Consider the following 288,358-nt stretch of genomic DNA (forward strand, 5'->3'; position numbering starts at 1 on the left):
CATCAAGTCCTACTCTTGTTGTTTTGTATTGCATTGATAGAATGCTTAGTATGTTTAATGCTGATTAAGCTTCGAATCTTTCACCACCTTGGTCAACCCATGGTGATTTTTTACCATTATCATTTGGTTTTGAGACTTGTCTACATTAACTTGAGTATTAATTTGTACTAAAACTCTTTACATTTATTTCAGACTTGGGAATTCCTTGTGTGGCCACATTGGTCATACTGTAATTGCTAAATGTTCTGCTGATTGAGATGTTAACGTTCTCTTGCCCCTTGCTAGGGTAAAAATATTTGTCAACCTTGTTTAGAGCACACCTGAAATACTCTAGTGAATCTGGTAGCACAGTACAGTTTCTTCCATGAGAGGGGAGATATAATTAGGCATAGTGTAGAGGATTCCATAGTCCTATAATGCAGATTTTTCAAACTCACTCCCAATTTTTTGTTTCCATGGTTCATTTGGATTAAAAGGAATTCCAGCGTTGTCCCTTTGTTGTGGATGTTTGAGTATTAATAGGGGTTGTTCTTGTGTGGCTTTGGCTTAAGACTGCGGTGAAGTGTGATGTTGTGAAGTGTTTTGCAGAGTTTTCAAAGCTGTTGTATGTGTGTGGTGCTTTCAGCTAAGATCTTGAAGTTGTTGAATGGGTCCATCATGGCCTAAAATCCCGGGATAATGCAGAAGTGTAGAAGACACTTGGTTAATTTATGGTCTGCAGTCTAAGGTGCTGGTCACGAGATGTCCTCGACAGTGGCAGTAGTATTGCTGGTGTGAATGTGGGTGGTTGGTACAAGTGAATCCTGAGTGCAAATGGAGGAGCTAACCAATCTGAGTGAGATCCACTTTTCGAGTCTCATTCACAGTATAAGTGTTAAAGCATAGTCAAAAAGCGTAGGTCTGTTTTGCTTTTGAAGTGTTTGATTCCCCTGTCCTGTAGTGAAGCTGACAGTTGCTGTTGGTTTTAACTCGCATTATTTTTGTATTAGGTTTGTGAGAAAAGAGTGATCTTGAGAGAAATTTTAAAGGAGGGTGAGCTGCTGCAAGAAGTGAGACTGGTGTCACACTGTGTTACGCTGGTATTGGTCGCTTGGTGTGAAACAGCGCTGGTATTGATGGACTACGTCACAGGGTGTTGCACTGCCATTGGTTGAGAACAATGAAGCAGGATTGTGCGAACAAATTTACTTCCTGATTGCAAACTAAAAGTCACATTTCAAATTGTTGAAATATTGATTGTAAATGAAGTTTTTTAAATCATTCAAAAGTGTAATAAGGTGTGATGTGTTTGTCCCAGTTGGAGAGGGAGTAGAGACTCCATCTGAAGGTACTCCAGGTCATTATGTATTGTTCCAAGAAGGCCTTCATGCATCTTTTTGGCTTGAACAGTGGCATAAAGTTACTGAGAAAGAAGGTGCATTTGTATTTCTTCGCTAGGGAACATTTAATTTGAAAATTATTGGGAACTTGAGGCAAGTTTTATACAGCATGAATCCACCTCCAAGACTGCACAATGGGAACACATAGCTTGACAGAAAGAGATGTATGAAGGTAAAGTAATGAAAGCAATAAGAACTGTTGCAGAAGCAAGGTGGGACGAGCAGCAAAATGTTTGGAGAGCAGACATCAAAGAGGACTATATTGTATCCTGTCTTAACGAGTGAAGAAGGAGAAAGCTTTAATCGAAAGATTTAGAAGAAGACAGAAAAGGCAGAGCAGGTAGAAGACAGAGAAAAAGGTTGAGGTCTATGAGAGTAATTCAGATGATGAGTTTATAAATCAGTTATTGTTAAATTGTCCACCTCTATACAATTCTGAACAGATAGGACTGTCAGGTGAAATATCAAGACACAGGGAAATATTGAGAAATGTAGCCTTGCATATACATACTGTACCCATTGAACAGAGTCTTAACCTGACAGTGCAGACAGTACAGAGTCCAAATTTGAATGTGATAGGGCAGAATTTTGAATCAAATCAGCCAAGACAGAGTTTAAATATGACTTTTACAGGAAAGAGTTCAGGGATGGTGACTCAACAGAACCAGATGAATTACATTAATCCAGATACATTAACTGTTCACGTGATATTAGGTCCAGTTTTTCCAAAGGCATTGAATGTCCTGAACATCCTGAACGTTCCAGTTTTCCTGAATGTTTAAAATGTTCCATTTGTTTCTAATGTCCCCAAAACCACAGTTGTTCCAAATGTTCCTTTTTTGAGCAAGTGCTCAGGGATTTGTTAGTCCAAATGGTTGAAAGATTGAAAGAGTTCATTCACTTCCAAGACCTTGACTCCTACATGCATTTCAGATCAAACTCCAATGATAAGTCAGACAGGATTTGCCCCAGATGCAAGATTTCCTTAGAGATCTTCATCATACTTTGTGCCTAGAACAGAACTTACCCCGCACATTGGTTGTAGTATCCCAAATAGAAGGTTGTCCTTTAATCCTATGGAAGAAGAAATGTCTATTGTACATACTCCAGATCAAGCAAATGTGAGTCCTTCAAGAGAAGAAGCATTATCAGATACTCCAATAAGTTTGAAAGGTTTTAATGTCCAGGAACTAAATGAGCGGTTCGACAATTTGAGTGCTACAGGTGCAAAAGCAAATGTGAATTTCAACAGAAGACCAGTACAAACCCCAGGGAGAGAGCATTAGAGGTGGCCAAATTAAAATAAGAATTGAATGAGATGATTTTGGGAACCCTAGACACAGTGCAGTTGGACACTTACAGAAAGCATGAACAGCGGTTCATGTGAAAAGACATTAACAAACGTGCAGGTCAAGTTTATGACACATTAGCTGAATTAGCCCAAAGATATGATATACATTTGGAAAGTTTAAAGCCATTGGAGAGGAGTTACAGATTAGGATTTAGTGACAAGGATATTTTGAACATAAAACCTCCTGGAATGAAATCACAGATTAGAGAATTGATTTGTTACATCTATATATGGGCAGCATTGGATAAGTGGGAAGAATGATGGGCAAAGAAGAGGGACCAGAAGAAAGTGAGAACAGTTCACCTCTGGCAGAAACCAGTACAGGTAAAGGAAATGTAAAGAAGTTTCCAATTAGAGAAATACCTGGTGGAGGGTATGTTCATGTATCTTGGAGTAGAAGTGACATTCTGTCATTCACAAATGATTTCCCAAAATTGAGAGAGAATCCTGTACCATGGTATAGGCAAACTGACAGATTAGTGAAACTTTCAAAATGTTTATGGAAGATTTGAATACATTATTTGGCAATGTGGTTTAAAGTGATGTGTAGACTGAATGCAGCCTGAAGAGATGATGAAAATCAGATGGCATTTTTGAAAGAAAAGGTGTCCCCTAAAGACATTGATTGGTTGAGAATTGACAGAGATTGTTGCATGCTTTCAAGCATTTCAGTGGTCTGATACCATAGTTGTTGGAAAATGGGTTATTGGTAAGGGCAGGTAAGTACCTACACTTAGCAATAGGCCACTAACCTCCACTTAGGTCCAGTTAGGTCTCAGTAAATTAAACCCAGCTCAACCCTTGGTAGCTTGGCAACGAGCGACAAGCTTAACTTAGGAGACAGAGTGTAAAACATTCAATATCACAAAACAGTAATTAAATATAACACAGGAAACAGTTTAAAAATCCAAAATCAATTATATTATATTTTTATCTCTAAAATAACACCAAAATGAATAAAATCGGATAAGGGGAACCGGAGATATGAATTTTTAAAGAATTATTGTTTTCTAGCACCTAGAAACAAAAAGCGCCAATCTGGTCATCTGGTTGCACCTCGATCGGGGCAAAGTCAAAGTTTAAGGCCGACCACGATGGAGCCCGGCTCGGCTACAGCCCACGGGAGGCCTCGGTCAAAAGTTTACCTTAGGACTTAGTCGTTTTTCTGAAGATTTTCGTCAGCGGGATGAACCTGCCAGTCCAATCTGACCTCCTGGAACTCTTCTCCGGAACTATAATTGTATTTTGTAAGTTTGCACCGCTTTTGCGTAAAAAAATGACACAAATGCGGTGCAAAAAAAGTATAAATATGGGCCTTAGTCGTTTTTTTGAGGTGAAAATCCTTCGACCGGGGCAAACCTGGATCTTGATCCGACGTCCTTGGAGCCCTCCTTGGATACGCTGGCTGGGAGGTCCTGGTCAACTTCCTACGTTCGGACTTAGTCTCTTTTTTGGAGATTTTCTCCACCGGGACGAACCTGCAAATCAGGCTGGGTCGCGGTTGAGGCAAGCCGGCTAGAGTTGCAGTGGCGGGTCGGTCCCACTATGGAGCTTTTTTTCAAAAGTTTTCCAAACTTCTCCAAACTTCTGGATCTTCTCCCAGATGTTACTTTAAGGTTTTTATGGGGTCCACAGCTCACCCCAAGGTTCCAGAAGCTCTGAGATGATCTTTGGGGGTGTGGACTACAACTCCCAGAATGCACCCTGCACAAACTCCTTTTTGGCCACTGGACAGTGGTCAGCTGGTTGATTTCTTCATGAGTTGGTGCAGTGGACTCTGGTTAGCAATTTTTCACCTGTAGCAAACAGGGAGTCCCTCCTTGAACCAGTTGAATCTAGGCAAAGTCCTTCTTGTGGTAAAGCCCAAGTGAGCAGCTTGTGCAGTCCTTCAGAGTGCAGGGTCCAGGTGCAGGTCAGGGGTCCAGCAGGGCAGTCCTTCTTCTTCTGTAGTTCATCCTGGTAGGGATCTGGTAGGGAACTGAGGTGTGGGTGCAGATCTGCCAGTTTTATCCTTGCTCCTGGGTGAAAAACAGGGGGGGTCCTGGTTCTCCAATCAGGTGCAGGGTCTTTCCCTCTGTGATGACCACTTCCTGGGAAGTGTGGCAAAAATCAATCCCAGGAGGCAACATTCCTCAAAAATCCATCATGGCTGAAAGTGATTTTTGGAGGATACATCTGGCTGAGCCCACCCACTGGTGTGGCTAAAAATCCTAAACACACCCCTCTCCTAATCTAATCAAGGGGGCACCTAACTGTCTGGGTTTGCAGGATGTGGGGGTGTTGCTGGGTTGCTCCAAATGTCCTTCTCTGCCTTTGAAGACCAGTTTGGCAGCCCTCCTCCTTCCTGCCTCACCATCTGCAGAAGGGAAGTCTCCTTCCACAAGCACATCTCTTTGTGTGAAGCCAGGCCACTTCACACCTCATCAAGGCAGCCTGGCCAGGCTGCCAGAGGCTGGCCAATCAGAGCACAGCAGTAAAAACACTGCAGGGCTGAAGTTGGTAATTTTTTAGGTAAAGTTTAAAACTCTTTACCTGATCAAGTTATATTAAATCCAACAACTGGAAGTTGTGGGATTTATTATAACAATTAATTTGATATCAAACTCTTGGTATCTGTTACTTAAGGGGACTTTTAAAATTAAAATAAAGTCTCCCCATTCTAGCCTATGGAGGCCATTCACTACAATGAGGGAAAAACGAATTTGGCTGTTTTACCTCACCAGGGCTTATAAAACTATTTTTATAAGGTCCCTGCTTATAGTTACATGGCACCCAGTCCTAGGGGCACATAGGGCACACCTTAGGGGTGACTTATATGTAAATATAAGGTAGTTTAAGACTTTGGAACTTCTTTTAATTCCAAAGTTGAATTTGCATTTAACTTTAATTTAAAAGCAGCCAGCAAGGCAGGCCTGCCTTTAAAATGACACTGGGCACCTCAGCAGTGCCCCTATGGGTGCACTACCTATGCTGGGGTCTCTAAACCTACATGCCCTACCATATACTAGGGAAGTATAGGTAGGTTGACTTAGCCAATTCTAATTAGCCTAATTTGCATACTGATTTTACACAGAGCACAAGCCCTGGGACTGGTTAGCAGTACCCAGGCCACCTTCAGAGTCAGGAGAACACCAGCAAAAAGTGGAAAATGGGGGCAAAAAGTTAGGGGGCCTCACAATAGTAGTGACTGATATGGGTCATTTGGTGTTCAGATTTGTACTGGGATTGAAACCAGAAGTGAATACTATGATTCAGCAGCATTTAATTTGCTGGTAGAACAAGCCAACTGGTGAGAGTATGCAAAATACCTCAGTGATGAATTCGAGTTAAAGCAGAAAAAGGTGAAGGAGAAATTGATCGTGATGCAATTGAAGGCTTTTAACAAAAATTGTTCTACTGGGAAGGAAACAATAGATTACAAGAAACAAAACATGGATGTTATATTGACCAATCACATAAATCAAAAGTGACCTATCAAGACAAAAATATCTTACACACTATGTTGCAAAGAATGGTATATTCAGAAAACATATAAACAGATGCTCCAAGGGAAAGTGCAGTGAAAAAGTGATATGACGTGAACACTCACAGAAAAAAACAAATATATACAATAAAATACAATACACCAGACACCCAATCCTCAATAGATTACTGGATTAGGAGATTTAAACCAAGAGATTAATCTAATGTAATAGTCTAGTATACTGAAATTACAGTCTTGGATGGGCAAAAGATCAAATCGACGTTGTGACCCCTTGTTCAGGATGAATTCCCCTGGGTCATCATCAGGACAAAAAAAGGTACACACCTATATGAGACAAAGATAAGAGAAAGAGGAGAAAAAAGGGAGAAAGAGAAGACCAAAAAGGTCAAACCAAACCCACCCAAGAAATTTACTGACTCCTGAAAGGTCTTCCATCCACATTCATTTCTATGGAAGAAGAAAAGAATACCATGCTTGCTCAATGGGGGAATCAAACCCAAACAAAAACACAAGAGTGAGAGAGTGATATATGTAGAAAGAAAAGAGGAGCAAAACAATAATACATAGAAAGTGGTGAGGGTTGGACTAACGAGAAATATCACCTAATGGACACGCGCCCCCTATCTAAAAACAAGAGAGAAAGAGAGAAAATGGTGCCAGTCTGAGGAAACATGGTGACTCAGAATAAAGGAGGGAAGTAACCACTCCCTATGCATACAAAACACCACTTCTGAAGATTCACAGATGCACTAACCTTAATACCACTTACAAATGCCTCGGTGCTCTGTCAAAAGAAATCCAAAGAGCGTAAGTTGATAAAGAGAGGCACAATCACCTTCCAGGATAAAATGAACAATATCCTCTCTGCTGATCTTACCTAAATAGGAGAAAGTGTGTTGAAACCGCACAATACAGCAGCAAAATGGAGGCAAAACACAGGGCCCAAAAGACTCACTGGAGGCCAACAGTGACAAAATGTCGCCCGGATTGCAGTGCTCAAGGTCGCCTCTGATTGAAGCAAAATAAAGAAGAGGGTAAGAAGACCCCTTTCCTCAGGCCTCCCGTATACTGAAACCATCAAACAGCCAACGGCTGGTATGTGGATGCTGAAAAGTTAAAAGGAGAGAACATAGGCAGGCTTGCAATAACTCAACCAATCTGGGCTGAAATGTGCCTCATGTAGGAAGCAAGGAATACTTCTCACTGAAGCTGTAAATCTAGATTGCAAACCCCAAAGGTTGAAGCCATACCGGAAGTGAGGGACTACATCCAAAAACTAAAATGCTTACCCTATGTTTGAACAAAAAAAGTTTTATATCTAAAAATGGATCCACAGTATATACAAATCTGACATATATTCAAAGTGTATTAAAGAGCCCAAGCACAAATAAAACTACAGCTCCTTGCTTAGAAATCACAAGCCACATTTCTGTAAGAACCAACACTTAATTGTAAGAGAGGAGTCACTGCCTGAACCAGAGGACAGTGCAATGGTTGTACTAAGGCTTGCAAAAGAGCCACAGAAGGATGTGAAAAGACGCACAGTAACAGAAACGAAGAAAGAACAGGATGCAGAGGAAAGTGTCAGTTTAGAGTTTGACCATACATCAAAGATAAAATACTCATATGTGTAGATAACAATCATTTACCAGCAACTCTTGATCAAGTGATGGCATCCATCATTAGTGCATAGCTCAATAATACATGTATAATTAGTACAAGTACAGAGAACATTAGTACATTAATACATAGTGCACTAGCCTCTCACATTCTAGTGGAGGCATAGACCTATTACAGAATGATCCAGTATCATCCAATTGTCCTTATTATCCACATGTAATCGTAACACGCTGGCACCATTCTTCTTGACTGTTGAGGCCATTTTCCATAGACTCACTCTCTAAATACAACAGCATTCAAGTGACAGCAATTTGGCATCTCTTCTTGGGTCCGGTCGTACAATTTCAATGTCTTGCCACCAAATTTGGTTTTCTGAGTATCCAATGGCTGTGTGATTTCCACTAGAGGTCACTAGATCTGAGGCAATCACTATTGGTAATGCTGTCTCCTGGTCTGTCATTATCCATGACCCACTTGTTGGTATCTCCCCGTCCTCATCCTTGTCCCTGCGCTCTGCCTCGTCCCCTGCCCCGATTCCTATGAAATCCTCTGGGTGTATTCCCTCTCGGTATTTTAGAGTTGCTCTGACTCTTATATTGTAAGATACAACTCTTCACTTTTTGAGAGGTTTGTCCTACATAAATCCTCTCACAAGGGCACCAAGTAGCATACACAATATACTAGGAATTACAATTGGACAGTTGGTCAGAAAAGAAAGCGATGCGTTGATTCCTTACTCGCAAGTGAGGCCACTCATTGATTCTTTACTCGCACTGGAGGCCGTGTGTCGATTCTGGGTGTGCTGTCTCGGGTCTGTGTGGGGATGTTGAAAACTTTGATGCCCATTGCCCCTCCCCAAACGCCACCATGTGTGCGCTGTATTTAACATATGGCACACCATTGTGCAGGTTAGGGCTTCTTGTTGGGGAATATTAGTATAAAGTGCCTGGATGTCCATAGTGACTAGCAGCTGAGTCATACTGTCAAAAGGTTGCTCCTCTATCTGTTTGATGAATTCCATACTGTCCCGTGCAACTGATCTAGTATGAGGCACAAATGGCTTCAAAAAGATATCTACATATTGACAGACAGGTTCCAATATGTATCCACATCCAGAGACAATCGGACAACCTGGGGGATTAGTGGCATTTTTAGGTACTTTTGTGATGGTGTATAAGGCAAGGGCCCTTGGATGCATCACATTGAGGAACCAGCATTCCTATTCTAACAGGTATATCTTGAATCTAAGGCATCATCTGTAAGAGGGATTGCCTCTCAATTTTGTGTAATGTTCTTCTTCTGCTCGTTGTCTCAGTAACTCTGCACAAGAAATTTCCCTGTTTTGTATAACTATGCCCCCTCTCTTGTCTGCTGGCTTGATAACAATGTCATAGTTATGTGCAAGGTTAGTAAGAGCTGTGTTCACGTCTACTGTGGTGTTATGGTGTACATTTTTCCTAGTATTAAGTAGTTTGTTAACCTCTTTGCTGACGACCTTCTCAAATGTCAATAATTGTGCTGGAATTGTACCAAATGGAGGATTGAAAGTAGAGAGGGGGTGTAGACCTATAGCACTTCCCCGAGAGTTATATGTGTTCGACAGGAAAACATGTCTTAGTCTTAGTTCCCTAAAGAACTTCTGCAGTTCCAATGTGATAAGAAAGGGATCAGGTCTATTTGTAAGGACAAATCCTAACCCTCTTTCAAGGACTGTGATTTCATCATGGGTCAGGGTACGATGGGACAAGTTAAAAATGGGTGCTGTTGTAGGGGTAGTGGTCACTGGAGCCGAGGCAATCACCATTGGTAATGTCTCCGGGTCTGTCATTCTCCATGACCCATTTGTAGGTGTCCCCCCCCCATCATCATCCCTGCCCTCTGCCTCATCCCCTGCTCCTATTCCTACCATATCCTCTGGGTGTATTCACTCTGGACGCCATTGATCCCTTGCGCCCTGTTCTAAAAAATCACTGAAGTGTTGGTTCTTACAGAAATGTGGCTTGAGATTTCTAAGCAAGGAGTTGTGGTTTTATTAGCGTTTGGGCTCTTTAATCTTTAATACACTTTGAATATACGTCGGATTTGTATATAATATGGATCTGTTTTTTTATATAAAACTTTTTTTTGTTCAAACATAGGGTAAGCATTTCAGTTTTTGGATGTAGTCACTCACTCCGGTATGGCTTCAGCCTTTGGGGTTAGCAGTCCAGCTGTACAGCTTTAGTGAGACACATTCCTCACTTTTTAAAGGGGAACATGAAGTACACTAGCATTCTCTTTTTCAGATGTAGTCCCCTACTTCCGGTATGGTTTTATCATACAGTGTGTGGGGTATACCGATCTAGTTTTACAGCTTCAGCAAGATGTGTTCCTCACTTTCTATGTGAGGCACGTTTCAGTCGAGTTATCACAAGCCCGCCCATTCTCTCTCCCTTTATCTTTTGAGCATCCACATTGCTGCAGTTGGCTGTTTGGCGGTTTCAGTATATGGGACGCCTGGGGAGAGGGGTTTTCTTCCCCTCCTCTTTATTTTGCTTCAAACAGACGCAGACTTGACGCGCTGCAATCTGGGTGACATTTTGTCACTGTTGACCTCCGGTGAGCCAGACTTTTGGGCCCCGTGTTTTCCCTCCATTCCACTGCTGTATTGTGCAGTTTTGACACACTTTCTCATTTGTGAGTGGTATTAAGGTTAGTGCATCTGAATATCTTCAGAAGTGGTGTTTTGTATACACAAGGAGTGGTTACATCCCTCCCTCCTTTATTCTGAGTCAGCATGTTTCCTCAGACTGGCACCATCCTCTCTCCCTCTCTTTTTTGGAATGGGGGCAAGTGTCCACCAGGTGATATTTCTTGTTAGTCCAACCCTCACAACTTCCTATTTATTATTATTTTGCTCTTCTTTTCTTTCTGCATATCTTGCTCTCTTTTGTGTTTTTGTTTGGGATTGGTTCCCCCATTGAGCGAGCATGGTATTTTCTTCTTCCATTGAAAGGAATGTGGATAAAAGTCCTTTCAGGAATTTTTCTTTGCGACTTTGTCTAGATTTGTGAGAAGTGTTCTTCCAGATTTTTTAGAATGATTGGTATATTTCTTGGGTGGGTTTTGTTTCACCTTCTTGGTCTTCTACTTTCCCGTTTTATTCTCCTCTTTCTTCTTATCTTTGTCTTATATAGGTGTGTACCTATATTTGACCTGATAATGACTCAGGTGGATTCTTCATGAATAAGGGGTTGAAATGCTGACTAGATATTTCGCCCATCCGGGAGTGTAATTTTACGATACTGGATTTTAGACCTGGCATAGGTGTGGTTTCCCTGTACTTTTTGCTTCTAACCTCCTGTTGTTGGACCCTTTTCGGACCCTTTTCTATAATTCGTTTTGTCTAGTTTTGATACTCTGGGCACTTTACCACTGCTGATCAGTGGTAAAGTGCAAGTGCTCTCTCAAACTTTTATTGGTGACTAGTTATCCATGATTGGAATATTTGATTTACTAGTAAGTCCCTAGTAAAGTGCACTAGAGGTGCACAAGGCCTGTAAATCAAATGCTACTAGTGGGCCTGCAACACTGATTGTGCCACCTACATGAGTAGCCCTGTAAACATGTCTCAGACCTGCCACTGCAGTGTCTGTGTGTGCAGTTTTAAACTGCCAATTCGACCTGGCAAGGACACCCCATTGCCAGGCTCAAACCTTCCCTTTTAATACATGTAAGTCACCCCTAAGGTAGAGCCTAGGTAGCTCAGAGGGGAGGGTGCAGTGTGTTTAAAAGGTAGAACATGCACTAGTATGTTTTACATGTCCTGATAGTGAAATACTGCTAAATTAGTTTTTCACTATTGCAAGGCTTATCTCTCTCATAGGTTTCCACGGGGACTGCCTTTAAATTCCTTTTATGTGCAGCTTCCCAGCGGTAGCAGATAGAGATGTGGAGTTTGGGGTCTCTGAACTCACAATTTAAAAATATATCTTTTGGTAAAGTTGGTTTTTAGATTGTCTGTTTGAAAATGCCACTTTAAGAAAGTGGGCATTTTCTTGCTTAACCATTCTGTACCCCTACCTGCTTGTGTAATCCACGTCTGGGTCAGACTGACAGTTGGGCTGTTAGTGAACTCCCACTAAGCATTTACACCAAGGAAGCTGGGGAGTGTCCTGTATATCCTGATGAGTCTCCTGGGCTGAAGTGGGGAGGGAGGAGCTGACACTTACACCTGAAAGGGCTGTGCCTGTTATTACACAATGTAGACGCTAACCCCCTGGAGTGTATCTGGGGCCAGGTCTGGGCAAGGCACGATCTTGTGAACAACAGACACTTTCCTTTGAGGTTTGCCTACTTCAAAGGCAGAAATGAGTATAAGCAGTGGACCCAAAACCCCAGATTTTCAGATTACTTCAGGATAAAGAGGAGCCTCTGCCAAGGAGAAGATCTTGATGAGGACCTGCCACTCTGTCTGTTTCTTTGCTGTGCTAGCCTGCTGCTGCTTCTACCTGCATAGGGAAAAGACTGGACTTTGCTTTCTGAAATCCTGCTTGTGAAGTTTCTCCAAGGGCTTGGACTGCGCTTGCCCTCTGTTCTGAAGTCTCAGGGATATCAAAGACTTCATCTGCCAGTGCCTGGGTTCTTCTGCTAGGAGTCCTAACTTGCTAAGTGGTGCCAAATCCAGTCCCTGGACCCTTAAAATTGGAAGCTGGTAACCTGCAGGGGAAAATCCATGCACTGCTGTGTGCGTGTCAGAAAGATTGATGCACAGCCCGTCCCGCTGCTGAAAAATCAACGCATTGCTTGCCTCGTTGCTGGAGAAACAACACAGCGCCTGTTTTCACCACAGACTTTTCGCACAGCGCATCAGAAATTTCCACTCATGGATCCGGGGCATCAAAATTTTCAACATCCCCACACAGACCCGAGGCAGGACACCCAGAATCAACACACAGCCTCCGGTGCGAGTAAAGAATCAATGAGTGGCCTCACTTGCGAGTAAGGAATCAACACATTGCTTTCTTTTCTGACCCACTGTCACAGCTTTATTTTTGACGCATACCAGTTACTTTGTGCTAAAATAATGCATCCATTGGTTTCTATGGATTAAGACTCTTTTTATTTTAAAAATTCATATGTTTGCTTGTGTATGTTGGATTTTTGTAGTTTGTTTTGTTTAATTTAGATAAATAGTGGCTATTTTTTTAAACAAGTGTGGAGCCCTTCTGTGGTGTTTTTACTGTGTTACTGTGTGTGTTTTGTTCAAATACTTTACACATTGCCTCTGAGATAAGCCTGACTGCTTGTACCAAGCTACCAACGGGATGAGCAGGGGTTACTGGACCTGTGTATCTCTCTTACCCTGACTTAGAGGGAGGGTCTCTACTTGGACAGAGTGCAAACTGACTGCCAACCAGAGGCCCCATTTCTAACACTGGACTATTACATTAGTCTCTTGGTTTCAATCTCCTAATTCATTAATCCAATGAGTATTGGGCGTCTTGTGCATTGTATTTTATAATATATTTTTGTATATCATTTTTTTTTCTGTGATTGTTCATTTCATATCACTTTTTCACTGCACTGTTACTTGGAGCACTTGTTTATGTGTTTTCTGAATATACCATTCTTTGCAAAATAGCATGTGATATATATATGTCTTGAAAGGGTAACTTTTGATTTATGTGATTGGTCAATATAATATCCATGTTTTGTTTTTTAATAATCTATTGTTTTCTTCCCAGTAGAACATTTTTTGTTGAATGCTTTGATTACCCCTGTTCTAGGGATTAATAGGGTGCCCCTTTTTGGTTTGGAGATTTTATGGCAATTGAAGGCTGTGCAGAGAACTCAAAATCTACAGTTTGCAGAGAATGCTGGTGGAATGCAGGGAGTGTATCAACAGCGAGCTCAAAGGATGTAGTGAGGAAATGCCTTTCAGCAACAAGGTGTTCCTTCAGATCAGAATGGATTTGTAGATGTGACAACATTGAAAAGAAATAACCCCTGTCATGTGTGCGGCCAGTTGGGCCATTGGAAGAGGAAGTGTCCTCTTACTACTGCTAATAATCACATGCAGAATAATGGATTGATGCAGATGCAGGATGGTAATCAGGTTCAGGTGCAGAGACTCCCAAATGTAAAATTCAAAGGTGTCCAGAGACAGCAGATGCAAGTTCCACAACCTCTGATGCCCCAACAACAAAAGAATGTTCCCCAACAGAAATGTAATCAGGTTGCAAATAAGAATTCAAACCAGTTGGCAAGCCAGTTCCTATTGCTTGATTTGGATGATGGAGATCTTTCGTACATGTCTCTATGACTGTGTGGGGGGGGGGAGGATGACATGTTTGGCACATCCCACCAGGTAGACCAGAGTGGTCCATACATTAATGGCAACGTGAATGGCCACCATGTGTCTTTTTAGCTGCCACAGGTGCTTCCCGCTCTACTGTGAGAACAGCAGAGGATCCCAACCAACCCCGCCCCCAGGAAAGAAAATTCAAGTTGTAGGTGTTGTAAATCAGCAATTGTCCAATCCAGTGATAGAAGCTGTCCCTGTAAAAAGTAGGGTATTTTAAGAATGAGCACCAATTTGTGGTGGGTGATTCGAGTCTTGTGAGCTTACTTGGAAGTGATTTGCTATGCAAGATAAACTGTTCCATCAGTTGCACACCAAATGTTATACAAATTCATACCAATGATGAGGATGTGGCACGTAAAAGTGCAACTCAAACCGCAGGTGTCACATTGTTCCCTTTGATGACTTGTAATGATTTGCCCGCAGATTTGAGAGATTCTATGTTACCTGGAGTTTGAAATTTTTCAGGAAAAAAGATAGGTCTCATCAAAGGTGTTGAACCTAATTAAGATAACTGTCAAGCAAAATGCTGTGTATCCAAGGATATCACTGTACAATATAACACCCAAACCAATTGCAGGAATAACACCCACGATTGAATCCTTGATTGAGCAAGGAAATTTTGAAAAGGTAATGGGAAGTCCATGCATCTCTCACATTATGGGATTATGGGAACCCGTTGGAAAGTACTGCACTGTTCAGGACCTCAGAAAGATCAGTGAGATAGTTGTTCCTTGGTGTCCTGTGGTACTGAATCCAGCAGTGATTTTGGTTCAGATTCCATGTGAAGCTGCGTGGTTCCCTGTGATTGACTTGTGCCACGAATTCTTCGCCAAACTGTTGAATGAAGAGAGCCAGTTTCTCTTCGCATTTCGGGTTCTGCAGTCATGTTTTGGCATGATACTGATTCCCACCAGGGTACACAGAGAGTCCTTCCATCTTCAATCACATTCTAAAGAAGAACCTGGAGTCCCTAGAGATGCCCTTTTACTCAGTCCTGATTCAATATATTGATGACCTGTTAGCGGCATCAAATACTCAGGAAGCATCCAAGGCCCATATTTATACTTTTTGACACAAACCTGTGCTAGCGCAGGTTTGCGTCAAAAAGATTAACGCCGGCTACCACCATTCCAATGCACCAGCCGGGCGTCATATTTAAGGAATGGCACTGCGGCCTGGTTAGCGTCAAAATAAATGACACTAATGGGGCAGCGGAGGCATAGGGAAGACTGGGGGTTTTGCGTCAAAGAATGGTGCAAGTCAGGTTAGGCACAGTGGCATGTAGGGGGGCCCAAGTTAGGCCCCCCTATGCCACTTTAAAAAAACAAATGAAAATACTTTCCTGGACTTACTGTAAATGGGTCCCTCCATCCATGGGTGTCCTCTAGGGCTGGGTGAGGGTGTCAGGGGGTGTCCCTGGATGCAGGAAAGGGCACCTGTGGACTGCTTCCATGGTCAGAGACCATGGAAATGAGCCCACAGGTCCCGTAACGCCTGCCCTGACCCAGGCATTAAAAAATGACGCTAATCAGGCTTTGCACCATTTTTTAAGGCCCGCCTCCTCCCGTGCGTCATTTTTGCACAGGAGGATAAATAAGGCGCAAATGCCTTAGAGTCATTTTTTGCACAGGAACGCCTACCTTGCTTCTCATTAATGCAAGGTAGGTTTCCACTTCCAAAAAATAATGCAAACTCCATAACTTTGACGCTTTCCGGGTCTAGCGCCAAAGTATAAATATAGAGTTAAGTTTGCGCCGGATTTGCGTAAAAAAAGAAATGACGCAAAACCAGCGCAACCAGAGTATAAATATGCCCCTAAGTACGATACAATTGCCCTGTTGAACCACTTTGCTGAGGATGGACAAAGTGTCTCCAAAACAATTGCAGTACTGTAAAAAAAAGTCTTGTACTTAGGACACCACATTGTGAAAGGTGAAAGGAAGGTGTCACAAGAGAGAATCTAAACAATTCTGAAAATGAATCCCCCCCCAACAACTCAGAAGGAAGTCAGGATAGGATGTTCTTGGGAATGGTTGGCTACTGTCTCCGGTGGATTCCAAACTTTTCCCTTTTGGCAAAGCCTTTACAAAGGCTGACACACAAGGATGTGTCTGATGCAGTACCATTGGATGACAACTGTTTATGTGCCTTCACGGAGCTGAGAAAAAAACTTTGCTGTGCCCCTACTCTGGGAATGCCCAATTACAATAAATATTTTACTTTGTATTGCTGTGAGAGGGAGGGGTGCACTCTCTGAGTTTTGACTCAGTCTCATGGAAATGCAAACAGTGGATTATTTTTCTGCCACTCTTGATCCTGTAGCTTCTGCTTTGCCTGGCTGTCTCAAGTCGGTTGCTGCAGCCCATATCAGCATCGAGCAGTGCAAAAGCATTGTCATGGGTCATCCTTTGAATGTTTTTGTACCCCATTCCTTGGAAACATTGTTAACCCACACCACACCCCAGTAAGTACTAGCACAAGTCTCACTTGTTACTATAAAGATTTGTAGGCTGTACCGCACATAAATTTGAAAAGGTGCAGTATTTTAAAGCCTGCAAACCTTTTGCCTTTGCCAGTTGATGATAAAATTGCAAATGGTACATATGAGGTTGAGCATGACTGTCTAGATGTTACTCAACTATGTACAAAGCCAAGACCTGACATTTAAGATGTTCCACTTCCCAAATGTGATTAAGCGATGCTTGTTGATAGCTCCTGTTTGAGAGACCATGATGGATACCTGAGAGCTGCTTAAGCCATTTGCATTGTCTCAGGTGTGGTCGAACTGAGGTACTGGGTTTTTCAGAACCGGTACTGATCCGGTAACCCAGTGGTGCCAGGGTACACCCAAAGACCTTGGGTACTTTCCTGATTCAGACCACAGAAACTCAGAGTCTTCTAGGTGAAGTCAAAGATCGAATTTATTGGCTGCAAACCAAGTAACAAGCGTCCTAGAAGTACAACAGCACGGTTTGTATGTTCTCAGGAGACTGTGTGTCAATGCAAAGTCAGGTTTCCTTATATACAGTTTTTTAAGCTTCAGGCAAACATTCTTGACATTTTGGTTGGTCATTCACATGTTTTCACTACAAAGGAAAAAACAGTGTCATGATGAAACCTCATATTTCATGTCATCCAACCCATAATAAATTACCCGGCAAGGCCTAGTATTTTACATCAGATAAGTGTGGACCCCCAATAAAAACAGGCACCTCCCCCTCGTAAAGTAAGGAGAAGAAAAGAGCAGGTGCAGGTGTGAGCAAGATTAGGCAGGGTGTGTGAGCGATAATAAGGGTTTTATGGCATGGTGTGCCTTGATGCTATCTGATTCGGCCACTGGGAGAGGGACTGACCAAACAGGTTTGGCCTGAGGCAATGGTTCCAGCTTGCCCAGGTCAGAGAAAAGTCAATCAAGGTGTACATGTCCTTGGAATCAAATCTGACTGTATTATAAGCCTATGTGAGGGCAACTTTTAAAAATGGCTGCCGTGTATAAAATGGGAGCCACGAGTGCAGGCCGAAAATGGCGATTTCGAGGTGAAAACGCTGCTGGAATTGAGCGAAAATGCTCATGCTTAGTGTACTAGTCATTATCGGTCTTTTGATACTAAAATCGTACTGCTGTGGCAAAGTAAATTACATGGGTCCAGAATTTTTAGAACCACAGAACCCTTCTGATTTCAAGGAGTCTTTTCTGCCCAAATTGCTGAACTTTTTACTCGTACAAGAGCCTGCTGTGTTTCTGAACAGCTGAAGGTGACTATTTTCACTGATAGTCAGTATGGCTTTGGTGTCGTACATGATTTAGGAGAGTTATGGCCCACAGAGGGTTTATGACCTCCTCTGATATATCCATCCTAAATAGAGATAAAAGTACACAATTTGTTCAATGCATTAAGGTTTCCTGCCCAAACTGTGTTTGTGAAGTGCTCCTCATACCTCAAAGCCACCAATTATGTTTCTCTTGGCAATGATTATGCGGATGAGGTGGCTAAGTACTGTGCCTTGAATTGAACTGCCTATATAATACAATACACTAATGAAGGAAATTATGAAACAGGTTACAATCTCTTGTTAACTGCAACAGATACCTGGGAAGAGATTAAAGCAATGCAAGAAGAAGTGCTGTCACGTGGGCTCTCATTATCCTAATGAGGCTGCTGAATTCGGGCGGCAGCACCGCCTGAATTGTGGGGAACTGAGTCCACTCCCACACCACTGTTGGCCTAATCCATTTCTGTCCAACTAGCAGCCCCTCATCTCTGCCCAAGAGCTAGGATGATTTGTGGCAAAGGGCGCATGACAAGAATGACTTCTTAGGGAAATCGTAGTGTATCAGATCTCATCCTTTTCTCTCAGTTACATTAGTCTCACAGATGCAAAGACAAACAGAGGCAGAAAATGGTTCAATATGATGTATTGAATCAGGTGCGTCTTAGATAAAATGGCATCAATTCCAATAATTAGAATAATGAAACACAATAGAAGCAAAATGGTGACAAGAAAAGTGAAACACAGGAAAAGTCCCATCATACTGTCACTAGACATAATATATGTGGTTCCTACCTAAGCTTTGATAGAGCACAGCATGATAAGCCCTAATCCGCCCTTCAGGATTCCCCCCTGGGAAGACATCCTCTCCCATACCTGAGCAAGGAAGCCTTTTGATTATAGCGACACCATCCCCATGTAGGCCAGGGAACCAATAGTCTCAGCAAGCAGCTGTAGCAAAGCCAATTAGCATGCGGTCGTGGTCATCTGGCTGGAATCTCCCTCTAAAGTGCATGGGACAGAGAAGTGTTTTTATAATAAAACAGCTGATGTTCTGAGAAAATTTCCCCACATAAGGATGTGTATGTTTCTCTGAATGTTGGAGACGCAGTGTGCCACTTTGACGGAAACCCTATCTCAGTGCAGCCTTGAAAAAAGCACAAAGGGAAAAGAATGTCTTGCTAAGAAACGCAATCCTTTCCTAAGTGAAAGAACAACTAGATAAAGAAAATAAAACAGCACCACAAATGTGGCCAATTCTGAAATAATGAAAACTAGGCAGAATAAAATGTAACTGGGGAAAAGGGCACAAGCGGCAGGCCTAGTTGCTAAAATAACGTGCCTAGAGACATTACTAAAATGACTTTACAAAAGTGTCAGAAGAAGAACAACAGGGCTGGATTAAAGCAGGTTGTGTAAAAAGAGCAAGAGGATGTTGGGTTTCAAGTGATGGAAGACTTTGTTACCTCCGAAGGCAAGGCTTTACCCTGGGCCTGCTCATGTGGGCCGATATGGTGTGATACGTTGATTTCGTCAAACTTAGTTTAACCCCATGTTCAGATTAATGACAGAAGCCCTTTGTCACAGATGTGTCACTGGTCAGCAGATGAATGTAGACAAACGTACTGCTTTTACACTAAGTCACATAGGAAGATCAGGAGGACCCTTCAACAGTATGCAGCTCAATTTTATTGAGCTACCTGCATGCAATAGACTGAAATGTGTCTTGGTTATTGTGTGCATTTTCCCTTGTTGGGTTGAGGCTTACCCAACTAGGAGAAATGACAATCTCACAGTAGCAAAACTGTTGCTTAGGGAGTTAATTCCAAGGTTTCGATTTCCGATTTCTGTCTTTCATCAGGTGGTAGAAGCTACTGTACAGCTTCAGCAGGAGCTGTGCCATGACCTGGGTCCCGTGACTGGGTCATGGTGAAAAAGCATGTATGTAAGTCCTGGTTGTAACCACAGTTGAAAGGACCTAACCAAGTTTTGCTGGTGATGACAACAGCTGTGAAGTGTGCAGCACACACTTGCAAACTTTCACGTCCCCTCGATAAAACTGTACCTGCCTCTAAAGAGTTGGTTACAGTGAGTCAAAGAGAGCAGGTTAGACAAGTTGTTGGGGATGTGCAAATGGCAGAACTGAACTTTGAAATTATATTCTGGAAGTAGATATTAGTGATTTTGAACTGCACGTTTGCTAGCGAACATTTGAACATTTAGTAGAAACACTTGATAAACCTTGTAGAGAATCAAGAAGGCTTTATGCAACTAATATTTGAAATTGCTGAAGAGACAATTATTTTCTCTGCTCACAGTGAGAAAGACCTGAGAGAGACAGTTGCTATGTTCGCTGCCACTATTTACATTAATTTGTTTTCTTCCAATTTTGTCTTTGTTGTGAATTTAGAGAACTCATTGAGTCCAAAAGAAAAAAGAGTAGCCAACATAGTTACTAATGCGTAGGAGTGTTAGTTGTAGCAGTTATCATGATGATATTGCTGCTTATTGGATTGACATGCCCCAGCTCATACAGTTCTCATAGTCAATAGAGAGACCTTTTTAGATGTGAAAGAATTATATGCAGATGGTTCCAGAGGAGATGTTTCTACAAATGTCTAATATAAATTGCTTTATGAGTATGCTGACACCATTGAAGTTAAGAATTGTTATTTTTTGCACTCAGTTGTCTTCATTAGTTACTGAGGGAATTACTTATCACAGTCTTCTCCTGACTTATGTAATTTCTTGTAGTCTATTGCTGACTCTTTTGTATCAGCAAGAGTATTTCCAGTATTATTACTCGACGGACGGTGTTAAAGCGGCGGTAAGACCGCCAACAGGCCGGCGGTAAAAAAATTGCAATTATGACCGTTGCGGAAACCGCCAACAAAGACAGCCACTTTAACACTCCGACCGCCACGGCAGTACAAACAAACAGCTTGGCAGTCACCGCCAACAGACAGGCGGAAGACAATGTACCGCCCACACTATTATGACAGGCCAATCCGCCACCTTTTCCGGGGCGGATACACCGCGGATAAAAACATGGCGGAAACAGGAATTTCGAAGGGAAAACGCTCACCTCTACACACTCCACGAGGAACGAGGACACCATGGAACCGGAACTCCAAATCCTACCTGCGATAGTATTCCTGCTCCTCTACCAGGAGCAAGAACGCCGGTGGCGAAGACCACGGTGAGTACTGCACCTACGACACAGGGGAGGGGGAAGGGAAAAAACAGGGACACACACACGCAACACCCCCACCCCCACCCTTACCCACTACAACACACACACTAATGCATATCAGTACATCACAGTTACACCCCCCAAACTCCCTCGGAAGAATGCAAAGACCAAAGAAAATGAGTGTAACTATCGGAATATATTACAAACAAGTAGGCAGAAATATATATATACACCATTAACAAAATATGTACCAGGCATAGTAGTCCAGGTACTGCACAAAGGAAGTCTGTGGAACACTGGGACCACACGGTATGGGCGAGGCCCACACAAGATCCCCGACCATGACGGAGAGAACACTGCAGGAGCATCAGACAGCAAGAAAACAGGCAGCTCAGGGGGAGGGAAAGGGGGAGCACCTCAGCCGCTTGAGTGCATGACGCCAAGTCCACGAGGGGGCCACATGACCACTGTTCAATCCTGGGGAGTGCAAAGCCACAGTCTCTCAAGTCTCTACAGTGGGTGGGTTGTCCGCTGTTCAATTCTGGGGAGTGCAAAGCCAAAGTCTCTCAAGTATATACAGTGGGTGGGTTGCCCACTGGCATATCCTGGGGAGTGCAAAGCCACAGTCTCTCAAGTCTCTACAGTGGGTGGGTTGCCCAGTGCCATATCCTGGGGAGTGCAAAGCCACAGTCTCTCAAGTCTCTACAGTGGGTGGGTTGCCCACTGCCATATCCTGGGAAGTGCAAAGCCACAGTCTCTCAAGTCTCTACAGTGGGTGGGTTGCCCACTGCCATATCCTGGGAGTGCAAAGCCACAGTCTCTCAAGTGGATAACAGTCTCCACTGGTTCTGGAGGGGGCATGGTGCCCAGAGTGCTTCATCCTGTGAAGGACAGAGGTAGTGGATGGATGTCTCCACTGGTTCTGGAGGGGGACTGGTGCCCAGAGTGCTTCATCCTGTGAAGGTCAGAGGTAGTGGATGGATGTCTCCCCTGGTTCTGGAGGGGGACTGGTGCCCAGAGTGCTTCATCCTGTGAAGGACAGAGGTAGTGGATGGATGTCTCCACTGGCTCTGGAGAGGGACTGGTGCCCAGAGTGCATCACTCACCCCGTGACGGACCCAGTTGCGTCAGTGCCCCTGCCGCTCATGGGCTAGCGGTGCTTGATTTGGCGGGGCCCTGTTCAGCGGTGCTTGAGTTGGCCGTGCCCTGTTCAGCGGTGCTTGAGTTGGCAGTGCCCTGTTCAGCGGGGCTTGATTTGGCGGTGCCCTGTTCAGCGGTGCTTGAGTTGGCGGTGCCCTGTTCAGCGGTGCTTGAGTTGGCGGTGCCCTGTTCAGCGGTGCTTGATTTGGCGGTGCCCTTTTCAGCAGGGCTTGTGCTGGTGGTTCCCTGTTCAGCAGGGCTTGAGTTGGCGGTGCCCTGTTCAGCGGTGCTTGAGTTGGCGGTGCCCTGTTCAGCGGTGCTTGAGTTGGCTGTGCCCTGTTCAGCGGGGCTTGTGCTGGCGGTCCTTCATGGCCCAGCGGGGCTGGTGCTGGCAGTCCTTCATGGATCAGCGGGGCTGCTGCTGGCGGTGGATTCCTGGGCAGCTGTGCTGGGGCTGGCGGTGGCCTCATGGGCAGCTGGGCTGGGGCTGGCGGTGGCCTCCTGGGCAGGTGGGCTGCTGCTGGCGGTGGCCTCCTGGGCAGCTGTGCTGGGGTTGGCGGTGGCCTCCTGGGCAGCTGGGCTGGGGCTGGCCGTGGCCTCCTGGGCAGCTGTGCTGGGGCTGGCGGTGGCCTCCTGGGCAGCTGGGCTGGGGCTGGCAGTTGCCTCCTGGGCAGCTGGGCTGGGGCTGGCGGTGGCCTCCTGGGCAGCTGGGCTGGGGCTGGCGGTGGCCTCCTGGGCAGCGGGGATGATGGCGGTCTTCTCCGCCGTGCAGCTCTTCCCAGACTTGCCGGGTTTCTTGTGGCCCTTCCCCACCTTGGAAGGTGTCACAGCTGACTCCACACTCCCAACGGGACCCCTGGGAGCGGCTCTGGTGGCTGGAGTCTTCCCCCTCTCCCGCCGGGCACTGGCCAACTTCTGATGCTTCACAGGTGGGGGACTGTCTGTGCTGTGGCTCCGTGCCACACTGGCTGTCCTGGTGGCCGGTGCACTCCACATACCGGTGACTACAGGCACCACTGGTCCCGGAGATGTTGTAGCTGAGGTGCTACTTCGGGACCTATGAGATGGACGGGGTGGGGGAGGTGTGGGAAAAAGGTCAAGGCTGGACAGGAAAAGTTTTTGGGACACACTGGGACGGGTAGCTGGAGGGGGTTTGGGAGTGGGGGAAGAGGTGGTGGTAGTAGGAGGTGTACGTTTGGTGACTTTGGGTGCAGGTGCATGCGCTGGAGGCTGTCCTGAGGTGGATGGCTGTTGGGTGGGTGTGTGCCTTTGTTTGTATATCTTGGGAGGGGGTGTCACAGACACACTGGGAGAGGACACAGGGGACGTGTGAATGGTAGTGGGGGTTGTGACTGCACGTGAGCGGGGTGTGCTGGTGGGTGTGCTGGTGAGGGACGTAGTGGCTGTAGAGGTAGTGCATGCAGGTGTGAGTGCAGACGAGACTGGGAGGGAGGAGGGAGACGACGAGGAGGGGGACACAGTGGAGGCAGTGGATGTTGGTGTGTTTGCATGTGTGTGTTGCTTGCGTGAGTGCCTGTGGGATGTGTGGTGCTTATGTTTGCCTGAGCTTCCCCTGTGTGTTGACGTGTGTGCAGGCTGGTCTGATGGTGTGCTTGGGATAGGCAGAGGTACAGGGGATTGGGTCTGGTTGGAGGAAGTTGGAGGGGGGAGGCTAGAGACGGGGACAATGGCTGCCATCAGTGCTGAGGCCAGAGTTTGAAAAGCTCGGTAAAGGGCCGTCTGACCAGAATGAATGCCCTCCAGGAATGCATTAGTTTGTTGCAACTGCCTTTCTACACCCTGGATGGCATTCAAAATGGTAGACTACCCAACAGTGAGGGACCTGAGGAGGTCAATGGCTTCCTCACTGAGGGCAGCAGGGGTGACTGGGGCAGGACCACAAGGGGGCTCCCATCAGAGGATGAGTCCGTGTCGCTGGTGTCAGCTCCTGTCCCCGCCGTGAAGCTCCCCTCGCCCTCCGTCCCACTGGTGAATTCCGAGTCCGTAGTCTCGCCCTCCAGGGCCATGTGGGATGCAGCTCCCTCGTGCTCCGGTGCCACTACTCCTCCGCCTGATGATGCTAATGCACACAAGAACAGGGAGACCACAAAAAGGGGAGGGACGACAGAAGAAAGACATGTTGAGTGCATGGATTACCGCTACCGTTGGCGGACAAGACAGACACAGAAGCCCTCTGCACTATGCCGCGCTCTTGGGCTCCACTGTTCAATTCCTGGGAAATGGCCTACCAGGCTATGGACAACATCTTCACACATAGATGACACAAGGGCATGAATAGCTGTACTTGGCACTCTACAGAGGTGGGCTGGGGTGCCACATGGCCTGCCTTACGGAGGGATCTTGCCTACGGAACTCGCCCTGGCCTAGGGAAACCCACATCCCTCCTCCCCCACCCAGACAACTCCACTGCGCGCAAAGTCAGCAGAATGAGAGTGTACTCACCCCCTTTTGTCTGCTGTGATGCCCTGAAGTGCCCATCCAACTCCGGGTAGGCCACCGCCAAGATCTTGAACATCAGGGGGGTCATGGTGCGACGGGCACCCCTCCCACTTTGGGAGGCCATCCCCAGCTGAGCCTCCGCCGTCTTCTTGCTCCAGCAGCGAATGTCCTCCCATCTTTTATGGCAGTGGGTGCTCCGTCTGTGCTAGACCCCCAGGGTCCAGACGTCCTTGGCGATGGCATGCCAAATTTCTTTCTTCTGGTGGGCGCTGACCTACATGAAACGTACAGGGGAAGAAGAGAAGTCATTACCAACTGCACCGTCAAAGTGATTGGCCCCCATCCCTACCCTTGCCATATGGCACATGCATTCACCGTCTTTCATGCACACAGCACTCTGCCCCCTTCCTTCTTACATCCAGCCCTCTCCACACAGGCATAGCCCATACAACATGCTCCCTGTGTACTTACCTGTTTGTCTGGAGGACCGTAGAGTAGCGTGTACTGGGGGAGGACCCCATCCACGAGCTTCTCCAACTCCTCCGATGTAAAGGCAGGGGCCCTTTCCCCAGACGCACGAGCCATTGTCTCTTCCAGACCGAGGTCACAGCAGCACTTGCAGTGTAGGTCCTCTCCTGTCGAAGATCAGGTATCGAGTGATTGAACAGATAGAAAATGGCGGTCACGTCCGCGGCGGTGCGTACCGTCACGCCGGCATACATCGTCATTGGCTCCTGGGACCCATAGGGTCCAATGTTAACCAATGCAGCATTGCGCCGCGGTCTTCGACCGCCTACCGCGACTGTGTACAACGCCAGCGCAGTTACCTCACATCCCATTGTCCCACTTTACAGGTCAGGCAGCCGCCATTTCAGGGGCCCACATGGCTTCATTTTCAACTGCGTCACACATACCTAGGCCTAGTCTCAACACACATACAGGCCACCTTTTGTGTATGATTGGTGTTCTGGGTAAACTGTGGGTACGTACCTCTGAGTTGTTTGACTCTGTGCTTGCTGTTGTCCTTCATAGGCACCGTCCGCTGGGACATGTGAGGAGATGGCGTCATCCTCCGGTGTACCGACCGTTGGTGGACCTGTCGACAATGGAGGAGCGACATTTGATAATCACCTACAGGCTTGACCGTGCCACAATCCAGGAACTGTGTACTCAGTTGGAGCCAGACCTGATGTCAGCAATCCGCTATCCCACAGGAATACCCCCTCAAGTGCAGGTGCTGTCAGTGCTCCATTTCCTTGCAAGTGGCTCTTTTCAAACAACTGTGGCCATGGCATCAGGGATGTCCCAGCCTATGTTTTCCAACGTATTGTCCAGAGTGTTGTCTGCCCTTCTGAAACACATGCGGAGCTACATCATTTTCCCTCAGGTGGGGGATTTGCCTACAGTGAAAGGTGATTTCTATGCCCAGGGACATATCCCCAACATCATAGGTGCCATTGATGGTACCCATGTGGCTTTGGTCCCCCCCCACAGGAGTGAACAGGTGTACAGAAACTGGAAGAGTTATCATTCTATGAATGTACAGATGGTATGTTTGGCAGACCAGTACATCTCCCATGTGAATGCCATGTTCCCTGGCTCAGTGCATGACGCCTACATCCTGTGGAATAGCAGCATCCCTTATGTGATGGGTCAACTCCAGAGGCACCGTGTGTGGCTAATAGGTGAGCACCTGGAAGCAAGTCAGTGGGAATGGTTGTCTGGGTCTGGGGTTATCCCTCCAGGTTAGTGTGTGTCTAACAGTTGCCCCTCACCATTTGCAGGTGACTCTGGTTACCCCAACCTGTCATGGCTACTGACCGCAGTGAGGAATCCCAGGACCAGGGCAGAGGAACGCTACAATGAGGCCCATGGGCGAACTAGGAGGGTGATCGGGCGGACCTTCGGCCTCCTGAAGGCCAGGTTCAGGTGCCTCCATATGACAGGTGGATCCCTATTCTACTCACCAACGAAGGTGTGCCAGATCATCGTGGCCTGCTGTATGCTTCACAACTTGGCTTTGCGACACCAGGTGCCTTTTCTGCAGGAAGATGGTCCAGATGGCGGTGTTGTTGCAGCTGTGGAGCCTGTGAACAGTGATGAGGAGGAAGCAGAGGAAGAAAACATGCACAACAGGGACTCAGTGATCCAGCAATATTTCCAGTGAGACACAGGTAAGAATACAATCCTGCCTAGTACATGTACTTTAACACTACTACCTCTCTCCTGTCTGTCGTTTTCACCCAGTGTATGGTCACTGAGTTGTCACTTTCCCTTATGGTTTCACAGATGTGGGTCCCACTGTTTGACATCTGCTTAGATTCCTCATGGACTAGAGCTGTGTGAGACAGGTATGTTGACATTACTATTTAAAAAACATTTTGTCACTGTAATTGCTAATACACTATTTCGAAATCACAGACAGACTCCAGATAACTTTGTGCTTTAGGTGTGTTTATTTAAATGCTCAAAATTGGAGGGGGTACTGAAATGGTGAGGGGTGATGGCGGAGGAGTGTCCATGGCAGTGTCCAGTCTATTAGTCTCACAGGTGCATTGCCCATATGGGCATTGGAAGTGGAGCTGGGGCAGTTTAATTATGGACAGGGTGACAAAGTGGGACAGAATGATGACAATCAGGGTGGTCGCATTTCTTGGCGGGGGTCTTGGCATCATTCTCTGTCTTGTTCCTGGATCTCAGGGACCGTTTGCGGGGTGGTTCTCCCTCTGCAGGGGGTGGGGTGCTGGTGTGGTGGTCCTGTCTCGGGGCGTCCTGTCCACTAGCGCCGGTGGAGGTGGTGGGCAGTTCATCGTCCATGCTAGTGTCAGGGGCCCCTTGTAGTGCCACAGTGTCCCTCCTGGTGTTGAGTAGTTCCTTCAGCACCCCTACGATGGTGCCCAGGGAGGAGCTGATGGTTCTGAGTTCCTCCCTGAAGGCCATATACTGTTCCTCCTGCATGCGCTGGGTCTCCTGAAACTTGGCCAGTACCGTTGCCATCGTCTCCTGGGAGTGGGGGTAGGCTCCCATGATGGAGGAGAGGGCCTCGTAAAGAGTGGGTTCCCTTGGCCTGTCCGCCGCCTGTCGCACGGCAGCCCTCCCAGTTCCCCTGTGTTCCAGTGCCTCCGTCCCCTGGACCATGTGCCCACTACCACTGCCCCCAGGTCCCTGTTGTTGTTGGGGTGGTGGGTTATCCTGGGTTCCCTGTAGTGGTGGACACACAGCTGATTGACGTGTCCTGGGGACGGAGGTATGGGCCCGCTGGGTGGGTGCTGTGCTGGTGTTTCCAGAGGGGGGAAGGTCTGTGGTGGCCTCTGCCTGTGTGAGGGGAACCGTCTGTCCAGAGGTCCCCGATGGTCCGGGCTGGTCATCTAGATCCAGTTGGACAGAGTTGCTGTCATTACTGTGGGCCTCTTCTGTTGGTGGTGTGGACATGTGTGGACCCTCCTGTCCGGTGACGTTGGGTAGGGGTCCTGCAGGGGTATAAAAGGATGTTTATTAAATTTGTGTGTGTAATGGTGTGCAATGGGTGGGTGACCGTGTACCCCAGTGCTAGCTTTCCTGTGTGGGAGTTTGTGTGATGATGGTTTAGGGGGGTGTATGGGTATGTGTAGTGGACATGCTTTGGTGATGGATGTCCATGCTTTGTTGTTGCATGCAGGGCTTGGTGTTGGGATGTGTGGTTTGTGATGTTGGGACATTTGTGAGGAGTTGGGGTGCTGGGGGTGAGGGTGAGGGTGGGGGTATGTGATAGCATGCAGGTAGGGTGGGGGATGTAATAGTAAAGCTTTGACTTACCAGAGTCCATTCCTCCACCTACTCCTGCGAGGCCCTCAGGATGCAGAATCGCCAAGACCTGCTCCTCCCATGTTGTTAGTTGTGGGGGAGGAGGTGGGGGTCCGCCGCCAGTCCGCTGAACCACCGGGTGGTATCTTGAGACCATGGAACGCACCTTTCCCCGTAGGTCGTTCCACCTCTTCCTGATGTCCTCCCGATTTCTTGGGTGCTGTCCCACTGCGTTGACCCTGTCCACGATTCTTCGCCATAGCTCCATCTTCCTAGCTATGGAGGTGTGCTGCACCTGTGATCCGAATAGCTGTGGCTCTACCCGGACGATTTCCTCCACCATGACCCTGAGCTCCTCCTCCAAGAACCTGAGGTGTCTTTGCCGTACCATGGGGTGGTGTAGGTGATGTGTGGGGTGGAGTGTGTGGTGATAAGTGTGGTGATATGTAGTGGTGTGTTGTGTGAGGTGCATGGAAGTTGTGTGGGTGATGGTGTAGTGTGCCTGTGGATGCTGTTGTTTTTGCTGGTGGTGTCTGTCTCTGGCCTTCTTTCTGAATTTTTTGGCGTGGGGGTTTGTGGGTGATGTGGGTGTGTGTTTTATATTGTAATGGGTGTGTGGGAGTCGTGTGTGTATGTGTATCAGGTGTGTGTATTTAGAATTGTCCAATGTGGCTGTGTTTTGTAAGAGTGTGTGTATTTAGAGCGCGGCTGTGTGTACCCCCAATGGAATACTGCGGTTGAAAGACCGCCGCATGGATTCGTGTGTTGTGACAGTGTGGGCGTATTTCTGTTGGCGTGACGGTGTCGGTTTTGTTTTCGCAAGTTTATCACTGACCTTTGGTGTGGCGGACTTGTGTGGGTGTCGGACTTTTGGCGGATTCCGAGATGTGGGTCATAATAGCTGTGGCGGAATTCCGCGGCTGCGGCGGTGTGTTGGCAGTCTTCTGCACGGCGGTAAGCGCCTTTTACTGCCAATGTTATAATGACCGCCTATGTTTTTTCAGTCGTCCCCATCATGAAACATTCGAGCAGCATTGCCAAGGCAAAAAACATTGACACAGTAGGAGGATTTTTTGAACCTACAAGGACACTTGGTTCAGTTTATGCCCATAGAAACAATGCGACCTTTGTTCTTACCCCAGTGGAGAAGGAGTTTATAGGACAAGTTGAAGACAGAAGGAGAGAAATGAAAACAAAGGAAGAAAGCGGGATTGATGCCTCGAAGCTGGAGAAAAGAAGAAGAAGCACATTCAGAAGCAGAGAGTCAAGCTGCCCTAACCTTAGATTGGCAACATGTCAGGAAATTATGTGTATATAGGTCAAGATGAAAAACTGACTCTCAATTTGTAGGAACTAGTGAGTGTAGACATGTGTTTGTGTTCAAGAGTGTTTCAACCTTCATGTTAGCAAGACAAGACCCCACTATACCAGGAGTCTATTACATTTGTAGGAAACAGGCTTATTGTAAGTTCCCAAAGGGATGGTATGGTACATGCTATTTAGGAGTGGTTTTCCCAAAGATTTATCGCTTGGAGCATTTTGATGTTCCAGTATGGGGTGAGAAATCAAATACCCAAGTAAAGAGAGGTGCCAGTGCTTCAGAAGTTGTAGGAGATATCTTTGCTGCAATGATTCTATCAATGGGAGTGATCCTAAATGACCTGAAGATAAGGAAGTTGCCAATTATTGTAGATAGACTGTCTATAGATACAGCAGGAGGTGCCTTCTTGTTATTCAACACTGAAATAGTTGCCATAAGATCTATGATTTTGCAAAATCGACTTGCTTTAGACATCCTTCTTGCATAAGAGGAAGGAGTTTGAAAGGTGTTTCAAGTTCTACAATGTTGCACTTTCATACGTGATAACAGTAAGGAGGTGAGAAAGTACATTAGGAACAGGACAGACCTCAAAGAGGATTTTAAGGGCTTGGAAGCAGCAGGTACCTGGGAAGCAACAGGCAGTGTTTTTTCAGCAGTTGGGAAGTGGTTTGGGAGCCTAGAAAGAAGAATAGTTGGAGGTATCTTGAGACCTATACTGATATTAGTATTGTGTGCCTTAGTTATCCTTGGTTTTTTCAAGTTGTACAAGAAAATGAAAGCGAAGAGATCAGAGAAAGAGGAATTTGAGCTCTCAAAAAGACAACCTATCTATTACAGTGACATTAAGCAGTTAGAGTCGTCCAGATCTTACCTGGCTCAACCTCAGAGATTTTGATCTTTCTCATTCACATGAGAGATTGTGATCTGTGTGATGGCTTAATTCGCCATCAGAGGGGAACTGATGCAGCAGAGATGTGACATCACAATGATGATGTATATGTGACCACACATTCATTTATAGTGTTTGATGTTCTTAAACACTAACTGTAAAGTGGTGTCCTGAAAGCCTATATTAAGGTGCATTCACTATAGACTAGTGATGTAATGTGATGTGGTATAGCAATTTTAGTCTAAGTATAATCATTTGTTTTGATTATATATGATACATTAGGTTTGTTAAGAAATATATTTTATTGAAAAGATAATGAATTTCCATATGATAATAATTTTAAATGACATATTCTAATATTGACAAATGTAGTTCCCCGTTATACCTATCAATGTGATTTTACAAGTTATTCTTCCTTTTCAAATTTATTGCAACATGATTAAAGAACAAAACTTACTAATGAAAGAGTTTAAGTTTAATGTTTTATGTATTTGATCTCAATAAAGTGTGCCATTTAACTCTATTTGCTTAGTTAGCCATAGTGGGTTGATATCCCTCAAATGTGTAGAACGTGAAGATGCTGTTTTTCTTTTTGTTAACATGTCTTTCTTTTCAGACGTTGTTCTCATTAAATGTTAGTTTGGAAATAGAGATGCTATTGTTTCACTCACAGAGAGCCTGAGAAAGTAACCTTGAAGACAGCACATGCGAAACAGGAAAATGTGGCGATTGGTTGGCTCAATGTTACACTTTGATGCAAAGTTGTGCAGAAGAGCAAGGATGGATGCCTTTCCATGATGGTCAATCAAAATTTTCCTGTTGTTGCAGATGCCCATCGTATGATGCATTTTAATTGGACAACAGAATTTTTCGATCCCCATGGTATGGTTGACGAACAAATCACAATTCATGTTGGACTTTAATTTACCATTCTGTGATGGATTTGGTCACTCCACTTTTAATTCTTTTCACACACTCTTCATTTGACTTTTTGTTTGGACACTTGCTTGGCTTCTTTCCTTGGACTTTGAGAAGTACAGACCTCTTTGCCCTTGTCCCTTACCTTCCCCAATGCTGATGTAGAAGACTTTCATTTTTCTTGACCATATGGAGAAGACTCTTGATTGAGCTTCCAAATGCTGACATTTCCCTTTTCACTTACTTTTTGCCAACCTTAATTAGTATTCTTGTGCCCCTGATGTCACTTTTCGAAGTACTTTTTGGCCTTTATTTCCTTTTTACTTTTTATCCTCATGTTTTGTAGCCCAGCACGTCAGTTAGTGACCTGTCATTGTAGGGAATTTTTCCCTCGCTATTCTAACTAACTTAAATTAATTCATTTCGGACTTTGGTTTTCCTTGTGTAGCCACATTGGTCATACTGTAAATGCTAAATGTTGTGCTGATTGAGATGTTAACCTTTTCTTACTCCTTTCTAGGGTGAAATGATTCATCAACATCGTTTAGAGCATACCTGAAATGCTCCAGCACTAGTTATTTACAACACTTGAGATGGAAGAAGCGTGGTCTGTCGAGGTATATAGAAATATTCTACTAATATCAAAAAGACAAGCACAAATGCCACAATTTCATATTCAGTTTATTCAACAGTAACCCAGTGATGATCCTAGTGAGAAAGTAAAAGACGTTGTTCAAAGTATAAAACTTTCCTGGCCACTAAAAAAGCAACAGACATCGTCTTCCAAACACTCAAAGCCAGAAGGCATGCCTCTACTTCCCACCGCTGATAACAAACATGTTTCAAGTATTTAAGTTGGGCCTCTTTTCCTTGGTCACCAAAGTAAACCCATTTAACATTTGCTGCTGATACAGATACCAGTGCTATAGAGCTCAACACGTTTCTGACCTCCCCACCCTCCCGCATCTGCGTTGAAAACTGAAATCCACATACTTCTATGGTATGGGGTTACTCCAGTTCATTTAAAGTGTGGATGGTTGCAACCAAAGCATTCTGTGTGGGCCATGTGATAAAATACGGGATTCAATACACAACATCTAGCATTCACCTGTTGTAACCATGTGGAAATACATTGTAATTTGCATGCAACATCTTAAAGATGTTTTTGGACATGGAATAAAATCCAAACGCGATCGCCAGCTACAAAAGCAAAACACATGTATCTATGCTACACATTCCTGTAGGTTATTAGGGGAGGAGTTAAGGGTAGCCATTTAGATGACTTGGGTAGAATGTGTAGTGGAGACAATGATTACAGTAGCTGTGGGACAATTCCAGTATTGCTCACACAGTGGCATTATTCTCACTTATTTGGAATGGAAGGAGCTGAGTTTAATTTACATTATCTGGGGAATTTAGAAAAATAGAAGGCACATTCCCAAAATGTCCACAGGCACTTCCTTTTGTGCAAAGATTTTCAAAGAACCCACAAAGTAAAATTTAACAATACATTTTTACATTAGTGAGTATTTCTGAACACGTAAGCAAAGAATTTCTACGAATGTATAAAGCACTGACCTGAAATAATCTGACAGGAATAGAAACCAGTACAGCAGATTATAAACAAAGCTTATCACTCACTGAATCAACTGGAGCTGCTGTTAGTAAAAAAGGAAATGTAGACCACGGACAAGAAACAATTTCAAGTGAGTGTGTGCCAATAAACAAGATGGTGAAAAACATCTCAATAAATAAACTATTTGAGTTCCTGTCTGGAGTGATAAGATCTTTCATAAAACTGTGCTTATTTGAGATGCTACCATCATAAAAGCACAGTGATTATGTTTGGTTCATCATGCAGGAAAGTGACCTGAAACCTGGTAAAATGCCTATTAGTAAAGGTTCCACCATGTTGCAATGTCTGTTAATATGGGGTGTAACTAGGTTGCAGTATCTCAATTGATGTGGGCGTCTCCAGGTTGCATTGTCTCTGTCAGTATGCACGTCATCGCATAGTGTTTCTGCTAGTATGGGCGACATCAGGTTGCAGTGTCTTTCTTCATATGGGCGTCACTAAGTTGCACTGATTCTGTTGGTATAGGCATCACCAGGTTGTTGTGTCTCGATTGGAATAGTTGTCACCAGGTTGCAGTGTCACTGCTGGTATGGGCATCACTAGGTTGCAGTGTCTTTGTTAGTATGGGCGTCACCAGGTTGCAGAGTCTCTATTGTTATAGGCATCATCAGGTTGGACTGTCACTGCTGGTATGGACTTCACCAGATTGCAGTGTCTCTATTTGACTGGGCGTCACCAAGTTGCAGAGTCTCTGTTGGTATGCATAACACCATGTTGCAGTGCTTGTTAATATGGGGGTAACTAGGTTGCAGTATCTCAATTGATGTGGGCGTCACCAGGTTGCACTGTCACTGTCTGTATGCACGTCTTTGGGTTACAGTGTTTCTGTTAGTCTGGGCATCACCAGATTGCAGTTACTCTCTTCATAAGGGTGTCACCAAGTTGCAGTATTTCCGTTGGTATGGGCATCACCAGGTTGCTGTGTCTCAGTTTGCATGGGCGTCACCAGGTTGCAGAGTCTCAGTTGGAATGGTTATCACCAGGTTGCAGTGTCACTGTTGGTATGGCTGTCACCAGGTGGCAGTGTCTTTGTTGGTATGGGTGTCACCAGATTGCAGTGTCACTGTTGGTATGGGTGTCACCAGGCTGCAGTGTCTCTGTTGGTAAGGACATGACCAGGTTGCAGTGTCTCTGTTTGCATGGGGGTCACCAGGTTGCAGAGTCTCTATTGGTATGTGTATCACCAGGTTTCAGAGTCTGTTGGTTTTGGGTGTCACCAGGTTGCTGTGTCTCTGTAACTATGGCAGTCACTAGGTTGGAGTGTCTCTGTTAGTAGGGCTGTCACCCATCATGGAGTCCCAAAGAAAGCAGTACCGGGAGCACAGCTCCGGTCACAAGAGTGAGACTCTCTAGGATGCCCAAGCCCTGTCTGTGCTCGCCTGGTCCATGGTGGTGGCTGTGGCTTCGACTGCTGATCTCTGGTAAGACATGCACTGTTGCAACGTACAGAAACGTCCCGGCTGAGAACAGCATTCCATTTCCAGTGGCACTCATCCTGTGCTGTGACGTGCCTCCGGTCTGAGAAGAGAAATATATAAAATGACAAGACATAAATTATAATAGCTGTAAACAGCATGACATACTCTTTGTCATAATGTACCTCCTCATTTGTAAATACAAATCATTTTAATCACTTCCTAAACTAGAGAATGAAAAATGCCCAGATAACTTGAGGTAATTTTCATTATGCTTAGTCTCTCTCACATTCATGACAATAGTGTGGCATGCTACCTCCATGATAGACTGTGAAGCCTCTGGATTCTAGCCCAAAGTCTTTTTTCTGTTTTGATATTCCCTCCTGGGCATATTCCTACCAACCCCTGCCATGTCCCATTACAGTGCAGTGATAGTAGCACTTTCTGAAAGTAGCAAGAAGACATACAATCACCTCGGACGGCTTCAGTGCAAGGGAGAAAAAGACAGGCGATATAATGAACATTATCTTATTACTCCCCATCTCCATTTTCTTGGTTACACTCACAACAATAGTGTGGATATACTAAAGAAAACACACCACTAGTTGAGGCATTTCAAACGCAAAGCAACCCCAACAACAGTGTAATATAAAACTCACTTGTGATATTTACTGTTTCAAGAAACAGAAGCAGACAAAACAGCTGCCCCAGGAAGCTGCACACGATAATGATCCACAAGAGTGACTGAGTATGCCCAAGTTGCAGCCCTACAGATATCAAGCACCAAAATCTCAGATGCTGAAGCTTAAGAGGCCACTACCCAGAGGAACATCCTTGAAGGACAGATTAAAATATTGTCCCGTCCATTTAGTATGCCTTTTCGATAACAGACTACACACCTCTGCTTAACATAGCAGGAAGCATCACCTCATGATAAAAGCCTGCAAGGATCTTGCAGAAAAAAGCAAGGGCCATGAAGGAGAACAAATGTATCCAGTAGGTAAGGAGCAGAACACACCAGGGTACTCCGGCCTCTCAAATGCCTCAAGGTGAAAATGGCCCCAAGAAATACCACATTGTAGGTGCTGGACCTGGTGCTCATACTGAAAAACTCCTAAATTTGTTTTTCAGTACTGTGAGGCCTACCCCTTCCATAGGATAACACAGGAGATTCCGTATACATTTAATAAGGTGCAATTTCCAATTGGGAGTAGGTATTTAGGTCATGTTTGGTGTCTTTGGAATTGTAATGAGAAAGCCTATTTAATAATAATATTGAAAATGGCACTTAGAAACTTTGCATTTTTCTGCCTTTAGCCCTTTTGTGCCTGCAGTCTGGCCTGGGTGTGGCTGACAGACTTTGTTACAGCATGAATGGGCCATCTATTGGCAGGATTGTGGGGGTGGGGGGTGGAGATGAGCACAGCCCCAATTGCAACTGGACAGGGAGGGCTCTGCCTTCATACAAAATACATATCACCTCCACATTGTCACTGCAACCAGCCTGCAGCCAGGGCAGGGAGTCAGGAACCTCCCTGCACTTCAAAATCACTGTCTAGACATGTCTTCCACCTTCCAGAAGGAGGGCACCAGGGCTTATTAATAGGACCTCAGACCAACTCTTTAGTACCCTTCTGGAACTTTGGGTACTCTGCTAGGAAGAAGGACTGCTGTGCTGCTGAAAGGACTGCCACTCTGATGGGCTGCTGACCTGTTGCTGCCTTTCTGCCCTGCTGCTCTCTTGCCTGGGAAAGAAGGACCGGAATTGTAACTTGAACCCAGGACCACCAGAGTGTCTCCAAAGGGCTAGTTTGCTGTCCTCCTGATCTGAGCTTCAGACCCCAGCCTGAATGAGTCCTGATCCTGCAAGTGGTGCCCCACCCCGCCAAGCCTGGACCCATGAACGTGGTGCTGGAAAAGGAATCTGATGAAAAGGTTCAAACAGTGGCTTCTCCAAGACACCCAGGACCCAGAGTAGATTCGTCAGAGGAATTGTCAAGTTCCTAGGAAAATTCAGATTCAACAAACCATTCAGCAGATGAAGAAACAAGGGACCCAGAGCCTCCAAATACGCCCAACCGGGGTCATAAAATGCTTTGATAACTACTTGGTGCACTTCCAATTCTTTATAGAACCACTCCAGCAAATAAATATGAAATCTGAGTAGAAAAATAATCAGAGTTTGCACACTTTTAGTTTTACGCCATGACTGGCAAGAAATCCAGTGGTAGAATATGGACAATTTCCTAGATTGCTGAACAACAATCTTACCTTCTCCATTGAGTCCCATCTAAAGCACCTCTACCCTCTCAGCCTCCAAACTGTCAACTTCACACAGGACACCTGGAAATCTGTCATAACAGGAGACTGAAGGGGGCCAGATACCATAAACAGCAGGCACATTCGTTCTACCAACACTGATACCAAAAAGTACAACCTACTCCTGTCCAATATGGCAGAATCTCTTGGTGGATTTTTCACGTCACCCAAAGGCTCAAGCGAAATGGGGGAAAGCATAATTCAGACCCTTGGGCCAACTCTTAACTGGAGTATCTGCCCCCTCTGCCAGTGGATCCTGAAACCGGGCAAGAAAGTGAGGAGCCCTGTGACTGAATCCTTTGACAAACAAATCTATGGTGGGATGACCAAACTGACAGCACATTTCCTGGAACAGTTCCCTGAACAGGGTAAAAATCCTGTGAAACAAGAAAAATCTTTCTGTGATGATCTGCCGACATCTTGTCCACTCCCTGAGGTATACAGCAAAAAGAGAAGGAAAAGACTCTACACACATCAAAATCCCAGCTGCCAGGTGAGCCAAACTCTGAACACTGGACTCCCCTGAAAGTTGGCATACGGCGTAGGAGCATTGTGGTCTGACTGGAGTGAGCTCTGTGATAAGGAGAAAAGGCTAATAGTATCTGCACCTCCTTCCATTTGGATGACTTCAACTTCTCCAGCCTGGGTCAATGACCCCGAGCTTCCATCTGGCAAAAAGGACCTCCACTCCGCATCACTAGGACCTGTAATGATCACAAAGGGGCAGGAGTGTCCAGATCCATAACCCTCCTCCGGTGCAAGGGATGGAGCCACCATACAAAGTGAGGTTGAAGGGCCTACAGCACCTCAAATAAAAGATCAAAGGCCCCGAAAAATAGATTCCACAAGCCCAACAGGTACTGATTAAAAGGCTTCATAAGAGCACAAGTGCAAGGGACCCGGAGCACAGTTGAATCCATGTGACTTAACATCCAACAGATTCAACAACCTGGGCTGAAGAGACAAGATCTAGCATTCTGGAGGACAAACTCTGCCCACGTGAGGGCAAACATTTGTCACTCCAGTGACCAAAATGAAGAAACTAGGGGAGATTAACCTAAAACTATGCCTGAGTAGGACAGCACAAACCTGCTGTGTGTGGTGCCTCGCCATTTGGAAAGAGGTGGGGTGAACCACCCTGTCATCTGAATAGGGGTGCAACATGATGTCCTCAGCAAGCAGCAGCACCACCAGTGGACCAGGCCCTTATTGAAAACCCTGAGTGTTGTCTTGAGGCAATGGGGCAGCATAGCAATACAGTAAACTGGAAGTGTCTGTCACTTTAGGGCATGTGGAGTTCTGATGATCCATAGAGCATAACAATTTATTAGGATGCACCAGAGGAATGATATGCTGTAAAGTCACCATCTGGAAACTGATATTGAGTATTTAGAGATTAGGGTTCTAAGATCTATCATCTACCTGAATCAAAAGTAACCCTTGGTACTACAGATGTTATGGAGTAGAACCTGCAAACCTACTCTTAACGTGAAACCAGTATCAGTCCTCTTTAGTTGACCAGTTCCTTCCTCCCCAACTCCAGGGCAATCCATTTGCATTAATCTCAAGGAACAGGTGTTGTGATCAAACTGGTTGACTCTGAAGGGGCAGAGAACTCAATGCGCAGCTGCTGTTCAAGATGGAAACGACTCAAGAGTCTTGAAAGGACTGGTGCTATACAGTTTGAACATGTAAAAGTGACTCCCTAACTGGAACTTCCTGAAGCTGGATCAATAGACAGTCAAGGCCACAGGTGTTTCCTTTTGTGTTTTTATGGCTAAAAGCATGAGTTAACATCAGAACCAGAAGATTTACAGGAGTAGCCATGGAACTAAGAAAAAGATGATTTCCGGAATGGGAACTGTTAGACCTGGCATCATTGGTGTGGTTTCCCCTGACTTTTTGCCTTCTGACCCCCCTGTTTTTCTGGGCACTTTACCATTGGTGACCAGTCTTAAAATACAGGTGTTCTGTACTGTAAACTTGGTAATATTGGCGTATCCACATTTGGCATATTTAATTTACTTGTAAGACCCTACTAAAGTGCACTATAGGTGCCCAGGGCCTGTAGATGAAATGCTACTAGTGGGTCTGCAGCACGGATTGTGCCACCCACTACAGTAGCCCTTTAAACATGTCTCAGGGTTGCCACTGCAGAGCTTGTTTGTGCAGTTCTAATGTGCCATTTCAACCTGCCAAGTGCACCTACTTGCCAGGCCCAAACCTTCCTTTTTATTGCATATCCGTCATCCCTACGGTAGGCCCTAGTTAGCCCCAAGGGCAGGCTGCAGTGTATTTAAAATGTTGGATATGTGCTTTTAAGTTTAACATGTCCTGGTAGTGAAAAACAATAACATTTGTTGTTCACTACTTCAAGGCCTATCTCCCCCATAGGTTAACATGGGGGTTACCTTGAAGCAGCCTTTAGGTGTAACTTCCCATTGGGAAAAGATAGAAATTTGGATTAGTCATGTTACGTTAGCGCTGGGATGCCTTAGGGTAACTACGCGCTTTATAAATCCTTAAAACTAAACTAAAACTAAAACGCCACTTTTTTTAAAGTTGGCGTTTTCTTACTTTAACCATTCTGTATCTCTGCCTGTCTCTGAATACATGTCTGGGGTGGGTGACAGCTGGGCTTTGTGCATTCCCTCTGGAGAGTCACACACAAAGGGAACTGGGGTATGACATTTCCATCCTGATGGCCCATTACCAGAATGATGGGTCTTCCTGGGCTACTTGGGAGGGAGGAGCTGATACTTACACCTGAATAGGGCTGTGCCTCTTCTCACACAAAGGACTATATACCCCCCTGTAGAGTGTCTGGAGCATGGGAAGGAATGGCAGGGACTGTGTGTACTTCAAAGTCCTCTCTTTGAAGTCTCACCTACTTTAAAGGCTCAACTGGATATAAGTACTGGACCCCAAAACCCACCAAATCAGACCTTTGCTGGAACCAAGGACATTCTGCCTGGAGAAGACTGCTGTGCTGCAGGAGGGACTGCCACTTTGCTACCTGCATTGCTGTGCTGCCCTGCTGCCTGCTGCTTTGTGCCTGGGAGACAGCTGTGGGGAACAAGGCTGCTGGGCCCAGGCAAGCAGGCCAGCACAAGGGTCTGGAAGAAAGCAGTGTCAGTCCCTCTTAGTGACTTAGCAGGTCACAGGTCAGCACAACAGCAGGGCAGTACCAAGGCGGTTCCTTGCGAGTCCTTCCTGCAGCATCTAGTTCCAGGCCCATACAGTGTCTAAAACATGTGGGAGAAAACCCCCTGTACTTATACTCTTTTTGTGCAGCTTCCACAAAAGGGGAAGAAGCGGGGTCCAACTAGCACTACTCGGTTCCAGGACTGTCCCCTTTCTCCTCCAGCACTGGCTCCAGACATCAGCAAGGGGTAAACAAGCCCTTTGTGTGAGGCCAGAGCATAGCCTTTACAAATACAGGTGTGCTCCACCTCTCCTCTCCCAGCACAGAAAGATCATTCACTATACAGATGCACTCTTGTGACACCTCCACCCTCCCTGTGTACAGGCTGTATGAAAAGTATGCACCAAGCCCAGCTGTCACTCTGCCCCAGACGTGGAGTCAAGCTGCAAACACCAGAGTCATAAGCACAGAGAAATGCCCACTTTCTATCATTGTAATAAAAATCCACCTACACCAGTAAGCAGCATTTCTCACTACCATTACAACCATACCAAACATGTCTACGCCACCCCTCATACAACAGGCAATACCACTTAGACATATGTTAGGGCATTTCCAATGCAATCCTATTAGAGCCTCTCTAATAGGATTGCAGCACTCAGTAGTGAGAAAATAGATAGGCTGTTTGTCACTACCAGGACATGTAGTACATAAAAACATATGTCCTACCTTTTACATACACACCCCCTTGCCCATAGGGCTAGCTACGGCCTACCTTAGGGGTGACTTACATGTAGTAAAAGGGGAGTTCTGGGCCTGGCAAGTACATTTAGATGGCAGGTCCCTGTGGCAGTGAACTGCGCACAGAGGCTTTTCTGTAGCAGGCCTGAGACAGGTTTGAAAAGCTACTTCTGTGGGTGGCGCAAGCTGCGCTGCAGGCCCACTAGTAACATTTTATTTACAGGCCCTGGGCATAGAGATACCACTGTACAAGGAACTTACAGGTATATTAAATGTGCCAATCAAGTGTAAGCCAATGATACCAAGTTTAGAAGGGAGAGAACGTGCACTTTAGCACTGATCAGCAGTGCTAAAGTTCTCAGAGTCCTAGAGCCAACAAAAAGAGGTCAGTAAAAAACAGGAGGAGGAAGGCAAAAAGTTTGGTGATGACCCCGCAAAAAGGGCCGAGTCCAACACTGCCCAATGGTAATGTACCCACCCCTAGAATGAGATGAACTGCACTACCTCAGTTTCACTTGACCTAATCTTGGTGCTACTACCGATACCACCTACATCCTCTAACAACCTGTAAGTCCATGCCTTTGTAATGATCAAAATGAGTACCTGTCCCTCTATATCTACCTGCCACTTTATACCTTTTGTAATGATTGTAAATTGCAACTGTTGCAAATTTGTATCTTTTGGAATGAAACCGGTTTTATTGTAAAGAGCTTCAATACTTTTGGGTAATATCTGCGCTATAAAAAATGCATAAATAATCAAATAAATAAATACAGAGACTCCAACAGAGAAAGGGGAGGAAGAGAGGCTATAAAGTTAGGAGAGTAAATTACAAATTTGAGAGAGAGAGAGATCATGGAGCAAAGAGAGACAGGAGAAAGAGCGAGGCTATAAAGAGGCAGGTGTGCATTTATTTGAGCTGAGCAAGACAGAGATTGGAGAGCGAAGAAACAGAGAGAGAGAGGGGAGAAAGAGGTAAATAAGTGACAAGTGGGAATAAAGCTGAGCCAAAGGAGAAAAGTGAGTGATCAGAAGTGCGAACCAGGAGAGATGACAAGTGGAAGATAAAATAGCAGAGGAGAATAAGAAGAACCTATTAACAGACCAGTGCCTGAGAGGGAAAAGTTACAAAGAAACATCTAAGTGTGTGTCTGTGACGAGAATGAGATCTAGAGTGAGGAATACGGCAGAGGAGCGGGTGACAGACGAGAGAGAGGGAATAGACAACCAGTGGAGAAGAGAGAGACTGTTACAGCGAGGAAAATGTAAGGCAGAAGTGAAAAAGAGAGAGAGAAAGACTTTGGAGATAGGGGTAGACAGGCATTAGACACAAACACAGGTGATAAAGAGAGATGTAGGGAGACAAGCGAAATAGAAAAAGTAGAGAAGAAAGAACCCTGAATAGGAGGCACGGGGGAAAGAAGATAAGATGAGGCGCACGCAAATTTTCCGCTGTGCCCAAGTATTCCTGGGTAATTTCGCGAATTTTCTGTTATTCTTGTTATGCGAAATTCCTGAAATATAGCAATTGCAGCACAGTGCGTAATTATGCACTGTTTGCAGCAATAGTTTAGTGTAAGTTTTTCTGTACTGTTTTAGAATGCAAAATATATCCTTCTCATTCAAAACGGAGACTCGTTTTGCACCAAAATATAACGCCGCATGCTGTTTTCGATTGTCAGTAATTATGCAACATTTAATGTTTCCGAAATTTCACATAATTACACAAAAGCAAATTATGTGAACTTTGCACACCCTCTGTGTTACACTTACAGTGTGATTTACACTGCCGGACCTCCATCAAGTCCTGATCTCACCGTCACACTAAGGAACCCATTTTAATCCAAGCAGAACGATATCGCTTGGTGGGAGGGCGGTTATACCACCATGCAAAATTACAAATGTTACCTTTTACCCAGTGGTGGAATCTCTCTAGTAAAACCTAATGCATTTCCAAGCATACCCTTTCCCCTGCTGAAAGAGTAGGTTAAAAATATAGATGGAAAGAGGCCCAGAAATCAGGAAACATGCAGAATTGATCCCTGTAAATCTAGGTCCAGGATGGTTCCTCCAGTATCTAGCCCATAACTCATATTGGATGGTAACTTGGTGGAGATTCTGTCCAAAACAGGTGCTCGGAGTAATGGGATAGAGCAGTGGTTCCCAACATTTTGATTTCTGTGGATCCCTATTTTATCATTACTGGAACCCAGGGACGCCCACTGAATCATTATTGGAATCCAGGGACCCCCATTAAGTCATTACTGAAAACAATTCTGTTAATTTTATTTAATTTTCTAAGCAGTTGTGGACCTCCTGAGGAGGCTTCGCAGACCCCTAGGGGTCCCCAGACCAAAGGTTGGGAACCACCGGAATAGAGTGAGGCAAGAAAGAACTGCAAGGGAAGCAGCTGAGGACTGAGTAACCAGAGAGGGATGTAGGTACGAATTTTACATTTGCCGCTTATGCACCCCATTGCATTTAATATATTCATTTTCTTGAGGCTGCATTTTCATTGAAAAACATGTTGCATTTAGTGTTTGCATATGTATTACGAACGACATATAATAAGTTGATAATACCAAAATTATTTGTGTATGTATTTGTATGGTTTATAACACTTGACAGAATTCAGTGAAAGTACAACAAGGTTAATTTGCTAATTCTTGCATTTTCCATCATCCTGCAAGAGGTCTGTCCTTTTCAAAATAACCAGAAACGTGCAGATACTTGCACTGCGGTGATGCTTTGAAAGCTGTAGCCACTTGGCTTCTGGCACGACACTGGGACAATGCGGTTTCTGCAATGTTAGTGCCACTACATTTCCCCCAGATTTAATATTGGGCTGCTTCTCCTCGGGCCGCACAAGACTTGTATTGGCATAGATATCTTCAGGACACAGTACTAAGCGTTGCTTAAAGCTGTAGACAATTCAACCTTAGAACCTTATAATGGAAGACAGCCAACCTCTTTCTGGCTCCTAATGGAAGCGAGAAGAACAATCAAGACTTTATCCCTAATCTGTCAACAATAAGGCCTGTGATATGACCCCTGTTTATGAATTCTTCTAAACCTCGGGGTATTCGCTGCCTAGAAGAACCTTTGTCAGACCTCTAAAACGGAAATTGAAACTGAAAGGTTTAATAAAACCAAGACAGGGTCAGGGCAACTTTTGAGGTTGGACACATCAGCTAAAATGGTTAATTCTCTGAAAGATAGATGCTCACCTTAACTAAATGTTCTTTCTGAACTAATTATTAATTCTGCTTCTTCACTTCATTTTCACTTTGAAATATGTCCACCAGTCATTTACATCGGCCATGTCTAAAAACCATTCCAATTGATTGCATGCTATTCTTTGACACATGCAATGATCATGAATCACATAAATTGTAAATTTTACAAATTCTCGTAAATGTGTAAACTTTGTGATACTGTTATTTATTTTAGTTAAAAAATGTAAATTATGCATTCCTAGTACAATAATGTAATTTGCTAACTTTTCTCTTTGGAAACGATCACCCGTGATCCTGTAATCTGCATGCGGAGACATGTAATCTGTAAAGTGCTCAGTTGTTAGCAGGGGTTAAGACTGAACTATATAATTACACCATAAGAAAAAATATATAATGTTGTTCCTATAATATGAATGGCCTGATTACAACAGTGGCAGGGGGGATTACTCTGTCCTAAATGTGACGGATATCCCATCCGCCCTGTTACAAGTTCCATAGGATATAATGAACTTGTAATACGGCGGGCGGAATATCCATCCCATTTGGGACAAAGTAATCTCCTCAGCCAAGTTCGTAATCGGGCCTGAAGTCTTGAAAGAGAAACACAAAAAGATGATGGACGGAATGCTGAACATTGTCAGACATTCACACCAGTCACAGATCTGGGTTAAATCCATTGTTTTTTGCTCACCATGCCACCCCAGTTTGGACCCAGCCATATGCAAATCGGTATTCACCCTGCCAACCATGGAAAAAGTCCAGCCCGAACTGCCAGGCCCGAACTATGGATCTAGTCAGAAGCGTTCTGGCCAGGAGCCTGCCACCCAGAAAATAGTGAAGGAGGGGGTCTCCTGGAGCTCGGTGGCCCCCTGCACCGCATTGGTTGCGGGAGCTATTGTTACGCCACTGCTGCTCAGCTACCCAGAGTTGAGCTGAGAGTTTGACACAGGAAGCCGAAGGATCCTAAAAGGGGTTGTCAAGTGTATTCATGGTGGGGGTTGCACAACCACACCATATAATACAACCCATTTCCTCACAGTCCCATACATAAAGCGATACCAGAAAATCCCTTGGGGTGATAAAGACAAGACTTTCTGTAAATATTTTATCTTGAATGGATGATGTGGGAAGAAAGAGCGTCGAGAAAGAGTTCACTTTCTTTAAATCTAGGATTGGATGAAAATCTCCAGTAGGTGTTTAGGCAACACTGAGGATAGAATAGCAATCCAAGCCTGTTTCTGCCAATGTTTCTAGAGTCACTGCTGATTTGAGCAACAGGTTTTGGATTCCTTAAAGGAGACCCTGGCATCATAAGGGCCATCAAAGCATTGGGGTAGATTGTAAGAAATCCACTGGAGCCTCACAGAACTGTATAAGATATCATGAGCAGATAACCTGGAGTAGTCCACTGTCCAAGTCTGCCTAGATGTTATAGATGTTCAAAGGTTGACTACCTGCTAGAGTATAATAGTCATAATTTAGAGGTAGGAATTTTAAGGGGTAGACAAATTGGGACCATGACTTGACAGCATAGGGAGCACACCGGCAAAGCCCCCTGCCACAAAAGGATTAACCGATCCCTCTGTAAGAAACCATACAAGATTTAAATCTTGTACTTCTGAACAGAGGGCAAAGAAGGGTCATCAATTTACAGCCCCCTGCATATTCCTATATTAGATTCTCAAGTTTTGACCCAAAAAGTTTGGATCTGGGGAGCAGAATATGACTTGATACCACATTCTGGAAAGTCAGTTCTCAAAGAACACATCACAATGTGAAGCATAGGCGTCACAGAAGAACCAGTAGCCACAGCTGCCACACTGGAATCAAAGAAAATGTCAGACAGGAACCAGACCTGTTGTGTTGTTACTACATAGCATGATGAGAACAACAATCTGACCTGTGGTATGTTTCATCAGCCGAGGCTTGGAAGTTGAGCAGCAATGATTGCATAATGTAGGTCTCATAAGTGTTGGTTCTAATAGAAGCAAAATAAGCACACTTGACTATGGCCACTAATGTCTTGTCCACATTATCAGAAGAGTTCACCTTCACTATAGATGGACATTCCTTGTGGATCTTGGTTAGAAAGTAATGTCAAGAGAGGAATCTGAGAAATACTGGTTGCTCAACCTGCTTCTATTCTCTGGGTCACAACTCTATGGATTGTGCCATGCAGAAGAATACTTTCTAGTTCCCTGTGCTGATATTAGCTTAAAAAGTCATCACCTACTGTAGGAGTAGAACAGGGAAAATCCAAGACTGTAGATGCTGAAAACCTACTGTTAAGTTCTGTTCCTAAATAAATCTCATTCTCTCTGCTCCACCTCTTCTTCAAACACCTCTTTGTCTGGGTCCTGAGAATCCTCCCAACCAGTCTGTTTGGGAGAGGGACGATCCTTACATGCATTGAAAGCATGTTTGTTTAATTTAGATCTGGAGGAGCTGGGGAGGTGGCAAACCTGAATTGTCAGGAGCAGGTTGGTATCCTGATAAAAGCCTCATTCCAACCCAAAGCTCAATATTTGTTTCAAACCCATCCGTCACGCAAACCCATAGAAAGGACAAACCATACAGCAGATACCTGAGATGTGGGATTAAGAGCTGGACAAGTAAAGGTAAAAAAATGGGATTTGCTGCAGATAGCCCTGCCATTGCAACAATACTGCAATAAACATGACCCTTGTGCTGGCTGAATAAACCTGCAGGGGCTGCAGTCACTCAACAACATGCATATACATTTTTGTATTGTGAACACAGCCAATCCTGGATAGGACAGGCAGTAACTGCAAGAGTATGGCAGGAAGCATAGGATGTTGCTAGGGTTGTATTCCCTTTTTAGATAAAGAGGAAGAAGTTAAGCAGGGGTCAACCTAACCTGGGGCAGACGTTTTAAAAAGTGGTTTTAAATGGCACAAGATAAGCCTCTTGGTGTAAGGACTAGCCCACTGAAAAATATGAAGTGGTAATAAAGAACAGTTCCACATTTTCGAAATTCATAAAATAATTTGTGAAAAAAGTGCCTCACTAGACAAGCACACAGTTTGTATTGTTAACGCTGACTTTTGATAATGAATATTAATGTATTCTGAGTGTTGAATTTGCATAGAAAATGTATTCACGTAGAGAGAAGTAATGCGTGCATTTGAAGGTACGCCCACCTGAGTGGCTGCCAATATTCACAAAGTGTACTTATTAATGGCTTATTAATGTAAAATGTTGAGCTTATGTTTGATTAATGTAGTAATATGTCATATTAAGGTTTATGCATCAATCAATCAATCAATCATAGTATTTATAGAGCGCGCTACGTACCCGTTAGGGTTTCAAGGCGCTGGGGGGGGGGGGCGGTCTTGCTGCTACTGGTCGAAGAGCCAGGTCTTGAAGGTGAGAAGATCCTGGGTCTGTCGCAGGGTGGTCGGGAGGGCGTTCCAGGTCTTGGCGGCGAGATAGGAGAAGGATCTGCCGCCGAGGTCTTGCGTTGGAAGCGGGGGACGATGGCGAGGGCGAGGTTGGCGGAGCGGAGTTGGCGGGAGCGGACGTAGAAGTTGAGTCTGTTGTTCAGGTAGACAGGTCCGCCGTTGTGGAGCGCCTTGTGTGCGTGGATGAGGAGTTTGAAGGTGATCCTCTTGTCCACGGGGAGCCAGTGGAGGTCTTTCAGGTGGTGGGAGATGTGGCATCGGCGGGGTACGCTCAGGACCAGTCGGGCGGAGGCGTTTTGGATGCGTTGGAGGCGTTGGATGTCTTTTGCTGAGATGCCTGTGTAGAGTGTGTTGCCATAGTCCAGTCTGCTGCTGACGAGGGCCTGGGTCACCGTTTTTCTGGTTTCCATCGGGATCCATTTGTAGATTCTACGGAGCATGCGGAGGGTGTTGTAGCAGGAGGAGGAAACTGCGTTGACCTGCTTGGACATGGTGAGGGCGGAGTCGAGGACGAAGCCCAGGTTGCGTGCGTGGTTGGTTGGAGTTGGAGGGGGTCCCAGCGCAGTGGGCCACCAGGAGTCGTCCCAGGCTGAGGGCGTGCGTCCAAGGATGAGGACCTCCGTTTTGTCGGAGTTCAACTTCAGGCGGCTTTTCCTCATCCATTCAGCGATGGACTTCAATCCCTCGTGGAGGTTAGCTTTGGCGGTGTGTGGGTCTTTGGTGAGGGAGAGGATGAGCTGGGTGTTGTCGGCGTAGGAGAGAATGTTGAGGTTGTGCTGACGGGCCAGTTGTGCGAGGGGGGCCATGTAGACGTTGAACAGCGTAGGGCTGAGGGAAGAGCCTTGGGGTACGCCGCAGATGATGTTGGTGGCTTCGGAGCGGAAGGGAAGGGAGTTGGACTCTCTGGGTTCTGCCGGAGAGGAAAGAGGAGATCCAGTTTAGGGCTTTCTCTTGTATCCTGGCTTCGTGGAGGCGAGTTAGTAGGGTGTGGTGGCAGACCGTGTCTAAGGCTGCGGAGAGATCCAGGAGGATGAGGGCTGATGTTTCGCCGTTGTCCCTTTGCTGTCTGATGTCGTCTGTGGCGGCGAGGAGAGCGGTCTCAATGCTGTGGTTGCGTCTGAAACCGGATTGGGAGGGGTCCAGGATGTAGTTGTCCTCGAGGTGGTGGGTGAGTTGAGCGTTGACGATCTTCTCGATGACCTTTGCCGGGAAGGGGCGGAGGGAGATCGGGCGGAAGTTTTTGAGGTCGTTGGGGTCTGCCTTGGGTTTCTTGAGGAGGGCGTGGATTTCGGCATGCTTCCAGCTTTCCGGGAAGGTTGCGGTTTCGAATGATAAGTTGATGATCTTACGAAGTTGGGAGGTGATGGTGGAGTCGGCTTTGTTGTAGACGTGGTGGGGGCATGGGTTCGAAGGGGATCCTGAGTGGATGGAGTTCATGATCTTTCGAGTTTCCGAGTCATCTACGTGGGTCCAGGTGGTCAGGCGGTTGTTGTAGGTGGAGCAGTCGGAGGTGGGGTCTTGCGGAGGCGTGGAGTTGAGGCTGTCGTGGATGTCGGCGATCTTCTGATAGAAGAAGGTGGACAGGGCGTTGCAGAGTTCTTGGGAGGGAGGGATGTCGTTGGCGTTGGCGCTGTGGTTGGATAGCTCTTTCACGATGCAGAAGAGTTCTTTGCTGTCGTGTGCGTTGTTGTTCAGGCGTTCTGTGAAGTGGGAACGTTTGGCGAGTCGGATTAGTTGGTGGTGCTTGTGGGTGGCTTCCTTGTGGGCTGCCAGGCTGTCTGGTGTGCGTTCGAGGAGCCATTTCTTCTTTAGTTTCTGGCAGGTGCGTTTGGAGGTGATGAGTTCGTCTGTGAACCAGGCGGCTTTTTTCTTCTGCTGGTTGTCGGTGGGCCTCTTGAGTGGTGCGAGGGTGTTGACGCAGTCGTTGATCCACCGTCGTAGGTTGATGGCGGCGGTGTCCGGGTCGGTGGGCTCAGTAGGCGGGTTCTGGGCAAGGGTGCTGGTCAGTTGGTCTTTGGTGACTTTGCTCCAGCAGCAGTGAGGAGGTAGTGGGGTGCGGTGGTGTTCGGTGTGTTTGTTGAATGTGAAGTGGATGCAGTGGTGGTCGGTACAGTGGAGTTCGGTGGTGTGGCTGAAGGTGACGTGGTTGCTTGCAGAGAAGATTGGATCGAGCGTGTGGCCGGCGATGTGGGTGGGTGTGTTGACCAGTTGTCTGAGTCCGAGGTTGGAGAGGTTGTCGGTCAGTGATGTGGTGTTGGCGTCGTTGTTGTTCTCCAGGTGGAAATTGAGGTCTCCAAGGAGGATGTAGTCCGTAGAGGCGAGGGCATGGGTGCTCGTGAGGTCGGCAATGGAGTCGCTGAAGGGGGCTCGTGGTCCTGGGGGTTGGTCGATGAGCGTTCCCCTGAGGGTGGTGTTGGGGTCAGTGTGGATCCGGAAGTGCAGGTGTTCGGCTGTCTTGAGGGTGTCGTCTGTGTGGGTGTGGATTTTGAGGGTGGATTTGTGGGCAATGGCTATTCCTCCTCCGATTCCGTTGGGGCGATCTCTTCTGGTGATCTTGTAGCCGTCTGGGATGGCTATGGCGATGTCGGGTGCTGAGGAGTCGTTCCACCAGGTTTCGGTCAGGAAGGCTACGTCTGGGGCGGTGGTGTCGAGCAGGTCCCAGAGCTCGATGGCGTGCTTTCGTGCAGAGCGTGTGTTGAGGAGTATGCAGTGGAGGTGGTTAGTGCTGGTTGTTGCAGGTTTCCTTGTTCTGTTGCAGGTGAAGTTGCAGGCGCCGCAGGAGAAGGGTCCTTTGGCGTGCTTCGGTGTGGCCTGGTAGCAAGCTGCGGAAGGGCCGGGGTTGAGGGCGATGAGTTCGCTGGCCGAGTAGCGACGTCTGGTGGTGCGGGGGGCGTGCGGACCAGGGGGGGTGGCACTGGGTGCGGTCCAGCCGCGGACGGGCGCAGACGGACTTGCCTCCGGCGCACCAGCGGTGCGCCCGCTGCGCGCGTCCACTGCGCAGACGCGCAGCGCCAGCCATTAAGAAGGGAGGGGGGAGGAGGGAGGGAGGAGGGAGGAGCAGCTGGGAGGTGGGAGCGGCGAATGGGGGCGCGAGGGGGGCGGGGCCGCAGGGAGGCAGCAGCAGGGAAAAGCGGCAAGGGGGAGCGCCCAAGGGGCGAAAAAAGCGGAAAACAGCAAAAGGCACGAATTGGAAGAAAAAGCACAAAGGCACAAAAGGCAAATCACAGAATACGGAATACAGTCACAAATACGGTAAACGGCACAATGCACAAGCGGAATACAGCAATCTAAGAAAGGCACAGATGGGGGCAAAAAGCGCAAGGAAGCAAGGCGCAGAGAGGCAGAGTACAGTCACAAATACGGTGAAAGTGGCACAATGTAAAAGCGTATTACAGCAATCTGAAAAAGGCACAAATGGGGGCAAGAGCGCAAGCAGGCAAGGCGCAGGAAAACAAAATACAGTTGCATTACGTATTAGCTTTATTAATTTGTAGGCCTTAACTTAGCGAGGTCTTGGGCCTAATTGCACAGCCTCATATCAAGCTGCATTTCTTAATCGACTTATAAAATGGATGCTTAGAGAATTAGATTGTGATCCTCCACTGTGCTGACCAAGTGCTCGTAGCTTGTAGCTTAAAGTCTTTCTCATGAGAAACTGCTTGCTAGAAGATGATGCACTAGTTAGTATACAATGTTTAATGTAGTATGTGTAATACTGACCTTCCCAGGAGAAGACAATGGATGACTGACTGGAGTATAAGCTGAAACAATATTGATACCTGACAAGCCAAACAATGGGAACGGGAGAAGGGGAGCCAATCATCAACATGTGAACTATGTACTAGTAAAGTTGTAGATTTAGGGTTTTAGTTTCATTGGACTAAAGGCAAACATGCGATTCTTTGACTAATAAGGATGTGGTAGTAGTATAAGGAAATCTAACTTAGCCGGACTGCACCGTGAGGAGATGCGCCCTTCTCCCCATTGTTCTTGGGAGTACAGACCATTTTTCCGTTTGTCACGGCCATTATTTCCTTGACCGTCCTGGAAAGAGACGTGCTTAACTTTATTGCTTAAAGAGACTTCACTTTTTCTGAACTTTAATGCTGAATCCTGATGCCTTGCTGACCTGACTGATGTCCTATTGACGAAGATTGTCACAGCTTGCTGAACCATACTGAGGACAGGTATAAAGACAATGTTACTGATTGTTATGTCTATTTGCTTTTGTTTCTAGGTACCAACTGCTATTTTGATAGAGCCATAGTTAGATGTTTTCCAAATTTGTGTGACTAAGTTGTTTTGCATGAAGTCCAAAAATGCTATTCTAATCTGATGTTAGTTAGGGTATTCACTGATTATGTCGGCCACATGTAATAACTGTTGATGTCTGTTCTTTGCTGAATCTAAATGTATGTTATATCGTTTGCTCAGTTATTCTTGCTATTAATTTGTACTGTAACTTTAGAATATGTAGTAGCCCAAGCTTTGATTAGATTGCGAGTCATTCGCCGCTTTGGTCAGCCAGTATTGTTTCTGTATGTTTATCGTTTGATTTTGAGACTAAGTTACCTGACATTAGCATTGTTAATACAGGGAAATAAACATTCTAACTTTTACATAAAGGTGTGGTTATTCATGGCCGTGAGGTAATGGCGTGTGGACATTTCTGAGTCCTATTGATTGTTGATGTCCTTGATTGTTATTGCTATTGATTTGTATTGATACAAAAACCCAAAAGCACAGTCAAAAGGTCCATCGGCCTATTCGCGTCTCCCATGTAAGTTTACTTAGTAAGGTTTGATGTTCTAACAGTATCTAGTTTTAATATTAATTTGCAAAGTCTGCTATATATGTTTAGCATATATGCAAGAAACTTACCAATGTAGTTAAACTACTGTGCATTTTCCAAATTTTACTCACCACACTTAGTATTCCATAAGTTGCGACTGCCAAAATCGGTGCAGCCAGAGAAAAGGCCAAGAGGTGTTTCTGAATTTGGGTTTTCTCCAAGCCAGCATGCATCAGGAACGTAACAAGGCCGAATGCAGCAGGGGCCTACAAGACACGAACAGTGTGCTCTTAACTGAAAGCAGAACTACAGTGTTTATTTACAATAACATTTTGGCCTTCTGCACGTTATAAAGGATGGGCCAACCTTTCCTCACACTTTGCATCTCATTATAAAGATACATTTGTGAAATGGAATGGGAAACATTATTAATGGAGAATGTCTGCAATTTTGTGACTCCATCATCTAGAACTCCATCAGGTTCACATATCTTCACCTTCTTGATTGTCCTTTCAGCACTTTCAGCCCCACAACACAGAGAGAGAGAGGCCTGAACCTGTAAATTACTTGCTAGCCTTCTGGCCCTACCATCAGAGATACTGCTGACGAAAGCAGTTACAATTTCTGGCCCCAGACGACATGGTTTTGGGGGAGAGGTAAAAGGAGACTGCCTTTCTCTGCATCTTGTTTTTAAACAACGAATATGTGATTGTACACTATTTGGTGCTCTAGTTTGGAATTCAGTTGTTTCCTAGCTGAATACCACCAGGCCTTTCCTCTCTTGTGCGCCACATTTTTTTTTTTTTTTTTGGGAAAGCGCTGGTAATAGTTGAGCAATTTAGTTTGTGTTGCCCACAGTTATGAAAAGGCAACATCTTACAGTAATATGAAAGCTGGGAAGGGGGTCTTTTTCTGAACAGACATGAAGATGTACTCTAAAAGAACAGTGCTTTGCAAAAGAATCAGAAGGTGAAGTTTGCATTGTAGGTAGTGAACCTTAAAGTATACACAGGAAATATTTCATAGTAGATAGGTTTGATAAACAACCATTATTTTAATAGCATTTCTAAGAAAGCTTGTGTGCGTGTGTATCTTTACTTTGTGAACAAAGCTGTAAATCCAACAGCAAGTTATCATGACAACAAAGTGAAACAAATTGTGCACAAGAGAGATTAGACATTAAAGCAGCATGGACTTGGCAACAAAAACAATTGAAACAAGCATTGGGAAAGCCAAATGTTCTGGCCTAGTCAAGCTGGTGCAATGATTATTGTTTTTGTTTTAAATATATGCTGCAAAAAGAAAAAGAAAAAGAAAAAGAAAAAAAACATGCCTCCACTTAAACATGGCTGCAATATAAATGTTAAATGTAAAACATGTTACTGTATTATTAGTGACTTTAAAAAAAAAAAGTCTTTCAGTTTTGCAATTGTTTTAGTAATATTATTTGTGAAGAAGACAAAACGGTGAAAAGACATAACCAAGCCCTCAAAATGCAGGCAGCTACAATATTACAATGTCACTTACACACTTTAGAACAGCAGCTTTAAAAAGGAGATGGAAAATAAATCCCATGGAGAGCAGCCACTTCATAAAAATAATCAGTGGTTATTTAAAGACAAAAAACTTGCATTTTTAAAAAGCTTTGTCACAGAAGAAAACTACTTGTTTTAGGCATAGGTGAACAATGTGCACAGGCTTTGTGCAGTCACTCAAAGTGAAGGAAGTCAATAAACAACAAGGTCTGATTATTATATATATATATATATATATATATATATATATATATATATATATATATATATATATATATTGAAAATGTCACTTACCCAGTGTACATCTGTTCGTGGCATGTTCTGCTGCAGATTCACATGCTGTGCATTATCCTGCCATCTTGTGTTGGGCTCGGAGTGTTACAAGTTGTTTTTCTTCGAAGAAGTCTTTTCGAGTCACGGGACCGAGTGACTCCTCCCTTTCGGCTCCATTGCGCATGGGCGTCAACTCCATCTTAAATTGTTTTCCCCGCAAAGGGTGAGGTAGGAGTTGGTAAAGTAAGGATACTAAAGGTGCTCATGCAATGGAGTAGAAATGTATGTACATAGTGTGTTTTAAAGGAATATTTATTTACATATTTACAATTTACATGCTACTAAAACGGCTACAGGCTCCCGGGGAGGTAGGAGGACGCATTTGAATCTGCAGCGCAACATGCCACGAACAGATGTACACTGGGTAAGTGACATTTTCCGTTCGATGGCATGTGTAGCCGCAGATACACATGCTGTGCATAGACTATAAAGCAGTAATCTCCCCAAAAGCGGTGGTCAGCCTGTAGGAGTTGAAATTGTCTGAAATAATGTTTTTAGTACAACCTGTCCTACTGTGGCTTGTTGTGTTGCTAACACATCTACACAGTAATGCTTAGTAAATGTATGGGGCGTAGACCAGCTGGCTGCCTTACAAATCTCTGTCATTGGTATGTTACCAAGAATAGCCATTGTGGCGCCTTTTTTCCTAGTGGAATGTGCCCTTGGAGTAATGGGTAATTCTCTTTTAGCTTTAAGGTAACAGGTCTGAATACATTTGACTATCCATCTGGCAATGCCCTGTTTGGATATAGGGTTACCTGCATGAGGTTTTTGGAAAGCTACGAACAATTGTTTTGTTTTTCGAAATTGTTTTGTTCTGTCAATGTAATACATTAGCGCTCTTTTAATGTCTAATGTATGCAATGCCCTTTCTGCTACTGATTCTGGTTGTGGAAAGAAGACTGGGAGTTCCACAGTTTGGTTTAGATGAAACGGTGATATGACTTTTGGTAAAAATTGTGGATTTGTACGGATAACTACTTTATGTTTATGTATCTGTATAAAGGGTTCTTGTATAGTAAATGCCTGTATTTCGCTAACTCTTCGTAGAGAAGTGATGGCTATTAGAAAGGCTACTTTCCACATCAAGAATTGGATTTGACAAGAATGCATGGGTTCAAATGGTGGACCCATGAGTCGTGTTAGTACAATATTAATATTCCACGAAGGTACTGGTGGTGTCCTTGGGGGTATGATTCTTTTTAGTCCCTCCATAAAGGCTTTGATAACTGGGATTCTAAAAAGCAATTTTGTATGTGTAATCTGCAAATAAGCAGATATTGCAGTGAGATGGATTTTAATGGAAGAAAAAGCAAGATTTGATTTTTGTAAGTGTAGTAAATAACTTACAATGTTTTGTATGGAGGCATTTAGCGGCGTAATTTGATTAGCCTGGCAGTAGAAAACAAACCTTTTCCATTTATTAGCATAACAATGTCTTGTTGTGGGTTTCCTTGCTTGTTTAATGACCTCCTTACACTCTTTTGAGAGGTTTAGATATCAGAATTCTAAGATTTCAGGAGCCAGATTGCTAGGTTGAACGATGCTGGATTCGGGTGCCTGATCTGTTGTTTGTGTTGTGTTAACAGAGCTGGTCTGTTTGGTAGTTTGATGTGCGGTACTACCGAGAAGTCCAACAGTGTGGTGTACCACGCTTGGCGAGCCCATGTTGGTGCTATGGGTATTAGTTTGTGTTTGTTTTGACTCAGTTTGTTGACCAAAAAAGGAATGAGCGGGAGAGGGGGAAAAGCGTAAGCAAATATCCCTGACCAGCTGATCCATAGAGAATTGCCCTTGGACTGAGGGTGTGGGTATCTGGACGCGAAGTTTTGGCATTTTGCGTTTTCTTTTATTGCAAACAGATCTATGTTTGGTGTCCCCCAGCGGTAGAAGTGATCTTTTAGAATTTGGGGATGTATTTCCCATTAGTGAGACTGTCGGTGATCTCGACTGAGATTGTCGGCTAGCTGATTGTGAATGCCTGGTATATATTGTGCTATCAGGCGAATGTTGTTGTGAATTGCCCAATGCCAATTTTTTTGCGCTAGGATACATAGTTGTGACGAGTGCGTCCCCCCCTATTTGTTTAAATAATACATTGTAGTCATATTGTCTGTCTTGACAAGAATATGTTTGCGGGCTAGAAGGGGCTGAAAAGCATTTAGTGCTAGAAAGACTGCTAGCAGTTCTAAGTGATTTATGTGAAGTTGTTTTTGTTGACTGTCCCATTGACCTTGTATGCTGTGATTGTTGAGGTGTGCTCCCCACCCAATCATGGAGGCGTCTGTTGTCATAATGGCGTGAGGCACTGGGTCTTGAAATGGCCGCCCTTTGTTTAAATTTACAGGGTTCTACCGTTGAAGCGAAGAGTGTGTTTGGCGGTCTGTCAACACTAGATCTTGGAGTTGACCCTGTGCCTGCGTCCATTGTCTTGCTAGGCACTGCTGTAAGGGCGCATGTGTAGTCTTGCGTTTGGGACAATAGCTATGCATGAGGACATCATGCCTAGTAGTTTCATCACAAACCTGACCGTGTATTGTTGGTTTGGTTGTATGCTTGATTTTATATTTTGAAACGACTGGACTCTTTGTGGACTTGGAGTGGCAATTGCTCTTTGTGTGTTGAGTGTTGCTCCCAAGTATTGTTGTATTTGGGATGGTTGTAAATGTGATTTTTGGTAATTTATAGAAAACCCTAGTTTGTGCAGAGTATCTATTGCATATTGCGTGTGAATTTGACATTGTTGTTGAGTGTTGGCTTTTATTAGCCAATCGTCTAGATACGGGAATACGTGCATGTGATTTCTCCTTATATGAGCTGCTACTACAGCTAGGCATTTTGTAAATACCCTGGGGGCCGTTGTTATTCCGAATGGCAATACTTTGAATTGGTAATGTTTGCCTTGTATTACAAACCTGAGGTATTTCCTGTGAGATGGATGGATGGGTATGTGAAAATACGCATCTTTTAGATCCAGTGTTGTCATGTATTCCCTTTGTTTTAGTAAAGGGACTACATCCTGTAGTGTTACCATGTGGAAATGATCTGATTTGATGAAGAGATTCAGTGTTCTGAGATCTAAAATAGGCCTTAATGTTTTGTCTTTCTTTGGGATGAGGAAATACAGGGAGTAAACCCCCGTTCCTCTCTGGTGATAAGGTACCAGTTCTATGGCTTCTTTTGCTAGTAGTGCTCGGACCTCTATTTGTAATAGGTCTAAGTGTTGTATTGACATTCTGTGTGTTCTTGGGGGAACATCTGGAGGGAATCTTGTGAACTCTATGCAGTAACCATGCTGGATAATTGATAGAACCCACGTGTCTGTGGTAATATGTGTCCAATTGTGGTGGTATTTTGTTAATCTCCCACTCTTTTCCCTGCTGCGCCGAATTTACGACTTTCCTTATCAGGGGGTGGCGCATCCCCTGATGACTGCGAATTAGCCCGTTTTCTTGCAGCCCCCACAACCACGGAGTCCGGAGGGAGCTGTTGTGCAATAAATACAGGGTCTGACGGGGGCGGTTTATATTTCTTTTCGACCCTTTTACTGGTTCTTGGAAAACCTGTTGTGCATGTTTAAGCATGCCCGGTAACATTGGCAGGCTTTGATACGATGCATGCGTGGATGCCAGAGTGTTAAACAAGAAGTCATCTTCCACTGGTTCTGAGTGCATTGTCACATTGTGAAATGTTGCTGCTCTGGCCAGTACCTGCGTGTAGGATGTACTGTCTTCTGGTGGCAAAGGTTTTGTCGGATAACACTCTGGACTGTTGTCCGAAACTGGTGGGTCTTATAGATCCCAGGGGTCCGCATCGTCTTGAGTCATCCCAGTATGTGTGGGTGACTGTGCCATTGGTGTACCCACTGGTGACAACTGTGGTGATTGAAGTGGGGACGTTTGTGGTGAGAATTGTGGGGGTGGTGACCTTTCTCTAACCACCTTGACTTTTGGTTGCATCTCAGTCTTGTGAAAAGCCAGTTTTCTTTTGGACTTGAGCGGAGGGATGGTTTCTATTTTCCCTGTGTGTTTCTGGATTTCTAGCCTTTGCTGAGTTTGATCATGCTCTTCTAAATCCATTTCCTGCTCAAATCTGTGCTTTTCTTTGAGCTGTAGAGAGAGCCCCTGCTCTTCCGTATAGGATGTCTTTTTCGGCTCCGAAGCCGGTTTTTTCGGTATCGAAACCCTGGTGGAGATTGCCTGTTTCGGTTCCGAGTGGCTTTTTCGAGATTTACTCGACTCGATTATTCGATGCCGACTCTTTTCGGTGCCGGTTTCTCGACCGGAGTCGGAAGTCTTTGACACTAATTTGGCCTTTTTCGGTGCTGATGTTACTTGGTCACCGTCTTTTCTGTGGGTTGAACCATGGCCTTCCGGCAGGAGCGTCCCCGAGGCCTTTTGTTTCTTGACCTGACCTTGGGTGTGGGACGGGGCAGGTGTACTCACTTTTTGTGCCGCCGTTGGTGGTCGAACCCCATCGGATTCATCCGAGTCCGAACCCTGGATGGATATCCGCATCTCTTCTTCTTCGGCGTTGAGATGTTGTGACTGTTTCGACGCCATCTGTAACCGTCTTGCGCGTCGATCTCTTAAGGTCTCGAAAAGACTTCTTCGAAGAAAAAACAACTTGTAACACTCCGAGCCCAACACTAGATGGCAGGATAATACACAGCATGTGTATCTGCAGCTACACATGCCATCGAACATATATATATATATATATATATATATATATATATATATATATATATATATATATATATATATATATATATATATATATATATTACCTAGTGGTGGTCGACACTAGGTAGTTATAGCTAGGACCTAGTTTCTATACAAAAAGTGTTTTTTACTTGCCTATATCTTTGGTGCCGCTTGATGAATCTGCAAGAAACTTTTCAAAAAATGTGCCAGTCACATCAGCAGCTGTCTGGAAAGTTTTGGGCTGATCCGTCTGTGGAAGGGGTCTTAAAACACATTTTCCCCATTCATTTTTTCCATAGGGATTTTGAACAGCGAGAGCTCTGAAACTACTGGATGGAATTACACCAAATTTGGCACAGGTGGGCCCTGTTCCATAAGCAAACTTTTTTTTATTTTTGTGTAAATCTGTTCAGTAGTTTTTGAGAAATTAAGGGGAAAACACATTTGTATATATAGGGACGCAAAGGATTCACGACCCCACCTGATCTCGTACAGAGATCTCATTAGCTGTCAACACTTCATCCAGGAGGCGTCGGCAGCCATCTAGGGACTCAGTAGCCGAGTCCCTGAAAAAATGTAAAAAAAAAAAAAATTAAAAAAAAGGGCCATGATATAGACATCCTGACCCCTTAGCTCTGGTTGTGGGACAGATACATTTGTGTTTTAAATTGTACAGAAATATCTCATTCTAAGTATATCATACATCAAAGCCTAAAAACCTCCCTATCTGTCTCCCTCTCACTTTCATTCTCTCTCTTTCAATCAATTTCTCCCACTCAGACACTCAGGCATCCACTCACCGATCCACTCAGAGCCTTGTGCACCTATTCACAGCCCAAGTCAGACCCTTAAGCATCCACTCACAGACCTATTCAGACAGTTATGAGCCCCATCACAGGCCAACTCAGACTCTCACACACCCACACACAGACCCAATGACAGCCTCATACCCCCACTCACACACCCGTGCACACACTGTCGCACCCACTAAAACTCTAATGTATGAACTCTCAACCCCAGACAGACAGTCTCACAGCCACTTTCACATCCAGGTACACCCTCTCACACCTATTCTGATACCCAGAGAGGCTGAGGCCAACTTCCACCATGTACGGCCAAAGGGCCATGCACAGTACGGGGTTGGGTGGTAGACCGCAGGGTCTGGCTGCAGGACAGATCTTGCGTGCAACCTCTGCTGCGTACAGGCAAAGGCTGTGCACAGTGCAAGGTTGGGTGCTGATAGGGGGGTTGGCTTCGTGGCTTGGCCGCAGGCCAGGTCCTGTGGCCAACCGCCAGCACACATGGAAATTAATATATGTTCAAAAAAACTATAGAAATTCACTGAAAAAAACAAAGGTTACAGGGACGTTACAGTTAGGAAATAGAATTTAAAAAAATCCCGTGGAACTGCCTATGACCCCCACAAATCACGGCACTCATGACATCTTTCATAACATCATTGACAATATCAATGTAATATTTGAAGTGGAATTTTTGACGAAAAAAACTGTGCATGGTGGGGGCCACAAGTTATTGTTCCCTAAGGGCTCGAGTTATAATTACTTGAGGTAATGCTAACTATAACTGGTGAATTTCTATGGTTTCATACGTTTAAAATGTGAAACTAACTATAACGTCCCTGTAACCTTTGTTTTTTAAGACCGCGGGTGGTGCTGTCTGCAGTGAGGTGACCCTCACTGCTATCAAATCATTAATCGACTCCACTCTATTGGTAACAAAACCACAGCATTCCTCATGCCTATCTGCAGATTTTATAAAGCAAGAAGACTGTCAATTTTGTGGCCAGAGCGCCTTTGTCATGACCACACGGCCTCACTCCCCTGGGGACCCCATTGCCCGGGGCCCGGCCTTAATAAATTATTTGTTTTTTGGAAGGGGGCTGCACAGCCCCCTCTCCGAGCAGATGTCGGCCCCAGGAAACCCCATCCCCGGGGGTCCGGCTATGTGACCTGGATAACCCCCAGGGCACCGAGTCACCATGGTTGGGGACCACAGGAGGAGCCTGAAGACCCGTGCATTCCCAGCTGGCTCCCAGTCTCCTGAGGGAGCCAGCATTGCTGTCACAGAGATGAAGCAGCTCTGTAGTATTGTTTACCTTAACCTGTGTATGTTTCTTCCTTTTATTATTCTTATTTTATAAGTATTTTATAGTTGGTATGCTCCATCCCCGTTCTCTGTGGCATTTTGTACTGTGCCAGGAAAAAAGATTCTAGAATGAGATGGGGAAAAAAGAACAAGAGATGTGTGGGGATGTTAGAGGCTAGAAGTGATTGGAGTTTCTTTATGAGAAGAACTACTTCAATAAATACATCTGGATATTGAAAGTATTGTTCTCCTCTTGCTTCTACTTGCCATGCAACACTACAAGCTCCCTCTCTGTGAGAGCAATGTTTCCTCTGTTTCCCTGCCTGCATCTCCGCGGGCAGGGAAACAGAGGAAACCTCCGCTCACAGCAAAGGAGAGCTGTTTGACAGCTCTCGCTTGCTGCAAGCTGAGTGTTTGCTCTGACTTGGGGCAGCTCTCAAAGCTGCCGCCATGTCAGAGTAAACAGCTATGCGCCCGGAGGGTGGGCACCCTAGGACATAGCAGGAACCAACCCTGGGGGTTGGCAGTCACCAGGGCCATGTATAGCTCCTCGTGGAGGAGGGCAATGCGGCCCTCCTCTACTTAGGAATTTGCCCTAGGAAGGTGGGGGTCCCCATGGTCTGGGGTCTGCAACGGACCCCATTCTTCTTCTATTTTAGCCACGGGGAGGTGGTGATCCCCAGGTCTGCGGTGGGCCACGCTCCCACATTTAATTAAAATCAAGTCCCATGGAGGTAGCGGTCCCCAGAGATGCTTTGCGGCCCCTCTGCATGATTACTGTTGTACTTAGCCTTAGGGAGGTACCTGGGGCTGCCGGGGGGGGGAGACCCACACGGCCCCTCTGCATGATTTTACTGTTTAGCCTCGGGGAGATGGTGGTCCCCGGGGGGGCCGTGCAGCCCTCTCGCATTTGATATGAACAAAGACTCAGGGAGGCAGCAGTCCCTTGGACAAATATAATTCCTGAAGGGGGGCCCTATATGACCCCTCATTATATTTTCAATGCTCCCGGAGACTATGAATTTGAAACAACATCGCAAATTTGCAGTAAAGGTTTTTTTTTTAATTGCTTTTTTGCTCTGGTGCGGTCCCTTTGGGACCCCAGCACCAGAGCTAAGAGCTCGGGGTGTACCTACTGGCTACTCTGACCCCTTTTCCTTTTTTTGCATTTTTGGTGGGACTCCACTGAAGCTGAGTCCCAAGATGGCTGCCAATACTTACTGGTTAAAGTGTTGGCAGCTAATAAGCGTTCTGCATTTTCCTGCATGAGCTTCACATTATTCGCAAAGTAGTCACGGGCAGATATATACAAATTTTGATTTACTTTAATTTCTCAAAAACTACTGAATTGATTTACACCAAGTAAAAAAAGCATAATCTGCGTAATGAAAGCTAGCTTTCTGCCAAATTTGGTGTAATTCGTTCCAGTGGTTCGGATCGCAGTCGTTTTCAAAGCTCCTATGCGAATTACCATGGGAAAAACAATTTTGTTTACCCCCCCCTTTTTCTCTGCCCCCTCTTGACAGATCACCCTGAAACTTTCCGTGTGCAACAAGAATCACTGGGGCATTTTTGGGGAAAATGTTGGGAAGATTCATCAAACATTGCCAAAGATATAGGCAAGTCAAATAACACTTTTTCTACGGAAGCATGGTCCTAACTATAATTACCTACTGGTGACTGCCAGTAGGTAATATATATAAATACATACATATAAAGTCGAACAGTGAAGAGTGCAGTGGGTGTAGAGTGGAGCGGCATACAGCAGAATAGCGCACACTGAAGTGGGGTAAAGTGGAGTGGCGTAGAGTGCAGTGGCACTAGATAGAATTGATTTAGACCAGAAATCATTTTTGAAAGGGGCTTGGGGAGATTACTTCCTGCATAAAATACACACATTTATTATGTTCAAAGAAATAGGCATGCACTAAAAGCAGATAAGGTGCACTCCAAACATGCAGATGCCCAGCAAACTTTAGTTACATCAACGCAGTGACATCTCGATGTGTTTCAGCCATGACGGCCTTACTCATCATAATCACATCAAGGGTCTAGCGGAAGGATTGACCTGCTTCACACAATAGAAGGCTGCAGAAGGGCTACCCCTTTGTAAAACTGGTTGAGGCACAAACCCAAAGCCCTTTCATTTAAAACAACAGGAGACTACAATGAGAGACACAATGTACACTACTGAAGCTCCTTAAAGATATTTTCAATTATATTAATGGAGTAAGAGCTGCTGTTACATTTTTTTAAACAACAGATAATCCAAATTATTGCCGAAAACGCACCTGAGAGTGATGTGAGCATCTAGACGAGTACATGTTACTTTCAAGTCCTCGGTTTTTAATTGGTACCTGCATTCGTACATTTACAGTGTCTATATTAAGCTGTGGCACCATCATATTGTACTGTCCTGCAAAGAACAGCTGGGGACTGCTGGGAGTGTAAACCTCCTGCAGGCTGACAGTAAGCTACTTATGTAGGAAGGGTAATTATATGAGGTGGCTGCGCAATGCCTCCAACTTTATCTTTTCCAAACCTTATCCCTATTGGCACAAGGCAAGACTCATTATCTATCCGGATCAAAGATCTCCACTACTTAATCCTTATCCGTTTTCATAAATTACAGCATAATGACCATGAATGGAAAGATAAGCCCACCATAATTACTGATGTCACGTGAAACCACAAGGAAAGGGAAAAATATCACCTGTTAAGTGATGTGAAATTAGAACTTGATATAAATCCTTGCCTTGATCCATGTTTGAATGCTCACCTATACACCACATTTATTAACAAGTATTCTCAGTGAGAAAGCCAAAACCCCAAAAAGATCTGTGTTCACAAAGAACCAACACACTGACAGGTTCCACATCGCTCCTGCGCCACAAAAGCATTCTCCCACATCTTTAAGAAAGCAGTCACCTTAAGATCATCTTTGGGTGACATAGCGCAAGATTCACTATTTTAAACAGCTACATCCATCAAGGAGGAGACCTCATCAGATTCCAATTGCCAGATATTAGCCACAGCAATCCCACATTATTTGTTCAGCTTCTGAGCATTGCTACTTTACTTTTTTTTTTTTAAAGGCTTTATAGAAATCTTAACAAACCGCGATAAAGTACACATAGTTTGTAAAATTCCTCTCCCAAAACATCATATTTTGAACCTTGCTCCTAACCCATAGAGTGCTGTATGTTGATTAGTGAGCCAAATTGCCACCTGAACACTGTCCCCTTCTCTTTCTTGGAATCAGCCACAATTGGCAGGTCTCCAAAATGCATTCCAGTTATTGCCATGTGGAGGCCACAATTCTGTCCACTGTGTTAGGTCTAAAGTTTGAATCACATAGAAAAAAATGCAAAATCAATAGATTCAAAGCAAAAAAGTTCAAAGGAAAGCAAACAGTCACAATGAAGCACAAAGAGTAAAGATGTGGGTTGGAGTTGAGAGATCTGTAAGAGAGATAGGTTTCCGGTTATGGTGATCTTAGTGTAAAGGTTATGACTAGGTTTAGGGGGAAGTTGCCAGGTTTAGGCTCAGTTTTAGACTTAGGGCTAACGTTAGAAATAGGGGTAGGGCAGGTGGTCAGGATAGCTTTAGAGAGTCTGGTTTAAGAAATATATGTGGTGGTAAACATTAGGGTGCCTTATAGAGTGGGTGAGCACCTGTAAAAAGACTTCTTTTTTAATTTAAAAATAAAAATAGAACCTTTGGCTTTCAAACTGGTTGCTTATTACAAAGACAATATTCAGTATCGAACTATAACCTTATCACTTGTTGATTCACACTTTCGAGTTTTCTAATTTTAACTTTGTGAACTTACAAACAATGTTAATGTCCACCACTGTTGTCTGAAAAACTGTGATAATGTTGCAGTATCACATCAGGTGCACAATTTCTTCTCCTGCGCAGAAACCTTAATACAAATGTTGTGAGGATATCATGGACCCGAGTTGTTTCCCCTGTTGTTAGCTTCATTTTATGTTTTGAATTTACACAGTTTTAGCCACATTGCTTTTAGAATGGCTTTTTAGCGAGGATCTTTTACTCACTTTTATCAGTTTACTTTTATTCTATGAATATACAGAAAATGCTGCTTGTTTAGTTAGCCTCTGCACAACATATAAGCAGTACATTTTATCCAAGGGTAGTTTGTGGTACCCTTTCAGGAGACAGCTTCTGACACCTAGACACAGCATTACACCAGGACTGTGCTTCCAACACAGTATGGTTTATTATAAAAATGATGCACTGACCCAGAAGGGGCAGAGAGCATTCTGGCCATGACTATACTGGGACGAATGCTGTTTTTGACACGCAGCTCTGCTGGAGCTAATCTATCAGCCTACGAGAGGGCTGCCATCTACACCGCAGGCCAACTCCTAACACTGTCTTCAGGTATTGGGTAGGGGATAATCCCTTGGATCAGGCCAGACAGAAGCTTACATCCACTATGCTCTCAAGTATAGTCCTAGGGTTAGGTAAGAACCTCTAGAATCTTTATAACTTCTAGAATATCTAGATTCACATTCACCATGGTTGGATTATTTATCATCTTTACATTGTTTATAATGCTGATTACTTGGCTTTGTTTTATCTACCTAAGTATTGCAGCTTATTTGCTTTATGCCAGATTTGACTGTTTCAATAAATGTATTGAAAACGTATCTTGCATCTCTTTGTGTCTTGCCTGGGCATGCATGGGTAATACCATGAAAGGGTAAGATATGTTTCCACAGCTTCCCTGAGGATATTCAGGTTGCTATAATCACCTCCCATCTCAGTTGGTTTGGGGTTCAGATGAGGCATTGTGAGCTAGCCAGGAATTGGGGCAAGAGATTCTGAAGATGTGGATGGAGTTATCCCACCACATTTTGAAGTCCTGTTGTCCTAAAACACAGTCATATTATCATAGTAGGAACCATGTAACACAGATACCCTTTTCAGTGTAATCAATGTGTTTAAGAGCGACTTGGGGTACATAAACTGTAAACAAATACCTACATCTGTGGAATGTGGGTTAGCAACACCAGGAATCGCAGTGTTCAAACGCAATACCTTTATTCTACTTTCCTTGGGTAACACTGGCCTCAGTAATAATACACTGGCAACTATCACTGTACTCTAGTGCTAATTTCCATGCACAATTAAAGTACAGGTGCTAGCTGGTGGTCCACTTACATGGGTCACCTGCTCCCAACATTATCCCAGCACGGACCAGCATTTGTGGCCAGGTGCCCAGTTAGTATTATGAAGATGATCTGAGAAGCCCCAATCATCGCACAGAGCATTATCTGACACAGTGAAGCAAGTATGCTTGAGGCTTAATTTGAAGAGTATTTGCTGAAGTGCTGGTGATCCTGATGAGGATGGGAGATCCTTGGTGACTATCATTCTGCTGAAATATATCAACCTGTGTGCAGAGTTCGAATACATGCTCTGCCACCTCTCAATCATGCGTAAGACATGTCATTGTATTATTACAAAGTGGTTCTGATATAATTTCAGTTGTTTACCACTATGTCTGTCACATCCACCTAGCATAGAAGTTCTTTGCGCGGGTTGAATATTGGAAGATTAGGACTGATAAAGGTGGACAACACTCTAACATCAAAGAACTATTTTTCTATCTCCAACCCCTGCAGTTTAGGTGGCACCATGATTAGACAGACATACTGAGAGTGGTATTTGTTCAATTATCCTGCTATGTTTCCAAAAAAACAAGAGCTGATTCTAGGGGTACACAGCAAGTATTGAGAAATACTGCTCAACATGTTAGCACAGAGGGCATAAGGTACAGTACCATTTAGAGACCTCTGGCCCCATTCAGCAATTTGCCCTGAACTCAAGTCAAGCATGTACTGGTAGAATGTGCCCAACATGACTACATTTTCCTGGGTGTGTGCATTAAAACAGTAGAGAGTATCACCCTGGGGGGCTTACCCTTATCCTCCTTATCTGCGTTTATCTTTCATACCCACTTGCTGTTCACTTTGCCTTCAGGACAATGCTTCCATCGGGCCTCGTCAGATTTTCTTGTACTCACTCCCCATTAGAAACCCTTTTTGCATGGAGAGGCTCACGCTACACACTAGGCAGTAGAGCACTGACTCCCTTGGCTTGAAGATGCCTCCATTTAGCTCCCGGCATCACCCTCCCACTGTTTTGGACCACACTTATTAAGGTCTTACGCCCTACGGACTGCTAATTTTTGCATTACCCCTGGAATCTTTTGTGTGGTCAAATTTAACTCATGATCGGGCTCTGTTATATCTAGAGCCTTGATGATGATCCCTTTATCTCTTTAGGTATCGAAACGTTGACTGAAATCGCAGACCCTTATCCCTATTCTTGATTAGCAAAGAACGGGTTGTGCTGTTCTTGTTTTCAGATCCCCACTTTTGATCACTATTGTTACATGTGTGTATCACTGATGAGAGAGCACAGAACACATTTTTATACTCACAACCACTGCACTGCTATACAATGCTTTTATAAAGAAACACTTTCTTGATTATTGTTTGGAATAAATAGCCATTTGGTTGTTTGCATTGTTGCATTCATTTGTTTAGGGGCCATTGTTTTGTATTACACTATCTTTCTCATTCAATCAAAACGTACTCACATCCCTCTAATGAGTAGCAGCTCCAAAGGGGACAGAGGTTCAGAAGCCTACCTAGGGACCTTTCTACCGCTGAGCATTCCTACAGAAACTCATGACCTCTCCATCAGAAAGAATGGCAAGAACTAAATGTTACTGATTTTTCAATATTTCAAGTTTTCCTTTCACAGTGCTCAGATATGGTCCATTCATTCATTCATCTCCCTAGCCCTTTCCACAGACTCTTCCCTCCTCCATCTCTCCTTTAACCATCCTATTACTATAAACTCCCAATTAACACTTCTGGATTCTTCCCTCCTCTATCCCTCCATTACTCTAGTCAATCCAACTAACAAATTCACATATCCTCTGCTCAAATTAACTTATAATAAGACTAAAACATAATCCACCACTAATTCCTCTTGGGTTCCGGAGTAGCGTGCTACTCACCGAAAAGCACTTCGACGCCTCGTCAGCAGCAGTAGTAAGCGCTATATAAATACTATTACAATTACAATTCATTCAGTCACTCCATTTATTGGATTCATTCATTCGGTACACTGGAGAAAGGACTAAAGTTGGACGAAGAGCTGAGGTAGGAAATAATGGTAAGGAAGTGGAAGGAGCAGTGAGGGTTCTGCATCACTCAAGGATAAATTAGAAAGGTGATTACAAAGGTAGAGGGCACTCCACATAGAAAGAGACAATATAAGAAAACCATAATATCGGGGGTTGCCATAAAGCTGAGCAACAAATATCAAATGTAATGGTGAAATGGGAGCAACACCTACATAGCTGTGTTGTACTGGCTTTTGGTTAGGGAGAATGCTGGGCATTAGTTAAATGTAGTAATTCTGGAAAATTAATTCTTACGCATGAAGATATCATGTTTCAAAGGAAACCATTATCATGCAGACATCTGTACACCCTGGATTGTCATGCCACAGAGCCACACATGTTCTGGAACTCATTTAAACAGCTAATTTAAATTCATTTAATACCTTGGCACTTACATTCATAGTTCATGCAGAGAGACAACACCTACTACAACCCCGCACCTATTACCCATCAAATCCACATTTAAATGTCGATTATCTGTACAGCTTGTGGACATTCCACATTAGTGCCGTCAGAACCTCTAAAATTCTGATATTAATATTCACAGTCTTTCTGAAAGCACCACGACTAGTCTTTTGATCAAATGTACCAATTTTTGCAATGTTCCACTCATTCCAATGTAGGCAATAACCACAGTAAAATGTTCTCGTGATCTGTGATTGCCAGACTCAGAACTTTAAGGCCAGTACAACCCTAGCAGATATTCCAGAACGTTTCAGAAACACAATCAAATTACTTATGTCCTTTGCTTGAGCATCATGGCAGGGGTGTATGCATGGCCCGCCCTAATGAAATCTTGGTGAAAAGAAGAAAATAAATAGTATTTTCTCCGACTAATACAAGTAAAAAAATAGCATGTTTGAACATCATTAAAGCAAAATACGGAACTAACCTCTGAGCTAAAATGCGGGACACACTGGGGCTGGAAGTGGTACCAAAAGCCATGAGAAAGCGTACCTTATGCAGGATGACCGCAAAGAAGACTATGACTTGCACTGAAACTTGAGATGTGGCCACCGCTGCTCCAAGAGCGACACCATCCGCTGTGGAGAACAAGGCAACTCTTAAGGGAAGATCCAACAAATGCATTATTTCAAGATTCATAGCATGTTTTCAGTATTCAGGGCCACCTCCAAGTAGCAGGAATATTTACTATAACCTGAGGTCATAGTGGACAGGGATTCAAGCCCTTCAAACGTTAGACGTACAGTTTACAATATGCGCGCAGTTACTTCCACAAAGTCATGCTGGATCGGATGATCAGATTCTACGAAATTATAAATTTACAGGCAAAGCTTTGCAAAGGTGACCAGCTGACTCCACGAAGTTGCATTTATCACCTTCACAAATTTTCACTCTTGGGTGAAAGTTCACACCAAAATGGTTTTACAGGGACTCTTTCCATAAACATATTCCTTTGCACAAGATCTCACCAGAAAAAGTAGGTCCTAAGGGTTTTCCTTAAAAATAAATATTTCAGGATGTATCCCCCTTTATTTTTAATAGCTTTGTTAAATTTGAGCATTTCGCAAAGCTGGAAAGGTTTTTTTTTTAATTATTAATTTGGGGAAAATATAACCTCACATACCCCCTGCTGGATGGACCTCTCTGCTAGCTATGTCCAAATTCTAACTTCTTGCGGGACATTTAACAATTGTTTTTCAGCTCCTGTCATTGTGGAACCCCCAGTTCATACACTCTCCCTGTCTGTGGAAAGAATGGAAACTGTGCCTCACAGGATTGAAAGTGTAAAGATCCTAATCCCCATCGGAAATATTGATTACTATGCCCCTTATGTCTTGTGTTTGTAGTATCTCTTAGATTTCCAGATGGAAATCCATTTCTGAACTAACAAAGCGGCCCGTTGTGCAGGAACAGAGTGCCCTCTCTTGCTGCCCGTGATCTCATTTTGGTGCAGGGGCAACATACCCTGTGAGCAACAAAAATAGACTCATGTTTCCATTAAAGATACACAGAAGGACCAACCTGACCTGCTGGTGTGATGGTGCTGTGAGCACAAACCGCCTCAGCAGTTTAGGAATAAGCATAGAAAAATATATGGAGGAACACTAATGTCATGCAGTAGGTGTAGATTTAACAAGTCCTCGGAGCCAGATAAATCACATAATCTGCAATTCCACACGTGTGGTCCATTTGAGTATATGCTCCAGATAAGTGAGATAACACAAATCACTAAATCAAAGGATACTGGTGCATTAGTGAAGTATAAAACATGTCCCCTTTATTATGAGAGTTACCATGCAATGTAAACAACTGAGCATGAGGACTCTTTAAACTCCACATTTTTCACTGCACAGCACTGAACACATTGGACTGAGGTGGAAATCCTCACAGTAGGAGACCGTTATTTAAACGGAGAAATTACCCCCCTTGAGACACTTATGGACGAAGATGGCATGGTGACAGCCCAGTTTTTGAACTATGGAGTGCTGAAAAGAACATTTGAGGAACTGTGGGTGGTAGGAGAGGCCAGGCCACGTGCACTACTTCAGCTCTTGACAACAGGAAACAGCAGACACCTGGTTACGTAGTTTTACAAGACGCTTAATGGGATGGTGCGGGTGGAGTAGATAAATCAAAAGAAAAGTGGAAGAGATGTTTGGGACATGACATAGAGAATAAGGAGTGAGACAGAATAAAGGAATACATACTAAAAGTGTTGAGAAACACTAGGTTGAGGTATACCCTATTTAACTTTCTGCGTCAGACATATTTTCCCCTAAGACATTGGGCAAAATATATGGAAGTGACCCTAGGCCTTGTGCGTGTTGCATGTTGCTAGATACAGATTATTTCCACGTGGTTTGGGTTTGCTCCCAAATTAGAGCATCCTGGGTTCATTGAATTCTGCATTTAGGAGGGACCCATGATAGAGAGATTGAATGTAAGCCTGAGGTTTGCCTGTTGGGTGCATTCCCTTTCCCAAATCTAAAAAAGTGGGCTATAGATTATTATTAATTTTAGCATTTGCATTGGCTGAACGCCTGGTAGCAATCACGTGGAATGCAATTAATAAGGCACATGAAACAACCGGACATTTTTTGTAATATTTTTTGGGGAATAGGTTTAAATTATTGAGGGGTTTATTTGCGCCACAAAGTGGATTGCCTGCATGATTATTAGATTCAGGAATAAAAATGTCTGACAGCTCTCTTTGTTAAGCTGTTTGCTAGATTCCATGATGTAATATTGATTTGTGGAAACAATCCTCATGACTAAAGATTATATGTACACAATTATGTAACCTCACTGCTACATGTAATTGAATGTAGTGTACAAAGAAAATTTTAAAATAATAAAAAGAGGTTTAAGAAGAATCAATTGTCCATGAGGAGTCTGAGCTAAAGTGACAGTGCTGTGATTGCATTCTAAGGAGCAGAAATGTATTTCGGGGCTGGTACCCATTTACCAGTTTCAAAGGATGGCGTAGAGTGGCAGCATGTTATTAAATCTAATCAATGTATTCTGGGCCACCACTTGACACCCTTGGATCTTTAGCCTTGTGTAATTTTTAGCACATCTCCCTAACTTTCGCAAAATTTCTATAAATTATTTCAACAACTGATATAAGAAAAACACCAAGTTAGCTCAAGAGAGCTAAGAGATATTTTCATTGATCACTGTTAATGCACAATGTTTCCCCTGTTGAACTACAGGAGACTGACTTCTGTAGGTGATGGCTTGAATCCGGTGCGAGTTTTAGATTGCGCTGCTGTTGGATCAGTGCTCAATTTGAGCCGGTGGTTTTCAGTGCGGGGGCACCGTCACTTATTTTTGAGGGCCGGCACTTATTTTTCTGCCTCGAGCACTTACTGCGAGCAAAAGACACACATGGGAAAGACGGATGAAGAGAAAAACGAAAAAGCGTCATCAAAGGGGAAAAGCAGAAAGCGGCAAAAGGGAGCTGAAGGGGCAGAAAATAGCTATAAATGAATTAAAGAGGACCCAGGTGGCTCCAGGATCATGTCGCCTCTCTATTCCGTGTTCGCACATTTTATTGCAGCAGCCGCATGTTTCAGAAGAAAGCTTTGGGCACCGGCACGATTTTATATACAAATAAAGCACTGCGTTGTTTGCATAGGCCGTGGGCACACTGATGCAAGTGGCAGCAAAGGCGTTTAAACACCAGAATAGGTAGGGGTGAGTTCTTTATCAGTTTCTGCGCAATTGTCTCTTCGACACTAATGGCTATTTAATTAGGATTCATACGGTAATTGGGACTTTTGTGGACCGGAAGCTGTGGGAAGTATAAATGCAAAAGGCTGCTTTACTAGCTGAGACGTAACTTTATTCATATTGTGGCAAATATATGGCAAAATAAGGGCAGTTTACCTCTCAGTTTCGAGGACCATTAGCTGATCAGGATATGGATATAAAACAGTGAACATCCACAGATGCACGTAATCGACTTGTGTTATCATCAGTCTGAAAGTATGCTTGTATGAACACAAATGCCAACTCTGACTGGTAAGGGCGGACGTTTCTAGGCCCTAGCAAGCCACAGTGTTAGGTGAAATCTAAGGAAGTACCACATGATGACTGAATTTTCCAGGTACGGTAACAGCAGCCCTGGTTTCACCAGCCGTAAAAACCAGCCAGCAAAAATACTTTAGGCTTGAGGTGCAACATCAGCCAGGCCTCGTTTCACCGCCCTGTCCGACCTCCTCCTGCGGTAAGAGAGGATTATGCAAAGCTCGTTCCTGCCACGAGACTTCTTATCCTTCCCTCGCGTGCCCTCCCAGCCCTGCACCCTCCCCCGCCTCACATTGGCTATCCCTGCACACATTTACCACCTTATAAAAAACAGGTGATAAGTGTATGAGTTAAACTCCTCAGAATAGAAAACACCATGCAGATTTCCACTTCTTAATTCCAGTTCTGCAAATTCATTACACATTCCTGAAATTTAGATCATGATTGCATGGTATTGGCAGGGTGTTAGCACAAGGTATCCTCATTTAAAGGTGCACATTTTGCACCACACCTGTACCATAAATTTCGTAATCATGCCCTAAACCAGGATTTTCCAAGGACAGAATGGTTCAAAAGAGAATGATACTTGAATGTAAAACATTGAGGCCCATATCTATGGGGAAATGACGGAGCGTGACGCTGCGCCAAAATTGGCAGCGCCGCGCTCCATCATTTTTTACAACACAGGGATGCGTCGTATTTAAGTGAATACGGCGCACCCCTGTGTTGTGCCCTGCGCTGGCAGTAAATTTAGCTGCCCACGCAGGCATCTTTGCCCCATAGTGCTAGGATGTCTGCGTTGAGGGGCATGATTGTTTATGCGGGAAGGTGTCACTTCCCGCAATTAAACAATCACTAATGGCGCTTTGGCACTTCTGTGTGTGCTGCATTCTGCCAAAGCGTAATTTTCAAATGATTGTTTATGTGCAGGAAGGGCACTTTCCCGAACATAATAATTTCTGGCATTTCGCATAGAAAAAGCAAAAAACGAGGAGGAATAAAAGTATTCCTCCTCATTGCGCCTTGCTAACGACACTCCGGGGGTGGCGTTAGATTTTGGCACTGCCTCAGGTTTACAAAATCTTGTAAATCTGAGCAGCATCAAAATGCAATGGTTGTTGCTGTGGCATGCCTACAGACACACTCATTGCACGCCCTCTGATGCAGATAACTGCGTCAGAGGGGCCCATATTTACAAGGAGATGTAACGCCACAAAAAGTGGCATTACACCCCTTTGTAAATATGGAGCAGAGGTTAGCGCCACTGGAGCATCGCGTGAAGCTCATAAATATGCCCCTGAGTTCTTTGTCAAAAAGGGTGAAAAAATGTGTCCGAGGACTAGAGATCCATGCAACAAGCACCAAGCACGCAATAGTTTATATTGACATATTGACAAGGAGCTAACGCAAAGGGTTATTGATGCAAACAACAAGAAGAATTTCTGGGCCCTAGTGAAATCGACCATGACAGATTCCATGTTTAAAACAAGCACTGGTAAAGCCAATTGTTCTGACTATTTTATAAATGAAGGTTCTTCTTCGCAGACTGGCAAAACTTGTGTTTTAGTTATCATACCATTGCTTGGTTTTTCAGGAAATACGCCTGAGAAGTGGAAGACATTCACTGGACATTTCAATGGCAGTGTGATCTGCATCCCTCACGTTTGTCCTCGAGCTAAGTGATTCAAAAACCACATTTAATTGCCTCATGATTTGTCACTGCACAGATGGTGGATGCAGATATCAGCTTCAAGCTATTCGGGGCATGGGGAGGAGCCAAGATGGCGACCGGGAAGGACGCTTAATTAAGCGCTCCGTCTCGGGCTCGCCACGGAACATCTGCGGGGCGCTCCTGGGGTGCCGATGCCACATCCCAGAGGAGGGATCCGCTTCGGGAGCCGCTCTCCCCTCGCTGGCGGCTCTGGAAGTGCTCGGGCGGCCGCGAGGAGAGGCCGCCACAGAGCTGCTCGTGGCGGGGAGCCGCGGCCGCCATTTTATCAGCCGCGAGGGACGGGACACTGCCCTGGAGCCTGAACGAGAGGTGGGCGCGCGGTGACGGGAGCGGCCCGCCTCGCGAGGGCGATAAGCCCATATCCAGGCGCTATATTGCTTTGGGCATTCCCCCCTCCCTGCCCGCCTCTCGACCACCGGAGTTCCCCCCCTGCCAGGTGTGGGGGGGACCGTTGAGCAGCAGGGGACTAACAGCAGGAGCCGCGGGAGCCCCAGGCGGGTGCCCCCTCCACAATTAAAGACAGGCGGAGGCACGCGCTTCCCCTTTCGCGGAAGGCCCCGTGGGACCACAACAATAGGCCAGGGGTGACGGCGTTTCGGGAACAGAGTGGGGACCCTCTCTCTGGACCCCCCATCTGCTGTCGACGACTCTGGGATCTTCCGGGTGGCTGAGAACCCGATCACGGACGACGCGCCCTTGCTAAGAGGCCGCTATTGCCGTCTCCCCCTGCAGCGGAGACCTGCACCAAAATCGGAGAACCGGACGGCGAGGCGGGTGCACGGCGGCTGCGGGGACCGACACAGAGAGGACTGGGAGCCCTCACCCTCTCCTCGCTCTGGATACCCCCTCCCGCCCACGAGGGGGGGCGGAGGACGGTGGATGAATCCTGCTGGGGGCCCCTAGGGGTGCCTCCCTACCCTATGTCTGATGGCGTGGTGTGCCTTTCTCCGGAGAAGACCCAGGGCCTGCAGGTAGATATCGAGGCCACCACAGGCGGGGCACGCGCAGGGCTGGTTTGGATCAGGCCAAGCCATATCTAATGTTAAATGGCGCCGACTTGCACCACAAGTGCGGAACTGTTCTTAAAGAATCTGAGCGCGCCCGGAACTTACTAAGCGCGCACACACGGGAACGACACTCTTCCACCTCATATCGACAGAGGATCCAGGGCCTGGAGTTGGCTGCCGGCCGGGGGGCTGGAGTAGGCGTGTGGACCTAGCGACAGGAGGTCCCAGGCCGCCTGAATAAGATCCCACCTGGAGGATCACCAGGAGGGCCGTAACCTCAAAAATCGAAGCGCACACCGGCGTGGCCCCGCGGGGATATATACGCCCCCCCCCCCTGCTTGAATAGCCCAGAGAACGTGGGTGAGCGCGTGCTTGCAGGCGGAATCAGGACACACCAGATAAGACAAAATGGCCAGAAGGCCCAAATCAGCTAAAAACCAGGATCGGAACACGCATGGCCAGGCACCTGGTGATCAACAACATACGCCCTCCCTGCAGTCGCTGGAGTCCACGCTCCTGGCCCACTCCTCGCAATTTGAGAAAGTACTACAGGCAATCATGGACACTAAAACCTCACTGGAGACCATGATAGACACAGTGTCGCAAGATCTGAACATCCTTAGAGTAGACCATGGCAAATTATCCGATAAAGTGAAGACAACGGAAGAGGCGCTAAGTGAACTGGCCCCCACAGTAGCGGATAACCAAAAACAAATTCTCCGCCTAGATGCAGAAGTAAAGACACTGCTGAGAAGAGCAGAGGAGACGGAGGGCAGGTCCCGCAGCAACAACATACGTTTTCCCGGTTTCCCTGAAAAATCACTGGATCAAAACTCAGAGCTCCTGCTGGAACACTGGTTAATTAAAGAGGTCCTGAATGGAGCCCCATCACAATTCTTCTCAGTGGAAAGAGCACACAGGATTCTCGGACGCCCCCCAGCGCCGGGTCAACATCCAAGGCCGCTGATAGCCAGGTTCCTAAATTTCAGAGACCGTGACGCCATACTGCAACAGTTTCGCAGCAAAGGCCCATACAGGTACGAGGACTCGACTGTTCACGCTTATCCAGACTTCACTCAGGAAGTACAAAGGCAACGTAATTCCTTCACCCAAATTAAACAACGCCTCCGTGAACATGATATAAAATACGCATTATTATTCCCCGCTAAACTACGAGTACTAACAGATGAACGCACCCACGTGTTCACCTCACCGGAAGATGCCTGGACGTGGATGCATGCCAGAGGAATCGCCCACCCCCGCGAAGCAGCCGGCACCGACGAGAACTGGTTAACGACAAAGTCACAGAAACGATCCAAGAGGCGCCCCAGGGGTCAACCCACGGTGGAACAGGCTGCGGAGGAGAGAGCCAGGGCCCTTAAAGAAACCCCCCTACTAACGCAGAATTCCTTTGAGACTCTCAGGACCCACTCAGAGGAAGGCTCGGAGTCTGACTCGATTAGCTCGGACTCCACATTAACGGAGGCACTGAGGGGCCCGGAGCTCACCCCCAGGACCGCAGACACACTCTGAACAAGCACCACCGACCCGTCCCCCCAGGGGGACCGACCACCACAGCTGGAGAATAGAACTGAACTTTGCGAGCCCCACTCGAAGTGGGTGGTTACATCACCTGAACTTATGTATCCTTACATATCTACTCCTGGAGATAACTCCTTTATCTATATTGCGCGCAATTAGCGGCGGAGCACGGCGGGGGGGGGAGTGGATGGCCGCGCCCTGGGAGTGCCCCAACCCACCCGCAGACCGTGTCTGCAGAAGGATGCGAGCCCCTAAAATGAGCCGCATCCGGATAATATCATTGCTCCCCCGCAGACATCCATATGGATATACTTCAGCTCGCACCTAAATTGGGTGTGCAGCTTGTTGCAAGTTCACAGTTGGGGTTGGGATCGAGTTAGGGAGGGAAAGAGGGTTACTACTAGTTTGTGCACTACAGGTCTGCTCACAACACAGGACATGCTGCCGGAGGTAGGGGGCCCGCCCGCTGGGGCGACGGGGGCGGAGGAGACCTACTGGGCCACCTCGGGGGGCAGAGAGCAAGACACACATTCACAAAATGAACATGGCCCAACCTATAGCCTATAGCACACACACATATGTCATAGTCACCTGGAATGACAGGGGACTTGGGACCCCAAGCAAAAGGTCCAGGGTGCATACACGACTCAAACGCCATGGCTCACATATTGCAATCCTACAAGAAACCCACCTGCGGGACCCAGATTTGTAGGACCTATGCAGTAAATGGGGAGGACAGATTGTGGGCACATCCTATTCAACCTTCGCGAGGGGGGTCCTCATATGGATAGCAGGGAATGTCCCATTTATCCAAACATCACACAAGATAGATCAGGAGGGCAGGTATGTGGTGGTGGAGGGTAAGCTGGATGGCAAACAACTGTCAATTATAGGGGTATACGCCCCTAATAGCGCGCTGCCTGAGTTCCTGTGCACACTCACCCCAGCGTTATTAACGAACCCCGAAACACCCGCCATGTGGGGAGGAGACTTCAACTGCACGCCGGACCCAGCACTGGACAGGTCTAAACCCCCCACACATTCAACAGCTATGAGACACCCCAGACGCCCATTGACAACATGGGCCAGTAACATGAGCCTCCATGACATATGGCGCATGAAACACACACAACACAGGGAATATTCATTCTATTCAGCACCATATAAGGTGCATACCAGGATAGATTTAATGTGGGGCACCCAGGAGATCTGCACAGTAACCAGCGGAATAGAATACCTAGCCAAGACACTATCAGATCACTCACCACTTAAAATAACTTTGGACTGGGGTAGGAAGCGTCAGGTGATCCCAACGTGGAGGCTACAAGCAGAAGCCTTACACGACCCTGCATTTACAGACACACTGAGAACAGTGCTAAAACAGTACTGGGAATTAAACACCGGCACCACAAAATCAAGAGCAATGGAGTGGGACGCACACAAAGTGGTGATCCGCGGACATTGTATCTCCACTACATGGGGGTGAGGCGTACACTCCACACAGAGGTCAGCAAGCTGGAGAAGAAACTAAGAGCACTAGAAAACGCAGTAGCCCGCAATGAAACGCCATACACGGCACTAAAGGATATGCGCGCAGAATACGCAAATGCCGATGCCACATTACACCTTCATGATCACAAATACCACTTGGCTAGGCTACAGTCGGAAGGCGACAGATCGGGTAGGCTACTCGCATGGCTCCTGCGGGAGGACCGGCGGTGCCCTCCAATCGGGGCAATAGGAGTAGGCGCAGGCGCAATGGCTACCACGCAGCTAAAAATAAATGAAGCGTTTAGGGAATATTATACACAATTATACACCAAAAGCACATCATGCTCTCTCCAACAGCTCGAGTCCTTTCTGACAGATTCTCCCCTGCCCCAACTAACGCACGCCGATAGAGAGACACTAGAGGCCCCCATCACACTAGGAGAACTCAACAAGGCCCTCGAACAATTACCTAGGAATAAAGCCCCAGAGACAGACGGCCTGCCATCAGAATACTATTCTACTTTTGTGACACACCTTAACACACATCTCCTAAAAACGATCGAAGAAGCAGGGATCAATGGTATCCTGCCCCCCACAATGAGGGAGGCAATGATAGTGGTCCTCCCAAAGCAGGGGCGTGACCCCACCGACGCCAGGTCCTACAGACCTCTTTCACTGTTAAACCTAGACTGCAAGATACTCGGTAAAATCCTGGCTAACAGACTAGTTCCTTACATGCATATCCTGGTACACGAGGATCAGAATGGATTCATCCCAAAACGTAACACCTTCCTTAACATCCGGAGGCTGTTAAGTGTAATAGGCGACACCCCCCTGACCGCACTCGAGGAAGCGGTGATATCGCTTGATATAGAAAAAGCGTTTGATACGTTAGAATGGGACTTTCTGTTTGCCACCATGCAGCTAAAATTCACAAGCTGGGTACGCATTCTGTACACTGCCCCACAGGCCAGGGTGAAGACGGGAGGAGTTATATCAGAGAGCTTTCCGATTAGCAGGGGAACAAGGCAGGGATGCCCCCTGTCCCCCCTTCTATTTGCCTTAGTGATGGAACCACTAGCTGCACGCGTCCGTACCAAAAAAGAAGAATGGGGGGTGTCAAGGAGCGGTACTCTCCACTCCACATCACTATACGCAGATGATGCCTTGATATACATACGCAGAGTGGAGGAGCTGCTGCCCCCGGTGATGTCACTGCTGTCTGAGTTCGGAAAGGTATCCGGATTAATAGTTAACTGGGGGAAATCCTGTATATTCCCACTAACCAGTTGGCCCCCAGCGAGGCAGGAGTGCGCCCCGCCAGGCCAACTAAAATGGTGCTTTGGTACATTCAAATACCTAGGGGTCAACGTCTATCATAGTGCGGAAGACCTCAGGGATGGAAATCTGGGGAAAGCGGTGACCTCTGTAAAGAGCTCATTACGCTTTTGGAATAAATGACCACTTTCACCACTGGGTAAAGTCGCTATAGCAAACATGCTGATATTACCTAGACTGCTGTCTTACTTCGCGGCCCTGCCAATTATTATCCCCAAAAGCTTTTTCAATAGCTTGAACTCCATCCTACTACAATTGGTGTGGGGCGAGGGCAGAAGGCGGGTCGCACTCACCACGCTACATTATCCGGTGGCCACGGGCGGACTGGGCGCCCCAAAGTTTGAGCTCTACTCTGCAGCCGCACAGCTGCAGTGGATCTTAAATTGGCTTTATAGACCCAGCTCAGCAGAAACTATCTGGCTGCAGTCCCAACACCAAGGAGTTCCCCTACTAGTATGGCTGTTGGATAAGCAAACCAAAAGCACACGAAAAACCCACTGATGACAGCGGCACACGCATGCTGGAAGAAGTATATCCAAAAGGACGTCAAAAAACTTCCCTACTCACCGCTTCTCCCACTAGAACGGTTCCCCGGGTGGGTGGAAGCCGGTTCACATTTGCCCACAATCTGGTCAGACGCGGGCATAAACGCAGTGGGAGACTGCTTCGAGGAAGGAAAATTAATGACCTTTGAAGCCATACAGGCCCTTACAGAGATCAGCCCGGGGCAATTCCTGGCATATCACGCAATATGTCATGCAATCAGGAAAACATGGACATCCGGTGACATAGAGCCAGATACCTCAGTCACCCTGCACCACATGCTGACCTGGGACCCCCAGGGAAAAGCAGTCTCAAATCTATATAAACTTCTGAACAGACCCCCGGAATCCAACCTGCAGAAAGCTTGGGAGAGGTGGAACGTCGTATTGCCCACTCCGATCTCAGGGACAGAATGGCCAAAAGCTCTGAGCCACACACGTGAGGTCTCAAGAAACCCCAGATTCCGATACACACAGTTTAATTATCTACATCAGACATACCTGGCGCCAGCCAGGATGAAACGTATGTTCCCCGGGACGGACCCAGCCTGTCCCAGATGCGAAACACCAGCAGCACAGTTCTACCACATGGTCTGGGAGTGCCCGTGGATACGGGGGGAATGGGCTGGGGTGGTCACAGCTTTAGCAGAAATGACGGGGCTCAACCTGGACGCGAACCCCAAATCCTGTCTACTCGGTCTCAGGACAAGGACGAAAAGAAATAAACACTTGCACAGGTTTGTAGATCTAGCTTATGTAATGTACAAAAGACTGATAGCAATGAACTGGAAGGCTCGCAACACACCTGACTTGAAAGCCTGGCTCGCCCTTACGCTTCGCTGGGCTCGCGCTGAATACCAGGTATTAACAAATTTAGCACGAAGGGGACTGCGACAAGCGGGCTGCGAGGCCTGGGGCGTTTTAGTCTCCAGACTAGAAGCCAAAAACAATGAAAGACCCCCCTGAACCACAGACAGCTGCACTCCCCTAGAAGGCCGTGGGCCTAGCCCCGGCAGTAAGGCAACACTACATTAGGGGAAGCATACATTCCCGCCATCAATGCCTCGCCCACACCGACAGCACATCACTCCCCCCAACGCACATATGCCAAACAGTGCCAACAGGCCTGCACGCCCAACCAATAGATACCAGCGCCATGATCCACTGCGCCACATCCTCCCTCCTCGCTCCCCTCCCCCTGTCTCCTCTTCCCCCCCTCCTCCCCGTGCGGCAGTGGCGGCCCCCGCCACTAGCGGCAATAGAGCCTCTCCGCAATTGAACGCTCTAAACCTCTACGCTGACAAAATCGGGAAATATTGAGCAGACTGGGCAGACCGGGAAGTGCACGCAAGTTCTCAGTTGTTTGTTGACTTTAACATGGGAGAGCCTAACGAGTTACTGTAATCAACAACATCTTGCTATTAATGACTTCTGTATGCAATACAATGTATGGCTCTCTTGAAAAACCAATAAAAACATGTTTAAAAAAAAAAGAAGCTATTCGGGGCATAGCTCAGTGCATTGTCAGGATGATGCACCAGCTTGTGAGTATTTTGTTACGACTGACGTGCAGTCCAAGAACTCAGTCATCAGAAAAGCATCTTCAAGTCATTGATGTGCAAATGGAAGAAGGTGCATGATCCCTGAACTGATGACTGGAGGTATGAAAGTGACTGATGAATGGAACATTACTTAATATTTGCAGGGCCTCTACTGTGATGATCTAACTCGTGGTGACTTCTGCTAATCTATAGTCAATACTCTTTGTGTGTTTGAAAGTCTAGCACGCACAATAATGATTCTTTACACAGTACGGGGATGCATTTGTGCAAGAAAGATGCAGTTTGTACGAGAAATGTCCACCCTCATAAGTAGGCAGAGACACCTAATTATATAAAGTTGTGCTGGGCTACAGGACATAAATGTGTTACAGTGAACAGGGCACATTTGCACTAGACTGAACAGTGCACAGCAACATTTACCGTGACAAACAGGGAACAAATGACATCTGTACTAAACAGCCAGTGTAAAAACCAAAGGCCAGATGTACTAATATTGGGAATTCTAAATGGTGACTTTTACCAAATCACAATTCCTAATGTATCAAAGTTTTTAATTCAAAATAGCGATTCCTTGTGGGTTGCAAATTGACCTACTTCATGAATATTATTTATTAATGCAGCCCCTTTTCCTTAAAGGAAAATGGGAAGCATTGAAAAAAGAGAAAAATGAAAAGTGTAACTTTCATTTCTTAAGAGTAAGAGTAGGTGGTGGTCCCTGGATCCAATGCCTGCTCCTAAATCTTTTTTTAACATTCTCAAAGGGGAAGACGTGCATTAAAAAAGCATTTTTGCGGTCGCAAATAGTCCAATTCGGCGAATTGGGCCATTTGCGACTTCAAAAATGCTTTGTACATCTGGCCCCAAATGTACTGGTGTAAAGTGCAATTATGTCAGTGGAAATGTTGATCTTGTACTAGCTGGTGCAAATCTCTTTACACCACTTGATCCATGAATACAAATGTTATTGGTGCAATAGCCGCAAGGTGTCAGCATTGGAGCAAAACTTCATTAGACTGGATCCAAATGTGATGAAACTTACACACCCTCATTGTAAAGAGAGGTTGCCCTCTGAGGGACCATATAAGAGAACCAAGAAATGCAGGTATGTGTTTAGCATAGTAAAAGTGTTTATTTGAATAATTCATGTAACAAGCAGCACGGCTCATGTGTGAGTCCAAGCACCTAGAATAGGCTGGCCAAGTTCCAACCTGAGGGTTGTGGATTACCGTAGCCTCGACCACTTGGCACAAGCTGATGCTATGTGCATCAAGCCAACAACTGGGAGCGAAGAGGCAGGCCATCCCCCTTTTATCTGTAACCGAGTGGCCTTAAGGAGACTTTATAATACTTATACAAAAAAACAACAAGTAAGTGCCTAGAGGCCATTTAATGATCAACTTGTGCAACATAAACAATCAATATTCTTACTGTGCTGCTATTGTGAGTCGATGTGAATCTGAAACATATCATCGCTATCACGAGTCATTCTATAACACATTTTAAATTATCCTCCTATAACATGATCCTTATTCTTTTGAATTAAGTTATAGCGTTTCGGGCACTCTAAAGTGGCCATGGCACACTGAACATACAATCCATAATATTAAATTTAATAATAAAAAAACACTTTTATCTAGTTATTCATAGTACATCATCATCATGCCTGTACATAGCAAAAACAAGTGTACATTGCAGGGTATCCACAGAGAAAAAACATAATTTTAGTCTATAATTCTATTTATTGGGGTTCAGGACGTTGATCTCAACTCGCACTCGGTAGCTAGAGGTGGTTTGAACTGTGAGCTCTACACAAATGAACACTTTCTGCTTATTACTTGCTTTACATAGTACCCCTTGCTCACAATCAACTACTATGTAAACCTCAGTGTCGCCTAGTTAAGTCAGAGGTACAATAAATGTTATTGTGCTAATACACATTCTAAAAAAAACTGATTTTATGTCATTTTAAAAGCACATTACTCAACCAATTGTACACAGTAACTACATATCCACTGGACACTGAGGGCCTTATTTAGACTCCGGCTGAAGGGATTCACGTCACCAACGTGTTGGATGTTTTATCTGGCATATTTCTACTAAATTATAGTCTATAGCACATATATTATGGGTGACGGATATCTGCCACGTTTGTGATGGAGTATCCTGTATGCCAAACTGCCTCTATTTTACTCATTCCTGTCCAGTACTCACATATTCTGCCTCTCACACATGGTAAACAAGGTAAAGCAAAAGGTTTGTCTGTCTCTGGGATACATTAGCAGTCCTATGCCCCAGGCCCGGCATGCACAGTTGACTGGCGCATAGTGCAATCAGGTAGTGCCCAATGGGTTGGTCCAATTGGTCAATGTGTGGGCTGGTCTGTTTTTGGGAGTTTGTGGATCTGTTTTGTTGCCAGGTAGGACAGTTTATTTCCTGGCTATATTACCACAGACAACAAACACAACTGTACGCAGTCTCCCTCTCCTTGCAGAATACCTGTACAGCAAGGCTTTTTATAAGTTAAAAATTGGCCTGATTTGCAAATTTGTGCCATGGTTTTTGTTAATGGGTGTAGTAAGTTGGCTTCCGGTTGTAGTACCCCCCACATTTTGTCTGGTGCAAGTATGATTTAGACTGTAGTTCACTGGGATCCTAATAACCAGGACCCCAGTGACTGGTCTCTCCACTAAATTTAGTTGTTGATACCTTTTCTCACCCACAATTGGCATACTAGTGCACCCATGTAAGTCCCTAGTATATGGTATCTAGGTACCCATGGCTATGGGCTGCAGCATGTATTATACCACCTATGGGAGCCCATGCAAACTGTGACTGCCAGCCTGTCTTTGGAGCATGCATGAATGCGTGCATTCACCCTTTCATTGTCAAACCTGACCAGTGCTCTTAGACATTATAAGTCACCTCTCTGGTAGGCCCTTCAGCCCAAGGGTAAGGTACATGTCTCTAAGTGTGAGAGTACCCTTGCATGAGCAGGGTGCCCTTAGAGACCCGAGGCCAATTCCTGGACTCTGTAAGTGTGTGAAAGCCATCTTAAGGTATGTAGTGGACACTGGTCCAACTACATAATGGCTTCTCCGAAACGAGGCATGTTTGGTATCAAACATGCTGGAATTGTGCAACTACACCACTTCTAGTGTTAGTTGCAAGATACCATGTACTCTGGGGGTTCCGTAGGGAATGCCCAAGTTCTGCCTGTGCAGCCTTATGGGGTGCAGCTGCCAGCCCTTGCTGCTGCTCACCCCAGACACTGTTCTGCCCTCCTACTGGTGAGCCAAGCTCAGGCCGGAGGAGCAGAACAAAGGATTTTCTGCAAGGGAGAGGTGTGACCACCTCTCCCTGTGTATTAGGTGTCTAAGGGCTGCAGTGGGATGGCCTCTGAGCGCCACCAGGCTGCTTCGAAGGGCACATTTGGTGCCTCCTTTCATAATCCGGTTTGCACCAGTTCAGGAAACCCCAGTTCCCACTCTGGCACAAAACTACACAAAGGACATGGGAGTGACCATTCCCATTTCCAGCTCCTCCCCTAGGGAGGTGCACAGAGCTCTGCTAGGTGGCTTCTTGGATCTGCCATCTTTGGAATAAGATGTGTAGAGGCCCCTGGGAGCATCCAACTGGTTAAGCCAGGTAGATGACGTAGATGACGTCCCTGACCCACTCATATCCACCTGATATGTGGGTCCCAGCAAAGAGTGACCAACCCCTTTTTATAGTTGCTTAAGGGTTCCCTCACTCATGGGTCCTCGGATTCATCAGGGAAGACTCTACAAGGAACTCTCTGCAAGACATCTTCTGCCCCTGGCCTCTGGAACCGCAGCTGGTCTTCGCTGGAACCAAAAAAGTCTGTTTCTGGAGGGAAGGCTCCCATTGCAACATTGTTTCTCAGGATCCTGCAAGAATTCTGCAACATCCAAGGCTTTGCATCCTCCAGAGTCACAAGGACTCCGTTTGCACCAGGAGGCACAAAGGAATCTCCCTTGGAGTGAAGGAGTCGCTCCCCTGTAACTGCGGGTACTTCAAGACAACATCAACCAGTTGGTGGGGTCTGCTGTCCACGGACATCTGATGATCCTGCAACACAGGTAGTGAGTCTGTGGCCTCCTCTAGGTCAGACTTGTCTTCTGTTCGACTTGGGAGACTGTGGACCCCTGCTCCTGCCACTGGATTGGCACCCCTGTGCACTGCAACTGTTGCACTTGCTAAGGCTTGTTGCTTCTTCCTCTGGGAGATCTTCAGGCTTCAAGAAGCCCCGGCCTCCAGCACTCTGCAAACCGAAGATCAGCTACTGTCCTGCAATTCGTGGGACTTCTGTTTTGCTGGGCAGGTTAGGCCTCCTTGTGACTCCCTGTGCCCAGCACCTGTGGGTCACTTGTGGGGGCTCCATCAACTTCTGGTGGTATTCCTGTGTGCTGAGGGACAGCTCTGACACCCTCTCTGGGGTAGAGTCTCCAGGACGTTTCTGGTCCCCAAATCTTTGGAAACCCTTCTGGAACTCCTGTTTGCATTTGCCAGTGCTTGTTGGTGACCTGGCTGGTCACTAATCCTCCTGCAATCAGGGGACCATTGAGGGACAACTCAGCAATGACTTGTGGGAACTTCTGCATCTCCTGGGCCTTCCACCAACCTGCAGGAACTTCACCTTCAGGAGGATAGGCATTGCAACCTGCATCACCTGGACACCTCCAATGGTGCTGGACTCTGTCCCCTTCCCTTGCAGGTCCTCCACGTCTGGAATCCGTCCCTGGGTTCCACCAGTCTGGTCCACAGGACGTGACAGCAGCTGGACAATCCGAGGAATCTACAGTCTTCTGAGAGAATCCCTTATCCCCTCTCCATCCGGGTCACTGGTGTAGGTACTTCTGTCTACTGGGTATCCTGGCATGGTGACACTCTCCATCCATCCTCTTGCCTGCTGGTGTCTTCGGGGTCTGCAGGGAAGGGTCCTGAATTTCACAAACTCCAACCAACACTCTCTGTGTTAGCCTATGGGACAACTGGATGGGTAACTGCCTTATTCCTGGTTGATGTGGTCATCTTACCTCTGGTGTTCGTAACTGTCCCCAGCCCCTAGCGAACTACCACACTTTGGCTGGAGTCACTATCTCACATTCCACTTTTTTAGATATGGCTTGGCCCTCCCCTATGCTATTTCTGATGGTTATTTTGTGTGCTTATTGTGTGCAATATCTCCAAAGGGAGATATCCCAGTGTCAGTTTAGTAGTAGTGTCCTTTATTTTTGCAACACTTATGTGGTTCTTTCTTGTGAGCAGGTTACTGTCTGGCTACTGTGGTATTGCAAGTGCTTTACATTCCTCCTGGATAAGCTTTAGCTTCTCGTTTACCTACCCCTAGAGAGCTTCTGCTATCTGGACACCTATTCAATATCAGGGTTGCCTGGACCCTGTATAATCTGCCACATTCATAGGTGTACACCATAAACTGAGGCAGCTTCCTACAATGGGGCCCACCTTTACTTTGGCGCTCATGCCTACTTTTTGTCCCAGTCTGACCCTGCCAGCATATAAAGGTGAAAAATCTCCCACAAAGTTACTATGCCTTCAAAACAGAGTCAGGATGTCGCACTAGTAAATACACTATACATTAAAGTGCAAAGGTATTCAAGATTGTATAGACTCACTATAAGTAAGACCATGTGTATATGCACGTGTGCAAGATGTCAGCATCCTACCTTTTTTTGTGCAACAATACATAGCCATTCCACAGAATTCAGACCAGTGGCTTGGCAATGCTGTTATTACCAGCCAACAATCTAGGCACTCATGATATCAATCTCAGAAGGATTAAAGGCTGCGATGTATTCAAGCTGTGACCTGCAGTTTTTTGACCCAACAGTGCAATGTGTGCATAAATAGTCTACCGGTCAGGCATAAGTGCTTCCAGACAAAAGGTAGGGAGCCTGAAGGCCTTGGAGGCGCTGTAGAGAAGGACCACATCCTGCACTTGCTAGTTTATTAAAAATGCAGACAGCACACCTCATGGGTGCAGGAAGGTGCAGCCAGCAGAAGCCAGTGCTTCACCCTCTTGAGTAACTTATGGTTGGAGCTGACAACACAATACATGTTAATCTGAAAAGAGGTCAAATAGTGTTTTAATAGAAGGATTGGCAGCCGAGGGAGTCAGGATTGTTACCAGCACTGCACAAGCAAATAAGATGCAACGTTATCGACTCCAGCTGTAATGAAACTTACCTTTCAGCTTGTGTTGTCATGTGCACCGGGTAAGCTCCACCTGATGCCAAGAAAAGCAAGTCTACTAAGCTTGGAAGGGGTACTCCAATTCGGGTTATACACTTGGAGCGCATGTTGTTCTCAGTAAGGTGGCTCCTGGTGATTTTAGTTTGGTACATCTCTATCCATTCAGCTTACAGTGATAATTTAAGGGATTGCATTGACTAAGAGCTAGTTAATGGTAAACCAGGCTCCTATGCCAGATTTTAAACAATCTGGTCAAACATCTTAGAAGATGATTCAACTTGTGAGGACAAGTGAACCAATATGACAGCATTTAAAGCAATATTTAAGGGGAGTGGCCTAAGCAGTGGAAAAGAGCAAACATGAGACTTCAGTGTTGTGCTTCCTCAGTGGCCAAAACCTTTTTCCATTGGAGCCTTACCAAGGATTTGGGAGCATCAACGAACTGCAGAGGCCCCTGTGACGCACATAAGTGTACTGTACTGCCAAAGTACTTTCTACTACGCTGACACTCTCTGAGCAAGACGAAGAGACAAAAAATGCCTTGAGAAAGGGGAGCAACCATGTGGCCACCATTCTTCCCACCAAATCCTCTTAGTGGTCTGTTGGTTGGAGCAGTGGGACTCAGCAGAGACCCTGAAGCGTTGAAGAGACAGGAAGAACTGCCCACCAGAGGAGTGCTCTGACGAGCAGAGAAACTTCCAGAAGTGGTGATTGGGGATATTCATGAATGACAGCGAATATATGAAATGGTTGTCCCTTTGGCAGGATAATTTGAATGGAGAAGACGGGATAATAGTTGTTTTCACCAAATCTTCTTTTAACTCTGTTACTAATCTGTATCATAACAATGCAATCAATATAAAAAGAATTAAAGATGTTTGCAATAATCAGCACTGCTTAGGAGTTAACGTTGGTTGACAACAGCATAAAAGAGTAACCTGTTGGGCTTGGAGACATGACGTGAGGCATAACTAGGTGGATGTTGTTGGACTGTATCTGGCATAAAACATGACTATTAAATGTGTCCAAGTGGTAGCACAGATTAAGAATGATATGTGTCTTCATGAAGATGGCAAAGTGGTACACAGATGGCCAGTGAGATACAAGTTTAGGTTTCCTAGTAAATCCTATGTGGTGGAAACATTTTGCTAAAATGAGAAGCAAAAAAGTTCACATTCAGAATCCCAAATTCTTTTAGAACAAGTTTATTTGTATGCTGGAAGATCTATGTTAAAATCCCCCTTTGACCAACTAGACTCCGAATAGAAGCTAGATGGATCTACAGTAGGTGCAGAGATACATGGTGGCCCTTAATTAACATCTTTGTTCAGTACACCCACACCTCAATCTAGACTTTATTAAATATTCCACCTGGAATGAGAAGTAACCTGCAGAGCCTGTCCCACAGTACTTTTTATACTATGAAATGCAGGTGCTCTCCCAATTAAAGTACTGCAACTCTCAGGTGAAATGCTGGTACTTTTCTTTTCACATCAAAGAAGTGCTGGTGCTCAGTTCCTGACCTTACCTATGTATTTGAACCACTGAGGGGATAAGCTGAGCCAGTGGGGAAAGTGGGGAAATGTCACCCATTGCTCCATTTGTGCACACAGCTCTGCATGCTTGTGCTACCTGCACTATATTATCATGTTTTAAGACCCTTCAAAAGAGCTGGTATTTCTAGGCCTTGTAATACCGTGGCTTCACAAGGGCACAACAACCCAGGTTGGCAATGAAGTAACCTGATTGATCAGGTCAAATTACCTCACATATAACCAGACTTCAGCAAGCTGATTTGTGTGAACTCAGGTGGATCTGATCTGACCAACACATTGTCAGAATGGGTAGAGAATAAATGGGAAACAGGCCCAAAATAAAGGCAATATATGGAAAGCTGCAACACAATGCAGATGTTTCAGAAAAGTCCCTCATTAGATAAACCTCAAAATGTTGGGTGGAGAGTCTCCTCACTACCTTATTGTTTCCGCAGCTGGATTTCTGAGCTTGGTAATAGCAAAGCATCCCGACTCCATTCCATACCAATTATTGAAACGAGCAGCCATGAAGGAGAAGAGTTGAATATGTAGGCTCTAACCGGAGAAGTAAAGTGTGAAGCCCAACTCAAAAGATGGTACTACTGCTTCCCTAATCTTCTTCACTGGTGGCTCAGATCAATACCCATTTGATGATCCATACTAATGCATCCTTAAATGTCACCACCTAGACCTCCAACGTTCTTCTTCTTCAGCAAGGTACTCATCTGGGACATGGTTCCCAAAAGGAGAGCCAATGCTGTGTGTGAGGTGCAAAATGTAAGACACTGGAAGACACAATGCTGCAGACAGCCTTAGCTGCAGCTAAAACATTGAGGCCTTCCTTATCTGTGCAGACAAGACAAAAGAAAATGTAAAACCTGTAACATTCAAACACTACTTCCAGACCCAGAGAGGGAAAGCTAACCAGTTGGGAGTAGGGAGAAAACCATGCACCAGTTCCAGAAAATAGTGACAGGTGTCAAAGAGTATCCAGAAAAAAACAACACAGTGGTGGAGGCGCAGAGGAAGGGTAGGAACGAGCGAGAACCATGGTGAAGGGAAACAGAAATAGACCAAAGCAATAAATGTGGGAAACTTCATACAACCCAAGACCCATACTCCTTGATGGAAACACTGTCCTGAAAAGCTTAATCCAAGATAAAAAAGGATCTAATCAATACATTACAGAAACCATCGAGGATGAAACCTTTTTTGCAATTAAAAAGGTGTCTTTTTTGAAGAATTGTACCTTTCTAGATACATGTAAGCACTTTAAAAGAGAGATATATGCAACCAGTAATAACACAAAATACACAGAAATATCAGCTGAACATCTGCAAGAATTTAAAAATAATGTTGTTGTAGGGCAGAACAGAAGAACACAAGTTAAGAACTGGTATTATGAATAATGGGAATACTTCATTATTTAGCAGTTGGAAAGCTCAAAAAATGATTTTTAATAGTTTTAATTGTTCTAGTTGACCTCGTAGTTTAAAAGATACCCGTTCCAGTTCAGCAAGTTTCATCATTTGGATTAGACAAGTGTCTATTTTTAGGTGACTGGAGGATTTCCAGTTCTAAGAAAACTTTTTGCCATCTTAATCATTAATCACCAATCAAACATATCTGTGAATTTATTTATTTACCCCAACTTAATAGTGCAACTAAGGATTGTCTGTTAGGATGGAAAAGTCCTCTGCATAGTAAAGACGTGTACCCCTGCCCTGAGTGCCTCTTGTCTGAATCCCTAATCCTGATGTTTTGTCACAGGCGAACATGGATCATACATGTGTGCCATGACAAAGGATTGTTTCACGGATTTCAGGCTTTGTTGGCCCTTGAGCGATGTCCGAAGCGCTACTCTCATAATGGTGGAAGGCCCCGCCTTCAACAGGACTTAAGCAACATGAGATCGGTAGTGCCAGCAGTAGAGAACAGGACCTTTTTAACCTGTGCCACTGGAGTGAGGCCCACAGGTTCACTCACCTTTTTAGAAGTTCCGCTGCTGTGTGCTCAAATCGCCCTTGGCCTACATCAGGTAAGTTGTGGAGTGCTGTGCAGCACAGGAGTGGTGACTCAGCATTTGCTGTCTGTGTGGGAAGGGTAAAGTACAAGGATGCTGTGAGGTGCATGTGTGGTTAGTACATGTACTAGGTGTCTGTATGCTGAGAGGAATATATTACATAAGAGATGTGGCGCTGTGCAGTGCATGTTTGGAGAAAGCATGTGCTGAGTGTATGTGTGCTTGAGTGGAACACAATATAAGTGGTGAAGTATTGTGCAGTGCACACAAAGTGAGTGTATGTGCTAGCAGGGAGTGTGTTTTTAAAGAGCACGCCCTGGTTAAATATAGAAAAAAGTGCTGAACAGTGCGCGCACACTGAGTATCTGTGCTGGATGCATGGGTACATGTATGGATGCAATACATGGACGAACAGTGCTGGACTGAAAGTGTACTGTGAAAATACGCTGGTTAAATGTGCCTCAATGGTACATACAATGTACATACATACAATGGTACATACAATGGCCATGCAATTAAGGAGGACCCTGGGTTCCATTTTGGGAAGCCTTGGCCTGCCTGGTAAAAACATGAGGAGGAGAGAAATCCCCCCAGACAGATTTGTGTATTTCTACATTTCTCTGAGCTGGGAAAGGGCACACTAGAGCAGAGGCTTTCAAAACCCCCCTAGGAAGGCTTCAAATGATCCTGGAGGAAGAAGGGGAGGCGGTGGGGTGCCAGGCTCTGGCAAAGAGAAGCATTGTGCTGATAAAAGGCTTTTGTTTTAAACTGAAAAAAGGAGCATCAGTTTACCACTCTGTAGTGGGTCATCACTAAATCACTAACATGTTTTGTCATAAGCTGGGAGTATGTGTCAAAAGGGAAGGGACTCCAAATATTCTTCAACCCTCACCCCCTCCCCACTCCTAATAATCATACTCTGGATGCTTTTATATGTTAGTAAGACCAGCCAGACGAGAATACTATGTTTGGCAACATCTATTTGATTGTATTTTTATTTAACTGCAATGTTTAAATAAGTTTAGACAAATGTGAACATTGCCAAATAATAGAAGAATTGTGAAAAGTTCAGAGGTGGGGCCCAATGATTTTTTAAAGGACTGCTCTTTGATTCATAGATAGATCACAAGGAAGGGACTTGGACACATCTGAGGAAGGGAGATGGGGCTGAATAGAGAATTGTAAAGAGTAGGGCTGGGGGTATGGGATTGCCCTTTTGATGCACATATCAGGGTGGCTGACATCCAAGTGTATACTCTAGTCACTCCCATGAATTGTGTTGTGGACAATCTGCTTTAGAATTGTGAGAGACTGAAGCTATGATCAAAGAGTTGAACCCACATTGCAAGGGAACGGCCCCTGACTCATCACGGAGGACTGCCGGAGATGCTGTAGATGATGCCGCACTCTTGCTGGAATCAGAAGCTGAAAAAAGGATTCCTAACAGCACCCTCCTCCTCCCAGTTGAGCAAAGTCAACTTATCGCGTCTTAATGAGCAGGGAGCTGCTATTACATCTGGGAGACATCTGGCAGTGTTGCTCGGGGAAAGAGCCTGCGCCGAATGAGTGCTTCTGCGTGGGCGGTAAGCAGCCCGACCTCTTTGAATTGAGTTGGACTCACAGGTGCACTTTTGAAGATGCCCACTGCATCGCTTGAACTCTTCTGTGATGCGAGAACAAGTACGATGCGAACTAGGCCAGTTGAGCCCCGGGGGAACTCGCTACTAACGGTGCTGTGGCACTATAAACACTTTTGACTAAGCTCCTTAACTTTGGCATCAGCCCTAGCACAAAAATAAACATGTACCCAAGCACCAATTAGAACAAGCAACTAATTAAATTCAAAAGTCCAAAACATGTATACCCATGGGTCCAAATCGTTAGGATAAGAAATTCTTTAAGGAAGCTCCATTCTTTTATTGAAAATTCTTTATTTCTTTATTCATATTTTCATCATGAAAGATTCCTTCAACAAGTTGCCAACGTGTTTTATCCTATTCAAGGACTTCTTTACTTATCCTTTTGAAAGGTTGACTTGTATTTTGTCGCTGTTTACTTTTAGCATTCCATGGCAATATATGAGTTTTCTTTCTCTTCCACTCTACCCTCTGTGGAGCTCCCTCCTTTCTACCAACTACCTTCCTACATTCTCCGTGCGGCTCACCACACCCTAGCTCATTCATTGCTTCCCCCATCCCTGTCCCTCACCATCCTGCTCAACTCTTTTTTAATGTCCCCCTTTGCTACCATACTGCACCCCCCGGCTCCTGCTTACTACCACCACTGCTCAGTGGTGTTCCATTGCTCCACCCACCCTCAGTCTTTCATTGCCCCCCCCCCATATTTACTTTGTTACTTTTCCATGTATTTCTTTTTTTTTTACTATTTAGGTGTTATGGAAGCTGCAATTTGCAACCATTCCACACATTTCTGCTAATGCGGTTTTGCCTGTCTTTTATTTAATTTGGTTCTCCAAGCTGGGCACCCGCCATCTTCATAACAGTAAATTAAGAAAACAAAGTCCAAATAACCATCACATAATGACGTATGCGCATGCATGCTTAGTAACGTATGCGCATGCATGCTCAGTGAAGCACGTGTGTGTATACATCATCATACTAGGGACGCAATAGTGTCATGACCGTGATCCGTAATGATAAATGATATGTATACATCATCACACTGATGTTTTTTTCTTAATTTGACAAAGCTATTACGCATCTGCAATAACCAACTTTCTTACTTTTTGATAGGGATGAACATTATTGACAAAAACATTGGCAAAGCCAAAGAGGGAGACCGATTGTCTTTGTCAATACTTGTTTCTTTTGGTTGGTGATATACTACGTAGCACAACCAATATAATTTATATGTTTGGTTAGCACAATATGTGTAGCATGATGACGAACATCAGAATATGAGAGCAGTGCCTTTCTGTGGTGGCAATTTGGCAAGTACAAAAAATCAGAGGAGATTCAAAGATTTATCCTTGTTATGAAATATCATGAAGGAATACCTTAGGCGGTGTGCTTATAGTGGAAGTCAACAAACTGAAATATTGTTTGAAACCAAAAATAGGTGAAAACATTTTTCGGCTGTTGTGAGTATTTCCATTCAAGATTGTTACTACTTTTGTCCTAGATTTTACCGATTCCAGTATAGTTTGGTATTATGTGCAGAATTACAAGTATAAGAACCTACATATGACTGTTGAAGTTGACATATAATGCACATGACATGCATATTTTGCCCTGCATCTCCTTCCCACCACCAGAAACTCCCTTTGTTAGCCAACTCTGAATGCCAGAGCACTTGGACTAGGGCTGCAGACACTTCCTTCTGTATTGTCTTTGGAATAACATATTGCTTCCTCTCTTGCTTGAGCTTTGGTAATATTCGATATTTTATATTGTAATTTTCTTTACAGTTTACTTTTTTGAAGAGTGGACTTTGCAGAAGGAGTTATTGGATACTCAGAGGACTTTTTGATGAGCCATAGTTTGCATGCAACTAATCTTTTAAAAGCTCACACCTAGAAGAATGGCCACGGTACGGTGACTGAAAGATTGATACAATAGAGAGGTTGTTTCTAAAAAAACACCCACACCTTTATGTACAATGAAGGATATCCCTGCCAATAACAACAGCAAAAAACAGCAGTGGGATCACTCTGTGATGACCATCACGACAGATCGGTGGCAGCACACCGCTAACTGATGTGCTATTGAAGATTCCCACTAGCCCTTCTCAGGTTTAAAGCTTAGACACAACCCTTCTAGTTAGGATATTCCCAATCTTTTCTTTAGGGATAGCCATGCAATAAGCCTTCTCGCAAAATCAGAAAGAGACAACAACTTTAATTGTTTTTATCCATTATTTCATACTCTATGTTTACACCTCTTGTAGATATTTGTTTTTTCACCCTGGACTTGTTGTTGAAAGATTAAATGAATCTAGAAAATTCCCTCCAATATTTTTAAATTCCCTAGATCCCAAACAATCTTCAGTTATGAATATCTAAATGAGAGGGTCAAACAGAAGAAAAAGGGAAGCCATTGAATAGAAAGCAAGCAAATGTGACAGGCAAGAGAGCCAACCAATAGTAAGCAATCCGCTGACCCAGACTCCCATGTAAATAATGGTATCGTCCACAATAGTTCTTTTGACAAAAGACCTAAAGCTGTCTTCAAGCATTCATGGGTTTTTACATTATCTTTTGGGACCATGCATCTTCTAATAAAAATATGTTACAGTTATATAAAACAGGAAGCATTTTGAAATGCGCTTGATGCCGCACTCTATGCTAACTTTACATTTAAATAGCTTAGTGCTCATAGGGGTTTTAGGAGGTCATTGAAGCCAGTTTGCAAGAAAAATGTGTAAAACTTTGATCAACATTACAAAGGAGAGATTTAAATAATGCTGAAAGAGCTCAGTCTAGGATCAGTGTGTTCGTAGATGGAAAAATAATACATCAAAGGTGCTACAGTGAATGCCTGGGTTAGTCTACTTGCGTCCGGTGGGGCAGGTCAGTGAAAAGAGAAAAGCAAGGAAAACTAAATTGTGGGTAGAATTATTTATTTATTCAACGACATGAATACAGAAATGTTGTACAAAAGGCAATAATGGTACACAGGTCAGACTGGATAGGTAATACAAATAAGAGTGGGTGATTGAGGTATTTTTCAAAAGTGTGTTGCTTCAACTAATTCAAAAGTCTTATGTAATATCACATATTTACAATTTAAATACAGTGAGTGGAATAATTCACTCGTTCCTGGTTGCATGGAATGATACCTTAAGGTAGTTTTAAACTCAAGATATCAGGATGCACTGATCTCAAGAGAAGGGGTCCTCGAAGGCTGAGAGAGTGGAACCTACACGATGCTCAAGATGGGTTTGCTTGACTAGATTTATGGTAGGGATGTAGAGAGTCAACATGTCAGCAAGGTAGACAGGGGAAATGCTGTTCACCGCTGTGAATACTATTGTCACTAGTCTGTAGTGTCCTGGTTTTATTTGAGAGCTATCAGGCTTTGCATTGAAATTATGTGCTGGGCGTGTGCTCAAGGCAGCTGAATGCGGTCCTGGTAGCAACGGGAAAAAGAATACTGAGGACTAAGCCAATTAAGTATGAGCGAAAGAGAAAGTCAAGATGTCAAGAAGGGGAATAATAAATGGAACTAGATGGAGGGCTGTTTACAGGTGAAGTACAAAGTACAGGACAAGTTCAGCCAAAGAGTCTATAGAGCCGTTGGATAATGAGTGCCAGTGAGGAAGTCAGAGATGCATAATTGGATAAATTCTCTCTAACGAGGTACAGGTTCAGTGGATTTTTTAGGTTTTTACATTTTTTATAAAGGCTGAGCCCTTGGTGGGATTTCCAGTTGACCAGTTACAGATGATTGTTACTAAAATTATTTTACTACATTATTTTGTCAGCATCTGTGTTTTGGTCACCTTCTGAATTTCTATGGTGAAAATTCCAGTTACATCCTGGAATCAATCAGTGATCAGTACAGGGGTCATTACTAAACCGCATAAGGTGTTTCTTGTTGAAAAGCAAAAATAAACATTAAATCCGAAAAAACACTGGTTTGCTAATATCCTACAGAAAACAATTTTAATAGTTGGTATTAGATTCTAATCCAATAAAATTGTCCTTCTCAAATCATAGCACACTTCCTCTACTCTCCATGTTGAGAGTATCCTGTAGCAGCTAGGGGTCCACTCAGAATTGCATCGGAATTTCTGTGAAAACACAGTTTTGCACAAGCATGGAGTCTGTTTCAGTAGCACTTCTATTTTAACATTAGAATTCTACTTGTTTTTTAAGATGAATGTACAGACTGTAGGCCACTGACCCTGTAAAGCAACTAGATTTAATAAAAATCCAGGCAATCAAGAGAATACATTCTTGTACTCAGATCTGTGTAAGCGGCCAGGGACTAGGTTGATCCTTAGTAGGGCTCAGATGTGATCCTTCTCAATATGGCACAGTATGTAAGACAATATTAGTCTAGGGCTCCTACAACAAAGAGTTTATCACGATGCTTGGGAAAACCTTGTGTTTAATCCGTAAAAAGCCCCTCAACCACAGAATTAACTGGTAAAAGAGAAGAGAACAGCAGCAGAAAGAAGAAATTGCATGTTTGTGACACCAGCTGGGTCTGTGATATTCTTTTTGTTTATTGTTGCTGTTTGTGTTAGACCCTGTGGTCTGATATGTAATAGTCTTTTAAAGCACTCCTTTTGGTAAGGAATAAAAAGCTAATCTTGCTATGAAAGTAAAATCAAATTAAAGCTCCTGGAAGTTGAATTATGCTTTTGTAATGCATCTTTAAACCTGCAATAAATGTGTCCTCATACATCATGCAAAGCACAGCTGTCGGCTTTGTTAGTGTGCACAGCTGCAGGTTCTTCAGTGCGGAGACACACATGTCACTTACAACTGCATTTAAGGATCACACCTTTGCATTAACCAGTCTTGGATTGCATAGTATTTCTCAGTTTAAAACAAAAATGGTTTTGTTTAAATGGTTTAAAAAATACCGTATCTCTGCCTATTTTCACACTAAAATCAAGTCAGACCTAAAATAGTGCTCAGATTATACATTTTCTTCAACATACAAAGGGGTGTAGCATAGCCAGTGAGATTCGGGGAGGGTGGATCTCAAATTTCCCAACTCAAAAAATACGGTAGGTCGCAGAATGGAGGGTGAACTGAGGAAGGTTTGGGATAGATTGTGCCCAAGACGAATTGAATTAGCACCGATTTGCATTAGGTGGCCTCTGTTTAGACTGTCACAGCAGTCGAAAAACAGTGGGTTGGAACGCTACCCGAGCGATTGCCAGAGGTTAAACTATTTGCAGGCATTCATCACATAACCCTTTGCTTGTTTATTGCCAGTAGTATGCCTGGAAGCCCGAGACTGGCACAGCTTGCCACTCCTACTAATGGTTGTGCATTTCAAAAAGTAGTCAATTTACACCAATTCAAAGAGTACTTCTGTGACTGCAGATTTACTACTTTTTTGGTAAGTCAGTCACATACATATTTAATTTCAAAATCCAGGAATGAACAAGTTAAAGCCTTGGTGAGAAAAACCAACAAAGACAAAGCAGACCTATCTGAGCCCCCAGACCCAAATCCCAAGCCAGGAATGTATTTATTAGGGGGTAGGGGATGACACCACCCCCCCGCCCAAGCTACGCCCCTGCATTCACAGTGTTGACTTACCTGCAGCATGTATCACCAGTCCCAGTGTTGCAGTAATGCTTGTGCCAACAAACATTCCTGTACTGGGATCTAAAAGAAAACGTAAATTAGATTCAGAAAACTATTGTAGAGGAATTTAGCTGAAGTCAGATTCCCAGACCTGTATGATACAAATCACCAGATCCTTTTGCCCACTCTCACACCTTCTGCCAAGGAATAGGACTACAACAGTTTGCTCGTAATGTATGGTTAAATGAGAGTCCAGGCACAATAATAATATATCATACTACTACTGTGGGTCATCTGCTTGCCACAGGTAATTATGAGTAGTGATGCAGGTTACACCCAACCACATCCATTTGCAAGCAGCTCCACACATTCACCGCCCTCTCGGGAGAAGACATAACTCTATTACTCATGTGCTCCCTCAATCAACTTGCTATACAGAGCATCCTTTTAAACAAGGCTGGCATCAAATTTGTGCAACTGAAGGCACAATCACAGGTGAACCATTAGAAAGCTCAATAAGTTATTGAACCTGTCCAAGGTCTGTGTGCAATTCAAAGGTTCTGAAAAGGTCTGCTCAGCCTCTCACCTTCCTTATCTTACTTAGATGAGTTACCTTGACTTATTTATAGCACTTTTATTGGTTACCAATACGGTTTAGACTATTGTTAACTTCCTTAGTGATAAGGGCTATCACATCCTGTGCTAAGCACCTTTTACTCCCACAATTAGATATCTGTGCATTCAAACCATTTGTGAGTGGACTTCTCTAAGGCACGTAGATGCACAAACTACTAAGCACTCCAAATGAAGAAGGCTGGGACCACTAGGAACTAGTGACACCGTCACAAATAGCTACTGCTCACGAACAATTGTTAGCAGGCAAGATACTCTAACAAAGGAAGAATGTAATGTACCTGCCAAAAACCTTGTTGTAGTGTGATGACATTTAGGGCTTGCAATTCTCATGCTTTCACACATCTAAACAAGTAAAGGAAACATCACAAATACAGCAGCCAACCCATCAACAACATATTTGGTACCTACAAAGGAAAGGGATAGTGTCTCGGGGTTTAAGTGCGCATTTACTGGCTCCACTGAGGGATGCTGACTTCTGGTTTTAAGGTTAATTACCACACACCATTTAGGATGAGAATCTCTCACTACCTGTTACCCTATACTCTCTGAGTCACCAGCTCCTCAGTCTAGGGAGCCCAGCAATAACACCATGGGTTGGAGTCTGGGCCAAGGTGCAAACCCAAAAAGACAAAGGGCTCACCACAGACCACAAGGATCTTGTTTGACTTTAATAGCTGACTAGATTTGCTGGATCAATGGCAGAACATATCAAAGGTGGTTCTTAGAAGAGTGTGCTCATCAGGTGTTAGTCAGTTGCACCTGTCCTGGCAGCAGTAAGTTTCTTGTGAGGACCTACTCCGGTCTCTCTGGATAAGTAGACAGCATGTTACAGTACTGTGTCTGAGCCTCTGGACTCATTGAGCTGGTGGTCTGGGGATACTATATAGAGAACGTCAGCAGTTACAGCCAACAGAAGTAGCAGCCGACAGGCCAACAGAGCTTCATTAATGGTCTTACAGCTTAGCCCTAGCAATGAGGATGTTGGCTGCACACAGCTCCAGAGTTTGAAATCACTAATAGTAGCAGCTTCCAGGCAGGTTGAGTTAAAAGGAAAACTGAGAGACCTGAAGGTACCCTCCAGCTTATACTCCAAAGCCATGCACCCACTGCTAACCACAGTGCAGGGCATCCCGCAAGTTCAAATGTCCGGCCTGTCCGATTTGGTCCCTTTCCTACAGTAGTGCATTTGGGAAGAGTTATCTTTCCGCTGTGTACTGCACTGGTCACTACCTATGTGCAGGTCACTAGATGCCCCTAACAGGAAACTGCCCTGGCATACATCTTTTTATAGTCCTTCCATGCGGACCATGAAACAAAGTGCAGCAGAGGAAGAAATGAGAGGTGGGGTTGTCCTCTGTCGTCAGCAGATCTCATTCATTTTGCAAATTGCGTTATGCCAATACTGATAGCTAACCCTAGTGAAAAGTGCACCAGGAATGTTTGAGAAGCTTTTACCATGCACGTCTGTTCTAATGTTCCTGAAGGTTATTGTAGCAATGTTGTACCTAACGTTTGCAAACATTATATTTACTAAAACAAAAAAAAGATACCCCCAGTTTGCCCCAAACCTCTTGACATAATCAGCCCAGGGAGGTCAGAAGGCAACTCTCCTGGGGGTCAGTAACTGTCTGAAAAAGAAAAAGATCGAGGGAACACCTGTCCGGGTTTGAGGTGGTGACGGGGAGGGGTATTAGAAGGGCATTGAAGAGAGGTCTACCCACTTGAAACTTCAAAGTAGGGTCTGGGACAATGTAGGGTCTCTCCTCTGAGGGCTTTTACAAAACAGCGATCCTGAGGAGCATAAGTTTACAGTTTGAAGGATTCCTCATGAATAACTTGTAGGATGCCCTGGTTAACCTGGAGAACAGAATATGAGGTTTCGTCCCTAGCAGAAGATGTAGACATTCTAAGACTGTCAGACACTACTAACAACAGCACAGGGAGGGCAGGGTGGGAAACAGCCCCACAGCAGTGGCACAAAGTGGGTACACCTGCAGTCCTCTCAAACTTTATGCAGTGATGTCCCACCCTAGCAAGAAATGCTGCAGGCTGTGACAAGCAACATTGCTACTGGGAACACGAGGGCCAGAAACACGTTAAGATTTATAGTTCTATGCAAAAGAGAGCAACTGTCTCAAACCAGCGTTACACACCAGAGATACAATACTCGAACTAAATCAATTGTGTTTGGCATGAATATATCTTCTATTATTTGGCGTGAGGGGCTGTGTGTCTCTAGTTTCCAAGATGACCCACACTAGTAATCTTATTGGGACAATACAAAAAACAAGCACTTTTTTCTTATCATAGAATGAGTGTGATGCACACTACTGTATTAGTGGCCACAGTGTTCACTGTCAGTGCAATCTTAGCCCAAAGGTAGAGGTTGCGTGATCATCCTATGAATGAGTATCCTCTGCTCCTGCTCCATGAGACACATGCCCTTCTTTTCTGAAGGGAGTGAAGGCCTTTCCCCATTTCTTAGGCCCCTGCACCTGGGATGAGCTGGAATGGCCCCTGATGGCTATCAGCCTCATTCTCCACTGAGATATAAGTGGAATGTGGTCACCAGCTGCCACTTGCACATGGCCTGTCTAAGTTTCTCATCTGAATAAGATGTTTCGCACCCATGGCCAAGTTGCAAGGACTGATTTATAGTCAGAGGGAGCACTACACTTTTTCTTAAATAGCACTTAAAGTTTTACGCAGAAGTAATCCCGGACATTGCCCTCACTTTGACTGTTACATATCCGACTGTTTATCAGCAGGCCCCAGAGGAGGATAGTAAAATTATGCGAGGTCTGGGTACCAGACTACGTCACTAGACAGGACCAGAAAGGGAGATGGAAAATTAGTTTGAATAAAGAATGCAACTTCTGAAATTACTGCTTGATTGTCGTGCTTCACCTGTATGCCTTCTTAGATGTCACTATACTTAAGTCTGGGACAGTAGCAATTTCCATTCAGTGTCACAGAGTATGAGATCCTACCCTATAAAACATAATCTAATATTGGTTACACCTGATTGTTTCATTTACAGGAAATCAAGAGATCCATGTTACGTTGGTGCAGGAAATGCACCAGTGGCTTGAAACCTAAATGTCACATGTGGGCTGTGGTGCACATTTACACCACCCATTTGTATGACCAAGCTATGAGGCTCCAGAGAGCACTATTGGTTCCTGGTTAGCTGCAGCTGTAAAGCCAAGCAGTAAAACGTGCTAGAGCAAATTGCTCTGCCATGTAGAAAAACCTAATTTAATATATTGGCTAAGTCACTCCTAAGAGAGTGCTTAATGTATAAAAGTAGAGTATGCAAAATTTTACAGAAAAGTATTTTGCCTACAGTGAAAGGTTATCAAAGCTGTTTTTCACTGTGTAGGTAAAGTTACATTTTCCCCCGAGAAGGCCTAATCGTAAACAAAGCTATTTTCATAATATGTTCTGGAAATATGGTAGAGACTTACCCGAAAGTTACCATAAACATATCCTAAATGAGTGATATGCAAAGTTCAAACTGAAAAAGCTAAAGTGTTAGTAAAAGCCAAGGACGAGATGTGGCATTGAAGCTGGAGCTGCTGGGTTTGGAACCTGGGACCCCGGGTTCAAATCCCAGCTGTGGCACTAGCATCACATCCTGTGAGTCCAGACAAGTCACTTAATTTCCCTGGAACTAAAAAATATGGAGGACAAAGTGTGAATAGTATTTGTGTAATTCTCACTTGATCTTTCTCATTTCCCCCAAGTATTGTACGGTGCTCCGTTGCACTCTGGCTAGCATCGTCCTATACAAATAACCAATACATACATACCTACCGTGGTACGAGCAGTAGCTGCTAATCTGATCAACAATGAACATGAGGATGAATCCCATAACCAGGAAGATCCCAATGAAGACATGGGGGGAGCTGTTGGTGTCTTCTTGAGCAGATCCCTCAGGCTTGGGGCTTTCCTGAGAGACGTTTGCATTTACTGCAATGTTCCTGCATGGAGTCAGGGCTCCTGTATGAAAAAAAAGTGATACAGTAAGGCATTTAATATAAAACAAAACCCCACAATTGATAGTATTTATTACAAACACCCAACACAGCTCAGATATGCTATAAGGGTTTATTAAGTGTGGCCTACATTTAATATGGGTTGGACTGAATCTAAATAGTTCTGTAGGGTGTAGATCTTGGTGTCCATGCATAAACTGTTCTACTGACACACAGAGATGCTCTTTTAAAGGATTTCATACAAGGCACTGATCAGCAAAGGTGTTTCATCCCTAATGAATTAAACTCCCTCATGACAATGCTATGTAGAATTATATTGTTTCTTGATACAGAAACACTATCCTCGGCCTAACACTATTGTGCATACAAAGTTGAATGTATCTTCCATAGTGTGTCTTTTCTTTTAACCTGATCCAGTGCTGTGAGGGTAATTCAACAGATAGGGCCTGATTACGAGTCTGGCGGTTGCGGCGGTTCAATCCGCAAGGCAGTGCTGCCCTGGGGATTACGACCTCGTTCTCTGCCAGTGATTTCATGGTGGTAGCATCGCCATGAAAAGGCTGGTAGAGGACAGGTGCAGCGGGTTTGAGGGGGGCCTGCACTGCCCATGCACTTGACATGGGCAGTGCAGGGACCCCCCTGACCAGCACCCTTGGAATGTTCACTGTCTGCAAGCGAGAGTGCTGGTGCACCCTTCATCCTACAGAGAAGTAGAAATCCTTTGGCTGGGTAATACCAAAAAACGAAATGGTGACAAGTTACATCACTGTGTTGAGAGGCCTATCATAAACAGGCATACTTAGGATGTTACATAGTTACATTATCCCCTTATCATTTTGTGAGATGTGCTAATAACCCCTAAACCAAGAAAATGTTTTGGCACACAATCTTAAACTTAAGGAACCTGTAAGTGTTGACCAGGGAATAGAGCACATGGCAGACTATGTAAAAGAAATGAAAACAGCAATGGAACAGGTTTCTGAAGATAAGGAAGTGAAAAATGTAATGTAAAATATCTGGTACCAAAGACTAAACAAAACTATGAATGTGTCGTCATAGAGGAAATATTTAGCATTTTGCGAATAATCCTAATTGTATGTCTAAAAATGATTTCTGTTACTTCCTTTAGAAAGTGTGTCAAAAATGCCCTCTTCACTAGTGTATGTTGAGAACTAAACTCCAGAAGTGTATATTCAGTCGCATATGTGGAAAATGACAAGCAATTCATCTTTTAGATTAATAATGACGGCTCCATCTGAAAACTACTTAGCTGTGAAATTACCTCAGATCAGGCAATTGTGGTGTTTGCAGTCATGTTCACAATTTACATTGATTGACAGTAATGTACTTAAGGAAATGTTTGGTGATGAAGGATACATGTAAAAAAAAATTGAACATCAACCCTGGGGCGTATAATAAACACCTGTTTTTCGTGGAAGGGTTGGTAAAGATTTGAGTTTTCTATAAAGGAGAGAAGAACAGCAGTGTGGACAATTTACATTACCAAGTGAGGGTCAAACTAGGTTGGAGACAACAAAAGGCGATCCCAAACGACACAGAACCAGCCCTTTTAGTGTAAAGATCATTCAGTGGGGAAGTCATTTGCAGAGAGTTCCCAGAAGTGTTCATAGAATGGGCTTACTTACTAATTTCCAGCAAAAAATCAAGCTGAAGAGCAATATTGTCCCATAAAAGTACTAAAGCCTTTTCATTTTTGCAGCAAAATCTTGAAGCATGGGATTTGCATGTGTTACCCATTACAAGGTAAGAAAAAAAAAAAAAACACAACAAAGGTGTTTTACTGTTCCATGCACAGTATTACTGTTTAGGAATAACGAGTACTATGCATGCCATTTTCCGAGCTTGGTATAAAGAGCACTGTACTAACCATATGCTTCAAAAAACATTTCTAGCAAAAACAGACTTTTGTGGCTGATTTACTGTGTTGTTGGTGGTGCATATGTGCTTCATAAACAGTAGTAGCTCTACACCTAAAACCAGGAACTACCCAAAGTTGCTAGCTTTGTTTTGCATAATGTATGAGGCACTAGATCCCTATGAGTGTTATTTTTTTTTACCTATACTGGGTGCCGATTGTGTCTGGCCAAAGCTATGCTTCTCTGACGACGAGAACATATGTCAGCATCTAACACATGTTGTCTTGGCATGGATGTTTCTTACCAATTTAAAGCTGCACTACTGTTCTTGGAATGGTAAAACCCTTTGCCATGTTTCACCTTGATGTGGACAGTATGAACTAATCCTATGCCTATGCACTTTGCTGCAAAAATGACAAAAATCTTAGTCACTTTCCGCTCAGCATGGGTATCGCTGTTAATCCTATGCTTAGAAGACTTTGAGAAAAACAGACATTTGAGGTGAGCATATTTAGACTGTCTGTAGTGTTGTAGAGGCACACTAACAAGCATTTACAATGAAATAGGTCTCGCATTTTCTTGAGTTAGAGCTGTTGGCATTGTAAATTCATAACTGGACGTTTCTTGCCACATAAATTGGTTAACCCTGCCTCATAACATTTCGTCTTTTCCTGACATATAATTCCAGTGGCCCAACATTTAACTAAAGTACTTCCATTTACCTTCTTCCTCTATATTAAAACAGATACAATTATCATATAAACGTTTATCAGAAATAAACTTTTGGCATCAGAGTGTAATGCTCAAATCACCATAACAAAAATATAATTTGGGACAGATTGGAGGGTGAAAGGAAAGAGGGAGTCGGGAGTAAAGATGGAAAGGACAAATGGCGTAGTAACGGTGTCATGGGCCCCGGAGTAAGAAAGGAAAATGGTTGACAGCAATTTCGGTACGAAAATACAGCAGTAATTAGAGTTGAGTGAGGTCTATGAGGTCTATAGGTCTCTGGGCCCCGGTGCCACTGCACCTGTTGCTCTATTGATAACTAGGCCTCAGGAGAGAAAGTGGATGGGGCAGAAAAAGAGAAGCGAAAGGAAGAAAACAGACAAAAGGAAGAAATAGAAGGAGTCGCAAAGAAATAAAAGAAAGAAGGGAAAGAAAGAATGAGAAAATGAAGACAACTAAGATTTTTTTTAAAAAGCAAACATGTGGGAATGAAAGACAGACTAAAAAATAATGAAAGAAGTAGGAAAAGAAAGAGCAAAATGAACATTAGAGAAAAAAGAGAGATGGTGAGAGAAACAACCAGGGCATGTATGTAATGACATTTCCCACAGACACAGAATGGAAAAAACACATTGACCCTTTGAGTCCTGTCAAGTAACTTGTGGTTTTCGCATACAGACAGGAAAAAGAGGGATTTATAGTAAAACATGAATTGGCAGATAAAGATAAGAAAAACACCAGAGAAAGGAAGGAAGATCTGCAAAAAAAAGTGCAAGGACGCATACTGAGTCAAAGGAAAGAGCAAATAAAAAAGACAAAGAAAGAATGAAGGGAAGAGAAAACATTGAGAGTAAACAGAGTAAAGGAAACAATGCAGTGAGATGGGTGAAACAGACCCTCCCAAATAAAGATGGCAGCTAGGAATAGATCTAATTGGCTCCCCCACGTCCCCAATCAGAAGTCAGAGTGTGGAACAGCAGGGGGTACTGCAGAACAGCAGGAGGTGCATTAGCAGAGTTGCATGTGAACCCCCAATACAGCAATATTGGGGTGCTTGAGATCAGGACTGAGGGTATAGACAGAGCTGTGTCCCAGCCAATTGCTGAAATAACAGAACGGTAGCGGGTGAAGAATGAGAAACATAATGCCGTGTAATTCCTGGTATTGGAATAATGGGGCGCTGCAGGTTAGGTTTGAGGTGCACTGACAGAGTTGTATGTGGGCTGCAGTACTGGAATTGTAACGGGCACACAAGGTCAGAAGTGAGGTATGTTAATGGAGCTATGTGTGGAACCTATTATCGGTGTGCCAGTGTTGCCGAGTGTTAACCTGGAGGTCCCCAGCTGCGAGTGGGGCCCAGAATGGGAAAGGAAGTGATCTCACCGGGGTAGTACTGAGGTGCGCTGATGGAGCTGCGCCCTATGTCCTAGTACTGGAACAACAGAGTGTACTGACTGTAAGAACTGAGGTGCTCTGGCAGGCAGCGTGTGTGCGGTTCTGGCATGGGCACAGCTGAGGGTTTGGAGTGTGTGAACTGAGGGGCACTGATGGAGCTGCACCTGAGAAACCAGTACTGGAGCAGCAGAGTGTACTGACTGTAAGAACTGAGGTGCTCTGGCAGAAGGCATGTGTGTGGTTCTGGCATAGATAAGGGGCTTGGAGTGTGTGAACTGAGGTGACTGATGGTGCTGCGCCCGAGGTCCCAGTACTGGAACAGCAGTGTGTACTGACTGTAGGAACGGTGGTGCTCTGGCAGACAGCATGTGTGGGGTCCTGGCATGGCTGAGGAGTTAGAGTGTGTGAACTGTGTTGCACTGATGGAGCTGCACCCGAGGTCCCAGTACTGGAGCAGAAGTGGGCACTGTCTCTAGGGATTGCGGAGCCCTGGTACAGCTAGGTGCCTAGGCTATGAGCAATTACAAGCAATCCTCTGCCCTTGCTCTCAGCGCACATGCAGGTACATTTGGTAAATAAAATTCAAGCCAAGGAAGGGCGGGAGCCAGGCAGCTCAGGGAGGGTGCAGTGAGCCCCCAAAGACCAAATGTGACCAAGATAACAGCCGATTTATAGCCTAGGGTTGTGCTGCCTTACCTCACCTGAAGGGACTTGCTGTCCCAGGGATCCTTGCTGCTGTGGGGGCCGGACTTCTGATCGCGGGCGCTCATAGCGCGCCGCGTCGCCCCGCAACATTGTTGTGCTGCCTTACCTCACCTGGAGGGACTTGCTGTCCCAGGGATCCTTGCTGCTGTGGGGGCCGGACTTCTGATCGCGGGCGCTCATAACGCGCCGCGTCGCCCTGCAACGCAGGACTGTGCCCGTCCGAGACCGTTAGAGGCCGGGCTGAGCCTGCTCTCTTAGTTTCGAGGTAAGACTGTTGAAGAATTTGCTGTTGCTGAGCACTACTTAATCTGTGTGACAGACCAATAGCACACGGAATGGGGAAGCGTAAGGCCAAAGGAAGTCCTGCATCAGGCCTTGTACAAACTAAAATACCAAAGCTCCTCCAAACTTCGCACTCTCTTTCCAACTGGGTAGTCAATTAAATAGACACTCTGATCAAAGAGGTTGAATCTATTTTAAATAAAAAGGAGAAAAATTCGAGAAAGGGCTTAGGAAATGGTACTCTTACCCCCTTTCTCTCTTCCAGACTTCCAAGTAAGAACAATATTCAAGCAAATGGAGACTCCCCGCATGCTTTGGCATCTCAGGCTGGTAGTACAAATACAAATCCCTCAGCACTTACCTTATCGCAATATTGAAGATCATAGGTTCGATAGCGTGATTGTTTTTGACATCCCCTGCACTAATTGCTTTTCACTATTGGAACCCTAGGACCATATGCTTGATCAAGATAGTCCTTTGCGTCTCGCTACTAAACATTCTTTCATAGCCCCTAAACCCTAGTTCCAGAAGGATCTGGCTTCTCTTGTTATTGACTTAAAAGATGAAGTGAGAGAGCTGAAGCTATTAATGGTAGAAGTGTTGCACACCTTTAGATCTATTAGCCTGAGGAGGGACGTTACCCATATTCATGAGGATGAGGTGGCTCTCCCGAAAGTCCAGGCCCCCTTACCACAAGGAATTGTGATGAACTTAAGTGGCTCCTGCTCTTCCAAAAGATATGCCCACGTCCCAGGAGTTCCCTTAGCCAAGTCTGCCAATGCACCAAGTCCTTGGGGTCCTTTTGAAGCATCTTTGGGGTATTGATCAAGAGCGAAATTGGAATGGGATTCGACCATTGCTTACAACCATTCCAGCCGTATTAGCAAAGGTCATCCAATCTATATGTGCAAGGTACCCCCAACACATGGGAAGACAAATCCTCATTAATAAATAAAGCCTCCCACTGGCTACGTCACACTAGGCAATGTGGCTCTATCATCCATTCAGACATATTATCGGCCAACCGATTTAGTGGTAAGCCAAGCCACTGGCATTTTATAAAGCTAACGCTAGCCAGCCCGCACTTGGCAAAAGGCCTGTTATCTATGGAATCCCGGAACTCCATGTGGAATGGATTGAACATTTACCTGAGTAGCAGTTGGCCCGCAAACAGCCCCATGGTGAAGAAATTACCACTTATTTTGAATTTTAGGTCATCTAATGAGGGATCCCGGTGAAGAAATATCATGTGTGCCCCTAGTAAAGAATCATGATCCTCCAACTAGCTGCCACCCAGGTTGTGAAGGACGTGTATTGGCTAAATGTACAAGCAGATAAATTATCAGAAGTGCCCACATCTGGTATGACAAACAATGTTTTACTGCTCAAATGTCATTATGAGTTTGAGCATTATATGGATGCAATTTTATCTCCATTTGCACGAGCACTTTATATCAGATTCAGAATAGGGTCACTCCCCCTACGCACTTTAACTCACAGATGGCTGAAGTCTGATAGCATTCCAATTTATGCCTAATGGGCTGTGGGATTGTTGAATGTCCCGCCCATGTTCTTTTTCACTGTCCAGCGTACTCCAAGCAGAGGGCCCGCTGGATTGTACCACTTTGCAAATTTATGGGTTCTAGGAATAGGCTAACAGCTCTCAGGATCTGTAAATCAGACTCTAATGTGATTGTGGCATGTTCCCTAGAACATTTTTTGGAAGCCATCTGGTATTTTAGACTTACATTTTTAAATTGTAATTTTTAACGCTGTGTATTATTTGCAAGGGTTTTTGTATTTTGATCAATTATATATTTATGCATATCTTATGAAAATTAGCTTCAAAGGTGCTGTACTGCCTTACAGCAGTTATTGTACATACTTGAGTCCTTTAAATCACATTGTATTTTATTGTTTTACCTAAAGGACTTTGAACTATTTTTATATTTTATATTTTATTCTATCTTACTTGTTCTTGCTCATGTACTTTTATGGTATTTTTCTACCGAAATAAAGCGGAATGGAATTGAATATAGCCTTGTTTACAGCTAAGCTCAGAGGAAGAATGTTCTGCAAATGAAAAGGGAAGCTTCCCTGGACAGAAGCAGGAGACAAAGTAAAAAAAAAATCCCCTACAGACCAGATAAACAGGACAAAGTGTAATGATACAGTAGTTGGTGCCTGCTCCCATGTAGAAGGAGGGACAAAGAGGCATGACTGACCACTAGCAAACAAGGATTTTCAAAGGACACTGAAACTAACAAATTAAATAGCTGGAAGCCCACTGAAGAAGTATACTTAGAAGTATACAAGAGGTCATACGCTTACGCTGGACCTAAAAAGGAGCAATTTGCCACTTAAAACTGGGAATTACAAAGAGTTCCTAGCTTTGATTTGCATAATATTCACGCATATACATATAATTTCAGGTTTTTTAATCTTCTTCACTGTTCTTGCTTCCCATGTAGTGTCTACCTTTTGCCTGTAATAATTTATTTTCTCCTTTCATCTCAAAGCCCTCTACTGCCTTCCCCCGCTGTTTGATGGTAAGCCTTTAGAATGTTGATGCAAACGTCTTGATCTGTCAGTTAGTGTTAAGCTTATTAATGGCTGGAATAACTATTGCATGCAATGTACTTCCTGTGAAGGTTCCTTAGTTTAGAACTTAACATCTGGCCCTTTGCTAGGGTCAGTAGAACTACTGAAGTCCATTTTTTAGCAATATCAGTATTGTCTTAAAATATCACCATGCAAACTGATATTGGCTACAAAGCCATGGTTGGTTGTAGGTGTCTTAGTTGGTGGGGGGGGGGGTCACTTGCTAAATATGGTACAATGTTTTCAGAGTCTATCATTCATTTGTTCAGAATTTTTCAACTTAAAACTTCATGCAAACATGAAGATCAACACATGCATCAAGGGAAGATACTCTTGATGTATATTTTTTCAAGGTTTTGCACAAGGCTAAACATTTTGACAAACTAAAACAATCACACTTTGTTCATTATGGAATCTTACGTATTTAGAGATCATTCTGTACTTTGAATTCCTCTTTACTTCAAAAAGAGGTTTATCTATGTTCCCCTGCAGTTTGACAGTGAAGTCACAGCACTGCCATGGGCTCCCAAAGCTAGCCTTATGACACATGATGCAACCAAAGCATAAAGGCATTTATGAGTATGGGAAGCAGTACTACAGGCCTTGAACGCCCAACTCCTGTTAGTAAAAGGACAACAACATCCTTTCTGTTTGTATGCATTGTAGACACGTATTCACTAAATATTCTCATTTTATTTGTTTTGGGGGCAATTCACAAAGGCATGTAAGAATACGTAAAAAAGTGCTATAGGAGTATTACTTTACATACTCCAAAATATCTTTATGAATAGGGCCCAAAGTTATGGGCACACAATCTTACCCCAGTGTACTAAGAACAGAGAGTACAAATGTAAACAAAGTAATTTATCAATGATTCTACTTTCCACTGAAGTGCATGGTGTCATTTTATCAGTACTGTTCGGTCTGCCTCTTGCTTTCCGTTTCTTTGTGTTCTATCCTATACGGTGTGGTATGAAGTGATCTTCTGAGAAGAAGTGGTGAATGGCATGCTGTAGTTTATTGTGATGTGGTGTAATAAGCGTGGGACAGTGTTACAGGAGGTGAAGTGTTATGGGTAGTTAGTATATGCTAAAAAACAGCATTTGGTGGTATTCAATGGTGTGACGTGGTGTGATAGCTTATGACTTACTGTGGTGTTATGTGACATGTGGTAGTATGTGGTATGGTGAAGTGTGATCTGGGATATGAAGTGGGCAACTGGAGGGTGGTCTGTTGTGGTTTATGGCATGGTGTGATATGATGTTGAATTGTGTTAGTGTAGATAATTGAATCCATGAGTTATGCAGCATGGCGTAACCAAACACGGAAGCTGTTCATGGACAACAACCTTTTCTAATTTGATAACACATGTTCTGGTACATGTCTCTATTAGGAGTCAATCCCACTGATCTTTTGCAAACAGTTTAAAGAAAGAGGAACATATTTTTAATTTTAGTTCACCATCGTGGATATCGTCAGAACAGTGAACACATCTGCATATGTGCGGGACACCAGAAATGTACTCATATCCAAAATTAAATTAAAAATTAATTATATGATTGACACAATATAAACCCATCACCCCCAATCACTTGAATACATTCCTACCCAGCATATGGCTGATTAAATAGAGTTCTGGTGCACAAGGCACTTGCCGAAGGAGGCAAGAAAAAGAATGAAATACAAGTGCCCTAGGTTTTCCTAGCAAATAAGGCTAGGATTATTTCAGGAACTGATTTTTTTATACTAAGCTCCCTGTGAAAGCTCCGAAAAGGTCCCCATCAAGGTGTGGATAAGGGCTTGAAAAACAGAGCTATCTATGTTATTGGGTGTATTAGAACTTCAGATATAGGTATTTAAAATGGTTCAGGAGTCTTATGCTAAAAAACGTCAGATGGATAGTGGAGAGTTGCGTCAGTAGGTCCAAGGGGCTGTGTTCTGTTGGAGACTGCCAATGCAGCAGTCTTTAGAGAAAGGGGGCATAGTTTTTATTTATGATAGGCTCGCAATTGACCACTGCCCAGGGAAGATTTCTTTAAAAAGTTGTTAAAATATGCAAGGGATGTTCTAGATGCAAAGGACCCAAAGACACATGCAATTTGGTCTAAAAAGGTGGAAGGCAAGTCCTACTCTGTAAAGCTCTCTGATGTTGGACCAAAGTGACCGAGGAAAGTTTCTGACAAACTTTGTGTCCATTTGTTGGCATAGAGATTCCATCAAATACCAACAATAAGCAACCCTCTAAAGATAACCTGGACCACAAGGGCACATATTAGATTTGAGGCTCATCTGACAAAGCAGAATATTGCTTTGATGATAATATTAGGTTTTAACCGAAAACCTATTTGTAAGGTTCAGCATTCAGACTTTTCCAAAACTGAAGTTAACAGGCTTCCAATCAGAGTTGAGATATGAGGCTATTTCAAAGTTCCACCATGCTACAGTCTTATAAAGGAATGCTGATGAATCAAAGAAGCCCTGGCTGTATGAATTTTCTTGCCTTGGAAGTGGTGACTTGGCAGTTTCTGAATGGATGCAGGAATTTTGTCTTAACATGCTTTCTGGATAATGCACAGTGTTTTGAATTTTATTCTGGCCTCTACAGGTGGCCAAATGAAGAGCTTTGAGGGCTGATTCAATATACTCCAGTTTTTGAGTAGACACAGTCTGGCTGCCTGACTTTGCACTCTTTGTTGTCTAGCAATGAGTTTTTTCGAGGGCGGCCACTTTATGCTATTTTACAAAACTCCAGTAGGGCCTTGGCTAGAGCAGGAGTGGGCTCTATAGGGTTGATGTTTATAAGGAGTCAGGCGATTTTGTGGAGGAGGAAGAGTTGGAAATGGTTTCACTCGACCATTGTGATGAATTGTGAAAAAAACTGAGGTACCCAAATTTGTGAGCTGTTGGGGCACTGTGACCAGAGATGGCCAGAATGGGCCACTATTTGATAGGAGGTGATGCTAATCCTTCTCAAATCCTCTAACATGTTTTGTCACTGGAAGTCTCACTAAGAAGAAATTACATGCACAATATCAGCCCCCATGGTTTTTCCTAAACCACAAATTTCTTGTCACCGGCTATAGTAAATCCTTACAAAAATATTGCCTGAGCTGAGGACAAACAAGCCTTGTTTGCTGTGATATATTGTATTTTCACGTGGCTGTAGAAAATCTGAGTTCTCCAATCAGAACTCCAATCATTTAACTCGTGGTTAAAATATGCTGACACTGGCCAAGCACAAAGTCTGAAAATATACTACGGCTCAAACACTGACCTATATAGTTATGTAGGAACCAGAAGAATGAGTGAGGTGCCAAGGGTCATGTTATTTGTGCTTATTCTGCTGCTAGCTATAAAGACATCCATGTATGACTGATGTGCACTGAAACATTAAGGCTTTTCCTGCACATTACTGTGATTTTAATGGAATGTTAAAAAATGTAAACAAAAATATGAATGCAAAATTCAAGAATGAAATGAACACAAATTGTGAAAGGTGGACGTAGGAAAAACATTGTTGGAGTTTAGGACAAATACAGATGCTTTATTACACTGCACAAAGGAGAACCTAACAGACTGTTCTAATCTCAGCCCTTTGCTGGTCACCGCTAGATAACAAAAAACTAAGGAGCCTATTTACAAGCTGCACTTTATACTACGTTTAGAACTACTAGATTAGTACTACTCGCATACTACCAAATGCTGTTCAGTAATTAAGTGCTGATGTCTCCACTCTTGGCTCACTACCTTTATGGGCAGACATTGCTGCCCTAATTGTAAAGATCTCAGCACACACAGACTTACATTTCAGTAGTAAATATGGGAGAAGCGAGGGGAGAAAAGGCATTACAAAAGGGGAGGGATTTTGAGAGGGATAAGAAGGGGTTTATGGAGGGAAATGAACCCAGTCACAAAAGAGACCCCCATTGCTATTTACAAACTGTACTTCTACAACTACTGCAGCCAACGAAGACCCAAAACAGTTGTAGGTGTACTCCAACTGAGACCTGCAAGTAACTGCAGCATCACATATGGACAACCACTAGTACTGTAACACCTTCCCACAGAAAATAATGAAGGTAGGAACTAAAAACAGAACCCTGTAGGAAATAATGGTATAATTAATTTATTTGTACTTTAAAAAAATATGTATCTATATTTCATTTAATGTTTAAAAATAATTTTATTTAAAAAAACTTTACTTTAAAAATAAATGCACCTTTAAAAAAAAAAAAAAAAGTTATTTAATTTAATTCTACACATAATTTTTGGTAACTTTTATTACATAATTAAATATTAACATTTGTCTTTAGGTGGGTATTTTTTAATGTAAATGTTTGGAAAAATCATTTTAAACTAATCTAAGATATTTCAATGAATTACATATTTAGTGCTAAATGAAGTTGATATTGCTGTAGCATGATCTACATTTTGTTCTATGTTTAAAATATATAAAATGAATTTACATTACCATTTATCATAAAAATATGTTACCTATTTTTTATTAAAGTTTAATAAACTTTTTTTTACTTTTCACTATGCTTTACCAGTGGGGGATCTGTGCCATTTATGTGTAAAATGTTACTAGAAGTAACTTTACACTCGTAAATAGGGCTCCACCATGTGAATTTAGGGGCTGGGAACATATAAGTTTACACTTTGTAGTAAATTTGCACACTTAAATTGTGTATAGCCCAAACTAATACATTCATTAAATAGTGCAACAGTAACTAAACACATCTAGATTTACTCATGCGTAAGTTTACTATCGTGAATAGGCCCCACACATTCTCTTCTGTGTTTTATAGTGGCTGCTGAGAAAGGTTCCTCAAGTCTGTAAATGATATTGCTAGTTAGAATGAAACACGGTAAACGTATTACGAAGATCAGAGAATCTATTAACTTAATACATACATGTATAGTTGAAACGTGACTTTCTTAAACGTTCTCTGGACTGTGATTTACTCTAAAATGTATTCATGTGAAACCGGATTGTTCTTGAGGGAAGGCAAACACCTCCACTGAAAATCAAAGCGAAAAGCCAAATCTAGCACACATTGAAACAGCTAGTACTCGTTTCTTGAATATATATTTTTGTGAAGGATATGGAGGTTTAATTTGCATTTGGAAGGAGAAAGGTAGTGAGCAGTCTCTCATTAAACCACACATTGAATGGTTTTGTGCCCCACAACCTTTTTTACTCAGAACTGACATGTTAATTCTGCAGAATTTGGCCATGTTTGTATTACAAAATATGCCTCTTTTGTGCATGAAAGAAGGCCCTCTGTATTACAGAATGAGCGCAAAGCGTACAAGCCAAGCGTAGTACAGAAGAAGTCCATCAACGAACTGTGCTGGCTTGTCACTTAAATAAATAACGCCCATTTAAAAAAAAAAACTCCTGCAAAAATCTCACTACCTCTGGACAGAGCTAGAAACAAGTTCAAAGTCAGTTTCCACTATCACAAATGCAGGTTAAACTCTACCTCACAGCCATAAATGTGTAAACTGTAATTGAACACACATGGTCCTATCAAGGAACCCTGCTCTATCAGAGCATTTTGTAAATGCCACTGTTTAACGACCACCAAGTACTGGCTTGTTTTTACATGCCTGCAGATGACACCCAGTCCATCTTCAGCTGTGTCATCCCTTTCCTGCAAGTCCTTATGGTAGGACTACCACTGCCATGGAAGAATGCTTACACAATGATAGATATCTGTATATTTTAGTAAATAGAATCTGCTACCCACTTCCCACCCTAATCCAGAGTAGCACCTCAGGTTGTCTAAAGTAATGGGCTCACCCGCTGGCCCATGCCAAAGTAATCCGGAATCTAGGAACCTCATATACCTTAATCGACCCTGTGGATTTTCAGGGGAACAAAGCGGCAAAAACCTATTCTATGCCACTCTGAATCCTAACAAACACCCTCCACTTTATCAATCTCCACGTATTCATTACAGTGGTGCATGCCCCCATGTAATCTCGAATCTGACTGCTCCTTTCCGATCGTCACACAGATCCTATATTACTTGCACCCCACAGGCATCACCATAGAGGGGTAGGAATATTGCAAGGTTGTTTGACGCATGTCTTATCCAGGTGACTGGTTGACACCTGTTCGGTATAAGTCAATAAGGACGCTCAATGAAGGACCACACGCCAATTATGAATACAATTTAGCTTTACAGGTAAATGTAGGCATTTAGCACATTAACAATAGTGGAATAAGAATAGCAATGAAAAGCATCTATTTATATACTGTATAGGTACACTACAAAGAGCATCTATGCATATATATAAGCAAAGAGTTCATTGACAGATATAAGTTTTGATTAACTGTATACCAAAATGCATCACACTACGATGTTCAGGAAGCCAAAATATAAATGAGTTGAATACTTTAGATAAGCTTTGATTTACTGCACACCAAAATGCATGTTTCAATTACTGCAGCAGGCTCACACTACAATGTTCAGGAAGCAAAATATAAACAAGCTGAATACTTCAGATAAGCTTTGATTTACTGCACACCAAAATGCATGTTTCAGTTACTGCAGCAGGCTCACACTACGATGTTTAGAAAGCAAAAATATAAATGAGCTGAATACTTCAGGTTATAAACACAGTGCAAGCATAAATAATCAATCATAATAATAGAGCAGAGAAACAAAGGCCTTTCATCCCTGTGTGGAACTTAACTTAGTCCACGAAATGCTGGGAAGCCCTCTACCACCTGCTTGGACCTCTCTCCCCGTCAAGCATCACAGTCAGCAAAACAGGGAGGCAGCGCTGGGCCATGGCAGCTTTCACAACTCCATCTGCGAGCTTCAAATCCCTCACCCACACTTCAGTGCTTAAATAACTCGAAGCTTGGATTCTATATCTTTCTGGCATTTTCTAGCTATGTTATCAGCACTTGGCTGCTCTGCCCTTCCCCAGCCTTTGTTTTCATTCCATCGTCTCCCTGTACTCTCGTTCTCAAGGTTGAGACGGAGTCTTCTACACAAACAAGCTTGAAAATAATATCATGAACTTTTCCACGTTGTTTGGGGGGTTTCAGCAGGCATCACGCTCATCTACACCAGTCAAGCTAATTAACCCTTCACGTCACAATGTCTTCCGCACCTTTCCTTATACTGATCACTCCACCCCTTAGATGAGCGTGATGCATGCGAAACGGATATCATTTACTTTGACATTCTGCTAGCTAGGTTGCTACTAATACTGGTCAGCGTTATTCTAAGCACCTGCATCTTAGTATAAAGCTGTTTTGTGCATACATATAGTCTACATAGTATAGTCATTAGCGTAACACAAACAATCAATAACCAAATTAGCTGTTGTAACACTATATTTAGCGCCTTCATAGCTCCTAGTGCCCAGCCTAAGAAGATGTCATACCAATGATGCTCAGTTATTTGCTGGATGCATGAAGCAGTGTGCATAAGCTGTTTAGCGTTTATGGTCATCAGTATGGCTGTATCCTTGGTGTATTTAGCTGCCATATCAAATTTAGCAAAGGTAACTTGTGCGTAGTGCCCGATTGCCTCTAGTCTGGGTAGCTTAACAACAGGCGAGATGTTCCACTCTAACTGCGCACGCATTTGCATCTGTAATGTGGTTATGGTGAACTTAGTCGGTCGGTACAAGATGTGAGTGCTTATGTCAATAATGCTGGTAATATTGTGCATACACATTACTTGCTCTCCGGTGGTTTGTATAAATCTGTTAATAAGTAAGGGATGATTAATGACATCACATATGCTCTCTGTCCCTATCTGATATAAGTCTGTGCCATTCAATAAGATAAGGTAACCATTCACATTCTACCGGTTTTATGTGAAGACATGGATCTAGCACCCGTCCAGTGTGGGTACATACCCACCCCTTAGACCAATCTGCACATCTAGTGGGATCTACAGTGTGATTTGTTTAATCAATCCACTTTTTGTCAGTGTCAGGTATCCACCATTCTTTTACTTATCACTACGGGGAGCAATATAAAGGGGCACCATATGTCAGGAGGAAGATCACTTCTTGCTATATCAAAAAGAGCATAACACATTTCTTCCTCACAGTGAAACTGTATGGGCTTTACCCATATTTCTTCAGGCAAATGCAATTGTTGTCTCCAATATTCACCCTGAAGCTGTCCCCATTCTGCTTTAAATTCTGCATACTGTTGATTAACAATGCATTGCCATAGTATGCACTGGATGCCCTTGGACACTGCTTGTGTGTTTTAAAAGCTTTTTTTTTTTAATTGTTCATAAGTGAAATTATGCCATTGCCAATTGCGTTACAACCCACGCAGGACTTTCCATACTTCTTGTGAGTGTGTGGGCCCCCATTGAGAAATTACTTTTATGGCCTCTCCTGTACTATATCCTGTAGAAGATAGCTTATTCCTAATGGCTTCAACATCAAAAGAATTCAGGGCCCCTACCCCGATTCCGGTGGCCCCAGCTATCAAGGACCCTAGATCTCTTCTAATGCGTAACTTTGGCAAGGGCCATAACTGTGGTGTCCATGGTGCACATAATGGATCATACTTTGAGACATTTCCCTCGGCAATATTTATCTGTAACACAATACGATTAATTATGCTTGCATGCAGAGCTTGCTTACATCCTATTCTATATCGAACTATAGAAACGTTGCTTGAGTTGCTAACCATGCGTCTTTCGGTTACATAAAACATGAAAGCTGGTGGTTTGGAGTATCGAACTCCTTTGGTTTCATTGTTCATTGTAACGACCACCATGTGTCCTGGTATCACAATATTTACATATCATGTTTAGCATATAACTCAAAGCCTGTACTGTTGCTGGCATCCCCTGCACCTCGTTCAGACCGTTGGCATGTCAGATTTGCTGTCCAGTTACCTTCCAGGTCACAGCTTTGGCAGCCATCCACTTGCCTCCAGGTACCTCCACGTTGCAAAGTGAAACATTTCCCTGGTCATCAGTTACGTTAGCGGCTTGAGGTGCACAAGTGACATGAAGGTCTGTAACGACATTCTCTGCTATATTCGGTCGGACCCATGCACTTTTTCCGAATTATAATCATGAACCACGTCATCGATGCAGATGGCATAATTTACGACCGTGGGTAAGTCTCACTGCAGGTACAAATACAGGTACATAAGAGTTCTTTAAAAGTACAATATACGTACTCCCCACACCTTGACTCAATATCTCTCCTGCTCTGGCTTTTTCCCTGGATAGTTAATTCACCCATACTTTTCTTCCTGTGCTTCCAAATCCTCCATCACCTCTCTGGGTGTTATCGGGGGGGCAGATCTTTCTTCAATGTGTGGGATGTACGCTTGTTCACAAATCAATTGTCCAAGTCTGTCATGTGCTGATAACTTTTTTTGCTGTTCTTTCAACAATCCGTTATATCTCTCAATCATGCCTACAGCTTGTGGATAATAACTAAGGTGCAAAATCCACTGAATTCCCTGTTCCTGCGCCCAGCCCGGCACTGTTTTCCCTGAAAAGTGTGTGCCCCTATCTGTTTGGATCTCAACAGGTGCCCCATAATGTTTTATCAGGTAGTTTAGCCCTCGCAAAGTGGGCTTTTGGTCTGCAGACTTACAGGGCATACCCAACATAAGGCCCGAGTAGGTGTCCACCATGGTCAATACGTAGCTTTTTCCTCCTTCTTTTGGTAGCAGCCCGATATAGTCCAATTGCCACACCGTAGTAGCTGCAGTTCCTCTTCTGATATGGCTGGTAGGCTTCTTTTGCAAGGGCATTTGTCTAATCTGGTTGAATGTGGGGTACTCCTTTACTGCTTTTTGAACTTGTTCTTTAGTGACTGGAATTTGTCGTTGCTGTGTCCATGCATAAGTGCCATTCTCTCCTAGATGTCCGGATGTTGCATGGGCCCTGTTTGCTAAAGCAGCTTCAGCTTCCTCCTTGATGACCACCGTTCGCGTTTTGGCCATTTGATCTGCGGTGTTGTTGAATAGAGATGCAAGTGAGGTATCCGATGGGCAATGGGCATCCACATGTCCCACATAGATTTGACATTTTTGCCCTTTCTCCCACATCTCTTCCCATAGCTGCTCGCCTCCCGAAATGGGGGTGCTTTAATTTTCCATCCATCCTTGCGCCAAGTCGGGGCCCAGTTTACTAGTCCTTGATAAGTGGCCCGACTGTCAGTGTACACAAATGTTTTCTCTCCGATGGGGGCTTCTTCGATCACTGCTGCTACCCCCTGCAGTTCTGCAGCTGGCTTGATTCATTATCCCCTCCTCGCAGCAACATTGTTTCTGTAGCAGGCTGGAATGCAACTGTTTGCCATTGTCTTTTTCCTTGATAGTACCGGGCGGTACCATCTGTGAATCATGCATTTTGCTGTTCTTCTTCGGTGAGTTGTTCGAAAGGTGGGGCTGTCTTAAATGGTGAGGATTCCATTTCAGAGGGCTCTGGCGTAGGGGCCATTGCCTGCAAGTCCACTGCCCCTAGCTTATCTTCTTGTAACTTCGACACTCCTGCTGGTCCCGGTTTTGCCCTCTGCTGCAGATACCATTTCCACTTCACGATGGCAAACTCCTGCGCTCTGCCTACTTTATTGCCAACCCCTCCTTCTCTTGTCCAACCTAGTAAGGGGACCCATGTTTTAAGGTGACCGGCCAATCATCAGTTATGCGTTCTATTTCCACTAAGGCCCAATCTTGTGGCACCCTCTTTTTTCCCTGCCTCTGCTATAGGCTCCACATCACTACATCATCTACATCATCCTGTACTATAATTTCCAGCTCAAACGGGTCTCCTTCTGTGATGGGACCTAATGTAAAAGGATTCTGTAATGCATCTTTTGCTCCAGTGTCCCACGATCTCACCAACCATTTAAACAAAGGCTCTGCAGGCATCTGCCTAAACATACGGGTTCTCTCCAACAACTCACTCTGCGTATAATCTCTTACCAAACGAGAATTCTGTATTTGCCCACCATTCACTCCCTTTTCAGCTACACGTCCTTCTCCACTTTCAACTCCACCTAGTTCTGTTACACGTACTTCCACCTCATTCTCCCAAGTATGTGGATCCCAATTTTCTTTGCGTACCAATGCCCTCACTTGCACAGCTTAGGGTATTTTAGGCTTCTGCCTACTCTTCTGTTTGCGTACCAGTGCCCTCACTTGCACAGTTGAGGGCATTTTAGGCTTCTGCCTACTCTTCTGTTTTGCTACTCGTACTGCTAATGCAGTGCACCTTGCCTCCATTTGATCACCCCGAGTCACTACACTTTCTATGGTCTCTTTCATAAGTAACTGCCTTTCCTGCAAGGCTGCAACCTCATCCCGCAGTTTTCTTGTCTCTGCATCGTGTGTTAATGTTTTCCTGTATACCGTACGGAGCGCAGACAGGAAAAGCCATCCCACTTGCCCTGCTGCTTTCAGCTCCAGCTTCGCCCCTCTTAACTTCACGCTCTCAACCGCATCTTCCACTAAGAGAGGAGTCACTTTCTCATCTAATGCCTCCCATAACACCGGCTCTGCCCACCGGTTCAGGAGTCCTGCCACACCAGAGAACGGGTCAGTTGCTAACCACCCGGGAATGGATCTGGCTTCTGCCTGATGCTGCCTTCCGCTCTCTGCCTCACTTTTCTTACGTCCCCAAAGAGGCATTATTGACTTATGCCCCACTTCTGGTACCAAAATGTCTTATCCAGGTGACTGGTTGACACCTGTTCGGTATAAGTCAATAAGGACGCTCAATGAAGGACCACACGCCAATTATGAATACAATTTAGCTTTACTAGAATTTCAGGTAAATGTAGGCATTTAGCACATTAACAATAGTGGAATAAGAATAGCAATGAAAAGCATCTATTTATATATAAGTACACTACAAAGAGCATCTATGCATATATATAAGCAAAGAGTTCATTGACAGATATAAGTTTTGATTAACTGTATACCAAAATGCATCACACTACGATGTTCAGGAAGCCAAAATATAAATGAGTTGAATGCTTCAGATAAGCTTTGATTTTCTGCACACCAAAATGCATGTTTCAGTTACTGCAGCAGGCTCACACTACGATGTTTAGAAAGCAAAATATAAACGAGCTGAATACTTCAGGTTATAAACACAGTGCAAGCATAAATAATCAATCATAATAATAGAGCAGAGAAACAAAGGCCTTTCATCCCTGTGTGGAACTTAACTTAGTCCATGAAATGCTGGGAAGCCCTCTACCGCCTGCTTGGACCTCTCTCCCCCTCAAGCATCACGGTCAGCAAAACAGGGAGGCAGCGCTGGGCCATGGCCGCTTTCACAACTCCATCTGCGAGCTTCAAATCCCTCACCCACACTTCAGTGCTTAAATAACTCGAAGCTTGGATTCTATCTCTTTCTGGCATTTTCTAGCTATGTTATCAGCACTTGGCGGCTCTGCCATTCCCCAGCCTTTGTTTTCATTCCATCTTCTCCCTGTACTCTCGTTCTCAAGGTTGAGACGGAGTCTTCTACACAAATAAGCTTGAAAATAATATCATGAGCTTTTCCATGTTGTTTGGGGGGTTCCAGCAGGCATCACGCTCATCTACACTGCTCAAGCTAATTAACCCTTCGCGTCACAATGTCTTCCACACCTTTCCCTATACTGATCAACGCACCACTACTATACTTCACATGCCTGCACAGATATGCATGACACACACTTTTATTCATTTAGTATCATGGGGGCTTAATGCATAATCAACACAAACAGCTCTTTTCTCAGAGCATTACATCCCATGTTACAACCCAAGTTTCTGGAGGAAATTCTGAATCTGGCCATGTTCCTTCATACCGCCAGAAAACTTTATCAATATAGGAATTTGATCCCTGGACAGACACATTTTACATAAAACAGTCAACTTACTTAATAGATAACATGGATACCACGGGCTTCCAATATGAAGCTAAAGTGTCTACTTCATAAATTTTAAACCTGCTTTCAACCTGGCAGACCAAAGTTTGCTATGGAGGAAGTTATAGGGTTGAGGATTGAGTATTCCAGAAGGTTTCCTTTCACTCTTTTTTGTCTTCCTCACAGGTAACTGGATTCAAATCTCATTTTAGGACAGGAGTACATAAGAACTGGTCTGATCATGATCTGTAATGGATTGAAACAAAGCTGTGTCAATGCTTCTGTAATATTTTATTTATTTCTTAGTTATCTACCCAACTTTCAAAAGGAAAGTAGAGGTTACTCATTTACTATTAATCAGAGGCACGTTGCTTGTCTGCTATTTGCTGGTGACTTAGTCGTCCTTGGACTTATCCTGGTAGTCCTGCAGACATTTTCTGGCTTCCCTGACCTGACTACAGACTAACTACAGCAGGTATGTAGCTCTTTGTGTGGAGACAGGACACAGCCTATCCAAGTGTAAGTAGGGCTGTGCCCACCTCCCCCCTCCCATCCTGCCAGTGATTGCCCATCCAGGTGCACCTAGGCTCCCCATTGTGTGTGACTGCCTAGGAGCAATGCGCAGAGCCCAACTGTCACCCAAACCCAGTTATGTGACCCAGAGACAGGCTGCAGGCACCAAATGACTATGACAGGAAAATGTGAACTTTCTAAAAGTGGCATTTTCAAAAATCTGACTTCACCATAAGCTGGATATTTTATTATAATTCCAAAGACACCAAATATGAATTGATTACCTGTTCCCATTTGGAAATTACACTTATAAAATGTAAGAATGTAACTTTAATGTTATCCAATGGGAGAGGTAAGCACTGCAGTAGTGAAAAATGAATTTCAGAGTTTGCCCAACATTTTACATAGACTCTACCCTGCCCTCGGGGCTGTCCAGGGCCTACATTATAGGTGACTTATAGATATTAAAAAGGAAGGTTTGAGCCTGGCAAAAGGTTCATTTGGCCAGGTCGAAATGGCAGTTTAAAACTGCACACACGGGCTGCAATGGCAGGCCTGAGACACGCTTAAAGTGTTACTTAAGTAGATGGTACAATTAGTCCTGCAGGCCCACAAGTAGCATTAAATTTACAAGCCCTGGACACAGGTAGTGCCACTTCACTAGGTACTTACAGGTATATTAAATGTGCCAAATTGGTGTAAGTCAGTCTTACAATTTTTTAATCAGAGAGCACAAGCACTTTGGCCCTAGTACAGAATCCTAAAGCCAGCAAAAACGATGTGAGCAAAAAATGAGGTCTGAAGGCAAAATGTTAGCGGGAAAACCATGCCAAGGATGCCAGGTATAACAACTACATTTATATTTTAATGAATTATTGCATTATTTTTGTCAAATACAACATAGTGCTGTGATGTCTATATGAATGAACTGTATTAGTACTAGAGAGGTCTGACACAGTCTCAGCAAATTAACGAATAGAAAGAACACCAACTGAGTGCACTTCTTACACATACACACACACAGCTGTTCATACCCTAGACTTAACCTTCTCACACATCACAAACAAACATGTAGCTCTGCAACGTCAGATGTAGTTGGACAATTATTTAGTTATATTCCTCTTCTCATGACTGTTCTGGTCTTCAAATCAATCCGGTAGCAAAGCCCATCCAAACGAGGCAACTCAACAACATAGGAAAGTTAAGGTTTGACGTGGAGTATAATGCAGCAGGTCTAACACCTCAAAATACCTGTGATCCACAGGGCCTAATATACCCTTTTCATAGTAATATATTGAACACATAACAAACCGACTACCCAGAGATGAGAAAATCAAAGTCTGAGAACAAATTTGAAATAAATGTAAATGTGGCAAAAAATGATGCAATGAAATGAAATTCAAGAGCAACAACCAACATACAGTGCCCGGGGCACACATCATTACCCAAATAAAACAGGGTTTATTGAAAGAGATACACATACTACAAAGCCATCAAGCTAGTAGCCCTTCCAAGGTGCTTCAAGAAGGTCACCATTCAAACAGAGGAAATCTTCAGCACTGTGTATGATAGGCTTAACCCAGGGCTCCGATGCACACACCTAGTGCCCTTCAGGTCATGAGTGCATCATGAAATCAGAATACCAAAGACACAGATATCCTCAGAAGTTGTCTCGCAGCAACACTGAAGGCAGATTAATGTATCATCAAGCAAAGAATGGACAGAGTTAGCATGTACGAACCAAGAAGAATTCTCAGCACTACTACTTATCCTAGACTTTTCCTGCATAGAAGGTTCCTTTTGGAACTGGGGCTCACAATATGGTCATAATCGATCCTTATGCAGTTGAGTTCAGAAACCCATGACCCCTCATGCAAGAATATCATTAGCTATCTTTAGTCAAAAGTGTTTAAGCAAAGCACACTTTATGATGCGCTGAGGTCTCCGGGGGACTGTGGGAGCATCTGCCAAGTCACATGGACATTCAAGGCAGTGCCAGAGTACAGAATAGTTGTATTGGACACACTGATCTGTAGACAATATTGTAATAAACTTCAGCTAGCTGCCTCATAGATAGCAGAATTTAGAGCAACACCTTGCAGAGAATGATGTGGACAAGCAAGCAATTGAGATTGTCAGTAAAAGAAGTGGATCCTTACAGCATTTAGAACTATTAGTTATTGGATCCTGTAGAATTCTGTGAATCTACTTTTCTGGTGAAAAAGTTCAAAAGATGGTGTAGGTCCGAAAGAGCATCAAATCTGCCAGTCGAGGAATACATAGTGTCATGTTGCCTCTTAGTTCACATCACAAGCACAATAACTACATCATTTTTAAGTAGCTGTATCCCAGCCCAAATGTAGTCATGACCACCCTCTTGTAGATACAGATGATCATCCTCTTACAGAAAGAGGCTGCAGTGCCTGCCCCTGAAAAACACATCTGGAAGAGGAGATAACCATACAACTTAAAAGGGTGCATAGAAGAAAGTCACATTCTGCACAATATGGAGCCTAACTACTTACCCTTGAGAGAGACATAATCCACAATAGGAAATATAATGAAATATAATGAAATGAGCAAAAATAATAGGAGACCTTCTAGTCACCCATGGTAGAGATCAACAGATTTCCTAAATTCTGCTCAATTCTTGACAGAATCAAATTGTCCTGTGGTATTGTCAATCCTGCAATGCTACCAAAGAAGCTGAGGATTGGGCAGTGGGATGTAACTCCGGACTGGCCTTTGCATAGATTTGTTCCTTCTCATCACAGGAATGCTCCCTCTCATCTCAACTGTTCAGTTCCTGTATGTGTACAGATTCCTTAGCAACAACGAATAACTACCAAATGTATTTCACATCAATCAAATTAACTTCCATTTGGAAACAACCTGGAGAGGAAAGTGCATCATATTGATCATCATATTGATCAATAGACAAAGAATAACTTCTCTGCCTCAAAGACGTAATGACTGAATTCCTCATTGTATGAAAAGGTGTTTATCATTCACTTAGAATTAACTGACTTACAAGCAAGTGGCCAAACATGAGAATCCTATTTCACTCTGTACTTACCTTTGGAAATCAAGTCAATTAGGTAGGCAATGTATCAATTTTCAGCTGTCCTTGCACCAAGTCAGATAATGAGTAGTACTGATGTGATCTGTGGTGCTGTCTTGCTTGGAATACAGCAAGGTAATTTATAATGACCGCCTTAAACAACTCAACTACCGACTCTCAATGTTCCTCCGCTACCAGAAACGGACAGAGTTGGATTTATTGGGTTCAGTTGGTCTCCCCTGTTTACCAGTTCATAATTCCCAATGGAGGCCTGCCCCCTCAGAGCTTACTTAATCTGTGCCGCTTCTAAGTCCCTGAAACCAGTTGTATTTCAGTGTGTGTTCTTAAAATACAAGTTATTGCCTTCCCTGTGCCAGACTGATTTACACTACACCAAGTACATCCGTACACCCCGACAGTGGTTATGTTAATTGGCAGACGATCTGTAAACACTTCTCACCATGTCACAGTGGTACCTGACTTATTTACTTCCTGAGGAACACACGAGGGTCCCCGAAGTTCAATTATATTGTCACATGACACTGCTACCTCTATAGGGTTAGGGGTCTCAGTTTAGCCCCCGTTGCTTCTCTCACTCTGTCCTTCTTACATGTGTTTGGAGGCAAAAAATGTAATCTTTACTCACGGGATCTTTAAACTGAGATACAACTCGAAACTAGTGATTTAACCTTCTTCTCTATGATTATGTTTCATAGGGTGGACCCGCTTCCAGCCTAACTATTATAATGGTTCTGAGAACCAAGGATTCCTTTTGGTGCACTGTTTGCATTTACCCCTCCTACCTGTTGCCATTCACCAGTCCAAAACAAGGAGCTTTGGAACAATGGCACATATTAGGATTCTGCCAGTCAAACAAAACGCTTATGATTTCAGTGTCCACCTCACACCATCCTTGATTCAGTAACCTTAAGAGAGCCTTAGCTGGCCAACCATGACTGTAGGACCCATTCACTGACTACCATGAGAAGGGCCCCTGCTTAAGGTAAGTACTACCCTAGATGATGTTCTGAAATAATCTGCTCCCTCAGGAACCTCTGAAAGGACAAGCTGTCTGCTCACCCTCCTTCCTCCATCGTAAATCTTGAGCTCCCTGCTATCGTGACAGGAAGACAGTTCTAGCCAATGTGAACATTCTACTGTGATGTCACAGCCACAATGGCTTGTGGGGGAGAATCTCATGATCTGACCACAGAAGCTTCGAGTCTCCCATTCATTTCATACACGCACAGTTTTAAATCATAAATAAAGAAAAAAGTAAGCACAGTTGAGCTTTAGCCTACACCAACAGGAACCCATTTGGGTGTAATCCCATGACTTCTTGTAGTTGAATTCAAACTCCACCTACAAATCACATCAGGCAACAGCACCAGCCAGCTCAAAACTTGCCTCACTACAATCTAGACCTGGTAGTCTAAGTCATACTTGAAGCTCAACCTCATGAAAACAGAGTTGGTGCTAATCATCAGCAATAACCAACAGGAACATGTGCAAGAATGCTCTCAATAAAGAACCTTAAGACTTCTGCATCACGATTGGTCAACTGTGCCAAATTGACACCACTGTCAACTCCAGAATATACATGTCCAAAAAAGCAAAAGCACAAACTGCATAGCACCAACTCTTCATATTCAACAAAATGAAAGTGTTTCCCATGAAGAAAACCTTAAAACAGCTGCACAACCCTTATTTTCTATCATTATATCGCAAGTTTCTAGTCCATTAAAACCTAACACATTGGTTTAGATCACCTTAACAGAGACAACACTGTTGGAAATGGTTATCAAGTAGATGAGAAAACTGACATGAGGAGTAGGATGTTTATTCCAAAGTTCAATTCGCCAACAGAAGCAGCATAAGGCTACCATGTCTCCAGGCATGTGACAACTGTCCCAATCTTCCACACCAAAAGTCTTATTGTACTACATTCTGGACAACATTACTTCACGCATTTGATTCAATGCATCACTCACACAGTCCACACATAATTAGTTGCTCTGTCTTCCAACACTCACATCGCAGTAGGTCACCACACCTTCCTCCTACAATTCACACTTGAAAATCAATGCAGACAGTTCCATGCAATCCACAACTACTCCCCACCCTCTAACAAAATCCTTAAACTTCCCAGGAATTTTTCACTCCCTACTTGAACAACCACCCCATCAATATTATCATAAGAATTGAATCCAATGGTTTTTGTCTCTTCATTGACATAAAAAATCAAAAACACATTACCATCATCATCAACTCAGCTCTCTACACCATTGACAGATTCTGCACAACCACCACATTCACCTACTCCACAACACCCTATTCAAATTCCAAAGTCTTCCATTTTCCACACTTCCTGCAGACACAAATATCTCCACTACCTTCAAGGGGACTTCCCAACATGGTTCTCTCTTTGAAATCAACTTGCACTTCTCTAACCCTAATCCTCTGATCTACCACAATCACTGGCCAATGAAATCTAATATTACCCTTCTGATTATTAGCAAACCTTCTCATCCTTCTTTAGTAGTTGTGTTGTATACTTTATCTCTCATCACTGCATTTTCTGTACACTTATGAAACTAACATTTCAATTAATCTACTACCAAAGAATAGGTTTTGGCAGCAGCTTCCTTTCTTTCAACAACTTAAATGGTGACTTCCCCGTGGATGCATTAGGTATTAGGATGATAATTTCCCTTGTAACATGCTTATCCAATCCATTCCTGACTTTGCAGCTAACTGGATTGACTCAGTGTCTACACTGTTTATCTGTCGCACTGGGTCATTGGCTTCAGGATGATGCAAAGCAGTGTGACAATGTTTGATATCCCTGTACCCCATTGTCAGATACAATTCCCTCATATATACACCACAGGACAAAATATATCCACAAGGAAAATTATTACTGCTTCTTAAGTAATACTCAGAAACATGCAGACCACCGACCACTTAGTGCAGTGGTTCCCAAACTTTTTCGATCCCCGGCTCCTTTGACCTATTGGCCGTGTTGGCCACGGCTCCCCATTATGTTACTTTTTTTTGGCAGGTGGGGGAACGTAATCCCAGCCTCGGGAGTACTACCATTTTTAGCCTGGAAAATAATTGGGATGAAACTCAAGAGGGCATTAGAGAGCTTTAGAAGAGCACCAGATGACACTACATAGGGTCAGGCTTTATTTTTAAATAGGCACTGATGAGATTAAGTAATTTGCACAGAATCAAAGGATGGTAGCTGATGCCAGGACTCCAGCCTGGTTCCCCAGTTCTAAAGTCAACAGCTCTAACTGCTAGGCCACATCTCCTCCTTTGACAAAACTGGTGAAAGGATGAAACCCATCTGGCGGCTGCTTCTGACATCTCCTTCCTGTGCTAGAATGGGTCAGTTATTATTTTTCAGTTTTTCTTGGATATTCTCTTTTCTTCTCAGACACCTTCATACATTATGTCTTTCTGGTATCCATCTTGTTTTGTCAGCGCCAGAGAAATGAACTCTGGTTTCATTGTTCCCACATTCAGATTTTTCACAGAGGCTGGGCGCTCTGAAGTCTCATGTCTTTCTCTATTTACCTGTTCCTACACTATTTACAGTTTGTCGTCTTTATTCTCTCGTTCAGGTTGCTGAAAATCATTTATTGGAAACTATTTTTGTTCTTTTGTCATAGGGATATTATTAATGGTACTTTGGCGCCCTCCGCTGGTCACAGTAATTAATGCAGGGTGTTCTGTTTACAATAAATACCATGATGAAAGTTACCAATTCAAAGCACCTCCGAGTGGTTCCCAAACTGTGTGCGGCGCCCCTGGCTAGTTTTGACGGCGCACCAGGGAGCCGCGGCGCACAGATTGGGAACCACTGACTTAGTGAAATAATCAGCCAAAACTATTGGAAAAGATTCCTCCTGAAGTAACAGCATAAACTATCACAAAATATCTAACACTACCTTCCTCAACAGATCTCCTGGTTTTCTTTGCGGTGATTAACATTCCACAATGACCCTCATGGCATAATTTAATAATATTCTTACACATTCCCTCTGGGTTTATAAACTCCCCTATTACTACAATGTCATTGTATAACATCAATTCTTCCTTAATTTTTCCATGGATCTGGCCTTTATCACTGGAATATCTCTCCCCTGACCATCACATAACTAAATAATTATTGACATCATACATAACCTTATCCTCCATTTCTCAAATCTATTTACTCTCTGTCAAACATTGCCCAAATCAAATTCCTTGTACCTTTTATCACATACTCTTATGTAATACAAATTGCACATTCCCCCATTTCAGTATTTTCTTTGGGCAGTTCCAAACATAAAAGGTAAATGGAAATCCTGTTGCCTTTACTACTAAGTATCCCAGGTATACATTCTATGCTATTGCAGAGGTTTGCTACTTCAGTTTAAGGTTCATTCTTTCATCAAACTTTGTTCCCCAACGATAGGTGTGGAAGCATTTAGCCACCTAATGTAATAACTGACCCTCTTGCTGAATTACAGAGTTGTTTTTCTACATAGGACACAAGGCTTGAGATTCATATGATACCACCCATTAACCTCTTCCAATTGCTTGCATCAAAACCACTCCTACTCTGTACCCGTTTGTGTCTCCTGCAATTTTCTTCCTACAACTAAATGTTTTAAATAAGGCACATTTTCATCTTCCTAAAACATATTTCCTGTTTCAAAATACACAAAGAAGTTTTTCAATTCCAGTTTTTCATTTCATTTAGGCCTAGTCAACCACTTTAAGTGTGTAATTCTCAATAAAGTTAGAATGAAATGTAATTGAGCCCTAAGAAGAATAGCAATTGTTCCTTTTTGATCCATAATCATCACATCAATGAAGACCTCTTTAGGTTGGACAACAGTCACTGAAATGTAATGCCCTAATTATGCTGGCCCTCCCAAATTTGCACCTATTTTTGTTGAATATTAAATTCACCCCTGCAAAGCTGATAATACCATACATAAATTAGTGTCAAGTTCCTTTTTGTCTTTGCCAAACACCAGGATGTCATCTTGGAAAGCCTTTGCTTCACTCAAGTCTTTTAGAAACTTACACACAAGCCTCTGTAAAACCGAGGCAGTACCGGATAGACCAAAATAAATGTTCTTGTATTGATACTCTGCTTCTTGAGTTATAGGTTTGGAAGGTATGTTTGTAGTTGAGAATATTGGAGCTCCCACGACAGCAGCAAATTTGCTAGTGGAAAGCTACCAACCACTATCTCCTAATTCAAACGGTGTAAATCAATACAAAATCTGTGTTTCCCAGAGACTTTCAATGAACTAACAGTTGAAGATAACAAATCTGAGTTTTCAAGAGGCCCAATAATTTCCTTTGAGAATAATTCATCTAGAATTTCCTTAAGTTGTCCCCTGTAAGTCAAAGGGATGCTCCTTTGGGATTGTTTCAATGGTACAGCACTTTGTAGAATAATGCTATGGTAACACAATTGGGATTTCCCCAAATTCCTACTGAACACCTCTTGAAATAAAAGCTCTAATTCTTCAGGAACTATAGTGGCACTAGCAATACATATTAACAATAAAAGCACAAGTAATCTCCTTCAGGTGCAATGCATAGATGCTGGTTCCTGACAACTGGTGATCGAGGCAAGTATGACAATTTCCTAGCCAAGGGATAAACTTGGCCATATTATCACAGTTAATAGAAGGGGTACCGGCTCCACATAGCTTCTCTGTCTTAATGTAATCAGTGGCGATTTGACAAGACACCAAATATGGAGACTGATGCTTCATCTCCATATCTGCTTCACTGCTCAAACCTTCACAAATCAGTGATTGTGAAAGAAATGGCAAATACAGAGACTATGGGGGTCATTACGACCTCGGCGGTCTTGTAAAAAGACTGCCGAGGCCGCGGGAGATAGAATACCGCCATTGCCGGCAGTATTCCTGGCTCCCTATTATGACATTTCCGCTGGGCCAGCGGACGGTAACAGTGTTACCGTCCGCTGGCCCAGCGGAAATGTCACATCAACATTGCTGCCGGCTCGTAATAGAGCCGGCGGCAATGCTGATGTGCAGCGGGTGCAGTAGCACCCGTCGCGCATTTCACTGCCCGAAATTCGGGCAGTGAAATGCGCGACGGGGCTATGCCTGGGGGCCCCAGCACTGCCCATGGCAAGTGCATGGGCAGTGCAGGGGCCCCCAGGGGCACCCCAAGTCCCCTTACTGCCAGCCTTTCAATGGCGGTGTGTACCGCCACGGACAGGCTGGCGGTCGGGGACTCATAATCCCCAGGGCAGCGGTGCTTGCACCGCTGCCCTGGGGATTATGACAGCCAGGCGGAATCCTGGCGGGATATTGGAGGGGCCGGCGGTATGGCCGTGGCAATTCCGCCACAGTCATAATTGCTGGCGGTACACCGCCTGCCTGTTGGCGGTGTTACCGCCACCTTACCGCCGGCTGCCAGGGTCGTAATGACCCCCTATGTCTCCTGTTTTAGTTCCTCCAGAGAAAACAGTGGCAGGCTCAAGTACAAAATCAACTCATGTACAATCAATTAACATGCAAATATTGTGCTGTTATGTATAAGAACATAAAGTGTATCTTGCAGCACCACACAAGCTAATGGCCTTTTTTCCACACCGCAAGGGTCACATCGTTTCTCCTTGTAGAGCAGCAGACCAGATAACACGGCGTGCAATCACAAATCTTGCGTCCATGGTTCACAGCTGCTCTAGCATCGACTCCACAGCACTCAGCAGGCCGGTACTCTGAGCCCTTCAGGAAAGTAATGATGAGCCTCTGGCATAGTTGGTACGTATCTTGCACCAATTTCTCTGGGCAACTTAACTGGAGATGACCCAGTCCACACTCAAGTGGTGTTTCATTACTGTGCTGCTCCGCAGCAACTCCCACTCATTGCTACTGTTGGAAGTGGGCAATGAGTGGATGTGGACACAGACTTCAGGAGATATTTGTTTATTTCACCTTGAATACACTGTCAGACGTAACGCAGGACCACATCACTCATCAGTAAGTCTCAACTGCCTCAACCATTCTCACAGGAACTCTGACCTTGCTACATTCCGCATACTACTCCATCGTTCATTCCATTCAGTGCATCACCCACACATTGCAAACACGATTTGCTCCCACTTCTTTCAGCTCTCACATCACAACAAGTCATCACAAACACCCTCCTCCCTGTCATTCACACCACGGTAGACTAATCAAGGCTCTCCGGAAGTTTCACAGAATATCACCCATGCATGAAGAATCCCACTGCCCCCTCTATTCTTCAAGGTTACATTTACCTACAAAGTAGTTGTGAGAAAACAGGGCTGATTGCAGAGGCCCCATTACTTTTTGCCCCCATTTTCCACTTTTTGCTGGTGTTTTCCTGACTTTAAAGGTGCCCTGGGTACTGCTAACCAGTCCCAGGGCCTGTGCTCTGTGTAAAATGGATATGCAAATTAGGCTAATTATAATTGGCTAAGTCAACCTACCTATAAGTCCCTAGTATATGGTAGGGCATGTAGGTTTAGGGACCACAGCATAGGTGGTGCACACCTAGGTGCACTGCTGAGGTGCCCAGTGTCATTTTAAAAGCAAGCCTGCCTTGCTGGCTGCTTTAAAATTAAAGTTATATGCAAATTCGACTTTGGAATTAAAGGTACTTCCAAAGTCTTAAACTACCTTTTTTTTACATATAAGTCACCCCTAAGGTGTGCCCTATGTGCCCCTAGGGCTGGGTGCCATGTAACTATAAGCAGGGACTTTATAAAAATAGATTTATAAGCCCTGGTGAGGTAAAAACAGCCAAATTCGTTTTTCCCTCATTGAAGTAAATGGCCTTCATAGGCTAGAATGGGCAGACTTTATTTTAAATTTTAAAGTCTCCTTAAATGTTACATACCAAGAATTTGGTATCAAATTGATTGTTGTAATAAATCCCACAACTTCCAGTTAATATAACTTGTCCAGGTAAAAAGTTTAGACTTTACCTAAAAAGTTGCCAATTTCAGTTCTGCATTGTTTTTGCTGCTGTGCTCTGATTGGCCAGCCTGCAGCAGCTTCTGCCAGGCTGCCTTGATGAGGTGTGAAGTGGCCGGGCTTCACACAAAGGAATGTGCTTGGGGGAGAGAATCTCCCCTCAGCAGATGGTGAGGCAGGAAGGGGGAGGGCTGCCAAACTGGTCTTCAAAGGCAGAGAAGGACATTTGGAGCACCCAGCAACACCCCCACATCCTGCAACCCCAGACAATTAGGTGCCCCCTTGATTAGATTAGGAAAGGGCAGGAGAGGGGTGTGTTTATGATTTTTAGCCACACCAGTGGGTGGGCTCAGCCAGATGTAACCTCCAAAAATCAGATTCATCCATGTTGGATTTTTAGAGACTGTTGCCTTCTGGGATGGATTTTTGCCACACTTCCCAGGAAGTGGTCATCACAGGGGGACGACCCTGTCCCTGATTGGAGAACCAGGGCCCCCCTACTTTTCACCCAGGAGCAAGGATAAAACTGGCAGACCTGCACCCACACCTCAGATCCCCACCAAATTTCAAGAAGAAAGAACTTAAGGAGAAGAAGGACTGCCCTGCTGGACCCCTGGCCTGCAACTGGAACCTGCACTCAGAAGGACTGCACCAGCTGCACACTTGGGCTTCACCACAAGAAGGACTTTGCCTGGCTTCAACTGGTTCAAGGAGGGACTCCCTGTTTGCTACAGGTGAAAAATTGCTAACCAGAGTCCCCTGCACCAACTCCTGAAGAAAGCGACCAACTGACCACTGTCCAGTGGCCAAAAAGGAGTTTGCGCCAGGTGCATTCTGGGAGTTGAAGTCCGCACCCCCCAAGGACCATCACAGAACTTCTGGACCCTTGGGGTGAGCTGTGGACCCCAAAAGAATCTGGGTGAAGCCCCAGAAGTTTGGAAAAGATTTGAGAATTTTTGGAAAAAAGCTCCAGAGAGGGACCGACCCGCCGCGGAAATTCTAGCCGGCTTGCCTCAACCGCGACCCGGCCTGACTTCGTGGTTCGTCCCGGTAAAGAAAAACATCCAAAAAAGAGACTAAGTCCGAACGTAAAAAGTTGACCGGGACCTCCCAGCCATCGTATCCGAGAAGGGCTCCATGGACGTCGGATCAAGATCCAGGTTTACCCCGGTCGAAGGATTTTCATCTCGAAAAAACGACTAAGTCCGAAGGTAAAAGTCTCCACCGAGGAAACCCACATCGCGTATCCGGACAAGGGCTCCAGGAGGTCGGATTCAACTGACAGGTTCGTCCCGGTGAAGAAAAACTTCAAAATAAAGACTAAGTCAGAAGGTAACTTTTTAACCGAGGCCTCCCGCGACCTGTAGCCGAGCAGGGCTCCATCGCGGTCGGCCTGAAAGTTTGACTTTGCCCCGGTCGAGGTGCAACCAGATGACCCGATTGGCGCTTTTTGTTTCTAAGCGCTAGAAAAGTCATAATTCTTTAAAAATTCATATCTCCGGTTCCCCTGAACCGATTTTAATCGTTTTTGTGTCATTTTAAAGATAAAAATTTAAACTATTTTTATAAATTGGTCTTGGATTTTAAAACTGTTTCCTGTGTTTTATTTAATTACTGTTTTGTGATATTTGAATGCTTTACACTTTGTCTCCTAAGTTAAGCCTTGACGCTCGATGCCAAGCTACCAAGGGTTGAGCTGAGATTAATTTACTGAGACCTAACTGTACCTAGGTGGAGGTTAGTGGCTTGTTGCTAGGTGTAGGTACCTACCTGCCCTACCAATAACCCATTTTCCAACAGTAGTAAACCTGAGCTCTCATCGTATTAGACAACCAATATGAAGCTCTCACAAGGGCCCTGCAAGGCTCCCAGAAGCAACTTCAACAAACTCAAGTCGTGGCAATTCAGGAAAGAGAAGACATGACACCAAACATTCTCTTGCTGCACTACTGGAATATCGAGAACTGTTCACACAGAAGATCTGGCAAGCTCCTTCAATTCTGCTTGTCGAGAAGGAACTGCAGATCCGCCTATTTAAGCACCACATCACCCATGTGTAACCTTCTCGGTGCCAGATGCCAACTGGCAGCTAACCTTGTCCTCCATACATCGTCTTTCTCTTTCCCCTTCTCTATAGTCCTCCCCTTATCCAGTCTTTGTACAATGTCCACAGTTGTGTGTCTATGTTCGCCATACATAAATCCCTACACATGACCAAGAGACCTCAGAGAACCGAGAGGCCTCTAAGTGTCAAATCCTTCTGATGAAGTGTACGTCATGATTTACAAATACCAACTTACAAAGACAGCTAAGTACATCCATAATCACCGGCCATCCACCGAAGACATGATGCAAGCCAGAGCGTATAAAAACCTATCACTGTGAATGGGATATAAAAGCCTATCACTGTGAATTGGATATAAAAGCCTATCACTGTGAATGGGATATAAATGCCTATCACTGTGAATGGGATATAAAAGCCTATCACTGTGAATGGGATATAAAAGCCTATCACTGTGAATGGGATATAAAAGCCTATCACTGTGAATGGGATATAAATGCCTATTACTGTAAATGGGATATAAAAGCCTATCACTGTGAATGGCCACAGAGCACTGGTCTGCGGGTCAACAAAAACCAGTGCAACCCGAGTCAAGTCCTGAAGTGGACAGAGAGGGACACTGCCATACTCTTCAAGGGAAATCCCTCCCACCCCCGCCATCATCCCACCCCCCATCCTTTCTCATGAGGTTGTTAAACAACGCTGGTCAGCAGTGCTTACCATGTGTACACAACCTCCTTACAGAGTCCATATACCTTGCAGTAGTGTAAAGGGACCCGGGTGGCGCTGTTTGCTTCATGGTCTTGTAGAGCCCCACAGTACGCAAGGTTTGTCGGAAGTCAGGATTTAGCTGGTACCGCCCCCCCCCCCCACACCCTGGGCTGTGTGGAGCCTGTGAGGTTAGAGCTACCTGTGATGCTGAAGAGTAACCGAAATGAAGGATGGAAGAAGCAGATGGGCAGTATTCTGGCATGAAGACCGAGCAGAAAGGAATAGAAAAGTGAGAAATGGCAGGAGGTATTACCCCCACCCCCACCCCCAACCTCCCGCGATGAACACGAACTTGTCAAATAAAAAAATAAAAACAAACCAGGCACCTACATTTTCAATTTTCTTCTCACTTATCTTAATTTCAATCGACCCTTCCCCCACCCCCTTCTCCTCCCTATCGCAATGACCGTTAAATAGGTACATTAATCATTAGTAGTATATAAGATTCCTAGATGCAAGGAGCAGTCCAGCACTTTACAAAGAATATTTTATTGGGACACAACTAAGTCCTGTGCACAGAAAAGCATTGTTGTGTGTTATTAGCAGGATTACGGAAACAGGATGTGATGGGGAGGGGAGGTGCAAGTCGAGCCATACCCTACGTTTTTAAATATTGACATTACATTTCACAGGTGCACTGTGAACGTGTTTACATTACATCTATGTACACTTGAGACTCGTGGGGCACATGGGATTCGTGCATAGTCTCTGAATTTGCAAAACCTGGGATTTAAAACCAGGTCTTCCTTAAGCCAGTTCAAACCCTTTATAAATAGTTTTAGTCATCCAAGGTCTTTGCCGGTTAAAAGCCATCATAGTGTTTACGTATATTAGAGTTCATTTGCTAGTAAACGGAGCCTTAAGTCATTTAGCCTCACAAGTAAAAGATCCGTTGAGATTGCAAAAAGACTGAATATCGCATTAATGTAATCCAATGTTGCTATTGTGTTATACATTCAGTGTGTTAACCAGTGGATGGTCCCTCTAGTGGACTCTCATTCATATTAATTGTTGCTAAAAGCAATTCTGTGTCTGCTTTGTCATTCATGTGATATTAAACGCCCTCTAGCCGCTGTACACACAGCCAGATGATTTATGAAAGTGTACAAAATTCGATGAACATTTTCCAAGGCTCACTAGATTCCATTTACAAATGTAAAGCAGCAGAACAACAGAGTACTGGACTGTGCATGCAGCTGCAGGGATTACTAATTCTTGTGATTGTAGGTTTTGGAAAGCAGAATTGGATAATAATTTCCTCTGTAGGACCCGCCAGGCTGTTTTCATAACTGTTACTGAATTGTCTTTGGCAGATCATCAGCAACAATAAACAAACTTCACTTAACTCAGTCCGTAAAACGTAATTCTGTATTTAACACAGAAACTATACAAATAAAAATACAACACAACAAAATAAAATAAAATACGACTAGATAAATACGATAAAATACCTAGAACCACCTTATGTACTCGGCTCAATTTGTAGGCCCCAAAGTACATGATCGGTTCTCGATTTTGTTTCGTATAACCAGTAATTTATCCAACTCTCAAACACAACCTGCATAAAAATAAAACAAGGCCTTTGTTACACAAAGGGCATCTTTGGTGTTAGCTACAACAGCTACAGATATATCCACAGATCTTAACTCTTGTACGAAAACTAAAGGCCAACAATTTCACAGATTGTTATTTAACATAAGAAGTTTGATGATCCTTCTTCTGACCCCCACATAAAAATCACAAGGCAGGACAAAGTGCATGGTGTTTCGTGATGACAGTTCGTTGCGTTCACATTGACTATGAAAGCATAACCAGAATTCATTTTGGGAAATAGTGCCAAGATGTGGATCATATTTAGTCTAAAACGTGTCAATAAAAACCTCTCATAGCTAGACATGACCCACCACCAGTTAAGGCCTGTGTAATGCTCACAACCTAGGCCAACAGTGGCCCTGAAATTTGTACATTCATCCCCGAGCCTAGCTGTCTCAAAATAACCTTCTCACGTGCATTTTAGGGTCCGTCTACCGATCCCATTGAGATTTAGTGGGTTACTGGATTTCGGTCTGCCCAGGTTCCCATATAAGGTTTTAATGTACCTCAACCATGGAACACTGTGCACATAATCAAGCGCCAGGCAATCGTGAATCATAGCTCTTTTAAGAATCACCTCTTGTTGTGTTCAAACCTTATGCCATAATAATAAGAGCCGAATATGACACAGGTCTTATACAAAATTCAAACCCACTTTCCTCTCCTGAGGAACCTACTCTCTGTTATCTGAATCAAAGGAATGTTGTATGATCCTGAGAGAGCGTAATCTACATAACCTATATTAAAATGTAATGTTTATATTAATGTGTGCTAATGCTGCATAGAAAACTACAATAATAGTGATTTGCTTAAACGTGCACTCGAGTTATGAGCGCGGAGAAGAGGCCACCAATGTATACGCAAACAAACAATGACAAATAAAATGTTTATGTTATGATCAGTTAAACCTATATTAACATCTATATTGTTGAATCTGTATTAAAACTCTTATAGGCCTTAAATTAGCGTAAGCTGCGGTATCAGCTTCTCAGCTCTCATATTAAATGCATTTTCTGCTTTTCCTGTGTGCTGACTTGCAAAGGGCCATGACCCTGCAAATGTTCTTTTTCTTCAGAACTTGGAAGATGGATGTAACCATACAAAACCCATTCCCAAGCGCATATTCGGTGCCTTGGTTTAAAAGTTATGAATAAATTTAAACAAATGTAGATTAAAGAAATGTACAAGGTCACTTAGACCGATGGACAATGAATCTGCTGACCCAAAGGACGTACCAAGGAATGAAGTAACGCCGGATGTGCCACCTCCGAAGACGTCAATTATGAAGACCAATCAAAAACTTATGAATTAATGTGGGTTGACAATTGGGATTACCAAATGTTAAATTTGATAGGTTAAAGATAGTGGGGTATACTAGATGTCCAATAGAATTTTGGGGGAAAGTACTACGAAAAAGGGATAAAAACCCATGTCACAGAGGGGTCATTAGAATTAGGTAGGGAATGCTATTGATTTTATCCAGAAACTCTGTCACTCTGTTTGGTGACTTGAGACTTATCCCCATCCATAGACTGCCCTTTTCCACTTTCCTCCTTATGAGGGAAGTGTTCCTTTCCGCCCATAGTTAGAGTCCTGACTAATGAAGATTTGACTGATGTCCTGAAGACGAAGACTGAACCTGTGTGCTGACCTAATCTTTGGAGGGTAACTATGACAATGCAATTATAATTTGTCTATTTGCTTTTCCTTTCTAGGTACCAACTGCTTGCATTTGACAGGGACCATAGCTAGATGTTTTCCAAATTTGAGTTCTAAATTGTTTTGCATGAAGCCCAACATGCCAATGCTAATTAGTGGTTAGGACAGGTGATCATCAAATTGACGTAATCAGACAAACGACCAAGACAATGCTTTGTTGAACTGACATGATATCGATACTCTGCTATATTCTGACCTATGTTCACGCCGTGCTATATTCGAATGTTTATGATTTTTGCTTTATTGAAATCGTATCAAAGTTGCCATATCGTAACTATGCTGTTGTGCTTCTTGGCTTTGAGATTGACGCACTTAATCTTAGATTGTAACTAATAGGGAATAAAACTCACTAAAATTCCATTAACTGGTGTGGTTATTCATGGCTGAAAGGTCATGGTTGCGTCACCAATTTGATTAATGACTTTGACTAAAGTAAAATATATTGTTGTGGTGAATATTGAGGACATTATTGATATATTGATTGACATATTAATTAGCTATCTCGTCCTACGGTGTCTCTCAACTGGGTCAAAAGATTCATTGGCCTAAAACGAGTCCTAATCTGTAATAAATTAACATAAAGGGACGCGTTAACAATCCCACACACCGGTCCTGTAGGTGGTTATGCTAACGTATTTTGCTTCATAGATGTGCAGCATTTTCTTTATGTTGTTCCCCAATTTCTTACAAACTGAACACCCCTTTTAGTTATTTCTCAAAGTCAAGCCACCTAGAATTAATCAAGTCCTTCCAAGAGCCTTAAGCATCAAATTGTACCCCACGTTATACAAAACAGGACCCCACACTTAACCCGTAACCATTTAAGTGTGTGGGGCAATATTTGCTCTTCGGGAGGACCTTGTACCTAATGTAGGACTTAGAGCAACTGACCTGTAGATCTAATTCTAACATAAAGCTTTTAAAACTATTCAGGACCTGTTGCAGGGCGACTGGGGTCCAGGCCATTAACACATCATTGTTCGCAAAAAGGAGGGTGGGCACTGGGTGGCACTATCTGTTAATTCATTTTCCTCACTAATAACTTCCACGCCTTTTGCTTAATCACCTCTTTTTAGGCAAGAAGAGTCTCCTTATATATGCACCTGCAGTGCCTAATGGCTAATTTATCCATGGATTTTGTTTAGATGACATGTTTTAAATTCCTGTTAACTGTGAGCAATTCTTATCAAACCAACCAGGTTTTTAGGGGGGGCCTAGCTGGTTTTCCAGTAAGCCGCTTTTTAACCATATTGGAAAGCACCACAAAAGCATCCTTCATGCTCCCTGCATCAGCCACCGCATCTAAACAAATTTGCCAGCAATCCCAGTTCTCCCTAATCAAATTCCTGAGAAAACCCTCTGGATTGACCTTAAACCATCTTAAAATGGGCTAATTGGTCTCATTGGTCTTACATACTTCGATGTCCTTCAAACGTTCCTAATAATGGAACTCCCCAAATCTATGACCTGATTGATTCCTGATACTTAAAGTAGGATTGTCATTATGCCCACTGTATTTTGTACCCATTTACGTGTGTTTCCCAACCATCCACGTGAGCCCTTAGATTCCCCATAATCAAAATAAAACTCTATCGTAGTCTCACCTCCTCCCATCACGTGAAGGTGGGTATGAATTCCCTCGGTGGGTCACTGTCCTCAGTGGTGAAAACCAGATTATAACTCATAACAATCTTATTAATGGTGCAACCATATTCATTGTGAGTGGAATGTGCTTGCCCCCATCAGTAGAATCCACGTATCCACAACCTGACTTGGCCAGAAGAGGGCACAGGTGGACATTTAAGTCCCCTACCCATAAAATGTAAATCTAAAATTTTCCCTTGAGTGTTAACGCCTTCAGTTCTTCCTCAAGCCCAGCTATTTACTCAACATTATCCTTATTACGAAGATTGTTGTAATTATTATTTAACACTAATGCGAAATCCTTGTCTTATGCTAACCCAATAAGTTGATAATATGGGGAGTTTAGGAGGGTAAAATTCACCTCTTCCTGGAGGTTCAGAGAAATAAGAGTACAAAGTCCCTACTTAGGGCGTTCTGACAAAGCAGATGGTGCGGATGTGTGGTGGGTAACATAACCATCGAGGAATGGGACAAAGACTGCCCAGGTCTCCTGCAGGCAAAGAATTGAGGAATCTCGTATAAAAGACATCCACTCAGTATTGCCCATTTTGCTTCTGAGACCCGTGATATTCCAACTTCACTTATTTATTTTTTTGCTTGAATCATTTTCTTTTCTTTTTCATCAACGAGAGGAGACAAATACATTTCATGTACATTAGCTATTGTATGGGGGTTAGAGTTACAACATCTGGGGTGCATCGTGTCTGCATTTCTTTGTTTTCCAACTATTGTAGTTGATGATGGCATAAATGCTTGCGATGAGTCATACGCCATCAGCTTACAGGGCTGTTATGAGCACGCAGTAAATAATACTTCATTGCGTTCTTTCTTTATGTGTTTGCCGTACAGCATAGAGAGAGAAGAGAAGATTCAGCATAATTTTCATAAGCAACAATACTGTAACAAAACAAGAACTGTGACTAGTGCCTGCCCCTCTATCTCCCATTCCACCCCTCACCCGCCAAAGAACCCTGTGAGTATTCTCAGCCATTCAATCAAGTTTTATTGGCACGCCTTTGCAGGGTCCCATGTTGCTTATCATATCCAACCCCACTCCCCTTAGTAAAGAAGTGACCTGTTCGCCACCCAGCCAGTATGTTGTCAATCTACCCCTTCCAGTTAACTCAGCACCCCTCCGCTGGCATAGTCGCCACATGTACCGTATCTACGTCAATCGTTACTCCCTCCCTTGAAGTCCCTGCACCATCACATCCCAGCTAGAGGCCAAGGGAATCTTCCGTAGCCCCAGGTGGTCTTCTCTCTGCAGCGCCACTGCTTCCTCCTCCACCCATATTACAAATTACCTTCTCCATGCCTCTATCGAAGGGAGTTCTGCAGATTTCCATCTCTTGGTGATAAGCCACTTAGCCGCCAAGAAACCTAGATCTAGAAATCTTGTTGACACTTTATGCTTTTTAGCTCTAGGAAAAAGGCCCAAGATACACTCTTCCCATATGGTAAGCTGCGGGTGTGCCATGCATTCTGACAGCTGCCCCAAAACTGCATGCCAATAAGTACCTAATGAGGGACAGGACCATAATATGTGCAGCAGATCAGCTGCCAATAACGCACATCGAGGGCATGCTGCGTCTGTGCGCTTAAAGAACTGATTAATCTTCAACGGTGTTAGGTACGCCGTATGTAGGATATCAAATTGGATCAGGTGGCAGTGTACATTATGCGGCACATTAACGTGACTCTGCAAGGCAGCTGCCCATTCCCCAGCCATACAGGGCCTATTCATGTCACCCTCCCAGCCTGTCCACAGCGAGGCAGTCATGTATTGTTGTGTGCGGAGTGCATTTGTGAGTCAACGTACTAAATGGCTACCCTGTCCCATAACATGAAGGTATTGTATCAGAAGATGGGTGAAGATGGGTTGAATCATTAGTGGTTCAGCGGATATGTCCCCCCAGTGTCTAGACAACGACGCTATCAGGGAAGTATGTAATAGAAATTGTCTCAGTGAGAGGTTTGTCTCCTCCGCCAGTGCGTCAAATGGGGTAAGCATTCCCTCATTATATAGATCCCCCAGCATGTGTAAGTCCGCAGCATGCCAGGACTCCTATTCTGCTGAGGTCGTGCACCGTGATCCATGAGGTGTGCCCAGTAGAGCTAGTGTCTGTACATAAGGAGTAACTGCAAGGGTGAGGCACAGGTTACGACGGTAACAGTGGTGAGCCACTTCCATCAGGAGCAGGTTCGGTGCTTTAGCCCGTGTGGTCAGGTGGAACAGATGCAATATCTCCGAGAGTGACCAGGGCTGTGTCCCTGCCGCTGTGTCCGACAGCTGAAACCCAAAAAAGCCATTTGGCCACCCATTGCAGCTGAGAGGCCAGATAGTAGTGCTCCATGTTCGGTACCGCCAAACCGCCTTTTTCTAGAGGTGAGTATAATTTAATTAGTGCCACTCTACAATGCCTTTTGTTCCAAATTAATTCCCTAATTCTGCACTCCAGTTCTCTGAAAAATTTGGCCAGGACATACAATGGTAGTTTGGAGAAATAGTAAAGCAGATGGTGAGGGACCACCATTTTCAGGAGCGCTATCCTCCTTATCACAGAGAGTGTTAGCACCTGCCAAAAGGTCATTTGGGCACGAATAGAGGACACTGCTTTCTTGAGATTTCCATCCCGCAGGTCATACGTTGTGTGATAGACTTTGATGCCTAAATATCGAAACGTCCTGGGCTGCCAGGGTATGAGCACTCCCAATAGAATGAGACCCGGATCTGTCCGATCGGCGCTAAAGGGGAAAAGGCACAACTTCATCCAGCTAACACGTAACCCTGAAAACGTGTCAAATCGCTGCAGTATATCTGCAACTTCCTCCGGAATGTTATAGATATCCCTGAAATACAGGAGGAGATCGTCCGCGTACAGGGACGCGGTATGTCCACCATTCCCCAACAGGTTATTCCAGGTTGTTCCTAAGCGGGGGAGTTCTACAGCCAAGGGCTCTATCACCAGCGAGAACAGCAGTGGGGAAAGGGGGCAACCCTGCTGAGTTCCCGTGCCCACCTCAATCAGATCCAAGATAATTGGGCCAGTTCGGACCCTGAACTGCGGGCATGTGTACAGTAGCTTCACCAATCTTACAAACCCTGGTCCAAAACCCAACTGGCAGAGCACCGCAAATAGGAAGGGCCATTCCAGGGATTCAAAGGCTTTCTCCAAGTCTAGCTCCAGGCAACCTGCATTAGGCCAGTTCTGCACGGAGTATGTCATCACTTGGAACAAGCACCTAATGTTCAAGTGCTACGTTCCGATAAAAAAAAAACATTCTGAGCAGTATGGATCAGGCAAGGCACGATTGGCGATAACTGCACCGCCAACAGTTTAGCAAGGATTTTATAGTCTATATTGAGCATTGTCAAGGGCCTGTACGATCCCAGCTCCACTGGATTCCTGCCCGGTTTAGGGAGGGAGATCAACAGTGCCTCTCATTGGAATACTGTCAAGGATGCACTGACAGGGCCTTCTCAAAGAGCCATAGCAGGCAAGGTGCAATCATAGAGGAGTATGCCTTGTAAAACTCTGGCCGCAGACCATCAGTGCCCAGGGTTTTGCCAGAGGCCACTGCGTTTATGCTATCCTGCACCTCTGCTAAGGTTAACAGCTTATCCAATTCCGCCTGTTGTCTGTTGTTCATCTGTGAGGCAAGGCAGTGTACGTGGGGAGCAAAACTCCTTACAGTTTACAAGTCCCGTTGGCATCCTCAATTGGTATAGGGTGGCATAGTAATGTGTCAGCACAACATGTATCTCACCCTGCGTGTATAGTGTGCCACCCATCACCGAACGTAGCTCTAGAATAGGGGCACGTTCCTGCTCTTGGAGAATCAACCAGGCCAATAGTCTGCCCAATCTGTCAGCTGCAGCATGCGTACGTGCCAAATGAGCTGCATAATTAAGACAGCGCAAGCTCACTATCAGGGTCAAGTGCTCAGTCCTCTTTTCTGTGAGCGTTCGCGCCCCTGGAGAATCCCGGAGGGCGTCTGTCTCATATTGCAACAGGGTTTTCTCGACTCAGGTTGGGTCACGTTAAATGGACTTACGCATGTTCCCCAGTTTGCCCAGGCAGTGCCCTCGTATGTAAACCTTGAATGCATCCCATTCAATAAGACCAGATGAGGCAGTACCAGCATTATGATCAAAGTAGTCAGCAATGGCTGTGCCAAGCGACGCCCTGAAGGGTGCGTCTTCTAACATTTCCGGTTGCAGTCTCTAGGTGGGAACAGCAGGGATGGGTGCGTCCCGTCCCATTTGTAGGATTTGGGGATTATGGTCCGAGTTTGTGCGGCAAAGGTAGTCTGTCTGCAACATCGCAGAGCACATGTTTTCTGAACAGATTATTCTGGTGAATCATACATGCAGCTGGCGTGGGGCTGAAACAAATGAACAAACTCTAGTCATCGGGTTTCGGTGTCACCATAGGTCTACTAGTTTCTAGTGTTGGAGCCACTCACTCAGCGAACGTGCAGCAGTCACCGCAAGCACAGTGGGTGGTGGGGAAAGGACCGGTCAAAGCTAGGGTCTAGCATGCTGTTAAAATCACCTCCAACAAGCCAGAGGAGGCTGCTCCAGCAGGAGAGGTCTCCAGACAGCCTGTGGAGAAAAGAGGCCTGGTCTGTATTAGATGTGTAAACAGTCCCCAGCTGCAGCGTGCGCCCTTCTAGGCGTCCTAGCACAAACACATATCACCCCTCTGTGTCTGCCTCCCATTCCTCCATCCCAAACGGGATGCCCGGCTTAATCCAAACAAGGGCCCCTCTGGTATATGAGGAGAAATGAGTTGCAAATAGTTGTCCCCGCCAGCGCAGCTGCAAACTGGTGCCCTCCAACAGCGTGAGGTGAGCCTCCTGTAGTAGCACTATGTTTATCTTATGCCTCTTAAGGTATGAATAAATAGGATTCAGCATGCCGGCATGTGTATGCCTCTCACGTTCCACGTGAGAACATTATTGGGGGCCATGGTCGAGGGAGCAGAAGAAGATCTTTGAGTCTAGTACTTCTCAAAGCAGCAAGCATTACAGGATGCTCTATGAATCTCTGGAGGGGATGGGTACAGTAGGGACCCAGACACCAGTCAGTATCCAATGAACACTAAAAAACAAACAACAGCCGCAGTTTTAACACAATGAAATACCATTCAAGCAGAGGGACAACAGGTATCTGCTCAAACCATCTAACCCACCTATTCAACATAACTAGCGTGGGAAAAGAAGGTACCCGCAAGTGAAGGTGTAAGAGCAGGTTTTTGCTATATCCAGTAGGCACAGCGACAGCGCCCCCATCACGTCTCATGTGTGGACACAGGCCAGGCAGCAGCTCGGTGCAATTCATAGTTGCTCCACAAGAGACCCCACGGGACAATGTGTTAAGTGGGTGGGGGCGAGTCCAACCCAGGGATGCAGCGCAGCTGCAGAGCGCATAGTTCCTCCCAAGTCATCTACTCCATATTACAAGAACAGTAAATGTCAGAGAAAACAGAACACACCATCATTCCAAGTCTAAATCATGTCATCCGCCGCCTAGCCATAACAGTAGGGAAGGTCATGGACCCCGTGTCTGCATCTGAACCATTGAGTTCTTTGTCAGTATCTGAGATGGTCATCGGATCCCTGATAGCCACAGCAGTCTGCAGCACGTGTGGTTGTTCCTGAATAATCTGCTCCAAGTTTGGGGCATGGCCTTGTTGTCCAGGGGATGGTCCGCAGCGTCGGCGGCTCCTACGTCTGCGAGGTTTCGGGTTCCACCTCAGGCTATTGAAAAAAACTATTCTTCCCTTGCTCTGCAACTCTCAATCTAGCACGGAAGAGGAGGAAATAAGTCAGGCCAAGTGCTCATAGTTTATGTTTCACAAGCATGTAGGATCCCCTTTGTCTTTGCACTGTAATAGTGTAGTCTGGAAACATCATCACCTTAGCATTGTCTACTTGGAAGACAGGGTACAAGTGCACCACTCGCAGGCTGTTGTCTATGTCTATGAAATGCAGCAGGCGGAACAGGAATGGTCTTCGATCCGCACCCGGCGGCCTGGGTCTCATCGGAACGCAGTGGGCACATTCGACTGAAAAGAATGGCGTAAGAGTGTCTCCTGGGACCAGATCTGTCTGTCTGTCAGATCTGTCTGCTCGGGTCGCCGCGGCGCAGCATTTGTTTAATACCGCGGCCTGTGTGCGGGCCGCGGGAGAAGTCGCGGCTTACACACAGGCCGCGGGAGAAGCCGCGGCTTGCACACAAGCCGCAGGAGAAGCCGCAAGCCTGGTCAGGGGTCGCGGCACTCGCCGCGCCCCCTTCTTTCAGTTCTGCCGTAAAGGCAGACGCGGCAGGGCTTGAGACCCCGAGTGGGTTTCAGACCTGCCGCGCATAGCGCATTTAATGCGCTTTACATTTCAGACTATTTAATATAAACATCTGCTCACCACTTACCAGTATCTACAGGCAAAAGCCAAATACTTGCACATGGTGGTGTTTTTATACCTGCCTTTTCCCTTTCCCAGCATGCTGCCCACTTCCTCTCTTCCCAGCATGCATTGTTTCTCTTTGTTTGGACGCATGTACTTATTCACTATTATACTCTTTTCCCCAATCCAAGATGGTGGTGTTTCTACTTCCTGTTTCCTACTTCCTGTCTAGGGGTATATAAGGGGAATTCAGCTGCTTGTTCATTGCGTTGCAACACTCTTTTGGTGGTAGTCACGCTCCGGCTGGTTTCTTCTTGTGAATCCAGTATTTCCTGACCTGTCTTCGTCTCCAGTCTTCTTATACCCTCGGATCTTCAGCTCTAACACCTTGGTGTCCTCCTTCTGTTTCAGGGAGTTCCTGTTGGAGGTTTTTTACCCTATTGGGGTTTTTCCTCTGGGACTCCTTCTGGAGGGCACGGACTGTAATGGCTTGCTATTGTCAAACAGCACCGTGGCTACCAGAAGGGGTCGCCCCTACCTCGGCCAGAGCAGAACCTGCCGGAACCGGGGTCGTTCCCCAACCCTCATCAACTTCGACTGTAAGCCCATTGAAAACCGTGACAAGATCACATAACCATTTTTCTACATAGGAGACAGCGTCCTTACCCTCCGTTCCCTCCGGAGGGCCCACCACGCGAATGTTGTTCTGCCTTGTGCGTCCCTCCGCGTCTTCCAAATGGCGTTCTAGTGCAGAGATCCTGTCGGTTAATTCTCGCAGTGAGGCATCTAGTTGATTAGTCTTGGGGGCAAGATCAGTCAAGGTACCTTCCAGTAATTTAGTTTTGTCCACCAGTTTACAGTGGTCTGCATGTAATAGGTTGAGGTCACTTGCTACGTTGTCGATTTTATTTTCCAGCGACGTTCATGTCTGCTCAAGGGCTGCACTGCTGCCATCACCACATCTAGTTTGTGACCAGTGGAGGCATGAGCTTCAGGTCTCGATGCCTGTGAGCTTTTCCCTGACCCACAGTGAAGGCGACCCATTGCAATGGTGACAGGGGTCTGGTTGTCCCAGGCTGCAGTATCAGATGGGCAGTGATGCAGCAGAGTCGTTATACTTTGTTGGGTGTACAGCCTTTAACGCTCCAGCTGTCTCAGCCTATCTCACTGGGGCCACTGCGCTATGGCGAGTCGCTCACAGGTGCCATCTCACAGCAGGCGCACCTCGCCAGGAAAGGGAAACCTCACAGCACAGTAGTGCGCAGGGAGCCCGCTTGTCTGCGCCTCACATTCATCTGCAGGCGCAACAGCGCGAGCAGCTCCCCATTCCAGTGGCCCCCGGGTCTGGGTGGCTTCCGCTGTCTTTGCGTTGCTCTCTCCCATCAAGGTGGGCATGGGACCAAGGCTTACCTCTGATTGCAATGCCAGATGTCGTTAGGGGCCTCTCTTCCAGGAGCTGTTTTCCCCGGGCCGGGAGCTTCCTTAAGGCTGCAGTCGTTTCCTGGGGTGTTCTGTGCATCTCAGCCACCTCTATGATCACGTGGCTTGAGGTTCAATCTGCAAGGGGGGGAACGTCAAAGTGTGTCGAAATGGCATCACCGCAGCCAATGCCGGTAACGCCGTTACTTTTGGCTGCCTAGCCCCTCAGGGGACTCCTGCTGCATCAGTTCAGAAGGGAATGGTGAGGGGGGGATATGCGGGAACGGAGGCACGAAGCTCACGTGCGGGCCCAGGAGCGTGTAACAGCTCCTAGTTCTGACAAGGCCCCAGCACCCAAGTCCCCCCGTAAGCCTCACCTATCCCGCATGACTGCAATCCCCCAGGAGTCCCCTCACTGTCCAACTCCCCTTATAGCAGAATATCACTTCCACAGAGCAACACAATTAGATTTTCAAATTATAAATCTCTCTTATGCATCAATAATCTATGACTAAGCTTGTAATCGCATCTCTCCAGAGCTCCTGCAACCGTCTTTGCCCAAACTATTATAGTATCTATGTGTCTCTTGCCATTTAAGTTGGAATTGCAAATCACCCCCAAATAAGAATAACAATTTCAATCTTCACTCTCCAATTTCTGGGAGTTGAACATCATTTTTTGGCTGGTCTTCTGTCTTAAACCATGAGGTGTTTCTATTTTCCAAGATAATGCCCCATTTTCTACCAGTTGAATTCTTTTTTATTATTAACTGCACAATAGTATTCCCCAGTGTGCCGTTTTTTCCATACTTTTGCTATACTGATGGTGTCTAACGCTGTGGTAAGATCTATATGTGCCACATACAAAGGTTTTCCTGTAATGTTTATATATTTGTCTACCAATAGTTTCAAAAAGAGCAACCATGAGAAGTAGAATGTCCTCTTCTAAATCCAATTTGACTTTTTGGTAGTAATTTTCTAGTTTCTATCCCTTCTAACAGATAGTGTAATAAATTATTTGCATAAATCTTTCCAGGGATATCCACCAATGTCAACATACCACAATTCTCTGGTTGAGCTTTATTTCCTTTTTTATGAATTGGCACTCTAATGCTTCCTCTCCATGAGTCTAGGGTTTTATTTTTTTATATTCCTTTTATTAAGTTTGCAGTATACATCACATTGCATGAAGTAGAAAGTTACTGTCTATACATACAGCAGATCGTAAGAATGGGTTGATTATGCCATATAACACCGTGATGGTTAAAGTCAACATATACATCATCATAAAATTACATCAGATTGTTAGCACACAATTGTTTCTCAATCCAAACCAGATCTAGATAGTAAGGAGACTGTAAATGGACCCCATATATCCCTGGGCCTTTAGGGCTTCAGGAGCTCCTCTACATAGAGTTCAACTTGCTTGTAGAAGTACACTATGGGGGTTATTCCAACTTTGGAGGAGTGTTAATCCGTCCCAAAAGTGACGGTAAAGTGACGGATATACCACCAGCCGTATTACGAGTTCCATAGGATATAATGGACTCGTAATACGGCTGGTGGTAAATCCGTCACTTTTCCGTCACTTTTGGGACGGATTAACACCTCCTCCAAAGTTGGAATAACCCCCTATGTCTCTGAGCCACTGGTTCACTGATATCTTCTCCCAGTATATCGCAACTCTCCGCTTCGCCAGCAGGACAGCAACCACCATTAGCTTCCAGTGAGTTGGCTGTAAGGGTTTAATCAATCCATGCAAACAGAGCTGAGGAGAACCCTCGACCTACTCCAGTACCATGTCAGACACAGCAGTCACCACCTTACTCCAATATTGTTGAATCAAAGGACATAGCCAAGCAAGGTGCAAAAAGTCTACCTTGCACACATTTAGAGTTCCGGCATAGTCCATATTTAAACAATCTAAGAGGAGTATAATATATTTGTTGCAAATATTTAATGCAAATAATTCATAGATTGCAGTTAGAACAGAAGCCCCAGTCTGCCAAGCTTAGGGGTGTGTCTAGTACGGTTTTCCACCTTTCCAGGGCTGCATGTGATCTGGCCAGCTATCTCGCTGTGAAGCACTGTGGAGTTTGATGACCAGTTGCCTACGTTGCAGTGCTGCCAAGTAGTGTTTGTAGCGCTGCAAGGGTTGGGGGTTCAGGTGAGGATTGGGGGACAGCTCCTGCACTGCTAGATGTTGCCTGCAGTATGTAAATGTCAAGAGTGAGGTCACACTCTGAGTCCGCGGGAGGTCAGAAAGCTCCATGAACGTCCCTCTGGGGTATAAATCCATCGTCTTTAGCCCATGTTCGTCGTGGAGGGTGAGGGTCAGCTTTTCCTAGGTAACCGAGATAGCTGGATGATTTCTCAAAGGAAGGTCTGGGACATATAGTGGGAGCCAGGCTGCTCGTGCACCCAACAACTACCACACCCTCTCAGTGTGACTGTATTAATTTCACCATGTGGCACAGGCCTTCTATGTGGGAGAATGGCAGCACGTGGTACAGGATGTGCATTGTCACTCTCTATCACCAGATGTGGCATATAGGGAGGAGGGTAGTACCAATAATGGGTGAAGTATGCCTGAGCACACAGATGGTATGGATGGAAATCTGGTGCACCAAACACTCTTTGTGCATCCTGGGGATGCTTGCCTGCCCATGCCAATGTTATTTATCATGGGTAAACGCAGTGTTTTGAAAACTTGTTGCATCAGTGCAATAGGTATGTTAGTGAAGAGACACAGAATCTAGGCAGGAGCATCATTTTTGTTATTGCAAATCGATCTGCCAGTGACACAGGGAGGCACGACTATCGAACAACCTGTTCCTCAAGTTTTTTGATAGCCCTTTTATAGTTGTACCAGACTACAAGATTGGGATCCCTATGCACTCATACTCCAAGGTACTTAACTGGGTCTGTGCTCCTTTCCAGCGGGAAATCTAGTTGAAAAGGCAGGATTTTGCTGAGTTAAATCTTAGGCCAGAGTAACGTTCATATCGTATGCATTCCTAACTGGCGGCAAGTGCACACGTGGGTCTTGGACATATAGCACCATGTCGTCTGCATATAATGATATAGCAAGGAATCGCTGACAAAAGCTCAGAGCCGCTGCTGTGTGGCACTGACAATCACACACGCCAAGGGTTCCAAAACCAGTGGAAATAGGATCTGTGACAACGGACACTCTAGTGTGTGCCCCTGTATATGTGCAGTGGCTCACTCACATGCCCATTTACTCATACCCTGGCTACTGGGCTTGTATATAACAGGCGTATCCACCTGAGGAATGCCTGGGGGATCCCCATCCGATGTAGGACACTGAACATATATGACCAGCATCAAACGCCTTAGGGGTGTCCAATAGTACTGCTGCTGCCTGGACAGAGGGGTCCAAATAATGGAGCAATGCAAAGACGGTGCACAGATTGTGCATCGCTGATCGGGTGGGAATAAAGCCCAACTGGTCTGGTAGGACCTTATTGATGAGTAGTGGTTGAATCCTGGCAGCCAGAATTTTTGCCTATATTTTGGCATCTCTATTAATGAGGGACAGTGGTAAGTAGGACTCGCATTTGTCTGGTGGTTTATCTGGCCGGAGAAGGGTGACGATAAAGGCTTCACGTAAAGATAGTGGAAATGCCTGTTTTACATATACCTCCTCATACACTGTGTGCAGATGTGGGGCCAGCAGCTCAGAGAACTCTTCATAAAACGTGCCCGGCAACCCATTTATCCCTGGGGACTTACAGTTAGTAGAGTGCGAATAGCCTCTCTGACTTCCTCTACCGTAATAGGCTGAGTGAGATACTCACACTGCCCCCCAGGTAGCCAGGCCAGTGCCACATCCTCCTAATCACACAACCCCCTCCACTAAATTCTGATCAGCCCAGCCAGGGTACTCTGTGGGTCATTAGAATATTGGAATATAGTTGACTATGCAGGCCCACCCGATCACCAAGCCAATGGACAGCTTGCTGTTTTTAAATTAGGCCCAGTTGTCATCTCTATATAGACTAAGCACAGGTGCATTAGTTAAAACCACAACATACGCTGTGGCTTGTAGGGCCAGGCCCAATTTATCTGCCTTATCAGGCTGGATCTCGTGACCATCCCCTCCATAATCACACTGCAGGAACTATGATGTTCTCTCCCTCCCTCTGTTCCACCCTAACCTGATGTCAACTCACTCAGTAAAATCTGCAGTCTTTCCCACAACAGCCTTCGTACAGTCATTCATTTTCCCCATTACAAAAGGGCAGACCTCCTTAATAAGTTCTTCTCATCCGGTCTGAGGGTGCAGAGGTTCATACAGGGCCTTACAGTTTTTGGTCGGCCCTTGCTTCGGACCAGAGACCCCGCCTTTTGTTTTTAAGCTGGCGAGAATGAATCAGTGATGAGTGGAATGCTTGATGAATTCATTTCAGATTTCCCTACAAAATACAAACATTTGTCTTTTTTGGGGGCTATTTCTGCCCCCGCATGACCCGCTCTTCGTGGACGTCAAGTCACCAAAATGCTAGGAGTGGTAGAAGTGACATCACGCACCCTTTGACCTCCACATTCACTCACAGACATACCAACACATACACAAAATTCCCACTTACATACACACTCTCTCACAGAAACACACTCACCCCCAGGCACGCACACAGAACATTTTTACTTAACTCCAATGTCGTGGAAGGGCGTATTTCAACTAATTGCACTCCATTTTTACTACACTAATATTGAACAATATGTTATTATTTACTATTAGTGTAATAAAAAATTGACAGAAAACAAAGAGTGGAGCCCATAAGAACGAGCTGCCCCTGTGTTCCCGGCACTGATTTTGCCACGTCTGAGGCCAAGGGTTCGCAAAGGCAGTGCCAGAGGTCGCAAAGCGCAAAACAGGGGTTGCAGCTGTGACCCCTGGCGACCCCTAAATGACGTTCATGCCACTCTCCTCATGGCTTCCTTCCCAGTCACCCCTCCTTTGTCTAATTTAACAGTGTCTAATTTCCGGTTTGACTCGAGCATTTCTTCCACCTCTTTAAATTGTTTTTTCTCGCCCCCATTGTGTAGGATAACAAATGCACGATGGAATTCTGCTGGGGGCATGCAATATTGTCAGTCACAGGGGTTTTTCTTATACCCACATATAGTTGCGGAAGTCAACCTCCTTACAAACCGGATCTCGAGGCTGTAGAGGGGGGGTCCAGCCGATTAAAAGGCACCCAAATGTTTTAAATATATTAGGGTTCATTTAGTAGTAAGTAAGTGTAGGCTTTCAAAAGTAATTTAGCCAAACAAGTTATTGCTTTGTTCAGATTGCAAAAAAAACGAAAATCCTACTAAGGTAATCCTGTGTTGTTACTGTGTTTGCAGTGTGATAACCAGTGAATGACTCCTTCTACTAAGCTTTCATTCATATTTGTTTTTGCTAACCGCCATTCTATGTTTGTTTTCTCATTTATTTAGGTAATATTACACACCCACTAGCCGCTGTGCACCAGATGGTTTATGAAAGTGTGAAAAATTCGAATTACATTTTCCAAGGCTCACTAGATTCCATTTACAAATACAAAGCAGCTGTTGAGATGAATTATTCTTGTAATTGCAGGTTTTATCAAGCACAACTGGATAATAATTCCCTCTGTAGGACCCGCCAGGTTGTTTTAATAACTGTTATTGAATTCTGTTTGGCATCTCGTTGGCAACAGTAAACACACTTTACTTAACTCATTTATCAGTCTTTGAACCTCAAGCAGTTTTACTCCTGAATTTGCACAGGAGTCTCATTGGCAAGAACGTTTGCGGTTGGAGATACCAGATATGACCATAAAATCTAGTTTTAGGGCACCATTTACAAACTATCTTCAAAGGATCAGACACTGGAGGAATTTGTGTCCCTAAATACAGTTTACAGCAAGTGTGGGCCACCAACACGGACAAACTGTGGGGTCACCCAGGGAAGCAAGCTGATTGGGTGATGTCACACCTTCAGGGGCTCCAGCCCGGTGGAATAAAAAACCATAAAAGGAATAAGAGGCATACATGCTTAGTTTGTTAAAAAAATAAAATAATAATAATAATAAGTGACAGTGCCCCGTAAGGAGATCACTACAGCTTTCATCACCCATTGACTCTGCCAGCGCTGCCAGTGACAGAAACAACACAAGTACTAACCATCAAACTCCCACAAGTGTGACCATTCAGACCGTTGTATGATGGAACTATGCATGCTAGAACCACGCATGCCTTAACAAAGTGGTTGGAACCACGACTGCATTGTTTCCACGCATGCCTTTACCACGCTTGCCTTAACCATGAATTTTAGTTGTAAAAGCATGCTTAGTAAAGGCATGTGTGGAAGCCGCATGCATGGTTCTATCATACCACCCCCCCACCCGCCCGGAGGCCCAAAACCACCCCCACTCCTAATACCTTAATGACTACAACCCCCCCCACACCTGCCTTGAATCTAAAAATAAAAAAAATAAAAAAAACACCCCAACGCCTCACCCATGCCCCTATAAACTAAAGTACCCCAACCCCCCCGACCCGGCTGTAGTAAAATAGGTGTTTTTGACCGATGACTTTGTGTTGCACCACTTTGCATTTGGATTAGTTGTTCAGTGTTCACCAACTGCAGATTACATTTTGTATTCAGTGTAGCTGCCTATTGACTTTATCGTGGCGTTAGACATTGCAGTTGAGACATTGCAGTTGAGCTGTGTTTTTCCACGTGGTAAACTGAGCTTGTTTTTTGTATTTCTTTCTCACCGAACACGAACAGCTAGTCAGTCAGCATGATAAGAAAGTACTTTTTTTTTCAGTGCAGGGAACGGTGCGGCCTTCCGAGGATAGCCTTGGGAATTTGGCCAGTTTTCAACGTTTTTCTTCCAACTCTGACCTACAGTAGTCAGCATGTTTGAATATTTATTTTTCATGGGAAGGGTTTTTTCCAGAAAGCCCTTTCGGTTTTTTAAAGGTATTAAAAAAGGTGGCCCTACTCAGTAGCGAGGGAATTTCCAGGACCTCGGTCAGGATTAGACGTTGAATGCCTGACACACACACTTGTCTCGTGAGGGTGGATATCTCTTTCTTGCAGTTGAACGGGGTCATCTTCTTGCTGGCATGAGAAAGATGAAGAGCTTGGCAGGCCCTACAGTGATGAATTTTTACTTTATTATTTGCTTTGCAATTATGCTATAATATAATAACATATATTTGCTGTGTACATTGCACTTGAGAATCATTTTGATATATTTTCTTTTCATTGCTGTGACTATTTTTAAACGTGTGCTTTCGACCTACTAATCTCATTTTTTAGGAACCTCATGGTGAAGTAATAATAAATTAATCATTAGTGAAAGAAAAACACCGGCCTAAACCTATAAAACAAAATAACTACCTCACCCCTACAAACTAAACTACCCCGACACCCCCACCTGCCCTGAGCCTTAAAACCTTCTCCCAATAAGTAAACTACTCAAAGAAAGCCCTAAAAAAAAAACTATCCCGACCCCCCCACCTCAGCTCCTAAAAACTAAAGCTAAAGTATCCCAACACCCCCTTACCCGCCCAAAACCCTAAAATCACCTCACCGCTAAAAACTACCGACCAACCCTGCCCCATCCCCACTTACCTCACCACATCCTCTCCCGATCCTTCCTCCTCTTCACTCCTCCCTCCCTTCCTTAAACCTTCCCCCACCCCTTTAAAAATAAACTACCCCACCCCCACCCTAAATAAAAAATATACCCAAACCCCTCCACTCCCACCCCTAAAAAAAATAGCCCGCCCCCAGACCCCCACCCACCCCCTACCCATGCCCCAGCCCCACTTACCTCACCGCTTTCTCCGCCTCCTCCCATGAACAAAGCATGGCTTTCTGTGCCTTAACCACGCATACGAGTAGTTCAGCACATTAGTGGTTAAGGCATAGAAAAAGCCATGCATTGTGTTAAGAGTGGTTAGGCCTGCATGGGAAAAGTCTGCATTGTTTACAACGCATGGTTGAGGACGTTTCCCAATTCAGACAGTTCCAGTCCCCCGAAGCTATAAGAATGCCTTGGGCCCATGTATTAGCTATAGTTACTGTATATTGAATTAATGAACAACTGCTGTTGCGCTCATCTATAAATTACACAAATTGTGCCACCATGTGGCAGGCTGTCATAAGTGCTGGTGTTGACAATTAAGTGTTGATGCTGAGCATCAGAAACCACCAGCTTAACGTAAGCCACGGACATGACCATTAGGAATGTGGACATGGTCATTAGGAATGCAATGACTATCCATAAAGGCTCCATTTTGTAGCCACTCACAAATATACTCAAAAGAGTTTATGAAACAAATTTAAAACTTAACTTTGGTACTAAGAATCATGGAGTAAGAGTGCAAACTAGGTGTGAAAAGGCACCAAATACTGTAAGACAATTAACCAAGTGGAAAATACTTTCTATTTGAAAAGAGAAAACATAATTTTGCTTCTTAACGATAACCATAATAATTTGTGGGATTCCACATGTTTAAGGTTGTGTACTTCAAAAAATCTTTTTTTTTGTTTTTAGATTTCAATGTGTGACATAAAGGATTTGCATGGATTCCAAAAAAGAAGAAAAGACTATGGTTATGAAAATCATAGGCATAAGCTTAAAACTTATTAGGTTACAGTTTCCTTTGTGAATCGGACCAACTGAATCTTTAAAAGTTGGTCTCCTGTAGCAGTGACTTTATGGGCGTAAGGTTTACAGCTCAGGCGTTAAGCCAATGTAGCACTATAAAAGTTCAATAAGTAAAGTACAAAGCCATCCTTTGTGTCTTATTTTCATAATAAGCATTATGGTATCTAAAATTAGTGTCTTTTCAATTCTCCTATTTCCCAAATTGATACCACTTGGGCCTATTGAGAGGCATTTTGGTGTACATTGAGTATTAGTCTTCAAGGCCCCTTTTCGTACTCATTCATGCCTCTGTGAATTAGCATCAAAACAGCTAAAATGGAATTATAATGGGAAAATTAAGGGGCATTAATTTACAATAATTTTACAATCTGTAAAAATAGAAAGGATTGTACCTTTTTTGCATTTTTACTAACAGGGAGTTGCATGTTTCAAGGCTCTTCAAATTATCATGAAAGAGTGCATACAAGAGTCCTCTTGTGGTACTACTTTGCATACTCAACCACCTTTGTTAATCAGACAAGTAATGTGTGTCGAAAGTTTGTGAATGTAGATTTTTGGACAATCACATCAACAAAAGCCATATGTTAAATGTCATGCCCAATTGAAGTCTCAATGTGCAGTTCCTTGTGGGAGGCCAATCCAGTGATTCCAGATACTCATTTCATTAGTCTACATTTTTAAAAACTCCCATTATATAGGGTGTCATATCCACAGAGCAACACACTTACATTTTCAGATTATAAGACTCTCTTAATACCTCCAGTGATCTATGAACAAGCTTATAAGCGAGTTTCTTCAAAGCTCTTGGAACAGTCTTCGCCCATACTATTATAGTTTCTATGAGCCTTTGGTCACTTAAGTGTCTAGTGGTATTCACCTCCAAATAAGAATATTGATTTTCATTCTTCAATCTCAATCTTCAATTTCTGGTAGTCAAACTTCTGTATCATTTTTGTGCATTCCTTCTGTCTTAAACCAGTAGGTGTTTCTATTTTCTGAGCTAATGTCCCATTTCTTCCCAGTTCAATGCTTGTCCAGGATTCCAATATTAACTTAAAGAAGCCTAAAAGTATTCCCAATGTGCTATTTTTCCATAATCTTTTTTATTTTGATGCTGTCAAACACTGTGGTAACAGCTATGTATGCCACATAGAAAGGTTTCGCTTTAATTCTTACATATTTCTCTACCTATAGTTTCAAAAAGAGACAACTATGGAATAGCAGAATGTCCTTTCATAAATCCAATTTGATTTTTTTCTGGGAACCCTTTTCAATGATTTGAATGTTCCTTAGACACACTTATTTAAAGTTTCTTTTATTTCCACATTGGAGTAAAAGTTCTATTTGGTTTCCTCTTTTGATTATCCTGTTGGTTGTTTTTCCTTTCTGGGGATAATTTTATTTCCTATATGAAATTATTATAATTTTCTAATATTTCACTATACGCTTTAGCTTTTGTTAACATCAGTAGTTTCAACATACCCTCTATAAAGTCATTTTTTGTGGAATTGGTCAAATTATCCCTGTATTGCTTTTGATTATCAATTATTGAGCACTATTCCATACTACAATGTGAAGTGGTCTATTGTCACTACACAGTAAGTTACACACTTTCACATCCTTCATGAGTTTGAAATTCTCTGGGGTAGTTATTACAACATCATTTAAAGATGATGTCTTACTATTATGATATATGTTTTGGGCTGGCTGATTTCTAGCCGTTCTGCAACTTACAGTAATGAGATTGCAGATTATGTCTAGATTTCTCCCTCTTATATTTGATTCAGATTTCCATATGTTTTTGGTAGGATTAGCCAAAGCTTCCTCAAAACTTTCTGTAACTTACTGTCTAAGATCATCATTTTCACTTTATTTCGGTCAAAAAAATCATAAAGATACACATCAAAGTTGAAAATTGACAATACTCATCTTAAAAAGCCATATAAATCAAAACATGTGAGAAATGTTTATCCAAATTGTTAGCATTAGCAGTTATCTAGCTTTAACAAAGCAAAGGTTGTGCGTGTATTTAGCAGAGTCTTAGAGAATCAACTTTATCTACTCTTTGACTTTGGAACATTAGTGTTGCATCTAGATTGCAATATCATATACAAAACAACTATAAAGTCCAAATACTTGATTGAGTACTCAATCTGTTGATCTTTCTAGCCCTCAATCACATTTTAGCAATAATTTATTGACAAATAATAAAGTGCAGATTTTACAAAAGAGCTAAAACAAGACTTCGATAGAGGTTCTAGGGCAAACATGGGATCAATAGACTTTTCACCTGTACATCAAGATTTTATGACAAAAGCAGCATTCTAGCTTAGATAAATTTAGTTCCCCAGATCCAAGCTGACATAAGGAATCTTGCAATAGAAAATACCACTAACCTAGAACTATCAGTACTGAGAATCCTGTATGCCCCCAAATACCTTCTGACACCCAACTTCCTGCACAGGGGCACTGGTCATTTTTCTCTTTGGTGCCCATAGGCCGGGCCAAAGAAGAAAATATGTATTAGTGACACCTTGCTCCCTTCACAAGCCGGACACTCATCTCTGTTAGGTGGTACATCAGACCACATAATGCAGTAAGCGTTGGTTGGGAGAGATTTGCACCTGAATTGTACATAAAGTTTACAGGCTAATGGAGGCGTGATGTCCTCAATGGTTCTCTCATACATTGGGAAAGGTTTAAAATAAGTAAACTCCACTGTTAGTGATCCTCTACGTCTGCAAATGGTTTCTACAGACACTCCCAATATAATGTTTTCATATTCATTTTGGAGAGAGAATAAATCTCCTCTGGATACAACCAAAACATCTCCAGACCCAATTTCCCCAATATAGTTTTGACCTGGGTCATCCAAGTTATTTTCCGGGCACAAGCAGGAACAAAGACATCACTTAGACCCTCTTGATAAAGCTCCTAGAGGTCCATACCCTATGCAATAGATCAGCTGTCTGCATTGAGCTTTCAAAGCAATCTTTTCGACTGCCATATCCAAATGCAAAGGAGTCAACAAAGAACTCATTGGACGGGCAAAGAGAGAGATAATGAATCTATTTTCTGCCATTGACAAAATACTACAATTTGCATACCACCAGATCTCTGAGCCTTTTAAGACTGCTATTAAAGCCGTGACATTATACATCTCCAGTGCCAGGGTAACTCATTTAGATACTGTTTTATTGTAGATCATAGATATATTTTCAGACTAGTGCAGTACGGATACATACGATTTTTGTACTTGCAGAGTCCAGTCTAAATTTCCAATCTAAAGCCACTTCAGAACTGCAATACAAACCCTCAAACTCTTGCATATGGATGGTAGTGATGTCATACTTCATGGCCTCCCACTCCCCAGACTGGCACCACTTAGGGGCATCCTAAATGCAATAGCACAACTTAACCTGAGCCTGCAGAAATATGATCACATCACCTCATTCCTAATGAGCTCCATTGGCTCCCCTTGATATCCTCCACCATCTTCAAAACCAGTGGCATTATTTACAAAGATAGAACATCCACCGCCCCGCTTATCTTGTGGAAAACCTCACCATCTGTTACAGATTCCCATTCCATTCTAGAATCTCCCCACTGACCCAGTACAATAACACCACAGAAAGGGTTGAGTGGAACATACCGAATAAAACATAGAAACAAAATGAAGTTAACCTAAATGAAAATACACATTACCAATAAACAACACTACAGAGTGCTTTTATCCTGCTGCCAGGAGCACAAACTGAGAGTCTTTGTGCTGAAGAGAGTGACTTGGTATTCCCTCCAGCATGCCCCTCCAGCTAGGAAAATAATGATTTGGCGACGAGGACATCGTGCGGAGGCACCTCCACCCATCTGGAAGTGGAGCCGGTATAGGTACTGACTTTGCTGAAGATACTACGTCTGGCCATCAAGAATCTCTCCAGTGGGGCCCCATCCCCATGAGGAAGGAATGTTTTGGAGGGATGGGCTGTGCTCCACACTGTCACTAAGGGTCACCGCGCATTCAGGAGGAGAGCTTGGCCATCAAAGGGTGGCATGGTGTGGCCGCTGCCACTACTTATCCCTGCTCCAGAGACCTGGGAATCACGCCTCCTTCCAGCAACCTTCTGTGTTTCCTCTGTCTGACCGGGAGGTGCTGCGGGGTTGGAGAGGCACCTGGAGTCCGGGTAACTGTCCTGCATGCTCCGGGGGGGGTGACCAGTGCACCTGGTGAGCGCGTGCGGAATTTTGGCAGAGTCCCCAGCCTACCTTGTGAGCACCCTGCACCTGAGTAAACTCTTAGGGGGCTTGCCCCCACCCCACATTTCAGCTGCCCAGTACCTGGGGTTGCACAAGGAGCTGTGTCCGAGCGGCTCCCAGGTTGTGGTGAGGGTAGCGATCTGAGTGGCCCTAGAGGGCATCGGACCTGCTGTGTTCTTTCTGGGTCATTGATGTTTCCACCTACAACACAAACTCCATGGAGCATAAGTGCTCCAGCGGCTCTATATTATTCCCTACAACAACTGTTTATTCTGCTATAGATGGGAATGCTTCGCTGATACCTCCGCAATAGCTAATATGTTTTTACTGCAATACCCGTGGTCATTTGTATAAACGGGGTGGCACCTGGGGAGTTAGGCATTTTTCCTAACCGAACTACATTTTATGCCCTGATGATTTAGTGTAAGTTGTTCTGAATACCCATAACGAGTACGACATATTGGGCATAGTATTTACGATGTATGTCATTTGTGAAGTATAACAAATGTTATTTCATTGATGGGATACCATGCAAAGCATTAAGGAATTATGTCATTTGGAATATATATACAATATAGAAATATATTTTTATATAACCCTGTGTGAAGTCTCTTTTGTGGTGTATGTATTGTGTTGCTATTGCAAGTGTGTTGCACAAATGCCTTACACATGATCTCTGGGATAAGCCTGAGTGCTCTGTGCCAAGCCACCAGGGGGTGAGCACAGGTTGTCTTTAGTGTGCAACTTACCCACCCTGACTAGAGTGGTGGGTTCTGCCTGGCTTAGGTGTAAACCATAGCCAATCAGAAACTCCATTTCTAACATATGGCAATTCAAATAAACCATGAACATGTTTTAGAGTCTTTCATTAACCTTGTCAGGCCACATAATGCAGTTATGGGGTCAACCATAACTGGTCCCTGTACTCCCCAGCTGAAAAGCACACAGCCTCAGCTCCAGAACAGCTTATAAATGACAAAAAATGCTCTTGGGGTAACCCATTTAGTAACCCCCAAATCTCAGGGCAGGTTTTTGGTAAACCTGTTCTGCAGAAGACTGATGCACTTCTGCAGCACAATATGGAGATGAACCCGCATGTGGGCATTATGGGGTGACTCTTTCTTTTGGGGTCTTCCACCACATGTATTCCCAGTGTTTCTGTTTTGAGTTTGGGATGCCCTAGTCCCTCCTGGGACTCAAATATGCTTGAGGGCTCACAGGGGGGCTGGGTGGGGAGCAATAAGGTCTCAGCGGCTTTGCTATCTCCCCAGTGCAGTATTAGCCTTTTGGAGCTGCTCAGGACCCACCTGCAGTTCCTTTGTGCTCCTCCCAGGAAGGAGCAGCCTGTCCTCCCAACCTCAGCGGGAGCCATCTTGATTCCTCCTGCCCTCAAGGAGCATAGGCAGGGCAGCTGATGGCTGGGACAAACCATGCCCCCAAACACAGGCACGAGGTGGGCAACGCACCCGGCAATAGATGGAGTACCCTTATTGCCGGCCTACAGGTAACGGAGTTCCTGGAGGCATCCTGGGGGCTGAAAGATGGCTTGGGGGCCCTCACTGCAGGGTCACTCTCAAACCTTTTGTTTTCACCACTCCTGTTTTCTAAAGCCATTTTTCTTGGTTTTTGGGACTCTGCGAATTTTGCCACTGCTAACCAGTTCTTAAGTGTTTATGCTTTCTCCTTTAAACCTGGTAAAATTTGCTTACGCCCAATTGGCATATTTAATTTACTTGTAAGTCACTAGTAAAGTGGTGTATCATATACCCAGGACTGGAAAATTAAATGATACTACTGGACCTACAGTACTTATCGTGCCATCCACTTCTCACTTCTGCCATTGTAGCCTGTATGCAGGTTAATACCAATTTGGCTTGGAAAAAAAATCAATCCTTCTGCCAAGCCTAAAACTCCCATTTTAATACATATAGGCCACACATAGGGTAGACCCTAAACAGCCCATATGCCAAGGTGCCTTGTATTTAAAAGTTTGCCATGGACGTTTGAGTTTTATATGTCCCAGTAATGAAAAACCCACAAATTTACTTTTCACTACTGCCAGGTCTACCTCTCCCAGAGTGTTGGGACAGAAACGTCCTCTGCATGGTGAAAGATATGTACCCGTGCCCTACTGTACTATTGATCCCTAAAGCTGATTTTTGTCATAGGTAAATACGAGTCATGTGTGTGCCTTGACACAGGCCTGTCTCATGGATTGCAGTCTTGCTGAACTGGAGGGGTGCCCAAATCCATACCCTCCTGGCGGTTGATGGCTGCCTTTTTCACCAGGAGTTAAGCAGTGCACGCCTGCTGGTTGCAGCATACCGTGTAGTAATCAGTAGTAGTGAACAGGTCCTTTTTAACCTGTGTTACTGGAGTGAGGCGTACAGTCTCACTCACCTTTCTAAAAGTTCAGCTGCTGTGTGCTTAACTCATCCTTGGCTTAAATCAGGTAGATTTGGAGTGCTGCGCAGAGAAGGGTACATTACATGGAGACAACAGTACTGTGAAGTACATGTGGGATTAGTGCATGTGCTCAGTGTATGAATGCCTGCGGGGAATATATGACATGAAAGGGGTAGTGCTGTGGAGTGCATGTACGATGAAAGCATGTGCTGGATGTATTTGTGCTTGCATGCAGTGAAATACATGAACGTTGAAGTATTGTGAAGTGCGCACATGGCGAGTGTGTGGGCTGGCAGTGTGTGTGTTTGAAAATGGCACACCCTGGTGCAATTCAGAAAAGCTATTATGCTGAGCAGTGTGCACAGACTGAATGTGTGTGCTGTATGTGTGTGTGTCTATAATGGCACAATGCATGGAGGTACAAGAACTGAACAAAGAATGTGCTATGAATGTATACTGAGTGCAAATGTACATGCTATGGTACATTTCATAGAAGACCCTGGGTTCCATTTGGGGAAGCCCAGACTTGCCTGGTGAAGACATGAGGAAGAGAGGAATCCCTCTAGACGGAATTGTGTATTGGTGCATTCCTTTGAGCTGGGTGGATACACACATGAGTAAGTTAGGAAAGGACTCTCCTCCATTTACACTTCAAAAGGTTGCTCTTTGATACAGGGAACCTGGACAGATCTCAGGAAGGATATGGGGCTGAAAAAACAAAGGGCAGAGAGTAGGGCTGGGAGCCTGATATTAACCTTCAGATGCATGTATCATGGTGGCTGACAGCCAGGTGAGAACTCCTGTCATTCCCATGAACTGTGTTGTGGGACAATCAGCTTTCGATTCTTGCCTGCTGTGATAAACATGAGAAAAGAAGAAAAGGAAAGGGAGTACATTTCAAAGGAAGCACAACCCTGACATAAAACTTCAAAGAGTCAGACCCTAAATCATATTTTGGTGTCTGGAAAGAACTATAAGAAAGGGAGGTTGAAACCCCAAACTGTCATCCACCAAGCAGTCAAAAAGGCTGTGTGAGGAAAGAAAGCTCTGCAAGACTTCTGCCAGTGACCAGGACTGGGGGCAAAGGCCTGCTAGTCTCTGTGCTGGGTGAGGGGACATTGCCCACAAAAACCAAGACCATTGGAGCCAGGAACACCAGAGACTGGCTGCTTGCCAAGATCAGTGTGCCTTGTGAGGAAGAGGAAAGCATTGGAGGGAGGGAGATCCAGTGGGAAGTCCTACCATAAGAACTCCCTGTGTGAGGTGTAAGGGTTCTGCTGTTCACCAATCAGGTTATAGGCCATGTGAAGGATTGTTTTCAGCAATCCCAGTATGCCAGGAGAGGGTCAGGAGAGGGCTGCTATAGACTCAAGCATCAACCACTGTGTGGAGGGCTCCAAGCTTGCACTGCCCTGTTGTGGTGACCCAGTATGCCAAAGGGGGTCACCGTTGAAGTAACTGTGTGACCAGCATGCCAGGACTCGTGAAACCTTTTTCCACAACCTCTTGCGTACGGCCTACTAGTAAGCACTTCCAGATGCAGCCAACAGTAAATAGGGAATAACCTAAGCACGTATAAGGAGGAGGGTGGGAGAAGGATTTGTCTGACAACTACTAGAGTCGCGACCTCAAGGGGATTGTGTTAGTGCTCAAGAATGTTGTTATTCCTTTGAATGTGTAGAGTTAGAGATAAAAATACTTCTTTTTCTTAGAAAAATAGGAATTGGACTACATATTGATTCATTATTTGTACTGTGTGCACTTGGAGTTATGAGTCGTGTTCACTTACCTGCATGTACACTCTCCCCGAGGGAGCCTTTGACTGCTTGTCCACAATTACTACTGAGAGCCAAGTGCAGAAGGGGTATTTGGTCCAGTTGCTCATCATCCATAGTAGATCGGGCCCCAGAACATCAGACATAAAAGTCCTCAACCACCAAGGTTGGGCCCAGTAGAACTCGCGTGCCCCGAGACCCTGTGAAAGAGGTTCTGACTCATAGGATAACAATGGGTTTCCTTATTACTTCTAATAGGTGATAATTTTTATTTCGGAGCAGTTAGGAATCTCATGTTTGGTGTCTGGGAAGTTGTAATATAAACTCTCTTTAATAGTAAAGTCAGATTTTAAGGTACAATTCTGAAAATTCCACTTTTAGAAAGCTGGCATTGTCTTGCACTAACCATTTGGTGCCTGTAGCTAGTTTCTTAGGCCACATGACTAGGTGTAGTTGGCAATTGTTCCTTGTGTATTCCTCCAAGACAGTCACACAATAGAGGGCATGTGTGTTGGCAGGATAGGCCATCCATTGCATGATGGGAGGGCAGTGTTGTGCACAGCACTTCTTGCATTTCAAACACACTGTCTCAGCTCACACACAAAGAACTTCACACTAGCCTATTGTGAGTACAGACAGACTGGAACCAGTACAGGTAGGCCAGAAATTCCAAACACCTCTGTTGCGGGGATCCCAGAAGCATCTCCCATTTCAAAGCTAGCACCAAGCATAGGAATGAGACTCTCAGGCTGACTGTTCAGAACATCGCTGGACCTGTGGGAGACTCAGAAGAAGGACTGCTTTGCTGTCTGCTGCTGGAAGGACTGCTCTGCAGCCCCACTGCAAGAATGACAGTCATGCTCCCTGAGGAAAGATGACGGGCCTGCCTTTGAACCCAGAACCACCAGATTGACTCCAAGGTCCAACAGACTGGCCTCTTGTTCTGAGCTACAGGGACATAAGCTCAAGAAACCTGCCCTGCATCTGTCCCCCTGCCTAGACTCAACTGGACATTCTTGTGCCATGCTGTTTGCCTTTCCTGTCAATTACCGTGCGTGAGACTCGGGTAGTGCGAGCCACCCACAGTAAAGGTCAAAAGTGAAACATTTGTGGTGGACTAAGTGGGTGAAACTCATTTGCAAAACACTCAATTGTGTACATGGCCAGCCACGCAGACCAAAATCTGCCCCAAGTAATATAATAACGCATTTCCATCATCCTTTTTTCCTGAAGGAGATATATAGTTAGCTTCTTCCCAGGTTTCCAAATAAGTAGCTTCCCTGACACTTAGCTGCCATTACAGCCACTGCAATTCCCAAGCTTCCACATTCACATTCACACATACTTTTTAAAATATAAACTTCATATAAAACTCAAATAAGTTAATGTGTCTATGTTTATTTATTTGCATCATGGACATTTAAATGCCTTTAGGTACTTGAGGGGGAACTTCTTCTGAAGCAATGGTTTTGTGCTTACATTTACTGCCCGCTTTGCTACCATGTTAACATCAGAGAATATAGTGAAATGTTCTGCACGCAGCAAATGGTGCACCTTCTTACATTTCCAGGTTAAAGAGTAATCAAAAGGTGAGAGTTCAAATAGGTGATGGACTAGGGTATGTTCAGGATTACAGCTGTGTGAAGAATGCATTGTTCTACCCCAGTGTCTGCAGTAGCATGATCACAGTTTCTGGCTTGTGAGAATAAACATTTCTTGGAAGAGCCAAAGTAGAGTTACTGGTCCCAGAAGGTTTCCCTTTCCCTACTGCTCTGGGAACAGATACATACTTATTTAAAAAAACAGTCTTTGCCCAGGTCCACATACAAAAATCTCTTCATCACAGGCAGTAGCTTGCCTACTTTCCTTCCCTTTGTTTGATGGAGAAGTATGCAATATTTTTGGATTTACATTAGGAAAGGGATAGAAGAAATGATCCTCATGTTAAACCCACCCTAAGCTATTCTGGAAACACGTCATTATGGAGAATACAGAAACTGGCCATTGCGCTTGGTCACACTTGTTTTACTACCCATAATGCTCTTGGAAATTGGCAAAAGGTCAGGAACCCCTGTTAATTTGGAGAAAGACATCATGAATGACTGCCTCAATAAAGTAACTTCCCAAATGCCAGTACTGAGCACCAACTCATACCACCTCACAGATAAAGAACACAGGTGGACTGAGCACCGGAACGTTGCCCTAATGGTACTCCACTCTCAAACATTACCCATAATTAGCTTCATAAAATATGAAATCTAGTATATTTCAACAAAGTGATGCACAGGATATGGTAACCCTCTTGCATTTGGATGACCCATCCCGTTCAAAGGATCTAAATGATTTATTGTTTTTTTGTGTTGACAACTGACTAAAATGTTTTATTCTGACCTCGTGAAGAATCTTCTAGAAGCTCAATCCCCTCAGGAATGATGATCGCCAGAGCTGTTCCACACAGGAGTCCGGCGCCGAGCAAACTCACAAAGTGCAGCTTTTGCTGTAACAAAAACAGAATACTTCAATTGCCATCCAATCCAATCCAACCCAAACAAACAAACAAGTGTTTACTGCATACTATAAAAACATATCACAATTACAGAAACAGGGTTATATAAGTGGACTATATAAACGTAACTATATGACTATATAACTATAACACTGCTATATCCAGTAAGTTGTTGCTTGAAAAAAAAAAAAAACAATACTAATGTTATTTTTCCGTTGACCAAACCAACCCTCCAACAACCAGCAACAACGTCAGTAGCTTTGTTTTCTACAATGTATGCACCCTTAGACACTAAAACAGGCGCTGGATTGACCAGGCAGCACACAAGTGCAGACACTTCCTTCTCCTGTGTTCCTCGTTACAATCCAGAACTTTATGTGAGTTCATGCAGCAGCTTTCCAAAACAGTAGCTTCCTGTGTTTTACTTAGCGAGAAGAGTCCAATCCATGATGGTGGTCTAAAAAAGTTCCAAATGAAAGGGCGGCCTGCAGTGATATCAGACGAGCTGAGATTACAATAGGGACAAACGAAGAAGGACTTGGTCTTTGCAACTTCTTTTGCGGATTGGTCAGTTGAAACATGGCACCGGTACTGCCTTCTCCTGCAGTTGGAACTTAATGACCTAAGTCTTGTAATAATCAGAGAGGGTAAGACTTTTACAAATGGCGGCCCTTGTAGACATGTATTCCTGGACTACTTTCGAGTTTGGAACATACAGGAGTTGCACTGAACTCAGGCTATAAAGTAAAGAGGGCAAATGATGCTCAACTTTCTTTCTAGAAATCGTCAGGTGCCTGTCAGAACTGGGCACACTGATTGAGGTAAGCCAAACTGTAGCAGTTTTCCTTTATTTTAGTTTTGGTAGGTTTGCAACTATATAGCACCAGAGGAAACTTGCTGAGAACGGGACGTGAAATATTGATTGTAGCGGTTTTGTGTCAGTTTGTTTCGAGACGTTTTGTTACTTTATAGCATTTGAGGAAATTGTTCAGAATAAACTACGATGTGGATTAATTTTTACTGGTTTCTTGAGCCAGGTATGTTTTCTTTCTAGCTTCCCAGTAAAAATAGTTGAACTTCCGTATTTTGAAAGCAAACGGTGAAACAAGATTCGTATTCGCTCGAGAGGACTAATACACATAACTTATACACTTATTTTTTGTGAAAGTGTCAATATCTATGAATTTGATAATGATGTCTTGTTTTGCTGAATCACAAGAAAAATATACTTGCTCAGGTTCAAATGAATTCTACTGTATGTCTGGCCCGGAGGCTTCAGATTATGCTTTTCTCTCTCTTTACTGCAAACAAACACCAGCCAATTAATAAACTTTACAACAAAAAACTACATTTTCCATGACCGCTGTAGTCCATAATATTCACCAATCACAGGTCTGCTCCCTGTATATCTAACTCTGCAAACATAGTCCTTCCTTTTTCTTTGCTGCTCGCTGCCTTAAGATAAGTTGTTCCTCCTTTGATTTTCTATTATGACGCAATGGTTTATACATTCATATATATCTTCATTTGCAGCGTGGAGTGGGAGAAGGGCTGATACTGCACCGTGGTGCTTTATTCCCCTGTCGGCGATGCACGCGCAATCGTTTTCTTTTCCAAACATTTACTTGCGATCGCGGCGTTGCGCTCATCAGTTGGTTCTCCTTTTGAACTTTAGCGGACGCTGGGAGAAGCGCACTAATCCCAAGGGCTTTGCCCACCGAGCTTGACACTTCAGAGTCCCCTTGACTCTGAGACCACGTATGTGGTAGGAGAGGACTAGTCCTCTTTCTATTTCTCCTATCGCGCATGCGTTCTTCCGACCTCCTTGTTAGCGTCTAGTGTATCGGAAGAAACGTGCCCGCCCGTTTTTGACAATTTCTGTCAATTAAGGGGCATATTTATACTCTGTCTGCGCCAAATGTGCGTCAAAAATTTTGATGTACATTCGGCACAAACCTTGCACCATATTTATACTATGACGCCCAACCCCACGAACGTCAAAATTCCTCTGTCATTTTCTTGATGCGGGAATCCGCTTTGCGTTAATGACATGCAAGGTAGGCGTTTCCGTCCCAAAAATTACTTTAAGGCCAGTGCGCCTTATTTATACTCCTGCGTCATTTTGACACACAGGAGGGGACGGGCCTTAAAAACCGGCGCCCAGCCTGATGGGCGCCATTTTTAACGCCTGGGTGAGGGCAGGCGTTAAGGGACCTGGGGGCTCATGTCCATGGTCTCTGACCATGGCAGCAAGCCACGGGTGCCCTTCCCTGCCCCCGGGACACCCCCTGGCACCACCACCCACCCCTGGAGGACACCCATGGATGGGAGGACCCATCCCAGGCAAGTACAGGTAAGTTGAGGTAAGTATTTTTTAATTTTTTAATAGTAGCATAAGGGGGCCTAACTTGGGAACCCCTACATGCCACTGTGCCCAATAGCCATGCCCAGGGACAGAACTCCCCTGGGCATGGCCATTGGGCAGGGGGGCATGACTCCTGTCTTTTCTAAAACAGGAGTCATTTCCATTGGGGGTTGTACGTCAAAAAACGGCGCAAGTCCGGTTAGAGCCATGATTTTTTTTACTCTAACCTGACTTGCACCATTTTTTGACGCACAATCCCCATTTTCCCCCACGCCGGCGCTGCCTGATTAGAGTCATTTTTTTTTACTCTGAACAGCCCGCAGCGCCGGCTAACATCAATCCATAAATAAGGAGCCCGCCTGGTGCATTGGAATGGCGTTAGCTGGCTGTAAATGTTTTGACGCAAAACTGCATCTGCGCAGTTTTGCGTCAAAAAGTATAAATATGGCCCTTAGTTTATTTTTAGCCCCTGAACGCCCAACGGGGTGAATAAACGTGTCAAGGCCCATTCCTCGGAGTATGTGCGTTGATGATTTAGAGGCCCATCTCCAGGCAGCACCAACTCAGAATGCTGTAATAGCACTGATGATTGGAGCGGCCAGGCGGAGGAAAGGGAATTAGGATGGGAACAGCCAGGAGGGAGACCTAAAAGGAAAAACTGTTAGACTTACCATAGAACAACAATCACAGTATTTATAAATCAAACAATATAAAATTGTAAATATGTTTTCCATCAAACATTTTAAATAAACTAAACTCCCTATTCTCACTTGACAATCTAATAATTGGCACTCCAAACCAACACCATAAGATACCAGAGAGCATATGTTAGAAAACTCAGAAACTCAAGAGAAATAGTAAGTCCCAAAATAGAAACCAGGAAATCAAGGGTTAATATCACAAGAAAATCGTTCTAAATAGAAGTCCACTCTTTTTCTTTTTAGTGATTACAAGAACAAACGAGATGCTGCAAAGGAAAAACTATTACAAGGTCAATTCTCTTTTTCTATTTAACATGTGTTAAATAAATAGCACAAGCAATCCAAAAATCAATAAACAAGAACAAATTCTTTAGCAAAATGGCAGCTCTTTGGAAAAATCAATAAACAAGAACAAATGTTATTTTTTAACAAAGTGGCAGCTATTTGGAAAATCAATAAACAAGAACAAATGTTATTCTTTAGCAAAGTGGCAGCTATTTAGATACTTTGTATTCAAGGCAACAGGTAACTGGTAACTGACACAAACACCATTAGGGAAAATCCTAATGGAACGGTCGTTAGCAGAGTCTGGAAACTGAGTCAGCTTGATGAAGGCTCCAGAATAGTGTGCACTGGAGATTGGGTGTGGCTGGTTTATATAGCAGAGCCACTCCCTAAAAATGGCTAACCTTGAGGGTTGCTGGGATATGTAGTCCCAGATACAATGTGTGAAGGGTGAATGCAAGTCAGCCACCACCTAGTGCTTCCCCCTGGCCAATGAACCTTGCCACAAAGGGGGTGGGAGGAGAACCCTTTGTGTTTAGACAGAATGGAACAAGTACACAGTTTATCCTCCGATAACATGGGATTGAAACCGCGCCAACAGCGGAGTCTGACAAAACGAGATTGAGGCTTTCCCATGGGGATATTAGCAGGATCTGCCTCCACACTTTAGCCTGCAATTTAAATCAGATATATATTTATATATATTTTGATTGACTCTTACGAGTCTATTCCTGCTGGGTCATTTGTTCCCCCCAATTGAACTCCTTCATTAAACCTCAAGAGAATTATGGCGTACTATGCCGAAGAGGATGAATATGACCAGGATCTTCCTGAGTTAGCTGAAGAACAGCATATGGAGGAGAGATTAGTGGAAGCCTTGGATTACCATGTCCAGGATTCCGTAAATCAGGCTCTTATAAAGGCTTTAAAGCCCTTTAATAAACCACTGACAAGATTTGGCCGCCGTGAACTGCGAGGACGTTCACTACCTGACACTGGTTCCCAGCTGGGCCAGAGAATGGATGTGGGGTTTCCCAGACGAGCCTCAAAAGGACCAGCCTCATCCACGGAGATCCTAGCGCATATGGCTGCATCTGTCATGCAGGACCACGAATATGGTTCTTTTCCGGCCCCGGAGATTCCGGAGACCGGTATGGAACCTTCTGTTCATACAGAGGACAATCCCTCATCAAATTCAATATCCTCAGGTTCTGATCATGACCAAGCTGAACCAAAGCCTTCTGGTAAGCGCACACGCAAGTCACGTAATACAAAAGAGAATGACCAGACCTCCAGTACTTTATCTTTTGATACGGAGAATATAATCCATCCGCGATCTACAGAATAGATACCATGTGCAGAGGTAGCACATTATGTACAAGACCGAATCAGAAAAGGTTTTGATCGAGACCTTTGCAATACTTTGCGCTCTGAATGCCCACACCCTTCGTTGCAGGGCAAGATGGCGGAGACACCTGAACTTGATTCCTATATGGCCACCTTCATAAAGAGGTTTTCCAAGGACCCTAAGAAGGGCCTAGACCGAGCCTGGAGAAGCTGTCAGGACAAACTTTTGGACATATCTGGTCCCTTAACAAAGATCTTGGAGTTAGCTGTCCAAGCTAAGGAGTCTAAAGCTCCTATGGACCCGAAAATCATATTAGAATGGGCCCAACGAGCCAATTGTTTTTAGGCAATGCTAATTATGCCATGTCCACGGAGCGCAGACACTCATTTTTTATGAGAATCGATCCCAAACTAGTGGAATTAGCCACCAATGAAGCAGGTTCTCTGGCAAATGGCTTGCTCTTTGGGGACAAATTTGTCAAGGACTTGGGGAAGTATGTAGCTACTTTTTCTGCACTGGATAAAGCCCAATCTTTTATGAAAAAGATGTTCAGCAGTGGCCTTTTTGCCAGGGCCGGACGCTATAGGGGTCGAGTGCCAGGCCGTGGATTCTACCAGACCTCAGGAGGATACAATCAACAGGGCCCATCTTCTTACTCCAGATCGGGATTCTACCTTTCTAGAACCCGGAGAGGCCGAGGTCGTAATTTCTGAGGTGGTTTCAATTCTTCCGACGGAGCATCTGCAGGTGAGGATCATCCCTTTCTCAGACGTTTTTCTGGGGGGGAGATTGAAGGAACATGTCAAAGCTTGGGAACGCATTTCCCAAGATCCTTGGGTTCTGCAGACGGTGAAGGGGTTTCAACTGGAGTTTTACTCTGGACCCCAACAGACATTCTTTCTTCGGCCCATTCTTTTTTCCCAGATAGAGAGTTCTTTCACAGATGCAGAGGTACAGGCCCTGCTTCAGAAACGTGACATCATCTAATCGAGTTATCACCCTTCCAGATTTGTAAGTTCTATTTCCCTGGTGCAAAAAAAGGGAGGCGGTTTGCGTCTTGTGCTCAATCTAAAGGATTTCAACTCCTGGGTGGTTTTTTGCCATTTCAAAATGGAGGGTATCCACCTGTTAATGGATCTTCTGCAAGAAGGAGATTATATGGTACATCTGGATCTCAAAGATGCATACTTTACAGCCCCTATATTCGAATATCATCGACGATTTCTTAATTTTCAATGGCGAGGCCATTGGTACGAGTTTTCTGTTCTCCCGTTCGGGCTGTCTTCCGCTCCTTGGTGTTTCACCAAACTTTTAAGACCAGTGGTGCAATTTCTCAGAGAAAGGGGCATGCTCCTCATTATATATCTAGATGACATTCTGATCATTGGCCAGATTGAGGAGTCAGTCTTGTTGCATCTCTCTTGGACGATCCACCTCTTGCAGGACCTAGGTTTCCTAATCAACTCAGACAAGTCAATCATGATCTGGTCCAAAGTTATAGAATTTTTAGATTTTCAGGTAGACCTTCCGCGAAAAGGAGGTCCATCAAGAAAGAGTTGAGAAGAGCCCTTGCCTCTCCGACTATATCATTGAAGACCCTAGCACGCCTGGTGGGTCTGTTAGCCTCATCCATTCAGGCGATTTTTCCAGGCCCTCTTCACTACCGGGCACTGCAATGATTGAAGATTCTATATCTCCACAGGGGGGTAGCCTATGCGGAACAGATTGGTTTGTCAGAGGAAGCCAGAGCGGAAATAGTTTGGTGGCTAGCTCACATGGATGCATGGAACGGCAGGTCATCCATGGAGATGATAATAGAGACCGATGCCAGCAGGTGGAGCTGGGGGGCTCGTTGTGGTTCAGTTCAGACGGGAGGCCGGTGGTCAACAGACGAACTGGAACTACATATCAACTGTCTGGAACTTCTAGCGGGTGCTTTTGCAATCCGATCCCTTTCACCTCGACAAGTGAAATGTTATCCTTCTACGTATGGACAACATTTTGGCGGTTCAGTATATCAATCGACTGGGGGGAACCAGATCTCGTGTTCTGGTGGAAATCGCGAAGGAATTCTGACAGTTTTGCCTTCAACATCACATTTAGGTGACGGCGGCAGAATATTTAACGGGTTGTGCCAATCTGATAGTGGGTTGGAACTCTCGGTTCCTCAGAAATGGCAGCAATTGGAAGCTCATTCCTCTAGTATTCTAACAACTGAATCTTCAGTGGGGTCCTTGTTCAATGGACCTGTTTGCCTCGAGACTCAATACCCAACTGACTCGATTCATCAGTTGGAGGCCGGATCCAGCGGCGTTGAGAACAGACGCATTTCTGCAATCATGGGAGAAGGGGATTCTTTATGCATTTTCTCCTTTTTCCATGATTCAGAGAGCACTATCTCAGGCGAAGAGACAGAAGTCAGAATTAATTCTGGTGACCCCAAATTGGAAAGCTCAACCTTGGTTTCCAGTTGCGATGTCAATGTCTTGTGCAAAACCTATAGTGCTCCCCAGGGATCCGAACCTACTGCTGGACCCAGTGGGATCTCAACATCCCCTAATAATTCTGGGACAGTTGTCGCTCATGGCGTGGAGAGTTTCTGGAGACAATGGCAAGTGCCAGGAGTTTCAGACAAAGCTTTGTTCTTTTTATCCCAGTCTTGGGCCCCTTCCACTCACAAGAGGTATGAATCTTCATGGAAAAGATGGGTTTGTTGGTGTAGTGAACAATGTGTTGATCCCCTGGGGACAAGTATTAAAATAATTGTTAATTTTCTTTCTGACTTAGCCTCTCGGGGTCTAGCTTACAGAACATTAACAATTTCAGGTCTGCTATTTCTGCGTGTCATCCTCACCTAGAAGGGAAACCTATAGGTGAACATCCATTGGTATGTAAATTGATGCGGGGAATTAAAATGGTAAAACCTCCTCAACCCAAATATTCAGTGTTATGGGATGTAGATGTGGTCTTATGATTTTTTTAAAATTGGCCAAGGAATGAGGATCTTTCACGTAAACAGTTTTCAGCGAAACTTACTGGGTTACTTTGTCTTTTATCTTGTCGACGAGTATCAGACGTTCGGGCTTTGGATTTGGCAGGTAGAGTATTTACTCCTTCGAGAGTTTCATTTACCATTTCTAACTGTACGAAAACAGCCTCTAGATGTGTATGTTAACCAGCATTTCCCCATCATCAGAAGTTATGTATTGTCAATGTTTGAAGGCGTATGAGGAATGTACGAGTATACATCGTAGAGATATACAGGGCCAATTGCTCATTTCTTTACAGAAACCTTTTGGTCCAGTTTCGGTGGCCACTTTGGCCAGATGGGTTCGATGGCATATTGGGGAGGCTGGAATAGATGTATCTATGTTTGGAGCACACTCAGTTCGTGGTGCTATGGCTTCTATGGCCTTTTCAGTAGGGTTCTTGTTCTCGTTTGGGAGACATAATGAGAGCGACTGATTGGTCTTCAGATTCCACTTTTAAAGTTTTTTTATCACAAACCAATTGTAGATGTTGTTTCTGCAGTGGTAGATCAGATTTGAACTAGCATAATCTGAAGCCTCCGGTCCTGACATAGAATTAAAAAAAATCTACCTTACGCATAAAGAATTTCCAATTCTATTAAGGACACGGAGGCGAGGATTATCCCACCCTGCAAATAATGATAATCTTTATCTTGTTATATTGTTTGAAGATACTATGCATGTTATGTGAGTTTCCATGCCCTCCCATTTTATTGGATTATTTTATAGGATTATTTTATATATTCCTAAAAAATATATATTTATTTTCTCTTATTTTTTCTTCAGGTGCGGAAAACAAAAATACCTGATTGTTATTGGGACGTAAGAGAAGAAATTTGTTTTCTTCAGACGAGAGGACTGTCGATGTTTTTCTCCGACAGAGTTGCAGTGTTACAGAGCTTCCAAGTTCCTAGGAGTCAAGTATTTGTTGGATTTTGATTGCAAAGAAAGAGGAAGAACTATATTTGCAGAGCTAGATATACAGGGATCAGACCTGTGATTGGTGAATATTATGGACTACAGCGGGCATGGGAAATTTAGTTTTTTGTTATAAAGTGTTTTAATTGGCTGCTGTTTGTTTGCAGTAAATAGAGAGAAAAGCATAATCCTCGCCTCCGTGTCCTTAATAGAATTGAAAAGGTTTTATTGTGCGTTTCATTTATTAGGTATCAATATGGTGTATGTCCAATCCTCATTGTGAGGAATAGGTTGCAGAGTATTATGCGCCCCCAGTCATGTGGAATTGCTATGAATAACAGAGGAACATGACTTAGAAAAAACAGATGATTGTATTTTGGGTTTTGAATGTAAAGTTTTGTGAGATACGACACGTGTATTTATGGGTTTGATATATGGGTATTTTATATGTTTCCTTTGGAGCCCTAAAGAAGTTCATTATTTAACAAAACATGTTGATTGAAACTATATTTGATTTTATAAGAAATGAAACAACATTTGGAAAAAAATAAAGAAGATATGAAGGCCCATATTTATACTTTTTTAGTGCCGCATTTTTGCCGCTTTTTGAAGCAAAAACGGCGCAAACTTACAAAATACAATTGTATTTTGTAAGTTTGCTCCGTTTTTGCGTCAAAAAGTGACACAAATGCGGTGCTAAAAAAGTATAAATATGGCCCGAAATGTTTCAACAATACAATTCGACTTCCGTGGATTACTGTTGTTTACTTTGAGTGCACCACTATGCTTAATTTATTGTATTTGTCTACCTAGTAGATGTACCCTTGGCAGTGGGTACTATATAGAATATATACTAAGCTTGAAAGTGTGGGACAGCTTGGGATGTGCGATTAGTAGGGCTTAGCTGCCATACGTGTATTTTGGGAAGCACATAGGCATCTATGCAAATGGAGATAGACTATGGAATTAGCTGGACTCCACATAGACACACAAACCAACAAATATACAGGTAATGTTGTTTCCCTCTCCTGTGCTCGTTACATTCCAGAGCATATTCCGTCACAGAACAAGGCTATACCCTGCCATGGTAAATTAGATGACAAATGATGATTTATTTTGTGTGGATTGAAGCAGCAGCATTCCAAAACAGTAGCTTCTTCCACTTTATTTAGGGAGGAGAACTCAATTCATGATGGTGATCTGAAATACTTCCAGGATGAAAGGATGGTCTAAAGAGATGTGAGACCAGTCAAGTATACAGTCAGGACAAAGGAAGAAAGATTCTGTCTTTGCAACTTATTTTGTGGATTGATCAGTAAAAACATGGCAGCGTTATTGCATTCTCCTGAGGTTTCACGTGATGCTCTAGGTCCACTGTTGTTCATGTTTAAGTTCCAGTCTGGGCCTCAGTTTTAAAACTCCAGTATTAACTTCTAGGTGGGCCAATTTCCTTGTTGACATAATGTGCCTTCGGGGAATGGGAAGAGGTTCAGCTGGTTACTAATTTTTCTTTTTGTTTCCTGACTTGTCTTTGTGGTGTTCCCTCTTAGTTGTCCCTCTCACTTTTGGTGGGTACACGTTAAGCAAGTGATTGTTGGTGTGGGTATTTATGTTATCTCTAGAAATAGGAAACAAATCTGATTTCGGTGGCCAATTTGTTTTGCAGAAGCAGTTACTGATAAGATATATTTGCTGCTCACCCTATGTGATGAATTTTTAGGAAACAAAAAGAAATGTGCTGTGTTGTTATTGTAGCCAGGCACTTCTGTGGTTTTAACAAGTATAACCACACCAGTGGTTGACCAAATCATGGCCACTGTGCTGAAGGTTGTTAACATGACGCAGCAATTATATGCTGAATGCCCCATGATAATCACGCAACAGCTGGGCTCCGCATGTAATGCATGGCAGCCAACATCCCACCGTTTTTCATTCCAGACCAAACTCCCTTAAGAATATCAAATATATTTGGTATTTATGGTATTACTCACTAATAAACCAAACCCAAATATTTGCCTTGCAGATAAAAACACACTTGAACTCAAAATCAAAGGCCTTATTCACAAAGGTAACTTACACTTTAGAATAATTTACACTTTTGAGTGAGTTTACTACTTTTGACTACTCACACAATCAGAGTGTGAATGTATTCCAAGAGTCTACTCAAACTTTAGGAGTAAATTTACACTCAGGTTTTGTGAACAGCCAAAAAGTAGTAAACCTAAAAGTAGTAAAGTTACTCAAAAGTATGTAACCTTCATGAATCAGCCCTGTATGTCTACCTGAAAGATGGTTGATGGGGTTGATCTGTGAAAATTAAACAGCCAATCGCCTGTGTGATGATCTGACTCGGTGCTGATAGCTCATCAGAGAGGAGGTCATCAGAGAAGAGAACTCACTTTGGGTTAGGGCAGACCTATTTAGGTTGCTCCAGATGCAGCTAAAGTAGACATGAGTTAATATTATTTTATAATACCAAGGTGCATTTTGTGCAAGGTAAATTCACAAGTTTCTGCAGTGTAAAAGTGGTATTTTGTTCAATGTGAAAGACAATAAGTACTCAATATGAACACTTTTGCTGCACTTGGGTATAAATGAAACACCTGAGAGGAGCCATCCATGTCCTCTTCAGTTCAAGACCTTCTCTGGTAAGAATGGTAACTAAACATAAAGTTGTCAAGATAGGATCATGATCAGCTGACAAGTTGCCTCATTGAGTTAATGCTCGTCTCTGACATTTGCAGTGATTTGAATATCACAAATTTGAATCCCAGCAAGGCAGACTCAGCTCTCCACCCTTTTGTCATACTACATTCAAACACCATTAGAATAGGTAGAGGCAGCATTTTATTTACAGCACTTAGAAACAGCCAAAATGACGTACAAAGTTCTACATAAAAAATATTATAACTTTTGGTTAATTATATTATATAGCTCTCAGCTTCTGAGGGGAGCTCTCAAAAACCCTATTTCTCAGTTTAATTCTGCATACCCATGTTTCCTTCTAGCACATTGTGGGCTAAAACACCAGATAAATGGCTAGCGAGTCAGTGGTGTGCATGCAAGGTGACAGTGATCTCTCACCTTACCTGCACAACACAGACGGAACACATGTGCCATCAATACATTTTTCAATAGTATTTTTTCTTACTGCATTACTTATACAAAAGAAAATATAGAGCATCAAAACTATTCTGTCACTGGAAATCACTTCCACTGTAAAATCGACGAATATTTAAAAGAGGGCATCTGCCACCCTCAAACCAAAATGTCTGTAAATTGTGGTCTTGTCCGAGTAGCATTCTCCGGGTCATTACGAGTCACATATTTATTTGTCTGAAGCAGTGGTAGTCTGGAGACCTTCCCATGAACATAGGGTTCACCATCAGCACTGTGAAATGGAATCACAGAGTCCCTGGCTTCAGTCACGTCAAAAAGTTTTAGAGAAGCATAATTTTGAATATTCCTTTAATTGACCAGTGAATTATCCACAGATTGCAGTTGAAGGCTCAGGTGTGCCATCAGGACACTCTCTTGCCGTTTCACTAAGCCTGCTAGCGGATACACTGGATCAGTGTTACTTAAAAGTAGTACAAGACATACATTAGAAACTTCCAACTTGTGCCTCTCAGACTTTGCCCTCTCTCTATCTACTGTCCTTTTTGCCCATTCATCCTCTCAGCTTCCTCCTCTTTCTTCCCTGTTCCGCACCCAGGAGCTAATTCTTGAGTACCTACGCACTGGAGTACTCCTGGAAATCTACGTCTGCAGTATGCATCTTACAGTACTCCTATGATCACTTGTGAATCCATAAAACATCTGAAATCTACTCCAAATGCAGGAGTAATCCTGCTGGATTATATTTCTGCCTTTTCCCTTGGCCATTAGTAAACTGAGCACATAATCTGATGATGCATGATCCAAAGGAAAGATCATTCAGCATTAAAAACAGTGTCATATGGAGCCTTTTTTGCAACCTATAAGGCAGGATAAACACGTAACTTCTTTCTGCCATAATGGTTGGGAGAGGAAAATTGCCTTACGCATCGACTATATTTTATTTACAGATCAAGTTCCCTTCCTCCCACTACAGGAACTGATATCTACTTTGACCGTCTTTTCGGATATACAATGAATGGAGATTAGTCTGAAGTTCTACGTTCATACTAACCTCATCAAACTGCACTGCTTGCTATAGTTCTTAAATGTAGAAACCTATATTACACCAAACCTTAAGGATCTTCTGAAGTCAAACTTGGGGAAAAGTCTTGAATGATATTAAAATATAGCTTGTGTCACGGAATAAGTTATACCAGACCATTATGCAATGATGGTGATTCCTAACTTTAAACTTTCTGTTTAAAGCAAAAGTTATATATACTGAAATTAACGTCCATATTGGTTCAATTTAAAAGGACACACAAACAGGGCTGGACTGTCCATTTATTCCATCAGGCATTTCCTGGGAGGCTGGAGCAAAGAGAAGCCGGTTTTTGGAGCCAAAAGCCAATCCTGTTGCCTCTATCACTTTCCCCAGATTTTCAATATTAATTGCAGAAGGCATGGGGGTGTGTAGACGGGGGAGAGGCAGAGCTAGATATCAGAGTGTAGGAAGAAAGAGAGGGATTAGATGAATGAAAAGAGAGAGATTTGGTGCTGAGAGGAGGGAAGCGGGCTGGTTTGAGCATTTTTGTCAGGGCTGCTTTTGGTTTCCTGTATGCCTCTGCACACAAAGTGATAATATTGGCTTGGAAAATGGGTAAGAAGGGCCTTGTTGGCGGGTCGGATGGTCTGACCTTACCAGATTTCCAGTTACATTGTTGGACAATCACACCTTGGCAGATTTCCACCTTGTTTTGGACGTAGGCAAACATTAGAGACCGGCCATGTTGTATGTTTTCCACCCTTAAATGCATAAAAAAAATAAGTATTTAATTTTGCTTTCATACTTGCGTGGAAGGAGCAATGACCAGATTCCTCAAAAATCCTTAACATTCTTAAAAGATTCTTTGTGCCCTGCTGTAACATTCAGGGGAATTGTGTTGATAAGCAGGGAACAACTATACTTTGATGGGAACAATTGAAGGCAAGGACCCAGCGCCATATTGTATTGGTCAAATACCATCAAACTGCTGTGTGGTTTGTAGCTACTAAGTTAGGCAGGAGCTGGGAGCCCTTTTGACCGCGGTGGAGCACCTTCACGAATCTACTGGAGCACAGGGGGAATTGACGACCCATAAAGCTATTTACTGAGGATCAAAGAGCAGGCGAGGACTCCTTCTTGGTCACTGTAGCAGATGTTGGTTTCCAGATGACATCTTAATAGATGTAAGTAAAGTATCTATCTGCAGGTTAAATAGAAACAACTTCTGTGCTGTTTACAGGCTGTACTGGACTCAAGCAAAAACAAATAGGGTGAATCCAGAGACGTAATGAATATGTTGAGGATGTAAACCTACTTCAGTTTTCAAATGTTCAGGCTTATTCTCCGGCAGTGGGAGAGATCAATAAAGTGACGGGTCACCGGGTGCTTTCAGGTATTCCACCAGACCATGCACGGCTTATTAAGGCTGCGCGTAAACTGTTTTTATTATAGGATATTATTTGCTTGAAGTCAGATCTGTGTAACATAGATTTGGGGTGATTAGTTTTTCACATCAGGTGCACTAAAATGACGGAATATAGAGAGGGTATTAAGGCTGGCGTGGCAGTGTGGACACCTTTAAATGATTTGGTTACAGAAATAGGTACATTACATCATTATTGCTTTTAGGTGCAGGAGAAAAGATCAGATCTGTTCCCTATCCTATCCAATGGCCTTGTTGGTTTCAAGATGGTAAGGGACTTTTTTTATACACAAGACAAACATTAAGTTCTGGAAGGATCCAGAAGTATGTGAACACCAAATACTATACCTCGATCAAGGCGGAACAGGTTTGCAAAGGTGAATAATGGTGGCAATGGGAGTAACAAAAAATAAAATAAAAATGTAAATTCTCAGCAAAAAGTAATATGTCAAATTCAAGTACTTTGCCATTAAGTGTGGGTATTTTTAAATATAAGGCTGGCTCCAGTATCTTACAAAGGGAGACTTGGCCATTCTAATATACACTGCACTCCTCACCATTCAACACACACATCTCCACCATGTGACCTCACTTTTTTTTTTTCTCACTTATCTTATGGTTAAAGGTTACAGTGGAGGAAAACTGGGCCATGGCCTGACTACAGTCATAATATTTATTACTATTTGAATGCATTCACAAATTTGATTTCAGACTTTTCAGATGATCTTTTAGAGCAGCACTGAAGAGTTTATAAACTTTATAATGTAAGGGTCATCATGATTCTTTTCAGACAGTGCTCTCATGCAGCTTACTAGAAATCCTACCTCAAGAAGAGAAGTGGCTAGTGGGAACATCTCGTGAATTACTAAGGTAGGTCTTGATCTCTCCATACTGGAGAAGGGCGATTGGAACTTTCCAAAGCTTATTAAAACATTGGAACGTTGGCAGCTCCATTGAAAACAATGGAGTGCTCCGGCCGGTAAAAGCCTGCAGCGCCAACATTCCAGTCTTCTTTGTTCACAGCTGCAGCTGTGAACAAAGCCTCACGGAGCCTGAGGGGATTTTAATCCCCTTCGGTTCCATGAAGCCTTTGTTCTATTTAGGAGAACATTCTGCCCTCGAATGGCAGAATGTTTTAACAGCCTTAGAACCCGCCGTAGCGGGCTCTACCGGCTATTAAAGACCCGCTCCCACGTAAAAAAGGCCTGAGCCAAAGGCGAGGGCCTTTAACAAGGGAGAAGGCCTTTAATGGCCGGTAGAGCCTGCTACGGCAGGTTCTAAGGCTATTACAACATTCTGCCACTCGGGGCAGAATGTTCTATTAAAGTAAACAAATTCCTCACGAAGCCCGAGAGGATTAAAATCCCCTCGGGCTCCGTGAGGCTTTGTTCACAGCTATTGCTTTGAACAAAGAGAACATTGGAATGTTGGCTCTGGGCTTTTACCGGCCAGTAACAGCCCAGAGCACTCTATTGTCTCCAATGGAGATCTGAACATTCCAATGTCCTAATATCCGGTAGAGCCCGCTACGGCGGGTTCTAAGGCTTTAGGAGACCTCAGTGAACGAATATTCTTGTTAAAATCCTACTCTAAACTGTATGTACACCCAGGGGCGTAGCCTGGTCAGTAAGACTGGAGGGAAGTGAGCTTCAGATTTTCAAACAATCACAGTGGCATATAGGGGGTCATTCCGACCCTGGCGGTAAAACCCGTCAGGGCCGTGAACAACGGAAAGCATCGCCAACAGGCTGGCGGTGCTTTCCTGCCCATTCTGACCGCGGCTTTACCGCCGCAGTCAGAAAAGGGGATCCGGCGGTTTCCCGCCGGATTTCCCCTGGCTGGGCTGAACCTCCATGGCGGCGCTGCAAGCAGCGCCGCCATGGAGATTCCGACCCCCTTCCCGCCAGCCTGTTTCTGGCGGTTTTTACCGCCAGGAACAGGATGGCGGGAACGGGTGTCGTGGGGCCCCCTATCAGGGCCCCAGCATGATTTTCACTGTCTGCGTGCAAATTTACCCGTCGCACCCCTGCAACACCGGCTCCTGTGTTGCAGGGCCTTTCCCGCTGGGCCGGCGGGCGCTCCCTTGGCGGGCGCCCGCCGGCCCAGCGGGAAAGTCTGAATGGCCCCGCGGTCTTCTGAACTTGGAATGACCCCCTTAATGTTAAAATACATTATACAACAAGCAGGGCGCACAAGGGGGGTCTAGGGGTCAGTGGAAAGGGAGAGGAAAGAAGATTGGGAGGGGTACTGAGTGAGAAAAACACATTATTTTGTGAAATAACCAACAATTATTAAGTCTTTCCAGACAGACAAAAGGAGTGTGTGTGCACGCATTTTTGTCTGTATGTAAAGTTTTCTTAGTGAAATCCGACAGACACATCATAACCGACTGAAAGCACCTGTACCCAACTATTTATCACAAAATACATTTATTATGGGGGGTGCAACCCCCCCCGAAGCTTTGCCCCTGTGTACACCATGTTCCCCAGGTTCATATTTGAGACCTCTGGTACACATTCCAAATTATGCTGATGCCAAGGATGTTTGTAACATTGATATGTGGATATTGTGAGGTAGGCCATAAAGCAATTAAGTCATATTTTAGAAAACCTGCCTTTTTTCCCGAGGGGGTCAATAGAATTACAAATGGATGTGCAATGTTAGATGCCTGCTTCTGAATGTGCCTTCACTGTTCAATAGAAAACATGTTTACTGTTTGATAGGATCCCCTCCAATGAGCCGCTGCTGAAAGAATCAAACAAGAAAAATTGTTTTCTAAAACTGAACACTTATGAGTTCTTCTTTTCACCTATAACCAAACACTTAAAATGGAACTTCCACATAGTATGGTCTTCTATGATACCACATGGAGTTTTAAATAATAAATATGGATGCTAATCTGTGTCAATTTGCATAATCATATTTTCTGCTTGTGCTTTAGATTCTAGGTTAAAATTCTTGCTAATAACATGTGACGACAGGCAGGGAAGAATGGCAGTGTTATTCTTCTGTTGCATGGCAAGGTACAAACCCTGTTTCTGGTTAAGGTGTGGCATCAAACACAAGCTAACTCCCCCTCCCCCTGTTATCCATGCTCAGTTGGCTTACAGGAAGATATAGCAGAACATAAGGAATACGCTCAATAATACAGCTGATGAATACAAAGAAGGGCAAATTAATTAACTTAATCATCTGTGGTTGCATACCACGAGGAACCCAAAGTTTCCCTGCGGATCTTCTGTACAGTAGGAAAAAGATGGGACCACTGGACTGGATGTTAAAACAGAGGCAAGCACACTTTGGTCTACAGGTTGTAAAGAAGTTTGAGAAAATTAACAAACTCCGTCCAGGGAAATCTGTCCTTAATTTTATTGGATTTTATGATTGACATAACCTGCAACAGCCACAAGAGCTACAGGGGAGAATTATTATCAAAACAAAATAATAATTTAAATAATTATCTCAATGCTATATCCATGGGAGAATTCAGCATCCAACAATTCAGCATCCAACTCCTTTGGTCAGCCAACAGGGGGAAGAACAAAGGGTAAGAAAGATAAACAAGGAACGACCTCAAACACATCTACGACAGACATTGTTGTCTTGATTTCTTCCTCTTTTAAATCTATAAGTATTTACCAACCACCAAAACAGGAAAAATTGTGTGCTGTGGACCACTTTTAAGTGGGGCAGAAAGAGTGGAGGGGCCTTGTAGTTCCTTGTATATCTCCTGCATCTGATCCCTCTTGTTTAATGATTATGGATTGAGCTCAGAGGAGATCAGGATCCCATGACCCTGAAAGAATACATTTGTTTTACAGTTGCTGCATTTGAAAATACTTTGGTCAGCCCCTTGCTTGAAGCACTGCAAAAGACTGCACATGCAGTTAAACCCTGCTTTGACTGTCCTGATGGACAGATGAACTACCATTGCACCCGTATCTGGATCCACTTTTCCTAGGAAGTGAAATCTTCTGCATCTCTCTAAGACCCTGTGAGTCTTTCACCTAAGCCCAACCCATAATTCTCTATTTGTGTGTGCTGCTTGCATTTTATAATTGCTCCACTATCTCTTCCAGGTGCACCTTCAGACCTGGAATCTAAAACAAAAAATTCAGTGTGAGGAGGGGGGGGTCTTGGAGATGGCATTGCCTTGTGCCAAGAAACAACTAAGATGCACTTTTGCCCACACTCTTTTCCCAAACACCCTCCTCCACAACAAGTAAAAAACTGCTGAGGCTGCGGACGATGTTCTGGGTGTTTTCACACCCCTTAATGGACATCAGCAGTTCAAAGCCTCTGAAACTGGCTGGAAATCCACTGTTTACAGTGGTTTCCAGCTTGTTTTCCCACCCATTGTGTGATATTGGCTCCTAACCGGGTGACCACGTGAAGGGAGCAAACAATGACACTGTGTGAGTTGGCAGGCCTGCACCTTCGTTGGCAGCTCACAGTGCTGAAAACTCCACCATTTGTGTTCTATCAACCTGCAAACATTACACTGCCATTTCACAAATCTGGCTTCAGAGCCAAACTTCTCCGTCCTCAGAACCTTCTTCTCAGTCTCTTTCACATCATCCTCAAGTGATTCAAGCATGCTCCCATCTCAATATCCAGTTTATCAAAGCTGCTCTGCCTCCACCTTCCTCATAAACACAGGATTGCTTTCTCTCCTCTCAACAGACCATCTACCTTACTTCCTCCACTGGAAATGCTTCCATTTGTCTTAAGTTAATAGAGTGTATGTTAAGAGGTCACCAAAGCAATTCTAATGATTCAGGACATGAAATTCTGCTAGTTGTGTCTTCCTGGCCTCGCAGACCATGGTTTCATCTAGTTCCGGGGAGCCCCCTGGTGTTAGTAGTTTATCCGTCCATTTTGAGACACTTGGAATTGCCTCAGAAGCTCTAAGAGCAGAACTTCAATTAGTAAAAAATGGTGACTAAGTGTAAATAGCCCACTCAGTTACCGGTCCAAGTCTTCCTTGTTCCCTCCCTCCTAGACCATGCCTTAGCAAAAATGACAAGGGTATACCTGGTAAAAGGCAGGGAGATCTGGCAAAGAAGACTTTCATAGCACAGACAAAGAGAGCACCACAATAAGTAACTGTTGTGATGGGAAAGTCCCTTGCATTGTGAGGCACGCAGACCCTGCCTAGCATGGATAGCTGGATTACAGGTACTGATTTTTAGTCATGGGTGAACATGGATCATTCATGTGAGCCATGACCTATGCACGTTGCATGGTAGTGCGGCCATGTTAGACTGGGGGTGGTGCATCAAGGACTGTGCACATAGAGATAGGGGGCTACTGTCCTTGCCTGGAATTAGGTAACACAAGAGTGGTGGTGGCAGCATACCTGTTTTGAGTTAAGTGGTGCTTAGCAAGTGTGAAAGTGCCTTTTTCACTGTGTCATTTAAGTGGTGTCTACCAGTCCACTCATACAATTCCACTCCAGCAAACTTAAAACACTCTTGGCCTACATGGTGATTATGCGTAGTGCCAGACAGCGCATGATATTTGCATGTACATACTGGGATGTATGTGGGCCTGTGCATTGTACATAACATGGAGGCCCGTGGGTTCCATTTTGAAAGCCCAGGACCTGGAAAGGCTAGAACGGGTGAGGCCTGGGGCCCCCAGACACATGTGGATTGTGAACATGGCTGAAGTCGGAGGACCCTCACTGGAGCAAGGGGGAGAAGGACATCCAATAATCACATCAAAGGTGCAGGAAGAGTTACTGGTCAGTGGGGCCTGGGATCATTGTAAGGGAGAAGTTGGGCCTGATAAGGTTGTTACTATAGGACCATGGAAACTTAATAGAGGGGGAAGACCTTGGCTTTTGAACCTTTGTGAGGCATATTTCAGTGGAGACTGACAGTCAAGTATGATCCCTGGTTACTATCTTGGACTGTGCTTTGGGTCAATCAGAATTGAAGCCACTCCTGCTGTGGCAGAGTGTCCCTTTAACAAAGGACAAGACACTAAATCACATCTGCTTCTGGGTTTGGACTATAAAGGTGGGAGCATGAGTCCCACAGGTTGTTCAGCAGCACTGTTCATCAGGGGAAACACAAAGATTTAAGACCAGCTGGGCGAGGGGCAATCACCCAGGAAGCCAAGAATGCTTACCCTATATATGGAGCTCTGCCCATCTGCCGGCCTGCCAAGACCAGTGTGGACTGTAAGGAGCAAAGAACCTGGAGGGAGTGAGACCTGGCAAGCATCCTGGTGAGTGGATCCCGATGAGTTTGAGGAGTCTGGTCCTGTCAGGAGGTGCTGTGAGATAGCCATCAGACCTCTTGAGGAAGTCAGAAAACCCTGTTGGGGCTGCCGTGAAGTTGCAGGCCATCGCCCAACAAAATGTATTTAATATTTATTTTTGAGCTAAATAAATGTGTTTAATTTCCCCTATATTTTACCATACGAAGACTCAGTAGATATCTTTGCATGGTAAAGTAAAGAGAAAAATAAAAACGTTTAATTCTAAAATAAATATATTTTTTAAAATGGATGTTAAATATTAATTTAAAGTCATTTTACATTTTTACTTTAAATGTATAACATAATTAAAATAATACTACAACACTATTACAATTATTTTAAATTAAAATTGTAATCAATGGAAATATATTAAATTACAATTATTTTTCTGGAGTTAAAATTAAAAAAATGAATTCCCACCTACATATGTTTTTAAATAAGCAGTAATAATTATCAAATGCTATGTATAAAAATAATTACAATTAATGTATTTTTAATAATAGTCATTGTTACATTATATTTGTTAATTCATAATGGGTTATTAAATAGCTTATATGTAAATAATGCACAAGTACTATTTTTATATAGTTTTAAACATTAATTTATATTTTTAACTATTCTAAATAATTTTACTTAACACTATTTTCTATTGGGGTTTATGAAGTGGATACATGGATAGATGTCAGGGTGTATGGATGGCAGAGTGGATGGATGGAAGAATGGAGGGATATAGGACGAACGATGAATAAAAGAATGAATGGATGACAAAATGCAAATGTTGAATAGTGACTATTTGCAAATGAATGGAAAGTTGACAAGCTGATTTAAATGGATAGATGTTTGGATGTAAGAGACCACCAAGCTCTCCTGGGGAATGTTGGGCCTTGCATGCTTGCTGCTATCCGAGGAGTAGTGCAAACGGGGGAGTATCTTACATTTCTGGCTACTCTTTTGCTCCCTGGTGTCATTCTCCCTGTTAGCTCCTGCAACCACTGTCCCCGGGTGTCAGAACTAGGCTGATATCCCCCTGGCTATGCTGTCCCTCAGTATAGGGAAGTGTGCTTTGAAATGGGCTCAATATTCATATAGTACCTCAAAACCTAAAATAGTGCGAGTGGCTTCAAACTTTATTCACTCTTGATTACCCTCCACAAATTAAGAATTAATGGTAGCACAAACCATGCTTCAGTCAGAAGCACAGCTGGGCTAGTGACCTAGGACCTAAAGGGAGCCTGGTCTAGATGTTTGGGAGGATGTTCGGTACACGGTTGCAGTCAGTGCTTAATCTGAGCCGGTGCTTGCAATCAGTGGGCACTGGCACTCATTTTTGGGGAAAAAGGCTTATTTTTCTATCTTCAGACTCTGACCCAAAACGAGAGAGTGAACGGTAGAAAAAGAGGAAATGAAAAATGGAGGACAAGGGGAAAAAGTAGCGACGGAAAGAACCCCCATGAGTGAGATAGAAGGTCAGGGGTGTGCGGTGGTGAATTAGAGAAGCATGAGGTGGAATATAGAATACCGGCTTGGTATTCAGCAACCCCAACATTCAGCAGTGGCAGCAGTGGGCTCCTGAGAAAAAAATGTTTGCCACAGCACTTCTTCTTTTACAAAATAAGCACTGCACGGCATTTTGATTGTGAAATTGCTATGAACTGAAGGCGTATGTCCAGTGTGGTAACCTCACTCCTTGGAGCGTGGCAATTTGAAAAATAGCCAATAAGATTTTTCTTTATTCACACAGAATTCTTGTAAATGAAAAAGAAATCATTATCGTTGATACCAGTTGATTAAACCTTTTTACACAACTAAGCTGAGCAAATCTGTAGTTTGTGGACATTTACAAACTTTCCAAATGATTTCTGATATCTAGTGTGACACTCACAGCCTCGTTGTGAGTGCCTTTCAACATCTTTGGAAATTAAGCTCAAGCAGGCCACGTCCCTTTGATTTTCCAAATGAAAATATTTGCATTTCAAAAGATAAATGCATTGCACTTCACTGTGTGGGTGTGTTCCCAGCCACTGACTTTCAGTTATGTCACTAAACCTAAACAGCAGTTTCTGATGGGCCCAGGCTTGGCCAAGATTAAGGCTGGGGAGGGAGCCTCAGCCAAGCAGGAGAGTTCAGCAGCAGGTGCGGTGTCTCTGGAGCTGGGGCAGCTGCTGACGCTGTGTGTTGGCTGGCAACTTCCACTGCAGCACGGAGGAGAAAGGAAGGGAAACCTTCAGACTAGGGTCACGCCTACAGGTCCCAGGAGCCACCTGTAATCACGTAATAGCCTTTCAGCTGGTTTGCGACTATGCACAGCTCTTTTGCAGAGGCAGTGCCTAAAATGCTGTGTACCCTGTCTCCTCTATCTTGTTTTCTCTCCTTCATCTTTCTCCAATTCTTTCGCTTTCACTTCTTCCTGGCTTGCCTTTTCTCCCTTTTTAATTTTCTTTCCTGTCTTTTTCTCTCTGCTGTATTTTTATTTTTCTAGTTTTTCTTTCTTCTCTCCTTTCTCCCTCATCTTCTCTCTTTGCTTTCTTTATGGTGTCCTTTTTTTATACGTATTTTTCTTTCTTACTCTTTCTTTGCTCCTTTTTCGTTCTTCCTTGCCTTCCGGTAAATCGGCAGTTTTTCCTTTGTTTCGCTCATTTCTTTATCTTTCTTTTTCTCCTTCCTTCTTTGCCTCTTGATTTCTTTTTTCTGATTCTTATCATTTAGTTCATCCTGTCTTTTTCATTTTCCTTTTCCCTCTTTCCTGTCTTCCCTTCTTGCTTTTTTCTGTTGTGCTATCCTTTCTTTTTGATCGTCTCTCTTTCTTCGAGCTTTTTTCCTTCTTATTTTCTTCCCTCCTTTCGGTTCACGCTATACCCCCATCCTGCGGGATGGGGTCAGCAAGGAACCAGGGTATACTTTTGCTAACACCATTTTCCCGATCCCCCATTTGATTTGGGCTGATGTTCCCACACCAGGATGCCACTGTGCATCACCTGTAGTCGGGCCGTGGTTGTTCTGCGTAAACTAACAGTATCGATAAATTGTGCACATGATTTCTGCAGGACTCGGGCACACTCGTGGGACCAAATCCGTCAAGCAGTTCCCGCGGGGCCGGGTTTAGCGCCGGTGGTGCCCGGTGCAACCCTCTTTTTCGGTGCTCCCGCCCCCATGACCTACTTCTCCACGAATTCCTTCACTGTCACTCTCCAATGGTGCCCCTCATCCCTCCATAGTCCCTCTCTGACATACATATCATTTTTTATAGCGCTACTCATAGCTCACCCACACTCAGTTCTGTGATCTGCATGAACATGTTCTGCGCAGCAGCACATTAACCCTCTGCGCTACTTTACGATGAGCCAAAGATGCCAATAAACTAAATTCCGATGCTCACCAGCAGGAACCTTATTCAGCAGAGTTATCTTGACATTTTTATAGTTCCATCAAAACTGCTGGACTCGCTAAGAAGTCCACTTGCTTTTAAGGTATTTTTAAACACACCGCCCCCACCAAAGTCAGCGCCCGGTGCGGCTGCACCGGTCGCATCGCCCAAAAGCCGGCCCCGAGTTCGAGAGATGGATGTCAAACGCTTAGTCGGGAAACACCAAGGGGGGGCGGTCACCCTGCCCTAGGGGTCTCCATATCCAGGGGTCCCCCTCTTCAGGCTCTAGACGTCAGTAGCGGGTGGGTGGTAGTATTCTCGCGGTGCTGCCGCCCGGTCTGCTTCTCAGGAGCCCTCGGTGCGCTTGGAATGTGCCGTCTCCACAGACGCCGTCTTTGTTTACTTGTCCTGCCCGCCGAGGGAGGCGGCCTCTGGGAGCTGAGCTCAGCTCCACCGATGTGACCCGGGTACGTGGGCAAAGATCAGGAGGATGTAGCTGGCCCCGGAGAGCTCGGGGGCCACCGCCCAGGGCGCTGCCTCCATGCACACCAGGCTGCCAGGAATATAAAGTGCAACTCTCCACGCGGAGGCGCTTTTACACAACAGCAGCCCCACAAAATTCTCAGCGGTCACACGCGTGGCTGAGGAAAGAGATGGGTAACCAGAGAGGAGGATGAGACTTTTCACAGCTTAAAACCAAATTCAAAGCAGCGGCGCAACCTACTCCCCTCCCCCGCAGCACTAACACCGCATTCATAGCGCCAAGACAACAGGGCGACACGATGAAACCTACAGGTGTTTGTTTATTAATGACCACAGCCAGGTGTCTGCAAACCGCTAAGGCACAAGTTGAACGAATGAGCTTACCTCGGAGAGTTTGATGGCCAGAGGTATGAGACCGAGGAGGAAGCACCCCAGGAACATGGCCAGGGAGATCAAGCAGACCACCAGCAGCCCCTCCATGGTCACCGGATTATAGCGCCTGGAGCACGCAGCGCTGCGATCGGTGTTAAGTGTCCTGCAGTGAAGCTGAGGTGCAGTTTATGGACTCGGACGAGTGCTTCGACGCCACCTGCATGCTTAGCGCCTCCTCCTCTTCAGTTTCCTTGGCCGTCAGTATTATAAGCACGGCAGCAGATCTTCCTCCACCCTGGCTGTCAGTGTGCCCACCCTTGGCAGCAGACCCACCCCTTGCTATGCTGTCCCCCCCAGATGTTCACCAGCAGAACTACCTTTCGTGCCTTGATGTCAGTGCCCAGAGCTGCCGCCTTTCCTGTTCGTGAGTGAGCTCAGGAGTGAGGCTCTCTCACTGATTCCAGTTTTTCCTCGGGACGGCACTCACTCACACCTCCCTCTCACTCTACCACACTCTCCCTTCTTCCTCGCTTGTCACTGACCGGGTCGGCAGAATCCCCTCCCCCCACACACACAGACCTCCCCGCCAGTCAGTATTCCTCGGGGACGCGGGGTCGCCCACCCCATCCCCTGGCTGCCAGGGATCTCAGGCCTGCAGCGCCCCCTCTCTGGGGGTCAGAGTGCTCGGGTTGGCAGAAGTGCCGCTCTTCTGCCCTTTCCTAGTTGCCCCGAATGTGAGTTCAGAGACGCAGCGCTCCCCTTCTCTTGCCCTCTCCTGCCCCCCGCTGCCCTCTCCTGCCCCCCGCAGCCGTCTCTTGCCCCCCGCTGCCCTCTCCTGCCCCCGCTCCTCTGCAGGGTCCGTCCCGCGTGCTCTGTCACGAGACCGCCCCGTCCTCCGGCGCCCCCTCCACTCCTCGGCAAGGCCCCCCCTTCCTTCCACGTCGCACTTCAGGCCCCCAGCGGCGGATACAGCCGGACACCCCGGGGCCCAGCGGCCGCTCAGGACGTGCCTGGGAAGAAACACATGTGGCTGCTGCTTGGGTCCAGTTCTCTCCGCAGACTGACGACTTGCAGTCACGGGGTTTCGTCTAAAACCTACAGACACACCCCACTTTTCTGAAACTTTCAGAGCGTCCTTGCACCACCCCATATCTGATGTGTAGACATTTGTCAGCTCAGTCCTTTGTAACTCAGTCTTCTAGGCACTAGCACTTCTCAATCTAAGCGCATGCCCACGCCTTCTAGAATGCAAAATCATGTTAACTAAAGAGCCTATATTTGGCTAAAGGTGTCACACGTGTGGGGCTCATAGGGAGATAAAGGACATCGAGTCAGATGTAGGAAACTATATTGTGACCACAAACCCTGCGGTTTCCAAAATCACAGAGTTTGCAACACATTTCTAAAAAGTACCGAACACCTCTTATTAGGGTGACCTCCTGGCATCGGGGAAAATTCTGGACAGGACTGTAAAAAATTCAGGACAAAGGGTCGAAATTCAGGACAGAAATTCAGAAATTCAGGATGAAAGTGTCAAAATGTCAAAGTGTCAAAATTCAGGACAAAAATTCAAGAACAAACGTCAGTTTTACAGACACACCCAAGAGAGACCATACCGCATTACGTTATCAGTGCATTTATTTGCTCTATTTTTTTACATAGCACTATTTAATCACTGTGGTATTTTTGTGATTGCCTCCTGGTATGCTACATTCAGTTGTAACATTACCTCCTTGTTCAGTAGTAAATTAATGCCCTTCAGCACTGTGTCAAGGCCATAACCCCTACCCACATCTACCCAATCTTTCTTGGAGGGAAAGCAACAGCAACATTTTGATTGTGTTTCTACACATTTTAAAACCCATGGCAAACAGTTTGGGAAACATTAGGGTAAGTAACCTTATGCTAGTTTAAACATGTTGACCAAAAACATCTGGCTCACACCAACCGCCAATGGACTTTCAACCTGAAAAAAAGTTAATGCGGCAGGGCAGATGGTGTGGGCCACAGTCTCACACCTAAGGTCAGGATGTGAGGTACCCACAACTTGTCTGTAGTCTCACAGCACTAGAGTGTATGTCTGGGACTCTACATTTATCTCAGAACTGGGAGCCCGGACTACCAATCAAAGATAATAGAAGAGGAGGATGAAATCGAGTTCAATGGGAGGCTGTTGCTAAGAGCCGGATAAATAAGGAAGAGAAGAACAAGTTAGGACAATTCCTAAAATCAGACAAGATGAGTTCACCAAGACTATCAAAAGGTATTGCGTACCTGGGGAGTTGTCTCTGCAGACAGGAGAGAAAGAGAAGAGGCACTGTCAAGTCATTAAACAAGCAGCACCAACCCACCCTGGTAAACTCTTCTTGTGCAATGGTCCGCTATTCGTGCTTGTGAAGGGTGGGCAGGGGTCAGACGCCTTGCAAGGTTGAGCAAAAGCCAAACTAGTGATCTTGGTTATCCCTAAGTGTCAAGTACACGTAGAATCTTCAAAATATTTAGGATGTAAGTTGCACAAACAAAATGTAAGAACATGAGAACATTTTAAAAATGTAATGAGTGTTTCTTTAACATATGGTACTGTTTTCCCCTTTATATACAATTAGACCTCAAATTGAACTGGGAACCAGTTACCTTTCAATATCTAGGGATTAATATTTACCATTTCCCCACTGATTTGCAGGATGAAAATCTCAGCAGAGCGTCACAGTCCCTCCAAGCCCAGTTTGCTTTTTGGTCTTCTCTTCTGCTTTCTGTAGTGGGCCACTTGGCACTAGTGAAGATGGTGTGCTACCCCGATGATAGTATTGTTTTGCATACCTTCCCCTGCTTGTCCTTCATTCCTTCTTCAGACATGCCACACATATGATTTGGTCGCTGGGGCGCCGTTGGGTAGCTCTTTCCACTCTAAAGCTACCTGTGACTGCGGGTGGATTCTGCCTTCTGGGCTCAGAACACTGTTATTTAGTTGCACAGGTCCAATGGGTGGCTCTCTGGCTGTCTGCCCGTCCCCCTGCTTGAGATGGGGTTTATCTGTAATGACTTTTAAGAAGGAATTACTTACCTGCTCATTGTTTCCTACTGACCATACTATGGAACACCATCTGGGATTATCATGCACAGCTTTCTCTTGCCTTGCTAGAACCTGTAAATTCACTGACTAGAACCTGTACACTCACTGACACAAAGAAACCCTGTGCTCCGGCACTACCTTTGCAAGGCCGTCCCACACGCACAGGACAGCTGTGCTCAGAGCAACTCCGTCAGTGGCATGCTGCAGGCATCTTAAATTTGGGGGATTTTTTTCTGGTCGGCGAGCTACAAAATTTCCAAACCCTTTTGGCAGACTACCATCTTCATCCCAGTCAACTCCTTACTTACAACCACCTTAAACAATCATTAAGTGCCCTATTTCATGTCTGCTACCTAGCACGGATACTTCATGAGGTGTGCCAGACGCTCTACACCAGTAGTTCCCAACCTTTTAACTTCTATGGACCCCAACTTTATCATTACTGGAACCCGGGGACCCCCACTGCATCATAATTGGTATCCTGGGACCCCCCCACTGAGTCATTACTGAAAGCTGGGGACCTAATCTGTTAATATTATTTAATTTTCTAATCAGTCGCAGACCCCGTGAGGAGGCTTTGCGGACCCCCAAGGGTCCCTGACCACAGGTTGGGAACCACTGCTCTACACCATAGGGACTGGTGGCAAACTGATAAAATGGGTGTACAGACCTTTCCTGCAACATGGAAACCACTCCAGGTCTTCTCGTCATACTACCTGGGAGACTGATGTGGCCAAACCTGTGCAAGATACAGACTGAAATAAAATACTGGACTTTCCCCACAAAGTATCCCACAGCTGTCACTTTAAGTACATTCATAGAGCTTCATTGGAAATGCATTTCACCCGTTGCTTGCCATTGGCTTTGTGGTTTGTAACTCAAATGTTGTTGCTTTCAATTTGTTGGCTTCATTTGTTTTAGGCTTTCCAGCTTGAGTTCATCCCTTCCCTTGCCCAAATCTTATTTACAGTATCCTTCCGAGTGCTCCCTTTCTGTAAACAGGCCTGTAAATCTTGTTCTTATGTCATCACATTTGCCGTGCATTTAAAGAACAAGGTAAAATGTCAGGCTCTGTCTTGGGTGGGAACTTAGGGGCATATTTATACTCTGTTTGCGCCGAATGTGTGTCAAAAATTTTGATGCACAATCGGCGCAAACCCTGCCCCATATTTATACTTTGATGTCCGACCCCGCGGGCGTCAAAATTCCACCATGTGCGTCATTTTTTGGAAGGGGGAACCAGCCTTGCGTTAATTATATGCAAGGTAGGCGTTCCCTTCCAAAAAATGACTTTAAGGCCTGTGCCCCTTATTTATACTCTGGTGTCATTTTGACGCACAGGAGAGGGTGGGCCTTAAAAAACGGCGCACAGCCTGATGTGCGCCGTTTTTTAATGCCTGGGTCAGGGCAGGCGTTAAGGGACCTGTGGGCTCGGAAGGATCCCAGAGGTGCCCTCCCCTGCCCCAGGGACACCCCCTGCCACCCTTGCCCACCCCAAGAGGACACCCAAGGATGGAGGGACCCATCCCAGGGAAGTAAAGGTAAGTTCGGGTAAGTATTTTTTTCCGATTTGTTTTGTGGCATAGGGGGGCCTGATTTGGGCCCCCCTACATGCCACTATGCCCAATGACCATGCCCAGGGGACATAGGTCCCCTGGGCATGGCCATTGGGCAAGGGGGCATGACTCCTGTCTTTGCTAAGACAGGAGTCATGTCAATGGAGGTTGGGCGTAAAAAAAAATGGCCCAAATCCGGTTTGAGGCCTGAATTTTGCCTCAGACCTGATGGCACCATTGTTTGACGCACAACACCCATTTTCCCATACGCCGGCGCTGCCTTGTGTGAGTCATTTTTTTTGACGCACACCAGTCCGCAGCGCCGGCTAACGTCATTCCATTAATAAGGCGCCCGCATGGTGCGTTGGAATGGCGTTAGCCGGCGGGAAAATTTTTGACGCACAACTGCGTTGGCGCAGTTGTGCGTCAAAAAGTATAAATATGGGCCTTACTGTTTACTTTTCTTTCTCTGACTTCGGAGTGAGATGATTTATGCAACAATCTTAGTGGATACTGGGGGGGTAGGAAAACTTTTTGTCTAACACATGACAACATTTAAATAAACTGTGCAAGGATTTTAGAATATATCCAAATAAGGAGTACAAATGAAGCACATTTTTGTTAATTCTGAACTGTGCTGGAAACAAATACTTTTATATGATTAAAACAAATCATTACATTAGGTGATGCACTGTATAGTTTTATTTGAAAAACAGTGTCTGTGCAAATGTAATGGTCATTTCAATCAAAAACATATCTGTAATGGCAGTGTGTTACCACACCAAGCATACTACCCTCCACTCTACTCTGCATCACTCCATACCACTGCACCCTACTCTGCACCACTCCACTTTACCCCACTCCATGCCACTGCACTCTGGATCACTGCACTCTTCTCCACTCTTCTCCTCTCCACTCTATGCCTCTGCACTCTATGCCATTTCACACTACACCTCTCTACTCTGTACAACTCTACTCTGTGTCAGTGCACTTTATGCCTTTCTACACCACTGAAATCTGCACCTCTGCATGTTATACCACTCCAGTCTAGGCAACAACAATCTACTCCGCACAGCTGCACTCTATGCCACTCTGCAACACTGCACTGTACACCACTGCACTCTATGCCAATACACTCTAAGCTAGTGCACTTTGCTCTGTAACATTCAACTCTATGCCCCTGCACTCTACATCAATACACTGTACATCACTCTAATCTACTCTGCACCACTGTGCTCTATGCCACAGCATTCTACACCACTTTATTCTGCCATCACACTCTATGCCACTTTTCGCAACTCCAATCTACTCTCCACTCTACACCACTTCACTCTACTGTGAAACAATCTACTTTATGCTGCTGCACCTTGCACCACTGCATTCTATGCCAGTGCACTCTACCCTGCACTTCTCCACTCTATGCCACTTCTCTCTGAGCAAATCTACTCTACGCCACTGCACTCTATGCCACTGCACTCTACGCCACTCTGCCCATTGCACTCTAAACCATTGAGCTATACTTCAATGCACTCTACGCCAATACACTCTGAACAACTGCACTACATGCCACTGCACTCTACTCTGCACCTCTGTACTCCACACCACTGCTCTCTGCCACTCTGCTCCACTGTACACCGCTGCACTGACACTCTACTCTGCAACATTGCTCTCTCTGCCACTGTACTCTACACCACTCTGCTGTACTACTACCTTCTTCACCAATGCACTCTACACCACTGCTCTCTATGCCACTGCACTCTATGCCACTCTACTCTGCATCGCTCCACTCTACGCCACTGCACTCTACAGAACTATACTCTACTCTGCACTGCACCACTCTACACTACTCCACTCTGCACCACTCTATGCCACTGCACTCTATGCCACTTGAGTTTACTCTGCACTTCATGCCCCTGCACTACTCTACACTACTGCACTCTCTGCCACTCTATTGTATGCCACTCTACTCCACTGCACGCCACTCTACTCTGCCCTATGCCACTCTATGCCACTGCACTCTAAACCACTGCTGTAGGAAGCTGGCTCTGCATATACTATATCAAAATGAGATATAGGGGGTCATTCCAACCCTGGCGGTCGGTGTAAAAGCGGCGGCCAACCCGCAAACAGGCAGGCGGCCAAAAAAATGGAATTCCGACCCTGGCGGAAACCGCCAACACAGCCTGCCACTTTAACACTCCGACCGCCACGGCGGTACAGACAAGCAGCGCGGCGGTCACCGCCAACAGACAGGCGGCAGACAATGTACCGCCCACCCTATCACAACTCACCAATCCGCCACCTTTTCCGGGGCGGGAGCCCCGCCGATAAAAACACGGCGAAAACAGACTTCGAACGGGAAAACGCTCACCTCTACACACTCCACGAGGAATCTGGACAGCATGGAACCCGAACTACACATCCTACCAGCTATTGTCTACCTGCTCCTCTACCAGGAGCACGAACGCCGGAGCAGAAGACAACGGTGAGCACTGCACCTAAGACACAGGGGAGGGGGGAGGCAAAAGATTACGGGGACACACATACGCCACACACCCACCCCCACCCTCACCCACTACAACACACACATCAATGCAGAGCAACAAGTCAGAGTGACACCCCCCAACCCCCCCGGAAGAATGCAAAGACAAAATAAAATGATCATTAAAAATGAAGTATATTATAGCATAATTGAAGTTAAGTGAAATATGAAATATATAAATAAAATATATTACATCATGAACAATATATACATAGGTCAAAAGTCCGGGCCATATTGGCTATCATCCATTGTTCGTGGGCCAATGGGCCTAAACACATGGGCAAAGCCCACCCACGAGACCCGATTCCATTGGAGAGAACACTGCAGGGGCATCAGATAGTAAAACTACAGGCACCTCAGGGGGAAGGGAAGGGGGGCACCTCAGCCAGTTGAGCCCACAACGCCAGATCCACGAGGGGCCTCCATGGCCACTGTACCATCCTGGGGAGTGCAAAGCCACAGTCTCACAAGTCTCTACAGTGGGTGGGTTGCCCACTGTACCATCCTGGGGAGTGCAAAGCCACAGTCTCTCAAGTCTCTACAGTGGGTGGCTTGCCCACTGATCCATCCTGGGGAGTGCAAAGCCACAGTCCATCAAGTGGATTACAGACTCCACTGGTTCTGGAGGAGGCATGGTGCCCAGAGTGCTTCGTGAAGCCCTTGCCGACACAGATCCGGCCCTGCCAATGGGCCAGCGGTGCTTGAGATGAAGGGCCCAGTGGAGCGGTGCTTGACAGGAAGGGCCCAGCGGAGCGGTGCTTGAGATGAACGGCCCAGCGGAGCGGTGCTTGACAGGAAGGGCCCAGCGGAGCGGTGCTTGACAGGAAGGCCCCAGCAGAGCGGTGCTTGACAGGAAGGGCCCAGCGGAGCGGTGCTTGACAGGAAGGGCCCAGCGGAGCGGTGCTTGAGATGAAGGGCCCAGCGGAGCAGTGCTTGAGAGGAAGGGCCCAGCGGAGCGGTGCTTGACAGTAAGGGCCCAGCGGAGTGGTGCTTGAGATGAAGGGCCCAGCGGAGCGGTGCTTGACAGGAAGGGCCCAGCGGAGCGGTGCTTGACAGGAAGGGCCCAGCGGAGCAGTGCTTGAGATGAAGGGCCCAGCGGAGCGGTGCTTGAGATGAAGGGCCCAGCGGAGCGGTGCTAGACAGGAAGGGCCCAGCGGAGCGGTGCTTGACAGGAAGGGCCCAGCGGAGCGGTGCTTGAGATGAAGGGCCCAGCGGAGCGGTGATTGAGATGAAGGGCCCAGCGGAGCGGTGCTTGAGAGGAAGGGCCCAGCGGAGCGGTGCTTGAGATGAAGGGCCTAGCGGAGCGGTGCTTGACAGGAAGGGCCCAGCGGAGCGGTGCTTGACAGGAAGGGCCCAGCAGAGCGGTGCTTGAGATGAAGGGCCCAGCGGAGCGGTGCTTGAGAGGAAGGACCCAGCGGAGCGGTGCTTGACAGGAAGGGCCCAGCGGAGCGGTGCTTGACAGGAAGGGCCCAGCGGAGCGGTGCTTGAGATGAAGGGCCCAGCGGAGCGGTGCTTGACAGGAAGGGCCCAGTGGAGCGGTGCTTGAGATGAAGGGCCCAGCGGAGCGGTGCTTGACAGGAAGGGCCCAGCGGAGCGGTGCTTGACAGGAAGGCCCCAGCAGAGCGGTGCTTGACAGGAAGGGCCCAGCGGAGCGGTGCTTGACAGGAAGGGCCCAGCGGAGCGGTGCTTGAGATGAAGGGCCCAGCGGAGCAGTGCTTGAGAGGAAGGGCCCAGCGGAGCGGTGCTTGACAGGAAGGGCCCAGCGGAGTGGTGCTTGAGATGAAGGGCCCAGCGGAGCGGTGCTTGAGATGAAGGGCCCAGCGGAGCGGTGCTTGACAGGAAGGGCCCAGCGGAGCGGTGCTTGACAGGAAGGGCCCAGCGGAGCAGTGCTTGAGATGAAGGGCCCAGCGGAGCGGTGCTTGAGATGAAGGGCCCAGCGGAGCGGTGCTTGAGATGAAGGGCCTAGCGGAGCGGTGCTTGACAGGAAGGGCCCAGCGGAGCGGTGCTTGACAGGAAGGGCCCAGCAGAGCGGTGCTTGAGATGAAGGGCCCAGCGGAGCGGTGATTGAGATGAAGGGCCCAGCGGAGCGGTGCTTGAGAGGAAGGGCCCAGCGGAGCGGTGCTTGACAGGAAGGGCCCAGCGGAGCGGTGCTTGACAGGAAGGGCCCAGCGGAGCGGTGCTTGAGATGAAGGGCCCAGCGGAGCAGTGCTTGAGAGGAAGGGCCCAGCGGAGCGGTGCTTGAAGGAAGGGCCCAGCGGAGTGGTGCTTGAGATGAAGGGCCCAGCGGAGCGGTGCTTGAGATGAAGGGCCCAGCGGAGCGGTGCTTGACAGGAAGGGCCCAGCGGAGTGGTGCTTGACAGGAAGGGCCCAGCGGAGCAGTGCTTGAGATGAAGGGCCCAGCGGAGCGGTGCTTGAGATGAAGGGCCCAGCGTAGCGGTGCTTGAGATGAAGGGCCTAGCGGAGCGGTGCTTGACAGGAAGGGCCCAGCGGAGCGGTGCTTGACAGGAAGGGCCCAGCAGAGCGGTGCTTGAGATGAAGGGCCCAGCGGAGCGGTGATTGAGATGAAGGGCCCAGCGGAGCGGTGCTTGAGAGGAAGGGCCCAGCGGAGCGGTGCTTGACAGGAAGGGCCCAGCGGAGCGGTGCTTGACAGGAAGGGCCCAGCGGAGCGGTGCTTGACAGGAAGGGCCCAGCGGAGCGGTGCTTGAGATGAAGGGCCCAGCGGAGCGGTGCTTGAGATGAAGGGCCCAGCGGAGCAGTGCTTGACAGGAAGGGCCCAGTGGAGCGGTGCTTGACAGGAAGGGCCCAGCGGAGCGGTGCTTGAGAGGAAGGGCCCAGCGGAGCGGTGCTTGAGATGAAGGGCCCAGCGGAGCGGTGCTTGAGATGAAGGGCCCAGCGGAGCGGTGCTTGAGATGAAGGGCCCAGCGGAGCGGTGCTTGACAGGAAGGGCCCAGCGGAGCGGTGCTTGACAGGAAGGGCCCTGTTCAGCGGTGCTTGTCACGGCAGGGCCCAGTTCGGCGGTGCTTGTCACGGTGGGGCCCTGTTCAGCGGTGCTTGTCACGGCGGGGCCCTGTTCAGCGGTGTTTGTCACGGCGGGGCCCTGTTCAGCGGTGCTTGACAGGAAGGGCCCTGTTCAGCGGTGCTTGTCACGGCGGGGCCCTGTTCAGCGGTGCTTGTCACGGCGGGGCCCTGTTCAGCGGTGCTTGTCACGGCGGGGCCCTGTTCAGCGGTGCTTGTCACGGCGGGCCCTGTTCAGCGGTGCTTGTCACGGCGGGGCCCTGTTCGGCGGTGCTTGACATGTGTTCCCAGGGAACCAGATCGGGCCAATATTTTCCGCTCAGTCGCCATCCGATCTTTCGCTTGCGGGACTCTCCTGTGCTGGAGTCCTGGGCCCGTGGGTGTCCTCCTTCACACCCGAAATGGGGCTGGTGGGGCCCTCCTGGGCAACTCGCCTGCTGCCGGAAATGTCCGCCCTGCTGCCCTTGCCCTCCTTCGCCGATTCTCTGGGGCCCTTGCCTCCCTTTGTGGATGTGCCAGGTGACGGTGCCAGGGTAGTGCCTTTGGGGGCTGCCGTCTCTGGCCTCTCGCGCCGGCCCTTCCCTTTTTTAGTTTTTTTCCCAGGGGGTGGGCTGGCTGTCCCCTTGCTGCTGGCCGATGTTGCTGCCCTAGAAGCTGGTGGACTCCAATAGCCCTGGACTATGGTCCTTGTAGGTGCAGGGCTTGTGGTGGCTGAGGTGCTGTTTGGACTCTTACGAGATGGAGGGGGTGGGTCAGGTGATGCAAAGAGGTTAATTTTGGAGAGGAAAAACTTTTTAGGAGCAGTGGGAAGGGTAGGTGCAGTGGGTATGGGAGTGGAGGAAGAGGATGTGGTTGTAGGAGAGTCAAGTGTGCTGTCTTTGGGTGCAGGTGCGTGTGACGGAGGCTGTCGTGAGGTGGATGGCTGTTGGGTGGGTGGCTGCCTGCGTTTGTGTGGTTTGGAAGAGGGGGTGACAGACACACTGGGAGAGGACACAGGGGACGTGTAAATGGCAGTGGGGGTGGTGACTGCACGTGTGCGGAGTGTTCTGGTGGGTGTGCTGGTGATGGACGTACTGGCTGATGGTGGTGTGCATGCAGGTGTGAGTGGAGACGTCACAGGGAGGGAGGAGGGAGACGAGGAGGAGGGGGACACAGAGGAGGCAGTGGCTGTTGGCATGTCTGCATGTGGATGTTGCATGTGTGAATGCTTGTGTGATCTGTGGTGCTTATGTCTGGATGAGCTGCCCTTGGGTGTTGATGTGTGTGCAGGCTGGTCTGTAGGTGTGGCTGGGATAGGCAGAGGAACAGGAGAGTGGGACTGGGATGAGGAAATTGGAGGGGGGAGGCAGGAGACAGGGACAATGGCTGCCGTCAGTGCTGAGGCCAGAGCGTTGAACGATCGCTGATGGGCAGCCTGACCCGAATGAATGCCCTCCAGGTATGCATTGCTCCGGTGCACCTCCCTTTCTACACCCTGGATGGCATTCAAAAGGGTAGACTGCCCAACAATGAGCATCTGGAGGAGGTCAATGATCTCCTCACTGAGGGCAGCAGGGGTAACTGGGGCAGGGCCTGAGGTGCCTGGGGCGAAGGAGATGCCCGCCTTCCTGGCCGAGCGGGCACGGGGCGAACGCCGAGGGGCTGCTTGGAGGGCGGAGCTGGTGCGCGGGGTGGCGGCTGTACCTGTTGTAGCGGTGGGCACGGATGTTGCCGCCACCACAAGGGAGCTCCCTTCCCGTTGTGGAGCTCCCCTCGCCCTCTGTCTCACTGGTGTACTCGGAGTCGGTTGCATGGCCCTCCGGGGCCATGTGAGATGCAGCTCCCTCGTGCTCCGATGCCACTTCTCCTCCGCCTGATGATGCTAATGCCCACATGAACAGGAAGACCACAAAAAAGGGGGGGGGGGGAGAAAATATGACATTTTGAGTGCATGCATTGGCGACACCATTGGCGGAGAGGACAGACACAGAAGCCCCCTGCACTACGCCACGCACTCGGTGTACACTACTCAATTATTGTGACTTGGCCTACAAGCCTATGGATGACAACTGCACACATAGGTGACCCAGGGCCATGGATAGCTGTACTTAGCACCCTACAGAGGTGGGGGGCGGGGGCACAGGGCCATGCCTTACGGAAGGGACCAGCCTACAGAAGTCGCCCTGGCCTAGAGATACCCACAGCCCTCCTCCCCCACCCAGACACCTCCACTGTGCGCTAACATAGCAGAATGTGCTGGTACTCACCCCCTTGTGTCTGCTGTGATGTCCTCACGCGCCCATCCAAATCGGGGTAGGCCACCGCCAGGATCCGGGACATCAGGGGGGTCAATTGACGGGAGCCACCCCTCCTACGTTGGGAGGCCATCCCCAGCAGAGCCTCTGCGGTCTTCCTGTTCCCGCGGCGGATGTCCTCCCACCTCTTGCGGCAGTGGGTGCCCCGTCCGTTGTGGACCCCCAGCGTCCGGACGTCCTTGGCGATGGCACGCCAAATATCGATCTTCTGATGGGCGCTGACCTATGTGACATGGACAGGGTGGGAAAAGAAATATCATAATTTTCTGCATGGTCGATGTGAGTGGCCCCCCCTCCCCAACCTTGCCATATGGCACATGCTCTCATCTGTCGTGCGATGCATGCCTCATTCGCTCCCCTCCCCACCATCTTTCATCCACCCCACTCAACACAGGCATTGCCCACAAAGCATGGTCCCAGTGTACTTACCTGTTGGTCTGGAGGACCGTAGAGTAGCGCATACTGGGGGAGGACCCCATCAACAAGTTTCTCCAATTCCTCAGATGTGAAGGCAGGGGCCCTTTCCCCAGTCGCAGCAGCCATTGTATCTTCCAGACCGAGGTCACAGCAGCACTTGCAGTATAGGTCCTCTCCTGTGGATGATCAGGTCTCGAGTGATTAAGCAGATAGAAGATGGCGGTCACGCCCGCGGCGGTGCGTACCGCGACCGCCGGCGCACATCGTCATTGGCTCCTGAGACCCATAGGGTTCAATGTTAACCAATGCTGCTTTGCGCCGCGGTCTTCGACCGCCTACCGCCACAGTGTGCCACGCCAGCGCATTGACCTCACATCCCAATGTCACACTTCACAGGTCAGGCAGCCGCCATTTCAAGGGCCCACATGGCTTAATTTGTACTGCGTCACACAGGCCTAGGCCTTGCATTGCCACTCATACAAGCCATTCAATGAATAGCGAATCGTGTTCTGTGCAAGCTGTGGTTACGTACCTGTGGGTTGCTTGACTCTGTGCTCCATGTTGTCCTTCCTAGTCACCGTCCGCTGGGACTTGCGAGGAGATGGAGGAATGTCCCCGTGTACAGACCGCTAGTGGACCTGTCGACAATGGAAGAAAGACATGTCATACTGACATACAGACTTGACCGAGCCACTATACAGGAACTGTGTGCCCAGCTGGAGCCAGACCTGATGTCCCCCATTCGCCAACCCACAGGGATTCCCCCTCTGGTGCAGGTTCTGTCAGTACTCCATTTTTTGGCAAGTGGATCATTCCAAACAACAGTGGCCATATCATCAGGGATGTCTCAGCCTATGTTTTCTAAGGTTTTGTCCAGAGTGTTGTCTGCCCTAATGAAATACATGCGGAGCTACATTGTTTTCCCTGAGGTGGGCGATTTGGCTACAGTGAAGGGTGATTTCTATGCCCTTGGCCATATCCCCAACATCATTGGTGCCATTGATGGGACCCATGTGGCTTTGGTTCCCCCCAGTGAAAGTGAGCAGGTGTACAGGAACAGAAAAAGTTATCATTCGATGAATGTCCAGGTGGTCTGTTTGGCTGACCAGTACATCTCCCATGTAAATGCCAAGTTCCCTGGGTCAGTGCATGACGTGTACATCATGCGAAATAGCAGCATCCCTTACGTGATGGAACAGCTACAGAGACACCGTGTGTGGCTAATTGGTGACTCTGGTTACCCCAACCTGTCGTGGCTACTGACCCCAGTGAGGAATCCCAGGACAAGGGCAGAGGAACGGTACAATGAGGCCCATGGGCGTACTAGAAGAGTGATCGAGCGGACCTTCGGCCTCCTGAAGGCCAGGTTTAGGTGCCTGCATATGACAGGTGAATCCCTAATGTACTCACCAAAGAAGGTGTGCCATATCATCGTGGCCTGCTGTATGCTTCACAACCTGGCTTTGCGACGCCAGGTGCCTTTCCTGCAGGAGGATGGTCCAGATGGTGGTGTTGTAGCAGCTGTGGAGCCTGTGGAGAGTGAAGAGGAGGAAGACGACGGGGACGACACAGACAACAGGGACACAGTGATACAACAGTATTTTCAGTAGCACACAGGTACGAATCAACCCCGCCATTTTACATTTACTTAAAGTCTCCTGCCTCTCTACTGTCTGTGTTTCCCCCCAGTTCCTGTTAACTGAGTTGTGACTTTCCCTTCCGTTTTCAGAGCTGTGGGCCCCACTGCGTGACCTCTGCTTTGTTTGCCCATGGACTACAGCTGTGTGACCGTGGTATGTTGTCATCACAATGTAACTGAACATTTTGGCAACGTTATGTCTAATACATTTGTTCAAAATACAAGCAGACTCCAGATTTTTTAAGTGCAATAAGTGATTTTATTAAAGTGCTAAATTTAGGGACATGATTGTAAAACGGTGATGGGTGATGGTGGAGTAATGTCCATGGCAGAGTCCAGTTTTCAGTCTCACAGGTGCATTGTCCATATGCCTGTGGAAGGATGGAGCAGGGGCAGTTTAAGTTTGGACAGGGTGACAATGTGGGACAGTGGGATGACATCAGGGGGTATCGTTTGCTGGCGGGGGTCTTGGCATCCTACTCTGTCTTCTTGTGAGATCTCAGGTACCGCTTGCGGGTGGTTCTTCTTCTGCAGGAGGTGGGGTTCTGGTGGCCTGTCGTTGTGTGGGGGCCTCCTGTACACTAGCGCCGGCAGAGGCGGTAGGCTGTTCCTGGTCCATGCTAGTGACAGGGGCCCTTTGTGGTGCCACATGGTCCCGCAATGTGGTGACTATCTGGTTAAGGGCCACGACGATGGTCCCCATTGCGGAACTAATGTTTTTCATTTCCTCTCTGAACCCCATGTACTGTTCCTCCTGCAGTACCTGGATCTCCTGGAACCTGGCCAGTACCGTAGCCATCGTCTCCTGGAAGTGGTGGTATGCTCCCATGATGGAGGAGAGGGCCTCTTGGAGAGTTGGTTCCCTGGGCCTGTCCCACCCCTGTCACACAGTAGCCCTCCCAGTTCCCCTGTTTCCCTGGGCCTCTGTCCCCTGGACTGTGTGCCCACTACCACTGCCCCCAGGTCCCTGTTGTTGTTGGGGTGGTGGGTCAAACTGGGTGCCCTGTAGTGGTGGACACACCGCTGATTGACGTGTCCTGGAGACAGAGGCATGGGCCCGCTGGGTGGGAGCTGTGCTGGTGTTCCCAGAGGGGGTTAGGTCTGCTGTAGCCTGTGGCTGTCTCTGGGGAACCGACTGTCCCGAGGTCCCCGATGGGCCGGGCTGGTCATCTGGGTCCAGGGAGACAGAGCTGCTGTCATCACTGGGGGCCTCTTCTGGCGGTGGGATGGACATCTCTGGACCCTCCTGGGCGGTGTGGTGGCTTTCGGGTCCTGCAGGGGTATTAGAGTATGGTTATTGCTTCTGTGTGTGCCATTTCGTGTAATGGGTGGGTGGCCGTGTACCCCAGTGCTGGCATTCCCTTGTGGGGGCTTTTGTGACGGTGGCTTGTGGGGGAGATGGGTATGTGCAGTGGGCATGCTTTGGTGATGGGTGTCCATGCTTTGGGGAGGCATGCAGGGCTAGGTTTTGGGATGGGTGGGTTGTGATGGTGAGCCATTTGCAAGGAGTTGGTGTGATGGGGGTGGGGGTGAGGGTGGGGGTATGATTTGCCATGCAGGTGGGGTGGGGGTAATGAAGTAGTGAAGATTTGACTTACCAGAGTCCATTCCTCCGCCTACTCCTGCGAGGCCCTCAGGATGCAGGATGTGCAAGACTTCCTCCTCCCATGCTGTGAATTCTGGGGGAGTAGGTGGGGGTCCGCCGCCAGTCCGCTGTACCGCGATGTTGTGCCTTGATACCATGGAACGCACGTTCCCCCGTAGGTCGTTCCACCGCTTCCTGATGTCGTCCCGATTTCGTGGATGCTGTCCTACAGCGTTGACCCTGTCCACTATTCTGCTCCATAGCTCCATCTTCCTGGCAATGGTGGTGTGCTGCACCTGTGCCCGAAGAGCTGGGGCTCTACCCGCACTATTTCCTCCACCATGACCCTGAGTTCGGCGTCAGAGAACCTGGGGTGTCTTTGGGGTGCCATGGGGTGGTGTGGATGAGGTGAGGGGTGGTGTATGTGTTGTAGAGTGTGGTGAGTGTGGTGGTGTATGGTGTTTTGTGCGTGGATATTGTGTGGGTGATGTTGTGATTTGCCTCTGTGTGATGGTCTACTCTATGCTGTGCTGTCTCTCTCTGTCCTTCAGTCACAATTGTGGTCGTAAGGGTTTGTGGGTGATGTGGGTGTGTGTTTTATATTTAATTGGGTGTGTGGGAGTGGTGTGTGTATGTGTCTCAGGTGTGTGTATTTTGAATTGTCCAATGTGGTAGTGTTTTGTAAAGGTGTGTGTATTTTGACCGCGGCGGTGTGTACCGCCAATGGAATACCGCGGTTGAAAGACCACTGCGGGGATTTGTGGGTCAGAATGGCATGGGCGTATTTCTGTTGGCGTGACGGTGGAGGTTTGGTCATCGCCAGTTTTTCACTGGCCGTTGCTGTGGCGGACTTTTGTTGATGTCGGGTTTTTGGCGGTTTGCCAGTTGCGGGTCAGAATGACCGTGGCGGTTTACCGCGACCGCGGCGGTGTTATGGCGGTCTTCTGTCCGGCGGTAAGTGCCTTTTACCGCCGAGGTCAGAATGACCACCATAGTGTGCACAGAGACCAGGGGTTCCCCAGAGGTTTAACAAAGTCTAAAGTAGATAATACTAGTGCTCTCTTTTGTGGTAGTGTGGTCTAGCAGTTAGGCTTATCGGAGAGTAGTGCAAAGCAGTGCAAAGCATTTGTTGTACACACTCAGACAACAGAAGCAGCACATACTCATTGACTTAACTCCATACCAATGGTTTTTATATAGCAAAAATATATTTTCTTAATTTATTTCTAGAACCACAAGATTCAATTTGCAGGTGTGAGAAAACAGGGCTGATTGCAGAGGCCCCATAACTTTTTGCCCCCATTTTCCTCTTTTTGCTGGTGTTTTCCTGACTTTGATGGTGCCCTGCGTACTGCTAACCAGTCCCAGGGCCTGTGCTCTGTGTAAAATGGATATGCAAATTAGGCTAATTATAATTGGCTAAGTTAACCTACCTATAAGTCCCTAGTATATGGTAGGGCATGTAGGTTTAGGGACCACAGCATAGGTGGTGCACACCTAGGTGCACTGCTGAGGTGCCCAGTGTCATTTTAAAAGCAAGCCTGCCTTGCTGGCTGCTTTTAAATTAAAGTTATATGCAAATTCGACTTTGGAATTAAAGGTACTTCCAAAGTCTTAAACTACCTTATTTTTACATATAAGTCACCCCTAAGGTGTGCCCTATGTGCCCCTAGGGCTGGGTGCCATGTAACTATAAGCAGGGACTTTATAAAAATAGATTTATAAGCCCTGGTGAGGTAAAAACAGCCAAATTCGTTTTTCCCTCATTGAAGTAAATGGCCTTCATAGGCTAGAATGGGCAGACTTTATTTTAAATTTTAAAGTGTCCTTAAATGTTACATACCAAGAATTTGGTATCAAATTAATTGTTGTAATAAATCCCACAACTTCCAGTTGTGGGATTTAATATAACTTGTTCAGGTAAAAAGTTTAGACTTTACCTAAAAAGTTGCCAATTTCAGCTCTGCATTGTTTTTGCTGCTGTGCTCTGATTGGCCAGCCTGCAGCAGCTTCTGCCAGGCTGCCTTGATGAGGTGTGAAGTGGCCTGGCTTCACACAAAGGAATGTGCTTGGGGGAGAGAATCTCCCCTCAGCAGATGGTGAGGCAGGAAGGGGGAGGGCTGCCAAACTGGTCTTCAAAGGCAGAGAAGGACATTTGGAGCACCCAGCAACACCCCCACATCCTGCAACCCCAGACAATTAGGTGCCCCCTTGATTAGATTAGGAGAGGGCAGGAGAGGGGTGTGTTTATGATTTTTAGCCACACCAGTGGGTGGGCTCAGCCAGATGTAACCTCCAAAAATCAGATTCATCCATGTTGGATTTTTAGAGACTGTTGCCTTCTGGGATGGATTTTTGCCACACTTCCCCGGAAGTAGTCATCACAGGGGGACGACCCTGTACCTGATTGGAGGACCAGGACCCCCCCCTGCTTTTCACCCAGGAGCAAGGATAAAACTGGCAGACCTGCCCCCACACCTCAGATCCCTGCCAGATTTCAAGAAGAAAATAACTAAAGGAGAAGAAGGACTGCCCTGCTGGACCCCTGGCCTGCACCTGGAACCTGCACTCAGAAGGACTGCACCAGCTGCACACTTGGGCTTCACCACAAGAAGGACTTTGCCTGGCTTCAACTGGTTCAAGGAGGGACTCCCTGTTTGCTACAGGTGAAAAATTGCTATCCAGAGTCCCCTGCACCAACTCCTGAAAAAAGAGACCAGTTGACCACTGCCCAGTGGCCAAAAAGGAGTTTGCGCCAGGTGCATTCTGGGAGTTGAAGTCCGCACCCCCCAAGGACCATCACAGAACTTCTGGACCCTTGGGGTGGGCTGTGGACCCCAAAAGAACCTTAAAAGAACATCTGGGTGAAGCCCCAGAAGTTTGGAGAAGATTTGAAAAATTTTGTAAAAAAGCTCCAGAGAGGGACCGACCCGCCGCGGAAATTCTAGCTGGCTTGCCTCAACCGCGACCCGGCCTGACTTCGTGGTTCGTCCCGGTAAAGAAAAACATCCGAAAAAGAGACTAAGTCCGAAGGTAAAAAGTTGACCGGGACCTCCCAGCCATCGTATCCGAGAAGGGCTCCACGGACGTCGGATCAAGATCCAGGTTTACCCCGGTCGAAGGATTTTCATTTCGAAAAAACAACTAAGTCCGAAGGTAAAAGTCTCCACCGAGGAAACCCACATCGCGTATCTGGACAAGGGCTCCAGGAGGTCGGATTCAACTGGCAGGTTCGTCCCGGTGAAGAAAAACTTCAAAATAAAGACTAAGTCAGAAGGTAACTTTTTAACCGAGGCCTCCCGCTACTTGTAGCCGAGCAGGGCTCCATCGCGGTCGGCCTGAAACTTTGACTTTGCCCCGGTCGAGGTGCAACCAGATGACCCGATTGGCGCTTTTTGTTTCTAAGCGCTAGAAAAGTAATAATTCTTTAAAAATTCATATCTCCGGTTCCCCTGAACTGATTTTAATCGTTTTTGTGTCATTTTAAAGATAAAAATATAAACTATTTTTATAAATTGGTTTTGGATTTTTAAACTGTTTCCTGTGTTTTATTTAATTACTGTTTTGTGATATTTGAATGCTTTACACACTGTCTCCTAAGTTAAGCCTTGACGCTCGTTGCCAAGCTACCAAGGGTTGAGCTGGGATTAATTTACTGAGACCTAACTGTACCTAGGTGGAGGTTAGTGGCTTGTTGCTAGGTGTAGGTACCTACCTGCCCTTACTAATAACCCATTTTCCAACAGCAGGTAAGTACTTCAATATATTCGTACTTCACACATATATCAATAGCACTTTGTTTGAAATCGACAAGTTACACAGTTGTTGAAATATTGGCAATGATCTCCTTTAAAAGTTGACCCTGCAATTTTCAGAAACAGTTCCTGGGGGGAAGAAAAGTTAGATCGTTTTGCAGGTAAGTACAAACTTACAGTTCCAGTCTCCGGGTTTTAGGAAGTCCATGGGGGTTCAAGTTAACCCCAAACACCCACCACCAGCAGCACGGGGCCGGCCGGGTGCAGATGTCAAAGTTGAGGAAATTATAACATGGGCTCCTATGGAGACTGTGGGCACTCAGTTTCAGATCTGCAGGCAAGTAAGTACCCGCATTTTCGGGGGCAGACCTGGGGGATTTAGAAGAGCACTGGGGGATGACACAAGTAGACACCAAACATACACCCTCAGCGGCACTGGAACAGCCGGGAGCAGGGTGCAAACAAGGAGTCTGGTTTCCAATGATTCTCTATGAGGGGACCCTGGAGGTCACTCAGATGCTGCAGGTGAGGTCCAGGCAGTCGAATGGAGCAAACCACAGGCTGGACAGGGAGGAGGGCCAACTGCTGAACATAGCTGCACTGGAGGTCAGGTTCTCCTCGGCCCGGGGGCTGCAGGTGCAGTGGTCGGTCTTGTAGGCGTCGGATATCTGCGTCCGGAGCTTTCTCGGTCGGGGGGTTCTCGGGATTCCCTCTGCAGGCATCATCGTGGAGGGGAGAAGAGGTCAACCCAGGGTGGGCACTTGCTCAGAATCGCCTGGGTATCCTCTATAGTTGGTTGGGCCATCTGGACACGGGCCGTGGGCAGTGGGTGCAGAGTGGTCAGGACTCACGCATTCAGAGTGGTGCTGGAGTCCTTGGTCGTTGTTTCTTCTTGGACAGGACTGCTGTCCACAGGAGGTCTTTGTCCTTTTGGGTGCAGATCAGTCCTCTGGATCGTGGTGGAGCTCGCTGGTCCCGTTGGATGCGTCACTGTTCTTGTGCAGGTTCTTTGAGGCAGGAGACAGGCCGGGATAGGCTGGGGCCAAGTCAGTTGTCGTCTTCCTTCTTCTCTGCTGGGGGTTCAGCTTAGCAGTCCTTTTTTCTTGTCAGGTCACCAGGAATCTGAAGACTTGGGTTCAGGGGAGCCCTTAAATCCTGGATTTAGGGGCGTTACAGGGGTCAGAGGGCAGTAGCCAATGGCTACTGTCACTGAGGGTGGCTACACCCCTCCTGTGCCCACTCCCTTTGGGGAGGGGGCACATTCCTAACCTTATTGGTCCCTGTCCTCCAAACCAAGATGGAGGATTCTGCAGGGAGGGGGTCACCTCAGCTCAGGACACTTTAGGGGTGGCCCTAGCTGGGGTGGTCACTCCTCCCTGTTTTCCCTAATTTGTCCGCCAGACTTGCTGCCAAAAGTGGGGTTTTGTCCAGGGGATGGGCAACTCCACCACCTGGAGTGCACTGGGGCACTGTAACACAAGGCTTGAGCCTTCGAGGCTCACCGCCAGGTGTTACAGTTCCTGCAGGGGGGAGGTGTGAAGCACCTCCACCCAGGACAGGCTTTGTTCCTGGCCACAAAGAGCACAAAGGCTCTCACCCCATGTGGTCAGAAATTCGTCTGGAAGTGGCAGGCTGGCACAGACTGGTCAGTCCTGCACTAGCAATCTGGCTAACATGCAGGGGGGCATCTCTAAGATGCCCTCTGGGTGCATTTTTCAATAAATCCCACACAGGCATCAGTGTGGGTTTATTGTGCTGAGAAGTTTGATACCAAACTTCCCAGTATTCCGTGAAGCCATTATGGAGCTGTGGAGTTTGGAATGACAGACTCCCAGACCATATACTCAATATGGCTACACTGCACTCCGGAGCGGCTTGCAGCGCATGGTGGGGGCGGCACAGCGCGGCGCACTGAGAGAAAAATTAATATTAAAACAAACAAAAAACGTACCTGAACCCGCTGCCACCACTGCACAGCTCCTCTTTAGTTTGCCGCTGTCACAGGTTCCCAGCCTGCCCTGTGGCCAGTCTGAATGCTGCTGTCATGCTGCTGGATCATTCTGGCCGTTGGAGGTCCAGCAGTATGAGGGCGGCGATTCTCCTTGGTGTAGGAGGGTGTGGATCTCATCTATGGTAGCTATGAGTGCTGTCTCTGTGCTGTGATTGCTATGGAATCCGGATTGGGAGTAGTCAGGAAGATTGTGGTGTTCGAGGTAGTTGGTGAGTTGCTGCATAATATATTTCTCTATCACCTTTGCTGGGTACAGTAGTAGGGATATAGGTCTGAAGTTGCTGAGTTTGTTGGGGTTGACTGATGGCTTTTTTAGGAGAACTGTGATTGTGGCATGCTTCCACTCCTCTGGGAAGTTAGCAGAGTCGATTGAGGAGTTGATGATATGGGTGAGGAACTTGCTGATCATGGATGCTCCTAGGTTGTAGATGTGGTGTGGGCACGGGTCTATGGTGGTCCCAGACTGAAAGGTCTTCATGATTAAAGTGATGTCTTCCTCAGTGAGTTTTCTCCAGTAGGCTAGGTGTCTGTCCAAGTGGTAGGTGTGCGGCTTGCTGATGAAGTTATTGTATATTTTCTAGATTTTATTGTTGAAGTAATTTGGAAGGTCATCGCAGAGTTCCTGGGATGGGGTGATGGAGTATGTTGAGGCATCAGGGGTGGTGAATGCCTTGATGATGGTAAATAACTCTTTGCTGCTGTTGAATGTTGGTACTGGCCTCAATCCTATCCATGAGGGTTCTACTCTTAGTATTTTTCAGGAGGTGGTGGTAGTCCCTAAAGGCTGCCTTGTAGGTTGAGCTGGCATTGGAACAGTTGGTCTTCCACTTCCTTCCCAACTGTTTGCAGCATCTTTTGGAGTCTCAGAGTTCTTCTGTATACTAAGAGGCTCAGTTATTGGTTCTGTGATGTTTGCGATCTTTGATGGGTGTGAGAGCATCAGCACAGTTGGAGATCCATTGGTCAAAGTTAGTGATGTCCTTGGCTATTATGTTGGTGGTGGTGTTGGGTTGGTTTCCTTCGAGAGTCTTGCACCAGAATGTATCCATTACTCTGCTCCAGTTCCAGCTGATTATGTTGTTGTTGATGAGGGCTTTGGCTTGAGTCATGGAACTGGTTAAATGGATGAAGTAGTGGTCTGTTCATCTGAAAGGAGTGGTAGCTGATACTGTTGCTGGAGGCGAAGTTCACGTCTAATGTGTGTCCTGTGTAGTGAGTAGGATTTGTGACGAGCTAAGAAAGTCCTATATTGTGTAGACTCTTGAGGAAGTCGGTAGAGCAGTGGTCAATGAGGGCTTCCAGGTGGACTTTAAAGTCACTGAGCAGAAGACATTCTTTGACTTGATGATGGGGGGTGATGAAATCTAAGATGAGGTTGCAAAAGTTGCCTCGTGGACCAAGTGGAATGTAGGCTAGGGTGCCCTTCATGGTGGTGGTGGTGGTGTTGTTGTTAGCTTGCGGGCTGAAGTGCAAGTGTTCCAAGAAAGGGGTGTTGGGTCAGTGTTGGTGGTGCAGTTGAGGGCGTCCTTGTAGATGATGGCGAGAATTCCACTGTGCTTCTGGAGGCGGTCCTGGCATGCAATTTTGTATTCTGCTGGGACGGACACAGCGATGTCGGAAGCTGAGGCGGGATCATTAAGGTCTCTGTTTAGAAAAAGAGGTCTGGTGTGCTGTTGTGAGGAGGTCCCAGATTTCGATGGTGTGTTTTTTTTTTTTTAGAGAACAGGTGTGTAGGAAGTTGGCTCTGTATGTACTATTTCAAAGTAAGAAATAGCATGCACAGAGTCCAAGGGTTCCCCTTAGAGGTAAGATAGTGGCAAAAAGAGATAATTCTAATGCTCTATTTTGTGGTAGTGTGGTCGGGCAGTAGGCTTATCAGAGGGTAGTGTTAAGCATTTGTTGTACACACACAGGCAATAAATGAGGAACACACACTCAAAGACAATTCCAGGCCAATAGGGTTTTATATAGAAAAATATATTTTCTTAGTTTATTTTAAGAACCACAGGTTCAAAATTTACAAACAATACTTTAAATGAAAAGTATTTCACTTAGGAACTTTAGGAACTTTGAATTAGCAAAATAGCATATACAGTTTTCACACAAATGGCAATAAGCTATTTTAAAACTAGACACAGTGCAATTTTCAACAGTTCCTGGGGGAAGTAAGTGTTTGTTAGTTTTGCAGGTAAGTAAACCACCTACAAGGTTCAAAGTTGGGTCCAAGGTAGCCCACCGTTGGGGGTTCAGGGCAACCCCAAAGTTACCACACCAGCAGCTCAGGTCAGGTGCAGAGGTCAAAGTGGTGCCCAAAACGCATAGGCTTCAATGGAGAAGGGCCGGTCAGGTGCAGAGGTCAAAGTGGTGCCCAAAACGCATAGGCTTCAATGGAGAAGGGGGTGCCCCGGTTCCAGTCTGCCAGCAGGTAAGTACCCACGTCTTCGGAGGGCAGACCAGGGGGGTTTTGTAGGGCACCGGGGGGACACAAGTCAGCACAAAAAGTACACCCTCAGCGGCACAGGGGTGTCCGGGTGCAGTGTGCAAACAGGCATCGGGTTCACAATGTAATACAATGGGAGACCAAGGGGTCCCTTCAGCGATGCAGGCAGGCAAGGGGGGGGGGGGGCTCCTTGGGGTAGCCACCACCTGGGCAAGGGAGAAGGCCACCTGGGGGTCGCTCCTGCACTGGAGGTCGGATCCTTCAGGTCCTGGGGGCTGCGGGTGCAGTGTCCTTACCAGGCGTCGGGTCTTTGAAGCAGGCAGTCACGGTCAGGGGGAGCCTCTGGATTCCCTCTGCAGGCGTCGCTGTGGGGGCTCAGGGGGGTCAACTCTGGCTACTCACGGGCTCGCAGCCGCCGGGGAGTCCTCCCTGTAGTGTTTGTTCTCCACAAGTCGAGCCGGGGGCGTTGGGTGCAGAGTGCAAAGTCTCACGCTTCCGGCGGGAAATGTGTGTTGTTTCAAAGTTGCTTCTTTGTTGCAAAGATGCTTCTTTCTTGGAGCAGAGCTGCTGTCCTCAGGAGTTCTTGGTCCTTTTAGATGCAGGGTAGTCCTCTGAGGCTTCAGAGGTCGCTGGACCCTGTGGAACCCGTCACTGGAGCAGTTCTTTAGAAGTGGGGAGACAGGCCGGTGAAGCTGGGGCCAAAGCAGTTGGTGTCTCCGTCTTCTCTGCAGGTTTTTCAGCTCAGCAGTCCTTCTTTGTCTTAGGTTGCAGGAATCTATCTTGCTGTGTTCTGGGAGCCCCTAAATACTCGTTTAGGGGTGTGTTTAGGTCTGGGGGGTTAGTAGCCAATGGCTACTAGCCCTGAGGGTGGCTACAGCCTCTTTGTGCCTCCTCCCTGAGGGGAGGGGGGCACATCCCTAATCCTATTGGGGGAATCCTCCATCTGCAAGATGGAGGATTTCTAAAAGTCAGAGTCACCTCAGCTCAGGACACCTTAGGGGCTGTCCTGACTGGCCAGTGACTCCTCCTTGTTTTTCTCATTATCTCCTCCGGCCTTGCTGCCAAAAGTGGGGCCGTGGCCGGAGGGGGCGGGCAACTCCACTAGCTGGAGTGCCCTGGGGTGCTGTAACAAAGGGGGTGAGCCTTTGAGGCTCACCGCCAGGTGTTACAGTTCCTGCAGGGGGAGGTGAGAAGCACCTCCACCCAGTACAGGCTTTGTTACTAGCCACAGAGTGACAAAGGCACTCTCCCCATGTGGCCAGCAACATGTCTGGTGTGTGGCAGGCTGCTAAAACTAGTCAGCCCACACTGGTAGTCGGTTAAGGTTTCAGGGGGCATCTCTAAGATGCCCTCTGGGGTGTATTTTACAATAAAATGTACACTGGCATCAGTGTGCATTTATTGTGCTGAGAAGTTCGATACCAAACTTCACAGTTTTCAGTGTAGCCATTATGGTGCTGTGGAGTTCGTGTATGACAGACTCCCAGACCATATACTCTTATGGCTACCCTGCACTTACAATGTCTAAGATTTTGCTTAGACACTGTAGGGGCATAGTGCTCATGCACATATGCCCTCACCTATGGTATAGTGCACCCTGCCTTAGGGCTGTAAGGCCTGCTACAGGGGTGACTTATCTATACCTATAGGAAATGTGATTTTGGAATGGCACCCTGAGGGGAGTGCCATGTCGACTTAGTCATTTTATCCCCACCAGCACACACAAGCTGGCAAGCAGTGTGTCTGTGCTGAGTGAGGGGTCCCCAGGGTGGCATAAGACATACTGCAGCCCTTAGAGACCTTCCCTGGCATCAGGGCCCTTGGTACCAGGGGTACCAGTTACAATGGACTTACCTGGATGCCAGGGTGTGCCAATTGTGGAAACAAAAGTACAGGTTAGGGAAAGAACACTGGTGCTGGGGCCTGATTAGAAGGCCTCAGCACACTTTCAAATCATAACTTGGCATCAGCAAAGGCAAAAAGGCAGGGGGTAACCATGCCAAGGAGGCATTTCTTTACACAACACCCCCCCCCCAAACGAAAGAGGATGAAACTAACCTTTCCCAAGAGAGTCTTCATTTTCTAAGTGGAAGAACCTGGAAAGGCCATCTGCATTGGCATGGGCAGTCCCAGGTCTGTGTTTCACTATAAAGTCAATTCCCTGTAGGGAGATGGACCACCTCAACAGTTTTGGATTTTCACCTTTCCTTTGCATTAGCCATCTGAGAGGTCTGTGGCCAGTCTGAACTACAAAGTGAGTACCAAAGAGGTATGGTCTCAGCTTCTTCAGGGACCAAACCACAGCAAAGGCCTCCCTCTCAATGGCACTCGAACGCTGCTCCCTGGGGAGTAACCTCCTGCTAATGAAAGCAACAGGCTGGCCAAGGCCATCATCATTTGTTTGGGACAAAACTGCCCCTATCCCATGTTCAGAGGCATCTGTCTGCACAATGAACTGCTTGGAGTAATCTGGAGCTTTGAGAACTGGTGTTGTGCACATTGCTTGTTTCAGGGTGTCAAAGGACTGTTGGCATTCTACAGTCCAGTTTACCTTCATGGGCATTTTCTTGGAGGTTAAGTTCTGTGAGGGGTGTCACTATGGATCCATATCCCTTCACAAACCTCCTGTAGTACCCAGTCAAGCCAAGGAATGCCCTGACTTGAGTCTGGGTTTTTGGAGCTGCCCAGTCCAGAATAGTCTGGATCTTGGGCTGGAGTAGCTGAACTTGGCCTCCACCTACAAGGTGTCCCACGTAAACCACAGTTCCCTGCCCTATCTGACATTTGGATGCCTTGATAGAGAGGCCTGCTGCTTGCAGGGCCTTCAAAACCTTCTTCAGGTGGACCAGGTGATCCTGCCAGCTGGAGCTAAAGACAGCAATATCATCAAGATAAGCTGCACTAAAGGACTCCAAGCCAGCAAGGACTTGATTCACCAACCTTTGGAAGGTGGCAGGGGCATTCTTTAAACCAAAAGGCATAACAGTAAACTGATAATGCCCATCTGGTGTGGAGAATGCTGTCTTTTCTTTTGCTCCTGGTGCCATTTTTATTTGCCAGTACCCTGCTGTGAAGTCAAAGGTAGGTAAGTATCTGGCAGCACCTAGTTTGTCTATCAATTCATCTGCCCTTGGAATGGGATGGGCATCTGTCTTGGTGACATAATTAAGTCCTCTGTAGTCCACACAAAACCTCATCTCTCTCTTTCCATCTTTGGTGTGAGGTTTGGGGACTAAGACCACTGGGCTAGCCCAGGGGCTGTCAGAGTGCTCAATGACTCCCAATTCCAGTATCTAGTGGACTTCCACTTTGATGCTTTCCTTAACTTGGTCAGACTGTCTGAAAATTTAGTTTTTGACTGGCATGCTGTCTCCTGTGTCCACATTATGGGTACACAGGTGTGTCTGACCAGGGGTTAGGGAAAAGAGTTCAGCAAACTGCTGCAGGACCTTCCTACAGCCAGTTTGCTGTTGGCCAGAGAGGGTGTCTGAATAGATCACTCCATCAACTGAACCATCTTTTGGGTCTGTGGAGAGGAGATCAGGGAGAGGTTCACTCTCAGCTTTCTGGTCCTCATCTGTTACCATCAACAGATTCACATCTGCCCTGTCATGGAAGAGTTTGAGGCGGTTCACATGGATCACCCTTTTGGGGGTCCTGCTAGTGCCTAGGTCTACCAGGTAGGTGACCTGACTCTTCTTCTCTAGCACTGGGTAAGGGCCACTCCATCTGTCCTGAAGTGCCCTGGGAGCCACAGGCTCCAGAACCCTGACTTTCTGCCCTGGCTGAAACTCAACCATAGCAGCCTTTTGGTCATACCAAAACGTATGGAGTTGTTGGCTGGCCTCAAGGTTTTTGCTTGCCTTTTCCATATACTCTGCCATCCTTGAACGTAGGCCTAGTACATAGTCCACTATATCTTGTTTAGGCTCATGAAGAGGTCTCTCCCAGCCTTCTTTTACAAGAGCTAGTGGTCCCCTTACAGGATGGCCAAACAGAAGTTCAAAGGGGGCAAACCCTACTCCCTTCTGAGGCACCTCTCTGTAGGCGAAAAGCAGACATGGCAAGAGGACATCCCATCTCTTTTTGAGTTTTTCAGGGAGCCCCACGATCATGCCTTTCAATGTCTTGTTAAACCTTTCAACAAGACCATTGGTTTGTGGATGGTATGGTGTGGTGAATTTGTAAGTCACCCCACACTCATTCCACATGTGTTTCAGGTATGCTGACATGAAGTTGGTACCTCTGTCAGACACCACCTCCTTAGGAAACCCCACTCTGGTAAAAATACCAATGAGTGCTTTGGCTACTGCAGGGGCAGTAGTCGACCTAAGGGAAATTGCTTTAGGGTATCTAGTAGCATGATCCACTACTACTAGTATGTATTGGTTCCCTGAGGCTGTGGGAGGTTCCAGTGGACCCACTATGTCCACACCCACTCTTTCAAAGGGCACCCCCACCACTGGAAGTGGAGTGAGGGGGGCCTTTGGAGTGTCCACCTGTCTTACCACTGGCCTGACAGGTGGTACAGGAGAAACAAAACTCCTTGACCTTCTGGGACATGTTGGGCCAATAGAAGTGGTTGACTAATCTCTCCCACGTCTTGGTCTGTCCCAAATGCCCAGCAAGAGGAATATCATGAGCTAAGGTCAGAATGAACTCCCTAAACTCCTAAGGCACTACCACTCTCCTAGTGGCACCAGGTTTGGGATCTCTTGCCTCAGTGTAAAGGAGTCCATCTTCCCAATAGACTCTATGTGTTCCTGTTATGTTTCCATTGGACTCTTCAGCAGCTTGCTGCCTAAGGCCTTCAAGAGAGGGACAGGTTTCTTGCCCCTTACACAACTGTTCCCTTGAGGGTCCCCCTGGGCCTAGGAGCTCAACCTGATAAGGTTCTAACTCCATGGGCTCAGTTCCCTCAGAGGGCAGAACTTCTTCCTGGGAAGAGAGGTTCTCTTTTTCTTGTTGTGTTGAAACTGGTTCCCCAGTTTTCTTTCCTTTTCTCTTGGAGGGTTGGGCCTTTTTTCCAGGCTCCAACACCACTTTTTCACCCTGAGCCTTGCACTGTGCCCTTGTCTTGACACACACCAGTTCAGGGATACCTAGCATGGCTGCATGGGTTTTGAGTTCTACCTCAGCCCATGCTGAGGACTCCAGGTCATTTCCAAGCAAACAGTCTACAGGGATATTTGAGGAGACCACCACATGTTTCAGGCCATTGACCCCTCCCCACTCTAAAGTTACCATAGCCATGGGATGTACTTTAGTCTGATTGTCAGCGTTGGTGACGGGATAAGTTTGTCCAGCCAGGTATTGACCAGGGGAAACCAGTTTCTCTGTCACCATGGTGACACTGGCACCTGTATCCCTCAGGCCTTCTACACTTGTCCCATTAATTAAGAGTTGCTGCCTGTATTTATGGATATTAGGGGGCCAGGCAGCCAGTGTGGCTAAATCCACCCCACCCTCAGAGACTAATGTAGCTTCAGTGGTGACCTTGATTTGCTCTGGGCATACTGTTGATCCCACTTGGAGACTGGCCATTCCAGTGTTAGCTGGAGTAGAGTTAGAAGTGGAACCTTTCTTGGGACAGGCCTTGTCTCCTGTTTGGTGTCCTTGTTGATTACAGCTACGACACCAGGCCTTTTTGGGATCAAAGTTTTTACCCTTGTACCCAAAATTGGATTGTGAAGAGGCTCTGGACCTTCCCTCCTGAGCAGTTTTTTGGGGCCCTATAGAAGACTCTTTACTTTTCCCTTTGGATGTCTCAACACTCTTCCCCTGGGGAGTCTTTGTGACCCCTTTCTTTTGGTCACCCCCTGTGGAAGTCTTGGTCACCCTAGTCTTGACCCAATGGTCTGCCTTCTTTCCCAATTCTTGGGGAGAAATTGGTCCTAGGTCTAACAGATGCTGATGCAGTTTATCATTGAAACAATTACTTAACAGGTGTTCTTTCACAAATAAATTGTACAGCCCATTATAATCATTTACACCACTGCCTTGAATCCAACCATCCAGTGTTTTTACTGAGTAGTCAACAAAATCAACCCAGGTCTGGCTCGAGGATTTTTGAGCCCCCCTGAACCTAATTCTATACTCCTCAGTGGATAATCCAAAGCCCTCAATCAGGGTAGCCTTCATGAGGTCATAGGATTCTGCATCTTTTCCAGAGAGTGTGAGGAGTCTATCCCTACACTTTCCAGTGAACTTTTCCCAAAGGAGAGCACCCCAGTGAGATCTGTTTACTTTTCTGGTTGCACAAGCCCTCTCAAAAGCTGTGAACCATTTGGTGATGTCATCACCATCTTCATATTTAGTTACAATCCCTTTTGGGATTTTCAACATGTCAGGAGAATCTCTGACCCTATTTATGTTGCTGCCACCATTGATGGGACCAAAACCCATCTCTTGTCTTTCCCTTTCTATGGCTAGGAGCTGTCTCTCTAAAGCCAATCTTTTGGCCATCCTGGCTAGCAGGAGGTCCTCTTCATTGAGGCTGTCCTCAATGTTTCCAGACTTGCTGGACTCTCCTGTGAGAGAACCAGCATCTCTGACTATCACTTGTGGATACAGGGTTTGAGGGACCCTGTTCTCCCTAACTAGGAGTGAGGGTGGGAAATCCTCCACCTCACTAGCTTCCTCCTCTTGGAAGGTATACTCAGAGGGGTTGTTCTTAGCAAACTCTGCCAAAAGCTCCTAGAGCTGTACTTTGGTAGGGTTTGAACCAGTTTTAATCTTTTTGGTTTTGCAGAGAGACCTTAACTCTGACATCCTAAGATGCAGGTAAGGGGTGATGTTGAGTTCCATCACTATCTCTTCTGCATTAGACATTATGGGGGTCATTCCAACCCTGGCGGTTTTCGACCAACAGGCTGGTGGTGTTTCCCTGCCCATTCTGACCACGGCGGTAAAGCCGCGGTCAGAAAAGGGGATCCGGCGGTTTCCCGCCGAATTTCCCCTGTCTGGGCTGAATCTCCATGGCGGCGCTGCAAGCAGCGCCGCCATGGAGATTCCGACCCCCTTCCCGCCACCCTGTTTCTGGCGGTTTTTACAGGATGGTGGGAACGGGTGTCGTGGGGCCCCGGGGGGGCCCTGCACTGCCCATGCCACTGGCATGGGCAGTGCAGGGGTCCCCTAACAGGGCCCCAGCATGATTTTCACTGTCTGCTTAGCAGACAGTGAAAATCGCGACGGGTGCAACTGCACCCGTCGCACCCCTGCAACACCGCCGGCTCCATTTGGAGCCGGCTTCTATGAAGCAGGGCCTTTCCCGCTCCTTTGGCGGGCACCCGCCGGCCCAGCGGGAAAGCCAGAATGGCCGCCGCGGTCTTTTGACCGCGGAGCGGCCAAATGGCGGTGACCGCATGGCGGGCGGCGACCGCCTATGTTTCTAAAAGTTGGAATACTTTTTAAGAATCTAAAACTATCTCTAGAACTTAATTCAAACTTTTTCAAAACGTTTAAACTCTAAAAGAAATGCTAACAGGGACTAAAACAAGGCCCTAGCAGGACTTTTAAAAATATTGAAAAATAGCTCAAATTAAAAAAAATCAGTTTCTAATGACAATTTTTGGAATTTACTCGTGTGATCAGGTATTGGCTGGGTAGTCCAGCAAATGCAAAGTCTTGTACCCCACTGCTGATCCACCGATGTAGAAAGTTGGCTCTGTATGTACTATTTCAAAGTAAGAAATAGCATGCACAGAGTCCAAGGGTTCCCCTTAGAGGTAAGATAGTGGCAAAAAGAGATAATTCTAATGCTCTATTTTGTGGTAGTGTGGTCGAGCAGTACGCTTATCAGAGGGTAGTGTTAAGCATTTGTTGTACACACACAGGCAATAAATGAGGAACACACACTCAAAGACAATTCCAGGCCAATAGGGTTTTATATAGAAAAATATATTTTCTTAGTTTATTTTAAGAACCACAGGTTCAAGATTTACAAACAATACTTTAAATGAAAGGTATTTCACTTAGGAACTTTAGGAACTTTGAATTAGCAAAATAGCATATACAGTTTTCACACAAATGGCAATAAGCTATTTTAAAACTAGACACAGTGCAATTTTCAACAGTTCCTGGGGGAAGTAAAGTAAGTGTTTGTTAGTTTTGCAGGTAAGTAAGCCACCTACAAGGTTCAAAGTTGGGTCCAAGGTAGCCCACCGTTGGGGGTTCAGGGCAACCCCAAAGTTACCACACCAGCAGCTCAGGGCCAGTCAGGTGCAGAGGTCAAAGTGGTGCCCAAAACGCATAGGCTTCAATGGAGAAGGGGGTGCCCCGGTTCCAGTCTGCCAGCAGGTAAGTACCCACGTCTTCGGAGGGCAGACCAGCGGGGTTTTGTAGGGCACCGGGGGGGACACAAGTCATCACAAAAAGTACACCCTCAGCGGCCCTGGGGCGGCCGGGTGCAGTGTGCAAACAGGCGTCGGGTTCGCAATGTAATCCAGTGGGAGACCAAGGGGTCCCTTCAGCGATGCAGGCAGGCAAGGGGGGGCTCCTCGGGGTAGCCACCACCTGGGTAAGGGAAAGGGCCACCTGGGGGTCGCTGCTGCACTGGAGGTCGGATCCTTCCGGTCCTGGGGTCTGCGGGTGCAGTGTCCTTACCAGGCATCGGGTCTTTGAAGCAGGCAGTCGCGGTCAGGGGGAGCCTCTGGATTCCCTCTGCAGACGTTGCTGTGGGGGTTCAGGGGGGTCAACTCTGGCTACTCACGGGCTTGCAGTCGCCGGGGAGTCCTCCCTGTAGTGTTTGTTCTCCACAAGTCGAGCCGGGGCGTCAGGTGCAGAGTGCAAAGTCTCACGCTTCCGGCTGGAAATGTGTGTTGTTTCAAAGTTGCTTCTTTGTTGCAAAGATGCTTCTTTCTTGGAGCAGAGCCGCTGTCCTCAGGAGTTCTTGGTCCTTTTAGATGCAGGGTAGTCCTCTGAGGCTTCAGAGGTCGCTGGACCCTGTGGAACGCGTCGCTGGAGCAGTTCTTTAGAAGTGGGGAGACAGGCCGGTGAAGCTGGGGCCAAAGCAGTTGGTGTCTCCGTCTTCTCTGCAGGTTTTTCAGCTCAGCAGTCCTTCTTCGTCTTAGGTTGCAGGAATCTATCTTGCTGTGTTCTGGGAGCCCCTAAATACTCGATTTAGGGGTGTGTTTAGGTCTGGGGGGTTAGTAGCCAATGGCTACTAGCCCTGAGGGTGGCTAGACCCTCTTTGTGCCTCCTCCCTGAGGGGAGGGGGGCACATCCCTAATCCTATTGGGGGAATCCTCCATCTGCAAGATGGAGGATTTCTAAAAGTCAGAGTCACCTCAGCTCAGGACACCTTAGGGGCTGTCCTGACTGTCCAGTGACTCCTCCTTGTTTTTCTCATTATCTCCTCCGGCCTTGCCGCCAAAAGTGGGGCCGTGGCCGGAGGGGGCGGGCAACTCCACTAGCTGGAGTGCCCTGGGGTGCTGTAACAAAGGGGGTGAGCCTTTGAGGCTCACCGCCAGGTGTTACAGTTCCTGCAGGGGGAGGTGAGAAACACCTCCACCCAGTACAGGCTTTGTTACTAGCCACAGAGTGACAAAGGCACTCTCCCCATGTGGCCAGCAACATGTCTGGTGTGTGGCAGGCTGCTAAAACTAGTCAGCCCACACTGGTAGTCGGTTAAGGTTTCAGGGGGCATCTCTAAGATGCCCTCTGGGGTGTATTTTACAATAAAATGTACACTGGCATCAGTGTGCATGTATTGTGCTGAGAAGTTCGATACCAAACTTCACAGTTTTCAGTGCAGCCATTATGGTGCGGTGGAGTTCGTGTATGACAGACTCCCAGACCATATACTCTTATGGCTACCCTGCACTTACAATGTCTAAGCTTTTGCTTAGACACTGTAGGGGCATAGTGCTCATGCACATATGTGCACCCTGCCTTAGGGCTGTAAGGCCTGCTAGAGGGGTGACTTATCTATACCTATAGGCAGTGTGAGGTTGGCATGGCACCCTGAGGGGAGTGCCATGTCGACTTAGTCATTTTATACCCACCAGCACACACAAGCTGGCAAGGAGTGTGTCTGTGCTGAGTGAGGGGTCCCCAGGGTGGCATAAGACATGCTGCAGCCCTTAGAGACCTTCCCTGGCATCAGGGCCCTTGGTACCAGGGGTACCAGTTACAAGGGACTTACCTGGATGCCAGGGTGTGCCAATTGTGGAAACAAAAGTACAGGTTAGGGAAAGAACACTGGTGCTGGGGCCTGATTAGCAGGCCTTAGCACACTTTCAAATCATAACTTGGCATCAGCAAAGGCAAAAAGTCAGGGGTAACCATGCCAAGGAGGCATTTCCTTACAAGGTGTTTAGCAGCATCCATTTGAGGGTGTGCTGGAGGCTGGGTGTGATGCTGGGTGAGGTGAGGTTTCCGGTGCTGAGTTGCTGCAGGTGAAGAGAAAGGTCCTATCGTGCTTTGTGGTGCAGAGCAGCAGTGGGTAGGGGCGTGTCCAGGGTCTAAGATGTATAGAGTCACTGCACAATAGCAGCAGATGGTGGTCCAACCATGGGTTGTGGCGCTGGGTGTGGTCCAGGCACGGAGGGGTGCAGGTAGCCTGATTTTAGAGTGTGCGCCCAGCACTATTGCAGTGTTTGTTTCTTAAATAATCTCTCCCTTACCTGGAAAGTAGACTCTGCTAGCTTGGAAGTGTGGATTCAGCCTGTCTGTATCCAAGGAGATTCTGAATAAAGCAGCAGTTTCCTTTCCCCCTGACCACAGGGACTGGACTTAGCTGATTGGCTCCCTGAGTCCCTGCTGCACCTGAGACCCGCCCCCCACCACCTGCTCTGGCCCCTTAAGTTTGTGGAGGGAAGCCCAAGACAGCCACCTCCATTTTGTGAGCCTCTGTGCATCTCCCCTGTGTCCTGATACAGCCCAGTGTTCAAGGATTGCAAAAAGACCTAGGTAAGGAGCCCTGAGATTTTTCTGGGTAAATAGCATTATTTGTTCAAAAGTGTTTGTTTCAGCTACCTGTGTCTGTTTTACTGTGGACTCTCTGTGTTTCAGGCAGCCATGACTCTTTTAAAGTGGTGTTTTGTTTTTTAATTCGTTTTTGCCATGACTGTGTGAATTGCCTTGCTAGTTTGTGGCACCGTCCCCCCTTTTTTTCACTTCTAAGTAAAAAGGCTACATATATCTTGCAGAGTGTGTTTTTAGGAGACTGTTTTAATCTGTTTCTGTGATTTAAATTGTGCTTAAAAACTGTCTGTCCCCCTGTATTTTTGCCTTTAAAAAGGCCTGATTTTAGAGTGCGCGCCCAGCACTATTGCAGTGTTTGTTTCTTAAATAATCTCTCCCTTACCTGGAAAGTAGACTCTGCTAGCGTGGAAGTGTGGATTCAGCCTGTCTGTATCCAAGGAGATTCTGAATAGAGCAGCAGTTGCCTTTCCCCCTGACCACAGGGACTGGACTTAGCTGATTGGCTCCCTGAGTCCCTGCTGCACCTGAAACCCCCCCCCCCCCACCTGCTCTGGCCCCTTAAGTTTGTGGAGGGAAGCCTAAGACAGCCACCTCCATTTTGTGAGCCTCTGTGCATCTCCCCTGTGTCCTGATACAGCCCAGTGTTCAAGGATTGCAAAAAGACCTAGGTAAGGAGCCCTGAGATTTTTCTGGGTAAATAGTATTATTTGTTCGAAAGTGTTTGTTTCAGCTACCTGTGTCTGTTTTACTGTGGACTCTCTGTGTTTCAGAATCTGATTGGCTGTTGGTTCTAGAGCTGATATTCTTATTGGCTGTTCGTTCTAGGGCTGTGATTGGTGGATAGGGCTGAGATTCTGATTGGCTGTTGGTTTTACGGCTGTGATTGGTGGATAGGTCTGGGATTCTGATTGGCTGTTGGTTCTAGGGCTGTGATTGGTGGATGGGTCTGGGATTCTGATTGGCTGTTGGTTCTAGGGCTGTGATTGGTGGATAGGTCTGGGATTCTGATTGGCTGTTGATTTTAGGGCTGTGATTGGTGGATAAGTCTGGGATTCTGATTGGCTGTTGGTTCTAGGGCTGTGATTGGTAGATAGGTCTGGAATTCTGATTGGCTGTTGGTTCTAGGGCTGTGATTGGTGGATAGGGCTGGGATCCTGATTGGTTGCTGGTTTTAGGGCTTGGGCTGTGATTGGTGGTCAGGAACAGGGCTATGATTGGTGTTTAGGGCTGGGTCTCCCATTAGTTGTTTGAATCAGGGCTTGAAATTGGATTGGCTAGGGTTAGGACCAGCTTCTTATTGGCCAGTAGGGCTATTAAAGGCTAGGACTCAGGGCGTCTCAGCCCGGGCGTCAAGGCAAAGGGCGGAGAGGACAAGGGCAGCTGCCTGTTTGGGCCTGTATGGGACAGGTAGGGACTAGGGACTAGGGCCAGAAATGCTGCCCACTTCTCAATGGACCAAGAATGGTTCCAGCCCCTACACATCCCTCAACATGCAAACACATAGGGGGTCATTCCTACCCTGGCGGTCTATGACCGCCAGGGTAGGTGACGGAGGAAGCACCGCCAACAGGCGGTAAAGCTGCGGTCAGAAAAGGGAAGCCGGCGGTTTCCCCCCGGCTTCCCGCTGCCCCAGGCAATCCTCCACGGCGGCGCTGCAAGCAGCGCCGCCATGGGGATTCCGACCCCCTTCCCGCCAGCCTGGTTCTGGCGGTTTTCACCGCCAGAACCTGGCTGGCGGGAACGGGTGTCGTGGGGCCCCTGGGGGCCACTGCAGTGCCCATGCCACTAGCATGGGCACTGCAGGGGCCCCCTAACAGGGCCCCACATAGATTTTCAGTGTCTGCCTGGCAGACACTGAAAATCGCGACGGGTGCAACTGCACCCGTCGCACCCCTTCCACTTCGCTGGCTCCATTCGGAGCCGGCATCCTCGTGGAAGGGGGTTTCCCGCTGGGCGGGCGGGCGGCCTTCTGGCGGTCGCCCGCCAGCCCAGCGGGAAACTCAGAATGACCGCCGCGGTCTTTTGACCGCGGTACGGTCTTCTGGCGGTTCCCGCTTGGCGGGCGGCGACCGCCGCCCGCCAATCTAGGAATGAGCCCCATAGTCTACAAAGGCATCCAACTCATGCATCACAAACTGACCACAGACAGATTGCATTGTCCCATCACCCACCACAATTCTCTTTATACAACACATATACACATATCCCCCACAACTACAACAGTCAAACACCTGCATTCTCACAGCCAACACTACTCTGTCCACTCCCACTAACACAACCTGCCATCACCCACACAATACAAAACTACAGCATACATTTCTCTCAGTCTCAGCCTTCCAGATACACACTCTCTGCTCATACTAACCAACAACACTATCCGCTGTTTGCTCCACACAGACCACCTGTCATCATAACAATGCCCAAACCCTGCCTTCAAACACACCATCTACAAACACTCTTCCCCTCTCCTCACCAATTACACACAACCATACAATCTCCACATTTCACTCCACCATACATATTACCTCTTCCAGTCATCACAACTAATACTAACTCCCCTGACACACACCCATCACCTCTTACACACCTCGTACATTTATCTCCAAAACACATCAACACCCCATCTAACACTCAAATTCCGCTTTACAGCACTAACTTACATACAAATCCCTCACCAAAAACTACACCAATATCCCCTCTCACTATTCCACAAAAACAATACCGACCACAAACATCAGCACATCAAAGCAACACAAACTTACATTACACTTATCGTCATACCCACTCCCACCCTCAGGACTACACAAAGAATACAAATTCCATCCTATCTCCACCCCTACTTTCTCACTCTTCACAAACACCTACCACAAGCACTCCAACCCAGCAACTTTCATTCACTCGCCTCTCCTCCATTGCACAATTTAGAGCCTTACATCATGATCCACATGCTCCTCCACCACCCCTAACCCATACTCCATCCACACTAAACAAACGCAAACAAAATAAAAAACATGCCACTCATAGCAACCTCGCATCCCCTTGTCTGTTACATAATAAAACTACCCTACAAAAAACAGTACACTCCTCATGTCTCTCTCAGCCACCAAGTCCACCACCCACACACACAGACCCAACAAAATGCCTCCTTAACCTGCTGGAAGAGGAACACTATATTGAAAAGCAAGACTATTGTGAGCCTCAAACAGTTATCACAACTAGCAACACTCCCGCTTCAAGCTCACATTATACTACTTACCCTTCTCCTAAATAAAACAACACTACCACAACTTTTCTAAACTGCCAGCTCATAAATGCTCGATCACTCTAAAAAAACAAGCACCACATCTATGACCTGCTCACAGACACACAACCTGACTTAGTATTCATAACTGAATCCTGGTTGGGAGATGACACAGCACCAGTTTTGCACGAAGCCGTTCCTCCGGGCTATCAAACCATCACTCAAAACCGTACAGGCAAGAGGGGAGGTGGACTAGCTATTATATTCAAACAGGCAATGAACCTCAGTAAAACAGACAACATCTCCATACAAGGTTGTGAAGCCCTCCTTACCAGATGCTACCCTACTCCAACTTCCTCCTGTAACTTTCTCCTCCTTTACAGACCTCCACCTAACAACTCCACATTCCCAGATGCTTTTCTAGACACAGTCTCAAACCTTATTACACTATACTCCAACCTATGCATTCTTGGGGATCTAAACATTTGGTTTGACAAACCCAATATGCCCCATCCAAAAGCTATCACCACTGGCCTAGTCGCATTGAACCTACATCAGATTGTACACAATCCCACACACATCGCTGGTCACATCCTAGATGTAATTTTTGCTAAGCCTGAACTAGTTACTATTCATAGCATCACGCCAATCACTTGGTCAGACCACCATATGATAACTTTCCGACATACAACTCCACAAATCAACACACTCCACAACTACTTACATACATACACCTATCGACCATGGAGCAAACTCAATTTGGATCACTTAGAAACACAACTAACAGCAAACGCAGATCTAGATACAATTAATTCTGTGCCAAAACTTTATGAGTGGCTACAGGAAGCTTTTGATATCCTAATACCACTCAGAAAAACTAAACATGACAAAAGAAAACCAACACCTTGGAGAAACACAGAACTTAAAAAGATAAAGCAACAAATCAGAAAGTTACAGCAGACCTGGCTCAAAACAAACAACAGTCAAGACAAACTGCAGCTACACAAACTTAACAGGATATACAAATCATCAATCAAAAAAGCTAAAAAAAGATACTACTCAGACAGAATTCAAAATGCTCAATCTACAACCAAGGAATTTTATAAAATTCTCAATGAATTTTGAAAAACTACATGCATGGAAGGAAGCCATCCCACTACTCAAGATTTCACAAACAAATTGGCAACTCACCACACAACCAAAGCAGACACATTGGACTCCTATTTAAAGCAGAAGAAAACCATCAGCACCAACCCCTTTCCTAAAATACCTTTTAAGAATAAACCAACCCAACCTCTACAGTCCTTCAAACAAATATCCCAGGATGAATTTATGGATTTGGTCAAAGCAAGCAGACCTTCTGGTTGCCCTTCTGACCCTTGCCCACCACAAATCTTCAAGAACATTCTTCTATCTACTTCTACTGCCACGCCTGTAAGAAGAATCATCAACAACTCTTTAACTTCAGGAACTTTTCCTGTAGACCCGAAAAAGGCATACATACGACCTTTATTAAAGAAAACAAACCTAGACCCGCAAGACCCCAACAACTACAGACCAATCACAAATGGACCTTTCCTGGGCAAATTGATAGAAAGAGCAGCATTCGCCCAGATGTCACAATTCATTGAAGACAATTCTATACTTTCAGACTTCCAAACTGGATTCCGCCCAGGAAGAAGCAGTGAATCGGCACTCATAGCAATCTGGGATGATCTTAAAAATACAGTCGACCGCAATGGAGTTGTTGCACTACTTCTCTTGGACCTCTCGGCTGCCTTTGATACGGTTGACCATGACACCCTAACTCAAAGACTCCACAAATCCGGCATACAAGGGATTGCTCTCGACTGGATTACTTCCTATCTTCAAAAAAGATCTAATATCATCCACTCGTCCCCCTTCTTGTCCGAACCCTACCACACAAAAGCAGGGGTCCCCCAAGGGTCAATCATCTCACCTTTGCTTTTCAACATCTACATGGTATCTTTACCAGAACTGATCAATGATTTCCATCTCACATGCTACAGCTATGCAGATGACACACAAATACTACTTAAATTAGAATGCCCCAAAAACATTGAAAACTCACAAATCTTCAGTTGCCTCAGAGCCGTTGATCAGTGGATGACCTGGAGCCATCTCAAACTAAATACCTCCAAAACAGAAATACTTACATGTGGTGACTGGAAAAGTTATGACCCTCTGTGTGTCTGGCCTGATGATCTCGGACCACCTCCTCAATTATCCAAGGAAGTTAAAAACCTAGGAATCACCATGGATTCCAAGTTAACTATGAATGCCCAAGTGGACAAATTAGCACGAACAAGCTTCATCACCTTGAAGACTTTACAACACATCTTCCTCCACCTCGGATTTCCACACAAGGTGCAAGCTACTATCTCGCTTGTACTATCCAAACTGGATTATGCCAATGGCCTCTACCATGGATCATCTCTATCTGTTATGAAAAAACTACAACGTATCCAGAATTCCGCAGCCAGGCTACTATTACATGTAAAGCCGCAAGCCCACATCTCCCCTGCCTTGAGAGCACTACACTGGTTACCCGTTGCCAGAAGATGCACTTTCAAGCTGCTTTGTATCACCCATAAAGCTATACATGGAACAGGACCGCTTTTTATCAGAAAGAAAATTACCAAATACATCCAACAAAGAAACCTCCGCACAAGATTGGCACCCCACCTTAGAACACCACCATAAAAGAAAAAGACTATAGGTGGTACATCCTTCTCCGTCCAAGCAGCCAAACTATGGAATTCATTACCCCCAACTATAAGAGCCACAGATAACTTTCTTGTCTTCAGAAAACTACTCAAGAGTTGGCTCTTTTTTTCATAACCACCATATTCAAACAACTATGAACTGCATATGCCTATGTTGATAAATATTTTTTCAGATTATGTGTATATTTCTATTTATTTATAGTTTCTTTAGAAAATATGTATCGCTACTATGTCATAACAATAAAATACACACACACTCTTTAAACCTGTTTGACTAAGTATTTTTTTACCCATGGATCTAATTATGTATTGTATGTGCATATGTGTGTGTATTCATGTGTGTGTGTGTGTCTGTATATATATATATGTATGTGTGTATATGTTGTTTCTGTGCATGGCATGTTCGTGGATCGTTGCATGGCTCCTGGGTGGGTTGTTATACTAGATATCTATGAACTCCTGCTCTCATATTATCACACTTATCTACTCATCATCATATGTCATGTCTCTATCAAACTATCCTCCATTCTCACTCTGACTCTGACTCATCCCAAATCCCTTCTACTACTTTCATCTCCTAAATAACTATGCCTAAGCTCTTCCCTCCGCTTCCACATCTAACTCACCAAACCTCACTCTACTACTGTGACCTCCCACACAACCCTACTAAATTCTCCTGCATTTATCTCACCCTGCTACTATGCTCTCCCTAACCCTTCCACATACTCTTTCCTCTTCCACCCCCCTTTACTCATCCTAAGCCTTTGGGTTGAGTAAATGAAGGATATACTCCCAATTAACACTTCTGGATTTCTTTCCTCCTCCACCCCTCCATTACTCCAGTCAATCTAACTAACAAACTCTCATATCTGCGGCTCAAATTAACTCATAATAATACTAAAACTGTACTCATAATTTCCCGATACTAATCCATCACTAATTCTTGTTGGGTTCCAGAGTAGCGTGCTACTCATCGAAAAGCGCTTTGACGCCTCGTCAGGTGTAGTAAGCACTATATAAATACGATTACAATACAATACAATCTTTCATGCACCCATGGCTTGCTTGCTGCATGCACCCCAGCTATTAATTAGGTCCTGGGAGGGAGGAGGAGCGCAGAGTGGAGGAGGGAAGGGCTAAGAAAAAGACGCAGGAAGAAGACTTGGGAGGAAGATGCGTAAGAGCAAGTAAGGTGCACGGGAGGGCTGGGGGAAAACTGGAGGAACAAAGAAGAGGCACAGAGAAAAAAGGCGCACAGAAAAAGCGCACAAGAAAAGAGGTACAAGGCAAGAGGGTAAGCAAGGAAAAAGGCATAGTGATGGTAACAAGTGATGGAAAAGAGAAAGTGATAAAACGAAAAAGAGGCAAATCAATAAGAACAAGTGAGAAAGAAGAGGCAAAGCAAAGTTAAAAGCGTGTTAGAAGGACACAAAATAATGTACATGAGTGAGAGAGAGAGGCAAAGTAAGGAAACGTGTGAGCGAAGGAGGCAAGCATAGTCAGATATTGAGAGAGCGAGTCAAAGTAAAAAGTAAAGAGAAAGAGGATAGCGTGTGAAAGAGAGAAGAGTGCCCCAAGGCAAGGAGACCGGCGGCACAAGGCTGGACCTGAAATGGCATTAGGCTGGTCAGAGGGCCAGTCTAAGGTAAGTAGGGAGCTGGGGCCATTTTATTTTATTTTATTTTATTTTATTATTTGTTTATTTGCCCATCTGAGTTGGAGTGGTAAGTAAAAAAAAAAAAGAATTGAAAATTGAAAAAACACGAAGCATTTTTATTTCTAAAGTGGAAGGGACAGCAGCAGTGTTTTAAAAAATATGACCTTTGAGGAGGGGCAACAGAGTAGGAGAGCGGGGTAATGGTGGGAGTAAAGGGAAACAAGCATTTACAATGCAATAGGTCTCGCATTTGCTTGAGTTAGAGCTACAGTCATTATAAATTCACAACTGAACTTTTCTTGCCACATCAATTGGTCAACCACGCCTCATAATTTGGTCTTTTCCTGCCACATTATTCCAGTGGCCCTGCATATAACTAGAGCATATCAATTTACCTTCTACCTCTATCTGCAGCCAAAAATGAAAATATTGCCACTTAGCATCCCAATTTAAATCTGTCATGCTAATTCCATTCTACAGTGCAAAGATATAAGGAGACGTGCAAGCTGTCGGCACAGAAAACGGTGGTCCATGTTCACAGCAGAAGATGCTGCTATCGATCATACAAACAAATGGCTCCTGTAATTCTAAGTCAGGACCGGAAGCTCAGATTATGCTTTTTCATTCTTCTATATTGCACTGCTTTATTTATTTAACGTGCGCTCAGCGTATGGTTTAGGGCACTTTCTTGTGGAGCGGGAGCATTCTACGAGGCTTTGCCCGTAGCCAATTTCGATCCCTCGGGACCTGGAGTACCGGCTCTTTCTCACGCACGCACGCACACACACACGCGCGCGCAATCGTTCCTGCTCGCAACCACCCATTACCTCCCATTCAAAGGTTTTGGTGGTCCTAATCGGCAGAACGATTGCGCGCTAGAGGCTCCTCGCCTCTTCCCCGTTTCTTTCCAGCATTTGTCGGTTTTACTATCATCCTGAGCTGAGTACTTCTTAAAATCTAAATATTAAAGCTCCCTTACGCCCTAGGACCTTCTGATGGGCCCAGGGTTGGAAAATTATCATAGGCTCTGCCTAGAGTGCTGCAGGCTGCTCCCTCCACGCTATATAGATATTTTGGTGCCCTCTAGCCTGCTGGGGTTTTTGCACTCCCCCTGACTGTAGTCTTTGACTACCATTGATTTCAGTTCCTCAGACTGACTACTATAATTATGGCTCACTCATTTGCATATGAGGAGGAGGAATATTATGGCGAAGACGCCCCACCTTTTGAAGAAAATCGGGTGGGTGCCCTGGACAATAGCGTTCAGCTATCTGTGAATAAGGCGCTAGCAAAAGCCTTGGGACCCCTTACCTAACACTTTGAGAGCTTCGCTCGCCATAAGGGATGGCTCCCTCCCATTACGCTTGCTGAAGATGCCCAAATGAGCCAGCCCTCTACCTCCAAGGGCAAATCTAAGTCTAAAAAATGGGCACATTCAGAACTTTTTGAAAAGTTAACTGCCTCCATCCAGAAAGAACATGGTTATAGCTCTTCCAAGTTACAGGAGGCTCAGGAGACAGACCAGTCATCTGATCATTCCTCACCTAAGGTCTCTTCAGACTCCGAATCTGACTCTGCTTGGAGCGAGCGTCCTGGCCCTGGTAAACGTAAGAGGTCAGACAAGGCTAAGAACCCTTCTCCTAAGACTCCCCGAGTACTTACCTTTAATCCAGAAGACATTGTCCATCCTCGATCCTCCAACTGGACCCCTCTATACATGCAGGAACACATCAGGGCAAGCTTCGACAAGGATGTCAGAGCAAGGCTTCGAGCTGAATGCCCTAGACCGGACCTGGATGGTAAGGTCACTGACACACCTAATGTTGACCCTACTATGGTTACTTTTATGAAAAAGTGGGCCAAAGACCTCAAGAAGGGTTTGGACAGAGTTTGGAGGTCTTGTCAAGACAAACTTCTTGATCTCTCTGGTCCCCTAGCAAACGTTTTGGAATTGGCATATGTGTCGAAATAATCTAACACGGCCATTGACCCTGATGTCCTCGTGGGATGGGCTCAGCAAGCTATTTGCCTCTTAGGTAATGCTAATGTAGTGATATCTACAGAAAGAAGACGCTCTATTTTGATGCACATTGATCCCCAGCTAAATGAACTCGCATCCTCTGAAGCAGGTCAGGTAGCTCAAGGTCTCCTCTTCGGTGCACCTTTCATTAAAGATTTATCTAAATTTGCAGCTACCTTCAATTCAATGGACAAGGCACAATTATTCCTAAAAAAGGTTTTCAGAGGAATTCTTTTTCGGAGGGCCGGACGTATGCGGGGTTGCTCATCAGGCCGTTCCTACTATCAAGGCCCCAGACGCAAATCCTTTGCTCGTGGTCGTGGGTACTACAGAGACCAGCAAGCGGACTCCACTTTCTACCCCTCGCATCCCCACGGAGGGAGGTCTTGTTTCCGCAAGAACTACAACAAAGGACAACAGGTGTCCTCCCAAGTTACCTCCAATTCAGGTGAGACTCATTCCTTTCTCAGAAGTAATTCTTGGGGGCAGGGTCCAGACATGTCTTTTAGAATGGAAAAAATTAACCAGGGACCCTTGGGTATTAGAGACCATTCAGGGTTTCAAGTTGGAGCTTTATCAATCCCCCGTCCAACGGTTTCGCACTCCCCTTCCCCATTTTTCCCGTCTCGACCAAGAGGTAATAAGCTCAGAGATTCTGTCTCTTCTCCAAAAAGGAGCTATTTGCCCTTCAGTCCCCCATCCAAAAGGATTTATTAGTCCCATCTTCCTTGTAGACAAGAAAGGCGACGGTTCAAGACTAGTCCTCAATCTCAAAGAATTCAATGCCTGGATAGTCTAGAGGCATTTCAAAATGGAGGGAATTCATCTCCTAAGAGACATACTTCAAGAAGGAGATTGGATGGTTTGCCTAGACTTAAAAGATGCATACCTGAATGTAGGAGGCTGGACTGGCTTGTAGTGAGTACCAAGGGGTACTTGCACCTTGCACCAGGCCCAGTTATCCCTTATTAGTGTATAGGGTGTCTAGCAGCTTAGGCTGATAGATAATGGTAGCTTAGCAGAGCAGCTTAGGCTGAACTAGGAGACGTGTGAAGCTACCACAGTACCACTTAGTGTCATATGCACAATATCATAAGAAAACACAATACACAGTTATACTAAAAATAAAGGTACTTTATTTTTATGACAATATGCCAAAGTATCTTAGAGTGTACCCTCAGTGAGAGGATAGGAAATATACACAAGATATATATACACAATAGCAAAAATATGCAGTATAGTCTTAGAAAACAGTGCAAACAATGTATAGTTACAATAGGATGCAATGGGGAAACATAGGGATAGGGGCAACACAAACCATATACTCCAAAAGTGGAATGCGAACCACGAATGGACCCCAAACATATGTGACCTTGTAGAGGGTCGCTGGGACTATTAGAAAATAGTGAGAGTTAGAAAAATAACCCTCCCCAAGACCCTGAAAAGTGAGTGCAAAGTGCACTAAAGTTCCCCTAAGGACAAAGAAGTCGTGTTAGAGGAATAATGCAGGAAAGACACAAACCAACAATGCAACAACTGTGGATTTCCAATCTAGGGTACCTGTGGAACAAGGAGACCAAGTCCAAAAGTCACAAGCAAGTCGGAGATGGGCATATGCCCAGGAAATGCCAGCTGTGGATGCAAAGAAGCTTCTACTGGACAGAAGAAGCTGAGGTTTCTGCAGGAACGAAAAAGGCTATAGACTTCCCCTTTGGTGGACGGATCCCTCTCGCTGTGGAGAGTTGTGCAGAAGTGTTTTCCCGCCGAAAGAACACCAACAAGCCTTGCTAGATGCAAATCGTGCGGTTAGCGTTTTTGGACGCTGCTGTGTCCCTGGAGGGACCAGGAGGTCGCAAATTGGACCAGGAGAGAGAGGGGACGTCGAGCAAGACAAGGAGCCCTCTCAGCAGCAGGTAGAACCCCGAGAAGTGCCAGAAACAGGCACTACAAGGATGCGTGAAACAGTGCTCACCCGAAGTTACACAAAGGAGTCCCACGTCGCCGGAGACCAACTTAGAAAGTCGTGCAATGCAGATTAGAGTGCCGTGGACCCAGGCTTGGCTGTGCACAAAGGATTTCCGCCGGAAGTGCACAGGGGCCGGAGAAGTTGCAAAAGTCGCGGTTACCAACAATGCAGTCTGGCGTGGGGAGGCAAGGACTTACCTCCACCAAACTTGGACTGAAGAGTCACTGGACTGTGGGGGTCACTTGGACAGAGTCGCTGGATTCGAGGGACCTCGCTCATCATGCTGAGAGGAGACCCAAGGGACCGGTAATGCAGCTTTTTGGTGCCTGCGGTTGCAGGGGGAAGATTCCGTCGACCCACGGGAGATTTCTTCGGAGCTTCTGGTGCAGAGAGGAGGCAGACTACCCCCACAGCATGCACAAGCAGGAAAACAGTCGAGAAGGCGGCAGGATCAGCGTTACAGAGTTGCAGTAGTCGTCTTTGCTACTATGTTGCAGGTTTGCAGGCTTCCAGCGCGGTCAGCAGTCGATTCCTTGGCAGAAGGTGAAGAGAGAGATGCAGAGGAACTCGGATGAGCTCTTGCATTCGTTATCTGAAGTTTCCCCAGAGACAGAGACCCTAAATAGCCAGAAAAGAGGGTTTGGCTACCTAGGAGAGAGGATAGGCTAGCAACACCTGAAGGAGCCTATCAGAAGGAGTCTCTGACGTCACCTGGTGGCTCTGGCCACTCAGAGCAGTCCAGTGTGCCAGCAGCACCTCTGTTTCCAAGATGGCAGAGGTCTGGAGCACACTGGAGGAGCTCTGGACACCTCCCAGGGGAGGTGCAGGTCAGGGGAGTGGTCACTCCCCTTTCCTTTGTCCAGTTTCGCGCCAGAGAAGGGCTAAGGGGTCCCCTGAACCGGTGTAGACTGGCTTATGCAGAATTGGGCACATCTGTGCCCAAGAAAGCATTTCCAGAGGCTGGGGGAGGCTACTCCTCCCCTGCCTTCACACCATTTTCCAAAGGGAGAGGGTGTAACACCCTCTCTCAGAGGAAGTCCTTTGTTCTGCCATCCTGGGCCAGGCCTGGCTGGACCCCAGGAGGGCAGATGCCTGTCTGAGGGGTTGGCAGCAGCAGCAGCTGCAGTGAAACCCCAGGAAGGGCAGTTTGGCAGTACCAGGGTCTGTGCTACAGACCACTGGGATCATGGGATTGTGCCAACTATGCCAGGATGGCATAGAGGGGGCAATTCCATGATCATAGACATGTTACATGGCCATATTCGGAGTTACCATTGTGAAGCTACATATAGGTAGTGACCTATATGTAGTGCACGCGTGTAATGGTGTCCCCGCACTCACAAAGTCCGGGGAATTGGCCCTGAACAATGTGGGGGCACCTTTGCTAGTGCCAGGGTGCCCTCACACTAAGTAACTTTGCACCTAACCTTTACCAGGTAAAGGTTAGACATATAGGTGACTTATAAGTTACTTAAGTGCAGTGTAAAATGGCTGTGAAATAACGTGGACGTTATTTCACTCAGGCTGCAGTGGCAGGCCTGTGTAAGAATTGTCAGAGCTCCCTATGGGTGGCAAAAGAAATGCTGCAGCCCATAGGGATCTCCTGGAACCCCAATACCCTGGGTACCTCAGTACCATATACTAGGGAATTATAAGGGTGTTCCAGTAAGCCAATGTAAATTGGTAAAATTGGTCACTAGCCTGTCAGTGACAATTTGAAAGAAATGAGAGAGCATAACCACTGAGGTTCTGGTTAGCAGAGCCTCAGTGAGACAGTTAGGCATCACACAGGGAACACATACATATAGGCCACAAACTTATGAGCACTGGGGTCCTGGCTAGCAGGGTCCCAGTGACACATAACAAACATACTGAAAACATAGGGTTTTCACTATGAGCACTGGGCCCTGGCTAGCAGGATCCCAGTGAGACAGTGAAAATACCCTGACATACACTCACAAACAGGCCAAAAGTGGGGGTAACAAGGCTAGAAAGAGGCTACTTTCTCACACAACCCCCCCCCCAAACGAAGGACAATAAGGCTAACCTTGGCCAGTTGAGACTTTATTGTCTAAGTGGTGATAAGTAGAGAGTAGCTCTGCAATAGACTGGTTACTCCCTTTATCATCCACTATATGGTTACTTCCCTGTGGGGATGTAAACCACCCTGTTTGAAGTTTTTTAGCTAAGCAACAATGTGAAGATGTATTTTCAGAGTTTCTATCAGTAAGTTTTAGTTTAGAGCAGTGGGAATTGTCCACTGAACCTATTTGTAATGATGGAAATGCCAGACAGGGATGCTGTCTCAATAAAGCCATAGCTGGGCAAAAACTTTGTCCATATGGCTGGAAGAGAGAACAGGGATGCTGTTTCTCTTGAGTTGGAGCAGGGCAGGGATGCTGTCCTCTGAGCTCCACACCAGGGCAGGGATGCTGTCCTAAGTGTTGTGAGGCAGTGCAGGTTTTCTGCACTAAAGTTTCTCTGGGAGGGTTGGAGGGATGCTCCATGTTAACTAAAATGGTGCTCTTTTTCTCACCAATGTTAGTTATCCCACAGAGAGGTACTTCTACCTCAGGGAGTCCAGCTTTGCCAGCTGATGATTCCCTTAGAACAGGTGCCACCCCAGGAGAGGTTTCTCCCACCACAGGAATGGTATCCTGAATGGTAGGGTGGTTAGGGGATACTGTGATACCCTTTTTACCTGTTGATGGAGAGGGATCCTGAGTTTTCAGGCCTTCTCTCCTTTGCTTTTTCATTTCAGTAGAAATGAGAGGGAACAATTCCTCTGGGATGCCCAGCATGGCTGCATGGGCATAAAACTCTACATCAGCCCAACCTGAGGCCTCTAGGTCATTACCTAAGAGACAGTCTACAGGTAAGCTAGGTGATACCACCACCTGCTTAGGGCCAGTAACTCCACCCCAACTAAACTGAATTATAGCTAAGGGAAGAAACTTAGTGGAGTTATGGACATCAATAATCTTATACTGTTGTCCAATGATGTGTTGTTCAGGATGCACTAGGTTTTCAGTCACCAAAGTGATACTCGCACCTGTGTCCCTGTAGGCCAAGGCCTCAACACCATTTATTGAAACTGTCTGCCTGTACTTATCCATTGTAAGGGGACAAGCAGCCAGTGTGGCAAGGCCAATGCCACTAGGTGTGACAGAAACTGTCTTGGGAGTGACTACCCCAGTTTCTACTATGGACCCATAAGTGAACCCAACTACACCCTTAACTTGACTGTTGCCAGCAGTCCCACCACTAGTACCACTACTGCTAGGGGCACTAGAGCTTGATGTATTAGTGGTGGTAGGCTCAGGGGGTTTACCTGGACAGGACTTATCCCCTGGCCTATGGCCTCTGTTTTTACACACAAAGCACCAAGGCTTTTTAAATTGTGTAGGTTGAGAAGAAGAGGAAGAATTTGTTTTATCCCCACCCCCTGAAGAGTGTTTAAGATTTGAAGTGGGATCTTTGGTTTTACCCTTATCCCCATGCTTATCTTGAGACTTTTCACCATCTTTCTTCTTAGTGTTCTCTTTGTCACCCCCTGTATGAACTTTTCTGTTCACCCTTGTTCTGACCCATTTGTCTGCCTTCTTTCCCAATTCTTGGGGAGAGGTCAGACTGGAGTCCACCAAGTACTGGTGCAACAAATCAGACACACAATTATTAAGAATATGCTCTCTCAGGATCAAGTTATACAGGCTGTCATAATCAGTAACTTTACTGCCATGTAACCACCCCTCCAAGGCCTTCATTGAATGGTCAATGAAATCAACCCAGTCTTGTGAATACTCCTTTTTGGTCTCTCTGAACTTTATCCTGTATTGTTCAGTGGTTAAGCCATAACCATCCAGGAGTGCATTCTTAAGAACTGTAAAATTATTGGCATCACTTTCTTTCACAGTAAGGAGCCTGTCCCTACCTTTTCCACTAAATGATAGCCATAGGATAGCAGCCCACTGCCTTTGAGGGACATCCTGTACAACACAGGCCCTCTCAAGTGCAGCAAACCACTTGTTAATGTCATCCCCCTCCTTATAAGGGGGAACTATCTTATGCAGATTCCTGGAATCATGCTCTTTTGCAGGATGACTATGGGGAATACTGCTGCTGCCACCATGGGTTTCTAAACCCAACTTCTGTCTTTCCTTCTCTATTTCTAATGACTGTCTATCCAAATCCAACTGTTGCTTTTTAAGCTTCAGTCTGGTTTGTTCCACCCTCAACTTATTGAGTTCCCTCTCTAACAATCTGTCATCAGGGTTGGTGGGAGGGACATTTCTAGATACAGAGGTGTGATGGGAATGAACAGAAGGAGACCTGTCCCTTACAGAGGGCACCCTAACAGCTTGGCTAACAGAAACATCAGTACCACTGTGGTGTGAATAAATGCTTTTGCTATGATGTGAGACAACACTATTTGTATGGTGTGGCTCTCCATCATTACCAACTATGCTAGACTGTCTAGTAATGGGCAGGCTAGGGAGTTTCTTTCCTGAATCTTTTCCTGGGGGAGTCCCTGGCTCAGATTGGGAACCATTAGCTACTTTTTCAACAGATGGGGCACTTTTAGCCTTATCTTGTTCTCTAAGCATGTTAAGTAACAATTCCAAGGAAGGATTCTTCCCTACACTCAAACCTCTCTCTATGCAGAGACTCCTTGCTCCTTTCCAGCTAAGGTGATCATATGCAATCTTAGACAGGTCAACATTTTGGCCTGTGCCAGACATTTTTAGAGAGAGTTAAAGTGATAGAAAAAGAGAAAAAAGTTTTCAGAACTTTTTAGAAAGACAGAAAAAAACTTTTTAAACTTTTAAGAACTTTTTGAAAGTTTAGAAGTACTTTTCAGCACTTTAGAAGAGTGAAAAGAGGAAATGCAAAACTTTTTAGCTATGTGTACACACACTGAACTTGTTTTGTATATTTTTCTCTTATGAAAAGTACAATGACAAGAGTGGTAAGTAGTCTCAAAGCACTTATCCCACCGCTGCACAACCAATGTAGGAGGCTGGACTGGCTTGTAGTGAGTACCAAGGGGTACTTGCACCTTGCACCAGGCCCAGTTATCCCTTATTAGTGTATAGGGTGTCTAGCAGCTTAGGCTGATAGATAATGGTAGCTTAGCAGAGCAGCTTAGGCTGAACTAGGAGACGTGTGAAGCTACCACAGTACCACTTAGTGTCATATGCACAATATCATAAGAAAACACAATACACAGTTATACTAAAAATAAAGGTACTTTATTTTTATGACAATATGCCAAAGTATCTTAGAGTGTACCCTCAGTGAGAGGATAGGAAATATACACAAGATATATATACACAATAGCAAAAATATGCAGTATAGTCTTAGAAAACAGTGCAAACAATGTATAGTTACAATAGGATGCAATGGGGAAACATAGGGATAGGGGCAACACAAACCATATACTCCAAAAGTGGAATGCGAACCACGAATGGACCCCAAACCTATGTGACCTTGTAGAGGGTCGCTGGGACTATTAGAAAATAGTGAGAGTTAGAAAAATAACCCTCCACAAGACCCTGAAAAGTGAGTGCAAAGTGCACTAAAGTTCCCCTAAGGACAAAGAAGTCGTGTTAGAGGAATAATGCAGGAAGGACACAAACCAACAATGCAACAACTGTGGATTTCCAATCTAGGGTACCTGTGGAACAAGGAGACCAAGTCCAAAAGTCACAAGCAAGTCGGAGATGGGCATATGCCCAGGAAATGCCAGCTGTGGATGCAAAGAAGCTTCTACTGGACAGAAGAAGCTGAGGTTTCTGCAAGAACGAAAAGGGCTAGAGACTTTCCCTTTGGTGGACGGATCCCTCTCGCTGTGGAGAGTCGTGCAAAAGTGTTTTCCCGCCGAAAGAACGCCAACAAGCCTTGCTAGCTGCAAATCATGCGGTTAGTGTTTTCGGACGCTGCTGTGGCCCTGGAAGGACCAGGAGGTCGCAAATTGGACCAGGAGAGAGAGGGGACGTCGAGCAAGACAAGGAGCCCTCTCAGCAGCAGGTAGCACCCGGAGAAGTGCCAGAAACAGGCACTACGAGGATGCGTGAAACAGTGCTCACCCGAAGTTACACAAAGGAGTCCCACGTCGCCGGAGACCAACTTAGAAAGTCGTGCAATGCAGGTTAGAGTGCCGTGGACCCAGGCTTGGCTGTGCACAAAGGATTTCCGCCGGAAGGGCACAGGGGCCGGAGAAGTTGCAAAAGTCGCGGTTACCAACAATGCAGTCTGGCGTGCGGAGGCAAGGACTTACCTCCACCAAACTTGGACTGAAGAGTCAGTGGACTGTGGGGGTCACTTGGACAGAGTCGCTGGATTCGAGGGACCTCGCTCGTCGTGCTGAGAGGAGACCCAAGGGACCGGTAATGCAGCTTTTTGGTGCCTGCGGTTGCAGGGGGAAGATTCCGTCGACCCACGGGAGATTTCTTCGGAGCTTCTGGTGCAGAGAGGAGGCAGACTACCCCCACAGCATGCACAAGCAGGAAAACAGTCGAGAAGGCGGCAGGATCAGCGTTACAGAGTTGCAGTAGTCGTCTTTGCTACTATGTTGCAGGTTTGCAGGCTTCCAGCGCGGTCAGCAGTCGATTCCTTGGCAGAAGGTGAAGAGAGAGATGCAGAGGAACTCGGATGAGCTCTTGCATTCGTTATCTGAAGTTTCCCCAGAGACAGAGACCCTAAATAGCCAGAAAAGAGGGTTTGGCTACCTAGGAGAGAGGATAGGCTAGCAACACCTGAAGGAGCCTATCAGAAGGAGTCTCTGACGTCACCTGGTGGCTCTGGCCACTCAGAGCAGTCCAGTGTGCCAGCAGCACCTCTGTTTCCAAGATGGCAGAGGTCTGGAGCACACTGGAGGAGCTCTGGACACCTCCCAGGGGAGGTGCAGGTCAGGGGAGTGGTCACTCCCCTTTCCTTTGTCCAGTTTCGCGCCAGAGAAGGGCTAAGGGGTCCCCTGAACCGGTGTAGACTGGCTTATGCAGAATTGGGCACATCTGTGCCCAAGAAAGCATTTCCAGAGGCTGGGGGAGGCTACTCCTCCCCTGCCTTCACACCATTTTCCAAAGGGAGAGGGTGTAACACCCTCTCTCAGAGGAAGTCCTTTGTTCTGCCATCCTGGGCCAGGCCTGGCTGGACCCCAGGAGGGCAGATGCCTGTCTGAGGGGTTGGCAGCAGCAGCAGCTGCAGTGAAACCCCAGGAAGGGCAGTTTGGCAGTACCAGGGTCTGTGCTACAGACCACTGGGATCATGGGATTGTGCCAACTATACCAGGATGGCATAGAGGGGGCAATTCCATGATCATAGACATGTTACATGGCCATATTCGGAGTTACCATTGTGAAGCTACATATAGGTAGTGACCTATATGTAGTGCACGCGTGTAATGGTGTCCCCGCACTCACAAAGTCCGGGGAATTGGCCCTGAACAATGTGGGGGCACCTTTGCTAGTGCCAGGGTGCCCTCACACTAAGTAACTTTGCACCTAACCTTTACCAGGTAAAGGTTAGACATATAGGTGACTTATAAGTTACTTAAGTGCAGTGTAAAATGGCTGTGAAATAACGTGGACGTTATTTCACTCAGGCTGCAGTGGCAGGCCTGTGTAAGAATTGTCAGAGCTCCCTATGGGTGGCAAAAGAAATGCTGCAGCCCATAGGGATCTCCTGGAACCCCAATACCCTGGGTACCTCAGTACCATATACTAGGGAATTATAAGGGTGTTCCAGTAAGCCAATGTAAATTGGTAAAATTGGTCACTAGCCTGTCAGTGACAATTTGAAAGAAATGAGAGAGCATAACCACTGAGGTTCTGGTTAGCAGAGCCTCAGTGAGACAGTTAGGCATCACACAGGGAACACATACATATAGGCCACAAACTTATGAGCACTGGGGTCCTGGCTAGCAGGGTCCCAGTGACACATAACAAACATACTGAAAACATAGGGTTTTCACTATGAGCACTGGGCCCTGGCTAGCAGGATCCCAGTGAGACAGTGAAAATACCCTGACATACACTCACAAACAGGCCAAAAGTGGGGGTAACAAGGCTAGAAAGAGGCTACTTTCTCACACAACCCCCCCCCAAACGAAGGACAATAAGGCTAACCTTGGCCAGTTGAGACTTTATTGTCTAAGTGGTGATAAGTAGAGAGTAGCTCTGCAATAGACTGGTTACTCCCTTTATCATCCACTATATGGTTACTTCCCTGTGGGGATGTAAACCACCCTGTTTGAAGTTTTTTAGCTAAGCAACAATGTGAAGATGTATTTTCAGAGTTTCTATCAGTAAGTTTTAGTTTAGAGCAGTGGGAATTGTCCACTGAACCTATTTGTAATGATGGAAATGCCAGACAGGGATGCTGTCTCAATAAAGCCATAGCTGGGCAAAAACTTTGTCCATATGGCTGGAAGAGAGAACAGGGATGCTGTTTCTCTTGAGTTGGAGCAGGGCAGGGATGCTGTCCTCTGAGCTCCACACCAGGGCAGGGATGCTGTCCTAAGTGTTGTGAGGCAGTGCAGGTTTTCTGCACTAAAGTTTCTCTGGGAGGGTTGGAGGGATGCTCCATGTTAACTAAAATGGTGCTCTTTTTCTCACCAATGTTAGTTATCCCACAGAGAGGTACTTCTACCTCAGGGAGTCCAGCTTTGCCAGCTGATGATTCCCTTAGAACAGGTGCCACCCCAGGAGAGGTTTCTCCCACCACAGGAATGGTATCCTGAATGGTAGGGTGGTTAGGGGATACTGTGATACCCTTTTTACCTGTTGATGGAGAGGGATCCTGAGTTTTCAGGCCTTCTCTCCTTTGCTTTTTCATTTCAGTAGAAATGAGAGGGAACAATTCCTCTGGGATGCCCAGCATGGCTGCATGGGCATAAAACTCTACATCAGCCCAACCTGAGGCCTCTAGGTCATTACCTAAGAGACAGTCTACAGGTAAGCTAGGTGATACCACCACCTGCTTAGGGCCAGTAACTCCACCCCAACTAAACTGAATTATAGCTAAGGGAAGAAACTTAGTGGAGTTATGGACATCAATAATCTTATACTGTTGTCCAATGATGTGTTGTTCAGGATGCACTAGGTTTTCAGTCACCAAAGTGATACTCGCACCTGTGTCCCTGTAGGCCAAGGCCTCAACACCATTTATTGAAACTGTCTGCCTGTACTTATCCATTGTAAGGGGACAAGCAGCCAGTGTGGCAAGGCCAATGCCACTAGGTGTGACAGAAACTGTCTTGGGAGTGACTACCCCAGTTTCTACTATGGACCCATAAGTGAACCCAACTACACCCTTAACTTGACTGTTGCCAGCAGTCCCACCACTAGTACCACTACTGCTAGGGGCACTAGAGCTTGATGTATTAGTGGTGGTAGGCTCAGGGGGTTTACCTGGACAGGACTTATCCCCTGGCCTATGGCCTCTGTTTTTACACACAAAGCACCAAGGCTTTTTAAATTGTGTAGGTTGAGAAGAAGAGGAAGAATTTGTTTTATCCCCACCCCCTGAAGAGTGTTTAAGATTTGAAGTGGGATCTTTGGTTTTACCCTTATCCCCATGCTTATCTTGAGACTTTTCACCATCTTTCTTCTTAGTGTTCTCTTTGTCACCCCCTGTATGAACTTTTCTGTTCACCCTTGTTCTGACCCATTTGTCTGCCTTCTTTCCCAATTCTTGGGGAGAGGTCAGACTGGAGTCCACCAAGTACTGGTGCAACAAATCAGACACACAATTATTAAGAATATGCTCTCTCAGGATCAAGTTATACAGGCTGTCATAATCAGTAACTTTACTGCCATGTAACCACCCCTCCAAGGCCTTCATTGAATGGTCAATGAAATCAACCCAGTCTTGTGAATACTCCTTTTTGGTCTCTCTGAACTTTATCCTGTATTGTTCAGTGGTTAAGCCATAACCATCCAGGAGTGCATTCTTAAGAACTGTAAAATTATTGGCATCACTTTCTTTCACAGTAAGGAGCCTGTCCCTACCTTTTCCACTAAATGATAGCCATAGGATAGCAGCCCACTGCCTTTGAGGGACATCCTGTACAACACAGGCCCTCTCAAGTGCAGCAAACCACTTGTTAATGTCATCCCCCTCCTTATAAGGGGGAACTATCTTATGCAGATTCCTGGAATCATGCTCTTTTGCAGGATGACTATGGGGAATACTGCTGCTGCCACCATGGGTTTCTAAACCCAACTTCTGTCTTTCCTTCTCTATTTCTAATGACTGTCTATCCAAATCCAACTGTTGCTTTTTAAGCTTCAGTCTGGTTTGTTCCACCCTCAACTTATTGAGTTCCCTCTCTAACAATCTGTCATCAGGGTTGGTGGGAGGGACATTTCTAGATACAGAGGTGTGATGGGAATGAACAGAAGGAGACCTGTCCCTTACAGAGGGCACCCTAACAGCTTGGCTAACAGAAACATCAGTACCACTGTGGTGTGAATAAATGCTTTTGCTATGATGTGAGACAACACTATTTGTATGGTGTGGCTCTCCATCATTACCAACTATGCTAGACTGTCTAGTAATGGGCAGGCTAGGGAGTTTCTTTCCTGAATCTTTTCCTGGGGGAGTCCCTGGATCAGATTGGGAACCATTAGCTACTTTTTCAACAGATGGGGCACTTTTAGCCTTATCTTGTTCTCTAAGCATGTTAAGTAACAATTCCAAGGAAGGATTCTTCCCTACACTCAAACCTCTCTCTATGCAGAGACTCCTTGCTCCTTTCCAGCTATGGTGATCATATGCAATCTTAGACAGGTCAACATTTTGGCCTGTGCCAGACATTTTTAGAGAGAGTTAAAGTGATAGAAAAAGAGAAAAAAGTTTTCAGAACTTTTTAGAAAGACAGAAAAAAACTTTTTAAACTTTTAAGAACTTTTTGAAAGTTTAGAAGTACTTTTCAGCACTTTAGAAGAGTGAAAAGAGGAAATGCAAAACTTTTTAGCTATGTGTACACACACTGAACTTGTTTTGTATATTTTTCTCTTATGAAAAGTACAATGACAAGAGTGGTAAGTAGTCTCAAAGCACTTATCCCACCGCTGCACAACCAATGTAGGAGGCTGGACTGGCTTGTAGTGAGTACCAAGGGGTACTTGCACCTTGCACCAGGCCCAGTTATCCCTTATTAGTGTATAGGGTGTCTAGCAGCTTAGGCTGATAGATAATGGTAGCTTAGCAGAGCAGCTTAGGCTGAACTAGGAGACGTGTGAAGCTACCACAGTACCACTTAGTGTCATATGCACAATATCATAAGAAAACACAATACACAGTTATACTAAAAATAAAGGTACTTTATTTTTATGACAATATGCCAAAGTATCTTAGAGTGTACCCTCAGTGAGAGGATAGGAAATATACACAAGATATATATACACAATAGCAAAAATATGCAGTATAGTCTTAGAAAACAGTGCAAACAATGTATAGTTACAATAGGATGCAATGGGGAAACATAGGGATAGGGGCAACACAAACCATATACTCCAAAAGTGGAATGCGAACCACGAATGGACCCCAAACCTATGTGACCTTGTAGAGGGTCGCTGGGACTATTAGAAAATAGTGAGAGTTAGAAAAATAACCCTCCACAAGACCCTGAAAAGTGAGTGCAAAGTGCACTAAAGTTCCCCTAAGGACAAAGAAGTCGTGTTAGAGGAATAATGCAGGAAAGACACAAACCAACAATGCAACAACTGTGGATTTCCAATCTAGGGTACCTGTGGAACAAGGAGACCAAGTCCAAAAGTCACAAGCAAGTCGGAGATGGGCATATGCCCAGGAAATGCCAGCTGTGGATGCAAAGAAGCTTCTACTGGACAGAAGAAGCTGAGGTTTCTGCAAGAACGAAAAGGGCTAGAGACTTTCCCTTTGGTGGACGGATCCCTCTCGCTGTGGAGAGTCGTGCAAAAGTGTTTTCCCGCCGAAAGAACGCCAACAAGCCTTGCTAGCTGCAAATCATGCGGTTAGTGTTTTCGGACGCTGCTGTGGCCCTGGAAGGACCAGGAGGTCGCAAATTGGACCAGGAGAGAGAGGGGACGTCGAGCAAGACAAGGAGCCCTCTCAGCAGCAGGTAGCACCCGGAGAAGTGCCAGAAACAGGCACTACGAGGATGCGTGAAACAGTGCTCACCCGAAGTTACACAAAGGAGTCCCACGTCGCCGGAGACCAACTTAGAAAGTCGTGCAATGCAGGTTAGAGTGCCGTGGACCCAGGCTTGGCTGTGCACAAAGGATTTCCGCCGGAAGTGCACAGGGGCCGGAGAAGTTGCAAAAGTCGCGGTTACCAACAATGCAGTCTGGCTTGCGGAGGCAAGGACTTACCTCCACCAAACTTGGACTGAAGAGTCAGTGGACTGTGGGGGTCACTTGGACAGAGTTGCTGGATTCGAGGGACCTCGCTCGTCGTGCTGAGAGGAGACCCAAGGGACCGGTAATGCAGCTTTTTGGTGCCTGCGGTTGCAGGGGGAAGATTCCGTCGACCCACGGGAGATTTCTTCGGAGCTTCTGGTGCAGAGAGGAGGCAAACTACCCCCACAGCATGCACAAGCAGGAAAACAGTCGAGAAGGCGGCAGGATCAGCGTTACAGAGTTGCAGCAGTCGTCTTTGCTACTATGTTGCAGGTTTGCAGGCTTCCAGCGCGGTCAGCAGTCGATTCCTTGGCAGAAGGTGAAGAGAGAGATGCAGAGGAACTCGGATGAGCTCTTGCATTCGTTATCTGAAGTTTCCCCAGAGACAGAGACCCTAAATAGCCAGAAAAGAGGGTTTGGCTACCTAGGAGAGAGGATAGGCTAGCAACACCTGAAGGAGCCTATCAGAAGGAGTCTCTGACGTCACCTGGTGGCACTGGCCACTCAGAGCAGTCCAGTGTGCCAGCAGCACCTCTGTTTCCAAGATGGCAGAGGTCTGGAGCACACTGGAGGAGCTCTGGACACCTCCCAGGGGAGGTGCAGGTCAGGGGAGTGGTTACTCCCCTTTCCTTTGTCCAGTTTCGCGCCAGAGCAGGGCTAAGGGGTCCCCTGAACCGGTGTAGACTGGCTTATGCAGAATTGGGCACATCTGTGCCCAAGAAAGCATTTCCAGAGGCTGGGGGAGGCTACTCCTCCCCTGCCTTCACACCATTTTCCAAAGGGAGAGGGTGTAACACCCTCTCTCAGAGGAAGTCCTTTGTTCTGCCATCCTGGGCCAGGCCTGGCTGGACCCCAGGAGGGCAGATGCCTGTCTGAGGGGTTGGCAGCAGCAGCAGCTGCAGTGAAACCCCAGGAAGGGCAGTTTGGCAGTACCAGGGTCTGTGCTACAGACCACTGGGATCATGGGATTGTGCCAACTATGCCAGGATGGCATAGAGGGGGCAATTCCATGATCATAGACATGTTACATGGCCATATTCGGAGTTACCATTGTGAAGCTACATATAGGTAGTGACCTATATGTAGTGCACGCGTGTAATGGTGTCCCCGCACTCACAAAGTCCGGGGAATTGGCCCTGAACAATGTGGGGGCACCTTGGCTAGTGCCAGGGTGCCCTCACACTAAGTAACTTTGCACCTAACCTTTACCAGGTAAAGGTTAGACATATAGGTGACTTATAAGTTACTTAAGTGCAGTGTAAAATGGCTGTGAAATAACGTGGACGTTATTTTACTCAGGCTGCAGTGGCAGGCCTGTGTAAGAATTGTCAGAGCTCCCTATGGGTGGCAAAAGAAATGCTGCAGCCCATAGGGATCTCCTGGAACCCCAATACCCTGGGTACCTCAGTACCATATACTAGGGAATTATAAGGGTGTTCCAGTAAGCCAATGTAAATTGGTAAAATTGGTCACTAGCCTGTCAGTGACAATTTGAAAGAAATGAGAGAGCATAACCACTGAGGTTCTGGTTAGCAGAGCCTCAGTGAGACAGTTAGGCATCACACAGGGAACACATACATATAGGCCACAAACTTATGAGCACTGGGGTCCTGGCTAGCAGGGTCCCAGTGACACATAACAAACATACTGAAAACATAGGGTTTTCACTATGAGCACTGGGCCCTGGCTAGCAGGATCCCAGTGAGACAGTGAAAATACCCTGACATACACTCACAAACAGGCCAAAAGTGGGGGTAACAAGGCTAGAAAGAGGCTACTTTCTCACTCTGAGCATTCCTATTTTTCCCCCCCATAGGCGTTTTCTTCAATTTTTTGGGATGAACCTTCGAGTTCCAGGTTCTCCCCTTTGGTCTTTTCTCTGCTCCTTGGTGCTTTACCAAGTTGATGAGACCAGTAGTGGAATCCCTACGCGCTCGGGGGGTACGCCTGATTGTTTACCTCTTCGATCTGACAATTATGGTCCAAGATCCTTTAGTCCTTCAAGATCACTTGACTTGGACAATCAGTCTTCTTCAGAATCTGGGTTTCTTGATGAACCAACCCAAATCCTGCCTCCTTCCCTCTCAACAGATGGAATTCTTGGGATTCCAAATAGATTCTGTGAAAACCCAATTGATTCTTCCGCCCCAGAAGATCCGCAATATAAAGAAAGAGTTGCAGCTTCTTTTATCCAAACAGAGAGTGTCCTTGAGGAGCTTAGCCCGGATGGTAGGTCTTTTATCCTCCTCGATTCAGGCTATATTCCCGGGTCCCCTTCACTACAGAGCTCTTCAGCGTCTCAAGATCTCACATATTCCGAAAGGACTCTCTTATTCAGACAAGGTTCCTCTCTCTGCGGAGGCCCAATCAGAGATAATTTGGTGGCTGTATCATATGGAAGCCTGGAATGGCTGGGCAATATTCGGCTCCTCGCCGGATGTGATTCTGGAGTCGGATGCCAGCAGATGGGGCCGGGGAGCTCGTTGCGGATCTCTGACCACGGGAGGTCGTTGGTCGGAAGAGGAACTTCACCTCCACATCAACTGTCTGGAACTGCTAGCCGGTTCCTTTGCGATACGAAGCTTATCGCCCCTGAAGTCGGATTGTTGCATTCTTTTGAGAATGGACAACATATCTGCGGTCAAGTATGTGAACATGTTGGGTGGTATGAGGTCTCAGACTCTTGCTCAGATTGCCAAAGAATTTTGGCAATTCTGTCTTCAGCACCGCATCTCAGTAATTGCGGCACATCTGCCAGGGGTGAACAACACAGTGGCGGACTGGAACTCCAGATTCCTGCGGGATGGCAGCGACTGGAGGATCCTTCCAGAAGTGTTTCTGCATCTGAACCAGTTGTGGGGTCCGTGTTCCATAGACCTGTTCGCCTTGAGACTGAACCGTCATCTTCCCCTATTTTTCAGTTGGAGACCAGATCCGGAAGCAGTGGCCACGGATGCTTTTCTTCAGGACTGGTCCCTTCATCGGGGATATGCCTTTCCCCCGTTCAGCATGATCCCTCGAGTTCTGTCCCAGGTCCGCCGCCAGAGATCAGCAATCACCCTTGTGACTCCCCTTTGGAGAGCTCAGGCTTGGTTTCCCCTTGCTCTGGAGTTATTATGCGATTTTCCCCTTCTGATTCCTCTGCAATACAATCTGTTGCTGGACCCTCTCGGGAATCCTCATCCTCTGATTGTGTCGGGCAAGTTACAGTTGGTAGCTTGAAAAATTTAGAGAGACAATGGCTCCTGCCAGGCATTTCTGAACAAGCTTCAAACTTCATTCATCAGGCATAGTCATCCAGCACACATAAACAGAATGCCTCTGCCTGGAAGCAATGGGTTCATTGGTGTGCGGAACGGGATTTAGATCCCTTTAATGCTGATGTCAATCTCGTAGTTAATTTTCTAGCTTCCTAAGCAGCTTCAGGCCTAGCTTACAGATCTGTAAATAATTATAGATCCTCTATTTCGGCTGGACACATTCCAGTCTCAGGAAAACCGATTGGTGAAGACTTTGTAGTTTGCAAACTAATGAGAGGTATTCACCTTTCCAAACCTCCTCTTCCTCGTTACTCGTCACTTTGGGATGTTAACATAGCTCTTTCGTTTATTTCTTCCTAGCCCGATAATAGATTTTTGACACGTAAACAACTTTCAGCCAAGCTTACCTTGCTTTTGTGTCTAATCTCTTGTAAAAGAGTATCGGATGTTAGAGCTCTGGATCTAGCAGGAAGGTTTTTTTCCCCTTCCGGAGTTTCTTTTTCTATTTTCAGACGCATTAAGACCGGTACTTCTTCAGTTTCTTATCCAGCCTTTCCTCATTGTAAAGAAATGGCTCCCTGTTGCAGTTACCCCCCACTTTTTGCCTGATACTGATGCTGACTTGACTGAGAAGTGTGCTGGGACCCTGCTAACCAGGCCCCAGCTCCAGTGTTCTTTCACCTAAAATGTACCATTGTTTCCACAATTGGCACACCCTGGCATCCAGATAAGTCCCTTGTAACTGGTACCAAGGGCCCTGATGCCAGGGAAGGTCTCTAAGGGCTGCAGCATGTATTATGCCACCCTAGAGACCCCTCACTCAGCACAGACACACTGCTTACAAGCCTGTGTGTGCTAGTGAGAACAAAATGAGTAAGTCGACATGGCACTCCCCTCAGGGTGCCATGCCAGCCTCTCACTGCCTATGCAGTATAGGTAAGACACCCCTCTAGCAGGCCTTACAGCCCCAAGGCAGGGTGCACTATACCATAGGTGAGGGTACCAGTGCATGAGCACTGTACCCCTACAGTGTCTAAGCAAAACCTTAGACATTGTAAGTGCAGGGTAGCCATAAGAGTATATGGTCTGGGAGTCTGTTTTACACGAACTCCACAGCACCATAATGGCTACACTGAAAACTGGGAAGTTTGGTATCAAACTTCTCAGCACAATAAATGCACACTGATGCCAGTGTACATTTTATTGTAAAATACACCACAGAGGGCACCTTAGAGGTGCCCCCTGAAACTTAACCAACTATCTGTGTAGGCTGACTGGTTCCAGCAGCCTGCCACACTAGAGACATGTTGCTGGCCCCATGGGGAGAGTGCCTTTGTCACTCTGAGGCCAGTAACAAAGCCTGCACTGGGTTGAGATGCTAACACCTCCCCCAGGCAGGAGCTGTAACACCTGGCGGTGAACCTCAAAGGTGGGCTACCTTGGACCAAGAACTGAACCCTGTAAGTGTCTTACTTACCTGGTAAAACTAACAAAAACTTACCTCCCCCAGGAACTGTGAAAATTGCACTGTGTCCACTCTTGAAATAGTTATTTGTCAATAACTTGAAAAGTATACATGCAATTGAAATGATTCAAAGTTCCTAATGTACTTACCTGCAATACCTTTCAAACAAGATATTACATGTTAAATTTGAACCTGTGGTTCTTAAAATAAACTAAGAAAAGATATTTTTCTATAACAAAACCTATTGGCTGGATTTGTCTCTGAGTGTGTGTACCTCATTTATTGTCTATGTGTATGTACAACAAATGCTTAACACTACTCCTTGGATAAGCCTACTGCTCGACCACACTACCACAAAATAGAGCATTAGTATTATCTATTTTTACCACTATTTTACCTCTAAGGGGAACCCTTGGACTCTGTGCATGCTATTCCTTACTTTGAAATAGCACATACAGAGCCAACTTCCTACACTCATAACCCCAAACTATGCGTAGTACAGTGCTTAAAAGCTTATGAGGCAGCTACAGAAGAGATCAGGAGAGACCCCGGGGGTCAATTTTTGATTGCTCTTCAGAAGCCTTTCAATCCAGTTTCGTCTGCCACTTTAGCAAGATGGATCAGATGGATTCTGGCTGAAGCAGGCATTGATGTTTCCATCTTCAGAGCTCATTCTGTTCGCGGAGCTATGGCTTCGAAATCCTTCAATTTGAGAGTTAGGTTAGAAGATATTATGAGAGCAGCAGACTGGTCTACAGAGTCGACATTCAAGACCTTCTATTACAAGCCCATATTGGATATAGCATCAGTGGTGGTAAATCAGCTTTGAACTAGCATAATCTGAGCCTCCGGTCCTTACATAGAATACAACATTTTCTAGCTGTCGCGTCAAGAATTTTCAATTCTATTAAGGACACGGAGGTGAGGATTATCCCACCCGGACTACAGGAATAAATTATAATTTAAGAGTTGAGTATCTCAATTTATTTATATTTATAGTCCTGTTTTATTGCATTTCCCTCCCGTTACATATGTTTAGCTATGATCTTGCCGTAGTCTATGACAGGTTATGTTTCTTTTTTCTTAGGATTCGACCAGAAAAAATGATGATTTGGATATTCACTGGATTTCTCAGTTGTTCTTCTTCTGGAATTCTTGCACTTATTCAGTCACTTGGACCTTTGGAGTTTACCACTTTGGATCTGTTCCTTTATAGACTTTTCTTGTTGACTTTGTTGGTTCAGCATTCGCAAAGAAAGAGGAAGTTCCTTGTCCTCGCATGATTATATATGGTGTAGAGTCTCTATACTGATGACATTATACATTTAATTTTTGTATATGTTTTCTGTGTTATACTCTCTTTTGATTGGTTGCTGTGTTTAATAAAGCATAGAAAGAGAAGCATAATCCTCGCCTCCGTGTCCTTAATAGAATTGAAAATTCTTGACGCGACAGCTAGAAATATTTTTATTGTCTTGTTATGAAGAATAACTTGCTGTAGGACTCAAATTCGGTTCCACACATGAAATATCAGCGAGGCATTGCCGCTACTTTGTGATTCCTAAACATGATTAATTAGCAAGGCTGACATCTGTCTAAGGTGCGTCCAAGGCACACTCTCAAACTAAATAGAACAAAATTCTGAAGAAATTAAGTTTTAATAGGTTAAAAAATAACAAGGTTTTTACGAAAACTGTGATGAAAAAGTTCTGTGTTTTGGATTTTAGCATTCTTTCACATGTGGTACGGTGTATATGTAGGTACATTGTTAAACTTAAGGGGAAAGAATGGTAAAGCTATGTGTGTGTAAAGTATTCAAAAGCCACACGGAAAGAAAAACTCTCAACTGAACACATATTAGAAGTGTTCTTTTAAAAACCCAGGATGCAGATGGACAACTTATTAGAATTAAGAAAACAATAATTCACCTGAGGAAAGCAAACGTCAGAACCTGAGCAGGAAACACTGCAATAGCGAGCATAGTGCTTCAGTTAGCAGAGTTTCTGAAAAGCAGATTAAAAAAAATAGTACTACTTAAAAAGTTTTGTCCAGTGTCAGTTTTGACTTGCCATGAAGTAGTGCAGAAGGTTAATATGCATGCCTCATAGAACAGATCTGTATTTTATGTGGATAGCAGAGTGGATTAGTAAAGCCATCCTTTACCAGCGCTTTAAAACAAATGAAATGTGTGTAAGAGCAAACAAATGAAATGTGTGTGAGAGAGGGGCTATAGAAAGATGAGGGGCGATTTTGCTGGATGATAGTGGGGAAATCCGAGGAGGAGGAGGTCATTGGGGGGGGGGGGACACCAATGATTGCCACACAGGGCACCACCAGAGTTAAAGCCGGTCCTGGCTAGACACACAACCGTAGATGGGAACCAGCCCATGCTGAGAAACCCACTCAGGCAGTGAGTCATGCAAAGCATTCCTTCGTGTTTTTAATAAGCAGTGTACTCACGCTAAGCCTATTATTATTTATGAGTCTCAGTTTAATTTTCAGTACGGAGACATATAGATATATGTACTACACACATTGTGCAGAAAACTGATTATATAATCGTTCCAGATGTTCCTACTCCAAACCTTTTGCATTTGAATGATTGATGGTTCTGGCCAGCGGATGTAGCATTTGTCAGGTGCAACCCGTACCTTTTCACGAATTCGTGAGCGTTGAATTCAACATACACCCGCTCTAAGAGACAGTGAGGTTTGCAGGTTCTGCAGCCAGGGACTGGCTGCAGTGAGATACAGAGAGGAGGCAGGAGGACATTGGTGGGAGGAAGAGGAGTGGAGGGAGGAAAGAAGCAGCCATCCACAGAGGCAATGGGGAACTCACACCGAGTACTGTTCTGAGTGTTTAACTTCTCACACTGATGAGCAGAGATCGGGCAGAGCAGTACAAGGAGTATGCAATGAGTAAATACAGGAATTTCACAAGGTAGGCATCACTCAACAGAATCAAGCAGAGTTTTTATGTGACTGCAGAAATTTGCAGAGTACAACTTTGGCATAGATGTAGCTTTCTGAATTACTGAAAGTCCACAAAGAAGGCCACTCTCACAATGATTGTATGATTTCATCAATCATGTCATTTGTGATGTCATCAGTGAAGTCATCAGTGATGCCATTTAACGTCATGAGTGATGTGCTGTTATCAGTGATGTCATTTAACATGTCATGAGTGATGTGATGTCAGTTAACATGTTATAATCGATGTAATATGTGAGGCCATATGCTGTGCATGCCAGGGGTATCAGTTATAGTTCACTAAACTATGGCTGGTGAATTTCAGTTTTTTGGGGGGGGTTTCTAAACATTAGTTCCTAACTCATTTCTACACCTAACTATAGCATCACTTTAACATTTATTAAATATATATATGTTGCCAATTCAAATGCACTTTATAAAAGACCGATTTAAATACAACAGATATTCTGTTTTCAGTACTGTGTTTTTTAACTAATTTTAACTGCTTGCAAATGCATTTGTAAGAAAATAATGGAAAATAATACAATAGATTTACAACCTCATTTACCACATCTACAACCCGGGAAGAACCCCAATCAGCAACTTCTTCACCTCCATTATCAAAATATATATCCACAGCGGCATCTTCTCCAACAACTGGAAACACACAGAGGTCAAAGCCCTCCTGCAGAAACCATCAACTGACCCAGAAGAACTCAACAACTGCAGACCAATCTCTCTTCTGCCTTTCCCATCCAAGGTAATGGTGAAAATAATCAACATACAACTCTCCACCCACCATGAACAGAACCACCTCTTAGACATCACTCATTTGGGATTCCGCAACAACTACAGCATGGAGACTGCCCTCATATCAGCTACTGACAACCATCAAGGAAAGAGGGGAAACCATCACCCTCATCCTCCTCGACCTTTCTGCAGCATTCAACCCTGTATCTCACCCCAACCAAGGACTCTGTAATCCAAGGTCCTGCCCTCAGACTGATTGATCTTTCCTCTCCAACAGAACTCAATGGGTAAGACTCCCCCCCCCATACACCTCTGAGTCTAAGCAGCTCATCTGTAGAGTCCCCAGGTATCTTCCTTCAGCACAACCCTCTTCAGCATCTACCTGGTGCACCTCCCACGCATCATCAGAGAACACAAGATCAACATGGTCTCCTATGCTGATAACACCCAGATTATCGTCTAACTCACCGACAAATACAACACCACCAGGACTAATTTCTCAACCTGTATGATCCACGTGACCAACTGTATGAAGGAGAACAGTCTGATACTCAAAACGGAAAAGACAGAAATTCAGTTATTCGGAAACAGCTCCCCACGGGACTCCTCCTGGAGGCCAGCAGAACTAGGGCCCACACCTTCAGACCACGTGAGAAACCTCTGAATCATCCTGGACAACAAACTCAAAATGGCCAAGCAGGTGAACGCCATGTCCTTATTCTGTTTTCTCATAATAAGAATGCTCTGCAAGATCTTCAGGTGGCTTCCCACGCATAAAAAACGAAAAAGTCACCCAAGGCTTCATAACTAGCAGGCTGGATTATGGCAATGCACTCTACGCCAGCATCTCCAATCAACTCATTCTAAGGCTCCAAAGGACCCAGAAAGGCACCAGACTCATCCTGGACATCCCACGCAGCTCTCACATTACCCTTCGCCACACAGATCTCTTACTACCTATACAGAAACAATTCCATTTCAAGGTACTCACGCAACCACCCCTACAAAGCCCTAAACAATGCCGAATCTGCATACCTCAAAATCCGTCTTCACTTCTACAAGCCTTCCAGATTATTACACTCAGCCTCTCTCCCTCGCACATGTTCCTTGCATCCACAAAAGCCTTTGCGATGGACGCTCTTTCTCCTACATCGCCACTAAGTCCTGCAACAACCTCCTGAAACACATAAAGATGTCCTCATTCCTTCTCGACTTTCTGAGGAAGTTCTTATGTTTTTCTGGTTCAAAACCCTTTAAACCAGCTGCTGGTCAAGTCTAGAGTAAAGTTTAAGTTACTGGCCCCCTGTCTTCTGGTTGAGAGTGTCTCCGCCATTCTGTAGGGCTTGTTGGGCGCTGTGTGGTACCAATTCTGTTGTTTGCACACCCTTCTCTAACGTCCCATGAGGCTTGGGGCTGGAGTGTGCCTGCTCAGAGTGGGGGCACTGGATGCTTCTTCGCTGGCAGGCAGATGCAGTACCCTAATTTATTTGTGGCCTGTGGGCTGGATGTATACTTCTCTTTGTGCTGGATTTGGAGCTTGTGAAATGTTTGACATCTGTCCCTCCCTTATTTTCATTTATTTGCTCCCAGCTCCTTACTGGCCTTTTTGGGTGCCTTTTTGGGTGCTGTGTGGTGCTGGTTCCAATGTTTTACCTACCCTTCTCTTTATACTTCTTGACTTTTGTGCAGACTAGGCTTGGTCTTCCTCCGGGCTTCTGTTGAATGTGTGGCTTGTGAGTTGTTTGCCCTAGCTTAGTCTATTTTGAATCTAGTTGTCGGGCACTTCACTATTTTTGTTCTTAGGGTTTGTGGTTTGCCATGGAGCTGTCCCTTATGACTTTTCAGGTGTTGTCTTGCTTGGTCTTTGTGCACGGCTTTGGGTGTATTCCTTGTAGAATGGAGCATTACCTTGTTATTCCACCTGTAGCTGTGCCTACCTACCCCCTTTTGTTTGCTGTTGGAGCTGTTGGTGGGTTGACTCAAGCTACCTTTTAAGTTTTGAGCTTGGGTTGGGCATTCCCCATGTGTGCTTTTGGCATCCAGGCTGATGTTTGTTGGAGGTGTCCTCATTCTCTTTGTAGAGTTGCATGCTTCTAATTTGGTATTTCTGTTCCCCTATTTATTCTTTGGGTGGTATTTGTTATTGAGGGGTTCCTGCTGTTTTCCGCTGTGCTGAAGTTTATCGCAGGTGCTGGATGCTTGTGTTTGGAGCACAATAGTACACCAATCGGTTTTATTTGGTGGGTTTCCTCACTCCCTGTTGAGCTTTGGCTTAGAGGTTGCTCCTTGGTTTCCACTTGGTTTTGGCTTCTCCCCTTCATTGGTGGGGGTGATTCCAACTTTGTTCTTGAGCTTCTGTCTCACCTGCTCCCGTTATGTCTTTGGGCATTGTAAGTGCTGCTTCTCCTTCATTTTGTGTGCTTAGTGAATGTAATTTCATGTTTTTATCCATGCTGACAACTCCCCTTCTTTGAAGGATGAACTGTATAACCCTTTCTCCAAGAGCTTATTTATGGCCCTAGCTGTGGGCTCCTTGTATTTCCCAAACCAGCAGAACTGTAAGAATGCAGCTCTCTCTCATAACTCTGATTGGCTGTTCCCAACCAATCAGTGTGAAGGTGTTTTTCACAAAACTGAATATGTGTTGGTATGACTGAGGGATGAGGAATAGGGATGATGGGTGAGGAGTAGGGATGATGGCTGAGGCATGAGAAGTAGGAATGTTGGAAGATGGATGAGAAGTAGGGATGAGAAGCAGGGATGACGGAAGAGAAGTAGGGATGATGGAAGAGAAGTAGGGATGAGAAGCAGCGATGAGGAGTAGGGATGATGGATGAGAAGCAGGGATGATGGATGAGAAGTAGGGATGATGTATGATGGATGAGAAGTAGGGATGATGGATGAGAAGTGAGAAGTAAGGATGATGTAAAATGGATGAGAAGCAGGGATGATGGATGAGAAGCAGGGATGATGGATGAGAAGTAGGGGTGATGGATGAGAAGTAGGGATGTTGGATGAGAAGCAGGGATGAGACGCAGGGATGAGAAGTAGGGATGATGGAAGAGAAGTAGGGATGATGGAAGAGAAGCAGGGATGATGGATGAGAAGTAGGGATGATGGAAGAGAAGCAGGGATGATGGATGAGAAGTAGGGATGATGGATGAGAAGCAGGGATGAGACGCAGGGATGAGACGCAGGGATGAGAAGTAGGGATGATGGATGAGAAGTAGGGATGATGTATGATGGATGAGACGTATGGATGATGGATGAGTAGCAGGGTTGAGAAGTAGGGATGAGGAGTGAGGAATGAGGATGTCTTAAAATGGATGCTGTACAGAACTTGAGTTTTTGAACCTTTCCTGCTTCTGAGCGTCTGTTTTACCATCGACAATAGAATTTTGTAAAGCTGCAGCGTTTTTTAAAAGATAAATAATGAGATCATCCTCAAGTTAAAATCTCAGCCAACGCCCTTCAGTCCTGCTTTTGATTTTCAAGTTTTAGATGCTGGTTACCGCGAGGAGTTCAGCACAGGCCACATCAGATTTCAATAGACTCGGCGGGCAGTGTCTCTGAGCAGCGTATGGAAGTTATCTGTAGTTGAAATTATTTTCGAACACGAAAATGAAGACAGTTGATCACCCAGATCCGATGCGTGTTATGAGTAGAAGCTATTTACTCTGAAAAATTGTGACTTTATACCTCTTGGTGGTAGAGCAGTGCTTAATTTGAGCTGGTGGTTGTGGGGTGGCAGGAGTGGGGGAGGGGGATCCCTGCACTTTTATTTGAGGACCCGGATTTGGTTTTTCTCATCATCCTTTGTCCCAGAGTAAGTGAGAGAAATGAAGAAAGGGGAGAAAGGGAAATATAGAAAAACAGTGCCTTAGGAAAAAGGCTGAAAAATAACGGGCGAGAGCGAAATGAAGAGGTGGGGAGTTTTTTGTGGAGGAGGAAATAGGCCTGAGATGGACTAAGGACCAGACAGCCTGGGATGTTCACAATCACCACATTTTGGCAGCAGGGGCTGACCGCTGAGGAAAACTTTGGGTCCGGGCACTTAGGGCCAGATGTAGTAAAAATCCAAATTGCGACTTGCAATTTGCGAGTCCCTGCGACTCGCAAATTGCAAGTCACAATTTGGTATGCAGAAAGGTGTCTCAGACACCTTCTGCAACTCGCAATGGGGTCGCAAAGACCCACCTCATTAATATTAATGAGGTGGGTCGCAGTTTGCGACCCCATTGCGAGTATGGGCACTCACGGGGATGGTGGCCTGCTGGAGACAGCAGACCACCATGTCCGTGACTGCCTTTTTAATAAAGCAGTTTTTTTTTCTCAGTGCAGCCCATTTTCCTTAAAGGAAAACGAGCTGCACTTTGAAAAAAAACCCGAAACCTTTAGTTTCGGATTTTTTCAGGGCAGGTAGTGGTCCATTGGACCACTGCCTGCTCTGAAAAAATATTTTTTTGTCCAGTCACAAAGGGAAAGGGGTCCCATGGGGACCCCTTCCCGTTTGCGACTGGGTTACCATCCACTTCAAGTGGATGATAACTGCGATTCCATTTGCGACCGCTTTTGCGGGCGCAAATGGAATTGCATCCCACTGCGAGTCGCAAATAGGAAGGGAACACCCCTTCCTATTTGCGAGTCGGAAATGCATTTTGCGAGTCGGATCCGACTCGCAAAATGCATTTCTGCATACCGGAGAGGCTTTTGCGCCTCGCAAACTGCGTTTTTCGCTGTTTGCGAGGCGCAAAACCCTTTCTACATCTGGCCCTTAGTCTTTTACAAATTAGGCACTGAAGGTACATTACTACCAACACCTGTACTTAAAGCCTCACCTTAGAGACACTTTAATACCCCGGGTTTTCGCTCCCTTACCATGAGGCACTGGTGCACTTTTTAGAGAGGGCAGAACACAAAACGCAAGAAAATAATAGTGATGTTACATAGTTTAATTAGTTGGCAAGAAGCTAGCGATATTGGTAACTCTGAGGTTGAATCCCCGGTTTGCCGGGATGTGTTGAGAAATCTACGTTACTTGTGGGTCGATTCGTTCAGGAGTGAAGGAAACAACGTGAGTTTTCAGCCGTTTTAGTGTTGTAACGGGTGCTAAGGGCCATATAGTGCTAGGGTGACCAGATTTTGAAAAAAAAAACGGGACCGGTTAGACATAAAAGTAGGACTAATGCATTTAGTCTCACTTTTATATGTGGCCTCTCCTGTAAAAGAGTATCCGCACCCACCCACCCACCACCCAGAAGTATTTAAGACTCTAGAGGTGCATGTGAAAGGAGAGCATACCTTTCACTTCTGATGTGCAAGTTGACCTGACCTTTGTCCCAAAAACCAGGACATTTATTTCAAATTAACAAAAGCGTTTGCAGGTTGACCTGACCTTTGTCCCCAAAGCGGACATTTATGTAAAATGAACAAAAGCTTCAGGACACCGGGACAATCCTCTGAAAACCAGGTCTGACCGGGGAAATCCGGGACGTTTGTTCACCCTACATAGTACTAACTGAGCCCTGCCCAACGGCATAGGAGCGCTTTACGTGAGCGAGCATTAGATTAAATTACACAATGACAGATTTAGTGATTTGAACAGAATCACAGGATGTTGAGCGGATGCCAAGACTCTAACCTGGGGCCACAGGTACATAGAAATTGGGTTGCGACCTCCTAATTGCACATTTTTGCGACTCACAATTAGGAAGTCGCAAACTGCAATGTACAACAGAGTCTCAGACACTGTTTGTGATTCCCAATGGGTTGAATATGGACCTGTCTGATCAATATTCATGAGGCAGGTCACAGTTTGTGACCCATTGAGAACGGTCTGCAGTCACAGTGATGGTGGCCTGCTGGGGTCAGCAGACCACCATGTTTAAGGTTGCTTTTTAAATAAAGCATTATTTTAAAAAATGCAGCCCGTTTTCCTTAAAAATAAGTTACTCCTTAAAGGAGTACGCACTGCCTGCTCTTAAAAAATGTTGGTGCCCACATTCACAAAGGGGAAAGAAAGTTCCCATTCGACAATGGGTTACCAACAATTTGAAATTGGCGCTAATCTGCGAATGTTTTGCAACAGCATTCCGATCGAAAACATTCACACATCCCCTGGCACCTCGCTATTAGGAAGGGACACCCTTAACACGCCCCTTCCTAATAATGACTCGCGCACCCTATTTAGCAAAGAAGCCCCATTCACCACTTGATACCGCTAAAACCTTTTGTACAAGTGGCCCCTGGTTTGCAGTGCCAAAGGCAGCAGCTCTGGCTGCTAGATCACATCCCATCCAAAGTTAAATACAGCGATCGTTCCTATGCATATCATAAAATGGCTCGTGCCCACTGGATGGGAAGTACATTCAACCATCATCCATAATTCCGATTCAGTAGGCCTCCTAGTCCCCGGTGCGACTGCACCTGCTGCACTGTTGTGCCTCTAGTTGTTTCCTGGGACTCAAGATGGCGCATACTCTTGTAGCTGTTCCTGAAGTACGCCGCAGGTACAGCTGCGAGTTTGGTACTCTCGAGGTTTTGAACTGAGGTATTTTGATGAGCATCGCGGATTTATTTTGATGAGCATCGCGGATTTACTCCAGCCGGGTCTCGTTTAAGGGAAAGAGCTTCGGGTTCTAGACTGATTCGTTTATATACGCACCACTGGCCATCCTTGTTGCAACATGATGGTGCAGAAAGAATCGTAATAAAAAACAGGGAAGTGGAATCTCATAATGACACGTGGCGCACTTTTGCAAACGTTAAGATCCTGTTTATCGAGCAATTACTAGTTACATTTATTCTGCAGGAAATTTGGAATCGAAGGATCCACAGTGCCCCCTAGTGGAAAAAAGAGCCCTACTGCGAAATGATGTGCTTGAACAAGCAGAGTTTCGACTTATCCAAAGTGAAAACGAGTCATCACTTAAATATTAATACAATAAATTTTTTTTTTTGCAGAAACCAAATGCTAGTTTAGTTCCAAAATTGCTCTCAGGATTTTGAGGATATTTGTAAACTTGGAACCACTAATTTGGGAGATTTCTCGGGTCCTCTAGGCCCATATTTATACTTTTTGACGCTAAACTGCGCTAACGCAGTTTAGCGTCAAAAAGTTTTGCGCCGTCTAACGCCATTCTGAAGCGCCATGCGGGCGCCGTATTTATGGAATGGCGTTAGACGGCGCAATCAGACCGGCGCTGCCTGGTTTGCGTGGGAAAAAACCACGTAGACCAGACAGCGCCGGCGTAGGGGGAAAATGGCGTATGGGCGTCTTAAAATGGGGCAAGTCAGGTTACGTCGAAAAAATCGTCTTAACCCGACTTGCGCCATTTATTTTCGACGCCCATCCCCCATCAACATGACTCCTATCATTGTAAAGATAGGAGTCATGCCCCCTTGCCCAATGGCCATGCCCAGGGGACTTCTGTCCCCTGGGCATGGTCATTGGGCATAGTGGCATGTAGGGGGGCACAAATAAGGCCCCCCTATGCCACCAAAAAAAAATATAAAAAATAAAAAATTATACTTACCTGAACTTACCTGAATGTCCCTGGGGTGGGTCCCTCCATCCTTGGGGGTCCTCCTGGGGTGGGCAAGGGTGGCAGGGGGGGTCCCTGGGGGCATGGGAGGGCACCTGTGGGCTCATTTTGAGCCCACAGGCCCCTTAACGCCTGCCCTGAGCAGGCGTTAAAAAGTGGCGCAAATGCGCCGTTTTTAGCCACGCCAACTCCCGGGCGTCTCTTTTGCCCGGGAGTATAAATACCACGTAAAGGCCTGGGAGTCATTTTTTAGACGGGAACGCCTCCCTTGCATATCATTAACGCAAGGAAGGGGTTCACGCTAAAAAATGACGCACATTCCGGGAACTTTGGCGCTATTCGCCTCTAACGCCATAGTATAAATATGGCGTTAGTTGGCGTTAGTTTTGCGTCGAAATTGCGTCAAAAAAAACGACGCAATTTCGGCGCAAACGGAGTATAAATATGGCCCCTAGTCTCTTCGGACGCTCCGCAACCCCGGAGCCATTTTAAAGGCAAAATTGTAGAGTTTCACGCAGTGCAAAAAAGACTTCCATCATCTGGGAATCTCTTGAAGAATCCTTCTACTGCGCCCACCAGTGCTTAACTCCTCGCATAGACTAATGCAGGGGTATGTACTCGGGCCTCTTAACCAAGACGTTGGACAAGGTCCAACGTGTTCAGTCTAATGGGCAACTCGTAGGACCAAAACACAGATTTCAAGATACTATGGGCCATATTTATACTTTTTGACGCACAACTGCGCCAACGCAGTTGTGCGTCAAAAAATTTAACGCCGGCTAACGCCATTCCAAAGCGCCATGCGGGCGCCTTATTTATGGAATGACGTTAGCCGGCGCTGCGGACTGGTGTGCGTCAAAAAAAATGACCCACACCAGGCAGAGCCGGCGTAGGGGAAAATGGAGCTTGGGCGTCAAAAAATGGGGCAAGTCAGGTCTGAGGCAAAATATTGGCCTCAACCCGATTTGCGCCATTTTTTTTTACTCCAAACCCCCATTGAAATGACTCCTGTCTTAGCAAAGACAGGAGTCATGCCCCCATGCCCAATGGCCATGCCCAGGGGACATATGTCCCCTGGGCATGCTCATTGGGCATAGTGGCATGTAGGGGGGCACAAATCAGGCCCCCCTATGCTACAAAAAAATAAAAAAATAAATACTTACCTGAACTTACCTTAAGTTCCCTGGGATGGGTTCCTCCATCCTTGGGCGTCCTCCTGGGGTGGGCAAGGGTGGCAGGGGGTGTCCCTGGGGGCATGGGAGGGCACCTCTGGGCTCCTTCCGAGCCCACAGGTCCCTTAACGCCTGCCCTGACCAGGCGTTAAAAAATGACGCAAAAGCGGCTGGACGTCATTTTTTCTGGCCCGCCCACTCCTGTGCGTCATTTTTGCACGGGAGTTTAAATAAGGCGCACATGCCTTGGAGTCATTTTTTAGAAAGGAACGCCTACCTTGCATATCATTAACTCAAGGTAGGTGTCCACGCTAAAAAATGACGCAAACTCCAAGATCTTTGGCGCTAGGCGGGTCTAATGCCAAAGTATAAATATGGAGTTAGCTTTGCGTCGGATTTGCGTAAAAAAAAACGACGCAATTCCGGTGCAAACAGAGTATAAATATGCCCCTATGGGGCATATTTAAGAGCCCCCAGCGCCATTCTAATGCCATATAAGCGTCATTTTTTTACGCGAATGTGGCGTTAGAAGGCCAAAAACACTGTCATATAAACAAAGTGGCGCAATGCATGTATTGAGCCACTTTGTAACCCTTTGCACTACATTATGCCCGCACCAGCCATATTGTATGCAAAGGGGCGTTCTTCAGTTAGGGGGACCAAAAAAAGGCGCAAAGAAATCTAAGAGATTTCTTTGCATCATTTTTTGCAGCACTTTTAACGCCTGCTCAGAGCAGATGTTAAACAGAGGCATCTGTTGGTTACAGTGGGCCTCTGGGTGCTTTGCAGGATTAGCGTCAACATTTTTGACGCTAATCCTGCAAAGCGCCGGACTTGCGTCAAAAATTCTGACGCTATTCCCCTAACTACTGCCATAGTGCACCAAATTTTATATGCCACGCACAGATGGTGGCAGTAGGGGGGTGCTAAGGGGCACAAGAAAAGTGGCGCTGCACTGTATGCAGCACCACTTTTCTGAAATATGCCCCTATGACTCTCACACAAGGTCATGCACAATGGAGAATGACACTGTTGCTAATTGTATGTTATGCTAATTTATAGTTGAGCAGGTGCAGGGCCAGCTTTAGCTCTGGTGGCGCCCAGGGCAACAGTCTTTTTTGGCACCCACCTTCTCCACGAATTCCCTCACTACTGCCCTCCAACTGTGCCCCTCATCTCTCCAGGGCCCCTGTTTGACATACATTTCATTTTATTTATAGTTCTTCTCATAGGTCAATCACACTCAGTTCTGTGATCTGCATGGTGCACGTTCTTTGCAGCAGGCACATTAACCTTCTGCGCTACTATGATGAGTCAAAACTGCTATTAGACAAAATTCCTATCTTTCACCGGCAGGAACATTAATATCGGAGTTATCATGACATTTTTATAGTTGCCTGAAGACTGCTGTATTCAAAAGAAGTTCACGTGCTTTTAAACCTATTAGTTATTCTTAAACACAACCCCCCCACCACAAGTCAGCGCCGGGTGCTGCTGCACCGGTCGCACCGCCCTAAAGCGGGCCCTGAGCAGGTGTGTCCCTGGAGAGTTATTCGAATGGACGGGGCTCTTCAGGCTGTCTGGACCAAAAGTCGAGAAACAATACTCTTCTCAATAAAGAGTCTTTGCTGTATTGGAGCAAAACTCCAAACGTTTTGAGGACTGAATTGAGGTAGAGCAGAACTTTGCAGAAATGAGTGGCTGACAGAATATCATGATAGCATAGGTTGTGAACTGTGATTTTGACTTAAGTGCACTGTAAAGTTTTCGCCAAGACCATCAGAGAGTATCTTAAAATAGCAGAATCTTAAGTGAACACTAGTCAGAGGTTCTGACATTACAAGAATAGTCTTCCCCTTCAAAATACTTTTGTGCATTCCACAAAAATCATCTCAGATGATAGACTACAGTATGTAATTTAGGGCACGATTACAAGCTGACCGGAGTGGAATTCCCACGTCGAATTCCCGGTTTGTTCAATTAAAAAGTGGCCTTGTGTTCCTCCCACCTGAAGTCCAGTGTGCAGTTTTGTCAGCTGGAAATTCGAGCGAGTAAAATTGCCTTGGGAACGGGCTGCAGCGAAGCCTGTCGCCACCCCCACTGACTCCCATCCGGTGCATGGAGGGAGCATGTAATGCTCCCCACTGCTGGGCAGGATCCCTCTTCCCTCTCCATCCCACTGCTCACACCGCCCACTTGCACAGTTACCACTTTCCAAGGCCAGGCATTACATGTGTGCTCGCATCCCCACATATAGGAATTCAGTGCTGGGTTCCAGGCAGGAAGAAAACAGGCCCGTGTAGTTATTCCCCGTTCTATGGGGCTGAACTGATAACAGAAGGACATTATGGGGGTTATTACAACTTCGGAGGAGGTGTTAATCCGTCCCAAAAGTGACGGTAAAGTGACGGATATACCACCAGCCGTATTACGAGTCCATTATATCCTATGGAACTCGTAATATGGCTGGTGGTATATCCGTCACATTTGGGATGGATTAACACCTCCTCCAAAGTTGTAATAACCCCCTATGTGTCGAGATACCAGTTGCAGTCATTAAATCCGGCCACCGGTGTCTCCTCACAGAAATCCCCTTTAGCCCCTAAACACACCCTGGCTGGTGATAGTTGTGTCTGGAGACAATTTAGGTTGAAGAAATAATTGAATGTCTCTGCTGACTGATTTTAGCTGTAGCCATATTTTCATCTTTTCATTTCTTCCTTTCTATTTTAACAGTTTCCTATCCTTCCTTGAACACGGTGATATCTAGTTTGTAAATGTAGCAATTAGACACATTCAGATCCTTGGAAAGTTCTTCATTTCTTACTCATCCTTCAGCTAAGCCCACCAATCCTCTCACCTCAAGCCACATGACACTTGCATCTTTCTCTGAAGTTATTCCCCAGAGTGTGCTGCTAATATATTAGCCTTATTCCTACAATGTCAGGCTACAATTTCAATAAAAAAGAAATTGTGACTCAAAAATGGATCTATGACTGTCTCATTATTTGTCCTTTCTGGGTAAAAGTGTGTTACACTTTCTATAATTGTATTATTGTTGTTCATTCGTAGGATCAGTGCATACATATTGGCTAATGTGATTGTTGTAACTACCCTTGGACAATTTTATTCTTAAATAAAAACATCAAACTAAAATCAAAAAATGTGTTCCACGCTGGAGGGCATCGCCCAGGTTAGTCTTCAGAATCCATTAGCATCTCACACTCTAGGAAACTCTGCCTCACTTTGTCCAAAGACATTTGTGGCGTTAATAGTCCTAACTACTGCGGCCTCCAACCGGAATCACCATGGTGATGGAGATGGTGGGATTCGCTTTGTAGCACACACCTACATCAGACAAAACTGCAATTGCTGCTCTGTGAAGCATCCGAAATCCAAGTCCGTGTTGGTATTTGTGTGCAAAAGGAGCTGGAAGGCAGCTGAGCGATGTACATATATGGAGGGCTGGGAGACCCTTCAAAATCATGTACGCGAGACAGACTTTTCCTAAATTTTATACTGATCAACATATTAATACATGTTTAGAGATCGGAAAATTAAATTATTCTTCATGCTACGTAGTTTATAACTTATCCACTAGACCAGGGGTTCTTAACCTTTGACTTCTGTGGACCCCCACATATTCATTACTGGAAGCCAGGGACGTCCACTCGGTAAATTACGGGAAGCCAGTTAAACCAGCCTAAGCATTTGCGATAAATTGAACCACAAAACAATAATCAAAAAGTACTGAAACAAGCATGCATCAAACACATATACAAATGATAAAGAAATATTTTAATTAATTCACAAATTAAAAAAATCTAAACTTGAATGGGAAGGTTGGAGCTATTCTAAATTCAATTGAGGCCACTAATTGTTCAAACTATATTCTGTCTGGTGTACTTGCACTGCTCCCTGGAGTCAATCTGAGGAAACTATCATCATTTTTTTAAATAGAATCTAGTTTTCAAATTCCTTCATATTTACAGTATGTTTGAACATTTTAAATTTTAACTTTTGCCTCTTTAGTTATATGCACTTTATTAATCTGTTAATGTTATTTAATTTTCTAAGCAGTCGTGGACCTCCTGGGTAGGCTACGCGAACCCCGTACAGTCTCCGAACCAGGGGTTAAGAACAACTGCATTGGACCATACTCCATCCCTGGGAACATGGGCCCTGCTGAAAGCAAACACAGAGCCCTTTGAAACACTGTCTAATAATTTCTTCAGGACAAATGAAGAAATAATTTGGAGTAACTGAAGGGTGACACTGAGAGCTAAGGAAATAGCACAATAATTAAATAAAAACAATAACTTTATTTTCTTATGGCTTATTGCACTATTATCTCCTGTCAAAAGCAACTGTAACTTCTATTAATTTGACATTTTGCTTGTGTCTGGACTGTATCTTCACTTCTTCGCGTAGCTTTTCTACTCTATTATTGTTATGTTATGTATTTATATTTCAGGTGTCGCCGTTTGACAAGTTAGTCTTTGGTAGTTGTAGAATGTTCTGTGTATAGGTCTAAGCCTATGCTTGTGGATAGATCGGCAGTCCTGTACATCACATTCTTCTTTTCTAAACATATGAAAGTCAGCCCTTTAGGAGTCTTACTATATGGAGTGCATCATTGTTGTTAACCCATGTTGAATGTTAAAAATTGCAAATCTGTACGTACTGCACTTCCTTGATATTTTGTTTCTCAATATTTTGGCTACAAGATTAAGGTATCTCTATATTGCCTACTTGATATTCCAGACTACAATGAGGTGCAGATATAGGAACAACCTTAAGTACATCTTGAAACCCATTTAAAGCTCAAGAGATCCAGAAGAAGTAGGATTTATTAGCTAAATGATTAGCAGCTTTACAGTTCTTGGCTCAGATCATAATTTAGGCCAGGGCATCTCTTTACTAACACACAGTGTATTCTCACCAGGGATGCAAGATTTACATTCCATATAAATCAACGGTTTAGGCTGCAGTATTTGTTGAATCTAATAGCATGCTTTTGTTCTAAGAGAGTCCAAGGCTGTAGTGGCCTAATAATCACTATATGGTGTACAGCACAGTGATAAGTACTATCCATACAATAGAAATCGTAGCAATTAAGACCTTGTATCCCAGGCCTTGACTGGCTTGTGATCACTGATTCTAGATTCAGGATGGGGAACCCATTGCCTTACATGGAACATTATTGTGTGGTTGTGAATTGGGCACATGGGATACAGATATACAAGTTATACAAATCATCAAACTATCTATCTCGCTGACTTCCTCGATGAGAAGTGGTAATCTGGAACATACATATACGCCTTTAATTAAAAAACAATTTTAACCTTTTCCAACTCAGTCGTATTAGCACCACTACCTACCTACGGCCGATCCCATCTGGGCTGTACTCTGAACTTCCAAAAATACAAAACAAATCAAGATGTATGTGGTCCTGCTTGTTTTTTCAGCATCTGTGTCTCGTTCGCTGTGGTCACATCATCAAAGTCCATGGGGCACTATGAAGGCTGACCTTGACCTGACCTTGACTATGATGTACAATTCCAGTCCATACAGCTTCATGTACTGAGCTGTCTCCAAAACTAACCCCACATATCGCGAGGACCTCTTCCACAAGCAGACTGAACAATAACATTTAATAGACAGCTTAGTGCCCCTTGCTGTTTTACAAACAAATATTGTGTATTTTTTAGAAGAGGTTGGGTAGGTTTACAACAATCTGAAAAGTATTGATGCTCCTAGTAAGCACTGTTTTATGCTAAATTTAGTGTTATTCTGACTAGTGATTTTTGTATTGCCAGTGAGCAAAACATCACAAAGAGTTTAAATGAGGGGTGCACGAAGTAGCTTATGTTTGTTTTTACATACCACACATAATTTTTTGTAAAAACACCAAAGTTATGTATTATAAGAGGTCTCCACTGTTGAGTTATATGCAAGAAAAAAGGTGTACAAAGTTTGTGCGCAAGTGCAAGAAACTCTCAAGCCTCCTAAATAGATGTGAGTTTAGAGAAAGTGCTACAGCACACATCCAGTTTCAGAGTGCTTCCACGACTTTTCTTTTCCTTTTAAAGTTTTGCAAGATAAAATTAGGCGATGAGTGTAAGAGTATAAAACAAACAGGAAACCAGGCTTAATACATGTAGCTCAATAATCAGGATATACAATTGATGTTATACCTCAGTTGAGTCTGAGCTGGGTAAACTAGGAATGTAGCCCAGTCCACTATTATTACACCGATACCTAAATGACACAAGACTATGAGTTTCAACTTTACTTTTAAATTTTAATTTTTTTATCCCACAGATTTTTTGCAAATAAGTATTTCATTTGACTTTTCTTCAAAGCAAATAATTTGAGACTTCTTGTAAAAGTTCTAGATTGCCGCGTTCCACATGTGGAAGATACTGAGATCCACAACAATACATACAGGCCTGAACACAAGTTAATAATGCTCTGCCATGATGGATTCCAAACGCGCTACCCTGATTTAGACAGCATGGTGTCAATTTGTCAAGAGGATGGATCATGGGATAACATGCCTGTTTGTCAAGGTGCAGTATTTTTTAACATTGTATTGTGCTGCCAGTAATGTTTATAACAATGATATGGGCCAACAACTTACAAGCTTTGCACTCTGTATGTCAGAGCTCACTGTTCCGAAGACATAGGACCGCTGCCATGAACCACAGTGTCACTGATAGATCCCCTCCCCACCTTTTATTGTGTGACAGAAATTCAGCCATTCTCTAGCGTTCTAATGCAGACCCTTCAGCCATTCCTAAGGTGCTCCAAGCGTTCAACTCATTGCATTTGATTTCTTTTAATAAAGTTTGCTTTTTCTGCTTCAGCCAAATGAGTTCCTTTCTGCATTTTAATACTTGGTCCTTAAAATGTCTTTATACTCTAAATAACCCTTGTAAATCCTAATAGTTCTGGCAAATACTGGTTTCCTTCTTTCCCAATATCTTGCATTGCACTCTTGTTGTTCGTGTGGAAATTCTGTCTATCGCCTGCTTACAGGCGTGTTTTTTAACTGCTGCACTGCTGACATAACAGATCTGTGTTTTGTTTCTTATTTATTTGGTGATCCCAACAACACCACAGCCCCCCATACTTGGTATTTTTGCAGCTGCTTTTCTGCACACAACTGCGCACTCTATTGTACTGCCTTCACCACTTCACACTCTTACACACACTGTTTTCACTCTTGTGGCTAGATAACTCCACTAAGTTTTTAAAAACCTGATATAAATTAAGGGCCTGATTTAGACATTGGCGGAGGGGTTACTCCATCTCATCGGTGATGGATAGCCCGTCCGCCGAAATCTAAATCCCATTGTATCCTGTGGGATTTAGATCTCGGTGGACTGGATATCCATCACCATGGTGGCGGAGTAGCCCATCCGTCAATACCTAAATCTGGCCCTAAGTCTGGATTCCAAGGGACTATGGAAGTTCTGTAGAAGTGCATTGAGTGTTTTGTTTTCTCTTTAAAGCACCGATAGGGTAATTGTTTTCTAGCAGATATATAATAGGAAAATGAATTACTTTTTTATTCTATTTTTTTAAGACCAAAACTTTATAAACAATGAGTCTTCTGGTGAAACAACCATTCCACTCCCATGGATTGTATGAGGAGGTAGAATGTATTGTTAAGAATATGGTTTAAAAAATTGAAGGTGTTGGAATTTACCTACCATCCCAACGCCATCAGTGTATTTAATCAACTTTTATTAAAAATACAATATATTATAGTTCTCTTACATTCTGGCCCCATAGTTGGCAGAAATTGCCTGGAAGCATGATTTATATGATTTAAAATAGCATGACCCTGCTAGTAGACTTGTGATGTATCATATTTCTAAATTTATGTTCGTGCCCACCTTTAAATAAAACTCTCGTGTGCGCACCATCCATAAATATAGATGCACAAATCACAAAAGTGTATATAGTGTATGTGGCTTGCAATGCACCACATGGCAGTGACTGACCTCCGCCCTTCAAAAGTCAGTGTGAAGAAACATCACTGTGGTTTCCGCTTCCATCTCTCTTTTCAGACCTCTCTGCAGGTTCTGATGGGTGTAGAAAACGTGGGATCACCTGGTGCAAACTTCATCAAAAAGCTGTATTTTACTTTTTACTGGAACAGAAATTTAAACAAAAATTTCAAAAAGCTGTACCAATGTTTTTGCCCTGATGCCTCAGCTTTTCCAAGGGTCACTTCCGAAATAAGGGACAACGAGGACTGGCAAGAGAGGCTAAAAGCTCACATAACTAAAATCCAGGTCAGGAACAACGTAAGACGAGATTTAGAAAGGTGGTTAGTTCTGCACAACTTGCAGTTCGGAGTTCCATTCACTTATCAACTCCAGACCTATTGCCCACAGATGTGAGTGTCTGGTGATGGGTAGCAACACTAGACGACTTCAGGTGAAATAGAGTTGGTTTTAAATTGAGACAAGTCCAACCTTGGAGAGAATTTTTAGCGATTTGGCAGGCAATTCAGTCTCTGGATCTCCACTTGCTAGGGAAATGGTTAGTGGTCAGAACAGACAACCAAATTATCAAAAATTATATCAACATGTAGGGAGGAACAAAAGAGAAGCCCTCATCTCAAGTAACCCACCAGATATGTTCATATGTGCACCATAAACACTCAATGTCTGATTCACAAAGGACTTCCTCACTCGTGGCAGAAGCTCCACACTCGTGGTGGCACCTCTGCAGTGTGGAGGTCCTGCTACGAGTGCAGGCCCCCGCCATAACTGCAGGGCCTCCACCGCGAGTGTGGAGGCCCTTTGTGAATCAGGCCCTGTGTTTCTTTTTTTCCCTCCATGGACCCCCCACTTTGATATGAAATGTCTGTTAGTCAAATAATCGAGACATTGCTAATTATTCTTAACATGTTGTTTTGTTCTGTGTTTGTTATATTTAAATATGATAGTCATGCTTATGTGAATACATTCATCTTATTTAATCATTTCTGCTGAAGCATATCATTGTTATCCATTATAAACAAACAGAGCTTCTAGAAGGATGTTGATTGTGTTTTGTTTTCTCACAAAGAACATTGTTTAATATTTGAAACAGCTGGAAGTTCATTTCACTACTTCTTATTGATTGTTTATTCTAACAGGCCTCTGATTACGCTTTATAAAAGTTGCCCGTAAGGGGTAGAAGTTATAGAGGAGATCTTCGCACAAGAACAGGACAGATGTGGCTTTTAATCAATCCAGGGTTGCTGTGGGGGCGCCTTCACCAGCTGTCCAGTTGGCTGTGTTTGTTCTCTGATACACACAACTGCTCGCAGCAGGATTAGCATTTAGACAAAACAATAAATCCTGTTGCTCTGAAATTGGTTTGCAAGCGCCTACTACCTTTAAACACAAAACAAGACAGTTATTTACGAATCTGCTAGAGCAAGCGGAGCGCCTAAAAGTAGAAAACAAGAGTGTTAATTCTATGCACAAAAGAACCATATAAGAACGTTTCTTGTTGTTTTCAATAATGATAATTTCATCATTGCTTTATTGGTTATGATCTGTGTGGTTACAATTCATATCATATGCACTAGAGTGGGCCTTTAAAATAAACATTTGTAATGCTCATTACGTTTCTGCGTGCTCTTTCAGTGTGTGATTCATTTATGAGAATGAATTTGGGTTTTCACTACAGTTTCCCGGTCTTGTCTGTGACTGATCACTACTAGACGTACATCTTACGCACATATTGCTCAGTGGGTTATGTATTGGCCACAGTCCTATTGATGATCTGGTTGGCACACTAAGGGCCAGATGTAGCAAGCATTTTGCATGGTGCAAACTGGTGCGAAAATCGCAGTTTGCGCCATGCAAAATGCCCATCGCGATGCACATTCACAATTTGCGAGTCGGTACTGATTCGCAAATTGTGAATGCAACTCGCAAGTAGGAAGGGGTGTCCCCTTCCTATTTGCGACTCGCATCGCCATGCTAAATTGCTTTGTGACCGCGAATGCGGGCGCAAAGCAATTTGCAGTTACCACCAGTGTCACACTGGTGGTAACCCATTCGCAAAAGGGAAGGGGTCCCCAATGTTGCCCAAAATGTTTTTTCAGAGCAGGCAGTGGTCCAACGGACCACTGCCTGCTCTGAAAAAACGAAACCAAATGGTTTCAGTATTTTTTTTATTTTGCAGCTCGTTTTCCTTTAAGGAAAACGGGGTGCAAAATAAAAAAAAAACTGCTTTATTTAAAAAGCAGTCACAGACATGGAGGTCTGCTGACTTCAGCAGGCCACCATCCCTGTGAGTGCAGGGACTCGCTATGGGGTCGCAAAATGCGACCCACCTCATGAATATTATTGAGGTGGGTCTTTGCGACCCCATAGCGAGTCGCAGACGGTGTCTGAGACACCGTTCTGCATCCGATTTTGCGAATCGGAAATTGCGAGTTGCACCAACTCGCAATTTCCGATTTGCAAAATCGGAACTATCTACATCTGGCCCTAGCTGTGTCCTTACTGCCAGAATGAATGATTTTGGATGCTGCTGTTCTAGAAAGCTGTAGAAAACTTATCACCCCTGCGACAACGTCATTATATCGCTATCCGAATGGTGTCTGCTCAGTTTGCATATCTCTTTAACTCTCCGCCCCAAATTCACATATGCATATACTTTTATCTCACAAATTAAGTGTGCATTTCACCACTCCCTCCCGGTAACGTGTGTATTCATCCTAGTTGTAACACCCAAGCCACGTATGCACATAACTTGTACCCTCTACATCCGATCATAGACTTTCTGCCACTTACCCTGGTTTTATTGTCTGTCTCTGCCTTGTAAGTTGCATGTGCTTCTGTAACGTGTTACACCCCTAGTGCCTATGTTACATGTGTATAATCATCTGTACTCCCCACCCTGCTATCATTCCATTTGTGTCTTAATACCACCGTGCGTACAACCACAGGCCCTGTCTTTTGCTGCGAAAAACATTTTATGCGTCTAGGAGCATGTGTTCTTTTTAACTTGGTACATTGATGTGCGCCCTGTTAAGTCAACACTATTTGAAACATGCTGTTTTCTACACTGCTCAAAAATCAGCTCTACATTTCATCCCACTGTGAAAACTAAACTGCAAAGCTAAGTAGAAGTAAGGAATATTGAAAACCTTTTAAGTTATGCGAATAAAACATGAGAGAGCCTTATTCTCTGTAAAATGCTATATTTTAATTCTTTGCTCTGCGCTATATTTCCCCTTTTAGCACCCCAGGGCACTTGTTTTTGAGTTTGTGTGTGCCACACAATGGTTGTACAGCTTAACTGGATTTCCCCTACCACAGACGAAAAGAAACATAACATTTCAGCTGTATGTTCGCCATCACTGACAATATCTTTCGTTTTCAGGGTGCCTGTGGTCGCTGGTTCTTCCCCACAGTTTTATCAACATATCAGAATATGGGCCATCGTTTCCAGCAGCACGAGTAGTATACTACCAGTGCTTTCCTGGATATAAGCTGGAAGGAACTGAGTTTATTGTGTGCATGTACAACCTCATCTGGTCTGGTAGCCCACTAAAGTGCCTTCATGCAGAAGGTAATTGCATACAGTATACTTGTTTTTTTATTTGTGGTATTCTTTTACGTTTTCTGTTAAAAAATTACTTTTTTGCTGTTATACCTTCTTTATTTTGAATCTATTCACTGTATTGCTTCATTATTTTACTTCTCAGTGTTTTACTTTATGATTAGAACTTCAAGTTTTTTCCCTGTCACCCCCCCCCTTTACTTTCTCCTTTTTTCCTCAAAGAGGTAACCACTGTGCCCTTATGTTATCTCTTCAATTCCTTTTTCTTCCTTTTTAGTCTAGATTGACAGTGTAGCTGTCTGCCAGAGCGTTTGTTACTACTTTTCAACAATTATACATACCGTATTTTCCGGCGTATAAGACGACTTTTTAACCCCTGAAAATCTCCTCAAAAGTCGGGGGTCGTCTTATACGCCGGTATACGGTGTGCTGAAACTTCAGGGACAGGCGCCCTGTAGCTGAGCCACCGTGCGTTGCATTTGGAAATCGATTCCAAGCGTATGATGGGTTCCGCATCCCACAAGATTCAGCTACTTGTGGACACAGAGCTGATTGGTCAACCGTGAGTTGAGCTGTCCTTACCGTGTGCCGCAATCCTCGCTGGCAGTTGTCTGGACAGGCACGTATTCCAGCATGTGCTCCAGGCTATTCCACTTGCACTGTTTTATGTTTACATGTTTGATGACAAACAGCCTTCTGTTTATAAGTGACAGTTTTCCTACTAAGTACCTGCATGTCATAAGCATTTGAATTAAAATTACCATGTTAAAATCAAATCTGATGTTTTAAAATTTTTATTTGGTGTGCGTTGGAAGAGGGGTAGTCTTATACAGCGAGTATAGCCCAAACCCTATATTTTAACAGGAAAAGTAGGGGGTCGTCTTATACGCCCAGTCGTCTTATACGCCGGAAAATACGGTACTTTGGGCTTTAGATATTAAAACATCTATTGCCTAATACTCGTGGTTGCTTGGTATGTCATTCTGCCACCTGTGGAGTACCGCCTCCTGTGGAGTACTTTCATTCCAGTTCATGAGGCGGATTCTCTTCAGTAGTTGGCAGGGACTATTTGGGAGTTCTTAAACCACCCTGGAAAAAATACTTTACTCACTTATGTCAACGAATTGTGCATTTTAAACAACTGTCAACGTTAGGTACGATCAAGATACTCATGTGAATGCACAATAATAGGTGTCAGGTGTTAATTTTCTTTTTAAGAAAACGTCCACAGAAAATGCAGTTTCAGTAGTCTAAAAAATGCTTTATTAAAAAATGAGACCTTGCAAGCTTTATAGTGTAGTTTTCATGACATTGCTTTAAGTGATATTTTTCCTGTTTTACTGATGACCTTTTTAATGTAAAAAGGCTCTTTTATTGACTTTTAGTTCTGACTAGTAGGATTGGGCTATTTGTATTGATTCAAAAAAGGACCAAAAGGACCACAACAATCATAGTCAATGCTTGAAAATAACTAAGGATGCTATTTTGGAATTGAGAACTTTGTTAATGACTTTATTTAAAATTTGGCAGATTGAGACTCCGTCAAAATGTGATGGATATCCTGTTCACCATATTACAAGTGCCACAGGCTATAATGCACTTTGAATATGGCGGACAAGACATCTTCCATGTCTGTGGCAGGGTATCCCATTCACCAAACTCAAAATAAGGCCTGAAGGGTTGTTTTTATCAGTTACTTTGTGATTCTTTCTGCCTTTCTCTTGGTTCATTATTCAACTTGGGTTTGCTCACTCTATTTTTTTATTTTTTTTCAATCAGATAACACGACTCATAATTCAACATGCAGGTATCGTGACAATAAATCGATGTCCAGTCAAATAATTGTTTTTGTATAAAAATAAGTTTTTTAATTGTAACTCTACACATGCAAAGGTAAATGACATTCAAAAAGCAGTAACACAATTCACATGAGGTTGGAGCTGTAGTAGTTGTCAAACCACTCCCTGTTTTCCCACCTCTAGAGCTACAGGTTTGCTGTTATTCCCCATTTATGCATGGCTGCATCCAGGGAATGTAAACTGAAAGGCCATACTCAAGTGTTCCTCCCTCGGACTCTGCAAATAAGTTCAGTATTAGAGGGTAGGGATAAGCAGCACCAATGGTGGTATGCCTCCTGTGGCCTCTAAGGCCCAGTTCTCGGTTTACCCGCTCCAGCGGTTAAGTACCTTGCAGCAGTGCAGCGTGGCCCTGTTCTGGATCGACTCAGTTAGTCTGCTTACGGTCACATGCAGTAGCACCTGGCAGGCACCAGGGGCCAGATGTAGGAAAAGATTTGCAACTCGCAAACGGCAAAAACTGCCGTTTGCGAGTTGCAAATCGCATTTTCCTATGCAGAAATGCATTCTGCGAGTCGGACCGACTCGCAAAATGCATTTCAGAATTGCAAATAGGAAGGGGTGTTCCCTTCCTATTTGCGATTCCTAGTGGTATGCAATACCATTTGCGACCGCGTACGCGGTCGCAAATGGTGTTGCAGTTACCATCCACTTCAAGTGGATGGTAACCCACTCGCAAATTGGAAGGGGTCCCCATGGGACCCCTTCCAGTTTGTGACTGGACCCCAAAAAAAAAATTCAGGGCAGGGAGTGGTCCAAGGGACCACTCCCTGCCTTGAAAAAATACCGAAACTAAAGGTTTCGGTTTTTTTTTTAAGTGCAGCTCGTTTTCCTTTAAGGAAAACGGCTACACTTAAAAAAAAAAAAACTGCTTTATTTAAAACAGTCACGAACACGGAGGTCTGCTGACTACAGCAGGCCTCCATGTTTGCGAGTGCCCATAGTCGGTATGGGGCCGCAATTTGCGACCCACCTCATTAATATTAATGAGGTGGGTCATTGCGACCCCATACCGACTCGCAGACGGTGTCTGAGACACCGTTCTGCATGACATTTTGCGAGTTGCAAATAGCGAGTCGCTAAGACTCGCTATTTGCAACTCGCAAAATGCTTCTTTACTACATCTGGCCCCAGGTCTCTTATCTGTGCTGCGCTACCTGCAGAATCCAGATGGGCGAGGTGCTCCCGCTCTGGCGGTTCTGCGGTAAGCCTTCCCTTGGCAGAGGATGGGGGGTGGCTCTTTGCTTAGATGGCTTCCGTGGGGCCAATCCAAAAGTTGAGTTAGAGTCCACCTTGGTCATAACTGTTTCCCAGACCCAGGCGATGACCCAGACTTCTCGGCTTCATCGACTCCGGTGGCCCCTTCTGGCATACAGAGTTGCCACTCTGGCTTCACACTCTGGACATGCAAGCTTTTACGTTGATTGTCATGGCGACCCCTCCTGGCATACGTGGTCCCCCAAACACTTCAGCACATAGGCAATGGTCCGATCAATGGAGGGTCAGGTTTCTCCCACCACAAGCTTTGAACCCACACATCGGTGGCACCTCCTACAGGGTTGCCATGTCAAAATAGGCGCACAGGCAACAGCCCAATAAGTGTGGAGACAGGTTTCTTCCGCCACAGATGTTTCAGCACTTAGCGGCGACCCCTCCTGGCTCACAGGGACTCTTAGTTCAGTACGCACACAGGCTACGGTCCGATCGTTGTGGAGAGCGGGTTTCTCTTACCGTGCTCCTGCAAATCAGTTTACGGCGGCCCCTCCTGGCATATGTAGTTGCTGATGAAGTCCAGCACACGACCTATGGCCCGATCGGTGCAGGTTGGATTCCTCACACCTCGCACGTGTAGTCATCACGCTAGGACTCCCTTCTCTGCCTCCCTCCCTCCAACACTCTCTTCTCTTTCATGGGCACACTGGTGTTGGTGAGCAGGCAGATGCTGGTGCTCCAGGTTCCGGGCAGGTTGATCTTGGCTTCCCTGGCTTATGTCCTCTCACCCAGCAGGGAGACTAGCAGGCTAGGACCCTCGTTCTGATCACAGGCAGAAGTCTTGCAGAGCTTCCCCTTCTCACACAGCCTTGTGTAACATTTGTATCCCCTTACAATTGTGTTTTATCACCCTGCCCTTTGGCTTTCTTCAGCAAAATAAAGCTCAAAAGATAGCCCATGGGGGTAATAGGTTTTCCACAGGATACCGGATATTACGCAACACCAGGTGACTCTTTTGTGCCCACTTTGAAAAGAGCATACATCAGCCGAGCCCTCATGTCATCAGTGGTCCCGTGCAGGGAATTAATTCTGCCAGAACAGCGCACAAATACCTGCCCTCAAATTAAATTAGAGGGTCCGCACAGCTGTCTGCCAACTGTCCTCATGTCAAGCATGATTATGGTGACCAGACATCCCGTATTTCCTCAGAGAGTCCTGGTTTTCACACGACTGTCACAACACTTTTCATAGTTTTAAATAGATGTTTTGGTTTTTGGGACTAAGGACAGGTGAGAATTGGAAGGTATGCTCTCCTTTCACAGGGGCCTCTGAAGTCTGAAATAATTAAAATCACGTATCTGTTTCTGTCAGGCAGCACACAAGGAGCTTTACATTAGAGCATTGGCAGGGCCCTGGAATTATGAAGCAGGAAAGGAATTAATTATGCACCAAGAAAAGTCAGTTTATGTGGTTTAATGCAGCTCATTTAGAAGCAGTACTATTTCATTAGTTTTTTTTAATGTTAACGCTATGGACAAATGATTCACATGACTTAAGGCCAGGGTGGCACTGCGCAGCCACACCTAGGGTAACATTTTAGTAACTTTTGATCCTTTTAAGCTAGAAACATTTCTTGTTAAAATCTGAAAAATATGCATGGATTATGTTGTAAGTGGGTCACATCCA

At 45.3% G+C, this 288,358-nt stretch overlaps 1 protein-coding gene across 1 annotated transcript; it reads right to left on the reverse strand.

Moving 5' to 3' along the window:
• Positions 1 to 32,318: 32,318 nt before the first annotated feature.
• Positions 32,319 to 196,445, reverse strand: LOC138295497 (zinc transporter ZIP9-like). The gene is made up of 7 exons (XM_069233838.1): positions 195,607 to 196,445; positions 170,781 to 170,886; positions 103,450 to 103,635; positions 99,010 to 99,078; positions 69,227 to 69,312; positions 52,493 to 52,627; positions 32,319 to 34,809 (listed from the first exon to the last, which is right to left on the reverse strand). The coding sequence occupies exons 1-7, from the start codon at positions 195,700 to 195,702 to the stop codon at positions 34,573 to 34,575; spliced, it is 915 nt and encodes a 304-aa protein (XP_069089939.1). The 5' UTR covers positions 195,703 to 196,445; the 3' UTR covers positions 32,319 to 34,572.
• Between the last annotated feature and the right edge of the window lie 91,913 nt (positions 196,446 to 288,358).

This window comes from Pleurodeles waltl, chromosome 5 (assembly GCF_031143425.1).
Source record: "Pleurodeles waltl isolate 20211129_DDA chromosome 5, aPleWal1.hap1.20221129, whole genome shotgun sequence".
NCBI classification, from domain to species: domain Eukaryota; kingdom Metazoa; phylum Chordata; class Amphibia; order Caudata; family Salamandridae; genus Pleurodeles; species Pleurodeles waltl.

Excerpts from the sequence above, each read along its gene's own strand:
- LOC138295497 (XM_069233838.1), bottom strand. The coding sequence starts at position 195,702 with ATGGAGGGGCTGCTGGTGGTCTGCTTGATCTCCCTGGCCATGTTCCTG. Across the intron at positions 103,636-170,780 it reads TCTAGAAGATTCTTCACGAG|GAGCCCTGACTCCATGCAGG; the intron begins GTCAGAATAAAA and ends TTTTTCATACAG. Across the intron at positions 52,628-69,226 it reads TTGCGGTCATCCTGCATAAG|GCCCCTGCTGCATTCGGCCT; the intron begins GTACGCTTTCTC and ends CGTGTCTTGTAG.